Source organism: Geotrypetes seraphini, chromosome 6 (genome assembly GCF_902459505.1).
Source record: "Geotrypetes seraphini chromosome 6, aGeoSer1.1, whole genome shotgun sequence".
Classification (NCBI taxonomy): domain Eukaryota; kingdom Metazoa; phylum Chordata; class Amphibia; order Gymnophiona; family Dermophiidae; genus Geotrypetes; species Geotrypetes seraphini.
Window position 1 is genome coordinate 10,178,423 of NC_047089.1, and position 287,487 is coordinate 10,465,909.

Consider the following 287,487-nt stretch of genomic DNA (forward strand, 5'->3'; position numbering starts at 1 on the left):
CTCTCTCTCCCTGAACAGCGCCCCCCCCCCCACACACAAACACACACACTTATGGGTGCTTATCTTTCTCCTTCCAACCCCCTCTTTCTTGCAGGTAGTGACGTAGTAAGAGTGGAGCGGTCCACCCTGGATGACATGTTAGTGGGGGCACCGACACTCCCCCTCCTCTCCACCACTCCCCTCCATGCGTGCACCCCCTTTCCTTCCCCCTTAGTTGAAGTTCACAGTGGTCAACAACAAGACCCTGTCAGCTCTCTCACTGACATCAGGTGCTGTGCATAGGAAGTAAGGAGCACATTGTTGACTGCTGCGAGCAACAACTTCAACTAAAGGTATAAGGGAAGGGAGGAGCGGAGTCAAGTGGTGGGAGGGGCACCACCACTCCAGGCATCTCTCACCCTCACTACGCCACTGCCTGCAGGTGTTTCTTTCTTTCTCTCCCCTCTATGAACATCAGAGCTGTCATCACAACGGCTTTGTAAGGAGAGGTTAAGGATAAGAAGTAGTTTTCCTCAGTTCTAACTAACCCCTTCCTTTACAAAGCCGCGCTAGTATTTTTAGTGATGGCCGCAGCAGTAAAAGCTTGGATGCTCATAAGAATTCTATGAGCGTTGGAGCTGTTACCATGGCGAATGGCGCTAAAAATGCTAGCGCGCCTACGGGCGCCTTTAGCGGTTAGTGCACGCAAATGTGATTGTGTGTGCTAATGTGCTTAATGCCCTTTTATGAATTTCCACCTAAGTAACTTAATAGCACAGGGGTGCCCAAAAGGTCGATCGCGATCAACCAGTAGATTTCAAGGGCAACGCGAATCGATCGCAGAGCCCATCCCGGGCTCTGCAATTGACTCGTGTTGCCTTTGCGTTCTCCCTGCTTCCCCGATGCTGCAAAAGCCAGATGAGTGCATCCACTGCATAAGCTCCAGGCCCACAAGCCTTTCCCCCCCCCCAAGAGGAAGTTCCAACTTCCTCTCCATCAGAATTGACATCGGGGAAGGCTTGTGGGCCCGGCGCACAGTTGCCACTCTTTGAAGTCATGGGAAGGAACAGAGGGGAGTAGATACTTCGGAAATTAGTCCCATTGAAATTCTTGATTGTTTACCTTTTTAGTATTTTTTAATTACTGTTAATCGAGTCAAGCTTCCTTTGGTTGATGACCTGATATATAAAGCTAAGTTTTAGTTTAGTTTAATTGAAAAAGTTAATAGTTGGGACAGAGAATGTTGCTATGAAGATCTAGAAGTGTCTGAAAGTTCTAAAGGAAAGAGTGACAGACTAATGGAGACAGAAACTTGGAGTGGAGCTGTGGCAGTGGAGAAGAAATAGGCTGTGAGGGTGACAGGAACTCAGAAAGGGAGCATGCGCTGTAATAGGGAATGGGAACTGAGAAAAATACATAATTTGGGAAATAAGAGTAAGAGCAGACAGGAGCAAGTGTTTGCTGGGAGCATTTGGCAATGGTGGAGGTGGCTTGGGATGGGGCAGGGAGAAAGACAGAAAGAAAAAAAGAAAGGTGGCAGGGAGAGAGAAAGAAAGAAAGGGGAGGGGGCAGGGAGAGAGGAAAAAAAGTTGGGAGAGGGAATGGAGTGTGTCGGGTGACGGGGCAGACAGGGAGAGAGGAAGAAAAAGTTGGACTCATGGAGGGACAGAGAGAGATGTTGGTTGGGAAATGGAATGAGTTCTGGAGGAGAGAAAGCATGCAGGAGGCAGAAAGAAAGGAAGAAATATTGGATGCACAGAAGGAAGTGCAACCAGACTCATGAAATCACCAGACAACAAAGGTAGGAAAAGTGATTTTATTTTCAATTTAGTGATCAAAATGTGTCTGTTTTGAGAATTTATATCTGCTGTCTATATTTTGCATTATGGCCTCCTTTTACTAAACCGCAATAGTGTTTTTTAGTGCAGGGAGCCTATGAGCATTGGGAGCAGCGCAGGGCATTCAGCGCAGCTCCCTGTGCTAAAAACTGCTATCGCGGTTTAGTAAAAGGGGAGGGGGTATATTAGTCTATTTTTGTATAGTTGTTACTGAGGTGACATTGCATATTTTAAAGTCATCTGCTGAAAACCCATTTTTTAAAAAGCTGCGTATAACTCCTAACCCACTTGCAAAGCACTCATAGCTAAAGCCACTCTGTGTATGTGAACTTAAGATGACTACATTTTATGCTAAACTTGACTCTCTGTGTATGTTAACCTAAGAAGATCAATCTGTACATGTAAATTTAACCTATTTGTCTATGCATTATGTATATCAATCTTGTAACCCATTCTGAGCTAGTTGAGGACGAGATATAAAACAAACCAAATAAATATTGTCTACAATCAAACAGGGAAAAAATAATCAAATATTTTATTCAAATATTTAAAATAAACATTGAGAAGCGTTTTGTTGCACATCATAATAAACAGCACTGCCAGTTACCTATTCCAGTAGGAAGACTTTTCAGCTGGTCCTGGGTTTCTGTCAACCTTATCAAGGTGCATTGTGGGACCTTGCAGCACTGATTTCAATGGATAAACATGGACTACAAATAATACACAGCTGTGGGATCTAGCTAGGTACTTGGGATCTGGGTTGGCCACTGTTGGAAACAGGATACTGAGCTTGATGGACCTTCAGTCTATCCTAGTACGGCAATTCTTATGTGAGCCAAGTCTAGGATAATCAAACCATTGTGACATCACTGCTGAGGCTGGCTCTTAGGCATTGGTGGAATGAGGCATTATGATATCACAATCTCAGCTCTGGAATATTGCCACTATTTGGGTTTCTGCCAGGTACTTGGGACCTGGCTTGGCCACTGTTGAAAACAGGATGTTGGGCTTGATGGACCTTCAGTCTGTCCCAGTGTGACAATTCTTATGTTCTTCTGTGAGCCAAGTATAGGACAATCATGCCATTGTGATATCACTGCTGACTTTGGCTCTTAGGCACTTGTGAAATGAGGCATTTTGACATCACAATCTCAGCTCTGGAATGATGCTACTCTTTGGGTTTCTGCCAGGTACTTGGGTCCTGGGTTGGCCACTGCTGGGAACAGAATACTGGGCTTGATGGACCTTCGATCTGTCCCAGTATGGCAATTCTATGTTCACATGAGCCATTGTGACATCACTGATGAGGTTGGCTCTTAGGCATTGGAGTAATGAGGCATTATGACATCATAATCTCAGCTCTGGAATATTGCTACTCTTTGGGTTTCTGCCAGATACTTCGGAGCTGGGGATACTGGGCTTGATGGACCTTCGGTCTGTCTTATGTGAGCCAAATATAAACAATCAAGCCATTGTGACATCACTGCTGAGGTTGGCTCTTAGGCATTGGTGGAATGACATCACAAGCTCAGCTCTGAAATGTTGCTACTCTTTGGGTTTCTGCCAGGTACTTGGGACTGGGTTGGCCACTGTTGGAAACAGGATATTGGGGGTTTGATGGACCTTCAATCTGTTCTAGTATGGCAATTCTTATGTGAGCTGAGTATAGGACAATCCAGCAGACATTGTGACATCACTGCTGAGGTTGGCTCTTAGGCATTGGTGGAAAGAGGCATTATGACATCACAATCTGAGCTCTGGAATGTTGCTACTCTTTGGGTTTCTGCCGGGTACTTGTGACCTGGGTTGGCCACAGTTGGAAACAGGAGACTGGGCTTGATGGACCTTTGCTCTCTCCCAGTATGGCAATTATGTCGTAGGACCGGCCCCAAACTCTCCCTCCTGGAATGGGTAACTTGGAAGCTCTGCATAAAGGACATTTCAGAAACGTGCCTCGGTACCACCAACTGCCATCTTCTTCCCTCCTCCCAACGCTCAGCTCGGGCGGGAAACGGGCAACAGGCCCGGGCCTGGAGGGAAGCGGAAGTGACGTGCGAGTCGTCGCGCTTCGGCGCGAGCTCCGCCGTTGCTGAGGGAACGGCGAGCGTGGGGGGGAATTGGATGGCTTCTGCTCCCCGGAAAGCGACGCGGTATGAAGCCGAGAAAGGGGCCAGCGGGCGGCCGGCGGAAGAAAGGTAACGGAGACGACAAGATACAAATAAAAAACTGGGGCGGGAGATGTGAACGAGGTCAATGAAATGCAACGCAACGATATTTACTCGAATATTCCGCTAATGCCTATATTGTCAGTTTAATAATAATAATAATAATAAAAAAGTGTCCCTTTAAATGAAGGTTTTTTTGCTCATCTTTATTTCCATGCCTTGGGCTAACAACCAGGAAGCCCTGTTCCAACTCTGCTGCTGCTCCTTATGATCTTACTAAACTGCATTTAGGCACCAAGACCTAAGAAGAGCCTTAGTGGGTCAGGCCAATGGTCCATCAAGCCCAGTAGCCCGTTCACATGGTGGCCAATCCAGGTCTCTAGTACCTGGCCAAAACCCAAGGGGTAGTGACATTCCATGCTACCGATCCAGGGCAAGCAGTGGCTTCCCCCCATGTCTTTCTCAATAACAGACTATGGACTTTTCCTCCAGGAACTTGACCAAACCTTTCTTAAACCCAGCTAAGCTATCCGTTCTTACCACAACCTCTGGCAACACGTTCCAGAGCTTAACTATTCTCTGAATGAAAAAAATATTTCCTCCTATTGGTTTTAAAAGTATTTCATAAGAATAGCCTTACTGGATCAGACCAAAGTCCATCAAGCCCAGTAGCCCGTTCTCACGGTGGTCAATCCAGGTCACTAGTTCCTGGCCATAACCCAAGGAGTAGCAACATTCCATGCTACCGATCCAGGGCAGACTAAGTCAAATAGACAGAAATAGGGCAGAAAAACTCTCTAAACTTCCAGGAGAGGAGTGATTCAAAGAAATATCCTGAATACAATGAAAAAAATCACTCAAAATTTTCACAATAGCATATTTTGAACTGCGTACAACTGTTAGTGAATTTTCTGCTCAGAGAAATGGAGGTAATAACAGGGGAAAACCCCCCAACACTACTACCTCACCGCCCAATCATGCAGTTTGAATTATTTGCATGTAATTCCACTAAGGCTACACTTTTGATCTTATAATTTTATATTGTTTTATATTTTAAATCTGAACAGCAAACTTATCTTGTAGCTTGCAGGTTCAGGGCAAGCAGTGGCTTCCCCCATGTCATGCACCCAACAGCAAAAAATGGAGTACCAAGGGATACGCCCAGTTGTCACCCTGCAGGTGCAAAAAATCTTTCTTGAGGGGATGTGTTGGGCTGGGGAGTGGACCCTAGGTAGTTTCAGGTTTATTCAAAAATTTTATAAACCGCCCAATCGGCCTTCTAGGCGGTGAACATTATGTTAAAAACATATATGGGGTAACTATACATTCTTTAAAACAATAATCATTATTTAAAACATTTAAAAACAATACCAAAACAAACAGGAACAAAAAAGGGAAGAAGGATAGAACTGCAATTTATCAAATAAGAAAGAGAGCATATAGAGAAAAGACAAAAGGGAGGTGTCTAAAAGTAGAATAAAACTACGTAGCCCTAAAAAGGGCATTTAGGTCTCAAAAGCATCAAGAAAAAAATGTTTTTAATTTCGTTTTAAAATGGTGAAGATTTAATTCTTCCTGTAAGTGGACCGGAATATTATTCCAAAGAGATGGAGCGCTGACAGAAAAAATGATAGACCTCATTGTGTTGATAAACTTCAGAGATGGAACAGATAAAAGATTTTTAGAAGAAGATCTTAGAGTCTTAGAAGAACTAAAGGGAATAAGAGGGTTATTGATAAATTCTGGTTGACTATTTTGTCTAGTTTTAAAGATCAGTGAAATAATTTTGAATGTGATTCTATGTTCTACCAGAAATGTAGGCCGGGTTTTAACAAGCCTATGTTTCTGGCTCCTAGGTTCCTGTCAGAATCGCTGCCAGCGGCGCATAGTGACACTGAAATATTGTACCGCTCCTAAACATGCCCCCTTCTGGGCTTCTGCATCATAGGCGCTGATCCCGGAGGCCGTATAGCCCTTTGTTACTTGACTATTTTTTTAATGAGGGTTTACTTTGGTTTCAACGGTGTGACCAATTATCGCACCACGTAAACCAAATTAAACAGCTTGTATTAGGCGCTGGTAGGCTCGATAGAAGGACCTGCCGGCGCCTAACGTAAGGCGACCTGTTTGTGAATCAGGGCCTAGATGTATGCTGTTTAGAGTCTGATTTCATATGTTTTTCTTCACTCATAGGTGTTAGCGATGTTACTTCTTCTACAAACTTGCCACCTCTAGTTGAAGGGCAACTGCGCTGCTTTCTGAAACTCACAGTCAGTAAAATTTTATGGACGATTCCAAAACCACCAGCTTCCACCATCATCAGGGTGAGATGGTGGGGGGAGACGTCAGATGGGACAATATTTCGGCCAAGGGATAACACCCAGATGGAGCAGAAAGCAATAAAAACAACCACACGTTATGCTATCCGCTGTGGGCCAATGCAGTTTACTGCATATTTAACAGGTATTTGTAAACTGCAGTCTTCTACTTTAACCGTTCACTATTCTAAAATCGAAATTGAACTCAATAATTATTAAATTTATCTGGCTTGGTAAAACTCCTAGAATTGCTTTAGTATCTTTGCAAAAGCCAATTAAGGAAGGTGGGGTAAATTTTCCAAATTTTTATAAATACCATCAGGCCTATATTTTACGTCAAGGTATGTATTGGGTCCTGCCGGAGCTCGTTGAATATACTCCTGATTGGTTATATTTGGAATGGCGACTCATATTTCCTTTACATCTTTCTCATGTTCTTAGTATCAAGATGCCCAGATTATACAAAGAAAATAGAATTTTAATGGATACATGGAAAACCTTAAGATTTGTTAGTAACTTAACAGCTATTCCTATTAATAAATCAACTAATCAATCCATATGGCTAAACTCCAAGATTCAAATTGGCGGTTTCAAGATCGTCTGGAAACATTGGATAATTGCAGGAATTAGAAATTTAAATGATGTCATCTCTAATGATAAACTGCTGGATTTTACACAATTGCAACATAAATTTGGGCTTCATAAAATCACAATGTTTTCGCTGGTTGCAATTGAAGAAGGCCATTCAGGCGGGGTTTCCTAAATGGAAAAATCTTAATACTCAGTCCAGTTTGGAATTCTTATGTTTTCTGGGTCACCAGACCGCACAGTGGTATAAATCTATTAGTGATTTGGTTAAAAAAAAACCTAAAAATGGTCTGAGGGATATTTGGAGCATTGAGATTAAGCATCAGATTTCAGCATCTCAATGGCCACAAATTTGGTCTTGGAGAATGAGATGTACAATGTCAGCGTCTATGAGACAAACTTGGTTTTTTTTGTTACATAGAGCTTTTTGGACCCCCAGTTAGATTACAAAAATTAAATAGTTCCTTGTCCAATAGGTGCTGGCATTGTAAATTGGAGGTAGGGACTTTGGATCATCTTTTATTCTACTGTCCCCATATCTTAGCCTTTTGGAACTCAATCTGGGATCAAATAAATTGTTTATTGGAAAACCATGTAGCGTTATCTTATGATACTGTGATATTTGGAATGTCCATGAGAAAAAAGAGTCAGATATCATCATGTAATAATAAACTTTTAATGATCATGACTGGAGTTGCCATCCAACATATTACTAATAATTGGAAAGATCATAGTAGGCTGAATTTTAATTTTTGGTGGAATTCATTAGCTCACATATATAGAATGGAAAGATCAATAGCGATACAAAATGGAAATTATAATAATTTTATTAAAATTTGGGAGCCATTAACATCTTTTTGTCATGATTAAATGCCATTTCTTTAGCACTCTCCAGACCAGTAGAGGTTAACTTTACGAATGGGTATATATCTAATCATGACCAGCAGGTGGAGACTGAAAACAAAACTTTGGGACAGTATATACTATCCTCCCTTCTCTATTTCCCTCAGTCTTCTTTCAGTCTCCAGCAGGTGTTGAGTGATCTGTACCCATCTCTCTTGGTAGGGCTGTTGGAATTTGTTTAGGGGTTTCTAGTCCCTGTTTTTGGCCGGACGGAGCTTGGCCGGGCCCTGTTTGGGGGTCCGTCCGACCTCGGGGGTGTCAAACCCGGCGGGTCACGAGCGGGGTCCCTCCCCCCACTTCCTCCACCTCCCCACATTTTTTTAGAGGAGCCTCAGCAGTAAGCCTTGCCCCCTAAGTCAAGCAAGGCATATTGCTTCGAGAGCCTGTGGAGTCTGTTCTGTAAAAAAAAAAAAAAAAAAAAAAAAAAAAAAAAATCCTGAGGTAGTGCTGGTCTGAAGGGTTGTTTCCCTTTAAGAAAACTGTATTTTACTGTATTTTTTCATGTAACCAGCACTTTTTTATAGCTAGGTCACGTCTGGAGCAATTGTGCCCTTCTCCGGGGGAGTAGGCCACAATTTTAGTCCAGCCGCGAGGCACTCGCGGCCGGCCTGAACTCGGCGGTTTGGGTCGGTGAGGTGGTGGAGCTCCGTCGGCAGCGGCTGCAGGCGCCCAGAGCTCCCCGCCGATGGTGCCTCGCGAGTCGGCTTGGAGCAGTGGGGAAGCCCGGTCTTCCACAACCGCCCACGGAGGGATTCCCCGAAGGATTCCCTCTCAGCTGATTTTTTGACAGCTGATGCCGGCTTGCCTGCTTTAGCGGCTGAGACTATTCAGGTTTCTCAGCCGCTTCAGGCTATGGAGGGAGCATTTTTGGCGGGAACTTCGCCATTTTCTTTGTCTGGCCCCTCCATTTTGTCTGCAACCTCAGGTGACCTTCCCCTGTATGGCGAACACAGGGGCAGGTTTCAGCATGGACCCCTGCTGGGGCAGGGAGTCCCTGGGGACCCCCAGGGGTTTTTTGCCCCCAATTTATTTTCTTTCTTTGTGCGGACTTTTGGGGGTCCCACGTGCGCCTGGGGGGTTTCGGGGGGGGGTTTCCCTCCGCGCCCCCTATGGCTTTGCCTCCCTCTTTTCGTTTGGCGTCCCCTCTTCCTCCTCCCTCATCCAAGCGCCCGCGGGGGGGCTTGGATTGCGAATTGGTGGGCGGAGGAGCGTGTTGGCCTGGTTGAGGACCTGGCTGCTTTGGCGGGCTTCCAGGATCCTCTAGAGGGGACGCCTGTTGGCAGCGGGGCGGCGGGTTTCCCGTCTTCCAGAGCAGATGCGTCCGTGGTGCGCTTTTTTATTCAGAGGGATGAGCTTTTAGACCTGTGTAGCAGGTCTCCTTGGTGCTGCATTTTTGCAGTGGCGCCGCCGGAGACCCCGCGTATGGGGGCCCCTCTGCTTCAGGGGGTCTGTCCTGGTTCCCGCTCTTTTCCTGTGCGTCAGGATTTGCGGGATTTTGTGTTGGCGCAGTGGCCTATGGGCGCAGTTTCGTTTGGTGTGCGCCTTGGCTCTTGGGTATCCCGTCCCGGAGGGAGGTAGGGCTACCTTAATTTCGCCAATGGGGAACGCGGTGGTCTCGGCACTTCCTAAGCGGCATACCGTGCCTGTTATGGACGGTTCTGCTCTTAGGGTCTCGGAGGCGCGTGCGTTAGAGACTCTTCTTAAGTATGATTTTGATGTCTCTGCCTTTGGGGTACAGGCGGCTGTTTGTGGGGAGCTAGTCGCTCGCGCCGTGTTTCGGTGGGCTGAGCGTGTCCTGGATCGGGAGTCTGATGACTGGTCTCTAGTGGATCAGGAGGTAGCGAAGATTGCGATGGCTGCCTCGTTCCTCTCAGATGCTCTTTATGACTTGGTGCGGATTTCGGCTAAGTCTATGGCATGGCCGCGCGGCGTATTTTGTGGCTGCGCGCTTGGGCGGCGGATTCTGCGTCCAAAGCTAAGTTTACTAAAGTTCCCTTTAGGGGGTCTTTTTGTTTGGAGAGGAATTAGATGAGTTGATTCAGACTCTGACGGACTCGAAGGTGCCCCGTCTGCCTGAGGACCGTGCCCGCCCTGCGTCTAGGTGTGGGGCTGCCCGGGGGCGTTTGCGGGAATTTCGCAAGTATCGCCCGGGGCGTGGGGCTGCTTCTTTCCCGGCTCAGGGTTTTTCCCGGGGTCGGTTCTTCCAGCGCATGCAGCCCTTTCGGGGGGCCCGTCGGGGGGCAGGGAATCCCTCCGCCGGTTCCCCCGCTTCCCGTCCTGCGCAATGACTCCTTGCCGGCGCCCCCTTTGGTTCCGGTGGGAGCCCGGCTGCGCAAATTTTTCCCCAAATGGGCCGAGATCGCGTCCGATCAGTGGGTCCTTGAGGTGGTGCGGGACGGTTACGCTCTGGAGTTTACCCGCTCTCTGCCGGACCTTTTCCTCGCTTCTCCATGTCAGACTCCATGGAAGACGCAGGCTTTTCGTCAGACCCTTCAGCGTTTGCTAGATCTCGAGGCAGTGGTGCCGGTGTCCCCTACGGAGTGGGGCACCGGCAGGTACTCCATTTACTTTGTGGTGGCCATAAAGGAGGGGACCTTTCGGCCCATCCTGGATTTGAAAGGGGTCAACAGAGCTCTCAAGATTCCGTCTTTCCGCATGGAAACGCTGCGGTCGGTCATTCTGGCGGTTCAGCCGGGGGAGTTTCTTACGTCTCTCGATCTGACGGAGGCCTACTTGCAGGTTCCAATTCGGGCCTCTCATCAGCACTTCCTTCGCTTTGCGATCTTGGGGCGGCACTTTCAGTTCTGTGCGCTTCCCTTTGGTCTGGCCACGGCTCCTCGGACGTTCACCACGGTAATGGTGGTCGTCGCGGCAGCCTTGCGGTCGGTGGGCATCCTGGTTCACCCCTACCTGGACGACTGGTTGATTCGGGCAAAGTCGTTGCAGGAGAGCTCCCGGGTTACGGCTCGGGTGGTGGAGTTTCTCCGGTCGCTGGGCTGGGTGGTCAACCTTTCCAAGAGTCGGTTGGTCCCGGCTCAGCGTCTGGAGTGCCTTGGGGTTATGTTCGACATCTCCTTGGGGAAGGTCTTCCTTCCAGAGGCCCGGGTGAGCAAATTGCAATCTCAGATTCGCCTGCTTTTGGCGTCCCGGGGTCCTCGGGCGCGAGATTTCCTCCAAGTCCTGGGGTCAATGGCGGCGTCCCTGGACGTGGTGAGGTGGGCGCGGGCCCACATGCGTCCTCTTCAGTATGCTCTGCTCCGGAGGTGGTCTCCCCGGAGGCAAGATTTGGATGTTCCGGTTCCCCTGCGAGGCTTGGCGCGCTGCAGTCTGCGCTGGTGGCTCCGGACCCCTCACCTGGTTCAGGGGGTGGGTCTGGATCTCCCGCAGTGGACGGTGCTCCTTACGGATGCGAGTCTCCTCGGTTGGGGGGCTCAGTTTATGGGCCACTCAGCTCGGGGCACCTGGTCCGCGGAGGAGGCCTCCTGGTCGATCAACGGGTTGGAGACCAGAGCGGTCAGGCTGGCGCTGTTAGCTTTCCACTCCCTTTTGCTGGGCAAGTCGGTCAGAGTCCTGTCGGACAATGCCACGGCGGTGGCTTATGTCAATCGTCAGGGGGGCACCAAGAGCACTCCTGTGGCGCAGGAGGCGGCTCGGCTCATGGTTTGGGCGGAGTCCCATCTTCTGGACCTCTCGGCTTCTCATATAGCCGGAGTAGAAAATGTTCAGGCAGACTTCCTCAGTCGTCACTTCCTGGATCCAGGAGAGTGGTTTCTCGGCGCCGGAGCGTTTCGGTTGATAGTGCAAGATTGGGGGCAGCCCCTGATGGACCTGATGGCCACGAGTGGCAACGCCAAAGTGCCCCGCTTCTTCAGTCGTCGCAGGGAAGGGCTGGCCGAGGGTCTGGATGCTCTGGTCCAGCCGTGGCCAACGGAGGGGCTGTTGTATGTGTTCCCTCCTTGGCCGCTGGTGGGCAGAGTGCTTCTTCGCATTGTTCACCATCCGGGTTTGGTGGTGCTGGTGGCTCCGGATTGGCCTCGACGTCCGTGGTATGCGGATCTGGTGAGGCACCTGGTGGCGGTTCCTCTTCCTCTGCCTCTCTCGGACGACCTTCTGATGCAGGGTCCCATTCCCTTGTTCGACCCGTCTCTCTTCTGTCTTACGGCGTGGCTCTTGAAAGGGGTCGCCTTAGCAAGAAGGGATATTCAGACAAGGTGATCGCTACACTGTTGGGGTCCCGGAGGCTTTCTACCTCTCGGGCTTATGTGCGGGTTTGGCGTCTCTTTGAGGAATGGTGTCGGGCGCGGGGAGTGACCTCTTTTCGCGCTTCTCTGCCTAACATTCTAGAGTTCTTGCAGGATGGCCTGGATAGAGGCCTGGCTTGGTCTTCTCTCCGGGTTCATCTTGCGGCCCTGTCGACCTTTCGAGGGTTGGTGTCAGGTCAGCGTTTATCGGCTCTTCCTGATGTGATTCGGTTTCTGCGGGCGGCCAAGTTGCTTAGGCCTCCCCTACGGCCCTCGGTTCCCTCTTGGGATCTTACTCTGGTTCTCTCTGTTTTGGTGCGCCCGCCTTTCGAGCCCTTGGACGACTGTTCTTTGAAGGACCTTACTTTGAAGGCGGTCTTTTTGGTGGCCATTACTTCTGCTAGGCGTATTTCTGAGCTGCAGGCTTTCTCTTGTAGGGCTCCCTTCTTGGAGTTGTCTAGGGAGCGGGTCGTCTTGCGGCCTGTTCCTTCCTTTCTGCCGAAGGTTGTTTCTCCTTTTCATGTCAATCAATCGGTGGTTCTCCCGGTCTTGGGTGGTCGGGAGGGCTCTTCTGAGCAACGGCAGCTGCGCAAGTTGGATGTCGGTCGGGTCCTTCGCTCTGATGTGCAGCGGACCCAGGAATTCCGGAAGTCCGATCATCTCTTTGTCCTCCTGGCTGGTCCTCGTCGGGGAGCTGGCGCTTCTAAGGCTACTATTGCGCGCTGGATCAAGGAGACGATTGCTTCCGCTTATCTTCTGAAACAGCAGCCTGTTCCGGAGTTTCTCAAGGCTCATTCCACTCGGGGTCAGGCGGCTTCTTGGGCTGAGTCGTCGCTCGTGCCTCCGGTGGATATTTGTAAGGCTGCGGTTTGGTCCTCCTTGTATTCTTTTGTTAGACATTATCGAGTAGATGTTCAGGCGCGTCGGGACGCGGTGTTCGGTGAGCGTGTTCTGGTATCGGCCCTTCGGGGGTCCCGCCCGTGAGAGGGACTGCTTTGGTACGTCCCATTCGTAAAGTTAACCTCTACTGGTCTGGAGAGTGCTAAAGAAGGAGAAATTAGGTTCTTACCTGCTAATTTACTTTCTTTTAGCTTCTCCAGACCAGTAGAGGTCCCCACCCTGTCTGTTGTTGTTGTTGTTGTTGGGGCTGTTTTCGCGGGCAGTTTTTGTTTTTTGCTGCGGGTTCTAGTATTTTTCTAGGGCCGGGGAGAATTAAAGAACAGCGGCTGTGGCTCGGCTGGCTTAGCTGGCGAGCTGTGGGGACATTTTCCTTCGGGTATTTCTCCTCTGCATTTTCCAACAGCATTTGGGTATGTTATTTGTTACTCCTGTTCGGAGTATTGTTTTCTTCCTGTTTTCCAGTTCTTGGTTCTGCTTGGCTATTCGGCAGACTGAGGGAAATAGAGAAGGGAGGATAGTATATACTGTCCCAAAGTTTTGTTTTCAGTCTCCACCTGCTGGTCATGATTAGATATATACCCATTCGTAAAGTTAACCTCTACTGGTCTGGAGAAGCTAAAAGAAAGTAAATTAGCAGGTAAGAACCTAATTTCTCCTTTTCTATTAGTTATACACCATATAGTATTGGGAGGGGTGAGGGATACAAATATAGGTTTCTTATTATGAATGAAGGGCTTTGAGGGAGGGTGGGGAGAGGGTTACATTTGTATGTTTAGATTATAATGATAAGATATGCAAGTGCTCTGATTAATTGTGTTTATTATGATTGTTGTACACTTGATGAAAGTTTTAAAAATGAATAAAGAATTATAAAAAAAAAAATAAATAAAATCGAATTTGCAATAACCTTCAAAGTCTGTCAGGGTTATTCCGTGCCAACGCTCCCCACCTCACTATCCCGGATTTTTATGAAAATTTGTGTGTTGAATCTTACATGACCCAAACAAACTTTGGTAAAGTTTAAGATACACTAGTGGAATACTTGTGGAGATATAGCTCTTTGTTTGATACCACACCATGACCATGTACAGCAGGGGTGTCCAATGTCGGTCCTCGAGGGCCGCAGTCCAGTCGGGTTTTCAGGATTTCCCCAATGAATATGCATTGAAAGCAGTGCATGCAAATAGATCTCATGCATATTCATTGGGGAAATCCTGAAAACCCGACTGGACTGCGGCCCTCGAGGACCGACATTGGACACCCCTGATGTACAGTGTCCCTGCAAAATTTTCGTAAATTTTCGTCAAATATTTCTTTGATTATTTAAACAAAACAAATGAAACTTGGCAATCGTAAACAAAATTTTATGATCTATTCAATGGAACTAATGTGGATTTTACTTTTTTTGAAACTGGCATATGTAAAAAGCTGGTTTAAAATACTCCATTTTTAAAAAATCACATTTAAAGTAAAATTGTAAAGTAATGAGATTAGCTTATAAGCTGAAATCATATATTTGAGAACAAAGTCATGTCACAAAATAATAGACAAAATTTTACAGGGATGGCTTCATTATTACATCAGCCACAGAAGGCTAAACTTTGAAATTTTTTAGCCGGTCCATTTTTTGGGGTCACTATGAGGCTTTTAACACATTACTTCCATTGAATAGATTGTAAAAGGTTGTATAAGATTGCCAAGTGTAATTTGTTTTGCTTATACACCCCCTCTTTTATAAATGCATATCGCGGGTTTTAGCATTGGCACCGATGGTAAGTGCTCTGACGCTCATAGGAATTTTATGAGTTCCTTAAAGAGGGGGACAACCAAAGAAATATTTTGACTCAAAGTTGCAAAAACTTTGCACATGTGGTTGCAGTATGATATCAAATAAAAAGCAATATCTCCACAAGTCTTCCACCGGCAAATCTTAGGCCTCCTTTTACTAAGCTGCGCTAGTGGTTTTAGCGCACGCTAGACGCTAATGCCTCCATGGAGCTGGCGTTAGTTTTTCCGCATAACACGGGGGTTAGCGCGCGCTAAAAGCGCTACCCGCAGCTTAGTAAAAGGAGCCCTTGAACTTTACAAAAGTTAGTTTGAGCAATTTCACCAAAATCTGTGATGGTGAGGTGGGGCACTTTTCTAAAATTAGACCACTTAACATGGAATGTCCCTGTAGCGACTTTGCATCCACCGACTTTCTGCATCATTTTCAAAGAAAAAGCGTGCACATACATTCCTGTGACTGCTACTTACTATAGTTCAGTGTTTATAAGAAAGATGACTAGCTGTTATTACTAGGAGGTTCAGTAATTTATGGATCATTCAAAACAGGAAAATATATGTAAATATACCGTATTTGCCGGCGTATAAGACGACTGGGCGTATAAGACGACCCCCCAACTTTTACAGTTAAAATATAGAGTTTGTTATATACTCGCCGTATAAGACTACCCCTTCTTCCGCACACCTTCTGCACAACCTTCTGCCTGCCTGTCCCCCCCTTGAAGGCCTGCACCCCCCCGAAGGCCTGTCCCCCCCTTATAGGCCTGTCTCTCCCTTGAAGGCCTGCCTGCCTGCCTTTCCCCCCTTGAAGGCCTGTCCCCCCTTGAAGGCCTGCCTGCCTGCCTGTCACCCCCTCCCCCTTGAAAGCCTGCCTGCCTGCCCGCCCGCCCCACCCTGAAGGCCTGATGCCCCGACCCACCCCGAAGGACCGCTCGCCCCCCTGGCCTCCCCGCACCACCTATGAAGCAGCCGCAGCAGGATCGCGAAGTCAGTGTCAGCGATCCCTGCGCTGCTTCCTGCGCCACGGTCCCGCCCCTCCTCTGACATCAGAGAAGGGGCGGGATCGCGGCGCAGGAAGCAGCGCAGGGATCGCTGACGCTGACTTCGCGATCCTGCTGCGGGCTGCTTCACAGGTGGTGCAGGAAGGTCAGTGGGGCGAGCGGTCCTTCGGGGGTGGGGGGGATTGAACGGCAAGGCCGGGAGCACCCCCTTAGGGCTGGCACCCGGGGCGCACCGCCCCCTCCGCCCCCCCCTTGGTACGCCACTGCATGTAAACAGTACCCGGCGTATAAGACGACCCCCGACTTTGGGGAGGATTTTAAGGTACTGAAAAGTCGTCTTATACGCCGGCAAATACGGTATGTAACTTTGGGACCCTTTTCCTAAAATGTAGTGCATGCTAAAAAGCCCATTTTATACTTGTGAGCTTCTTGGCATTTAGCACACACTAATTCTGTTCACATGCTAAGCTTTAGTAAAAGGCCCCTTGTAATATTTTAAGTGATGTCTATAGTGTAAATGTTTTATTTACTATTCTTCACTTATTGAAATTATTTTAAAATGAATAAAGATTATTAAAGTAAAAGGCTCCTTAGTCGTGTTTAACTAAAAATATCTTGAGAACAAATAAGTTTTTATTCTTTTACAAAACTCTATGTAATGTGGTCCAGTGGTTGGAGCTCCAGCCTCAGCACCCTGAAGTTGTGGGTTCAAATCCCACGCTGCTTCTTGTGACCCTGGGCAAGTCACTTAATCCCCCATTGCCCCAGGTAGATTAGATAGGTTGTGAGCCTGCCAGGATAGAGAGTGAAAATTCACGAGTACCTGAATGTAAACCACTTAGACCACAGGTGTCAAAGTCGGTCCTCGAGGGCCGCAATCCAGTTGGGTTTTCAGGATTTCCCCAATGAATATTCATGAGATCTATTAGCATACAATGAAAGCAGTGCATGAAAATAGATCTCATGCATATTCATTGGGGGATCATGAAAACCCGGCAGGATTGCGACCCTCGAGGACCGACTTTAACACCCCTGACTTAGACTATAAGTAGTATATAAATACTAGAAATAAATAAATAAAGGTAAATAGTTCCAGATTAAAGCAGTTTAAGTAACCAAAGTTCAAGCTGTTATTCTTTTATGTTTACTTCTTTTTGCTGTAGGAATATTTAGGACCAAAGAATCAGGTATTTTTAGGCAAAAAAAAAGACAGACTCTAATAAGCAAGAACCAAACCACATATAACATTGCAAGCGGGGTTTAGGTTTGGGCCTGTGTACACAGCCAGGCCCAAGTGGTAAAGAAAAACTTTTTATTGGTCAAAAGAGAGAAAATCCTGCACCTATTACTTCACCTATTATTTATCTGCTCTAGATATGGATATGCTTGTATTGGAGGTGATGACCAAGCTTGATCATCTTCCTATTGGAAAAGTCCAAGTCCATGGGCTGCCACAGCTGTCTCCAATTCATCCAATTGCTGGATTTTTCACAATTGTTTCACCAACATCAGAGAAACTTGGGGAACTTAAGGTAGTACCTGTAGTTTAAATATATTATTTCCATCAATCATTTATTTGTTGGGAAAAAGTATTGTGTTTAATAAAAAATGGATGCCGTGAGTTCCTGCGGCAGTCTCACGAGACTGCCATGGGAACTTGCAGTAGCCATTTTTGGTTGTGGCTCTGCATGGGGTAGGAGTGTAGGAAGATTGTTTCTGCCCCACTTCACCGCTAGACCAACAGGGCTTTAAATTTGGAACTTGTATAATTCGCATTGTATTTGGACTATGCGAGGTAATCAAAATACTAAATAAACTTGAAACTTAAACGTGTGGAGGGATATGGGAATCAGGAGAGAGGCTGCTTAGAATCGTGAATGACCAAATTCATGAATGCTAAACCCACAAATATGTGGGGAGACCTGTAATTACAAATAAATAACCAGGTTATCTTACAACAGTTGTGGAAGTGTGTTTATGCTGTAACTCATTGGGATAATTAAGGAAAGTTTGATTTTGATAGAACTAATGAGAGGCAATTTGAATGTCTTTTGAAGGAAATGTATATTTTTTTCTAAAGTTTAAGTCATGTTCACATTGTCAAACTTTGCTGAATGCTTTTCAATTTTGCAGCAATGCTAAATATTAGCATGCTCTGTTAGTGTGTGATTTTGGCACTCTTCAATTGGTATGTAATTTGTAAAGGGTGGTAAATGCGTGGAACAGTCTCCCGGAAGAGGTGGTGGAAACAGACTGTGTCTGAATTCAAGAGGGCCTGGGATAGGCACCTGAGATCTCTCGGAGAGAGAAAGAGATAATGATTACTGTGGATGGGCAGACTAGATGGGACATTTGGCCTTTATCTGCCGTCATATTCCTATGTCTATATTTTTATTCTTGGCATGTTTAACATACATATTCATACACTGTGATTGCAGCTTTCATCAGGAAGTATTAAGTGAGCAGCAGTGCAAAAAATATTTTGGCACCAAAAAGCATGGTCCATCAATGGCATTGATCCCTATGGATTTGGAAGCTGCATCAGACACTGAGGATGCATTAGCACTGCCTCAACATTGAGAATGATAGAACCCATTGGCATCAAGCATCCTCTGATCTTGCTCCGAGTCTATGTATGGATTCAATGTCATCTTCATCGATGTCAAGGGACACCGATGTTGGGAGGAAGCCAAGAATCAATGTCATTTGTTCCTATCATAGCATAGCATACCATTGGGAGTTCTAGGGTATCGATGGCTCCAGTGCACGAGGAACATCCATGCCAAAAGAACAAGAAAATTGGACTTGGAAGAGTCTTTGGACGTCGTGTACCTGGACTTCAGTAAAGCTTTTGACAGTGTCCCACACCGCAGGCTGCTAAGCAAGATGGAATCGATGGGGTTAGGAGAGACACTAACTGCATGGGTCAATGATTGGCTGAGTGGCAGACTTCAGAGGGTGGTGGTTAATGGTACCCTCTCTAAAACATCGGAGGTGACCAGTGGAGTGCCACAGGGCTCGGTCCTGGGTCCACTCCTTTTCAACATATTCATAGGGGATCTGACTCAAGGGCTTCAAGGTAAAATAACACTATTCGCCGATGACGCCAAACTATGTAATATAGTAAGTGAATGCAGTTTACAGAATTATATGGCGCAGGACCTGCTTACATTGGAAAGTTGGTCCTCAACCTGGCAGCTAGGCTTCAATGCTAAGAAATGTAAGGTCATGCACCTCGGAAGTGGAAATCCATGCAGGACGTACTTCTTGAACGGAGAAACTTTAACTAGGACTTCAGCAGAACGAGATTTAGGAGTAATCATCAGTGCAGACATGAAAACTGCCAATCAAGTGGAGAAGGCTTCATCTAAGGCAAGGCAGATATTGGGTTGTATCAATAGAATTTTCGTCAGCCGAAAGCCTGAAGTCATAATGCCGTTGTACAGGGCCATGGTGAGACCTCATCTGGAGTACTGTGTGCAATTCTGTAGGCCACATTACAGTAAAGATGTGCGCAGAATTGAATCGGTTCAGCGGACAGCCACCAGGATGATCTCGGGGCTCAAGGGTCTCTCGTACGAAGAGAGACTGAACAAATTGCAGCTCTACACTCTCGAGAAACGTAGGGAGAGGGGAGACATGATCGAAACATTTAAGTACCTCACGGGATTTGTCGAAGTGGAAGATGATATTTTCTTTCTCAAGGGACCCTCGGCCACAAGAGGGTATCCGCTCAAACTCAGGGGCGGAAAATTTCATGGCGACACCAGAAAGTATTTCTTCACAGAGAGAGTGGTTGATCATTGGAACAAGCTTCCAGTGCAGGTGATCGAGGCAGACAGCATGCCAGACTTTAAGAATAAATGGGATACCCATGTGGGATCCCTATGAGTGTCAAGATAAGGAAATTGGGTCATTAGGGCATAGACAGGGGGTGGGTAAGCAGAGTGGGCAGACTTGAGGGCTGTAGCCCTTTTCTGCTGTCATCTTCTATGTTTCTATGTTTCCCCTCCAAGGCACCAGAATGGACATGCCAGTCTCCACTGAGCTGGGAACAACTCATTTTGACACTGATGCCTGATGGGGATGTGATTGTACCAGCTGAGCCCAGCCTTTATCGATGGCAGACCTCGTGGGGTGGATCTGGGTCATACTGGAGCAGATGGAAACCTTTCTTGCTCAACATAATGCTGAGGCATTGAGGAAATTGATGCCAGTCCTGAGGGAGACCCAACCTATTCTGAAGGTCCATGTGCTGTCTGTTTGATATGCTTTGACGCTAGTGCATGAAAGAATGTCAAAGTTGGCACTGGTTGAGACAATGTCAGTGTTCAGTCTGTTGGAGGAAGAAGTACTCTTGAAGCTTAGGAGAACTTCCATCCCTTGTTATGCCCGCCCGGAATCTAGCCAGCGGCCTTGTAGACTAAGGTAGGTACATATTCAAGGTTTTCCATGAGAACACATCTTTGAGACTGATTCAGACTTCTTCCAGAAATCTGGTCAGGATCCATAAGTCCTCTCTGAGAAGGGATCCCTTGGTATCCTTTCAGACCCCTCCTTTCCCCAAGAAAGGAGATCTCCCCTAGAGGAGATCTCCTATACTGAGTTTATGCAGGAGATGGCCAAGTCTATCCCATTTCAGTTGGAGATTGAGGGTAAGCCTAGGGATGAGATGTTGGAAATCCTTGACTTTGATGACCCTCCTAAGAAAGCTATGATAGTGTCCATGCACAGAATCCTTCAATCTATGCAGATGAAGCAGTGGGAGATTCCTCTCTTTATACAGCCTATTCTTAAGAAGGCCAACTCTATGCACAGAATCCAAAAGGCTCCTGGGTCTGAACAATTCCAGCTTCCACATCATACTGTGGTGGTTAAAACCACTCTAAAGAGCCAAGAGTCCCAAGGCTCACTCCTTGGTGCTCCTGGAGAGGGATGCCTGGATCTTGGAGCCCTTTGGGAAGAAAGTTTTTCATAGTGCTAGGCTAGCCTCCAAGCATAAATCAACCTTCAAGAACACACACTTGTGGAACTTGATACATAGTGTGGCAGGGTTTGCAGAAGCTCTATCACCTTAAAAAGTTCCAGAGCTCTGACAGCTAGTAACCAAGCAGAAGAAATGCAGAAGGCATATGGCTCAGGCAACCTATAATGCTTTTGATGTGCTTTCTGTGTGCCTCAAATATAGAACCGGTGGTTGAGGAGAAGCTGATGGATTTCTCATTCCAGGCTGATGATCTTTTTGGTGACAGAGAAGGTTGCTGACCTCACCAGGAAATATACTGATACCATCAAGTCGCCATCCATGTCCACTCCTACAACCTCCTCCTTTAGTAAGTATTCTGGAGAAGGACAATGGAGGACCAATTTGCTTCCCTCCACAACCACAAACTTCCACTCTTCTGTTCCAGACTCTACATGCCCAATTGTCTGGAGTCGGATGCCTTCTTCCTCAACTGGTGGGGCAAGTTTCTTTATGCTTTCCCTCCAATTCCTCTACTCAGGAAGACTCTACTCAAACTTCACCAAGAGCAAACCACAATGATTCTCATAGTACTTTGGTGGCCACGTCAACCATGGTTCCCTCTCCTACAATTCAGTGTACAAGAACCAACCACATTCAAATCTTTCCAACATTGTTGACACAGAATGAGATTTCTCTTCTTGATCCCAATCTACGTTCATTATCACTCAAAGCATGGTATCTCTCTCCCACCAACTAGATGCTTTCGCACTATCTGCATCTGTATCAGCCATCATTGAAGCATCTAGAAAACTATCAATACAGCAATGTTATCATTTCAAGTGGACTTGCTTTACAGTCTGGTGTAATCTCAACTCACTAGACTCAATTTCTTTTCCTCTTCCATCTGTTCTGGACTATTTCCTACACCTATCCAATTCTGGACTCAAGACTACTTCAATCTAAGTACATCTCAGTGCAATCGGTGCATTTTATGCGCTACTGGGCAAAAAAACATTATCTGTTTATTCTTTGGATTACAGATTTATGAACAGACTTTACCATACCATAAGAACATAAGAAATGCCTCCACTGGGTCAGACCAGAGGTCCATCGTGCCCAGCAGTCCACCCATGCAGTGGCCCAACAGGTCCAGGACCTGTGCAGTAGCCCTCTATCTATACCCCTCTATCCCTTTTTCCAGTAGGAAATTGTCCAATCCTTTCTTGAACCCCAGTACCGTGCTCTTAAGCCTCCTGCTGTCACCGGGGACTTTAATGTTATACTTTCCACTCAGTTGAAGCCTCCATTTGAACCACTCTCAACTTTATATCTCAAACATCTCACTTGGAAATTGGCCTTCTTTGATGCTATTGCAGCGGCAATCCAGGTTAATGAACTTCAAGCACTCATATCTGATCCACCCTATACTACTTTCTAGCACGATAGGGTGGTGCTTTGCACACATCCAGAGTTTCGAAGGTCGTCTCAGAGTTTCATGTAAACCAGTCCATGGTTCTACCTGTCTTCTTTCCAAGACCATATTCTCACCCTGGTGAAGCAACACTCCACACATTGAACTGTAAGCGTGCTCTTGTTGTTTATTTGGATCAGACCAAACTTCACAGAACTACCACTCAGCTGTTCCTCTCATTCAGTCCTAACAGATTTGGAGCTCTTGTCACTAAGAGAACCATCCCGACAAGGCTGGCAGACTATATCTCCTTTTCCTGTGCTCAGGCTGGGCTGACGTTCCACTCCCATTCTGGACATCTGTAAAACAGCTACCTGGTCCCATCCCAATACTGTTTGGAGAATCATTCCAGATGGGATGGTCGGTTCGGCCAAGTAGCTCTACAAAATGTATTCTCTACATAAATGCCAACTTTCTTCCAACTCTTTCAGTTTCACTAGGTTCATGGTAGTTGTCAATAACCCTCTTCTCAGAGGCATGATCCTGGCAGCTTGGGTGCCCCACCCTTGAGAGTGTAATGCCTGCTTGTCCTCGGAGAAAGCATAGTTACCTGTATCAGATGTTCTCCGAGGACAGCAGGGATATATTCTTACAATGTTGGCTTCTTAGCTTTATTACTGAACTGATGGCCTTGTAAGCCAACGTCAGGTGGGAAGGCACAAGCATGTGCAAGGGACGGGTGGTCTTAAAATTTTGAAGTGACAGTGCATTTTTTGACTCTGTGCCAGGTTCTGTAGATGTTGTTACCCACATATGAGAATATATGCCTGCCGTCCTCAGAGATCACCTGCTACAGGTGAGTAACTATACTTTCTCCCCTACGTACCACTTTTAGTCTTCTTTCTCTCTGGATCCTATTACTGCTTTCCAATTGAAGACATGGACTTTGGCCAAGACACCACTTTTTGTTCTAGTTCTGCAAACTGATCAATGTTGGAAGAGGGGGTGTTGGTTGTGGGATTATTGACTCAGCTTATGGGTTTGGTAAAGAAGAGCAGATAGAGGATTGCCTGGCAGGGGAAAAGGCAGGGTGTGGGACTGTGGCTGTGACTTGCATTCAAAGTAATACTGATCTATTGTATGTTAAAATGTACAGCGCTGCATACGCCTTTCAGCGCTTTAGAAATAATAAATAGTGGTATAGTAAGATACATTATCATGTTGTGCTGTTTTGGGTTTTTTTTCCAGGTATCTCTAACATTGGAACCTTTGTCAGACACCTATGAGAATAGCAGCTCCCTGCTTAGTACCGACATAAGCTTAGACACAGCCTTCCCAACACAAGCACTTCAGAAATTAGTCGGAACTGTTAGCGGGAAAGAATCTGTAAGCAGCAGCAGGACAGCTACTCCTAGGTAATTATATTTATTTCACTCTGTATTTTAAATTATTTATTTGTATTAAATTTAATTTTTGTTACACTGTTTTGTGAACTGAAAATGGTTAACATACAGTTCCTTAATAGTAAAACACTGCATTCAAAAGAGAATATCCAAGAGTCAACATACCAGCATTCACAATCAGTTAAGTAATAATCCTCTTCTGTGGACCCTTTTCATATAAAGTTTTCATTTTTTGTCTTTTATTTGTCTGAAGTTTAGTAAAGTACACAACGTGAGATAAGCACAGAGAGATCATTTAGTATCAGCAAGCAAGGATAAAACTGGTCATCAAATAGGATTTCCAGTGCCATAACAAGAAAGCAAAATGACAGTGGCGTACTTAGCATATGTGACACCTGGGGCCCATCATTTTTTGACACCCCCCCATATATATGAAAAATATGATTTTTAGTAACAATCTACATATCGCACAAGAGTGTACCTAGGAAAAGGCAGCATCTTAAACACTGCAGTGAGCACTAGAACACCAACACATACATTGTAAAACTAAACAAACCAGATCCTGCACAGTCAATTGATCCAGTATAGTTGATGCTATCAGAAAGCCATGTCCCTTTCATACACACAGACAGATACACCTTTGCCCAATATGGAATAATCACAAACTAAAAATAGAAATATGTAGACAAAAGTTAAACTGAACTGTCAAGAAACTAGACTCTGCATACAATGCAACACCACAAAAACAGTAATACATGTCCTCTAATACTGTGCAAAATATAAATACAGTAGATGTAAATTTGAAAAACTGATACATAACAATCACCACTTTACAAATTAACAAATAAAAATAAAACAAATAATGAGAAATATGAAAATACCATTTTATTGGACTAATCCCCTTAAGCTCGGTTCTCATCCCCACAAACCACCTGATTCCATCCACACAAGCCTTGAATTGTTTTATATTGAACTTATTATATTAAAGTATAAAAAGAAACAATATTCTGTACAATTGTCAATTTATAAATCAGCGTCTTCTCCCCACTCTCTCTTCCCCATTTCCCTTCAGCGTCCTCAGCCCACTCTCTCCACTTTCCTTCAGCGCACGCACATAAAAACAAGCAAGTAATTTTATATCATTTTCATTCTCTTCATTCATAGAAATTAAAGTCTAAATAATGCCAGTCACATAACAAAACATGATTTTACAAAAATAATTCCCTGCAGTCAAGCCTGCAAGGATTACTAGATGTCTTTCAGCAGCTCCCCTCCCTCCCTCCTCGTTACCTTCGTGGCCAAGTCAAAATGATCTACCAACAATAAAATTTTAAAAACACAAAGCACATTGTACGCAGAGAAAATGTTAATTATCATTTATATTCCGCAGGTTTTCAAAGAGGTCAAGGCAGATGACTTTATGCAATGTCACTCAGTAACAACTATACAAAAATAGACAACCAAACAAAGGTAGGAAAAATGATTTTATTTTCAATTTAGTGATCAAAATGTGTCCGTTTTGAGAATTTATATATGCTATCTATATTTTGCACTATGGGCCCCTTTTACTAAACCGCGATAGCGTTTTTTAGCACAGGAGCTGCGCTGAATGCCCCACGCTGCTCTCGACGCTCCCTGCTCTAAAAACTGCTATTGCAGTTTAGTAAAAGGGGCCCATAGTGCAAAATATAGACAGCATATATAAATTCTCAAAACGGACACATTTTGATCACTAAATTGAAAATAAAATCATTTTTCCTACCTTTGTTTGGTAATTTCATCAGTCTCTGGTTGCACTTTATTCTTCTGACTGTGCATCCAATATCTTCCCTTCTTTCAGCCTCCTGTATGCTTCCTCTCCTCCAGACTTCATTCCCTCCCCCAACTTTTTCTTTGTTTCACCCTTCTTTCTTTCTCTTTCCATGCCCCCTTTCTTTCTGTATGTCTGTCTTTCTCTCTCTCTCTCCGTGCCCCATTTCTTTCTTTCACCCTGCCCCCTTCTTTCTTTTTCTCTCCATGCCCCCTTTCTTTCTCTATGTCTGTCTTTCTCTCTCTTTCCCCATGCCCCATTTTTTTTTCTTTCTTTCACCCTGCCCCCTTTCTTTCTTTCTGGATCCCAGTCCCCCCCCCTTGCTTTCTTTCTGGCTCCCTGGCTCCCCCCCTTTCTTTCTTTCTTTCTCCCTTCCCTCCCCCATGCCACCGCCGCTACCACCACCATGCAGCCACCACCACCGGGGAAAGGCTGCCACTGGCCATCAGAAACAGGCTGGCGCCAAATTTGGCCTCCTTCTTTTCCCGCAGGCCGACCAACTCTGGCTGCCTGACGTCAATTCTAACGTCGGAGAGGACGTTCCGGGCTAGCCAGGCAGTGATTGGCTGGCCCAGAACGTCCTCTCCGATGTCAAAATTGACGTCGGACGGCTAGAGTTGCTCAGCTCGGGGAAGAGAAGCAGCAGGGAGGGAGAGTTCGGCGCCAGCTTCTTTCTGATGACGGCAATGGCAGCCTTTCCCCGGCGGCAGCCTATTCCCTGGTAAGTGGCCAGCTGTACACCCCCTCGGGCCTTGCACCCGGGTCGGACCGCCCCCCCCCCCCCCCCCCCTTGGTACGCCACTGCAAAATGACAAGACTAGAAGATCCTTGAGGTCTTATTCGTGTTCCGTTTCTTTTTTTTTTTCAAATTCTTTATTCATTTTTCCATCTTGCATCAAGTACACAATAATATATCAGTTAAAACTTGAATACATCACTTGAATTTCCTTATAATAACATCATAAATACATAAATGTATACCCCCCACCCACCCTACCTTCAAATATTAACCAAAAAATATCGTATAAACATTATATTCTTATCTAGTGATTAAACCTTTAATAAAACTTTATACCATCCCCCCTCCCCCTATGTATAAATGTACTTTCAGAGGAAAATGGTGTCTAATCATTGCAATAACTTGTCAATGGCCCCCAAATCTTTTTAAAATTATTATAATTCCCTTTTTGTATGGCAATTGTTCTTTCCATTTTGTAAATGTGACACAACAAATTCCACCAGAAGGTATAGTTAAGTCTACTGTAATTTTTCCAATTACTGGTGATATGTTGTATGGTGACTCCTGTCATAATCAATAAAAGTTTATTATTGCATGATGAAATTTGACTTTTTGTTCTCATTGACATACCGAACATAATTGTATCATATGATAATGCTACATGGTTTTCTAATAAACAATTAATTTGAGACCAAATTGATTTCCAAAAGGCCATGATACAGGGACAACAGAATATTAAATAACATAAGCAAAGCCTCCGCTGGGTCAGACCTGAGGTCCATCGTGCTTCCAGATTACAATACCAGCATCTATTAGACTTAGAGCTATCTAACTTTTGTAATCTAATTGGGGTCCAAAATGCTCTATGTAAAAGGAAAAACCAAGTTTGTCTCATAGATGCGGACACCATACATTTCATTCTCCAAGACCAAATTCGTGGCCATTGAAATGCAGTAATTTGATGCTTTATCTCAATGCACCAGATGTCCCTAAGTCCATTTTTAGGTTTTTTTCTTACAAATCCGTTTATCAATTTATACCACTGTGCAACCTGGTGACCCAAGAAGTCCACCTGAAAGCATAAAAATGTGTTCCCTGTTTCTGAATAATTAGTCAGCCTTCAAGAATTCAACTTGCTAAGTACAAGCATCCTTAATGACTTTGCAGGTAAGATACAGCTGCTACTCAGCTACAGTGCAGAAGAGGAACATAAGAATAGCCTTCCTGGGTCAGACCAATGGTCCATCAAGCCCAGTAGCTCGTTCTCACTGTAGCCAATCCAGATCACCAGTACCTGGCCAAAACTCAAGGAGTAGCAGTATGCCATGTTACCGATACAGGGCAAGCAGTGGCCTCCCCCATGTCTTTCTTAATAACAGACTATGGACTTTTCCTCCAAACCTTTCTTAAAACCAGCTACGCTAGGGGCGTGGCTTAACGCGAACACAGGATGGAGGTGTGATCGAAACGCTCCTCTTCAAACAGGCAATGATTTAAAGATAATTAATCCCTTTACTGCTGGAAAAGAAAAAAAAAACCAAATCTAATGAAAATTGAAAATGTGGTAACTGAAATTGACATTCTCGACTGAAATCGGTGCAGATTCTGAGAGGAGAGAGCCGAAGTGAGTTTGCCGGTTTTTTTTCTCTCAGTGTTAGATTGGCACAGCATCGGGCTAATAACTGACAGGAAAAAAAAAAATCTAATAACGGAAAATCTACATAGTATTGAGAGTGACAAGCAGTGAGAAGTATTTGAGAACTGACAGATTTGATTTTTCATTCTTCGAAGTTGTGAGAAGACCCGTGAAAGTGAAATCAAAGAAAGAAAAAATTTGTCGGATTTCTCAATACTGAAACGGCAAGGCACCGGGGGTGAGTAACTGACAGAACCGAGAGAATTGATCTGAAAGAGATTTGTGTTGCCGTGATTGAACTTAAGTGAAGAGAATAAAGGATTGCAAGTTGTCTTCCTACACTGAGGCTGAGAGCGTGTTTGTAGAGGAAAAAAAAAAAAAAAACAGAGACAAAGATTGCTGATTTCTTTCTTTGGTACTGAAACGACGAGGCACTAAAAAAGATAACTGACATTAAGAAGAAGAGGGGCTAAGGAAATATAAATTGCTGAATAAGATTGACTCCTGATGTATGGACGTTGTCAGTAGAATTCTTAAATGTGACGGTTTGAGGCAGCCATTTCCAGTTCGGTGAAGAGACTGAGCCCTGAGTGATTGATTGATCTTTTGTCTGAGGCCAATATACTTGTTTGTTTTCCCTTAGTGCTGGATCGGCATTGAGGTGGATGACAAAAAAAAAAAAAAAAAAAGGAGGATTCATTTATCAATTGAGACAATTTAAAATAACTCAAAATTAATTGAAATAATTGATTACTTGAGTGAATTTCGCTCTCCTCTTTCACAGCTGCGATTGGGCTTGTGAGAGGGGAGCTGCAGGAGGATTGTGAGGCTGCTGACGGTTGATTGTGAAACTGCGACAGTTTAATACAGCCTTATCCTGCCAGCGCTGAAAAAGGCTGATAAAAAATTTTTTCCCTCTGTGCTAAAACGAATAGATATTGGGAGAGAGTAAAGCTGAACGGAACTAGAGGGGAAAAGAGCTGACAATATATGTGAAAGCCCTTCGGTGACGACGCTGAAAAGGGGGATTGATTGAAGAAAACTGAGTGAAAGGAATACAGGCGTTTTCTCTCAGTGATTGAACACTGAGACGCTGAAGACAGAGAAAGAATATAAACTTACTAAATAAACAAAAAACTGAATTGAAATTGCTTTTCCATTATAAAGCTGCGATTGGGCTTGTATGAGAGGAGACAGAGGAAGGGGATAAAGGAACTTTTGGAAAAAAGCTGATGTGGCAAGACATTGAGGCAGTTGAGAGACGCTCGTTGAATTAAATCTGTGGAAGAACCCGACAAGTCTGCGAAAAATTTAAGGAAGGAAATTCTGTTGGATTGAATATCCCCCTCTTTCATTGAAACAGTGAAGGGGCTTAAAAGAAACCTTTTTACCAATATTAAAGAGATAAAGACACTAAAAAAGGAGTATATAAGATTGAGACAGATAACTGAGAAAGAGAAAAGGAAAGGGAAAAAAAAGGCAAAAAAGGAAAAGAAAATTTTTACTTTAAAAGATAAAAATAAATTTGGAAGAAAAGGGATTAAAAAACAACAATATGGCAAGCACAAGACAAAACAAAAATGAGGCTGGAACATCTGCAAAAAGACAGAAACAAGATCAAATAACACCTAGCAAGATACCACTTCCTATTGATGAACCAGACATATTAAGCAAAGCTGAAGTCATGGAAGAATTAAAACAAATCAAACAAATGCTTAAAGAAACTATCACTAATATGTCTGAAATGAAAGAAGAAATTTTAAATATACATAGACAAATGGAAGTTAACAACAAAAGAACAACTGAACTAGAATCAAAAATGGAAACTATAGAATGTGAATCAAAAAGATGTAAAGACGACAGCCTGGAATTAAATAAATTAAAAGATCAACTGGAGGATTACGAGAATAGAGGAAGAAGAAAGAACATCAAACTCTTTGGAATACAAGAAAATCTAGAGGGAAAAAATACTATCCTTTTCCTTGAAAATTTAATTCCAAAAATTCTACAATTAGACTTGAAACAACCAATTGAAATTGAAAGGGCGCATAGAATCCCAATTAAAAATTTAGAAAATAAAAACAGACCAAGACCAATCATTTTCAAAATGTTGAGATACCAACAAGCACTAGAGATACTAAATGCCGCAAAAAAAGATAAAAACTTAAATTATAAAGGATCAAGATTATGGTTTTTACCAGACTTCGCCAAAAACACAGCAACTAAAAGGAAAAGACTTCTAGATATGAGACCTCTACTTAAAGAAAAAGGATTTAAATATGGTCTATACTACCCGGCGAAAATGAGAGTGTCATCTGGAGACAAGTCATTATATTTTGAGGATCCCGAAAAACTAAAAGAGTTTCTCTCTAAACCAGAACCTATGATATATTAACATAATATACTAAGATGGTTTTGAAGAATTTATGAAAAAACAGAAAATATAACATATCGAAATATTTGAAGAAATGGAAGAAAACAATACAAAGAAAAGACAATAATAATTATATGAAAGAAAGAACAGAATACAGGAAAATTATTAAATAATACACTGCATATATGTTTAAAATAAATATATGTTGAAATCATAATACTAAGGAAATACAAATTAATATATTGTTAAATGGAAAATGATACATTGATAAAATGTTATGGAAAATATTTAAATAAATATAAAAGATCAATATAGATAGATAGAAGGGAAATTTGTTTAAACAATTGAATATTGATTGCCTGGAATGGGGAGATTGTTGGGATTACAACTCCAATGTGTATCCTTAAGCAGCCAATGTATTGGGTGGGAAAGGGAGGGATAAGTAGAATATTTATTAGAATAATTAAGGGAGATACATTAGGGTTAAATATGTGTGTCATGAAGAAAATTTTTTGGATATTAAATATGAAGGAGGAAGGGAGGAATAAGATAATGAAAAGTATTAAAATATATAATGTCTCTTAAAATATATTCTATTAATGTCAATGGCCTGAATCACGTAATTAAAAGGGAAAAAATATTAACATTTTTAAAAAAACAAAAAGCAGATATTTACTGTCTGCAAGAGACCCATCTTAATAAGAAGGAATCACAGAAATTATCAGGTGGATGGATAAAAGAATGTTTTTTTGCTCCAGCAGTGGGTAAAAAAGCAGGGGTTGCAATCCTTATAAATAAAAAATGTATGGCCAATATAAAAGTAAAAAATTCAGATCCACATGGAAGATGGATACATATCGATATAGGTATGGGAAATGATACCCTGACGTTATTTAATATATATGCCCCTAATTCGAATCAATCAGAATTTTTCAAAAAGCTACAAAATATGTTATTACCACTGGCTGCCTCTAATTTAGTGGTGGCTGGAGATTTTAATGCTGTAATGGATCCATTATTGGATAAAAAACCAGGTAAAAATATTAAATCTTTAGGTCTAGATAATTTGGTTCAATCATGTGATTTGAAAGATATATGGCGTATTCTTCATTTTAATGATCGGGAATATTCATTTTGTTCACAGGTTCATAAATCATTTTCAAGAATAGATTATATTTTTGTTTCAACAAATAAAGTGCAACAAGTGATTAAAGCCTCCATTGATCCTATTATCATTTCGGATCATGCGGGAATATGGATAGAATTACAATTAGATCAATTAGAAAATAATAGACCTCTTTGGAGATTTGATAATGCATTGCTTGTGGATGACAAATTTTTAGAAAATTTTAAAACACAAATTAATGAATTTTTTCAAATAAATTTAGTGGAAGATACATCTATAGAGAATGTATGGGATGCATTTAAAGCAACTATGAGGGGTAATATCATATCATATTCAGCTTTTATTAGGAAACAAATTAAAAAACAATATATAGAATTAGAAAAAGAAATAAAAATATTAGAAGCTAAATTGATAAGTAAATGGGAATATGAAGTTTTGCAAGCTCTTTTGAAAGTAAAAGGTAAATATAATGAATTAACTTCAAAAATGATAAGAAAAGATTTGTTTTCCAAACAAACGGTGTATTATGGAAATTCTAATAAGGCGGGAAAATTATTAGCAAATTATCTTAAGGCAAAAAAAAAGAAGAACTAATATTAATGGAATAAAAGATGATAATGGTATAATAACAAATCAAACAAATATAATATTAAAACAATTTTTAAATTTTTATAAGGATCTATATTCTTCCGAACCTTATTTGGGGAAACAAAAAGATGGAAAAAAATTTTTAGATTTAATAAATGGACCTAAAATTCCTGATCATATAAAACGAAGTTTAGAAGAACCTATATCATTAAAAGAATTAGAAACAGCATTGAGATCTCTTAGAGTTGGATCCGCTCCAGGTGGTGATGGTTACACAGTAGAATTTTATAAAACATTTCAAAATATCCTCTCCCCACATTTATTAAAATTATATCAGACACAACTTATAAAAGGTAATATAAAAGGTACTATGGCTGAATCAATAATAATTGTTTTACCTAAGCCAAATAAAGATCCTACTTTGGTTTCAAACTACAGGCCTATATCTTTGATAAACGTTGATAATAAACTTTTGGCGAAAATTTTGGCTTTGAGATTAGCCAAAGCTCTCCCACATATTATAGATATGCATCAAACGGGTTTCGTTGCTAAAAGACATTCCTCCAATAACTCTAGACTATTATTTCACATGCTAAACTTATCAAAAAAAATGGATGAACCGGCATTTACAGTTTCTTTAGATGCCGAGAAAGCATTTGATAGGGTAGAATGGAACTTTATGTATCAGGCTTTAGAATGGTTTGGTATAGGTTCTGGATTTATACAAATGGTAAAAACATTGTATAGCTTCCCGATTGCAAGATTAAATATTAATAATAAGATATCTGATGGTTTTCAATTGCAGAGGGGAGTTAGACAAGGTTGTCCTTTATCTCCTTTGTTATTTGATGTTGTATTAGAACCCTTATTGTTAGCAATACAGCAAACGAGGGAGATACAAGGAATTCCATATTCAGATATGGAATATAAAATTTCGGCTTATGCTGATGATATTTTACTTTATTTGAGAAATCCAGAGTCTACCTTATCTTCTTTATTGGAATTAATTGATAAGTTTGGCAAATTTTCAGGTTATAAAATTAATTGGAATAAATCTGAAATTATACCCTTGAATGTTTACTGTGTAAAAGGATTATTTGATACTTTTCCATTCATATGGAAAGAAGAAGGATTTAAATATCTAGGCATTCAAGTTAAAAAAACAATTGAAGATACTGTAAAAGAAAATGAAAAATATGTATTAAAAAAAGTAACGGAGTTATGTGAACAATGGAACCCATTACATATATCTTGGTGGGGCAGAGTTCAAACTATTAAAATGATGATGTTGCCTGTGGTTTGCTACCAAATGAGTATGATACCTATTTATTTTCAGGGGTCCTTTTATAAGAAACTTAATAAAATTTTAACAAAATTTCTTTGGCTTGGTAAAACACCTAGAATAGCTTTAGTAACCTTACAAAAATCAATTAAGGAGGGAGGGGTAAATTTTCCAAATTTCTATAGGTACCATCAAGCCTATATTCTACGTCAGGGTATGTATTGGATCCTCCCAGAACTTATAGATAATGCACCAGATTGGTTATATTTGGAATGGCGCCTTATGTTTCCCCTAAATTTAGTTCATTTACCAAGTATTAATATACCTAAAAGATACAGAGAAAATAAAATAATAATGGATACTTGGAAAACATTGAGATTTATTGATAAATTAACATCCATCCCAATATATAAATCAACTAATCAATCCATATGGATAAACTCCAAGATCAAAGTAGGCGGAGCCCAAATCCTTTGGAAGAACTGGATTAATGCAGGAATTAGATCTCTAGATGATATTATTTCAGAAGGTAAACTGCTGGATTTTTCACAATTGCAACATAGATTTGGTCTTAATAAAACACAAAGTTTTAAATGGTTGCAATTGAAGCAGGCCATTCAGGTTGGGTTCCCTGAATGGAAATCATTAAACAATCAATATAGTTTAAAGTTCTTATGCTTTAAAGCAGACTTCCTAGGACATCAAGCCGCATTGTGGTATAAATTAATATCTGGATATTTAATTAAAAAACCAAAAAATGGTCTAAGAGACATTTGGAGCATTGAGATTGGACATCAAATTAATGCATCTCAATGGCCACTAATTTGGTCTTGGAGAATGGGATGTACAGTGTCAGCATCTATGAGACAAACATGGTTCTTTTTATTACATAGAGCTTTTTGGACCCCTACTCGTTTACAAAAACTAGACAGTTCTAAGTCTAATAGATGCTGGCACTGTAATTTAGAACCAGGAACATTAGATCATTTATTATACTACTGTCCTTATATTAAAATATTTTGGAATTCAATTTGGCCACAAATTAATAAATTAATGGAAAATCATATTGCAATATCATATGATACAATTTTATTTGGAACAATGATGAGAAAAAAAAGTCAAATTTCACCAGAAAATAATAAACTTTTATTAATTATGACAGGGGTTGCCATTCAACATATAACTAACAATTGGAAAAATTATAACAACCTAAACTACACATTTTGGTGGAATACAATATGCCATGTTTTTAAAATGGAAAGAACAATATCAATACAAAAGGGGACATATAATAATTTTATAAAAATATGGGGGCCATTGACAAAATACTGTAATGATTAAATAATAGAATACTTTTTCTTCCTTTCTTCTTTTAGAGATTTTCTTATGACACACATATAGGGGGGGTAAGGAAAACATTTTATATATAATATATTATAATATATGATACAAAATGTAACAAATGATTAAGAGATAATAGAAGGGTGGGGGAGGGAAAATGAATAAAATTTATCCAGAATATATTATTTTAGATATAAATATGTTATTGAATAATTATCAATTGTATCCTAATATGTTATATACTTTTATAAAATTTGAAAATATTATATTAAAGTGGTGAAGGGGTGGGGGGAGGGTGTAGGGGAAAATCAAATTCAGACATACATTGTATTAGATATAAAAGTGATACCATGCATATATCAAATGTATTTTATTATTCTGTACACTTTTTATGAAATTTGAAAATAAAAATATAATGGGAAAAAAAAAAAAAAAACCAGCTACGCTATCCGCTCTTATCACATCCTCTGGCAACGCGTTCCAGAGGTTAATTATTATCTGAGTGAAAAAAAATTTCCTCGTATTAGTTTTAAGAGTATTTCCCTATAACTTCATCGAGTGTCCCCTAATCTTTGTAATTTCTGACGGAGTGAAAAAATCGATCCACTTGTACCCGTTCTACTCCACTCAGGATTTTGTAGACTTCAATCCTATCTCCCCTCAGCCGTCTCTTTTCCAAGCTGAAGAGCCCTAACCGTTTTAGTCTTTCCTCGTACGAGAGGAGTTCCATCCCTTTTACCATCTTGGTCGCTCTTTTTTGAACCTTTTCTAGCACCACTATATCTTTCTTGAGATAAGGAGACCAGAATTGAACGCAATACTCCAGATGAGGTCGCACCATGGAGCGATACAGGAGCATTATAACATTCTTAGTCTTGTTAACCATCCCTTTTTTAATAATTCCTAGCATCCTGTTTACTTTTTTGGCCGCCACCACACATTCTGCAGAAGGTTTCATCGTATTGTCTACAATGATACCTAGATCCTTTTCTTGGGCACTAATCCCCAAGGTTTACTCTAGCATCCGGTAACTGTGTTTCAGGTTATTCTTCCCAATGTGCATCACTTTGCATTTGTCCACCCTGTAGCAAGAGAGAAGATGGAATCAGGAGCAGGTGGAAGTGGGCAAACTAAAAACAGACTGAATGATGAAAGCAAACCTGCCCAGGGACTTCTGGCTACCTTTTGAAGGAGGTCCTCAGTTGATGGTGCTTGGAGATCTCTACCAGCTATGGCAAGGGTCAGGGCCAGTGTTGGATGTGCTGGTGCCCAGAGCATAAAATAAAGGAGGGCCCGCCCCTATTCCATTTGCTCCAAGCTCCTTAAGCCTGCCATTACTATCATGCTGACAGACCCTCACCAAATACAGAACAAGGGATCACAAATTAGAAACAAACATAAGTAGACAAAAATGTAACTGGGAACCCTGAAAAGTTAAACCCAGCAAATACTTCAGCACTGGAGAATTAAAAACAGAAATGCTTTTCTTTTCTATTGAACACGATACAAAGACATCCGCTATACACATTTCCCAAAGCTAACATATTTCAGTCAATAAATTCAAAATAAAATGCTTTTTAACCTTTGTTGTCTGGAAATTTATTTTTCTATCAAGTTGGTTCCAATTTAAGCAGTTGCTGTCCATTGGTCTTTTCTACTTTCTCATATCTTGTTCCAGTCCCTCACTACAACTGCGTCTGATCTATTAACCTTTCCATTTAGCTCTTTCCTCCTTTCCACCTTTTTTTCTTTTCTACTTAAGTCCACTCAAAATTTCACCCTCTTCCCCCTTCTCTTCACTTTCAGCTACCTATCAAATTTCCATCTTCTATTTTAAGGTTTTATCATCTTTTTTATTTTAATTAGAATTTATTTCTTAATTTATTATTTTCAAGTGATGTATCCAAGTTCAAATGTCATTTTCTGATGCACTTGTTATAAGTTGTAAAAATGAATAAAGAATTTATTATTATTTTTTTTTTTAATTATTTTCTTTGTATTTTACTTTCCTATTGATTATGGAGTTCTTTTCTTTTTGTTTAGTACTATGTAAACCACTATGATGATGTATCGAATAGTGGTCTATAAATACTAATAAACGTACCCAATGTTCTGTTCTCTTTCATCTTCAGTTTGCTCCCCATTACCATATTACCCACTATAATCACTATCCTCTGCTCATTTCTCCTTTGCCTCCCCCACCATTCTTAGCTTCTCCCTCCCTTCTCCTTTCCTGCCCAGCATCTGCTCCCTCTTTCTCCCCTTGCCACCCTCGAAGCCTGAAATCTTTCTGTTCCTTCCATCCCCCCACAAGCATCCTCCTGTCCCTCCTTTCTTTCTTCTGTTCCTCCTACCATTGTCTAGCATTTCTCCCTCTCTCTTCCTTCCTTCCTGTTGTACAGCATCCTCACTGCCTTCTGCCCTTGGATCCAACATCTTCCTCTTTTTACTCTCCTCACTTCTGCATAGCATTTCTTCCTTTCTCTCCTCCATCCCCATGTGCAACATGTCTGCCTCTCTCTCCACCAAGTCCACCATCTCTCTCGCTCCCTCCCTTGCTGCAAAGTGAGTGGGAAAAGAGATACCGATCCAGTATGCATCTCTCCCACTCCTTCTACTGCCACGTCCAACATTTCCTTTCTTATCCCCCCTTTGTGCAGCATCTTTCACTCCTCCCTGCCATGCCCAACATTTGTCCTTCTGTCATCCCTCTCTAGTACCATGCTTCATCTCTCCCTCCCTTCCCTCCACTACCATATCCAATATTCCTCCCTCCTGTATCCCTTCCCTCTCCACCACAACATCCAATATTTCTCCCTCTCTCATCTCTCTCTCTACCACCATGACATGATTGTTGCATTCCATTGTGAAACATTACAGGATTGATGTTGTAGGCCATGGAGATGCAGGGGACCAATTAAGCTGTTGCTTTTATATATTCCGTTTGTATGGATTAGTCTAACAAGATGAAGGTGAAATTTAGTCATATCTGTTAATCTCCTTTTGTTGAATCCTGTTAGTTCATGGCCTGCTCTGGAAGTTTCTTGAAACAACAAAAGAAATTGATGCTATTCACTCCACAAGGAGCACACACAAGAAAACAAAGAATTGTGGAGAATTGATGTCCAAGCTGATGGCTTTATTAGAACAAACAAATAATCCACATATTTGTTTGTTCCAATAAAGCCATCAGCTTGGACATCGATTCTCCACAATTCTTTGTTTTCTTTTTTCTGCTCTGGAAGTTTACATTGTGAACATTCTATAGTAGTTCCCTAAGGGATCTCAGATTCTGGGTTGCTTATTTTCACATTGTGCTGCTCTGACATTGACATACTGAAGAATTCCAGGGTGTAGCCCATATACCGGTGAGGTCACTGGAAAGGGTTCTGTTTCTCTGTCTCCATCTGTTGGTTTAGGGACACAGCCCATTGGTCAGGACTGGTCTACAGGATTCGAGGAAAAGAAAATGCCAAGTGTGAATGAATTTCATGTTTAGATGGGAAATTCAATGTTAGGTGGGATGTTGTAGTATCCTAGAAACATAACTAATGATAAAAGCAAGCCAGACTTTAGATAGCTGTGTCGATATGTTTTTGCTGACTATATATTTACTGTGAAACAGGGGAAAGGACCACTTATACTTCCAGGAAAACTCTGAGACCATAAAAGACTATTTCATGGGACCAGTCTCACAAAGTGAAGTTTTGAAATGCCAGGAGGAAAGTCATCCAATGAAGCAGATATCATTCTCTCATAGTTCTGAGAAGGAGCCACAGTCTAAAGCAGCTGGAGACAATCATAATGACGCACCCCCAATGCCTGTGAATAGTCCAGTTACAAAAGACCTCCTTTCAGGTTTGTAGATACTGGTTTTGATGTACTCTGCTAAAATCAGATAGTTAATTTTCCTTGATTTATACGTAGCTAGCTCAGTAGTTTCATGTTTCTCCCTTTGGGCTTCCAGTTGAAGTAGAACCAACTTCTGTTGTATCTACTGGGGGCAATTTCTCCAAATGGGTTAGTTTTGCACAAACCACGATAGGAATGAACCTTGCTCCTAAGCCAGGGTATTCATGTGGAGCAGGGTAATACTACTTTTGGGTTTTGGTTTGTTTTTTAACCACTGAAATATTTATTGAATTTTTTATTTTTTTTTGTAAATCTTTATTGATTTTCAAATATTACAACAAGTGTATAATAATCAATCAGAAATATTTTTAACTAATCACTTGACAATCTTATTTATATTCCTCCAAATATATAAATATAAAAGAATCCCACCTCACCCACCCATATATTAATAATTAACAATTATTATCATTCATAATCCCACCCCCCCTATATCTTATCCAATACTAAGGTGTTTAAGATGTCTGATCATTAGAATAAATAATCAATGGCCCCCAAATCTTTTTAAACTTATGATAATTTCCTTGTTGCATAGCAAGCACCCTTTCCATTTTATAAATATGGCATACTGAATTCCACCAAAAAGTATAATTTAGTTTAATCTTTCCAATTTCCTGTAATCTGCTGAATGGCAACCCCTGTCAATATCAATAGAAGTTTATTATTATTTGCAGAAATTGGGCTTTTAAATCTCATTGATGTACCAAATAATATAGTATCATATGAAAGGGCAACATTTATTGAATTTTAACATAACATTATCACTTAAAATCCACATTTACTGCAGTCCCTAACAAACAATATAACAGAAAACCTTTGTCTGCTGTTGTAAATTGATCAGCAGACAAAGGTTTTCTGTTACATTGTTTGCCTAAGCTTCTTCTACCCTCTTCTTTAAACATAGAAACATAGAAAGATGACGGCAGAAAAGGGCTATAGCCCATCAAGTCTGCCCACTCTAATGACCCCACCCCATTAAGTCTGAGTGCTAGTGACCTAGTTCCTTAACTCGACCTTCGTAGGGATCCCACATGGTTGTCCCATTTATTCTTAAAGTCAAGCACACTGGTGGCCTTTATCACCTGCACTGGAAGCTTGTTCCAGTGATCTACTACCCTTTCTGTGAAGAAATACCTCCTGGTGTCACCATTAAATTTCCCTCCTCTGAGTTTGAGCGGGTGCCCCCTTGTAATTGAGGGTCCTTTGAGAAAGAAGATGTCATCTTCTACCTCGACACGTCCTGTGATGTATTTAAATGTCTCAATCATGTCTCCCCTTTCCCTGCGTTCCTCTAGAGTGTAGAGCTGCAATTTGTTTAGTCTTTCTTCGTACGAGAGACCCTTGAGCCCGGAGATCATCCTAGTGGCCATGCGCTGAACCGACTCAATTCTGAGCACGTCTTTACGGTAATGTGGCCTCCAGAATTGCACACAGTATTCCAGATGAGGTTTCACTGTGGTTCTGTATAGTGGCATTATGACTTCAGGTTTACGGCTGACAAAGCTTCTATTGATACATCCCATCATTTGCCTTGCCTTGGCTGATGCCTTCTCTACTTGTTTGGCAGCCTTCATGTCTGCACTGATGATTACTCCCAAGTCTCGTTCTTCTGAAGTCCTAGCTAGTGTTTCTCCATTTAAGGTGTAAGTTTTGCAAGGATTTCCGCTGCCAAGATGCATGACCTTATATTTCTTGGCGTTGAAGCCCAGCTGCCATGTCGAGGACCAGTTTTCCAACGTTAAACAGAATTATTAAGCAACGTTCTGTGCAACAAAGTCCTCCTTAATCTTATTTTTGTAACTCTTTATTTAACCACTGCGTTACAGACACTACAGGTACACCTGCACAGCAAAACCATACAATCATGAATACAGTGTATACATTAGATTCCCCATGTCCCATTCCCAACCCACCCCTCCCCTTTCCCCCCCCAACCCCCCCCTGACCCTCTCAAGTACCCAACTCCCAATAACGTCTAGTTCCCCCCCCCCCCCACATGTAACATCCAAAAGGAAGAAGTAGCAGAACAGAATCCTAATATGCAAGAGATGCAATGGTGGTCCCCCTTCAGGGATGCACCGGCTAAGCATGTAATACAAATTACTCAGAGTTTCCCTCCATCTCTAGGAACCTTCCCCATAGGTCCTCAAACTGTCTCCTCTGGCGGGTGAGTAATGCCGAAAGCCTAAATTTCTCACAAACCCATCCTAATTTCACTCGCATCATCGCTACCGTAGGTATCGTGGGGCTCTTCCAAAGAGACGCCAACACAAGTCTAGCAGCTGTAAAAGCCAGTCTAGCCAGCTTGTCCTGCGTGGCCTCCACTGTCCCGGGGAGTACCCCCAGCAAGGCCGTCTCTGCTCCAAATGGTAATTGACATTGCAAGAGGCCCCCCACATAACGGAACACCTGAGTCCAATAGTCCTCAAGACGAGGACACTCCCACCACATATGAAAGAATGTACCCCTCAGGCCACACCCTCTCCAGCACTCCCCTGTACAAGAGGTACCCATCTTTGCAAGCACCACAGGAGTAACATACCATCTCACAAGGAGTTTAAGAGCGTTTTCTACCAATTGCGGAGCCACCGCCACATGGTGTATTCTTAATGCTATTTGTTCCCATTCCTCAATCGTATAGGTGTGCCCTAAGTCTACCTCCCACGCCCTCATATATGTGGTCTTCCGATCCGGGTCGGCAAGCAGTAGGCGATATAATTGTGAGATGCAGCCCCGCCGCACTGGGTCCCCCAACATTAACTCAAACCTCGAGCACTTATATGCTGTAGGGTCCCCCGCTTTAATGCGCATAATATAATCCTTCACCTGTAGATAGGGGAATACATCACGCTGCTCCAAATGGAAAGAGGCTTGGACTTCAGGAAATCCACGAATTCGCTCCCCCTCCAACAGTTGGCCAAACCATCTCAGCCCACCTCTTTCCCATCTACAAAAAACTCCACCCTCCCTACCCGGAACAAAATCCTCTGCAAACCTAATAGGTAAAAAATGTAGACCCTGCAGCCTACCCACCAGTTTTCTACCCGCCCCCTTCCATACCCGTAGCGTCCATCTTATAAAAGGATTAGCAATAGAAGCAATATCTGTCTCCCTCAAGCCCACCCACGGTAGATATGACAGAGCCGGTATGCCCCTAGGATCTCCCAAGAGACCCTGTTCCACCCGAACCCACAATTTAGCTGGATCCGCATGCCAATCCACAACCGCCCTAAGCTGCGCCGCCCTGTAGTATAGTTCCAGATTGGGTAACCCCAGTCCTCCCTCCTCCTTAAATTTGAACATGGCATATCTCGCCACCCGAGGACGCCTACCCTTCCATATAAATTGCAAAAGGGACCTATGCCACCGCGTAAAGCAAGCTTTAGGGACCTCCACCGGAAGCACTTGAAAGAGATAAAGAAATCTGGGCAGGACCATCATACGTACCACCTCCATTCTACCCATCCAGGAAAGGTACAGAGGGTCCCATCTATCAAGATCCCTTCTCATGGACTCTCCCAAAGGGAGATAATTAAGGCGGAACAGGGTATCCCACTCCACCCCAAGCCATATCCCCAGGTATTTAATAGGGCCCGTCACCCATCGGAATGGTACCCCCTTTTGCAGTTCCAGGGCCTCCGCCACTGGTACCGAAATATTCAAGATCTCCGTTTTAGACAAATTAGCTTTAAAGCCCGAAATCCGCCCATAATCCCGCATCAAATCCCGCAAAGCCAACAGCGACCTCTCCGACCCCTCCACAATGGCCAAGATATCATCCGCAAAAAGGGACAGTTTATGTTCACCCCCCTGCACCTGCACCCCCTTCACAAGCCGAGACAGACGGATGCTTTGAGCCAACGGCTCGATCACCAAAGCAAACAGCAGGGGAGAGAGCGGGCACCCCTGTCTCGTCCCTCGATGTAATTCAAAGGGCTTGGAATAGACCCCATTAACTTTGACACAAGCCATCGGGTTATGATACAACGTAAGAATCCAAGAGATAAATCGCGACCCAAATCCCATCTGATGTAGCACCGCCTCCATAAACGTCCAATCCACCCGGTCGAACGCCTTTTCGGCATCCACCGCAACCGCCACCCAAGGGGCCCCTGATCTACGGGCCTCCCACACCAAGTTCAACACCCGCCTAATACCATCCGCCGCCTGCCGCCCCCCAATGAACCCCACCTGATCCGGGTGGATCAGGTCCGGCATATGAGTCGCCATCCTATCGGCCAGAATACGAGCCAGGATTTTGGTATCAATTCCCAAGAGAGAGATAGGTCGATAGCTACCACACACAGACAGATCTTTCCCTGGCTTAGGGAGTATCGTAATCCCTGCCAAGCGCATATAGAACGGCAAACGCTCTCCCTCTTTCAGGGAATTAAACAGTCTAGTCAGTAAAGGTGCAACCAAGGGTGAAAGTTTCTTATAAAACAGCCCAGTAAACCCGTCGAGTCCGGGTGACTTACCCGGCTTCAAATGTCTAATAACATGCAACACCTCCTCCACTGTAATATCCCCCTCCAGCCCCAGTGCATCCGAGCTAGATAGGGAAGGCAACCCTAAATCCCTCAAATAGGCTTGGCTCTCCACCTCCGAGCCCTTAAGCTCTGGTGCATAAAGCTCCTGGTAAAATTCCCTAAACCGCCTTTGTATTCCTACCTCATCCGTAAGTACCGTGCCATCTCGCTCCTTAATAGCCAAAATATTACTCCTAGACTGCTGCAATTTGACCCTATGAGCCAAAAGCTTACTAGCCCGATTTCCCGATTCAAAATATTTAAGCTTCAACTTCTCAAGATTAAACTTAATCACCTCATCTTCCAGCTTCCCAAGGGCCATTCGGGTTTCCTGAAGCCGAAGCCTCACCTGCGGTCCTCCCTGTCCCCTCTTATGTTGATCCACCAGAGTGCGGAGCGTCTCCCGGAGCTGCAGTTCCTCCTGCTGCCGGGACTTTTTCTTATAGGCTGCTATAGAGATCAATTCCCCCCTTAACACCCCTTTTAAACTTTCCCAGATCGTCATGGGGGAGAACTGATCCACCTTATTAAACTCTAGGAAGTCATAAATCCCCGTTTCCAGTTTTTGTACTATTTTCGGATCTCCCAGCAGGGCATCGTTCAATCTCCAGTACGTATCTCCCCCCCTAGGTCCTCCCCATTTCAAATCCACCCAGAGCGGGGCATGGTCTGACCATCCAATGGTATCAATCTTGGTATCTATCACTTTACCCCCCCACCCTTTATCCACACAAACCATGTCAATGCGAGTGTATACCTCATGTACAGGGGAATAGAAAGTGTAGTCCCGACCCATCCAATGTTGAACCCGCCACCCATCCTCCACATTAAGAACTTCCAGAAATCTCTCCAAACATTTTCTATCCTTCTTAAGTCTATCGCCCCCCTTACCCGTGGAATCCCAATCTGGATTAAGAACCAAATTAAAATCCCCCCCCACCACCACCGGCCCCACCTTAACCGACAAGATCTTAGTCAGAAGGAGGTCGAAAAAGGGACCCTGTTGAGAGTTAGGTGCATATAAATTAACCAACGTTACCCGAGTCCCATCAACAGTGCCAGTCCAGATAATCCACCTCCCTCCTTCATCCCTCCATTCCTTATCTGGGACCACCCGCAACTTGTGGGAGAACAAAATCCCCACCCCTGCCTTTTTCCGCTCCACCCTATTAGAAGCCCAAACCCTCACGGGATACTCCCGAAACTGTACAAGCTTTTCCCCAGCTTTTACAAAATGTGTTTCTTGAACAAAACATATATCAAATCGGAGGCGCTTAACTTCTTTCAACAACAATTGCCGCTTACGTGGCATGTTAAGCCCCTTAACATTCAAACTGCCCAATCTAATTACATTATCCCCCCCCATCCCCGGCTATAGACATCACTCCCATCCCCTCTGCACCTCCCCCCACCCTCTCCCTCCATAGCCTAGTCCCCCCCCCCCGTCCCTCCCCCCCTCCCTCCTCCCCTCTCCTCCCCAGCTCTCCCCACCCCCCTCCCCACCTGACCCACACTCCCATTCTCCCCACTCCCTCCAAGACTTCAAGTGACTTCACCACCCCCCCCATGTCGCCTTTGTGCTACCTCCCGTCCCCACATTCACACCTCATATGCACCATGACCCCCCACCACTCATTCCCCAGATCCTCACCCATACATCCCCAGTCACACTCCCAAAGTCACCACCAGATCAGCATCAAGGTCCAAGACCCAGCAGCGGGTAGTCTCGCCCGCCCGCAGCCAGCCACTCAAGTGTCCGGGGCCGCAGCTGCACTCATCTCGGCTGCCTCTCCGTCCTGTCGAGCGCTCTGCCGTCCTCTCCGTCTCTGGGGCACCGCTTTCCACTGGTACCGCTCCAGCTTCTGCGCCGTCACTTTACTTAGAACAGAATCTCCCATTTTCACCAGACCCTCCTTCAGAAGTACCGCCTGCAGCTCCGCCACGGTCGTCACCCGCTTATGTACTCCATTCAAAGTAACCAGTAGACCAAACGGGAACAGCCAGCGATATCTCAAGTTGTTCTGCTTCAACACCTCCAGCAATGGGCGAAACTCCCTCCTCTTCTGCAAAGTGATGCTCGAGAGATCCTGAAATATCTCCACTTTCAAATTCTTCCAATTGATAACGCCCAGGTCTCTAGCTTTCCTCACCAGACGATCCTTATCCGGAAAATGGTGAATGCAGGCAATAATATCTCTCGGGTAATCCCCATTCTTCGGACCCAGGGTTCGGTGCGCCCTGTCCACTCTCAGGCCCCCAGAAGTGTTATCAGGGGCTCCACCATCTGCCAGCAGGAACCGGCTGAGCTCTTGCACCACTGCCACAGCGTCCCCATACTCGGCTGTTTCCGGAACTCCCCGGATCCGAACATTGTTCCGTCGGGACCTATTTTCCAGGTCTTCCACCTGTGCACAGCAGTCCAGAAGATCTTTCTGGACTGCCTTCACCTGAGTTGTGAGCCCCTGAACCGACTCTTCTTGCTCTCCCAGGCGCTTTTCAGTGTCCTCCACTCTGCCCAGCAAGTCTGCAAAGTCCTGCCTGATCTCTTTTACAGCCTCTTTTATTTTGCCTTTCACAGCCGCCACCTCCTCTTTAATTTCCGTAGCCCACAGTTTCAGGTCGGCTTTCGTAACTGCCGCCGCCGACCCTGCTCGCCGTAGCCTCGGGGAAGCACCGCGCTCCGACTCTTCTTCCGACGCGCTGTCTCCCGACTCGCGCGCGGACAAGCCCGAGGTCCCGCGCACGTGGCGGGGGCCTCCCTGCTCGCCTCCACGCTCCGACATTCTGCCGGGCTCCGCTCGTTTTTTTGAGGGCATCGCTCAAGCGCCCCGAGCTTCCCCCACACTCTTCCGACCTCAGGCTCTCAAAATTCGGCGTCCCGCAACGGGAAAGTAATGCGCTCTGGAGGGGAGAGTCAGAGCAAATTCCCTAACCCTCCATCCTGGATCGTGACGTCACCCAGTCCTCCTTAATCTTAACTCTAAAATATACATGTGCCACATCTTCTTCCTCCTCCTCCTCCCCCCCTTTAATTAAAAGTATACCATTCCACTTTTTTCCCTGACGTAGGTTGTTTCTTCATTGTGCCAGCTTGCACTCTCCCCCCCCCCGGGATTCCTCTTCCCCCTAGTTCCTAAGACCCCCCCTTCTCTTACTTCACCCTATGTCAACCGTCCTTCATCGCTTGACATTGCAAGCAAACGTAAACAAGAAAAAAAAACCTAAACAGACGTCCCTGTAATTTCCACCCTTGTTTTGACTACCTCCTTTCCTACATTTCATAATTCAATAGTAGCTATCTCTTTTTTATGGTTCGCTAGCCCACCCACTAGGCTAATTAAAGACACCTGTGTGCAGCTGTACTAAGCTTTCCAACACTAGGTGCTGATGTTCTGGAAACTGGTATGTACGTTTGTATTCTGATCTTTGTGGGTGTGAGGGGTTCCATGAGAACTGGAGGAATGTGGGGGTGTCTTACCTTGAAGCATGCAGTGGTCATCTGGTCAACTTAGATTCTTCTAAAACAGATCTAGATTCAAATGTATAAGTTCTCCTTCCAGCTACTGTAAGAGAGCTGAGGCAGGCTGCAGCACAAGTCGCAGTGAGTAAGGCTGTCACAGCCTGTGAGGTGATTTTGTGGGGGTGGGATGTTGAAATTTGAAAATTCAAGGGTTTCTGCATGTTCTCCTGTGGTCCCCCATCTGTAAAATCGCCATTTTTAGACTTTGATTTTTATGTTTAAATTGCGATTTCGGGTGTGAATTTCTTAGTGGTAGCCATTTGGAATTTTAGCAATCTTTTTTTCTAAAGTTCCTGTAGCTGGGAGAGGCGACAGCACCACACTTAGCCTCTCCCCTGACTAAGCAGGTGACAAAATGGGTGGCTAGACCATTGGGATGACCTTTCCTTTTTTCAGGGCCCAGCTCATAGGAATTCTGTGAGTGTTGGAGCTTTTACCTCTGCAGCCAGTGATAAAAAACCCTATGAGGCTTCATTAAAGGGGGGGGGGTAAGTTTGATCTGTATCATGAGCCTCTCAATAAATATAGTTTAAAAAAAAAACCCAATTGTGGATGATTCTATTGAAGTGTGTTACCTGGAGCACCAGAAAGGGATCTGTTTGCAAGGACTTTTAAAACTTTTTTTATACTTAGTATCTGAGCTCTGATGCATTGCTTTGTTTTATATTTCAGCACTTCTCGATCAGGGCAACAAACTACGAAATGCCATGGTTGTGTCTTCAGTGAAAGCTAATCTAGACGCTACTGCAGGTGAAATGAATCCTTTGATGAAGAAAGAAATTTATACAACAGCCAAAAGGTAAGTTGAATAAAGCATTTCCACACTCGGAATCACAGTGGTGCAACCTTTATTATTTGTTGCCTTCAAAACCAAAACGTTCTCAGGGATCTGTGCAGGGACCACTGCTTTTTAATGTATTTATAAGTGACTTGGTAACAGGAATAAGAAGTGACGTGAACAAATTTGCCCACAACTTCAATGTTACTCAGTTAAATCACAGGACGGTTGTCAAAAATTGCAAGAGGACTTTACTTCGTATGAGACTGGACAACTGGGTCTCCAAATGGCAGATGAGAAGTGCAAAAGAAGCAGTCAAACTAGTTCCATGATGCAAGATTCCATATCACCATCTAGGAAAGGGATTAGTGTCGTCATTGGTGATATGTTGAAACCCTCTGCTCAATGTGCAGCAGCAGCTAAGAAAGCAAATACAATGTTAGGAATGATTAGAAAAGCAATAGAGAAGAAAACTGAATACAGTGGTGCCTCGCATAACGGACGCCTCGCACAGCGAACGCTGCGCACAACGAACTTCAGGTCTTGCTTTCCACAACGAACTTCGTTTCACACAACGAAGTCGCCCGAGCTGCATCCTTAACTGCCCTCTCTCCGCCTGGCTCCCTGTGCAGTGGCGCTACATATTTTAAACCCCCCTGCCGCCGCTGCTGCATATTTTTAAGCCTCTGCCGCCACCGCATATTTTTAAACCTCCCCCCGCCGCCACATATTTTTTTAAAAAAGCCACCACTGCTGCAACTTTAATCTCACCCGCTCACTCGTAACTGGTGGTCTAGCAAATTTCCCAGCCAGAAGCGCAGAGATCAAGAGCAAGCCTTCTGTGCTACTGCCTGGGCCTGCGCTGATCTCTGAATGGCTGCAGTCAGCTCTCGCGGGACTCACAAGAACTAACTGCAGCCATTCGGAGATCGGCATGGGCCCACACAGGCGTGCAGAGGAATTGCTCCTGATCGCTGCGCTTCTGGCCTGTACGCCACTGGCTGGGAAAGATGGGAGGAATTAAAAAAGGTACCGAGGGGGGATGATTAAAAAGGTACTGGGGAGTATGTGGGGGGTGATTATAATACACAGCAAGGATCAACAAAACCCCTGTCTCCCCTCCCCTTCACATATATCCCCTCTACTATCAAGGAAATTGAATAAGCCAAATTATTATAGAATGCTACACAGAAATATCATGCTAACAGAATACCACAGTCACACATAGCAGGAATAGGGTTAGGGTAGTGCAACTAGGGCACTGTCCCCCCTGGTCAAAGAGAGCCGTAAGCCTCTGCCTGGACTTTGCAGTCCCCAGTTGTGTCTAACACCAGCTCTAACAAGATAAATTTATCTTTTTTTATGTCATCTTAGCATATTTTATGCTACAGAACGAATTATTTTTTTTAACATGTATTGTTATGGGAAAACGCGTTTCACATAACGAACTTTTCGCATAACAAACTTGCTCCTGCAACCAATTAAGTTCGTTGTGTGAGGCACCACTGTATTATAGTGGCTTTGTATTACTCCACCTCAAATAAGATATAGCAGAATTAGAAAAGGAACAGAGAAGGGTGATCAAAATGATGGAGGATGGAATGATTTCCCTAGGAGGAAAGGCTAAAGAGACTATAGCTGAGGAGAGACAGGATAGAGGTCTGTATAATCCTGAGTGGAGTAGATGTGAATCGCTTTTTCACTGTACTTAATGAAGCTACTAAGTAGCACGTTTAAAACAAATCAGAGAAAATATTTCTTCACTCGCACGTAGAGAATGTAGTAAAAGTGTTTAACATAGCAGAGTTTAAAAGATGTTTTTGGTGCAATGTGTCTAGGATTCCTGATAGACGATATCCCCCTTCTTGCAAGTTGTGTTGTAGAAGGATGAAATTTACATCAACTCTGCCTCCTTCTCCAGACATGGGGGAAGCCACTGCTTGCCCTGGATCGGTGGCATGGACTGCTGCTACTATTTGGGTTTTTGCCAGGCACTTGTGATCTGGCCACCATGAAGACAGGATACTGGGCTTAGATGGACCATTGGTCTGAACCGGTATGGCTGTTCTTATAAAACAAATTATTCTCAGGATGGTAGAATACAGATGGGGGGGAGGATGACAAATAGCTATAGAAAAGGAGAGATCTTCCTGCCAATGACACTCTAGAGCAGGCAGCTGAAACCTAGCCTTGCATTCAGGAACAGTGGAACAGCTTTCTGGATGGAGGGGCAAACAATCTCTGGCCCTGCCCTCCCAAGTTCTCGGGTCTCTTGCCCTGATGGCTCACCTTGTCCCACTGCCTGTGCCTACAGTGTGGGATTACCTGAACAACCTACATGTTGTGTTTGGTTGTCTTCTGACTGTTAATTTCTTTTTTAAAGCCATTATTTTACTATTGATCATCATCATGGTTTAAAATGCAGAATAATTTTCTTCTTGACTGGGACTAATATGCACATTATCAAATATATTTTTAGATTGTAATCAGAACTGTAGTTTGTTTCATTTTCAGCCAGGTAAATCCGCCTTCATCTAAAGGACTCTTTCAAGATCTGCTGGATAATAGTATTGTATCTCCTATAAAAAATCCCCTTCGATTTGCTCTAGAAGATCCAGACCAGAATTTGGATACACTTTCTGAAAGCAGAGCTATACAATTACTACTAGGCAGGTAAATGCTTTGAGTTACCTGGATTGCACTAGTCTTATATATAATGTTTTAGTTATATGTATTCTTTTGTGTGACCAAAAATGTTCTAAGTAAAAGAATGTAGAAGATTAAAATGTCCTTTTGAGTGCGACATCTTTTTATGGACCATTGAAACAGGATCACCACTAGAACCAATATCGCTACAACAGTATTTATGCTTGTTGCAGGTTTCCGGGTCTCGCTGCACCTTGTCGGGTAGAACCGACGTTTCAGCCATCATGCTGTGGCTTTCTTCAGGATACGTCGGTTCTGCCTGACAAGACGCATCAAGACCCAGAAACATGCAAGAAGCTTGATGCCAGCTTTGGAAATCCTGAGAGAACAACAGTAGTTATGTTAAAGTTTGTTTAAAGGGCCATGGATTTGATATACTGCTTTTCTGTGATAGAAAGCGGTTTACATTTATTACATGTAGGTACAATTGGAACAGAGAAAGTTTTCATACCTGTGGTAATGGAACCAGTGCAATAGCCATGGGGGGGGTCCTTAGGCCCCTGAGATTGATTGATTTATGTCTTTTTTTTTTTCTAACTTCTTCTCCCCAAAGAGCTCAGAACAGGTTACAGGCTTACATACATAATAAACAGGTTGCAAATTGCCATAGTAACAGTGCAAGGTTTTCAGTACAAATTTTTGTCCTAACTCGACACAAACTAGGGATCTAAAACCAATGTACATAATATACAGTTTACAGCTTAAATTTGTCATAGTTACAAAATCAAGCCCCCTCCAGCCCTGTACTGCACATGCCAAAGCCCTGCCATCCGAAGACATTTCCTGTTGAGCCATGCCCCTCTTCCTCATGTTGTTACAATAAGTTGGCATAATAATAATAACTTTATTTTTATATACCGCAATACCACAAACAGTTCAGAGCGGAAAAGATTGTTTACAGATAGCGATATTACAAACATCTTTCAAAATTACATTAACATGGTAAGATTAATCAATTTTTCCTGGAAGTTATTGAGAAAGACATGGGGGAAGCCACTGCTTGCCCTAGATCGGTAGCATGGAATGTTGCTACCCCTTGGATTTTGGCCAGGTACTTGTGACCTGGATTGGCCACTGTGAGAACGGGCTACTGGGCTTGATGGACCATTGGTCTGACCCAGTAAGGCTATTCATATGTTCTTATGTCGCCTAAACCTAAAGGTATGTCAGCATTTGTTGCCAGAGCAGGGCTGTTGGGGAAAAAAACAATCTTGTGAGCCCCTGACTTACAGTCAGTGGTGATCATTTATGATTGTTCAAGCATCTTTGGAACGCAGACAATTTGTGGACATTGACTCTTGTGCGGGTCACTGATTTCATCAGATTTGGGAATGCTTCTGGAGGGATCTCACTCCTCATGCAAGGAGCCATTTATTGAATGTGTGATTTTTCTTGTGTTCATTCTAACTATGTGCCTCTCCATTGTATTATGTTTAATGGGGAGGGGAGGGGAGTTTTCTGATGTGTGTATGTAAAAAGAAAAAGTTCTATTTTGCTCTATAATTGTTGCCATACCCAGTGATTTAATAAACACATTTAAACATAAATGACTTTCCTAGGATCACAAGGAACCATGGTGTGACTCAATCCCAGATCCCCCAAATTCTCAGCCAGATAGAAAATATTAACAAATACATAGAAACATGATGGCAGATAAAGGCCAAATGGCCCATTTAGTCTGCCCATACAATTCATACTAACTTAAAAAAAGAAAAAAAAAGCCCTCATTCTATAAATGTAGCTAAATAGGAGATGTAAGATGTGAAAATATAAAGCTGCTGAAACATCATCTCCCAAAGCGCAAAGACCCTTTACTTGTTAATTGTTTGGAACAGTTTGAATACAAGATACATTTTGAAAGAGATGCTCTCTAGTCCTCAGATTGGTGAGTGGTCCTTGAACTGTTCCATTACACCAGTGGTCTCAAACTGTCCCGCCAGGTACTATTTCAAGGCCTTTGGTATGTTTATCATAATCTCAAAAGCAAAATAAAACAGTTTCTTGATCATTTGTCTCTTTAGCTATAAATGACAATATTATTATTAAGACTTAGCCAAAAGGAAAGATTTATAAAGTATAAAGAGTTTTACCTCATGCAAAATTGTAATTTCTTTAATAAGACATTAACTATTTTTTTCTGAGGCCCTCCAAGTCCCTACAAATCGCAAATGTGGCCCTGCAAAGGGTTTGAGTTGGAGACCACTGCATTATGCCATCTAGGGAAGGAAAGGAAAGACTTCTGAAGGGAAAAATTTCAAGTAATGGGGTTCTTAGTTAATACTTTTGTTTGCATCACAGTGATCCTTTTCCTTTGCATAATTGGAATGGAACAGAGTCACCTCCAGATTCCCTCTCCATTGGAAGTGATATTTGTGACAACAGTGAATTGAATAATCCACACTATGATCAGAGTCTTCTAGAAAAACTGTTTTATTCTGCTCCTGTAAGTATTGTGTGGAAGTGACAGAGCTGACTGGCTACATGTCCTGATGTGTTCAGTAAATACTATGGAGGCAAATATTGCTGTTCCTTTCTGCATATATTATTGACCAGCACCCACAGGGATTGATAGATGCTGGATAAATGTAGTTTCTGGTTGCTTGACAGTCACTATTAAAAATACCCCATACTATACCATATCATAAACTGTTCCAGAAAAACTGCCGGACATTTGGTAGGCAAAGCATGGGTATAATCAGGTGTGGCGTGCCAAGTTTACACTTAAATTTCCACCAGAAATTGATTTTATTTAAAGTATTACAATATTTCTTTGATTTCTTTTTCTGGTTGCTTGCGTTCCAGTTAACAGAGAGATTTAAAGTATAAACACTGCCAGTCACAAGTATAGCAACATCTTGAAACAAACCTTTTCACAGTTTCTAATAAATTCCATCCTTCGTTTGCAAGAACTAGCAATTTTATCAACCTAAACATTTTTCAGTTTTATCCCCAGTCCCTCTGCTCTCTCATTCCCCCACCATCCCTCTTTTTAACAAGAAAAGGAAAGAGGATAGGATTTAATATACTGCTTTTCTGTGGTTGCAATCAAATTGGTTTACATATTTTATATAGGTGCTTATTTTGTACCTGGGGTAATGGAGGGCTATGTTGCTTGCTCAGGGTCACAAGAAGCTGCAGTGGGAATCGAACCCAGTTCCCTAAGCTCTCAGGCTACTGCACTAACCACTCTTTGTGCTCCCTCCAAGTTACTTATGACCAGATCTTAGGACGATGGACCAGGGGTGCCCACCACTGTCCTGCTTATCCCTGTCTCGAGGTGGCAGAGCCATGAATACTTTCCATTTTACCACTTCAAATCTTTTGGTATAGCTGTTGAGCTCCTTTCCAATATTCTTGCTTTTCCTTTGCTGCAAGGGTTGGAATCCTCTTGGAATAGTTCTTTCTTCACTCTCTGCCATATGCACTTCCTTTGGTGATATCACTGAAAGCTTAACCCTTTCAGGACCAAGGGACATATTTGTCCCATAACTTTAAAATCCTATAAATTTTGATTGGGATAGTCTACAGTTCTAAATTTGATATGTACGGATTCCATATGATACTGCCTTTATGTAAACAAACTGGTTCCGACATTCATTCATTAGCGTCGTTGCCAAATTGACGAGAAGATTCACTTGCCACACTGTCCATAAGCCAGAAGTGTGATTTTTTAAAAAAAAAATAATGATATTTCACAAAAAAAATCAATTTTTTGGCATCTGCAAGCCCTTTTTACCATAAAAATGTCGTCAAAACCACAAAAATTGGCCTACGATCCTTATGGTCCTGAAAGGGTTAAAGATGGATGTTTTGCGCCTTCACTGATGACAGGGCAGCTGCAGAGTTACTGTGGGCAGACCCGAAATTATGTAAATGTACTTGACACAAATGGTCAGGGAAGAATGACCTGATTGGGCTAGTTTTGGTCTGCCATCCTGTGCTTTTCAAGTATGAAACCTGCCTGATCTCTATGCACAAGCTGGGAAATGGTATTCTTTATCCAGTTGGCTGGTCCCTTTGGTATAACTTTGACAGTAGCATTCAGCAAAGATGGAGGCCAAAAAAAGGAACAAATACCCTTTGGTTTATGAAGCCTGTATATGAGCATAATGTCTTGAGACTTGAAGCTAGGAAGTGATGTTTGTGTATTTTGATACACACAAGATCTCTGTTTAATAAGGAAAGATTTTTTTCTATATTGGGAATAAAGTGAATAGTACAAAACATGCATGGACCTGTTGAGGTATATAAAACTGACTTAACAAGGATCAATGATGATTTTTTTTATTCTGCAACCTTTAAGAAATCCAACAGCAGTCTAAGTGATTTTCTCAGTGATGGCGAAGATGATGAAGTTCAAGTTAACAGAGAAACAATGAAGAAAAGTGTACTTAGAAATGGCTCAGGTGACCTCTCTATATCCCAGAAGGTATCTGACTCACAAGCGCATGATCTAAAAGAAATGGATGCAGAAAAGAATACCAGGTATTTATTTATTTTTAGTATTTATATACCACTTATAGCCTAAGTGGTTTACATTCAGATACTCAAGCATTTTTCCCTATATATCTCAGTGGACTCACACTCTATCTAATGTACCTAGGGCAGGGTCACAAAGAACAGTGTAGGATTTGAACCACAATCTCAGGGTGCTGAGGCTGTAGCTCTAATCACTGCACCACACACTCCCCAGTCCAGAAGGACATAGAGACTAGAGAATGACACAGGGACAAATTTTTCCTTGTCACCACACGACAAGCTTTAATCCCTTCCCATCTCGTCCCCGTGAGTTCTTATCCTGTCTCTGCAAGCTCTGTCTTCTTCTGCACAAGCCTCAAACATTTTTAAATCATAAGTGTTCGAGGCTTGTGTGGTTAAGGAATGGGACAGGGACAAAATTTGCAGGGATGGAACGGGGAAATTTAGTTCCTGTGGGGAAGGGGAAAAATTTGTCCCCCATGTCATATAGATATGGGGAAAAGCTACATTGGCAAACATGCGAATTAATGTATATATGAAGCTAAGAATATTTTAAAATGCATAATTTGTAAATACATTTTTTTCATAAAATAAGGGTTTTTGTATTTTCCAAATGTCAGAGGAAGTGCCAGCCAAAAGAACCAACTAGTGGCTACTAAAGAAAGAATTTGCTTTTTATGTTTAAAGTTTCTTTATTGAGCATTTATAAAGAAAATACAGCAAATATTAGATCGATAGCAAAATATTAACTGCAATATTTTCATCCATAACATCTTTCAATCTCCACCCTCAAATCCCTTCCTAATCCCAAACTCTCATCCCTTCTCTACAAACCTCACATCCAGCATTCTAGGAAAATCAACAGGGTAAAACAAATACTTCCTTGGTAAACAGGAAAAAAGTATAATTTTTGAAAATTTTAGGATGTTTAGGAGAGTGGATTATACTTGCAGAATCAAATATGGGGTCCAGATTTATAAGAATTTCCCTTTAGCTGGATGACCTTGAGAGTCCACTGCAAGATGTTCCATGGTAAGGAGTTCACGCATCTGGTTGCACCATTGCATTAATAAGGTGGAAGGAGTATTTGATATCCACTGCAAACAGATACAGTTTAGCAATTAGACAAGCTTTACCTAAGACAATACTAGGAATACGAGTTCCCTCCATCACATTTGTTCTATTATCCAACAAACTCATCTGTGTAACAGCATCCCAATGGCAGTGATATTTATGTCTTCAGATGGTGCCATAAATCATTCCAAAACTTCAGTACTCCTAGACAATCCCAAATACAATGACGTTATGAAGCATCAATAGCACCAAACTTCAGACAAGTCCCATCTGAAAGGAGACTAATCTTCTGCTCTCTAAAAGGATGAATGTATAATTGAAGTAGAAATTTATATAATGTAGCTCCCATAACTGTATGCTTTCCACTATCTGTGGACTATCCTTCAAACTGTTTAATAATTCTGCTGTATAAGATGCAAAGTCCATGGTACCAGGATTGTGCCACTTGTTTCAATGAATCCTTCATAATAATGTCCTGTCAAACCTTTAAATCACTAACTATTCCCTGGAGAGGGAGAGGTGGCATTGATGAACGTTTGAGAGCTAACTTCGAAACTAAGTAATAAGATTATATTAGAAGAAAAAGACATTAAGTAAGGAAATGAAGGAAACAAAAATGAAATACAATGAAGAAATAGCTATGGAATTATGAAATTAAGAATAAGTATGAAATCAAATGAATTTTAGAATTTTGAGCAAATCTATATATATATAAAATCGGAGGTATGTATGTGTGTATGTGCCGCGATCACGCAAAAACGGCTTGACCGATTTGAACGAAACTTGATATGCAGATCCCTCACCACCTGGGATGATATGTTCTAGGGGTCTCACGGCCCACCTGCACACGTGGGCGGAGCTACAAACAGAAAATCAGATTTCACCCATTCATGTCAATGGAAAAAATGTAAACAGCTGCCATTCTCACAGTAAATCAAAAACGGCTTGACCGATTTGAACGAAACTTGATATGCAGATCCCTCACTACCTGGGGTGATATGTTCTGGGGGTCTCTTCACCCAAGAATTTATATGTTCTTGCTCCTGGAGGTGAAACTAAAAATGTTGTTTATAATCAAGTTTTGTGTTAGTTGTATTGTATTCATTTTGTCAAATATTTCACATTATAATTTGAATATTGTACTTTTTATAAAGCTGTAAAAAAATAATTTCATTCACCACTATAAAGTATCTTTATTTGAATCCATTTACAGTGTTATTGCTATAATTAAATACCCATGCAACGCCGGGGCATCAGCTAGTAAACAATAAAGTGGACTGATGAAGACAAGAGATTTCTGGGCACTATTTATGGTCCAGTTGATATCTGAAGGTCCATACAAATGAAAAAATAAAGAATTAATATATATATATACATAAACATATATAATGAAGTGTATGTTAGTATTAGATCAATAATCTCTTTACAGTGTATATGGGGCCGCAATAGGTAAACAGGCACCATATAGCTTTACGATATTAGAGATTTAAAAAGAGTACAGGGAATAGTTAGTGATTTAGAGAGAAGTGACTAAGGACTACACTAACAATTGGTTAAGATTTATCAAGTGACTGTCAAACCTTTAAGCATGACTGGTAAGGACTACCATTCTTCAAAAGTTGAATCAACAAAGTCCTCTGGAGTTATTTTGAGAAGATCAGCAAGATGATGTTTGAGCTGGAATTATTGATACCAATCCTAAGAACATAGATTGTATCTGGTTTGGAGCTCCTCATAAGATAATAACTCAGCCTCATCCTTCACCGAAGCTTGATAGATTGAAGATGAGTCTCAATTAGTCCAACTTTTGAGTTTACATCCAATAATCCAGGTTGAAATTCTGATATGTTCAGTTGCTCCCAATTACTTCTATTAAAGTTGTTAAATGTATTTTGCCCTTGCTTTTTGACCTACCCTCATACAGTCTAGTTTCAGTGTAGTAATAGAGACACCTTTTTTTTTTCCTTTACTGGGTGGACTTGGTTGTTGTGGTATCAGAGTCCAGCCTCCTAATGCTATCTTTTTTTTGTTTCACTCCTGTTAGTGCCGCTATTAGTCTGGGAGTTTAGAGAATTATCGATCATTTAGCTTGACTGTAGAGTAACTTAGATGGATTTGAGTGGATGGAAGGTTATAAGGGTAGATATTCTGAAATCTAGTTTTGTTGTGATTTCCTACTTTGCATTGACATATGTTCTGTTATAGATACTGTGACCAGTCAGATGCAAGCCCTGCTAGAACCCTAGATAAAAAAAACAAAAAACAAGGGTAAAAGCAGAAACCCGGCAGGAAAATTCCAGGATCTTCCAAGATGAGTTTGAGGAAGATAATATAAGCCACCACCAGGGGAGCTCTAGAGGTCCCTGGTCTACTGCTGACACTGCCAGATCAGGACACACCCCTAGGGTAGATAAGCCAGCAGTGGCATACAAACAAGGAAGCCGGTTAGGGAGGAAGTTTGGGTCTTGCCTCCCTAAAGATCCACCTAAACCAAACAGGGACAACCGTCCTGTTCCCATGGATTGGACTGAGGCTGAGCCAGCTAAGGACTTGCCGGTCTCAGCGAGGAACCTATGGATTTTGAGGAAGCCTGTTCTGGCTTGGAATCCAATTATCCTGAGAGTATGCAGGTGGACTTGGCTTGTTGCCACAAACAGTGAGTGTGGTTGCTGTTGAACTGTTTGTGTGCTGTTTTTCTTTTCCTTTTCTCTAAATTGTTGGTTTTTGGTTTGTTGTGAGAAAGCTTGGAGAGATTGGGGAGAGGTTTTGCTTCCACCTTGGGAGGGAATTTTGAAAAGCTATCTATTGGCTTTAATTTGCAAAACCTAATGCTATCTCCTATTCCTGGCATTACCTTAAACCTGCCAGAGGCTTTATTTAGTTTTAAGCACTGTGGAATTGCTGGAACCAGTGCACTGAACTGTATTTTTGTATATTGCACAAGCTACTTGGGAGTAGGCTTATGCTGGCTGAGGAGAACTGAACCCTCAGCTGCCAGTTTTGACTTTATTTTGGTTTTTTTGCCTTTTGCATTTTGCTTTGCTGGTGTTTTGGCCTACTGACATTTGCATCTTTTCTGATGAACTGTTTAACTTTATGTTTGAGATCAGTAAAGCTGAATTATGTTTTCATGAACCTGATTTGTGAGTTTTGATTTTCTGGTTAACTCCAGTCCAGTCCTGCAGGGTGACTCCAGGCCGGGTACTGTGTTTTGTAGCCACCAGTATCTCTACTGAGCCCTGCTCTGGGCTACAGTGGTGGCCACAATACCAACTGGATAATTATATAGTATATTTGAGAAAATTGACAATTCTTTTTGTAAACTGGCCGTTTCTCAATAATTTGTTTAGGGGTGGAAGTTGTCAAAGGAGGCCGCCTCCCTCATTCATGATTGGTAGGGGCTGTCTGGTCATGGTGATGGTCTCAGTTATACCTTTCAAGCCATACTGTTTGTTGGTCCTGATTTCTGCAGCAATTAATTTCTGCTGTCCCTCTTTTATTTAGAGAGTTTTGATTGCAATCCTTGCACTGTTTCCATCCTTTCAATACTGAAGCCATGAAATTCCTGAAAGGAATAGAATGTATTTCCGTGGCTTTAATATAATTTGGTTCTCTGTAAATTTCTGGCTATTATGTGTTCAGTACAGTACTGACAATTTTACAGAAGGCATGAACTACAGATTACAACATTGTAAATTTTTTTTATGTGCAGCAACAGGAGACCATCAAGTGGTGATACCCTGGAATCGACAGAGGAAACTCAAGTTATGAACCTGACTCTGGACAGATTAGCATTACTGGGTCGGGTGCACTTGGCTAGAGTCATAATTGAATCTTTAAAAATTCCTTCAGATAACATCCAAATTGTACAAGCCAAACGAACCAGTAAAGGCAAACCCCCACGACCAACCTCTTCTGTAAAACGGTAAGAAGCACTTTCTTATGTTTCAGCCAGATATTTAAAGGAATCCTAATCTTTTAACTTCTCAACAGTCTGTTCCCTCATCCCTACAGGTACTTCCTGTACCTCCATTGAAGTAAAATTCCAGTGCAGTTTGTTGTATTCTGTTTGAAAATCTTTTATAATTTATCATTTATTTGGAAAGAGGAAGGTTTAAAATATTTAGGAATTATTATCAAAAATACAATTGAAGATACAGTCAAAGAAAATGAAAAAATTTTATTTAAAAAAATAACAGAAATGTGTGAGCAATGGAATCCTTTACATCTTTCTTGGTGGAGAAGAGTTCAAACAATTAAAATGATGATATTGCCTGTGGTTTGTTATCAAATGAGTATGATACCAATATTTTTTCAGGGGTCATTCTATAAAAAGTTAAACAATATTCTTACAAAATTTGTTTGGTTTGGGAAAAGACCTAGAATTGCTTTAGTATCTTTACAAAGACCAATTGTGGAGGGAGGGGTAAATTTTCCAAATTTTTATAGGTACCATCAAGCCTATATTCTAAGACAGGGTATGTATTGGATCCTCCCAGATCTCATGGAGAATGTACCAGATTGGCTATATTTAGAATGGCGGCTCCTGTTCCCATTACATTTAGAACATCTAATTAGTATAAAAATGCCTAGACAATATAAAGATAACAGAATTCTATTGAATACTTGGAAGACATTAAGATATATTAGTAATCTATCACCAGAACCAATTGCTAAATCATTAAATCAATCTATTTGGGTAAACTCCAGGATCAAGATTGGCGGATTTAAGATCGTCTGGAAACAATGGATAGTTGCAGGTATACAAACATTGAATGATGTTATTTCAGAAGGATCAATGCTTAGTTTTTCACAATTGCAAAATAAATTTGGATTAAATAAAACACAATATTTTAAATGGATGCAATTGAAGCAAGCTATTCAGGCAGGGTTCCCTGAATGGAAAGATCTTAATACCCAATATAGTTTACAGGTTCTTTGTTTCCAGGCGGAGTTTTTGGGACACCAAGCCGCAAAATGGTATAAATTGATATATGGATTTTTAAATTTTTTTTAAAAAAAATGGACTTAGGGATATTTGGAGTATTGAGATTGGACAGACAATTTCTGCGTCTCAGTGGCCACGATTTTGGTCCTGGAGATTAAGATCTACAAAGTCAGCATCTATGAGTCAAACTTGGATGTTTTTGTTACATAGAGTTTTATGGACCCCGACGCGCTTACAAAAGATAGATAGCACTAGATCTAATAGATGCTGGCATTGCAGAGTAGAAGTTGGGACATTAGATCACTTAATTTTTTTTTGTCCCTGTGTAAATGTATTTTGGAAACTAATTTGGCCCCAAATTAATGAATTACTAGAAAATCATGTAGGACTCTCATATGATACTATATTATTTGGTACAGCAATGAGAACTCAGAGTCCGATTTTAGCAAATAATAACAAATTATTATTAATATTGACAGGGGTCGCCATGCAACAAATAACTCAAAATTGGAAGGATTATACCAAATTAAATTATACATTTTGGTGGAATTCAGTCTGTCATATATACAAAATGGAAAAAATAATAGCATTACAACAAGGGAATATTCATAATTTTAAGAAAATTTGGGAACCATTGACTCGATATTCTAATGATCAGATTTCTTAGCACATTAGTAAGAATTATATTAGAATGGGGAGGGGAATGTATATTATGTGAAAATAAGAAATGAAAAAGGGGAGGGTTATATTTTTATATGATAAGATGATTTATTTGTAATCACAATTTCATGTATTAATTGAATATAATATGTACGAATCAAATATTGTGAGAATGCAAAAATTTATAAATAAACTTAAAAAAAAAAAAGAAAATCTTTTATAAACTTGTCAAATACAATATATCAACCCCCCCCCAAAAAACCAAAACAAAACCCAAAAACCCAGTTACCATACATGTCCAATGTGGATCTAGGGTCTTTAATCTTATAACCCTAACCTGTAAGCTCAAGAAGTGTCACCAAGAGCTTAGTCCCTTCTTGCAACATATTCAGCACTTGACTACATGCCTTGGGGGACAAGAATTCCAAATAGATAAGAATCTACTTTGCCTTTTTGGTGACTATGTAGCCCCATATGATTGTCCAAACATTAAAGTGGCTGCAACCCAGGATGTGGAATGCTCTCTCTGGTGTTTTGAGGTTATGCAGTAATAAGATGAGCTTTAGGAAGATATTGAAGGCCCATTTCTTTAATGGCTGTTTTGAGAGTTTAGGAGTTGTGTGTATTATGCAGGTGATCAAATTGTGGAGCAGTCTATTATATCAGTTAAAGTTTGTGAATTTTATTATGATTGTTTTAGATGTAATCCAATCAGGCCTGAAGCAGAATACAAATTTTAAAATAAAAGTCTGAAGTTTATTTCTCCTGTACCAAAATGTTGGTGGGAAAGACTGCAACCAGTGATTGAGTATACATTTTTCCCCAAATATATATGTTTACCTGAGAATAGCTTTCCAAATTGGCCTCCTGCTTCAAATAGAGCAGATTTATTTAAAAACAAATCAAAACAACAGTCTCTTCTAATGAAATAATAAGGAAGGGCCCCATCACTAATTGTAAATGATTAAATAGAACCACCCAAAAAACAGTATTTGTGTAAACATCCAAACTGCGTGAGCAAAAATGTTCTCTGTAGCCTGATGTGTCAAACACTGAGGGGAGTTGGCACATCCGGAGAGAAGTGCCTGAATTGCCATTATGGTGCCTAACTTTGAGAGCCCTTTTTTGTGGCCTGCCATTTCTTCGCACATTTATTGGTGTTGACACAGGGATGCTTATTTCGGGTTGGGAACAGTTGAGCACATTAGGCATGGCACATATTGGACCTTTTAACACTGGAGGTGTAAGCCAACAATTGCAGTAGCTAATTAAAATATTAGTGGCAATAAGAAGCTGCTTACATGGTAAGATTAATATTAACCACATTATTCTGAGGCTCTCTCCTACCTTTTGCAACATATATGATTTCTTTATAGTTCTGGACTTGACCTACATATACTGTATATTCTGCTTTTGATTTTGTTAAATCACTGTGACATTAGTGGCAAGCTAGTTTCCTGATTTATATGAGTACCTTATGCAATGTATTGCATTATTAATTTTTAATATACCGACCATCAACTGGTATCTAGCTGGTTTACAATAAAATGATAAAATAAGAATAGGAGAGATGCTTATAAATAGTAATACTTATAAGAAAGAGGGGATGTGTACACAGAGGACATTTAACAGTAACAAACATGATGGTGAGATGAAAACCATCTGATCTGTGATTTTTATTTTTTTAAGATTTACATTATATTTTGTTTTAGGACTTTTTTTGTAGAATATCACTTTCCTGTCGCATCTTCAAAGAATACAGCAGGACAGATTTCCTTAGCAACAGAAATCACTCGCGTAGCTTCTAGCAAGATTTCAAATGGAGGTATGAGCTGCATCCTCTGCTTTAAAATTGTAATTTTTTGATTTGTAATGATCTGTTAATTTTGACCCAAACATAAGTGTGATTCTAAGACCTAGTTCCCAGTCTTCAGGTTCTTCCTGGGAGGGAAGGCCTCCTCGTAGCCTAATAGCAGCACCTTTTGGCAAAATTTACTGTATCATTGTCCCTACATTAAAAGTTTTTGGAATGCAATTTGGCCACAAATTAATAAATTGATGGAAAATCATATAGAAATATCATATGATACAGTGTTATTTGGAATGATGAGAAAAAAAAGTCAAATTTCACCAGAAAATAATAAGCTTTTATTAATTATGACAGGGGTTGCCATTCAGCATATAACCAACAATTGGAAGAATTATAATAACCTAAATTATACATTTTGGTGGAATACAATATGTCATATATTCAAAATGGAAAGAGTAATAGCAATACAAAGAGGGACATATACTAAATTTATAAAAATATGGGGGCCATTGACAAAATATTGCAATGAATAAATAGTAGGATTTTTCTTCTTCTTTTCTTCTTTTCAATATTTTCTTTAAGACACACATAGAGGGGAGGTAGTGAAAATAATATTTACATAGTATACTATAATATGATATATAATATGTAATGTATGATTGAAAAGTAATAGAAGGGTGGGGGGAGGGAGAGGGGGAAAAATATATTTAGAATATGATGTATTAGATATAAAAGTGATATTGTGTATTCATTAATTGTATTTTAATATTTTGTACACTTTATGAAAAATTTGAAAATAAAAAATAATGGGCAAAAAAAAAAAAAAAAAAAATTAAAAGCCTTGCATTTCTCAGCTAGAGGACTGTTATTGCAATGATTGGGCTGGATACTAGGGAAAAAGCCTAGGGAACTGGGATCATGGGAAGTTTCCAGGATTCAGACCCTTAACTCTGTGTTCCAGAGACTGGAGACTTGTGGCTGAGTAACAGAAGCCACCTAGCTGCAGCCCAAATTCAAGGAAATTTGAATGTACTCTATGAAATAGTAGATGAAATACTAAACTGTCTTGTAAGTCAGTGATTCCCAACCCTGTCCTGGAGGAACATCAGGCCAATCGGGTTTTCAGGCTAGCCCTAATGAATATGCATGAGAGAGATTTGCATATGATGGAAGTGATAGGCATGCAAATTTGCTTCATGCATATTCATTAGGGTTAGCCTGAAAACCCAATTGGCCTGGTGTTCCTCCAGGACAGGGTTGGGAACCACTGTTGTAAGTGGCAGGCAGGAAATTTTCCTTTTGATATCCTAGATGAAGAGTGCAGCTAGTTTGGTTTAGGGCAGGGGTCTGCAACCTTTAAGACATAAAGAGCCACTTGGACCCGTTTTCGAAAAGAAAAAAAAACTTGGAGCCGCAAAACCATTATAAAACAAATCTAACACTGCATATATTGTTTCTTATCTTAATGCTATATACAGGATCACTAAATTGAAAATAAAATCATTTTTCCTACCTTTGCTATTTGGTGATTTCATGAGTCTCTGGTTGCACTTTCTTCTTCTGACTGTGCATCCAATCTTTCTTCCTTTCTTTCAGCCTCCTGTATGTTTCCTCTCCTCCAGACCTCATTCTCTCCCCCAACTTTTTCTTTCTGTCTCCCTGTTCCCCCTTCTTTCTGTCTCCGTGCCCTCCCCCAAGCCACTCGGTTTGCTGCCACCGCAATCGGGGAACAGCCCCCAAGCCACCGCCGTCCCAAGCTTTCCCTGCAGAAGTGTTGCGCTGACCAGCATTCCGCTCCCTGACGTCAATTCTGACGTAGGAGAGGAAGTTCCGGGCCAACAAGGCATTTCTCCTCATTCCATCCAGCCTGAGCCCCATCTCTCCTTGATCCAGCATTTCCCTTCTGTGTCTGTCAGAATTACCATTCCACCTATTTTCCAGCATCACCCTTCTTTGTGTCCATCTCACCTATATCCCTATCTCACCACTTTTTCAGAATCTTCATTTGTCTCTGTCCTTATCTTTACGCCATGTTCACCATTTGTCCTTTCAATGTCTATCTCCCCCCCCCCACTTTTTCAGCATTACTTCTATGTCTCTATTTCACCTCCTCTTCATGTCCCCTCTGTATCTCTATCCTTATTCAGTAGGTCCTGCTTACCCTTTCTCTTCTTTGTGTCACTATCTCCATTTTCAGCTTTCCCCCCCTTTTCCTTTGTTACTGCACCCTGTAGCTAGAATCTTTCCACCCTCCCTCCACTCCGGCCCAGCCCAGTATGAAAGATTTCCTTTTGTTTCCCTCCCCTCTCTCTTTCTCTCTCTCTTCTCCTCCCTCACCCACGAGTCCTGCATCTGGCCCTCTCCCTTCTACCTGCACCTGGCAACACCCCCCTGCTCCGCGGCTCTCTTCAGCAACTCATCAGCAGCAGTGATCAAGACAAGCTGCCGACATCGAGGCCTTCCCTCTACGAGTCCCGCCTTTGTGGAAAAAGGAAGTTGAAACAAGCGGGACTCGCAGAGGGTAGGCCCCGACGTCAGAAGCTTGTGTCGATCGCTGCTGCTGAGTTGCCGAAGAGAGCCGCGGAGCAGGGGATGTGGCCGGAAGCAGGTAGAAGGGAGAGGGAGATAGGAAGGCTGTAGATCTCCGGAGCATGACACCGACCCCGGCCAGGATGATTTCTTTTTCAGGCGTGCACCTTACAAGTCCAGCGTCGCGGCGGGAAATAGCCATGCTGAGCAGTGAGCTCAGCACTACACAGATGAAAGCCTTGCTTGCTGATTGGTCCGGCGGCACTGCGGGGCGGGGCCGCCGAACCAATCAGCAAGCAAGGCTTTCATCTGTGTATGTGCTGAGCTCACTGCTCAGCATGGCTATTTCCCGCCGCGACGCTGGACTTGTAAGGTGCATGCCTGCGTGACACACTACCGGAGCCGCAGCAAAGGTGGAAAAGAGCCGCATGCGGCTCTGGAGCCGCAGGTTGCCGACCCCCGGTTTAGGGAGTCCCTTCCTTGTAGTTCATATGTAAACTAGAGAGATATTTTTTTAAAAACCTTTGAAGACACAACTGTTTGTTGATGCGTTCATGTAACATAACATAGTAACGTAGTAAATGTGAATGAAATAAGTTTGGTTAGCAATGGAAGAAGTAAGATTATTGTTGTTTAACATGTGATGTCTTGTTTTTAATCTATTTTGTATATTAATTGCAAACTGCTTAGATCTTTAAGTAGTATATAAATTTTTTAATTAAGTAAATAAATATGATGCATGGAATGCCCTCCTGAGGGAGGTGGTGGAGAGGGAAATGGTGACAGGGTTCAAACAAGTGTAGGATGAACACAGAGGATCTGTAATCAGAAAATAATGGGTATATATTGAAGAAACTAAGGCCAGTACTGGGCAGGCTTGCATGGTCTGTGTCCCGTATATGGACATTTAGTTGAGGACAGGCTGGGGATGGTTAAAATGGGCTGGCGTGAGCTTTGACGGAGACTCCAGTAGATGGAACCTAAGCACACCACCGGGCAGGACTCTGGATTTCTGGCTTAGAAATATCTAAGAAAAAGGACTAATGATTAATTTATAGAATGTGTGTGGTTGGGCAAACTGGATGGACCATTCGGGTCTTTATCTGCCATCACTGACTATGTTACTATGAAGAGTCGTTAAGAGACATGGGATTCTCCCACAGGCTGGCAGAAAATTCCACTTAGCCTGGGGATTCCTTCCCTTGATACAGTCAATCCTCTTCTTGTACTGGGGAGTCATCGTTCTGAAGTGCTGGCGAGAGCAGCAGGATCTTTGCTTGGGCTGGGATTTGTGCATAGAAACGATGCTATTCTATAACACTGCATGCAAATTTTCAGAACACCCCTGACCATCCATCCCCTCCCATGAACATGCCTCCTTATGAGTTAGGTGCTGTAGGATTTAGGGCACACAGGAAGATATGAGAGCAAATCCAGATTAGCTCCAATTAGCACTAATTGAAAGCATCCAGCTATTGACTGTAATTGGCTTGTTAACTAATTAAGTTGTGTGCACATCTCAGTATTGTGTCCAAATTAAGGCAACCTTTATAGAATTTGGGGAATATTGCATAAAAATCGGCATTGTTTTCCAAGTGCCCACTTTTATGCATGTTAAAACCCTCAGGCCACTTATCAAATTAACCCCGGGGAAGAACACACTGTCCTTATTTTTCTCCTTGGTTTTGAACTATTTTGATGCCAAATGTAGTTGTCTTTCTGATCTCTAAAGCTGCCAAAATTAGCTCTGATTTTTTCTTTCAGTGGTAAACTTTCAGCAGCGCTTTGTATTCCCTGTACAATTTAGTGGGATAATGATTGAGCAATGGTGGAATTCAGACCTAACCTTCAGGATCTTTTTGAGGAAGGGAGCCCAGAGGAAGGTAAATCAATGGGCTTCTTTTACATATTGTGTCAAGAATTTTGCTGACTTTCCTTCAAAGCTGTTCGTTATTTGGAAAGTCAATAAAGCTTTTTTTCAGAAAAGGTTAGACAGTTCTGAGGCAACAGGTTGTTAATGGATAAAATAAGGAGTTGATCATTATATTTGATAATTAAGCAATATATGTATTATTAAAGGATTGAAATATACTGTATCTGGCAATTGATGTATTAATTATCTGTCATGCACGTAAATCGGATCATGTTAAACTAGGGGTGTCCAACCTTTTGGCTTTCCTCAGTTCATACTTTTACATCTCACTATTGTCTGGATGCATTCTCCAGACGGGATGGACACTTCGGCCAATCTGTTGTACAAAATTTATTTTCCTAATGGCCAACCTTCCCTCCATCCCTCTTTTTGTTAGCTTGGAGGTCACCCATGTGTTAAGAATATGCTGCCTGCTTGTCCTGGGATAAAGCACAGTTACTTACTGTAACAGGTGTTATCCAGGGACAGCAGGCAGATATTCTTGCGTCCCACCCACCTCCCCGGGTTGGCTTCTTAGCTGGCTTATCCTAACTGGGGACCGCGCGCCTCCGTCAGGCGGGAAGGCACTCGCGCGTGCGCGGTGCGGCCTGCTAGAACTTTCTAAGTTCTTAGAGTGCAATCACTCTAAAATTGTCCGTACTGGGGCTCCGTCAGTGCCGTCACCCATCAGTCAAGAATATGTGCCTGCTGTCCCTGGATAACACCTGTTACGGTAAATAACTGTGCTTTCTGGGGCCAAACGCTGCAGCAAGACAGAGGAGGGAGCTGGCAAGACGGTAAACACCCGGGGGCACCAGAGGAAAACACTGCATCGCCTTCAACCGGGGCTGCACAAAATGCTTCACGGGGCCGCAGGTTGGACACCCCTGTGTTAAACCTTTGCTTTATAAAAATCACTGGCTTTTTGCTCTTTGTTTTAAAGCTTTCAGACTTGGTCTCCCTCTTTATCTGTTTACTCTTTTCATCTCATATTCACCAGTTAGACTATGTTCTATAAATGATCACTGTCTACTTCTGCCCAGAATCCACTAGACACTGAGCCCTCTTCTCCATGGCCCTTTTTCTCCAGAATTCCCTTCCAAATCAGAGCGGAACTCTCCTTTAAGAGTTTCAAGTCTTCTTTAAAAATGTGGCTTTTTCAGAATGCTTTGGATTCTAGTTGATTTGGGGTTTAACTGCTATCACTGTTTCCCTAGCCTTCCCCCTCCTCTACCCCTACCATGTATATGAGTATGGTTTCTGTCCTGTTAGATATTGTAGTCCCTTTCTAGTTTCAAAGTAAAGGCGATTCGCAAAATAAAAATAGCGTAATAGCAATTATGTAATTAATGGTCTGTTAATTAAAGAGGCAGAGTAAATGGGTGTTTTGCTTATGATCTTAACAGGAATTAGCTCAGGGTCTCTAGATTAATGACTGGAGTGTAGGGTTTATTTCCTTCTTGACCTTTTCTCAAAGTCACTAATAAGCTGTGGATTGTCCCTTGGCCTTTACACTGACATTGACAACCTTTATAATATTATGTGTGTTTAACATATCCACTAACAATGCACTATTTGGCCAAAAAAAGAAGCTATGATTTGCTAAATTATATACAGTATTTCCTTTACTAGTTGGTGTGCTGTGTTACATCCCATTTGTTCTGGACTGGTCTTGTGGGACAATAAGGAAAGAGACATTCTTAATCCTACCAGTCTAGTCCAGCGTCCTATCCTGATGTACAGTAGGTTTCTCCTGATTTATGTTTGCAGCTAATTTTGTGGTTTGTGGTTTTTCTGTGTTCGTGGGCTTTCTGGTATGTGTTTCAGGTGGTCATGAAATGGATCTAGTTTCTCTCCTACTGTTCTTGAGGTAATGGGGAGTGGGAAAGAATTGTCTCCTTATGCTTTGTTATAGAAAGTACTAAGTTGATTGGAACTTCATGGATATGGGGGTCACAAGCTTTGTCTTGATCTCCTGATAAAGGGGCATAACCCATTCATTCTGCACTAATCTAATAGGATGTGAGAAAACAAAATTGGCAGATAAGAAATTTTTCCTTAAGTTAGACCTGGGGCAGCCACTGCTTATTTATGGTCTTATGTAGCATGGAATCTGCCTACTCTTTGTGATCCTGCCAGGTGCTTGAAACCTGGATTGGCCACGGTTGAAAACAGGATACTGGGCTTAATGTACCTTTGGTCCCTTCAGGGATTCAAGACAAGGTTGGATAAGTTCCTCCTGGAATGACACAGACGCAAATAAGACTAGACTTAAATAGGGCACTGGTCTTTGACCTAAGGGCCGCCGCATGAGCAGACTGCTGGGCACGATGGACCACTGATCTGACCCAGCAGCGGCAAATCTTATGTTCTTATGCTTCAAATCTTTGAATACAGGAATTTAAAAAAAAAATTCCTAGCGCTGACTCACCTGTTCTTTATTTGCAGCTGGATGGTCATCCGGTCACTGCTGTTCCAATGCATTTTAGTGTTTGTCGTTCTTTTTAAATCCAAAAGAGAGAATTGCACGTACCAATTGCTGTGAGATGGCATTTAAAAACAGTACAGTGGTATCTAGGTTTTCTTAACATTGTCACAACTACGTCTGTTGTTAAAACAATGTGCATAGTAGCTGAAGCAGTTGCACCTCATGGATTTCTCTAAAGAGGAGAAGGAATAATGTTTTGTTTTAGACAGTGGTATTTACAGTGCCTTTAGCACTGATAATAATTATAACAGAAGTTTGTAAAGGTGTACTACATTCTGGAGTACCTAGAAATCCAAGGTGCATTCTTTTGCGAACAGAACCATGCACTTGTATCATTCTGTTTACTAAAATAGATGGACTTATTCTAACCTAGTCTAATATGTTTCACAAAGAATACATAAAAAGCATACAGTTCTGTCAGAGTGTTGGAGTAATATACACTTCCCCCTCCATATTCAAGGGGGTTAGGGGCAGAGCCAGCCCGTGAATATTAAAAAAACCACGAATAATATTCGAGCCGGTTCTGCCCCTAACCCCTGCTTCCACCGGCTATTCCCCCGGCGATGGCGGAATAGAAATCCCTAATGTAATGTAATGTGTTTTAAGCCCTGAAAGCCCCCCCTTAAGCCTTACCTGGTGGTCTAGCGGGTTTTCGTGGCAGGAGCGATCTTCCCACGCTCTTGCCCCGTGCTGATCGCTCACAGGAAATGGCTGCCTTGAGCTCCCGTAGTCTCTCGAGCCATTTCCTGTGAGCGATTTGCACGAGGCAGGAGTGTGGGAAGATCGCTCCTGCCCTGAAAATCCACTAGACCACCAGGTAAGGCTTAACCTTTTCCTATTGTAATAGATTTTACGTTACGCTGGTTCCAATCGTAATTATTTTAGCAAAGTTTTGTATTATTCACCGTTATCATTTACGGCTATTGTAAACACAATGGCCCAATAGATGGGACAAATGATAGGTAGAAGGTGTACTGTATGTCCCATGCCATGGGACATACGATGGCAACAATATTTTTTGGAATGTCCCGTCATCCGGGACACACGATAGGAAAAGGTTAAGGGGGGCTTACAGGGCTTAAAATAGCCTGAAAAATGAAAATGCATTTTTTTATTTAAAACTGTGAATAAGCGAATCCGTAGATATGGTATTCGCAAATATGGAGGGAGAAGTGTAAAGAAAATATGCTGATGGAAACAACCATTTGAAAATGCCAAAGAAATTCATTCATATGTTGATAAGATCTTGGATGTTGTTATATCCAGTTTTTCCTCTTAAACAGCCAGAGCCGATTGGCACTGCCGCACTCTCACTGCGGAATGTTATTCAGTCCGAGCTTCTAGCCTTGAGAAGTGATCTCCCGGTGCAGTTGGTGGAGGGAACAAATGAGAAAACTCAAATTGGACCATTAAAGGTATTACAAATAAATTTCACTATGTTACACGATTTTTGTTCTTGGGCAGGAAGTGTAATTTCCTAATTGCTGATGCCTATAAAGTATAGAAAGTATCTGTTATATCCATAAAACTTTACTTTTGTGACCAGGATAGACACATTTTGCAATTTTTCATCTTTTCATTTTTATAAAGTCATAACAAAGCAACGTATGAATCACAATTAACATGTATTTATATTGAAGCTATACAACAATTACCACAGAAGATTTAGAAGTGAGTAGTTTTTTGAGATTTGTGATTATATTGTTAGTCACTTTCACGAATCAGCCTCCAGATGTAGTCTCCCAACATGTTCTCATTATATTGTCCTTGATAGCGGTGTTCAAAGTCCAGTATATCCTTGTGGTAGCGCTCACCTTGCTCCTTTGAGTATGTTCCTATGTTCTTCTTGAATGTCTCAAGATGAGCATCAAGGACATGGACTTTGACAGACATTCTATAGCCCATTTTACTTTAATTCTTCACCAGATTCTCAACCAACTCCATGTAGTTTTCCGCCTTGTGATTGCTCAGGAAACTCCAAACTACTGCAACAAAGCTGTTCTAAACCACTTTCTCCTTCCTAATTAGCTTCTTGGAAAATTCTTTGCACTCCAGGATCTTCTTTAACTGTGATCCAACGAAGACACCAGCTTTTACCTTTGACGTAGACAGATTAGGGAAGATGTCTTAAAGGTACTTGAAGGCTGCCGACTCCTTATCTAGAGCTCTGACAAATTGTTTCATTAGGCCCAGTTTGATGTGCAGTGGTGGTATCAGGACCTTCCGGCGGTCCACCAATGGTTCCCATTTGATGTTTGTTTACTTATCTCCCGCCCTTATCCAGGGCAAGTAACAATTTTACATACAAAATAATACATTACATTTAACATACAAATCACATCAACACAACCCTCACTTTAACCAAAATACACACAAGCATGCAATGTATAAAAATACAAGTAACATACAAATTGCTTCAACAGCAAGCATCGGAATACATCAGAGTATAAAAATGCTTTTTATATACAAGTCACTACAATAACAAGTATCATTAAAACCAATAAAACAAAGCAGACTAAGGAATACAACAGTGACCCGCACTCTGTACTCAAAAGTCACCACTACTCCTCCCTAGAGCACTCTCATACCCCATATTTTATCATACAGAACAAATGTCTTTTCAATGTTTTCTTAAAGTTCTGTAAATTCTGCTGATGGCGAATATATTCTGGAAGGTTGTTCCATTCCCTGGGGCCAATGCAGTGAAAAACATTATTCCTAGATGTTGAAAGCCTCAAGTCCCGCACAGATGGGATAGACAAGTCCAAATGCTCAGTAGACCGAAGCAAGTGAGTCGACTCATGTGGCATGATACTCTGGACCAGATGTTTGGGGGCCAACTTGTGATGTATCCTGTCCCTTAACTTCAACCAATATAACTTTATAAAAAAGTCTGTCACATGTTCACATCTACCCAGTTTGAACAACGATCTTACCACCGAATTCTGGGTCACCTGTAACTCACACAAAACTGACTCAGGTACTCCCAAGAACGCCATACTACAGTAATCAAAACCAGATAATACCATCAACTGCAACACTATTCTAAACATGTTGTTTCTCCCCATAGAGGACTTGGTCCGCTATGGCCAGTCCCAGGCAGAGATAGCAGGAAACTTGGTAAAACCGCCCTGGAGACCATTAGGAATGCCACCATTTTGAAGTCTCCAATGACCTTCCAGCTGTACTCATCATACTTCAAGGTGCCTAGTAAAGTCTTGATGCTTGTAATCCTCTTTGAGGTGCACTGAGTTAGCCAGTGGAAGAGATGGGTACTTGTTCCTGGTATGGAGCAGCATGGCTCCTGGATGAGCTGTCAATGAAGAGATGCCACTCTTTTGGGTTACAGGCGATTCCAATTGCTTCAAACAGAAGCAGAGCCCATTTTGATGGGTGAAGAAGGTGGAAAAGGCTTGGTGACGCTTCCTCTGATCTGTGATTTGCACACTTTAATTCAACAAGTTCCACTGCTCGAGCCTAGATGTCAGTGAGACCAAAATCTCTGATCAAGTTGTTGTTGTGTTTTTGGTTTGAATAGTATGGGTTTCTCTCATCAGCTGCACCACTGATATTGTAAATGGGATCTACAACTACTCCCTCACTCTCTGACTTGCTGCTCTCTCTCTGGGGGAGTGGGTATGGGGAGTTTAGGGCAATGTGGCTTTAGGGTGATGGATGAAGGAATGTCTGGATATGTGATTGCAGATGCATGCTTGCCAATTCAGTGTTTGGAAGAGTCCAACATGCAGTTCCACCAGCTGCAGAAGTTCTCTGGTTCTGCTTCACTTTGTAGAGAATAAGGAACTCAGGACTGTTGAAAATTGTGCCTATTATAAAGTCTTGTCAGAGCTATCTCCAGCTTATTTGATTCATTCTTTTTCTTTTGCTTTTCCATCAGTAAAGGGTTGCAAGTTCAAAAGATTTCATGAACGCATGCATTCATATCAGGCTGCAAAAAATTTCAAACAATTATCTCTTATATTTTTCTCATACCTGGAATTTAGAAAGTGTTTCAAGATTTACTTATTCTCTAGATTTTGGGGTAATTAAATTCTGTGATCGCTCAGTTGTAAGTTGATGTAATCTTTTGTAAACCACATAGATCTGCAAGGTTATGCAGTCTAGAAGTTGATTTTTATGTTATGTAATTGATTATGTAAGGTCCCTCACTAGCACAATATGCTCCTGCATTCAGGGACATACTAAGTTAGAATAACGAGAAGCTGTATTGTGTCTGGTATAGCATCCCCCTTCCAGTTCAGTGGATCTCGTGCAGAAGTGTGACTGGGAGGAGGGAGCCGGCCAGAGGAGGTAAACACCCGTGGGAGGCATGAATTTGGGATGCGGAACAGAAGGGGACGATGAGGGGCACGTTGGGACAGGAAGGGAGGGAGGGGGCACAAACATCAGACAAAGGATGGAAGAAAGGAGAGAGGGAGCATGAACATGGGACACAGAATGGAGTGAGGGAGGGAGCATGAACTTGTGACATAGGATGGAAGAATGGAGGAAGTGAGGGAAGAATGGAGGAAGTGAGGGAAAGGGATGCTGAAGTGGGGAGGGAATAGAAAGGGAGAATTGTCTGAGTAAGAGGGAAAGAAATGAAAAAAACAGGTGAATTGTTGGGCATAGGGAGGGAGAAAGAAATATTGGACATGGTGGTGAGAGACGCATGATGTACAGATGCATGGGGAAGAGAGAGATAAGAGGGAGAAATGGTGGATGTGGTGGTGAAGAGGGAACAGTTGGACTGGTGAAGAACAAAAAGTGTAAACCTGTCTAGTTTTCTATTTAAACTACAGTACTTTATTTTGATGACTGTTTCTTTAATGCTTAATGTTTTTATAGACTGTGTACTGTACAGGATCCGAGTTACATAAAATTCAACTTAAGAAATGTTTAAAAAAACGGAACTCGTTTTTTTTTTTTTAAATTCTTTATTCGTTTTCAATCTTACATCAAGTGCACAAACAATAAAACAATACAATTAAACACATCACTTGACAATCTTTCTGATTTATCTTACAATACATAAAATTACCACCCTCCCCTCCCATCATTCCTCTATTATTTCTCCAACAAGAAAAATGTAAAATATACCTCCCCCTCCCCCCAATCATTAGACGGTGTATATTACAACAGAAAATGGAACTCGTTCTTAACCCGGGGACTGCCTGTATTGAATGTATGGTAATCTGTTTTACTTTTTCTAATCAGCATTCCTGCTAAATATTCTAATCTGACTGTCTTTGTATTTCATTCAGGTGTCCTTGGAGCTTTCGTGTAATAGCAAAGACTTTACAAGTGTCAGTACAAGGTCTTCTTACACAGCTGAACAGTCTACATATGCTGTGTCAAGTCCTCGGGTAAAAGTTCTGGAACCTGACAGAGACCTCACACAGGCAGAACCTCCTCCCCTTGTGAAGGTAATAAGCCACGATTCTCCAATGAAGAGCAATGAAAAGGATCAGAAAGCAATAGACGTGCCCTGTTCCAGTATGGTCCAGCAGCCAGCGTCTGGGCAATCATTTGAATCAAGTAGCCTAATGAGACATGCTGGTGGCTCAGCAGAAGAGAGTGACAGCATGCTACTGCATTTGATATTGCTGGTCCCTGATGGGAAGGATTTTGTAGCTTGGGAAAAAGAAACATGCTCCCCGTGTAATTTGTACTTGAACTGCAAACTTTTCAGCACCCAGGAAGCAACAAGATCTCCTGTTATATGGGGCACACCACAACCTTCCTTTAATTTTTCACAAGTAAGTTTCAGTTATTGTACATGCTTAAAAGTATTTTTGTTCTGTCGTAATTTCATAATTGTCTGGCTATGGGGTCAAACGTGAAAAACTATTTTTTTAAATTCATTTTTCATATATCAACAAGTGTATCATAAAAATTCATACAATTGCATTAAGTATACACTTGATATTTCCATAACTTACTGTAAATACAACATATCATTATATAGTCCTTACTATAATTTTAGACATCATATAATATTTAATAATTATATCAACTATTATTCAATTATAATCCCTTTCCCTCCCCTTATTTTTAATAGTTGCATACAATATAACAAATATTATAATTTATTTTTATTTTGTGATAAAAAGAATAAACCTACCCCCCCTTTATCAATATCTTATTATGGGAAAAATTATATCAATCATTGCAAAAATCTGTTAATGGTCCCCAAATTAAACTCCTGAAAGGAGACAGATTCAGCGAATTTGACATGCAGGCGAAGAGAATGAATATCTTAGACAAGTTGATGACCGGAGACACTGGATTTGGGGCTTCCGGTTTGCTGACAAGGATGACATCTGGAGAAGTTTCGCAGCCAAAGCAGTGAAGTCATTTCAAGCTGGACTTCAGTCTTGACTGTTTGCTTTTATTTTTCACTTTCTTTTTTAGTTTATGATATTTTACTTTTAAATCTCATTCATTGTTTTGCCACTTGGTTTTTGTTTCCTACTTTATTATTTAAATTTCATTTAAATTTCCCAAGAATTCTATAGTTTCAACGGTTCTCCCTTCTGCTTCTATTTCCTATCTCCCCTCTTTTTTTCAACCTTTCAAAGTCCTTTAGACCATTGTAGTCTTATTAGAATGTTTATTTTCTTATTCTTTCTCATCTATCTCTATTTTTATTTTTTCATTACTCTACTAATTGTCATTTTTCTAGGTACTTTAGTTAGATTGTGAGCCTTCGGGACAGTAAGGGACTATCTAAGTACCTATTTTACTTATAATTTTAATGCACCCTATTGTCTATTTTTTCTGTAAACCGCTTAGAATCCTAACGGAGTTTAGCGGTATATAAGAAATAAATTACATTACATTACAAATCTTCTTAAACTTATCAATATATCCTTTTTGTGTTGCAAATGTACACTTTATTATTATTAATAATTATTATTAATCTGTGAAAAACTATTTTTAAAAAACTTGGGTACCAGCCAAAATATATTTAAGAGCAAGGGCAACAATATCTTTTTCCTTGTAACCTTTCCTTTTTGTTAATTTTGTGTCTGGGGGGGGGCCTTCCTTTGTTTTGTGCTTTTTGTTCTGCTGTTTATTTTGGATTTTTATTTTTGTTATCTGTTCTGTATTGTTGCTTGTTTTTTGTCATTTTGTATTTTTTTCTTACTCCCTCCCCCCTTTTTTTCAAAACCGCGATAGTGGTTTTGAGCACAGACCAGCACGTTTGAATGCTCTGCGCTGCTCCCGACACTCGGCCTGTGCTAAAAACTGCTATCACGGTCTTGTAAAAGGGGGTGGGTCTGTTAGTATTTTATTTTGTCTGTCCTCCAAGGACACATGCAGGCATAATATTCTCACATGTGGGTGACGTCATCCACGGAACCCGGTAAGGACACTACCAATTACTCTGTCACTTTAATCTTTAGGCAGTGCCTATACCGTGTTCATGCTAGTGCTTTCCCGCCTAACGTTGGCGCTTCATTTTCCAGAGAGCTGAGAAACTGTGTCTTCAATTTTCTCTTCAGCACTTCAGACTTTTCTACTTTTCTGTTCCTTCCTGTCCTTTTTATAGTTTTTAAAATAATTCTTTGATTTCCTTGTGTTCCAGTATTTAGCCCAACTTTATTTTTGTTATTGGCCTTCAGGCCCCTTCAAGCCTCTTTTCCTACGATCATTTTTTGAATTTTTTTTTTAACTTTCTTTATTGCATTTTTAATTCAAAACCAAAACAGACAACAAGATTAAGATACATTATGCATTCTCCCTCCCGTCCCCCCTTCCCCGGGCAGAGTCATCACACATCCTAAAAGGCTAGGTAGCATAGAGTTACTTGATCTGTCCCATCTGGGAAGCACTTCCTGCTCTCCATGTTGCATAGCAGTCCCAAGTTCTATGAGAGGCAGGCAAAGTATTCCGTAAGTTAGCATATGAATTGGATATAGTACAAGCACCCCAGGAGGCTATCATAGTCTGGTATCTTATTTGAGCGCCAGTAACGGGTGAGCGCTATCCGTGCTACTGTGAACACAAATATTGCCAAACGATGTTCATAAGCAGTATAGCCAGGAGGGGTGGCATTAAGTAAACAACATTCTGATAGCACAGGAAAGTGTTTTCCAGTAATGCTCACCAGCAGCGGGCCAACCAACTGACAGTAGTATCACACTAGAGGACAGTCCCACCAAATATGGCGGAAGTCCCTTCTCTGACCACAACGCCTCCAGCAGAGGTCCTCCGGGAGTCCATATATGCAGGATAGTTTACATGGGATCATGTACCACTGATAATAAAGTTTATATCCATTTTCTATTAAATTAGAGGAAGCGGGTAACAAACAAATTTTTATATATCCGTGGCCAAATATTATCCTGTCTTTGCCAACCCAAGTCTCCCTCCCACTGTTCCCTATAAGGGTCCCGGGGAGCCTCTCTTCCCAATAGGGCCAAATAGAGCTGGGAACCCCCACCCCCCCTTTTTCCAGCACCCTTGAGCAATGCTTTCTCTAAGTGTCTCACTTAGACTGAGATCCCAAAATGCCTTCCTAAGCAAAAATGTGCATGATTGTGTGTAAATAAAGGAATTATGGCTCAAAAGGCCATATTCCTCTTGTAGATTCTCACACTTGCCCCAAGGTCCGCAGTCCTGCCCTAACCCATTGATAATAAATGGGGTCCTCATTCCCAGGATGGAAATCAAAAGACAAGCTAATAGGTGTATTGGTAAAGTAAACACATTCCGGAAACATCTGTTTACGAAGCCTATACCAAGTAGTAAGTATTGCTCACATGTTCATCTTAAGACGCATAAAGCTGCTAAACTGGGTCATATAATACTTTAGGAAGAGTACGCTGTGGATTTGTTAAAAAGAGCAATAAAAATAAAGTTTTTAAGTCCCTTAACCTTATTCCTGTAATTTCTGCAGCCACTTTTTGTCCTTTTTAATAGTGTAACCCCTGGCCTGATTATGTGCACAGGATGCAGGTAAAAGGAGAGTAAATTGGACAAATAGAAAGTCCCCCTTCACCAGTATATTCTGAGTTCTGGGACACTGATCCTCAGAGCTAATGTATAGAAGTAGCCAGCTGCTTAGAGAAATTCTCTGTCAGTTCCTACAAAAGCATTAACCAGAGAGAAACAAGCTGCCTCTCTCTATCCAAAACTGCTTCCTTACCTTTCTCCCACCAGCTGCTTTCTGGGCTTCTCTCTACACTAGTGTTGCCAGATACTTTTTTAAAAATCCTGCCCAATTACCTTGAAAAAGCAGCCTAAAAACAGCCCAATGTATGAGGGGGTGCTGAAAAGTTCTCAGCCCAACTAACTTCAGTTGGGTCAATCTCCACAAAGTAGCGTCTGAACAAACTCACAGAAGATACAAAACAAAATTCATAGCCACAAAAAACACTTTCTAATCAGATTCAAATTGCTCCACAGATCTGGAAGTTCCCTAATAGTCTACGGGTAGAGATCGGACAGTGGCGTACCTAGGGCTGATCATTTTTTAACAGGAAGTAGGCAGGACCTGGCAGAGAACAGCAAATCGTGAACAAGGGGAGGGATTGATCTTCCCTCCCCGTGGTCTCCTCTCCCTCCCTCTTGCTTCCGCTCTCTTTATGCGATCTCCTTCAAACTCTTCCACCACCACTCCATCCTACTGTCAAACTCATGAGATCGCCCTCCAACAAGTCCACAGCTTTCCTTCTCCTTTCCATCCAACATAAGTTATGCCATGATGCAGGCCAAATTACCACCCCAAAATCTAAAACCAGCCCAAAAATCTGCAACCCACAGCTACTCAAAATTTCCTGCAACCAGCGTTTCAAAGCAGCCCAATTGGGCGAGAAAACCATGGACCTGGCAACTATGCTCTACACTGTTTATCAAGCTGACTCTTTCAAAAGAGCCAATAGGAGTTCTCTGCTCTTGGCAGTGGGAAGAGTCCACAGTGTGTGCATGATAGCTTCATTGTTGCTACTTCTGACATTGGAGGCCTGCCTGCTGAATCTCAGATTCAGGGAACATAGGAATCCCCCTCCTCACTGCACTTTGAAAGATGCAGTGAACATGGGAATCCTCCTCCTCAAATTGGCTATTTCTGGCTGTTCCTCCCACCTGAATTTCTAGTACCTAGCTGCTAATATAACTTCCATCTCTTCTTTCTATATACCCAGTGCACATCAACTTTCTCTTTTCAGTAATCTCAGCTGCCTTCACTCTTTCTTACTTCTTTGTTCCTCATCCTTTCATTTTTTGTCACCTTTAACATCCTCATCTTTCACATTTCTTTTGCATCTTCTTTGCAGACGAGAATTTTACGCATTGCCCGTTAACCAGGTTGGTTGGCTTAGTAAATTAATGCTTTAATTTTATAGTCATTCTGTTACTTTTCCTTTTAATCACTTGTAAATTTCTGTAATAAATTTTCCTCTGTATTAGGTGGCACCTGTTTCTCTGACCCGCATGCTTCTGGAAAGAATGAAGAACAATATGATGATTATTGAAGTGTGGAATAAGGTGATGAGCCCAGGGAAGGACAGACTACTGGGACTAGTGAAACTTCCTTTGCATCAGTTATACATGTCATTCAGGTAAAATCATTTTTATTAAATATTTTATAAAGAAGACAAACCATTTTGAAAAATGTATGCTCAACTTCAACCCCCTCCCAGTATAAAATATATAAGAACAACAAAAGTGGCATCCACTGTTGTTCCTTCAGTAAAAACTAACACCCCTCCTAGTATGGCCGTCCTTCCCCAGCTGTGATAATAGTCTTTAAGTAAATCCATTCCTCTCCTTGTAAATCTGATTTGCCTTAGCACCAATCTGTCAATTGCTCCAAATCACAGATCACCTTCAGTCTTTGTTGCCAATCCTGCAGACTGGAACCGTTAGATTGCTTCCATTTTGCGGCAGTCTCACACTTAGCAGCTAATGTATGGTTTGCTATTTGAGGCCCCTTTTTGTGTAAACTCATTTCTTATAAAATATACTGTATTTTTTGCTCCATAAGATACACTTTTTCCCCCAGATCCAGGGGACAGATCCATGCATACTTGTGCGCACATGTGTCCTGCAAAGAAGGCTTAATTAGTTTTGCATAGAACTTTCTTTTTAAGAGCTTGTAATTTTTATTGGTTATCTTTTATGGGTTATCTTTTGTTTTGATGTTTTTCTTCTAGTCATCTTGTTGTATTGTGTTCTTAAGCTGTTTGCATTGGTTGATTATAATATATGGGAAAGGAAAGCTTTATGTTTCCTGCGGCACTTGCAATCTGACTTCAAACTTATTTTTATATAGAATCTCCTCGGTGTTTCCATTTGAAAATATAGTTGGTATTGGAGGAGAGTGGGGGATCTGGCGATTCATTGCACTATATTGCGAGGGCTCCCCTTTTGGTGGAAAATGTACTTAAAATGTTAGTTCAGTGGTATGTTACCCCAATATTACTCAGTGAGATATCTCCTGGGATTAGTGATGGGTGTTGGCAGGTCTGTGTTTGGTGGGCCTGTCCCATCATTTGGGGCTACTGGGAGCAGGTGTTTCAATATATGAGCAAATCCTTCAGGTTCCTGTGGGTATGCAGGCGGAGAGGGCATTATTGGGAGTGGGAGTGGATGGGTTGATAGACTTTTGAGTCTGGCCTTTATAGCAGCCCGCCAGGTGTTGGCTTGGAATTGGCATGGAACTACTACTCCTACGTTGGAGGATATGAGCATTCAATTGGGTATGGTGTGTGCTAAGTATAGGCTATCGGCCATTTTGTCAAGCCAATGGACCAATTCATGAACATGTGGGGGAGATATCTGGAAGTAGAATCGGAGGGTAGGGCGTAAGGGACCTCTTCTAGAGGATTGGTTGGAGATATGGGTGGTGGGAGGCAGGTTATGTTTCTATATGGGGTGTCATGCAGATCTTCTCTTTTCTGGGGGTTGTTGAGGATGGGGAACAGGTTTGGGGAAGATGGGGTGGACGGAGGGATAGAGGGGGGTATGGATCTGGGAGTTGAGATCCTGGGTTGGGTGGCAGGTCTGATATTTTCTCTTGTTGCTATTGTTTCTGTTGATATGTTATTGCTGAGCATATGCTATTATGATTGTGTATTGGTTTATCCTCCTGATTAAAAATAAAGAATTACAAAAAAAAGAAAATATAGTTGGTATTATAGGCATTGGAATGTTTGGGGGGGAAGGGGCCACAGGGGCTATGGCCTCCCCAAAAATTGGCAATTGGAAATATGGCTCTCCCCCACCTACCACCTCTCCGCGGCTATAATTTAAAATCTTCAAGCAGCCGGTGGTGCAATGAAGCCAGTTTCCCACCGTCTGCCTGCCCTGGAAGTGTTCTTTCTGCAGCGTCCTGCCTACATGGGAAGAGGAAGTGCTGCAGAAAGACCAGGGCAGTTCGATGGTGCGAGGCTGGCTTCATTGCATTGCTGGCTGTCTGAAGATTTTAAATTACAGCAGTGGGGAGGCGGTAGGTGGGGGAGAGCCATACTTCCAGTTGCCAATTTTTGGGGAGGCCATAGCCCCTGTGGCCCCTTCCCCCCTCCCCCCCCCCATTCCAATGTCTAGGATACCAACCATATTTTCTTTTTTTGTAATTCTTTCTTTCCTGTTTAACATTTTTTATTAATTTTTTCATATAACAAGTGTATCATAAAAATTCATACAATTACCTTAAGTATACACTTGATATCTCCTCTCCATAACATATTGTACATACAACATATCTTATATAATCCTTACTACAATTTTAGACATCATATAAAATTTAATAATTTTATCAACTATTATTCAATTATGAATTCCCTTCCCTCCCCTTATTTTGTTAATGATTGATATAATTTTTCCCATAATAAGATACTTGATAAAGGAGGGGGGGTAGGTTTATTCTCTTTATCATAAATAAATTATCATAATAGTTGTAATTCTTTCTTTTTGAGGCGGTAGGTGGGGGAGTCAGGAACTGGGGAGAGGTTGTACCACAAGATCCAGCTGAGAGAGCTGGGGTGGACTGGGGTTGGGAATGAGGGAAGAGAAAAAGAGAATTGTTGGACATAGGTTTGTGGAGTGGGAGAGAATGAGAGATGGTATACATGGGGAAAGGAAGAAAGAGGGAGAATTGTTGAACATGATAGTGGTGGAAAGGAGGGAGGGAGAAATGTTACACTGGGAAGGAGGAGATCTGATCGTGCAAATAAGCTCATTAATATTGAAATGCCATGTAAACTAGCAGAGCGATTGATGCTCTAACATGGCTTCCCGATACACAAAAAAAGTGATTGCTTTTAGCGATCCAAAAAAAAGCTTACCTGTCTAACTTTAGTTTAGCCCTTTTTATTAATGGGCAGATCTGTGCCCATTAAAAGAAAGAAAAAAAAAAAAGGTTTCCTGCCCCAAACAGCTGAGTGGCAGGAGGCTGCTTTGGGGGCTTCCCCTGCCTCTCAGCTGTTCAGGCTTCCCCTTCCAGGTCTGCACATGTGTGAGAGTCGTTTTCACACCGTTCAATTGGACAGCAGAATCAGGGATTGCAATGAACCTTTGCGTGAATCATTTGCATGCAAACATTTTAATGCATGAATAGATCTTTTTGAATTGGCCAAAAATCAGATCGGAGCAGACCCACACAGTCTTACCCAGTGGCATAGTAGGGGGAGGGGCACCAGCACCCGTCTTCTCCACCCACCCCCCTACTACCGCACGCACTGCTTCCCTTCCCCCATACTTTTTTAACATGAGCGGCAACCTCAGCCTGCTGCTTGTGCCAGCATCATCTCGTCTTCTGACGTCACTTTCTGGACCCGCACCTAGGAAGTGACATCAAAGGAAGAGCCAACACTGGCGTGAGCAGCAGGTTGGGGTTGCTGCTTGCGCCACAAACGTTAAAAAGGTACAGGGGTAGGGAAGGGTACGTGTGGCAGGAGAGGATGGGGAAGGGGCAGAGAAGAGAGTGCCTCTCACCCTTGCTCTCTACCCTTGCACCCTTGCCCCTCTTACCGATCCTCTTTATTGCATCTGGGCCAGAGTGAGAAACCACAGTTCATACTGCAAAAAGTCACTTAAACAGGTGGAAATAAAAGCCTCCGAGTACAACAGCAGAAGTAAACATCACTTTATTACAAATACTGACAAAACCAGTCATAAGCATAAAAAAGGCCAACCTTACAAGTTGCAGTGGAGAAAGAGCACTCACAAACTCAGCAATAGTGCACAGAGATAAGTATTAAACTTATCTTGGATATCGCAGTTAATCAGGCATTTCATAGGTATATCTGAAGTCCCAACTGAGAACCTGATAGACTTTTTTGGTTTTTCTGATTTTGCATTTTTTTTATATTTCTTTTCTGATTGATGTTTCATCTGTTGAATCCCTGTTTTGTTTTGTGTAGTACAAAAGTTTGAATGTTATGATTCAGAGAACTCAGTTTTAGTGTTAAATCCTTGCAAATCTTACCTTTGTAAATGTGGGCCAGCAGGTGCAAGGTGCATGTGCTATCACCACATTGTGGGAGAATCATTTTCAGATGCCGTTTTTATAAGGGTAAGTGTTCAGTTATCCCCAAAAGTTTTGAAAATTGTTTATGCATATGAATAAAATAAGCCTGTTCACAATTATTTCCCGCGCAGTGACCCAAAAATTTCTCGCCTCCTGCTTCAAGCTCAGTATCCAGTGGTTGCAGTAGACAGCTATATGCCAGTAATGGATGTATTTACGGGTCATAGAAACGGCAGCCTGAGAGTCTTGTTGGCTATGGGCTCAAGTGATCAAGTTATGGCACTTCAGAGATTGAAGAATGATGAAGGAACGGTACCGTCCTTTATCCAGAGACCGGCACATTTTCTGGACCTACCGCCTACATCTCTTCCTGTGGTATGTTCCACTTGACTCTTTTAAGGTTACTTTTATGCGAGGTGTTCTCAAGCAAGAAAACTTTGGTTAGCTTTCCATTCTCTTCACTCTTTTTTTTTTTTTTTTTCCAGTTCGCCCTAAATTGAATTACCATGCACACCCGTAACTTTTATGGACTCTTTCTGAACAAAGGTCTGACTATACACAAAACAATCCAGTTCTATAAAGATCTTGTTCTTCATCAATAGGTGCAGTTTAGGAAAATCATATTATACATATTTAGCATAATTTTGGCACTTGTAGAAATGGTTTTCCATGTAACTGATAGCAATTTCATGCATTTGAACTGCTTCAACTAACCATACAGTGGGCTTGCTCAGTTGTGTTTTTTTCTGGCACTTGTTAATTGCTCTAGTGCTGTCCAGGAAAACAGATAGGAATCATCAGAATTCCGCTAGTACAGCTGAATTGGTTGGTGTCTGAGACTGAGTGTATTTAGTTCCACGATATAAAGTACAGTAATGAAAAAAGTCCTAGTTTAATAGTATATTCACAACATCAATTGTCATTACAGTTGTTACTTCTGGGGAAATTATGTGCAACTGCACAGGGTAGATTTTGTGCAAAATTCCCCACCCCCCTAGAACACACACATTTGAAGAGGAGTGGTATCTTCTGGTGGACTTCGGTATGTCACATTTACAAAATGGAGAGAACAATAGCTGTGCAAAAAGGGAATTTTAATAAATTTAAAGAGATGGGGGGACCATTAACAAATTATTGCAATGAGTAGACATCATTTTAAATTATAAATACAATATTAAGATAGAAGGGATGGGAGGGGGAATTTAAATTTATTAAATGATTAGATCATTAGGAAAGTTTATTTGATTGAATGTTAGGTTGAAATGAAGGGAGGGATGGGATAAAATTTTTATCTATTAGTGTCATAAATGATAGAATTTCAAATGATGTATTTATTGATAAATGTTTAATATATATATTTGCTGTAAGATGAAAATGAATAAAGAATTAAAAAAAAAAGCAGAGGAGTGGTATAATGCAGCTTTCACATGTATACTTAAGTTCTGTGAAACTGCCTGCTTTTGAGGAACATGGTGGGGTGGAGGCTTAGTGCTTTTCTGTGAACTCATTCATAACTCATTATGCCACAGTAAAACTTTGGAAATATAATTTCAAGTTTTTATTAACATTTTATTTTTTTTTATTTTATTTATTCATTTTTGCATTCTTACAACAAGTGAATTATACATATTATAATCAATTATTACATGACATTTGTAATTACAAACAAATCATCTTATCATATGTAATAAATCCCTCCCCTTTTTTTCAATTCCTATTTCCATATAATATACATTCCCCATCCCACCCCTATATATCTACTACCAATGTGCTATGAAATCTGATCATTAGAATAACTAGTCAATAACCAAATTTTCTTGAAATTATTAAAATTTGATTCGGTCGCTTATCTAATTTCTGAGCGAGATACAAATTAAAATATAGTAGGGAAAATGAAAACGAAAACATGACAAAATAAAAACAACACCAATAACAGGATAATTAAAAGAAATTAAGTGAAACAACATCAAATAAATTCCTTTACCCTGTAGGAATTTATTTTCTTTCCTGCAGGTAGAGAGCAACATGGATGGACTGACTGAGCACATCTTTGAGATCCATGTGGAAAATGTTAAAGGCCTCACTCCACTCCAGTCCACAGTGTGGGGAGAGGCAGACTGCTATGTACAGTACTGCTTTCCATTTCAACAGACTAACTCTGGTGTGCTGAAGGAAACAGATCTACTGGAATGTGGTAGGTCTTTCAAAAAGCACCTTTTTAAAAAATAGAAAACATGATTTATGTATGTATCCCTTTTCTTGTAAAAGAAAATACGAAGTAGAGTCCAGGAACACATAAAGATCAGATATAAAATGATCCATTGTGGAGAACATTACATTACATTTGTGATTTCTATTCCGCCTGTGCCTTGCGGTTCTAAGCGGATTACAGTTAAAAGAGATCAGGACATTACCGAGAGAATTACGTTACAACGATTTAAGTAAATTACATGTTGTGGTATAGAAATACAAGTATAAGATATCTCCGAATAATGTTGAGGTATGAAAGAGTTCCTATTCCTTTCCCCACTGTGCTTCCAAATTGAAACCCATATTAAAAAAAAATAAAGGTTCAATAAGTGGAACAAAAGTAAGACACAAACTCATCTCAGGGTCAGCAAACCTGGAGGTTCAAAATTACCGCCAGCATTAACATGTGGTTAACACCAGGTTTGTGCATGCATGCTATTGTGTGTCCAATGCTCAAATACAGTAGTTTCAGTGATATGGGTATTAACTGGTGCAGAAACCATTACCACAGACTACTCTTAATGCATTTAAATACATGTTAATATGGTCATTATGCATCCCACAGCCATGCTCAAAAAATGTTTCTAACACATATTTAACGTGGGAAATTTTACACCAGGTCTGGGGCAGCGTAGAAGGGTTGATTGAGAGGGGCAGGTGTCGAGCAGCAGCTCTTCTCTCCCTTCCCAGGATTGCTTCATGCTTTGGCCCCAGACAACCCAGCCCCTTCTCTCCCTCCCTGTCTGATCCTGATATTAAAGAAAAATTTTAAAATATATATTTCTAGGTGGTCTATTGCCTCCCATGACCTGGCCTGGTCTTCAGCTCGATATTAAATTTAAAATAATTCTTGGTGTTCTTATAGCCCCCAGGCCTCCATCCCACCCACCCAATTTCATGGTAGTGATCTTCTCACTTCTTTACTTTTCTGTCCTAAGTAATACTGAGGCCAGGGACTATCTTAACTTTTCTGGGTATGGTTAATTTTGCCTTCCCCTTGAATATATTGTTGCCACCTCCTTATAATATCTATTCCACTACATATATTCTTACCCTTCAACTTGAAGTGGTGATATTTTTGTATGTAAATAATAGTGGTATGTAAGTTTTCTTTCAGTACTGAGTGTCAGCAATTTATATCTCCTGCCCCATGCAATTTCTTCAGGGGCAGTTTCTCCAAATAGGTTAGTTTTGCACATACCGTGATAGAAATGAACCTCACTCCTAAGCCAAGGCAAGTGGAGTAGGATCTCAGTCTCTCAAATTTACTGCTCATGCTCACCATACAATTTACATTGTGCCAAAGAGAGCTTCCCTCTGAAGTTTGTAAGGTGTAACATGTAAAGGCAACCTATCCAGTTATGCTTGGAGTTGCTTACCTGTAATAGAGGTTCACCATGGACAGCAGGCTAAATCAGCCACACAAACCCCCCTGCCATGTCCTCTCCGTCTAAAGCTGCCATCAGCTCTAGTATCAGTTGAAGGATTTAATGGTTATTACAAAGACAGGAGATCTTGCACATCCTCAGAAAACCCTTCTAGGTTTTTACCTGAGCTCTTGGAGCGTAAATCCAGATTTTATGTGATCAGATGACATCATCAATGTGTCCACTCCACAAACTTGTTACTGTGATGTTATTAGTAAAAATCAGATACCAAAATCCACAGAGAAAACCAAAAAGAAAATAAAGAAAGAAAAGAAAACAAGTGATATAGAGGACCGGAGGGGGTATCAGATAACCCGGCACACAAAGATTGGGTGCTGGGGGCAATTCCTCATTTAACCCCACGGAACCTCCACCACCTGATATTTTTTATATATATATATTTTTTAAAAAGTGTTGCTTGACTGTGTTGCTCATTTCTAGATACTTATTATCACTGTTGCGTTGCTACATTATATAACTAGTAACCATTACTTAGCTTTAGCTTGCTGATAACAAAATAAAATGTTGGCGTTCAGGGGAAAGATTATTTTGTTATCAGCAAGCTAAAGCTAAGTAATGGTTACTAGTTATATAATGTAGCAACGCAACAGTGATAATAAGTATCTAGAAATGAGCAACACAGTCAAGCAACACTTTTTAAAAAAAAATATATATAAAAAATATCAGGTGGTGGAGGTTCCGTGGGGTTAAATGAGGAATTGCCCCCAGCACCCAATCTTTGTGTGCCGGGTTATCTGATACCCCCTCCGGTCCTCTATATCACTTGTTTTCTTTTCTTTCTTTATTTTCTTTTTGGTATCTGATCATCAATGTGTGACAGACCTATGTATGGCAGTGTCTGGAAAGCAGTAAATACTAATACTCAAAAAGAGGCTGTCATGGAAGAGGCTGAGTTGGATTTAGTGGCTATCATAGAGACGTGGTTCACAGAGAACCCTGATTGGGATATAGTTATACTGGGCTATAATCTGTTCAGGAAAGACAGGGTAGGAAGAAAAGGAGGGGGAGTGTTGTTATATGTTAAAGATTATGTTAAAGCTACACAATTGCAGGATTTGCAGGGTAAGGAAGAGGCACTGTGGATCAGTCTGGAAAGAGGGAATGGAAAAAGTATATACATTGGTGTGATATACAAGCCTCCTTCATAGACAGAAGAAGTGGACAAGGATTTAATAGTAGACATTCACAATATAGATGTAAAAGGAGAAGTATTATTAATAGGTGATTTTAACATGCAGATGTTGATTGGGATATCCCTATTGCAGGGTTTTCCAGAAGTAAGGAGATCCTGGATTCTCTACAAGGAGAACTATTCCAGCAGTTGGTAATTGAACCCATGTGGGAAGGAGTCATACTGGACTTGGAGAGCTTACAAACGGGGAAAGTGTTTCTGATGTTACAGTGGGTGATCATCCAGTGATCACCATATGGTGTGTTTTAATATTAGGTGTAGAGAGGGTTCATTCAAAGTAAAAAGGTTCTAGCCTTTAGAAAAACTAACTGTTCAGATGGGGGATTATGTCAAGGACTTGTTGTCTGGATGGGAACATCTAGAAGAAGTAGGAAAGCAGTGGTCAAAACTGAAAGCAGCTATTGTAAGGAAAGTAAGTAAACATTCTAACAAGATGGCGGCCGATTAAGTCATCAATTGCACTGTCTCCCTCTACTTTTTATTTTTGGTTTTTTGTCTGTTGCTTTGTTTATTTTAATTTCATTTCATTTAGTAGCTCACTTTATTTAATTTATCCTTATTAATCTTATTTTGATTATTATTATTGAATTGAGCCTCTATTCGTGAAAATGGACTGACAGCTACTGATTTGACCGTTAGTTTCTGGTCTAACAGTTGAAAAGCCTTCTTCCTACCGGATATTTTCCTTGCACTTCTGAAGAGTGTCGGGCTGTGCCTGACGATTGAGCCATGGCAAGTGACACTGGTAGTCGAGAGTCGAGAGAGTATCAGTGCCGAAGTCGATGAGAGGTACTGAAACATCGTGGAGCGGTTGCTGTTGGGACCTGAAAGCGCCATGTTTGAGGTGCTCAGCGTAAGCTCTGAAGCCGACAGGGATGCAGCTCCTTATATTCTGCCTGCAGTGCGACATCAGCGAGATGGGAGGTCTGCAGAGTTGTTTCATCCTGATGAAGTTTCACCACACCCGATTCCTCACCAATCATGGGAGTGGTGTGATGAGAGGCGGTGTCTATGGGAGCGAGGGCTGGCAGAGTGAGGCGCAGTCCGGACCAGGGAGCAGTTAACTGAAGTCGGCATGATCTGTGTGGAAACGGAGCTGTTCAGCGCACTGACCGTTGAGGAGACTGAGGGAGGTTTCTTTTACATCGGAGGAGGTGTCCTGTAGTTGCGTGTTGTGGATGATAATGGCGGTTGATCGGTTAAAACGGCTGATGGACTAGAGACGCTGAGAATGATGATCTGACTGAAGTGAAATTGAGACCCCCCTGACTCTTATAACATCGTGTTTAAAATTTCATTTATTTTTACTGTTTTTTATTTATTTTGTTTTACATCTTTATTTTAAATTTTCATTAGAATTCCATTGTCTAACGGTTTTTTGGTTTCTCTCTTAATTAATTCAATTATATATATTTAGTTTTAATTCAAATAATTTTAATTTAATTTACTTTACCCACTTTATTATTGCTGGGATGTACACTTGCTTCAAAAGAATATGGCCGTAATGAGATCAATGTTTTCTATGTATTCTTGTTAGGATGCTTTATATCTCATTTACTCTATTCTTTATTTTTCCTTTCTATTATTTGCTAATTTGTTTGTCCTTAGGTACTTTAGTTAGATTGTGAGCCTTCGGGACAGTAAGGGAATTTCAAAGTACCAATTCTTTATTCATTTATCTTATTTTATTATACTCTTCAATGTATATTTCTCTGTAAACCGCTTAGAACTTAACGGATTTAGCGGTATATAAGAAATAAATTACATTACATTACATAAGAGGAAAAGAAGGGTGCTTTGGTTCTCAAAGTAGTAGCTGAGAAGTTTAAGGAAAAAAAAGTTGGCTTTCATAAACTATAAAAGGTCGCAGAAAGAGAAAGACAGGCAAAAATATCTGGAAAAGTTAAGAGAGGCTGATCGAGTACTCGGGAAAGCAGAAATGCAAATGGAAGAAAAACAAGTCAACATGGTAAAACGGGGAGACAAGACATTTTTTAGATATATTAGTGATAGGAAGAAGTGCAAAAGTGGCATTGTGAGACTCAAAGGTGAAGGGGAGGAATATGTAGAAGCTGATAAAGATAAGGCTGAATTGTTTAACAAATATTTCTGTTGTGTTCACAGCTGAAGCGCGGGAGTGAGACCACAGAAGACAAATGTAAGTAGGTGGTAGACCCTGGTCAATTTTCAGAGGATTGCGTTCATGAGGAGCTAGCTAAACTAAAGGTGGAGAAAGTGATGGGGCTGGATGATGTATATCCAAGGGTATTGAAGGAACTTAGGGAAGTTCTGGTGGCTTCGCTGGCTGATCTTTTCAATACTTCTCTAGAGGTGGGAGTGGTACCGGAGGACTAGAGAAGAGTGGATGTGGTCCCTCTCCATAAAAGTGGAAGTAAGGAAGAAGTAGGGAATTACAGGCCAACAAGTCTGACTTTTGTGGTAAGTAAATTAATGGAAATACTTATGGAATCCAGTGGATTACAGGACCTGAGGCACATGGATTCACTAGAGGCAGGCCTTGTTAGACAAATCTGATCAATTTCTTTGACTGGGTGACCAGAGAATTGGATAGAGGAAGTGCACTAGATGTGGTGTATTTAGATTTTAGCAAAGCTTTTGACAGGTGTAACTGAGTATCCTCGGTTTGGGCCCCAAAATGACAGACTGGGTCAGGAACTGGTTAAGTGGAAGGTGACAGAGGGTAGTGATCAATGGAAATCGCTCTGAGGAAAGGGATGTTACCAGTGGTTGCCTCAAGGTTCTGTTCTTGGGCCTGTTCTTTTTAACATTTTTGTAAGTGATATTCCTGAAGGGCTGTCAGGTAAGATTTGCCTCTTTGCGGATGATACCAAAATCTGCAATAGAGTAGATAACCCTGATAGTGTGAATAACAAGAAGAACCTAGCAAAGCTTGAAGAATGGTCTGAAATTTAGCAGCTAAGATTTAATGCTAAGAAATGCAAGGTCATGCGTTTCGGCTGCAAAAACCTGAGGGAACAGTACAGTTTAGGAGGTGAAGAACTTTTGTGTACGAAAGAGGAGCGAGACTTTGGTGTGATTGAATGTGATGATCTTAAGGTGGCCAAACAGGTTGAAAAGGTGACCATGAACGCTAGAAGGATGCTAGGGTACATAGGGAGAGGTGTAGCCAGTAGAAAAAAGGAGGTATATTGTGTACAATTCTGGAGACTGCATCTTCAAAAAGATATAAAAAGGATGGTGCGTGGTCTTCATCATAAGGCATATGGGGACAGACTTAAAGATCTGAATATGTATACTTTGGAGGAAGGGCGGGAGAGGGGAGATATGATAGAGACGTTTAAATACCTATATGGCATAAATAGGCATGAGGCCAGTTTCTTTCAGTTGAAAGGAAGCTCCAGGGCGAGAGGGAATGGAATGTAGGTAAGAGGTGAGAGGCTCAGGAGTAATCTAAGGAAATACCTTTTTACGGAAAGGGTGATAAATGTGTGGAATAGCTTCCCAGTATAGGTGATGGTGACAAAGACTGTGTCTGAATTTAAGAAAGTGTGAGATAGGCACATGGGATCTCTTAGGGAGAGGAGAAAATAGTGGATGTTTCGGGCAGACTAGATGGGCCATTTGGCCTTTATCTGCCATCATGTTTCTGTAACTATAAAGCTCTATGACCTCACAATGCAGGTGTAAAGAGCCTTAGCCTATAGGAAGAGGAGATGCAAATGTTAAGAGCCTTAGCCAATAGGGAGAGGAGGAGATAGTGGATGTTGAGGATGGGCCATTTGGCCTTTATCTGCCATCATGTTTCTATAACCATAAAGTTCTGTGACCTCACAATGCAGGTGTAAAGAGCCTTAACCAATAGGAAGAGGAGATGCAAATGTTAAGAGCCTTAACCAATAGGGAGAGGAGGAAATAGTGGATGTTGCAGATGGGCCATTTGGCCTTTATCTGCCATCATGTTTCTATGTTTATGGCCTATGAGATCAATTTTTAGTTGTAAACTGATTATGTAAAGTTAAATGGATAGCTTTCAATTTAAAATTGTGTGTCTTTTTATTGGTACCATCTAAGAGGAACCACTGAAAATTAAAGTATAAAATTAGACAAATATCCCTTTAAGTTTATACCTGCTCATTGCACAGCAGCATTATACATTTAGCAGCTGAATATCATTACTTAAATAGAGAGCACCTAACCATAACTATTGCTGTTTAGTGGTTTTAAATAGCCAAAATTATCCATATATATCACTGTAATTTTAAAGAAGAAACATCTGAGCCACCACTGATCACATAAATGTTTTTGAATATGAATCAACATAATACAAGGTAAAGCGTTTCTGTCCTGAAATACAGTATGTAGGCCTAAGATTGTTTATTGTTTAATGCATTAGATTTTTCTTTTTTCTTTTAGGGATTATTTTAAAGCCTGTCCGCTCATCAACTACTCTTCTTTGCACCCCTGATCCCGTGTTCAATGATAAGCGAACTCATTCTCTTGTGGTGCCCACCAATGTCCCAGTACAAAGGCTGCTGTTGAGTGCATTCTCTACACAAGGGCTAACCAGCGGAGGGGGGATTCACTTTGAAGTCTGGTGCAGGTACGCTGGAAAGGGACCTCTGTTCCTTAGTGACCTACAGTGCAAGGAGAGAAATATATATATATATTTTTTTTTAATATAAAATCTTTATTCATTTTTCAAACTTACAATAGGTGCATCAACAGGTACAATCAAATGGACTTAATAAAACACTTAATATTCAGCAATAAATCAAATTATATATTTTATCCCCTTCCCTCCCACCCCTTTCATTTTATATATTACTTATTTATATCTTTAATAAATACTTTCCTGTTTTCGTTCCATTAACAAAAACTCATAAGTTATCCCCCCTCCCCCTAACTTAAACTTATACTATTAAGGGAAAATGAAATCTATTCAATGCAATAATTTGTTAATGGCCCCCTCTTGACATTTTTTAAACAACCCTATTGTTTTTTCCATTTTATATATGTGACACAATGAATTCCACCAAAAACTATAATTAAGCCCACATTATTCTTTTTAATGTGGGCTTAAAAAGAATTTTGTATGAATGAATGATTATGAATTGTTTTGAGAGATTTTTCTTTTTTTCCTTGAATTATTGGATATTGTAAATGTATTCAAAAGCATAAATAAATAAATAAAACTATAGTTAAGTCTCCTCCAGTTTTTCCAATTACTTGTTATTGTCAGAGAAATATAATTGAAAAATACTACCAGAATAGCTGAAAAATTTATTTAGCGTTACAGAGATATGATGACCTCCTATTTCAACAGGGAACTTGAACCTGCAACCCATGCACATTCCAGTATTTTTTATCCCTTTTTTTCCTAATTTTGAACACACCATAAATATGCCAGCATTTCTATGTACCAAGATGCATCAAAAGAAAATACCAAAACAAACAGACCTGGCCCACACATGCTCTCCTGTGCACCTTTCCACTATGGCCCCTGGTAGGCAGGTTGTTGCATTGCTTGCCTACTTGGTCTGTTTTTTTCTGGTCACCCTGGAACGGCTGCAGCGTCTGTAGTATGCAGACCTGATGCATCTGCTGGTGGACATCCCACTGCTCCTGCCCAGGGAAAAGGGGGGGGGGTCTTCATTCAGGATTTGATTGCCGTGGAAAATCCAAATTCCTTTTGGTTTATGGCATGTGCAATCATGTTTTTCTCCAAGAGTGGTGGATACCTTGCGTCAGGCTCAGAAGATATCCACTTCTCTAGCGTACTTGCAAATCTGAAAAGTCTTTGAATCCTTGTGTGGAAAGATGATATGGCAACACTTCTCTCCTTTCTTCAGGAGGGATGGATCTTGGTCTTGCCCTCAAATCCTTTCAGTAGCCTTGGCTTTGCTTTTGGGACCCTGTGTGAGGCTGGTTCTTAGTGGCTCTTCTGGATGTCATCAGGTTTTTGTGGGGCATTAAGTATCTTCTGTCCTCCTTTGTCTTTTCTTTCCCAGTGAGACCTGTTGCTCCAGAGGATATGAGTTGAACAGTGACTTGGTCCTCCTTGCACTATTTTGTGAAACATTATAGACTTCACGTCTGGGCCAGTGATGAGTTGGAGTTTAACAAAGTTTGAAGGATGGTTAAGAATTTGGCAGCTAAGATTTAATGCTAAAAAATATAGTGTCATGTGTTTTGGCTGCAAAAATCAGAGGAAGAGATACATTATAGGAGGTGAGATATTTTTGTGCACAAAAGAGGACCCTAAGGTGGCCAAACAGGTAGAAAAGGCAATAGTAAAATCCAGAATGACTCTTGGATACATAAGAACATAAAAAAAGCCTTACTGGGTCAGACCAATGGTCCATTAAGCCTAGTAGCCCGTTCTCACTGTGGCCAATCCAAGTCACTAGTACTTGGCCAAAACCCAAGGAGTAGCAACATTCCATGCTACCAATCCAGGGCAAGTAGTGACATGTCTTTCTCAATAACAGACTATGAACTTTTCCTCCAAGAATTTGTCCAAACCCTTCTTAAAACCAGCTACACTAACTGTTCTAACGACAACCTCTAGCAATGTGTTCCATAGCTTAACTATTCTCTGAGTGAAAAAATATTTCCTCCTATTGGTTTTAAGAGTGTCCCCTAGTCTTTGTAATTTTTGACAGAGTGAAAAATTGATCCACTTGTACCCGTTCTACTCCACTCAGGATTTTGTAGACTTCAATCCTATCTCCCCTCAGCCGTCTCTTTTACAAGCTGAAGAGCCCCAACAGTTTTAGTCTTTCCTCATACGAGAGGAGTTCCATCCCCTTTACCATCTTGGTCGCTCTTCTTTGAACTTTTCTAGCGCCACTATATCTTTCTTGAGATAAGGAAACCAGAATTGAACGCAATACTCCAGACGAGGTCGCACCATGGAGAGATACAGGGGCATTAGGACATTCTTAGTCTGGGGGGCGTGGCTTAACGCGAACACGAATGGACGCGTAATCGCAAAGCTCCTCATCTTCTAGGCACAGAATATAAAAAAAATTATTCCCTTCTAAATAATTTTCATCAAGAAATAAATACTAAAGAAACGGAACATAAGACAAATGAAAATATCTTCTTTTACTGAAGCTAAAACGAAGCCTGAGGTAATAGGAGCTGAAAAGGCAGAGTGCCGTTTTTTTTTTCTTCAACGGTTTTATGAGACTTCAACTGCAGCGCTGAAATAGTGAACTGTGTGAGTAAACAAAATGCAGAGCGAGTGAAACAGTGATTGAGAAGGATTGTGTCCCGATGTGGACTAACATAATTTATAAAAATAAACCGTTGAATGTTGCCAACCTTTAAACGAAATTAAAGAGGCTTGAGAGAGAAAAAAGCTGAGAGAGAAATACCGGCAAAATTGAATTCTGAGGCGCTAAGAACAAATAAAAGTTAATTGCTTAATAGATTATTGAAATAAAAGAAGTAAAAAAGGATTATTAGAGTGAGTGTTGCTCTCCTCTATCATAGCTGCGACTGGGCTTGTGAGAGGAGAGCCAGAAGAAAGGATTGCCGATTTTTTTTTGGCGCTGAAACGGCATGATATTAAGAATGAGTGACTGGCAGAGCTGGTAAAATAGGTCTGAAGGAGTATTTAACCTGCCGTGACTGAAAGAAACTGAAAAGAAGGGAATTTAAAGAAGGGTAAAGCAATGGCGGTTTGAGGCAGACGCTGAACCCTGAAGGCAAGAATTTCTTTTTACTTTCACTGAAACAGAAGGAGATTGAAGAGAGGGTTTGCTGGAGAGAAGAGAAAACTTAGGGTGAATGATACCAGCCAAACATTGAGCTTGTTGAAAGCATATAGAAAGCATATATGAAAGAAGCTGAGCTAATGATCTAAAAAGAAATCCTAATTTGCTGCAGTTGAGGCGAAGTATGCGCTGACGGGAGCCGAAACATCTGAGAGCTGTTTAAGATTTCGGCGGTTTATTTAAACTTGCAGTACTGAGTTCGCGAGGTTTAAGTGAGTAAATAACAAGATTGATGGGGAGAGTTTGAATAAAATTTCTTTCCCGATCAGATATAGAAAACTCATAAAGAGGAAATAGTTTACCTTTTGGCGACGCTGAAAGGGAAATACAGTGAGAAATACTGAGAGAGGAATACCAATATTTTTCTTCAATGATTAATCATAGAAGAGCGGAAAATAAATAAATGTTAACTTACTAAGTAATTGAAACACTGAAAATTACTCTTCTCTGACAGGCTGCAATTGGGCTTGAGAATGAGAAATGAGGAGATAGAGGAAAGGGTCAACGGAACTTTTTTAAAAAAACTGAAACAGCAAGACGTTGAAGAAGTTCAGAAACGCTGTGAATGACCTTACTAAGTAACTGAAAATTACTTTTCTCTGACGGGCTGCGATTGGGCTTGTGAGGAAAGAGATAGAGAAAAAGGTCAACGGAATAAAAAAAAAAAAAAACTGAAGCAGCAAGGAGTTGAGGCAGTTGAGAGACGCTGAGAAAGAACAGAGAACAGTAGCTTCAAATTTGTCAAATAAGAGGAAAAAATTATATAAAGTGTTGCTCTCCTCGGTCGGAGCTGCGATTGGGCTTGTGACAGGAGAGCTAGGGGAAAGGACTACTAAACATTTTTGTTCAGAGCTGAAACTGTATATCAATAAGAAAAAATAAATGCCAAAGGTAATTTATGAAATAACCTGACAAGTATGAGAGAGATATAAAAGAAGGAAAGGTAGTTGATCTAAATATCCCCCTCCTTTATTGAGAAAGTGAAAGGGCTTAAAGGAAAAGAACCAAAAAGGAATACTAGTTCATTTTTTTTTACATATATAGAACTGGAATTAAAACTGACAGTTACTCCAAAGAACTTTTTATCAATATTAAAGAGAAAAAGTCACTAAAAAGGAGTACTTAAGATTGAGACAGATATCTGAAAAAGAGAAAAGGACAAGGGAAAAAAGAAAAGGAATTAAAAACATAAAAATATCAAATATAAAACCAAGAGACTAAACATAAGAAATAAGAATAACCAAGAAAAAGAAAATAACAACATGGCAAGTACAAGACAAAACAAAAATGAGGCTGGTACATCTGCAAAAAGACAGAAACAAGATCAAATAACACCAAGCAAGATACCACTTCCTATTGATGAACCAGACATATTAAGCAAAGCTGAAGTCATGGAAGAATTAAAACAAATCAAACAAATGCTTAAAGAAACTATAACTAATATGTCTGAAATGAAAGAAGAAATTTTAAATATACATAGACAAATGGAAGTTAACAACAAAAGAACAACTGAACTAGAATCAAAAATGGAAACTATAGAATGTGAATCAAAAAGATGTAAAAACGACAGCCTGGAATTAAATAAATTAAAAGATCAACTGGAGGATTACGAGAATAGAGGAAGAAGAAAGAACATCAAACTCTTTGGAATACAAGAAAATTTAGAGGGAAAAAATACTATCCTTTTCCTTGAAAATTTAATTCCAAAAATACTACAATTAGACTTGAAACAACCAATTGAAATTGAAAGGGCGCATAGAATCCCAATTAAAAATTTAGAAAATAAAAACAGACCAAGACCAATCATTTTCAAAATGTTGAGATACCAACAAGCACTAGAGATACTAAATGCTGCAAAAAAAGATAAAAACTTAAATTATAAAGGATCAAGATTATGGTTTTTACCAGACTTTGCCAAAAACACAGCAAATAAAAGAAAAAGACTACTAGACATGAGACCTCTACTAAAAGAAAAAGGATTTAAATATGGTCTATACTACCCGGCGAAAATGAGAGTTTCATCTGGTGACAAATCCTTATATTTTGAAGATCCCGAAAAACTAAAAGATTTTCTCTCTAAACCAGAACCTATGATATTTTAACATAGAACATTAAGATGGTTTTGAAGACTCTATGAAAAATTAGAAAATATGACATATTTGAAATATCTGAAGAAAAGGAAGAAAACAATACAAAGAAAAGACAATAATAATAGAAAGAAAGAACAAAATATAGGAAATTTATTAAATAATACACTACATATATGTTTAAAATAATTATATGTTGAAATCATAATACTAAGGAAATACAAATCAACTTATTGTTAAATGGAAAATGATACATTAATGAAATGTTATGGAAAATGATTAAAGATATAAAAGATCAATATAGATAGATAGAAGGGAAATTTGTTTAAATATTAAATATTGATTGCCTGGAATGGGGAGAATGTTTGGATTACAGTTCCAATGTGTATCCTTAAGCAGCCAATGTATTGGGTGGGAAAGGGAGGGATAAGGAGAATATTTAAAAGAATAATTAAGGGAGATACATTAGGGTTAAATATGTGTGTCATGAAGAAAATTTTTTGGATATTAGAAATGAAAGAGGAGAGGAAGAATAAGATAATGAAAAGTATTAAAATGTATAATGTCTTTTAAAATATATTCTCTTAATGTCAATGGCCTGAATCATGTAATTAAAAGGAAAAAAATATTAACATTTTTAAAAAAGCAAAATGCAGATATTTATTGTCTGCAAGAGACCCATCTTAATATAAAGGAATCACAGAAATTATCAGGTGGATGGATAAAGGAATGTTTTTTTGCTCCAGCAGTGGGTAAAAAAGCAGGGGTTGCAATTCTTATAAATAAAAAATGTATGGCCAATATAAAGGTAAAAAGTTCAGATCCACATGGAAGATGGATACATATCGATATAGGTATGGGAAATGATACCCTGACGTTATTTAATATATATGCCCCTAATTCGAATCAATCAGAATTTTTCAAAAAGCTACAAAATATGTTATTACCACTGGCTGCCTCTAATTTAGTGGTGGCGGGAGATTTTAATGCTGTAATGGATCCACTATTGGATAAAAAACCAGGTAAAAATATTAAATCTTTAGGTCTAGATAATTTAGTTCGATCATGCGACTTGAAGGATATATGGCGTATTCTTCATTTTAATGATCAGGAATATTCATTTTGTTCACAGGTTCATAAATCATTTTCAAGAATAGATTATATTTTTGTTTCAACAAATAAAGTGCAACAGGTGATTAAAGCCTCCATTGATCCTATTATTATTTCGGATCATGCGGGAATATGGATAGAATTACAATTAGATCAATTAGAAAATAATAGACCTCTTTGGAGATTTGATAACGCATTGCTTGTGGATGACAAATTTTTGGAAAATTTTAAAACACAAATTAATGAATTTTTTCAAATAAATTTAGTGGAAGATACATCTATAGAGAATATATGGGATGCATTTAAAGCAACTATGAGGGGTAATATTATATCATATTCAGCTTTTATTAGGAAACAAATTAAAAAACAATATATAGAATTAGAAAAAGAAATAAAAATATTAGAAGCTAAATTGATAAGTAAATGGGAATATGAAGTTTTGCAAGCTCTATTGAAAGTAAAAGGTAAATATAATGAATTAACTTCAAAAATGATAAGAAGGGATTTGTTTTCTAAGCAAACAGTGTATTATGGAAATTCCAATAAGGCGGGAAAATTATTGGCAAATTATCTTAAGGCAAAAAAAAGGAGAACTAATATTAATGGAATAAAAGATGATAATGGTATAATAACAAATCAAACAAATATAATATTAAAACAATTTTTAAATTTTTATAAGGATCTATATTCTTCCGAACCTTATTTGGAGAAACAAAAAGATGGAAAAAAATTTTTAGATTTAATTAATGGACCTAAAATTCCTGATCATATAAAACGAAGTTTAGAAGAACCTATATCATTAAAAGAATTAGAAACAGCATTGAGATCTCTTAGAGTTGGATCCGCTCCAGGTGGTGATGGTTACACAGTAGAATTTTATAAAACATTTCAAAATATCCTCTCCCCACATTTATTAAAATTATATCAGACACAACTTATAAAAGGTAATATAAAAGGTACTATGGCTGAATCAATAATAATTGTTTTGCCTAAGCCAAATAAAGATCCTACTTTGGTTTCAAACTACAGGCCTATATCTTTGATAAATGTTGATAATAAACTCTTAGCGAAAATTTTGGCTTTGAGATTAGCCAAAGCTCTCCCACATATTATAGATATGCATCAAACGGGTTTCGTTGCTAAAAGACATTCCTCCAATAACTCTAGACTATTATTTCACATGCTAAACTTGTCAAAAAAAATGGATGAACCGGCTTTTACAGTTTCATTAGATGCTGAGAAAGCATTTGATAGGGTAGAATGGAATTTTATGTATCAGGCTTTAGAATGGTTTGGTATAGGTTCTGGATTTATACAAATGGTAAAAACTTTGTATAGCTTCCCGATTGCAAGATTAAATATTAATAATGTGATATCTGATGGTTTTCAATTGCAGAGGGGAGTTAGACAAGGCTGTCCTTTATCTCCTTTGTTATTTGATGTTGTATTAGAACCCTTATTATTAGCAATACAGCAAACGAGGGAGATACAAGGTATTCCATATTCAGATATGGAATATAAAATTTCGGCTTATGCTGATGATATTTTGCTTTATTTGAGAAATCCAGAGTCCACCTTATCTTCTTTATTGGAATTAATTGATAAGTTTGGCAAATTTTCAGGTTATAAAATTAATTGGAATAAATCTGAAATTATACCTCTGAATGTTCACTGTGTAAAAGGATTATTTGATACTTTTCCATTCATATGGAAAGAAGAAGGATTTAAATATCTAGGCATTCAAGTTAAAAAAACAATTGAAGATACTGTAAAAGAAAATGAAAAATATGTATTAAAAAAAGTTACGGAGTTATGTGAGCAATGGAACCCATTACATATTTCTTGGTGGGGAAGAGTTCAAACTATTAAAATGATGATGTTGCCTGTAGTTTGCTACCAAATGAGTATGATACCTATTTATTTTCAGGGGTCCTTTTATAAAAAGCTTAATAGAATTTTAACAAAATTTCTTTGGCTTGGTAAAACACCTAGAATAGCTTTAGTAACCTTACAAAAATCAATTAAGGAGGGAGGGGTAAATTTTCCAAATTTTTATAGGTACCATCAAGCCTATATTCTACGTCAGGGTATGTATTGGATCCTCCCAGAACTTATAGATAATGCACCAGATTGGTTATATTTGGAATGGTGCCTTATGTTTCCCCTAAATTTAGTTCATCTACCAAGTATTAATATACCTAAAAGATACAAAGAAAATAAAATAATAATGGATACTTGGAAAACATTGAGATTTATTGATAAATTAACACCCATCCCAATATACAAATCAACTAATCAATCCATATGGATAAACTCCAAGATCAAAATTGGCGGAGCTCAAATCCTTTGGAAGAACTGGATTAATGCAGGCATTAGAACTCTAGATGATATTATATCAGAAGGTAAACTGCTGGATTTTTCACAATTGCAACATAGATTTGGTCTCAATAAAACACAAAGTTTTAAATGGTTGCAATTGAAGCAGGCCATTCAGGTTGGGTTCCCTGAATGGAAATCATTAAACAATCAATATAGTTTAAAATTCTTATGCTTTAAAGCAGACTTCCTAGGACATCAAGCCGCATTGTGGTATAAATTAATATCTGGATATGTAAATAAAAAACCAAAAAATGGTCTAAGAGACATTTGGAGCATTGAGATTGGACATCAAATTAATGCATCTCAATGGCCACTAATTTGGTCTTGGAGAATGGGATGTACAGTGTCAGCATCTATGAGACAAACATGGTTCTTTTTATTACATAGAGCTTTTTGGACCCCTACCCGTTTGCAAAAATTAGATAGTTCTAAGTCTAATAGATGCTGGCATTGTAATCTAGAACCAGGGACATTAGATCATTTATTATATCATTGTCCTTATATAAAAATTTTTTGGAATTCAATTTGGCCACAAATTAATAAATTAATGGAAAATCATATTGCGATATCATATGATACAATTTTATTTGGAACAATGATGAGAAAAAAAAGTCAAATTTCACCAGAAAATAATAAGCTTTTATTAATTATGACAGGGGTTGCCATTCAACATATAACTAACAATTGGAAAAATTACAACAACCTAAATTACACATTTTGGTGGAATACAATATGTCATATTTTTAAAATGGAAAGAACAATAGCAGTACAAAAGGGGACATATATTAAATTTATAAAAATATGGGGGCCATTGACAAAATACTATAATGAATAAATAATATGATGTTTTCTTCTTCTTTTCTTTTTTTTTTTTAAGGATTTTTTTTTTTTATGACACACATAAAGGGGGGGTAAGAAAAATTAATTTATACATAGTATGTTATAATATATTATACAAAATGTAACGTATGAAAAAAAAGGTAATAAAAGGGTGGGGGGAGGGAAATGGGATAAAAATTGTTTAGATTATATTGTATTAGATATAAAAAGTTATTGAATATGTATCAATAGTCATAATAAGACAGGAGGAATACAAGATGGCGGACGCTATGTAGCTGTGCTCGGCAGGCTTAGCGTTTTTTCTTTATCTCAATAACTGGAAATAGATACTTACTTTAACGGAATGCCTCATACGAAGAGGAAGGGGAGTGTGAGAGCGGGGCACTTGCCGCTGCTCACATCGTCTCCTGCCCAGCAGACAATTCAGCGGTTTTTGCAGCCGCTGAGACCAGCCGACGCCCAGATATCCCCGCGGCGGGAGAGTTCCGCGTCGGACCTGAGTGAGGGAGCACTCGGGTCTCTGGATCTGATGACATCTTTGTCTCCACCGCATCTCTCTGCGCCCCCATGTCCAGCAGAGGCGCAGAGTGTCGAGCTTGGCCCCGAGGGAGAGGAGTTGGAGACCCCGGAGCAGGCAATGGGAGGAGCTACTGCCCTAGCTGGAACGCTGGGAGGAAGGGCTGCTGAAGGAGAAGGAGCACCAACAAGCACCCCAGCAGTGACACTGGAAATACTTTTGGAGGCTATCAAGAGACTGGATGTGAAGGTGGAGAAGACTGCCTCAGATGTTGAGGTAATGGTTAAGAAAATGGATAATTTTTCTGAAAGTTTGCTGAAAGTAAAGCAAGAGTGCATGGACAAAATACAAACTGAGTCAGCTTCATTGAAAAATTCAATTACCACTATTGTTAAAGAACAAAATTCCACTGCCCGTAAAATAGAAATGATTGAGAACTTTAACAGAAGATTGAACCTGAGAATTTTAAATTGCCCAAGGATTTTGGCAATATCACCCATTGAGATTTTTAAAAAATTTCTGGTAGAATGTTTGAATTATCCGCAAGATCAGATTCCGCCTCTAAATAAAGTATACTTTTTACCTGCTTCAAAAAGAAATTCAGATATACCTAAAGGTGAGAATTTGGTCACTGATAAAGACTTGCAAAACCTTACGGCAATATTAGAGGAATCATCTACGGAAGTTAAAGAGAGAGGAACTTTAATTGTTAACTTTATCTTTGAACAAGATCTTAATGGAGTTATGAGGTTGTTCTTTAAAAAGTCTGGATCACTTTTTTGTGGTCAACGTTTATGGTTATATCATGATGTAACTAGAATAACCCAGGAAAGACGGAAAATATTTTTGGGCATGAGAGAAGAAACAAGGAAGCTAGGTGCTACTTTTTTGCTAGCTTATCCATGCAAATGTGTTATTAAGTTTAAAGGTCTGAAATATGTGTATTTTACACCAGATCATCTACGTTCCTTTTTAGATCTCAAAGGTTTATCTAGTGGAGGGAGTGTAGCTTAAAGGAATTGCTGGGTTGTAGCGTTTAAGCCTTTACCTTTTTGTTATATTATTGTAATATTACTCCCTATAATATCTTTGTTTTCTTTTCCTCCTCCTAATTTGAGGTCTAAGGAAGAGTTAAGTTTCATATATATATTTATTTTAAATATTGTAATGTTCAATGATGTTTTTCTTTTGAAACATGATTCTGTATTTCTAAACCAAGTAGTTATACTTGTAAAGTATGTTAAATTCAATAAAAAAATAAAGTTAAAAAAAAAAAGAATATGTATCAATAGTATTCTAATATGTTGTATACTTTTTATAAAAATTTGAAAATTAAAATATTATATTAAAGTAATGAAAGGGAGGGGGGAGGGTGAGGGGGGAAAATCAAATACAGATATATAATGTATTAGATATAAAAGTGATAATATGTATTTATAAATTGTAATTAATTATTATGTACACTTTATGAAAAATTAGAAAATAAAAAATATTTGGAAAAAAAAAAAAAAAAGGACATTCTTAGTCTTGTTAACCATCCCTTTTTAATAATTCCTTGCATAGGGAAAGGAATAGCCAGCAGGAAAAAAGGAGGTTATAATACCTCTGTATAACTCTCTGGAGTTTGTGCCCGTAAAGTAGTCCGGGCTCTTCATCATAAAGCTTATAGGTACAGATCTTAAAGATCTCAGAATAGTGGAGGAAAGGAGTTAGTAGTAACCTTCGGCTTTAATGTCACTTTTTATTGATCATTGGTTTTGCTTGCTTGTGTTGCTATAATATACCAATAAAAATAATTAAAAAAAAAAAGATCTCAGTATGTATACTTTGGAAGGGTTGATATGGCTACCATCTCTAACATGGGAGAAGCCACTGCTGCCTCTGGGACCAGTAGCATGGAGTGTTGCATTGTGACCTAGATTGGCCACGGTTGGAAACAGGATACCGTTGGTCTGACCAGTTTGACTATTTTTATGTTCACACTACCCTTTCCTATATTTTCCACTTCCCTCTCCCCTCTTTCACCCATTATACTTTTCTGAAACTCTACAGTGACTCCTTTGCCCTGAACTGTAGGGGATGAATGTGTCTCCTTTCCTATTTTTATTGAAGTTCCTTTCCTACTTGAACTGTGATTTTAGATTGTAAACCAATGAAATCTGCAAGTTAGATCAGGCTTTATAGCACATTCTAATAAATCATAAACCATTTAAATACCTCTGTGGCATAAATGCACCAGAGGCAAGTAGTTTTCTTGAAAGTGGATACACCAACCATTCTATTTACATTGTGCTTAAAATTCACCATTCATTCCCCTAGTAGAGCAGTTCTTGTAGAAATTGGCTCCTTAGTGGACCCATTTTCTATTTTCATGGATGCCACCTTGTACTTATCTGTTCTCTCTCATACATTAATGAGATTTATTCCAAAAGATTCGGATCATGGAAAATGTTTGTATTACTGGTCATGATGTTCTTGCTTATATATGGATGGCATCTTCAGATCATAAGAAAGAAACCTGTGTGTACCTGAGAGCGATTTTTGAAGGAAGAGTTCAGTTTCATTTATTGTGATGTTCTTGCAGTCATTTTAAGTTACAGATTTTGAGTCAGTGATGCAAAATGCCTTCAAAAGTGGAAATAAGTATTGGATAGTGAGAAGTTGTTTAATTATAAGTTTGGTTTATTTGAGAGCACTTGGAGACACTATTTGATTGCATGTTTCTGCCTTTTCTAGATATTATTACCCTAATGTCAGGGACCAGATGGTTGCCAAAGGGATCTTGCCTTTGTCCCGGCTGTGTGCCATGGTAACTATGCAGCACCATGAGGAGGTGGGCATACAGATTTTCAATCTCCCTTTAATCCCAAGGGCAGAGAGCACAGAAGAATGCCACCTACCGTCCTCAGGTAACTCAGATCTACTACACTTCACTGCTTTTTCCTCATGTTTTTATGTCAGCAAAAGCGTCACATGTGCTGTTTCTCTGTCTTGACCAGATTGTAAGCTCTTTTGAGCAGGGACTGTCTCTTCCATGTTTTGATATACAGCGCTGCGTATGTCTAGTAGCGCTATAGAAATTATAAGTAACAATAGTAGCACTATGGTTGTACATATGAGAAATCATTATGTTGATGGTAAGATGGAAAAGTAAAACAGATTCATATTTTCACTAAGACTTGAGCACGAGTCTAACAACAACCACCATAATTTCAGGGTTTTTTTTACATACAAACTTGTGGGTGTGACTTATCCAAAGGAGCTACTTATATACCAGTGGTTCTTAACCTGGGTTCGACCGAACCCCAGGGGTTCGGTGAGTCAGTCTCGCGGGTTCGGCGGAGGTCAAAACACACCTCCGACTCATATAGCGCTTCGGTCACATTCAATCATCTATCAGTTATTCAGTGATTTTGATCAAGACTGATCGTGTACTCGGTTTCTTGATCTATCAATCAACAGCAGAAGTCACACTGATTTGCAGTAAATTTCATTATTATGTTGTTGTTATTCGAAATATAGGAGAACTTTTTTGTTTTCAAAATTGATATTATTTTTTCCCTCACTGTATACCTATGTTTTGAATTTGTAAAAATCATATTTTATTTTTCCAATAAAGAAGGGTTCGGTGAACACGCATATTAAACTGGTGGGGTTCAGTACCTCCAACAAGGTTAAGAACCACTGTTATATACGAACTTTACATACTACCAGTAATCTGTTGCCGATGCTGATGATTTGATTTGATCTGCATGCAGTAAACTGATTCAGGAAAAAAAGGATGTACGATAACATTTTATAAAAATCCTTCAAAGTTCTCACCCGCATTGTCGGTGTGAAAGAGAGGTCAGAAATTTCCGTTAATAGTTCATTTCCATTAGCATCTTCATCATCTTTGTTGCCATCCTCAATTTGATTTGCCTTTTTGACGCTAGATTTTATTATCTTCTCACTTATGCTTGTGCTGGCAGTGAAGCAGCAATTCGTCATCTTACTTGGGTGACTGTGCAATAGTTAATCTGGTACCAGTGTGATGTGAAAGTACGGTCATTTACTGGTATAGTACCATAATTCTTAATTTTATTTTTTTATCCCCTATAGAAATTAGGGAAATGGCACTAAAAATGAGAACAGTATATACAGCTGAATTCAAACTTAAGGTGACGTATGTGGTAACAGGGCCACAGAACCACAGACCAATTTCCAACTTACCTTTTCTTTCTAAAATTACTGTAAAGGTCGTAGCTACACGCCACGCACGTCAAATAGGCTGCCACTTAAACCATTCAACTGAACATGCTCTCTTGGGACTGAAAAACTATGTAAGAACGATCCTAGATAGTAATCGCAATGTCGTTCTTTTTCCACTGAATTTGTCTGCTGCTTTCGGCTTGGTGGATCTCATCATTCTAATGGACTATCTGAAAGACTTACATATCACTGACAAAGCTCTCCAATGGTTTCATTCTTACCTCTCCAACTGGTCCTATTCTGTATTTTTCAAGCCAAACCTCTTCATTCAGGTGTCCCCCAGGGGTCAATCTTGGGACCTCTCCTTTTTAATATCTTCCTTTCTCTACTTACATTATTACTTCAGTCTCTTGGTTTTACTTTTTCATTTATGCTGATGATATCCAACTTCTTAATGAGATAATGGTTACTGCGGATGGGCAGACTAGATGGGCCATTTGGCCTTTATCTGCCATCATGTTTCTATAACAGAAAATTAAAGCTGTGAACATGGTACCAATTATCAGCTGTTAGATGTCGCAGTAAATAGAAGCTTCAAATCTGTGTTGCCTCATCTCTGGGAGAATTGGATGTCCAGTGGCAAACACAGTTTCACAGCTACTGAGCTACTTTTGCGGAAGTGGCTCAGTGGATGGTAATGAAATAGAGTAAGTGAGAGGATCAGATCTGGCTTTAAAAAGTCAAAAATAATTGAGGATAACACCGAAGATGATGATGGCAATGAAGATGCTAATGGAAATGAAATACCAGTACCTGAACCTCCAGAAATTTCTGATCTCTTTCACAGTGACACCAATGATGAGAGCTTTGAAGGATTTTGAGAACATGGTGATGAATAAAATATATACTTGTACGATAAATTTCTATGACAGAACTGTTTTACATATTGCAGCTCTCATTTACCATAAGCTTCCTCTAAAATACAGTATAATCTAAATAATTTCTATGGTAGAGTTATTGATATTGAATAAAATAAAAATACTGGTACGGTAGATTTGTATAATTGTTTTAGGATACATATGCGATACCTTGAGTAGCAATTGCTTTTCTGATATTCAGTGGGTTTTGAAATTCTGTGTTTTGCTCTTTTACCGTTTTTGGTCCCTGCAACCTATACAAAGGTACGACTTATAACCCAGAAATGACAGTAAGTTGATTAACATGGCAACCACAATAATTTTTCCATTGAGTATATAGCCAGGCAGTGAAATGACATTTACCAAAGCAATACTTAGAACAGAAAATCCTTTTTGATCAATAGCTAGTAATCCGTCTCTGTCCAATCCTTGAGTCTACATACTGAAATTTTTTCTTTCTCTGGCTTGGTTTAGGTTTGCTTAATGTGAGCGTGAAATACAGGTATAAACTGAAAAAAGTAGAGGGTGTGTTAGCTGCTCGAACTGTTCCCATTTCTGTGCAGCTGCACAGAGCATCGGGCTTACAAGCAGCAGCCAGGTAAGACTGGAACTTAAAAAAAAACCTTTACTTTAGAAGTATAATCGTGAAGTATACTTGAGATACTCGCGATTCCAATTTCCAGATCATTTATAAATAAGTTAAAATAGCACCGGTCCCAGTACAGGTCCCTGCGGCACTCCACTGTTTACTCTCCTCCATTTTGCAAAATGACCATTTAACACTGCCCTCTGTTATCTAACTGAAAACCAATTCCTAATCCACAAGTGAACTCTGCCACCTAGCCCATGACTCTAATTTTCTCAGGAGCTTCTCATGAGGAACTTTATAAAAGCCTTCTGAAAATCTAGATACACTATATTAGCCGGCTCACCTTTATCCACATGCTTATTCACACCTTCAATGAAATCAAGCAAATTGATGAGGCAAGATCTCCTTCGGCTGACTCTGTCTCATTAAATCATGTTTGTCTATATTTTCCACAATTTTATTTTATTTTTTATAATTTTTTCCACTATTTTGCCTTGCACCAAGGTCAGGCTTACCAGTCTGTAATTTCCCAAATCTCCCTTGGAAACCTTTTTAAAAATTGGTGTAACATTGGCCACCCTCCAATCTTCATGTACTACATATGATTTTAACGACAGGTTACAGATCACTAACAGTAGGTCAGCGATTTCATGTTTGAGTTCTTTTAGTATCCTGGGATGTATACCATCCGGTCAAGGTGATTTGTCACTCTTTAACTTGTCAATTTGGCTTAGTACATCTTCCAGATTCACAGCGATTTCTTTCAGTTCCTCTGTCTCAACACCCTTGAAAACCATTTCCGGTTCAGGTAGATCTCTTACATCTTCTTCCATAAAGACCGAAGCAAATAATTCATTCACTCTCTCCACTATGGCCTTATCTTCCCTGAGTGCACCTTTTACTCCTTGATCATCCAACAGTCCTACAGATTCCCTCAGAGGTTTTCTGCTTCTGATGTATCTAAAAAATTTGTTACTATGAGTTTTTGCCTCTTTGGCAAGTTGTTCTTCATATTCTTGTTTAGCTTTCTTTATCAATGCTTTACATCTAACTTGCCGGTGCTTATGTCTCTTCTTATTTTCTTCATTGGGATCCTTTTTCCATTTTTTTGTATTCCAAGTGGGGCATAGCCTGCTATTTCCTCCATGTTGCTACTCCCCCTAAATGTTTTTTTATTTGTTAAAGTGTACTGTGAAAAGTATGGTCTTTATTCCTTTCTTGAACTTTCTGGTGTCCTTTTCTAATTTTAATTTCTTCTGTTACAGCTGAGTTCAGGAATTATAATAGTCTCTAGTTCTTTGAGTCTGTCACTAATCCTTTAGCAAGGCTGTATCAAAAGATAGCAGAAAACAGTGTTTTCCAAACTTTCTGTTAGTTTGGAAGCCTATGGTAGCACTTTCCTTTACTCTTTTTCTGTGCTATACCCTGTCAGCAGACCTGTTTCCATTTAAGTATGCTGGAGTTTCCTCCCATGATAAAAACAAGAAACTGTGGAAGTGGATGTTCTGAAAGAAGATTTATTATTCGCTCTTCACAATAAAAACATAAAAATACAAATAAAAGTCTGGGTTTGTAGTACACGTTTGATTGTCCTACCGGACCTTACATGGTCCATGTTTCAGCGAAACTGCCTTCCTCAGAGGTCCAGATAATGTAGTGTACACAGATAAAAATATGGACTAAAAGCAATGTACGTGTCTTTGAGCAGAAAAATTAACTTTCCTCCTGAATAAAGGACAGTTGTAGCAAAGGATATTAAACTTTTAAATTCTGTCGCTAATATCTAAGACACAAGTGCAGAAGCAGAGGGAGAAAGCTGGGAAGAGAAAGTAGTGGGGGCAGTGCTTGAGAGAAGAATTAGATCGTCTTTCATTTCTTGCTGGCCCCCAGGATAAAAATAAAACATTGTGACAAGCCCTGCATCACTTTGCTACAAGGACTTAAAAGGGCATCACCGTCAACATTTAAATATAAAAGACCCTCAAAACTTATTTTCTGGTTTAAATAGTTTAACAGCCAGCACAGGCCAAAAAGGAGTCAGAAGGGAGACATCATTGGCTCGGAGAAGAAGTGCTGCTTGCTGATGAATTACAGTCACAATAAGGAGACTAAGTAGGAATTATTAAAAAAAGGATGGTTAACAAGACAAAGAATGTCATAATGCCCCCTGTATCTCTCCATGGTGTGACCTCATCTGGAGTATTGCGTTCAATTCTGGTCTCCTTATCTCAAGAAAGATATAGCAGCACTAGAAAAGGGTCAAAGAAGAGCAACCAAGATGGTAAAGGGGATGGAACTCCTCTCGTATGAGGAAAGACTAAAACTGTTGGGGCTCTTCAGCTTGGAAAAGAGACAGCTGAGGGGAGAGATATGATTGAAGTCTACAAAATCCTGAGTGAAGTAGAACGGATACAAGTGGATCAATTTTTCACTCATCAGAAATGACAAAGACTAGGGGACACTCAATGAAGTTACAGGGAAAAACCAATAGGAGGAAATATTTTTTCACTCAGCTAATAGTTAAGCTCTGGAAACGCATTGCCAGAGGTTGTGGTAAAAGTAGATAGCATAGCTGGTTTTAAGAAAGGTTTGGACAAGTTCCTGGAGGAAAAGTCCATAGGCTGTTATTGAGAAAAGCATGGGGGAAGCCATTGCTTGCCCTGGATCAGTAGCATGGAACGTTGCTATTCTTTGGGTTTTTGCCAGGTACTGGTGACCCGGATTGGCCACCGTAAGAACAGGCTACTGAATTTGATGGACCATTGGTCTGACCCAGTAGGCGATAGGGATATAGAGATTCACTATGATGAGAGTAGAGTTAGACTGAAGAGAGAGACTCAAAGGGATAAGGAGGAGGTTGAGAGAGTCTTTTCTTTGGGAGGGATGAAGGGAGAGGTGGGGAATGGCAGGGTCTTTTCTGCTGAAAGTTGAGGTGCTCTGCTATTGTATGTTCTGATTTTGTGGCTTTTGTTGGGTAAAATGTTGGTCTATACATCATTTTGGAAGTCCTCCTTTAGACACCCTCAATTCTATCCTTTTGGAGATGTGAATTGCGGAACTGGACACAGGAGACTCATCAGTGATTTGTATGGAGACATTATTACCTGTTTATAGGACAGATTTTTTAAAGCCGATTTAGTCTTAGAGAAGTAATATCTTTTCTTAGGCCAATATAGGAATTATCCAAAAACAAGGCTATAGATGTACTTCTGGGGCCACAAAGGTTGTATTGCAGATATGACCACACAGGAAGAATTAATCTAATATTTGCTTTGGCTAATTATTCATTTTGTATTAATAAATGATAAAACCAGCAGATTCTACATTTTATAAATCTAAACGCTTGCTCTGTTCTCTCCATTTCTCCTTCTGAAATATAGAGTTGTGGCAGAACATGACCCGTCTTTCCAGTACATTGCAGACGTGGGTGTGAATGCCTTTGTCTCTGTGCAACTCTCCTTCCTTCCCAATGATCAGAAACGGAGTACTCGCGCTGTGGCGCGCACTTTCTCCCCAGAGTTTGACCATCACACCGAGTTCTCATGTAATCTTGTGATCCAGCGCAGTAGTGGAGAAGCCTGTAGTCTGGCAGAATTGTTACAGTTTGCAGAGGTCATCTTCTTTATACATCACCAGAACATTCAAAAAGGTAAGTGGGGAGATTTGGGGGCAATGTCAGTAATAGGTAATTGCTGTGCATTTCTGACAAGGGGAAGATAATTGAACAGAATAGATTTCTCCTGCAAAGTCTGACTGAAAATAATGAAAAAAATCCCAATACTGAAGCTTTTAAGTATGCTGCACCAATAGAAAAGCTCTTCTGTTCATATTGTCCAATAATAAAAGTTATCTGACATGTATTTGAAGGAAACCAAAGCCAGCAGGAATGGTTCAAGAACGCATGCTGAAGTGGCATTAAACTGGTGTAAACTATTTGTATATTGAAGAATCTGATGATCCCTGATGAAAGCTGTGGTCAAAACTTGGTCAAATTGGGTTCATCTTATTTGTTTTTTTTAATTTTTTATTCATTTTTACATCTTACATCAAGTGAACAAATTATAAAACATATGAATTAAATACATCACTTGTATTTCTTACTAGAATAACATCAAAAATATAAATTTATACCCATCCCCCCCCTTTCCTTTAACATTTAATCAAAAATATACAAATATAAGTATTATCCCAGGACAAGCAGGCAGCTATTCTTGACTGATGGGTGACGGCACCGACGGAGCCCCGGTACGGACAATTTTAGAGTGATTGCACTCTAAGAACTTAGAAAGTTCTGGTAGGCCGCACCGCGCACGCGCGAGTGCCTTCCCGCCCGACAGAGGCGCGCGGTCCCCAGTTTCTTAGTTTCCGCGGAGCTAAGAAGACGCGTCTCTCTCAACGGCTGTTGTGAGAGGATTTTTTGTGAACTTCCCGCTCGCGTAAACTTTTTGAGGAATATTATTTCCTTTCCTTTTTTCTTTATTTTCTTTCTTAAAAAAAAAAAAAAAAACTTTTTGTTTTTTTGCCTGTTTTTCGGCCTTGCCCCGGCGGGGCCTTTAGCCACCATCGAGGCCTCGGCCTTCGATTTGGCTGAAGCCGTTTTTACATTCATGCCCCCCCAACCCGGCTTCAAAAAGTGCCAGCGGTGTGCACGACCAATTTCACTAACTGATCCTCATAATTGGTGTCTCCAGTGTCTTGGTCCCGACCATCGAGCGTCAACCTGCACCCGCTGTGCAACTTTAAAGAAGAGAACTCTTAAAAATCGAGAGATTCAACAAAAATTATTGTTTGGTGCCGAGATGTCTGATTCTACACCGGCACCGACATCGGCACCGGCGCAGTCGGCACCCACATCATCGACACCACGCGATACCGCGGCGGTGTCGACTCCAGGTAAGCCGGCTAAGAAGCCTTCCCCGTTGGAGCGTCCTCCGGTCTCGATGGCAGCGAGTCCAATTCTGTCGACCTCGAGGCGCCCACGGAAGCGCTCCGCTCCAATAGAGGTGAGCCCCTCGACATCGAGGTCCTCATCCTCGGAGCGTAGAGCGGCACCGAAGGTACCATTAAAGAAAAAGACGGTACCGGTGCCTTCCCTTGAGGAGCGTATAGCTGCTGTTCTGAAGGAACAACTTAAAGAACAGCTACAGCACCTCCTACCTCCAGCCCTGGCATCGAATTTGCCGGTACCAGTCCGGTCTGAGCCACCGGTACCGATAGTGGACCGTCCTATTTTATCGACGTCCACTCTATCGGTACCGGTACAGTCGGTTTCCTCGGTCTCCATGCCGATTCTGGCGCCGGAGCCGAGAGCTCACCATCAAGCTGTACAAACTTCGGCTCCGGTGCGTACTGTAGCATCTCCCGGTACCGAATCGGGCAGGTCAGGGAAGTCTCTTCACAAGTCCCGGCATTTAGAGCCTTCCACTCCAGAGTCTCGAGACCGGAGTTCTCAGGTTCGAGACCCTGACTTATGGGGTGACTCGGAGGATCCTCTTCTTTCGGAGGGAGAATGCTCTTCTGGTGATGAGGACCCGTCTCTTTTAGAAGCCTCCTCTAAACCAGAAGTATCTTCCTTTTCTTCATTTTTGAAGGAAATGTGTGATTCTCTCTCCATTCCTTTGGAGGCTGAGTCAAAGAAATCCAAGGCTTTCCTTGATGCCTTGGACTTTGACCAGCCTCCAAAGGAATACCTTAAACTCCCTCTCCATGATATATTGAGAGAGACGTTTTATAAAAATCTGGAATCTCCTTTAACTATTCCTGGAGCGCCTAGAAAGTTGGATTCCTTGTATAAAGTCATTCCTATTCCTGGGTTTGACAAGCCCCAATTAGCTCATGAGTCCCTTTTGGTTGAGTCCACTTTGAAAAAGTCCAAAGGGGCTAGTGTATATGCCTCAGTCCCTCCTGGCAGAGAGGGCAAATCTATGGACAAGTTTGGTAAAAGGCTATACCAAAATGCTATGTTAGCAAATCGATCAGGAAATTATGCATTCCATTTCTCTTTTTATCTTAAGCACTTAATACAAAATATCACTGCTTTTGAGAAATATCTTCCTGATAGGAAAAAGTCTGCTTTTCACCACACTTGTTCATCTCTTTTACAGCTTCGAAAATTCATGGTAAGATCTATCTATGATACTTTCGAGCTGACCTCCAGAGCCACGGCCATCTCAGTGGCCATGCGAAGGCTAGCCTGGCTTCGTGTTTCAGAACTGGACGTTAATCACCAGGATAGGCTAGCCAATACTCCTTGCTTAGGGGATGAGCTGTTTGGAGATTCCATGGACTCCACTACCCAGAAATTATCAGCTCATGAGACCAGATGGGACACGCTTCTTAAACCTAAGAAGCCTCCACCAACTAGGCCCTTTCGTCCACAATCAACCTACCAACGTAGATTTGTGGCTCGCCCTCTGCCTCAAACTGCTCAACAACCTAGGCGTCAGAGGCAACAGCGTCCAGCTGCTAGACAACCTCAGCAACAACAGCAGGTAAAATCTACTCCTGCACAAAAGTCTACTCAACCCTTTTGACTTGGTTCTCCAGAACATAGCCAGTCTTCTCCCTCCTACTCAACTTCCACAGCCTATAGGAGGACGTCTTTCTTATTTCATAAGCCGTTGGGAACTTATCACGTCAGATCAGTGGGTTCTGAACATCATCCACCACGGCTACTCTCTCAACTTTCAAACTCTACCTCCTCCAAGTCAACCAAAAGAGTCTGCTTCGCACAATCAGTCTTTCCTTCTTCTCCAGGAGGTTCAATCCCTTCTCCTTTTGAACGCCATAGAGGAGGTTCCTCTAGATCAAAAGGGACAGGGATTCTACTCCCGTTACTTTTTAGTCCCCAAAAAAACAGGAGATCTCAGACCAATTCTAGATCTCCGCGATCTCAACAAATGTTTGGTCAAAGAAAAGTTCAAAATGCTCTCTCTAGCCACTCTTTATCCTCTTCTAAATCAAGGCGACTGGCTATGTTCTCTCGATCTCAAAGAAGCATACACTCATATACCGGTCAATCTGGCCTCCAGACAATACCTACGCTTCATGATCAATCGTTGTCATTACCAATACAAGGTGCTACCCTTCGGTCTTGCCTCCTCTCCGAGAGTATTCACCAAATGTCTGATTGTGGTGGCTGCCTTCCTGCGATCTCACCACCTTCAGGTCTTTCCTTACCTGGACGATTGGTTGATAAAGGCCAATTCATCTCAGACTGTTCTCCTGGCCACCAACCAAACCATCAGGTTTCTTCAACTTCTGGGGTTCGAGATCAATCTACCCAAATCTCATCTCATCCCCACTCAGAGACTTCAATTCATAGGAGCTGTCTTGGACACAATCCTCATGAGAGCGTTCCTGCCGTCCAATCGTCTTCAAACGCTTCACTCTCTATGTCAGCAGGTGCTTCCACAGCGTTCCATCACAGCAAAGCAAATGATGATTCTCTTGGGTCACATGGCCTCCACAGTTCATGTCACGCCTCTTGCACGTCTTCACCTGCGCACTCCTCAATGGACACTAGCTACCCAGTGGTCCCAAGCGACGGATCCTTGCTCACGTCACATATCTGTGACATCATCTCTTCGTCAGTCTCTACAATGGTGGTTGGTATCCTCAAATCTGTCCAGAGGTCTGCTGTTCCATCAACCTCCTCATCAACTAGTCATCACCACCGATGCCTCCCCTTATGCATGGGGAGCTCATTTGAACGAGTTCCAAACTCAAGGTCTTTGGACTGCCCAGGAAAAGAAGCGTCACATCAATTTCCTGGAACTCAGAGCGATGTTTTATGCCCTCAAGGCCTTCCAACATCTTCTTTTTCCTCAAGTTGTCCTGTTGTGCACAGACAATCAAGTTGCGATGTACTACATCAACAAACAGGGTGGGACGGGCTCTCGCCTCTTATGCCAAGAAGCCCAAAAGATCTGGACTTGGGCCATAAATCACCATCTATTCCTGAAAGCTATTTACATTCAGGGAGAGGAGAATTCCTTAGCGGACAAGCTCAGCAGAGTTCTCCAACCTCACGAATGGACAATCGATCCGGTAACTCTACAATCCATCTTCGCTCAATGGGGCACCCCTCAGATAGACCTCTTTGCAGCTCCGCACAATCATCAGCTGCCCCTATTCTGCTCCAGACTCTACTCACCTCACCGTCTGGCAGCGGATGCTTTTCTCCTCGATTGGTCCAATCTGTTCCTGTACGCTTTCCCTCCTCTGCCTCTCATGTTGAGAACATTATTCAAGCTCAAGAGGGATCAAGCAACCATGATTCTGATTGCTCCGAGGTGGCCCAGGCAACATTGGTTCTCCCTTCTACTTCAACTCAGTTCCAGGGAACCTTTTCTTCTGCCTCTGTATCCTTCTCTGCTTACTCAGCATCAGGAAACTCTCCTACACCCCAACCTACAGTCTCTGCACCTGACAGCTTGGTATCTCTCGGGCTGACTTCTCATGATACACTCTTGTCTCAGCCTGTTCGTTCAATTCTGGATGCCTCCAGGAAACCGGCCACTCTTCAATGTTACCATCAGAAGTGGACACGGTTTTCTTCATGGTGTTTTCTCCATCATTATGATCCCACTTCCCTTGCAGTGGAGACATTGTTGGATTATCTCCTTTCTTTGTCAGACTCTGGCCTCAAGTCCACTTCAATCAGAGTCCATCTTAGTGCTATAGCAGCTTTTCATGAGCCAATCCATGGAAAACTCCTCTCAGCTCATCCCTTAGTGTCCAGGTTCATGCGGGGTCTTTTTAATGTGAAACCACCTCTTAAAGCCCCTCCTGTTATCTGGGATCTTAATGTAGTTCTTTCCGCTTTAATGAAGCCTCCATTTGAACCCTTGGCTACTGCTTCTTTCAAGTTTCTCACTTGGAAGGTGCTTTTTCTTATTGCTCTTACCTCTGCCAGGAGGGTCAGTGAGCTCCATGCACTAGTGTCGGATCCACCTTTTACAGTCTTTCATCATGACAAGGTGGTTCTGCGTACTCATCCAAAGTTTCTCCCGAAGGTTGTCTCTGAATTCCATCTCAACCAATCCATTGTTCTGCCTGTCTTTTTTCCAAAACCTCACTCTCATTCTGGTGAACAGGCTTTACATACTTTGGACTGTAAGAGGGCTCTGGCTTACTATTTAGACCGTACTAAGCCTCACAGATCATTCCCTCAACTCTTTCTGTCCTTTGATCCAAATAAATTGGGACGTCCTGTTTCGAAACGTACGTTGTCTAATTGGCTGGCAGCGTGCATTTCATTCTGTTATGCTCAGACCGGACTGACACTGGAAGGTTCTGTCACAGCCCATAAAGTCCGAGCTATGGCAGCATCTGTAGCTTTCCTCCGATCCACGCCCATTGAGGAAATCTGCAAAGCTGCCACTTGGTCCTCAGTTCATACTTTTACATCTCATTATTGTCTGGACACATTTTCCAGACGGAATGGACACTTCGGCCAATCTGTTTTGCAAAATTTGTTTTCCTAATGGCCAACCTTCCCTCCATCCCTCTTTTATTAGCTTGGAGGTCACCCATCAGTCAAGAATAGCTGCCTGCTTGTCCTGGGATAAAGCACAGTTACTTACCGTAACAGGTGTTATCCAGGGACAGCAGGCAGATATTCTTGCGTCCCTCCCTCCTCCCCGGGTTGGCTTCTTAGCTGGCTTATCATAACTGGGGACCGCGCGCCTCTGTCGGGCGGGAAGGCACTCGCGCGTGCGCGGTGCGGCCTACCAGAACTTTCTAAGTTCTTAGAGTGCAATCACTCTAAAATTGTCCGTACCGGGGCTCCGTCGGTGCCGTCACCCATCAGTCAAGAATATCTGCCTGCTGTCCCTGGATAACACCTGTTACGGTAAGTAACTGTGCTTTATTTTCTATTAAATAAACCTACAGTAACTTTTAAAACCCCCCCATCCCCCCATTTGCAAATAAACTTTCAACAGAACATGGTATCTATTCATTACAGCAAGATGTCGATGGCCCCCAGATCTTTTTAAATTTATTATAATTCCCATTTTGAATAGCAATTATGCTTTCCATTTTATAAATGTGACACAATGAATTCCACCAAAAGTTATAATTTAATCTACTACAGTTTTTACAATTACTAGTAATATGCTGAATGGCGACTCCTGTCATAATAAGAGTTTATTGTTGTTTGACGAAATCTGACTCTTTGTTCTCATTGACATACCGAATAAAATCGTGTCATATGATAGTCCTACATGATTCTCTATTAAACAATTAATTTGGGACCAAATTGATTTCCAAAAGGCCATGATAAAGGGATAATAGAATAATAAATGATCTAGAGTCCCTACTTCAAGTTTACAGTGCCAGCATCTATTAGACTTTTTGTTGCATAGATCATTTTGGACCCCAGTTAAATTGGGTTCATCTTAAATGAAATTGTGTTGCTGCATCACCAGCCCCTGCTGTCTTCGGTTTCTGCAGGGGTTTCACTCCTGGTTTTTCCTTGGACTCTGTGGAGAGTGGTCTTAATATATATTTGAACCTTTTGTTCTCTCCAACTTCTGAATGTCTATTCGGGTTTTCAAAGACAACCAGGGCAGTCAATTTTATTAAAGATGGGGCCTGTCTTGGATGCAGATGCAGCCAAACAACAAAAAGATTGTGGAATAGAAGATTGGATGTACCAGTTTCTAGATTGACTTTTATAAGACCCCTAGGAAGGCATTTTTATTCTGCTGAAACACAGCCCCTGTTGGGTCATTTGTATTGTAGACATTATTTGGTTTCTATCCTGTGGCTCACTTGTGACTGTATACGCCCTTTGTGGATTGTTTTTAAGTTATTTGGATGCTTATTAAACTACAAACTGGTCCATCTGATCTTCTGTTCCATAATCTTTTTGTTGTTTCGCTGCTTCATTTCCTTTGTGGAACCTTTTGGTGCTATTTGGATTTTTGGGATGTAGCAATTTATTGCATTCTAGCAAATGTTTTCTCTTAAGACCTCTGCTGAAGAAACTCAGATTTTGTGAAAAACTAAGTAATATCCAAAATCCACTTTTGCAAGAAAAATATTTATATAATGTCAAGTGGAACATGAACAGTACTGCTTAGGTTTAAAAATGATGTGCCATTAAAAAATGGAGGAAAAAGCCTCAGACTGAGACCCTTCCACCTCTACAAAGGTGGTTAGGCGATAACCTCACTGGCCAAAAACCTCCCAAACGTAAAAACCTTAAACAGGGCTGTTAGTGCTGAACGACAGGAGAAATAACTTTCAACTTATCGACGGTGGCCAGCGTTTCACAAGTCTGCTGCCTCAGGGTGTAACGTATCCGATCAAACTTCAATCGGGACGCCTAAACGCATCTCCTATATCAAAAGACCTCTACATTCTTCTGAAGGCAAAATGTATAAAGTTAACAAAGTTGAGCACAGTCACACCCATAAATAAATTTATTTTACCCCCCAAAATGGGAAAGAGATGAGCAGACACTACTCATTGATTTTCAATAGGTATCCATTTGGCACAGTATTAAGAATATACAGTATCAATCTGTATTGCTTTATCAAGCTTATTTTAACACTGCTTTCTACAAGCTGTTTACTGCCACAAATGAATGTAAAACACCATGTTGACAGAATCGGCCAGCAAAAGAGGAACCACAGACCAGTTGGTGATCTTAAAGCCATACCTCAGTATAGAATGGATCCGGTATGAAAGAGTTCAATAGTTTCACATCCACTCTGGATAATAAATTGCCTTGAAATGTATAGAATGAACCCTGGTTTCATAGAATACATCTTCACCATAAATATGTGGCAAGCTACATTTCATCTGGATCACGGCCAGAAGAACGAAGTGGCCCATGCTGCATTAGCAACTAAGGAGATGGGAGTCTGGGTCAGAGTTTGCTTGTTCAACTCTCCTAAGCAGAAAGTTGTTCCATTGCTCCTGATCTGGATAACGAAAAGGACAATTTGTCATTCTTTGTGTTTCAAAGTAACTGATCTATGGAATAATTTCCCTTTACAGTTGCGGGACTTAAGCTCTTTTCAATTATTCCGTAAACATCTGAAGACTTGGTTATTTTTAAAACTGTAAACTTCTTTTTTCTCTATTCTCTACAAATTTCACTGTATATTTTTTCCTCCCCTTATGCTATATTCATTTTAACATAAACCATGCCAAGCTCTATTCTTATAGAGAAGATGCAGTATATAAGCTTAAGGTTTAGTTTAGTTTAGAGAAATATTTCATAGAAAGTTCTTGTTACCATTTTTGTTCTTTCTGGCCTGAGTGCTCTTATTAATTCCTTGAGCTACGTACGAGTATTTAGCCATACCTCCTAAACCTGCTAATCTCACAAATCCAAAATTGCAAAACACTTACTAGAGAGAGCAAAATAAAACTATATCAAACTCAACCCAGATGAAATGGTTCACAGCCAGCATAATTAAAACATCAGTAAAACAGAATTGTAGCTGAGTGCGACATGCTGATGTCAGAAGGACTTTATAATTCAAGGAAAAATAAATTAGCATACTCATCCATTAAAAACTACTGTATGTAACTGTGATTGGGCTGAGCAGTCACTTCCAATTACACATCTGTCCCCAGGCACTTCCTGGTCTTCCTCAGGCTCTGCTTCATCACCAGGCGCTTCTGTTAAAATCCAACAGCACTCACATCATTTATACACTACTAAAACACATGACCTGGTCCCTCCAGATACACTCTTCCAGGTCATCTCTGGGTCTTCCCTGGACTCCATGGTTCTTCAGGTCCACTCTGACCCTTTATTAGCCCTCCGAGTCTTCAGGCAGCTTTCTGTGGCATTTACCGATCTCTCCGCCAGTCATTACCAGCCCCGCCGGTCCCTCCGCCAGTCACTCGCTAGACTTTTGATCAATGCTCACAGGGCCTACAGGCTGTTTCATAGGGGGGTCCTATGATGACTCCTGGTACCATTTACCGGTCTCTCTGCTGGTCGCCACTGGTCCTGCCAGTTACTCTCCAGTCCCCCATCAGCCTTGGACCTTGGACTCTTCCAGCTCTTCTAGTTACTTGCAGGGCCACTGCCAGTCCCTTGCTCCCAGGCCTCTTGAGTCCCTACCAGTCCTGGGTACTTCATCAATCCCACCACGGTCATCAAGCATGAGGCCACGCTGATCACTCCAAGCTCCACTGGGCCTTCCGGCTTCTCCTTCTTCCAGACCCTTCCCAGCTGCTCAGTTGTTTCTCTCTCTGAGGGCTCTTGCTGAGGACTCCTACCAGCCGCTCTCTATGAGGATTCTCCCAGTTACTCACTCTCCTGGTCACTCACACCACCAGCAAACCCTCTGCCGGTCATCAAGCTTAAGCCCTCCTTGAACTCCAAGTTTTACCAGACAGGTCGATCTTTAAGGCTTACCAAGGGTTAGGCCAAAGCTAGCATTCCTCCCCAAAGGAGCACCTGTTCTTCCTAGCTCTCTGTACTGGAGCTCTGCTTTTCAGCACCCAATTCACTCAGGGTGAGTAGACAGATCCCATCAGCCTTTGCAGGATCTTATGCAAATGAGCTCCACACACTCCACTGCTCAGGCTCTGTCTGCTGGCCAATGATAGGAACTTCACTCTGTCACAGTAATATAATACTATACTAGAATAATACTGGGATTATGATCCTTATTGAACTATGGAGAGCAAAGTTTTGATCACCTGAGGCATTCACATTCCAACCAAGACAACACTAGACACAAGAACCTCAGACATCATGGTAATGAAGAAAAACAGTAAAATGGGACTGCTAATAGAAGTGTCAATATCAAGCGACTACTATTTACAGTATATGGAAAGAAAAGATCTTCAACTATCAAGAAGTATAATCAGAGACTAAGGAAGAAGGGTACAAATTGTTCCATTTGTATTGGGCACTTCTGGCTAGATCATAAAAAACTTACAAGAACACCTTGATATGTTCATTCATATTAAATTGTATGAGCTCCAGAAGGAAATTCTTTAGGCACAATGCAAGTATTACGGTCACTAGCAGTAAATTTGAGAAACTGAGGTTTTACTTGACATGCCATAGCTTACAAGTAATATTCATTTCCGTCGAGGTGTGTACAAACCAAACTCTGAAAAAAAGAGTGCATGAGAGTGCCTCTATAGTACCCCACAGAAGGAAGAGGGCTCTTTTGGCTGTGTTGGAATCTTTCTTTTTCACCAGATCTTTCACATACCATCGTAGATATGCCTTTCATGCAGACCTTTGGCCAAAACCTAGACCTGTCTTTGGCTTCAGGGTTCTAGACTTGACAGTGGTATGAGAAAATGAGAAGACATTTCCCAGACTGATGCTGCCAACAAAATATACATCCTTTTCACTGAAAAAATACATTTGTATTATTTTGTGACTATTTATGGTAAATAGTTGTATGTAATTAGAATTGATGTTTGAGCAGTATTAGCATCACCATCAGAATTTTTAATTCATAAAATTGTGCTTAATGTGTGAATTTCTTCAGATTATCTAAAGGTAAACTGTGTAGAAGGACCTGCTGTCTTTTGTTGGATAAACTGTTATTATAATTATGCGAAAACATGGTTTTCACTTTTTGGCTGGTTTCACAGGAAGTGGTGTAAATGGACCTCCATCTTCACAAGATCATCTCCTAGGAATAGTGAGGATTCCAACAAAACACCTGTTAACCAAGAGATCAGGTAAAGATACTGGGCTGGATTCCAAAGAAATAATGCCCTGCATTCCTTAAAAGCAACACTTGGCACACTCCCAATGTAACAAACTGTTCTGATTGATGTTTATAGATTATCATCCTCATGAGATCAATCCTCAGTCTCTATTTTCATTGAAAAAATATAGTTTCACTATAATCCAGACAAATCCAAAAACATGAATTAGTAAATAGGCAACTTAGCTCTAATATCTCTGAAGAAACGCTCCTGATACGTCATGCTTAGAGCCACCACTTAATTTTAGGGAAGCGAGTTTATAAGCTTATTGTTTACAATCCTTCACTGAACTTCCAAATGTTAAGTTCTTGACTGTTGAAACAAAAAATAGTGTGACCTTTTGGCTCAGATCACTTGATTGCTACAAACCAATCAGAAGCCATTATAATGGGGAGTGTGTGGCACAGTGGTTAGAGCTACAGCCTCAGCACCTTGAGGTTGCAGGTTCAAATCCCATGCTGCTCCTTGTGACTAGAGAGTTGCGTGGGGACAGAAATCCCACCCGTCTCCACCCGTCCCCGCCAAAGCCCCACCCGTCCCCGTGAGGACTCCAACCCATCCCCACCCGTCCCCGTGAGGAATCCCCTCCATTCCCACCCGTCCCCGTGAGGAATCCCCTCCGTCCCCACGAGGAATCCCCTCCATCCCCGCCCGTCCCTATAAACTTCAGAAATAGTTATTTCATTTAATTATGCTACTGAATTAAAGGCTCTGGTAGAAACCCATTTACAAATAAGCAAAAAGACTTTATTAATTTGGAAATATTAATTGGGAAGAATACATACTTTGTAAATGGGTTTCTACCAGAGCCTCTAATGTTTATAAATTTTTGTCAACACAACTAATATACTACTTTATCCTGAAGCAAAAAAAAAAGAAATAGAATTCTTTTCCTACCTTTGTTTCCTGGTTTCTGCTTTCCTCATGTTCTCATTCAATTCCTTCCATCCACTGTCTCTCTTCCTTCTGCATCTTCCATTTGCTCTGTTACTGTGCCTCTCCCTTTCTTCCCCCTTCCAAATTGGTCTGGCACCCATCTTCTTCCCTCCGCTCTCCCCATAGTCTGGCATCTGTCTTCTTCCCTGCCAGTGTCTTCTCCCTACTCTCTCTTCCCCATTTCCTTTCAACGTCCTTCTCCCCCCCATCTTCCCCATGTCCTGTCAGCGTCCTTCTCCCCCCTCTGTCTTCCACATGTGCTTTCAGCGTCCTTCTCCCTCCTCTGCTTCCCCATGTCCTTTCAGTGTCCTTCTCCCTCTCTGTCTTCCCCATGGCCTTTCAGCGTCCTTCTCCACCCCACCCCACCCCCGTCTTCCCCATCTCCTTTCAGCGTCCTTCTCCACCCCTTTGTCTTCCCCATGTGCTTTCAGCATCCTTCTCCCCCCTCTGTCTTTCACAAGTGCTTTCAGAGTCCTTCCCCCCTCCCCATGGCCTTTCAGCATCCTTCTCCCTCCTCTGTCTTCCACAAGTGCTTTCAGAGTCCTTCCCCCCCTCCGGCCCGTCTTCCCCATGGCTTTTCAGCGTCCTTCTCCACCCCTTTGACTTCTCCAGTGCTTTCAGCGTCCGCCTCGCCCCGGATGCAGCACAGCCGGCCAGGTCCCCTTACTTTTGTGGCGCTTCCCCGACCGACCGACCGACAACAGCCCCGGTCCAACAAACCTTCCTGCCCTTAACCGCGAATCTAAATTACCTTCTTACAGCTGCTACAGGCAGGGAGGATTGTCAGACCGGGGCTGTTGTCGGTCTGTTGGGGAAGCGCCACAAAAGTAAGGGGACCTGGCCGGCTGTGCTGCATCCGGGGCGAGGCGGACCGCCCCCCTCCCTTGGTAGCCACTCGAACCACGAGGCTACTCTCCGTCTCCTTACCTGCCTTACCTGCAGCACAGAGCCGAACGGAAGTCTTTCCGACGTCAGCGCTGACGTCGGGAAGACTTCCGTTCGGCTCTGTGCTGCAAGCAGAGCATGTAGAGAAGAAGAGCCGCGTGACTGAGTACATCCAGCCCCGCAGGAACCCCGCGACCCTCGGAGGCGTCCCCACGGGATCCCCGCGACCCTAGGGGGCGTCCCCACGGGATCCCCGTGACCCTAGGGGGCGTCCCCGCGGGATCCCCGTGACCCGAAGGGGGAACCCGCGGGATGCCCGTGGGTCCCGCGGGATTCCCGTCATCCCCGTTCCCGTGCAGCTCTCTACTTGTGACCCTGGGCAACTCACTTTATCCCTTATTGCCCCAGGTACATCAGGTAGAGTGTGAGCCCACCGGGACAGATAGGGAAAAATGTTTAAGTACCTGAATGTGTACCCTGGCATAGTTTTAGTCCCCATATCACTGAATGCTTCTCAAGGGAGATGTGCATTTAATTTACCCTTACCCATATCACTCTATGCCTCTCTTAAGGAGATGTGCATCTAGTTTACCCTTAAATCCTAGAACGGTGGATTCTGCAATTACTTCCTCTGGGAGAGCATTCCAGGTGTCCACCACTCGCTGCGTGAAACAGAACTTCCTGATATTCGTCCTGGATCTGTCCCCCCTCAGCTTCAGTCTATGTCCTCTTGTCCGCGTTACATTGTAAATAACTGCTGCTCCATTTTGTCGAATCCTTTCAGTATTTTGAAAGTCTCGATCAGATCCCCTCGCAGTCTCCTATTCTCAAGGGAGAACAACCCCAGTCTCTTAAGTCATTCCTCGTAGTCCAGGTTCTCATACCTTTCACTAGCTTTGTTGCTTGTCTCTGCACCCTCTCTAGCAGATTCTCCCTTTGATTCCAGCTGAAATCCTATGCTGAAGCAGGAATGCACCATATGGCACAATGAGTAAAGCTATTGAAGCCTAAGGGAAAAATGGAGGGAGGGGTGTTCCTTAAAAGTTGAATTTCAGGGTTTTTGAGCCCAGAGCCCCCAGGTCCCCCACCACCAAAATCCCTTTCCCTGTGATCTTCTTCCCTCATGGAGGTCTCCACAGGCCATTTTTGGCATGAATTTTCTGGTGGCAGCCATCTTGGATTTTAAATGATCTTTTTTTTCCCTTTAGCCTCCATATGCCTCAAAACCTCTCAATTTTGCTCAAAATCAACTGGGATGGACTCCTCAGGCCTTTTTATCCCTATGTCATGCCAGGTTTGCGCTGGATGACCGGCCAAGGTGCATCCATATCCCGATGCTCAAGGAACTTCAGAAGGCACTATTCAAGTCTATGATTAAAGATCTGACCTTGAAGGCAGTATTTCTAGTGGCAATTTCATCTGTGAGGTGTGTTTCAGATCTAAAGACCCTTTCATGCAGAGATCCCTTCCTTCATTTTTATGAATGTAGCTAAGGTGAATTTTAAGTCTGACTACTAGATGTCACTATTGCATTATCCCTTATGTTCCTGGTCAAATTCAAGGCAAAAATAAATAATAATTCTGCATACATTGTTTGTCAAAATAACATGATATAATTAGTGTCTAAGTAATAATTTCAAATGCAATACAGTGAAGTTATTACTCAAAGATGCAGAATTAAATTTTTATGCAGAATTCCCACAGGAGTACCACAGTATAAAAGTATGTCATAAGTTCAAGCTATTCTGCCCTCTCTCCAACTTAAAACTATACCTTCCAAGCTGAAATTCTCACTCCTAGCTCTCTACCTTTTAGTCCCTTGCATCCCAGCTCGCTGTGGTTCCTTCCTTTCTTACTAAGGCTGAAACCTGCCCTCCCCCCAAATCCAAGCTTAGCCTTTAAGTTCTTCCCCCACCCCCAACCATTCCAGACTGTTTCTTGCTTGCTCTCCTTGGTTTCTTCTTCTCTTCACTTCAGGCTCAGCCTACTGTCTAACCCCCTCTCCCTCACTGTCTAACCCCCTCTCCCTCACTTCTCAAGCTCCAACACCTCCCTGAAGTTCAACCCTCTGCTGCTCTCTGACATAACAATGCAGTCACTTTCACCTTCAAGGTTGAATGGGCCCTTGTCCAGCCCAGCCCATGCAGCCACTGACTTCATGAAGCCCACATGAGCTAAGGCTTCTTTTTCTAGCCTAAGCAGGTCAACACTGTTATTGCTACTTTGTTTCTCTTTTGGCAGACACTGACCAGTGCTGCCACTATTTCCTTTGGATATATGCTGTTATCACTATGTTATCCCAGGACAAGCAGGCAGCCTATTCTCACATATAGGTGACGTCATCCATGGAGATGGATGCGGACAGCCGCGCAAGCAGACTTGCTTGAACAAACTCAGAAGTGTCGAGTCTGCCGCACCGCTCCTCAGTTCTCCACAGAGCCGAAAAGTCTGTCTTTGACGCTCTTCGCTGAACTTAGTTCACTTTGTGCCTTCTCTTACCGCGGCTCGTGTTTTATTTTACTTATTACAGTGTCGCTGTGCTTTTCTTTCAGTCATTGTTAAAAAAAAGTTAATTTTTTTCATCGAGTGACTGGCGGAGCCTGTCGCACGCCCTCAGCCTGCGGGCTTCGACTTTGTGACGGCTATCTTTCCTTCTGTATCCCGGCCGATCACGGGCTTCAAGAAGTGTAGCCAGTGCCAGTGTGCGATCTCCCTCACTGACCCACATCGCTGGTTCCTTCAGTGTCTGGGGCCTGACCATTGCCCGGAGTCTTGCATTCGCTGTACTACCCTTCAACCTTGAGTCATCAAATGACGTCGAGTTCAAGTGGAGAAGATTTTCAGTATGGAAACCCCTGCTACGCCCTCAACCTCAACCTCCAATTCGGTCAGGCTTGCTACGGGGTGTCCTCCTGCTTCCACTACTTCGACCTTGACTCTCATCAGACCTTCCTCATTTGTAATGTCCTCGACTTTGAGTAAATCTGTCAAATCTCCTAAGCTTCCCTCAGGTCAGATACCTCAACAGACAGTTCCAGCAGTGGTCTTCAAGCTACCCAAACATCATTCCTCCATGTTGAAGCATTCTTCCTCTTCGTCCTCGGAGACTTTAGCTTCGGCAAGTGGTCCAGTTTCAGACTCGAATCCACAATTGTAGGCTACCATCCAGACCATTTTAGAGTGGAAATTTGTTCAGTTACTGACCAAATATAGTCCTGCCTCGACTCTGCTTCCTGCAGTCCAGCCTGGGCACCCAGCAGTCTCACAAGAGGTTGAGTTTTTGCCTGTACTTCGAGCTGAATCTACACACTCTATGGAAGGAGTCCAGTCTTTGCGAGTGTCTGGTCTGGAATCTTCACACTATATGCAAGGAGTCCAGTCTTTGCGAGTGTCTCGTCTGGAATCCTCACACTCCATACAAGGAGCCGAGTCTTTGGGAGTGCTTCGAGATTTCTCAATCCAAACCACTGAGTTTGTGGGACTTCGATCTACAGCTTCAAGCCCTATATCCTCACATAAGGCATTGCCCGTTTCGAGGCATAGGGCGAAGTTTCCTCGACCTTGCACGAGACCTGCTTCCAAGCAGCACTCTCATCGCCGGTCAAGGCCCTCATCGAGGCGCAGGTCCTCCTCCAGAAGAAGCCTTCCTCATCCAGGCCTTCCAGCTCTTCGAGGCCTCCAACTCCAGGACACCAATAGCATAGGATCCATGACACCAATAGCAGAACCTGAGGGCGCCACTTCTCCCAGTGCCTCGTCTCAGTCTGCTTATTCACTGGGCTATCAATACTCCAGGGAGGCTTTGCCTTCCTTCTCCACTCGAGGCGTCTCGAGGTTATCGAGTCCTTCTCAAAACCAGGCTCTGGAAGATCAATTATCTTTTTCCTCCTTTCTTCATCAAATGGCTGACGACCTGGATCTTAAATTGGACGCTGGTTCTAAGTACTCTAATCAGTATTTAGAGGAAATGAGTATCCTTTGGCCTCGTGTGGAGTCTCTCAAACTCCCTCTTAACAGGCTTCTTTCTCAAACTTTCAAATGAAACCTGGAGATTCCTTATGCCATCCTTGCTGTTCCAGGCAAGTTGGAATCGAGATATAGAACTGTACATTGCTAGGGCTTTGAGAACTCCCAACTATCTCATCAGTCCCTTCTTGTGGAATCTTCCTTAAAGAGGAGTCATCCTTCCAGAGTCTATGCTACCGTACCTCCTGGCAGAGAGGGCAGGCCCATGGACAAGTTTGGCCGTCATCTTTATCAAAATTCGATGATGGCCTCCAGAGTTTTAAATTACAATTTTATCTTTACTACTCATTTCAAGTATTTTATTGATATACTCCCTGGTTTTTCTAAAGACTTTAGTCAACACAGGCTTTTAGAGTTCCAGCAAGTCATTGCTACTTTAGCACAATTCAGGTTACACTTCTTCAGTCATCTTATGATGCCTTTGAACTTTCCTCGAGGGTCACTGCTTTCTCAGTAGCGATGCGCCGCCTTGCCTGGCTTCGCACCATTGATATGGATCCCAACATTCAGGATCGTCTGGCCAATATTCCTTGTGAAGGCAATGACCTCTTTGATGAATCCATAGAGGCCGCCACCAAGAAGTTGTCTGAGCATGAGAAATCTTTTGCTTCCATCATCAGACCAAAGCCTAAGCCAGCTCCTTCCAAGCCTTCTCGACCTCTTCCATCCTATCAGAGGCGTTATCCTCCGAGGGCAGCTCCTTACACTCAAGCACCTCCCAAGAAACCACAACAACAGCAGAAGCAACAGAAACCTCAGCCTTCTGCTGCACTAAAGCCTTTTTGACTGTCTCAAACAGAGCATAACCTCCATTGTACTGCCTCTGTCCTTTCCTCTTCTCATCAGAGGTCGTCTCCATCATTTTTACCATCGATAGGAGACCATTACATCCGACCTCTGGGTGCTGTCAATAATCAGGGAAGGATACTCTCTTAATTTCATTCAGATTCCACCAGAGCTTCCTCCAAGAGAGTATCCTTCCCAGACCGCCCTTCTTCTTCAGGAAGCACAAGCTCTGCTTCGTCTCCATGCTATCAAGGAAGTTCCCTTGGAACAGCAGAGTAGGGGTTTTTACTCCCGTTACTTCCTAGTTCCGAAGAAGATGGGCGATCTTCAGCCCATACTTGATCTCAGGGCTCTCAACAAATTTTTGGTCAAAGAAAAATTTTGCATGCTATCCCTAGCATCCCTTTGTCCCCTTCTAGATCAGAACGATTGGTTATGTTCTCTAGATCTCAAGGAGGCTTACATTCACATCCCCATTCATCTGGCCTTCCATCAGTACCTCAGATTTCGGGTGGGGAATCTGCATTTTCATCATCTCCCAGAGTGTTCACCAAGTGCCTGGTGGTAGTGGCAGCAGCTCTGCAGAACCATGGTCTTCAGGTATTCCCCTATCTGGACGACTGGCTTATCAAGGATTCAACATCTCAGGGTCTTATTGTAGCAACCCAACGGACTATGTGGTTCCTACAAAGCTTGGGATTCGAAATCAATTTCTCCATATCCCACCTTCAGCCCTCTCAGAATCTTCAGTTCATCGGAGCTGTTTTGGACACTATCCAACTCAGAGCATTCCTTCCTCAGCAGCGTCTGGTTGCTCTCCTTCAGCTTTGCCGCAAAGTGTCTTCCCTTTCGGCAAGACACATGATGGTACTACTCGGTCACATGGCCTCGATAGTTCATGTGACTCCTTTTGCCAGATTTCACCTCAGAATTCCTCAGTGGACCCTGGCATCTCAGTGGGCGCAGGCTTGCAACCCACTATCTCAACACATTACAGTCACTCCTTCGTTGAGACAGTCTTTCCACTGGTGGATGCTCTCTTCCAGTCTCTCCAGACACCCCCTCATCAGAAGGTTCTCACGACAGATTCCTCGACCTACGTTTGGGGGGCTCATCTAGATGGTCTCCATACTCAAGGCCACTGGTCCAGCACAGATCATCAGTGTCACATCAATCTGTTGGAACTCAGAGCGATCTCAATGATTTTCAGCATCTTTTTCACGACCAGGTAGTCCTTATTTGGACAGACAATCAAGTAGCCATGTACTACGTCAACAAGCAGGGAGGAACGGGATCTCTCCCTCTTTGTCAGGAAGCTCAAAGGGTGTGAGACTGGGCGATCCATCACAACACCTTCCTGAAAGCAGTCTACATTCAAGGAGAGAAAAACTGTCTGACGGACAAATTGAGTCGTCTCCTGCAACCTCACGAATGGACACTCAATTCCTCGCCTCTTCATCACATTTTTTTCTCAGTGGGAAACTCTTCAAATAGGTCTCTTTGCATCTCCCCACAACCACAAACTGCCTCAGTTCTGCTCCAGGATATACTATCCTCATCGCATCTAGGCAGATGCTTTCCTTCTGGAATGGACAAATCTCTTCCTGTATGCATTCCCTCCATTTCCTCTCATTCTCAAGACTCTTGTCAAGCTCAAGAACAATCGTGCCACCATGATTCTAATAGCTCCTCGGTGGCCCAGGCAACCCTGGTTCTCCCTTCTACTTCAGCTCAGCAGCAGGGAGCCATACCTTCAACCAGTTTTTACATCTCTGCTTACACAGAGTCAAGGATCTCTTCTTCATCCCAACCTGCAGTCTCTACACCTGACAGCTTGGTACCTCTCAATATAACTCCTTTTCAGTTTTCTCAACCTGTTCAGGACATTTTAGAGGCTTCCAGAAAGCCTGCCACTAGACTATGCTACCACCAAAAATGGACTAGATGTTCTACGTGGTGCATCTCTCATGACAAGGAGCCTCGAGATACCTCCTTGTCTTCAGTCTTAGATTATCTTCTGCACTTATCTACTCCTGGCCTCAAGTCTACATCCATTTGAGTCCGTCTTAGTGCAATTGCTGCTTTCCATCAGCCTATCGAAGGGAAACCCCTTTCTGCTCATCCTATGGTTTCTAGATTTCTGAAAGGACTTTTCAATGTCAAACCTCCTCTCAAACCCTGTCTCCAGTGGTTTGGTATCTCAATGTTATTCTTGCTCAATTGATGAAGCCTCCTTTTGAAGCAATGGCGTCAGCTCATCTCAGATATCTCACTTGGAAAGTGATGTTTCTCATTGCCCTCACATCTGCCCGAAGAGTCATTGAGCTACAAGCTTTAGTTGCTGATCCACCTTTCACAGTTTTCCATCATGACAAGGTGGTCCTCCATACTCATCCTAAATTCTTACCTAAAGTGGTTTCAGAATTTCATCTCAATCAATCCATTGTACTTCCAGTGTTTTTTCCAAGGCCTCATTCTCATCCTGGAGAATCAGCTCTTCATACCCTGGACTGTAAGCATGCTTTGGCCTTCTACTTAGAACTCACCAAACCACACAGATCTGCTCCCCAACTTTTTGTCTCCTTCGATCCGAACAAGTTGGGACATCCGATTTCTAAGTGAACCATCTCCAACTGGATGGCTGCTTCTCTTTCTGCTATGCTCAGAGTTGAGTCACAGCCCATAAAGTCAGAGTCATGGCGGCTTCAGTAGCTTTCCTCAGATCCACTCCTATTGAGGAAATTTGCAAAGTTGCCACCTGGTCCTCGGTTCATACTTTCACCTCTTATTATTGTCGATGCTTTCTCCAGACGGGATGGCCATTTTGGCCAGGCAGTTACAAAATTTATTCTCCTGAATTGCCAACATTCCCACATTCCATTCTGGTTAGCTTGGAGGTCACCCACATGTGAGAATAGGCTACCTGCTTGTCCTGGGATAAAGCACAGTTACTTTCCGTAACAGGTGTTATCCAGGGACAGCAGGCAGCTATTCTCACAACCCACCCACCTCACCTAGTTGGCTTCTCTGCTAGCTATCTGAACTGAGAAGACGCGCCCTACGCTGGGCGGGAAGGCCCTCGCACATACGCGGTGTGGCAGACTCTAAACTTCTGAGTTTCTTCAATCAAGTCTGCTTGCAAGGCTGTCTGCATCCGGGCTCCATGGATGACATCACCCACATGTGAGAATAGCTGCCTGCTGTCCCTGGATAACACCTGTTACGGTAAGTAACTGTGCTTTCTTGTCCTTAGTAGTTCAAGGTGGAGGGCTTACAATCTAAATTTGAACATTAGTTTAATTTCTGATTTCCTGACATTTTGGAAAAGCTTGAAAGCCTATTTTTTTCCAACTTGCCTTTTCAAATCAGGGCAGCTTGTAATCTAGCAGTTATCTGGCTTTATTTATTCACGGTACAGGTTCAGGGCTATATGTTGTTATTTTATTATGATTTGTCAAGTCTTGTTTTAATTATGTATGTAATGCTGTTACCCGCATAGATGCTGGATATGCGGGCTATAAGAGTATTAAATAAATAAATAAATCTGGCCAGGAGAAAAAAGACTTGACCTAGGAATTCAGCATAGATCCTCTCTCCACCAGACCAGCCTATGTTCTTGATTTCTAAGGGGTTGGCACTACTGGCAGGTTCTTTGGTAAAGAATGATTTTTCAAATATATTTGGGGTTTCTTAGCCATATGGTGTTTTCTCAAATCTGTCTTTCCTCTTCCTTTGGACTATCAACTTAACTTGCAAACTTCTCTTCCTCGTGATATTTTAAGGTCATAATGTAGCTCTAAAATTCCCCAGCACTAGCATTCCATTATCAGTCTAGATGCAAAAAAAGTGAATGAGAGTTTTAGTGTTATTTGTTAATTGAATTCTAAATGTTTATGAAAGAGGCATGACTAATCAGTGGTTAAGATCAGCCTTAACAGATGGCATTGTTGATTACCTGGTACTTAGCTGAGCCTTAATATTTATATTCAACAAAATTTCATTAAATTTTAAATTGCATTTCTTGTTTAGTTTTATTTTGTATTTTTTTAGGTGATTTATACTGTATTTTCTGGCTAAATAATTTTGTGCACACTTAAAGCTTGAAATAAATTAGCATAGTAATATAAAGCAGACTTGGATGGCAGTTATAATATTACTAGCAGTGCTTACTTTAAAAATGAGCATTTAGACTCATTTGACAGAGGAGCAACTTATGAAGTTTCCATTTAGAAATGTAGCTAGTATGTGTGTACTCACATACTTTTTATTTTATTGAGAAAAATGCAAAATATGTATTTGAAGTTACATGTGGTGAGTTGAAAATTCAATCATTATGTGTATTTTTTCCTCTTTTGATATATATTGAACGTTCTTTTAGTGAAGGAGAAATTTGTATGTATAATAGTTTTGTGCTTAATGAACAGATCAGACAGGTAATTGAAAACTGCTTATCATCCTGCTAGACCAGTCCAGACAAGTGAGTTATGTCTCCCCACCAGCAGATGGAGACAGAGAACGCTGACAAGTTAGTGACATCATCACCAGCATAAAGAATGGTGCAGCCCTAGAGCTTGGCAGTATTTCTCTGCCTCCAATAGATGATGCAGGTGTACTGGTGTAGCAGTATGATCAAAGGGTCCTGACAATATGCGGCACAGACTATTGTGGTGATCCTTGACCTGGAAGTGCTTATAGTTTGGAAAGAGAAGAAAAGAGCATTTCTTACTTTCCACTCTTTTTCCTTTTGCATGTTAATGAGTCAAATATTTTTCATTGTTTGTGTAACAATTCACTTCTGTTGATTTCTATATGCTTTTTGTCAAATGCATAGTACTTTGAACTGATATTTGGATTTTATTTAAGGTATTACTGGTTGGTATCCAGTAACTCTGCCACAAGAGTTGATGCTTTCTCAATGTGAAAGTGTAATACAGAATGTAGTAGGAGGATTGGAACTTTCCATAGCCTTTGTTCATCACATGGATAGAGAGCGTGTCATGGAGGCAGCAAGGACATTGTGCTGGAATTTAGAAGAACATCACAATGACAATGTAGATGAGTGGCAACAGAAAGGAGATTTGGTGACATGTACAGTTTCCATCCCAAGGGTAAGGCTTCCCATGCATTGCCTTCTATTTGCTGGTCAAGAATGCATCCATAAAAGTACCTACTGTTATCTGAGATATAAGCTGTACAGTAATGAAGCAGTCTGGTCTGGACTCAAGAGACCAAAGCTAACGGAAGATGAAAAGCAAGCCACTGTAAAATTTGATCTAATTAATACTGTGGAACTTTCAAGGCATCCACAGTTGTTATGGTATCTGTGTGAGGAAAGACTAGAAATCCAAGTTTGGCGTGCTTATGGGAAGGACACAAAAGAGGAAAGGCCTCTAAATACTGATCGTCTCATTGGATGTGCTTATGTTGACCTTGTAGCTCTTGCAGAGAAATCATCAAGAACACTAACAGTCAGTGGTAAGTGAATTATCAGTTTTTTCTAAAATCTTTGCTCTTATTGTTTGAAAAAATGAACCTTTCATTTTTATCTGTTTGCATTTTTAGTTGGGTAAATTCTTCTTAATCCTTTCTACATGAACTTATATAAGGCTTGATTAAGTTGCTATCTACATGAACATGATTGGTTAGGAACCTGTTTATAAATAGCACGAACAACCCTTGCTTACAGCCAGACTTGAACTAGCCAACATATATCAGAACTATTTGCTCCTTGCTAGATGCTACAGGTTCAATATGTTTCTTTTGTAACCATATGTGATTCTTAAACATGAGAAAAGTGTTTTTAATGTTCAAATAGGTAGTCAGATGAGTTATGTGTTTATTAGATGGTAGAGTTTAATAAAAGAGCAAAGACAAAGGAAATATATCAAGGGATGTAGGGGAGAATGGAGAAGTAGAGCAAAGCTTCTATACTATCTCCTGGACTTTTTTGTAAACAAAGATGCAACTAGCAGGAAAGCAATACTTTGCAGAATATTCTAGCACTTGATCGTTCTTCAGTAAAGGCTCTCGACAAAGTATTCAAAGACATGGAAATAACACTCCAAACGAAGATCTGACTTGTCCACGCACTCATTTTCTCAGTGGTCAGTTAAGGATGTGAAAGCTGGACAGTACTGAAACTAAACAGAAAGAAGATTGACTCATTTGAGCTTTGGTGCTGGAGAAGGATTTTAGGCATGATGTGGACGAATCGATTCTGGAAGAGATCAAACCAGCTATGACACTTGAAGCCCAAATGATGACGTTACAATTGTCTTATTTTGGTCACACCACTGGAAGAGAGAGATCACTGGAGAAGGACATCATGTTTGGGAAGATCGAAGGAACCAGGCAAAGAGAGTGACCTGCAATCAGATGGCTAGACACATTGAAAATAACCATTGGGATGACACTGGAGGACCTTACCGGACTAGCACAAAACCGATTTCTTTTTAGATCTGTAACTTATCAAGTCGCTAGGACTTGAACACAAGTCAATGGCACCTAACTAATCATTATTAGAACACTCTTCTAATTCTTGCAGATCTACTCTTCATATCCTTTGGTCTTAACAAAACTTGAGCTGAAGCTCTTGAAACTGAATAGCAGAATCCAAATAATGCTGCAACCTAAAATGATTGTAACTAACTGAAGCAACAACAAAAAAATATCACATCATGTCAGAGTGATGGCAACATTGGTCTCCCATCCTTTCAGTTGTTTTATGTAAGGTTTCTGTTATTGTAAATCACTTCAAACATGGATATAATGGCATTTAATACATGGAAACTCTACTTACTTCCAAACTGGCATATGAAAATCAAACCTTTCCGTATTGTTATTCAGTTTCTGAGTCTCGGTCAATTTAATTTCATACTCTTTTCTAAAGATTCTGAGCAGATGTGAAGTGGAGCACAGTGAATAGCAAACTGAAACAGTTGGGAAGATTCACGTTTTTTTCTGTTTCAAATTATTAGCACTCCTACTTATCATTTCTATAGCGCTGCCAGGTGCACGCAGCACTGGACATTAACACAGAAGAAACGGTCCCTGCTTAAGAGAGCTTACAATCTAATTGTGATAGACAAACAGGACAAAAAGGGTGAATCTAAACACACTGCTCAGGAAGGAAATTACAGAGGGAATGATGAGGCCGATACGGCAGCGAACCACACAGGGAATAACAGACAGATATAGGTGCCACACAAGTATATATATTACCTTTACTTATTGCCTTCTTATCCCATATGAACCATTCAGAATACTGCACTCTACTCAACAAAATCTATTAGTTATAACGGACTCCAAGGGACCTGGAAAAACAGTCCGTTATATCCATAGTTGCATTTTTTAAAACTTTATTTAGGTCAACTTGAAACAATGTACAATCAATGCACAACAGTCTCTGCACAACCATATCAGCAACATCAAGAACAAAACTCAGCAAAACATTGGTATGGCACGAAACGATTGCAAAACCAGAACACTAAAAGATGTTCTAAAGCATTATGTCACAGTGTCCTGGAAAGAAAAATAATCTGTCATTTTCTTCTGGGCTGCATTTTGATACTATATCACCGGCACACCACGCGCCTTGTAGGCAGAGCCTGCATGTCCGTTATAGCCGAACAAAACTACAGCTAAAAGCAGCTCTGGGGACCAAATTTGTTGTCCATTATATCCGAAAGTCCGTTATATGCGAGCTCGTTATATACGATGATTTTCTGCATGTTTATGAAGGCGCACAGCCGGTTCCAGCGTACCTGGTCCGCTATAGGCGAGGTTCCGTTATAAGCGAGTCCGTTATAATGAGATTATATTGTACCACAAGATCAAGTATATTCTCAGTATCTGCCCCAACACCATGGATTGAAACATCAATTGAAAGGTTCAAAAATTCACTTAAAACGTTCTTGTTCTTTGATGACTTCTCTCTTTCCTTTTCTATCAAATTATGGAGTTCTACCCCCTTCCCTCAGTTGTTTGTTTTTTGTTTTTTACCTCCCTCTCCTTTTGAATTTTGGTTTACTTGTTACGTTATTATGTCTTGTCTTTTGTTATATCCCCATAGCATATGATGTAATTGTAAACCAAAATAGTAAAAATTAAGGAAAAAGGTTAAACCACAGCAAACATATACTCAAAAGGTTAACCCACCAGGAGAAAAATATTAAGGATAATCGAAGGAAAGGATCTCAGAATTGCCACTCCGTGGATAATAATGAAATTAACCAACTATGAAATTGTGGCAGGAGTATCTTTCATAGATCCAAAAACCTTCGTACTATAAGTGTGCCAAATTATAACACATTTAAAAAAAATATTTCAAACATTAACTACTTTTTTAATTTTTAGTCTACTTGAGATATTATATGCTTTTTATTGTTTTTTAATTTATAACATCAATAAATATGAGAACTTAATAGTGCAAAATAGCTGTAAACAGATCTCATTTGTGCAAAGAACTGTGCAAATAGCATTCTTAGAATTATATTAAGAACAAAAGCACTTATCTTTCTAGCTTTTGTCAATAGCTAGCGGTGTAGATCAAACTACCGCTACAGCCCCTTCCAGGGTTTCCAATGGGAACCTGTTTTGCCGCTATACAAGCGGCTTCATCAGGGTTTTCAAAGTTGGGCTTAAGGTGTAGCTTTATCATTGGAGAAGCGGCAAAACAGGTTCCCATTGGAAACCCTGGAAGGGGCTGTAGCGGTAGTTTGATCTACACCGCTAGCTATTGACAAAAGCTAGAAAGATAAGTGCTTTTGTTCTTAATATAATTCTAAGAATGCTATTTGCACAAATGAGATCTGTTTACAGCTATTTTGCACTATTAAGTTCTCATATTTATTGATTTTATAAATTAAAAAACAATAAAAAGCATATAATATCTCAAGTAGACTAAAAATTAAAAAAGTAGTTAATGTTTGAAATATTTTTTTAAAATGTGTTATAATTTGGCACACTTATAGTACGAAGATTTTTGGATCTATGAGAGATACTCCTGCCACAATTTCATAGTTGGTTAATTTCATTATTATCCACGGAGTGGCAATTCTGAGATCCTTTCCTTTGATTATCCTTAATAGTAATTGTAAACCACTCAGATAGTTTTGATGAGCGGTATATCAAATTTTCAATGAACTTGAAACTTATGATGAGACTAATTCATTTTTCTAATGCTATTCTAGGTGTTTATCCGTTGTTTAAACGCAATGCCTTGGATCTATCTGGGGCTGCAGTTCGGGTTCATGTTTCCCTTGCTCCTGCTTATCCCCAAGCAGCTTTTACTCAGAAACTCGGTTACGCTGAGGATGGCAGCTATACTGATGATGAGGAGAAGGTGAACAGTCTTGATCTTAGTGACAAAGAGAAGCCAGTCTCAGAAAGTCAGAGCACCCCAAACCCCATCGCACACGCTCCAGTGCAGAGCCCAGCATCCCAAGAGACTCCCGAAGTAGATTTGGAAACTACGTTTGCTGTCAGCATTACAGTGGAAAGGGCAATGCATTTAAGTCTGAAAGGTAAGAGCTAATCTTGCATAACCTTTCATTAGTTTTCTGGTGAAAATATTGAAATGTCTCCTATAATGTAAAATCATCCTCTTCCTCAAATCATTTATGGACCTTAATGAAAGAGAGGCGATCAAACAGGCACAATATAATGTAGAAGATTATGAAAGTTATACAAGGGTACAGAATTGATGTGTTGTAGCTTTGAAGGCATCACAGATGTTGTTCATAGCAGCAAATTTGAAAGAGAGAACTTTTCCCAGTTCTGACACTGCATACCATATGGCCTCGGGAGGCCTTTGTAACTCAATTTCTGGTAAGGCTGCTTGCCCTGGATCGGCTCTTTGGGTTTTGGCCAAGTACTAATGACCTGGATTGGCCAACGTGAGAACGGGCAACTGGGCTTGATGGACCATTGGTCTGACCCTGTTCTTATGAAGTTATTTGCCTCAACCTTCTACAGGAGTCATGCCCAGTCTCAGTTCAGTTAAACCTTCTCCATCAATCATCTGTTCCAGGCGGAGTTTAGACACAGATTCCTTCTCACTTGCAGGATTATAGAGGTGTTGGTCACCAGCAATTACTCAGTGAATCATGCGGAGAGAAGGAAGAACCTTAAGTACCAAGAAATGAGTCCAAAACTAAGAAAATGTAGCAGAAATATTTCCCATCATCTTGATCAAAAAAGAATTTTCAAGAGCACCTAGATAAACTGCCTGTACATGTTACATCTTATGGACTCTAGAAAGAAGTTCTCTTTGGTGAGCATTAGCAGCAAATTTGAGAGACCGAGTTCATACTCCACATGCCCTGACTTAGGAGTGAGTTTCATGGTATGCACAAAACTAACTCATATGGAAAAATTACCATTGAGGAAACGTCCTCTGCATTGCAGCTGCCTCTCATGAGATCTGTCAAGAGACTGTGGCCGATTCCAGCTTAGAGTAGAGTTAATAGGCCTGCAGATTTCTCTACCAAGAGAGAAGTAGCAGCAACAGGTGCTGAAAAGTTTTCAGCTCAAACAACCAACTTCCTAAATTCTGAACGTCATTTTACCACTGTAGCTGAAAAGTGTTATCATATTTCATTAAGTGCCAATTTGCAGAAACAAAATTCTATGTTTGACATCGTTTCAGATCATTGATTGAACCATATCCATGTCATTCTCTTCTTGGTTGGGCTGAGAACTTTTCAGCGCCCCCTCGTAAAGCAAGGAGGGAAACCAGAGAACACAACCTTCCAGGGAATATCCTGGGAGTGGAACAACCTTCCAGGATACATTCGCCAGCAGCAAAATGTACAGAACTTCAGGAAACTGCTGAAAAGACATCTGTTCTGTAAAATGAAATATAGGGTCTGAGTTTGGCTGAGGGAGGAGGAGTGATGACTCTTGAGTGCTGGTCACGGAGGTGTTCGATGGTCTGGGGTTTTACTTGTATGATTTATGGAATTTTATATTTTGATGTAGACGTGGGTTTGGCCAGTTTTGGCCTTAACTGATATTCGTCATTGATGTAACGTGTATGCTACATGTACCGTATTTGCCGGCGTATAAGACGACTGGGCGTATAAGACGACCCCCCAACTTTTACAGTTAAAATATAGAGTTTGTTATATACTCGCCATATAAGACTACCCCTTCTTCCGCACACCTTCTGCACAACAAATAAAACTTAAAAGAACATCAGAATTTATTTCAACAATTTTAATTAATTCACTAAAGCTGAATAGAACAATAAACCCATGGGAGCTGCCATGCTATTTGTTTTCTAAACTGTTAACCAAACTGAAACTGTCAATGATAGAAGGAAGATAACACATAGAGGGAGAGAGCAAGTGCCGGGCAAGTCCCTAGCAAGTTTGCTGGCATGACAGTTTCCCTTTAAAAGCCTTCAAAAGCCTCCTGTTCGCCCCCGCAACTTCCTTAAGGGCTAGACTCCACACACGGCCGCATGTAGTAATGAGAAAAGGGGTGGGGCCAGAGCGCCGCTGCTTCCCGCTGCGCAGGATGAAGGAGATGGCACCCTTGTCACACTGATGTCCCGCCATGGCCCCGCTGATGTCCCGGCAGGTTTACTAGTACTGTAAGCACCGTAAGGAGGTAAGGAAGGAGATGTTAGGGCATGTAAAGTAAGGGCATGTAAACAGTACCCGGCGTATAAGACGACCCCCGACTTTGGGGAGGATTTTAAGGTACTGAAAAGTCGTCTTATACGCCGGCAAATACGGTAGTTTGATTTGATATGTAAGTATGAAATTTGTTACAGTGTGTTCTTGAAGTGTTTTGTGTGACAAATGTAGAAGTTTTATTTTGTAGGTTAATATGTAACTCGCCCTGGATAAGGGCAGGTGAGAAATAAAAAACAGGTGGCAACCAAGATGAAACTCCTCTTGTATGAGGAAAGACTAAAGTGGTTAGGGCTCTTCGGCTTGGAAAAGAGACTGACGTCTTAATCAATATACCCTCAATATCATATAATCCACTCTTTTGGGAAAGTCTAAAGTCAGCGCTAGGCAAACTTCAGGAAAAAGGCCTCAGAGTTTGGAGCTTTAGCTAAGTCGTATCACTGACTGGCACTATCAGCGTAGTCAAAGTCCGTATCTGTGCTCCATAATTCAATCATTGGCCAAGAAACCTGAGCATTAGTTATTTTTTTATTTAATTTTTTTCTTTTTTTCTACTTTTTTCAATTATTTCATAATATTCACTTAATAGTCTCTTAAAACCTTATTGAGGAATTCAAATAATTTATAGACTTCTGCATTAGACCACCCCAACGGTTTGAAAAGTACTAACAAGTGGTTACTTATCTTTAATACTCTCTTGTCATATGTGTCATCTGTTAAGTGACCGGAACCAAACCCAGAGCGGACGTGGCCAGCGTTTCACGGGACATGACTTAGTCCGCTGCTTCAGAGCCCATAGTTGGGCACAATATCTTCTACAAGTAATGTTCATATAAAACACTATTAAAAGCAAAACATAATTTTACTTACATCTCTATTTTACTCTGTTTTGCTTTTAATAGTGTTTTATATAAATAGTCACTATGGGCTCCTTTTACTAAGCTAAACCCGCGCTACGTGGCTAGAACTAATGCCAGCTCAAAGCTGGCGTTAGCGTCTAGCGTGTGTGGCATTTTAGCACGCGCTATTCCGCGCATTAATGTCCTAACGCAGCTTAGTAAAAAGAGCCCTATATGGTTTTTTACTTGTAGAAGATATTGAGCCCAGCTATTGGCCCTGAAGCAGCGGACTAAGTCATGTTCTGCGAAACGCTGGCCACATCGGCTCCGGTTTTAGTTCCGGTCGCACATATGACAAGAGAGTATTAAAGATAAGTAACCACTTGTTAGTACTTTTCAAACCGTTGGGGTGGTCTAATGCAGAAGTCTATAAATTATTTGAATTCCTCAATAAGGTTTTAAGAGAATATTAAGTGAATATTATGAAATAATTGAAAAAAGCAGAAAGTAGAAAAAAATAAAAAAATAACTAATGCTCAGGTTTCTTGGCCAATGATTGAATTATGGAGCACAGATACGGACTTTGACTACGCTGATAGTGCCAGTCAGTGATACGACTTAGCTAAAGCTCCAAACTCTGAGGCCTTTTTCCTGAAGTTTGCCTAGCGCTGACTTTAGACTTTCCCAAAAGAGAGGATTATATGATATTGAGGGTATATTGATTAAGACGTCAGTCTCTTTTCCAAGCTGAAGAGCCCTAACCACTTTAGTCTTTCCTCATACAAGAGGAGTTTCATCTTGGTTGCTTTTCTTTGAACCTGATTACATTTTTTGGAGTAGTTTTTGGGATGTACACATCCCTTTCTCAGGTCAGGAAAAATTGTATTATTTATTTAATAACCTTTATTTCAATATATTCAAGTGGATGAACTTGTTAACCATACTACTTTTTCCTGTATAGATAAAGAGAAGCCTTAGTGGTCTCAGCTAATGTGAGATCTAACAGAAATTAAATTTATAGGTTCATCATAATTTGTCTCTTGATAATTTTTTATGGATATGTTAATACGGTTTCTGGTGGAGTTCTGTATGTCATACATATAAAATGGAAAGAACATATACAGAGAGGATATTTTGGTAAATTTTAAAAGGTTTGGGGACCATTAACAGACTTTTGTAATGAGCAATAAACATTTTCCCACAATAAGATAATTGAAATGAGGGGATGGGAATGGGTGGGTGGGATGGTACTTTTTTAAATATTTTATTAAATCACTGGTGTTAAAGCCTGTTACATAAACGGGTGCTAGAAAGCAGCCCCCTTTCCCTCTCCCCCTCCAGTTCCTCCCTGGCTGTCTCTCTGTGGCCCCCTTCTGTCTCCCCTCCTCCAAGCAAAGCTGTCTGCCTCCCAACACACCCCTCCCCCCAAAGCAGCCTCCTTTCCCTCTCGGCCTCCAGTTCCTCCCTGACTGTCTCTCCGTGGCCCCCTTCTGTCTCCCCTCCCCCAAGCAAAGCTGTCTGCCTCCCAACACACCTCTCCCCCCCAAAGCAGCCTCCTTTCCCTCTCGGCCTCCAGTTCCTCCCTGATTGTCTCTCCATGGCCCCTTCTGTCTTCCCCCCAAGCAAAGCTGTCTGCCTCCCAGCACACCCCTCCCCCAAAGCTGCCCCCTTTCCCTCTCCAGTTCCTCCCTGACTATCTCTCCGTGGCCCCCCTTCTGTCTCCCCCCAAGCAAAGCTGTCTGCCTCCCAGCACACCCCTCCCCCAAAGCAGCCCCCTTTCCCTCTCCCCCTCCAGTTTCTCCCTGACTGTCTCTCCGTGGCCCCTCTTCTGTCTTCCCCCCTCAAGCAAAGCTGTCTGCCTCCCAGCACACACCCCCAAAGCAGCCCCCTTTCTCTCTCCCCCTCCAGTTCCTCCCTGACTGTGTCTCCGTGGCCCCCCTTCTGTCTTCCCTCCCCCAAGCAAAGCTGTCTGTCTCCCAGCACACCCCTCCCCCAAAGCAGCCCCCTTTCCCTCTCCCCCTCCAGTTCCTCCCTGACTGTCTCTCCGTGGCCCCCCTTCTGTCTTCCCGTCCCCCCAAGCAAAGCTGTCTTCCTCGCAGCACGCCCCTCCCCCAAAGCAGCCCCCTTTCCCTCCCATCCCGCGGTGTGGCCAGCTCCCTTAGTCCCTTGCCGCCCCCTTCCCGCGGTCCCAACAAACGTCCTTACTCCAGCAGGGGCCGCAGCACTGTAAGCACGCTGCTTCACGGCCTTCTACTGGCCTGATTTGCTCTGCCGTGTCGGGCAGAGCAAATCAGGGCAGTAGCAGGCCGCGAAGCAGCGTGTTTAGAGTGCTGCGGCCCCTGCTGGAGTAAGGACGTTTGTCGGGACCGCGGGGCGGGAAGAGAAGAGGAACGGTGGCAAGGGACTAAGGGAGCCGAAGGTAGAGTCGGATGGGAGGCTGAACGGGGGTTCGGGTGTGCCGGGGAGAGGAGCGAAGACGCCAATGACGACCTTTAGTTCTGACCGAAGTTAGTTTTTAAGTTGTAAGCCGCGGTAGCGGCTTCTCTCACAATCCCTGCCTGCATCGGAAGCCTTTTCTGACGCAGGTGCGGCTCGTGAGAGGAGCCGCCACCGCGGCTTACAACTTAAAACTAACTTCGGTCAGAACATTACCTTGAAAATATAAAGATCACAGAATTCTATTAGATACCTGGAAAACATTAAAATTTATTAGTAATATTACACCAGATCCAATAGCTAAATCGTTAAATCAATCCATTTGGGTAAACTCCAGGATCAAAATTGGTGGATTCAAAATAATATGGAAGCAATGGATAATTGCAGGTATACGATCTTTAAATGATATTATAGTAAATGGATCCTTGCTTGATTTTTCACAATTGCAACAGAAATTTGGATTGAACAAAACACAATATTTTAAATGGTTACAATTGAAGCAAGCTATTCAGGAAGGGTTCCCTGAATGGAAAAACCTAAATACTCAGTATAGTTTGCAAATCCATTGCTTTCAGGTAGAATTTTTAGGACACCAAGCCGCAAAATGGTATAAATTATTATATGGTTTTTTAAATAAAAAAAAAACAGGACTTAGGGACATTTGGAGTATTGAGATAGGACAGACAATTTCTGCAACTCAATGGCAAAAATTTTGGTCCTGGAGAATACATACTACAATGTCAGCATCTATGAGTCAAACATGGATGTTTTTATTACATAGAGTTTTATGGACCCCTACTCGGTTACAAAAAATAGATAGTTCTAAATCTAATAGATGCTGGCATTGTAAGATAGAAATAGGGACATTAGATCATTTAATCTATTTTTGTCCCTGTATAAATGCTTTCTGGAAAACAATTTGGCCCCAAATTAATATATTATTAGAAAATCATGTTGGACTTACATATGACACAATTTTATTTGGAACAGCAATGAGAACACAGAGTCCAATATCAGCAAATAATAATAAACTTTTATTGATATTAACAGGGGTCGCCATACAACAAATTACACAAAATTGGAAAGATTATACAAAATTAAATTTCACTTTTTGGTGGAATTCTATTTGCCATATATATAAAATGGAAAAAGCAATAGCGTTACAACATGGGTATATTAAAAAATTTAATAAAATCTGGGGACCATTGGCTTATTTTTCTAAAGATCAGATATCATAGCACAAGGATAGAACATATAAAGGGGTTAGGGTGGGTACATAAATATAAGAATAGATGATTTATAATTTATTACAATGGGGGTTTTTTATATATGTTAATATTAAAATAATTATTGTTGGATATTCAAGTGTTTATTGAATATTATATGTATTATATATTTATCACTTGATGTAAGAAATTAAAAATGAATAAAGAATATTAAAAAAAAAAAAGAACATTACCTTGGGTTCTGCGATCGGGTCCTGTTTGGTCTGCCACTGCCTGGAGGAGCTGAAGAGCAGGGAGTCCCGCGTACAGATTCTCTGCCGGCCAGAGAGAGAGATTCGTGCGCATGCGCACTCCCACCTGCGGTGCCCTACAGCTCACGGAAAACGGACGCACGCAGGTGGGAGTGCGCATGCGCGGCTTAGGGTTTTATTATATTAGATATAATATATGGATATTTTTGATGTATTATGGATGAAAGGGTGGTTAAATTTCATGATTTTCAGATGATATTATTTCCTGTTACACTTGATGTAAGTTATAAAAACGAATAAAAATTTTAAAATAAAAAAAGATATGTTAATATTGTTTTAAAGTTAATAAATAGAAAGAAAATATAGAAAAGAAAATAAGATGATACCACTTTTATTGGTCTAGCTCAGGGGTAGGCAATTCTGGTCCTCGAGAGCCGGAGCCAGGTCAGGTTTTCAGGATATCCACAATGAATATGTATGAGATGTATTTGCATGCACTGCCTCCTTGAGATGCAAATCTATCTCATGCCTATTTATTGTGGATATCCTGAAAACCTGACCTGGCTCCGGCTCTCGAGGACCGGAATTGCCTACCCCTGAGCTAGACCAATAAAAGTGGTATCATCTTATTTTGTCTGTTTTTGATTTAAAAGTGGATTAACACGGCTACCACTTTCCCTTGCTCAGATACACAAGACATGGGGATGGCGTAGAAAGATGTTTTGTATATGTGTGAGAAAGTGCGAATGATCCACCTCTTCTTTCTTGCTGTTTTCCTGAACTTGACCTTCTACTTTGTTCAGAATGGAAACTTTCTCTTGGCACAGACCATTGTAATTAAAGAGAGAATGTCAAACCAGTTCATACCAGTATCTATTGCTTCTGATAGCTCAGTTTTTCCCAGAAAGGTTTTTAACTGCTCTGTTTATAACTCGGCTTCCAGACTAAGCTTTGATAAAAGACAAAATTGTTATTGAAATACAGAAAAACAGCAGCTCAGCCAACTCAGGTGTGACAATGTTTTGAAGGATTTGTTTTTTCAAGGAGTGTTTTTAGCACGTCTTGTGAAACACCATTTCATATCTCTTCTTGAATAATAGACATTTTTGTTTTTTTGAGGATAAAGCTTATTTTGTAGGACATCAAGGCAAAGCAGAAGTGCTTTTCTCACAGCACAAATGCTCCTTAAATAACACTGACCTTCTCACAAAGGAATACATTTATTTGTCTTCTCTAGTATTGTTAAAATTCACTCCTTCATGGGAAGGTAGTGAAGACTAGAGACAACCTCTCCTTGGATGTGATGGAGACAGAAACAGTAACAGAATGCCAAGAAAGTCTGGTTGTGAATAGGTAAAGAGAAACCCAAAAAACATCTTTATAGTCCTTATCTGCCACTTATCTGATGGCATGCAGTTAGAGATTCAGTGAATTGCCCAGCAAGAGATGCTCAATAGCACTTTAAAAAAAGAACAGCGACCCTCTACACCAGTGTTCTTCAACCACCGGTCCATGGACCAGTGCCGGTCCACAGAAATTTCCTGCCGGTCCACAGGGCCAGCACGTGCATCAGGCCCAAAACAGTGTTCTTCAACCGCCGGTCCACGGTGCGATCGATGCGGTGTTATCTTCGAGCCAGCTCCCTCTTCCTAACTGATTCAGTGCACAAAGCCACGGGCAGTGGCTCCTACGGGCATCCTGCGCCTGAACCGGAAGCTTTCTCTCTGACGTTGCAACGTCAGAAGGAAGGCTTCCAGATGAGGCACTGGACATGAAAGGTGCAATTAGTACTATTATGGGGGCGGGGTCTGGGGTGGAGATTGGGTAGAGATGGGCGGGCTATGGCCCACGACTTAGCCCAGTGTTCTTCAACAGCCGGTCCACGGACCGATGCCAGTCCACAGAATAATTCTTTTATTTCTGCCGGTCCATAGGTGTAAAAAGGTTGAAAAACACTGTTCTACACAGCACTTCCCACCTCCCAAGCCAGCAAAAACACCAAGAGGGCCTGAGAACCCAACTCCAGTGACTCAGGGGGAGTGCAGCTGTGACTTTAAAACTGTATTGACATACCCCTCAGGACAGTCGTGTGAATTTACCGCTAGGGGGGACATTTTCTTAAAGGCACTAGACTGAAGCAAAAACACCCATTTGGACCACCACTAATTTTAAAGATAGCCCCTATGGGATTGGGGGAAGGGATGAAGCTCAGGGTGTCTGATGCCATGAGAGGCTTGAGGGGGGGTGTGACCCTGCAGGTCCAAGAGCATCTGTTTTTCTATCTTGTAATGTAATGTAATGTAATGTAATTTATTTCTTATATACCGCTACATCCGTTAGGTTCTAAGCAGTTTGAAGAAAATATACATTAAGATTATAAATGAGAAGTAAGAAGGTACTTAAAAAATTCCCTTACTGTCCCGAAGGATCACAATCTAACTAAAGTACCTGGAAATTAATAAAGAAGAGAAAATAAAGATGGTTGAAAAAAGAAAAATTCTATGTGAATTTATAGGATGGAAATTAAACTGACAGTGAAGAACTGTATGAAAAATACATATGGAATGCAGTTAGAGAGGGTAGGTTGCAATCTATTTATGGTATTTGTTTAATTGGAAGGTATTAAGGTGGGTAATTTGGGGGAAGGTTATCTGAAGATAGGTGAATCTTCTGGAGGTAAAAGAGGAGGGGTTAAGATATTTGGATGAATTTTTTGAAAAGCAGGGTTTTGATTTCTTTTCTGAATGTTTTGAAGTTGTCTGATATTGTCATAAGATTGGAGATGGAATGGTTGATTTTTGCTGCTTGTGTTGCTAGAAGGTTGTCAAACATTTTCTTGCGTTGTGTGCCTTTGAGTGGGGGGAAGGCGAAAGGGTTCGAGGTTCTTCTGTGTCTTAAGGTGGAGATTTGGTTTAAGCGGTTATTTAGATAGGAGGGGGAAGAGCCGTGTAATGCTTTGAATATCAGGCAGTAGAGTTTGAATTGGATTCGTGCTTGTATGGATAGCCAGTGAGAGTCTAAGAAGGCAGTTGTTATGTGATCATATTTTTTGAGTGAGTAGATCAATCTGAGGGCAGTGTTTTGTATGGTCTGGAGTTGTTTTATCATAGTGGCTGGACAAGGAAGATATAGGGAGTTGCAATAATCCAGCAGACCTAAGACTAGGGATTGGACGATTAGTCTAAATTGTGCTTGGTCAAAGAATTTTCTGATTTTACAGAGATTTCTCATGGTTAGAAAAGCTTTCTGGGTTGTTTTGTTGATCTGGGGCTGCATTGTGCAACATCTGTCTATCGTAACTCCTAGGAGTTTTAGTTCGGGTTGTATTGGGTATTTGGTATTTTTGATTTTCAGTTCAGTGATGGTAGGAGTTTGGGCTTTTTCGAGCAAAAGGAATTTTGTTTTTTCAGAATTTAGTTTTAGTTTGTGATCCATCATCCATTTTTCTACTGTGTCTAAGGTTGTTTCTAGCTTTGTTGTGGTGGTGGTCTCTGATGGGTCGAATGGGAGGATTATGGTGATGTCATCAGCATAGCTGAAAGATGTGACATCTAGGGTATCTAAAGTGGCTCCTAGGGAGGAGATAAAGAGGTTGAAGAGCGTAGGTGAGAGAGGTGATCCTTGTGGAACTCCGCAGGGATTTGTCCATGGTTCTGATTTGATATCATTGTATTTTACCCTGTATTTGATGTAGTTCCTCCCCCTTCCCTTTCGTTCCATTATGTCTCCGGTCAATTTTTAATGTATTACCCCTTTGGGTTTTATTTACCAAAAGTACTGTACCCCACTTAGACGTATGATAAGTGGTTTAACAAATATTAAATAAACTTGGAAACTTGACAATGTCTAACGCCATTCATTACCAATGTTAAGACCATCAGGGATGACTATCCTCAAAGAGAAAATTGCTATTGAGTGGAAAGCTTCTTTTCTAAGCGGTCCATTTGAAAGTACGCATTGTGATGGCGTCAGTTATGTGCCGGTCGCTTTATTTTTGGCATTTGGAAGTTACAACCATTTGAGAGAGCCTTATGGACGTTGATAAAATGAGGAAAATTGTCATAAATGTATATGAGGCATGGATATTGTTCAAAAATGCCATCCTGGAAGCCCTAAATAGATACATTTCAAGTGTTAAAAAAGGTGGATGGGAGTTAGTTAATTGGTTTTGCTTGGAGGATTCTGTTTATGGATGAGGAGGGGGGTATTTGGGGGTTGGTTGGGCAGGTGGGTCTCTTTTGGATTCTTTGATCTCTGCTATTGTTTATTGGAGTATTGTGTTCAGTTTTGGAGACCGTATCTGGCAAAGGACGTAAGAAGACTTGAGGTGGTCCAGAGGAGGGCGACGAAAATGATAGGAGGCTTGCGCCAGAAGACGAATGAGGAGAGACTAGAAGCCCTGAATATGTATACCCTAGAGGAAAGGAGAGACAGGAGAGATATGATTCAGACGTTCAAATACTTGAAGGGTATTAACGTAGAACAAAATATTCTCCAGAGAAAGGAAAATGGTAAAACCAGAGGACATAATTTGAGATTGAGGGGTAGTTGATTCAAAGGCAATGTTATGAAATTCTACTTTACGGAGAGGGTAGTGGATGCCTGGAATGCGCTCCCGAGAGAGGTGGGGGAGAGGAAAACTGTGACTGAGTTCAAAGAAGCGTGGAATGAACACAGAGGATCTAGAATCAGAAAATAATATTAAAAATTGAACTAAACATAGAAACATAGAAATAGACGGCAGATAAGGGCCAAGGCCCATCTAGTCTGCCCACCCTAATGTCCCTCCCCTACCTTCGCCCTGTGAATAGATCCCTCCCCTACTTTCGCCCTTTGAATAGATCCCATGTGACGATCCCATTTGGCCTTAAAATCAGGCACGCTGCTGGCCTCGATCACATGCAGTGGAAGACTATTCCAGCGATCAACCACCCTTTCTGTGAAAAAGAATTTCCTGGTGTCAGCTCGTAGTTTCCCTCCCCTAATTTTCCACGGATGCCCTCTTGTTGTCGTGGGACCCTTGAAAAGGAAGATATCTTCCTCCGTCTCTATGCGGCCCGAGAGATATTTGAACGTCTCGATCATGTCCCCCCTCTCTCTGCGCTCCTCGAGTGAGTATAGCTGCAATTTGTTTAGCCGTTCCTCGTATGGGAGATCCTTGAGTCCTGAGACCATCCGGGTGGCCATTCTCTGAACCGACTCCAGTCTCAGCACATCCTTGCGATAATGCGGCCTCCATAATTGTACACAGTATTCCAGATGGGGCCTCACCATGGATCTATACAATGGCATAATGACTTCTGGCTTTCGGCTGACGAAACCCCTGCGTATGCAACCTATGACTTGTCTTGCTTTGGATGAAGCTTGCTCCACTTGATTGGCAGCCTTCATGTCCTCACTGACGATCACCCCTAGGTCACGTTCTGCTTCAGTTCTTGTTAGGATCTCGCCATTTAGGGTGTAAGTCTTGCATGGATTTTGGCTGCCCAGGTGCATAACTTTGCATTTTTTGGCATTGAAGCTGTGTTGCCAGGACTTAGACCAGCGCTCCAGTAGGAGTAGGTCGTGCATCATGTTGTCGGGCATTGAAACATCATCTATTGTGCATTTGCCCACTACATTACTTAGTTTGGCGTCATCGGCGAATAATGTTATTTTACCCCGAAGCCCTTCTGCCAAGTCCCTTATAAAGATGTTGAATAGGATTGGGCCCAAGACCGAGCCCTGTGGCACTCCACTGATCACCTCCGTCATTTCAGAGGGTGTGCCTTTCACCACCACCCTTTGAAGCCTACCTCCAAGCCAGTTCCCAACCCATTTCGTCAATGTGTCACCTAATCCTATAGAACTCATCTTGCTCAGCAACCTGCGGTGTGGTACGCTATCGAATGCTTTGCTAAAGTCCAGGTACAAATAAGAACATAAGCAGTGCTTCTGCCGGGTCAGACCATAGGTCCATCCTTCCCAGCAGTCCACTCCCGCGGCGGACCAAACAGGTCACGACCTGTCTGAATCACCAGAAGGGGCCCCCTTGCCACCTTGGTTTCCCATTGAAGTCCTATCTTCCCATCGAAGTCCTAACCCTCCAATCTTGCACATGCACGACCTGGTTGGGTTTCTATACTTATTACCTGGATACCTCTCTCAGTATCCCACTATCCCTTTATCCCTCAGGAATCCGTCCAATTCCTGTTTGAATCCCTGTACCGTACTCTGCCTGATCACTTCCTCCGGTAGCGCATTCCAAGTGTCCACGACCCTTTGGATGAAAAAAAACTTCCTTGCATTTGTTTTGAACCTATCTCCCTTCAGTTTCTCTGAATGCCCCCTCGTATTCGCTGTCCCTTTCAGTCTGAAGAATCTGTCCCTATGCCCCTCATGATCTTGAAGGTCTCTATCATATCTCCCCTGAGCCTCCTTTTTTCCAGAGAGAAGAGCCCCAGCCTATCCAACCTCTCGGCGTATGGGCAGTGTTCCAGCCCTCTTACCAGTTTCGTTGCTCTCCTTTGGACTCTCTCAAGTACCGCCATGTCCTTCTTGAGGTACGGCGACCAATACTGAACGCAGTATTCCAGATGTGGACGCACCATCGCTCGATACAATGGCATGATGACTTCCCGCGTCCTGGTTGTTATGCCCCTCTTTATGATGCCCAGCATCCTGTTGGCTTTTTTCGAGGCTGCAGCGCACTGTGCAGATGGCTTCAGTGATGCATCCACCAGCACACCCAAGTCTCTCTCAAGTCTGCTGTCTCCCAACAATGCCCCCCCCAATTTGTAGTTGAACAACGGGTTCTTTTTCCCTATATGCATGACCTTGCATTTTTCCATGTTAAAGCGCATTTGCCATTTGTTTGCCCAGTCTTCCAGCTTCTCCAGGTCCCTTTGCAGGTCCTCACACTCCTCCCTGGACCTAACTCTGCCGCACAGTTTAGTATCGTCTGCAAATTTTATAACTTCGCACTTTGCCTCCTTTTCCAGGTCATTGATAAATATGTTGAAGAGTAACGGCCCCAGCACCGATCCCTGTGGCACACCACTCGTGACTCCCCGCCAGTCAGAATATTGGCCCTTTACTCCGACCCTCTGCAGTCTACCCGACAACCAGTGCTTGATCCATCTGTGCACATCCCCTCCCACCCCGTGGTTCCACAGCTTCCTAAGCAGCCTTTCATGTGGCACCTTGTCGAAAGCCTTTTGAAAATCGAGGTAAATGATGTCTATGGGTTCCCCATTGTCCACCCGACTGCTTATTCCCTCAAAGAAGTACAGAAGGTTCATTAAGCACAACCTTCCCTTACAGAATCCGTGCTGGCTTGTTCTCAGTAGGCCATTTCTCTCGATGTGCTCGCAAATGCCGTCCTTGATCATAGCTTCCACCATCTTCCCTATAATTGAGGTCAGGCTCACCGGCCTGTAGTTCCCGGGGTCACCCCTCGATCCCTTCTTGAAAATAGGTGTGACATTCGCCAATTTCCAGTCCTCTGGTACCTCTCCAGTTTTCAAGGATAGGTTGCAAACATGCTGGATTGTGCCCGCTATTTCTTGTCTTAGTTCCTTCAGAACCCTTGGGTGGATCCCGTCCGGGCCCGGTGATTTGCCGCATTTTAACCTGTCTATCTGTTTGAGGACATCCTCCTTACTTACCTCTATGTGCTCCAATTTTTCGGCCTGTTCCCCACTCATGAGCTCCTCTGAGTCCGGTATATTAGATGTGTCTTCTCTCGTGAAAACCGACGAGAAGAACGTGTTCAACCTCTCAGCTACCTCTTTATCCTCCTTAATCACTCCCTTCCTGTCCCCATCGTCCAACGATGTCCATCGTACATGATGTCCAGGGACTCCCCAATATCTAGCTTCCCCGTCACCCAGTCAAAGAAGCTGATCAGGTTGGATTGGCACGATCTCCCTTTTGTAAATCCATGTTGACGGGGATCCCGTAGATTCTCCTCATCCAGGATCTTATCCAATTGGTGTTTTATTAGAGTTTCCATTAGTTTGCTCACTATCGATGTTAGACTCACTGGTCTGTAGTTTGCTGTCTCCATCTTGGAGCCTTTCTTGTGGAGTGGAATGACGTTAGCCGTCCAACGGGACGCTGCCTTTCCTAAGGGAGAGGTTGAAGAGTTTGGACAGTGGCTCCGCCAGGACATCACACAGCTCCCTTAGCACCCTGGGGTGTAGGTTGTCAGGCCCCATTGCCTTGTTAACCTTGAGCCTTGATAGCTCACTGTAGACACTAAGGCCAGTACTGGGCAGACTTGCACGGTCTGTGTCTGTATATGGCCGTTTGGTGGAGGATGGGCTGGGGATGGCTTCAATAGTTGGGAGGGTGTAGTTGGGCTGGAGTAGGTTTTAACGGAGATTTCGGCAGTAGGAACTCAAGCACAGTACCGGGTAGAGCTTTGGATTCTTGCCCAGAAATAGCTAAGAAGAAAAAATTTAAATTGAATCAGGTTGGGCAGACTGAATGGACCATTTGGGTCTTTATCTGCCGTCATCTACTATATTACTATGTTATATCATCATTTCTGTGATCCATAATTACTGTTTATCTATCCCTGGGGGGGATGGGAGGGTTGAGATTGAGAAGTTGCAAAGATCAGTGGTTGAATGTTTAGAAAGTTTACAATATTAAATTATGGTACACATTTGATCGTCTTTTGGACTTCTGTTTTTTCAATAAAATGATTTAACATAAGGTTTTAAAGAGGGGGGAGAGGGGATTAGATAGGGGACAGGCTTAGGTATTAATATTATTCAGAAAGAAAACCACTGTGGCATTGTATCAATGATTGATTGTATACTAAAATTCAATAAAAAAAGGTGGAAGGAAGGTGCCTCTGTATGTATACATGTACTGTATGTTTCTATGTGTGAGCGTGTCTGAAGAACAGAACATAACCTTAGTTAGCCCAGTGGTATAAGAACAGAATTTTACAAAGTCTCTTCTTTAAAGAAATCAGATAGAGCACTTGTTAAAAAGCCTGAAAAAGTTCCTCAGTGTTCAATATGTTTCTACCAATGTTGTTCTCTTAATACCGTTTTCTTTGCCATTGTGATCTAGGAGTGGGGAGGTAATTCCTTTTCATGTAGTTCATTCATTAGCCTCTTTGTCTCTATTGATTAAAACGGATTTTGATGATCATTTTAATAACATAGGCCTCTTCTATTAAACTGCGCTGCTCCAAACCCTCATAGAGTTCCTATCAGCATCGGGAGCAGCGCGGGCCATTCAGCACGGCTCTCTGCGCTAAAAACTGCTAGCGCAGTTTAATAGAAGAGGATAGTGTAATTTTTTATGTTTTATGCAATCTTATATCCTGCTGAATCCTCATTAATTCTAGGCGGGTTACAGGCAACATATTGTTACATAGAATTTTCTGTAGAGTTAAATATATTACAATTATACATGCTACATAAAGTTGATCAAATTATTCAAATAGTCTGAGGGAAGTTTTGTCTCAGAGGTTGCGAGATCAAGTCCCAGTGCTTCTCCTTGTGACCCTGGGCAAGTCACTTAATCCTCCAATTCCCACCACTTTGAAATACCAAAGCCACAAAAAGACAGTATACAAGTCTCCAGTCCCAATTTATCATAATTAGCAACTGACCATTAACCTTGTCTTATATCTAGACATCTGTCTGCTAGAATTCAACTTGCTCTGAGTTCTACCTGTTCTGTTTTAGGAATTCCTTTGACGGAGCGGACCATTGCAACACCAAGTTGCTGTGTCTCTTTTGCTGTGGCGGGCAGTGAGACCCCAATAACCACTTCAGTCATTGAGAACACAGACTCACCTGTGTGGAACTTTCAGCAGCAAGCAAGGTAAGTTGCAATGCTTTGTTCCAGGGACAGATTGTTCAGTGTGCTGCAGTACAGCTTTTAACTGGTTGCAAATGACGGGAGCAGCTGTCTCCCATTGCCTTCCAGTTCTCTATTGTGTTCATTTTAAAATCTGTAGGTAGCTGGAGTGCAGGTTACATCCCTCTAGGCTTTGTTTAGGTTTATAGACAGTGTTTATTGATGCTGCAATGATACAGCAGGAAGAAAATACAATAATCCAACTCTTCTCATCCATTGCTTGAATATGTCTCCCACCCAAGAGCAGGCGCTAAATGCGACACGTTATCAACAACAGTTAACATGGCTGCAAACACCCTCCCCCCAGCAGCAAACCTTACTCTTCCCATACCTTCCAATAAGCTTTGCCATCACTCCCCTGATTCCCCTCCTCCCTCTCCCAAGCATTCACCAGGTGCATTCTGGTGGTATGGTAGCAGGTCTCAGATTCAAAATGGCAGCTCTGACCCATAGCAATGGGTCAGAACTATTTTGAGGCCAGGATGGCAGGAGTGTACAGAGATTGCTCCTGTCTTCCACTCTATCACCAGGAAAGCTCCTATTAAGTGCTGGAAATGTAGTTAAGAGGAGTGTCAAAGTCCTCTGAGCTTGATACTTTTTGGAGAAGAAGTTAGGTTCTTTTCACACACAGGACTCTGGTAACTGCATCGGCAGATAGTACCATGCACTTACCGTAAATGCTATCTGCTGATGCATTTTCCTATTTTTATGTCAATTAGAAACATTTGATTACTCAAATTACACATTTGTATGAATTCAGCCCTTTTTTATATGTTAACATGCATCCAATCTATGTATGTACAGATTGGGGGATTTTTTTTTTCATTGTCTTAAGGAAACATAATATTTAACAAGAGCAAGATAAGACTAAAGCACACACAATTGATATGACATCTTTTTTTCCTCTAATAGATTATTGAAAGACCTGTTATTGGACTCACAGCAAACACTGGTCTTTAAAGTGTGGCACAAAACAGGTAAGTAGGCTGAATGAAAACATAGAACATGATAGCAGATAAAGGCCAAATGGCCCATCCAGTCTGCCCATCCACAACATTTGCTATCTCCTCTTCTCCCTGAGAGATCCCATATGCCTGTGCTATGCTATCTTGAATTTAGATACAGTCTTCAACTCCACCACCTCCATTGGGAGACTATTCCACACATCTACCATCCTTTCTGTAAAGAAGTACTTTCTTACATTACTCCTATGCTCTCTCCTTCTGGAGTTTTCCTTCAATTGAAAAATACTCACCTCCTGTACATTAACGCCCCAGATATATTTAAATGTCTATCATATCCTCTCTGTCTCCTCTTTCCTCCAGAGTATACATATTAAAGTCTCTAAGTCCCCATACGATCCCATATTATTTGTCATAGGCTATGGTACGTTATAGGCCACTTTAAGCATTGCGATCTGAGGGGGTAGTACGATTATCGCTTACAGGTTTCTCAACAGCGCACTAGGTCCTCCTCTATCTCTTTCATAGGAGCAACACTGTGGAATAAGTTGACTGGACCACTAAGAGCTCTTGTAGATTACCAGACCATTTTTCAAGCTTCTCCAGATCCTGTCTCATGTTATCCACACCCTCCGGAATGTCTACCCTATTACAGAGCTTGGTATAATCCGCAAAAAGACAAACTTTGCCAGACAGTCTTTCCGCAATATCACAAAGATGTTAGAATCAGCCCAAGGACAGATCCCTGTGGCACTCCACTAACAATATCCTTATCCTCTGAGCAAACTCCATTCATCACTACCCTTTGTCTCCTTCCACATAACCAGCGTATGGCCAGTGTAGTGGATCGTCAGCCTATATCGCTCCATGTGCTCTTGAAGGGGCTAAGCATGGTTCCTTTCAAGGGTCTCGACTTTTTTTGCCAAACCACCATGGGATCTTATACCCGGAGGCTGTTTCAAGCCTCTAGACAAAACTTTAGGGCCAAATGGGCCCAAGGAGCAGCCCCACGTTCTGCAGGGGCTCCCAAGAAGCCACAATGATGCCAGGCTAGAAACCGACCTGCCCTGGATACGAGGACTGCTTTCAGTCCACTGAGAGGCCTGGACAGCTAATTGCTTGAACCAGTGAGTGCCGGACATCATTCAAAATGGCCACAAGCTAGAATTCTCTTACCTTAGGCCAGTTCTCTTTGTGGACTCTCCCAGAGGATGTCCAGAGTAGAGGTCTGCATGGGAAAGGGGATCGCGGGAATCCCGCGGTTCCCGCGGGGGTCCCACAGGAATCCCCCCTAACCCACGGGACTCCCCCTCTGGCACACGGGACTCCCACGGGGACCCCCCTCTAGCCAACGGGACTCCCACGGGGATGGAAGGCTTTGGAAGCAGGGTTCATCCATATAATATAATGGACACGTCAGCCTTAGTAAAAGAGGGGGTTTATAAGTTAATTACCTGAACAGAAAACAAAAAAAGGGTTCCACCAAAGAGATTCCACAAGGAAAACAGCAAAAGAAACTGTGGAATTGATGATGCTGTCAGAAGTAATTGCTGCTTTTTATGGGGACGGGCGGGGATGGAGATAATTCCTTGCGGGGATGGGTGGGGATGGAGAGGATCCTGGTGGGGACGGAGAGGATCCTGGTGGGGACGGAGAGGATCCTGGTGGGGACGGGTGGGGACGGAGAGGATCCTGGCGGGGACGGGTGAGGACGGAGAGGATCCTTCTGGGGATGGAGAGGATCCTAGCGGGGACGGGCGGGGATGGGTGGGATTTGTGTCCCCACGCAACTCTCTAGTCCAGAGACAGCAGTCAGAGTCCAGGTGACGGTACAGTGGCTCTTGTTTCTGAAAGCCATAGAATAGAGAATTCTACCTTTTAAACTACCTTACCTTGTTCCCTAACTGCAACATTTCACTTTAAGTTTATGTGTTATAGAAGATGGAAAACTTTTTTTTCACATAGAAATGCATTGTGCCATATTTTGAGGTCTCCTTTCCCTGGAGCCTGTGGTCTGATTTGGTCCATTTTTGAACTCGATGTGTCTTTTTACTGTTTTTTCCCTCATATGCCAAGTTTAATCCCATTTCATTATAGAAATGCATTGGGTCAATTCAATTGGACTGGAAAGAATAAAAAAGGAAAATTATGGAAGTATCATTGGAAAGTAGTTTGGCCATTATACTAGTTGTTAAGTTAACTAGTTAGTTATTGACACCTATTACAGATAAAATTCTAAGGTTTTTATCAGCTAGTTTACAAGACAGATGTAACGTGAATATTCTGATTGGAATCTCCTCTGGTGCCCAGTTGAATTTCTTCCAGAATACTACTGGATGTCAAACGTTTATGATTCAGACTTAGGTGCACCTGATAGAGATGGATAAAAGCACTTTTTGTTTCATTTTTAGACATTGAACGAGTAATTGGATTTGCATCTGTGGACCTTTCGCCACTTCTGTCTGGTTTCCAGTCTGTCTGTGGTTGGTACAATATCAGTGACTTTAGTGGGCATTGCCAAGGACAAATTAAAGTCTGCATCACTCCTCTTGAAGCTATACTTTATCTCAAAGAAGAAAAGCTGGCAAGAAGTCAGTCCAGAGAACCCTTCACATCGGTATGTACTGAAGTCTCCAGTTTTTTTAAGACGTATAAACACCACGGGCCCCTTTTAATTTTCAAATGTCCTAGAATGAATTATTTGTATTTCACATTTTTACGCTGGCATTACTGTGGGCCAGCGAGGTAAATGCTCCAATGCTTATTCAATTTCTGTGAGCGTCAGAGCATTTACCTCATTGGCCCACAGTAAAACCCTCTACTGTGGTTTGATAAAAGGAGCCCTTAAATTGTCATCATAGAAAAATAAGCAAAAATAAGTGGGATTCTCTTTTTGGAAGGAATCCTGTTTAATTTAACTTAAACAAAGGATTTGCCTAATGGTTAGAGCAACAGGCTCCTTGTGATCTTGGGCACTTGCTTAATCCTTTATTGTCTCAGACACAAACTTAAATTGTAAACCCTCCAGGAACAGGAACTATCTACTGTACTGGAATGTAAGTCTGCTTGAGTTACAGCTGAAAGAAGTGTGAGCTGAATCCACGATCTCTTTCTGCTTATGCTGGTAACAAGTTACATACAGTTCTTTGGAAAAATCTTCACACCCTTGTACATTTTTCATATTCTTTTGTCTAAAAATACATTTGAAAAGCATTAAGTAGGAGTTTATTCAACTGAACTCAACAATGTGAAAGTATAATTATAGAAATACTAGTCTTTAAGCCCGTTACATTAACGGGTGCTAGAATAGATGTGTCTGTGTTTCTTTATCTCTCTCTCCTTGGCCGCTGTCTGTGTCCTTCTGTCTCCCCCCCCCCCCCGAGCAAAGCTGTCAGCCCCCAGCACACACTTGCCCCCCAAGCAGCCCCCTTTCCCTCTCCCTAACTGTCTCTCAATGGCCCTCTTCTGTCTTCCCCCCCAGAGCAAAGCTGTCTGTCCCCAGCACACCTCCCCCCCAAAGCAGCCCCCTTTCCCTCTCCCTATCTCTTCTGTCTCCCCCCCCAGAGCAAAGCTGTTTGCCCCAAGCACACCCCTCCCCCCAAAGCAGCCCCCTTTCCCTCTCCCTGTCTCTCCATGGCCCCTTCTGTCTTCCCCCCCCAGAGCAAAGCTGTCTGTCCCCAGCACACCTCCCCCCCAAAGCAGCCCCCTTTCCCTCTCCCTATCTCTCCATGGCCCCTTCTCTCTCCCCCCAGCACACCCCTCCCCCCAAAGCAGCCCCCTTTCCCTCTCCCCCTGGCCCCCGGTATTGATCCGCTTCTTACCGTCCCTCCATCCTGGCGTCTTCTGGCCTGCTCCTCTTCAAAGCAGCCTGTGATCATGGTGGCCGGCTTTAGCGAAGCTCGCAGGCCGCTCTCCAACTCGGTAGCACGTTCCCTCTGACGTGATCCTGTGCGTCAGAGGGAACGTGCTACCGAGGTTGGAGAGCGGCCTGCGAGGTTCGCTAAAGCCGGCCACCTTCGCAGGCTGCTCTTTAGAGGAGGATCAGCAGCAGCGGCGGCAGCAGCGGCGAGTGAGGGCGGGAGATGTTTCCTGCCGAGGACCCGGGCAGGGAGAGAGCTTGCCTAGCTTCCATGGTGAGTGAGGGCGGGAGGAGGGGAGTGTCCAGAATGTTCCCTGCCACTGGGTTGGAACACGGCCACGGATCACACACCACGGCGGCAGGGAACACGAAACCTTAAGTGCGCATGCGTGCTTAGGGTTTTATTTTATAGAAATATTCAAAAAGTAATTAAGTAAGGAGGGGAGTTGCCTGCTGTTCTTGGAGAATACCTGCTACAGGTGAGTAACTTGGCTTTGTTATATCTTTTTTAACATCTACTATCTAATGTGTCCCAGAGGAACTCTTGATGCTCTGTGGGTACCTATCATGTTTTATCTGGTGCAGGAAAGCCCTTTGGATTCAAATGAACACTCTGTGTCTCTCAGGGGATGTGGAGGGCTGGTTATATCAAATTTATGTTTGTATTATCGTGCAGCATATTTGGCCAGGTTTTGGGGTTGGCTTGATAAGAAATTAGGACATACCCTGGGTTTTACTGAAGAACATTCTAAAGACAGACACCTTTTCTTTAGATGCCGACTGCTAAACTTGGACGAAGTACCTTGAGCAGTTATGGAAAGGGACCTCATTCAGAATATTTGTTGAGTTATAAGAGAATTATAACATCCTTATATTTTCAAATACAAAAGAAAGGTCTACAGTTGCATGATTTGTGCTCCTGAAAGATTATCAAGAAAATGCTTGGAAGTTGTTTCAGAAATATTTGTGGGGACCAGATAAGCAACTGGAGATTGAGGCTTGGCAGATGATGTGAAATATGTAGTATAAGTAAGGAGGTATTCTAGAAGTTACTGTCCTTTTCCAGTGTGGAGGATTGGAAGGGCTGTATGTGTGGTGAAAGTTTTCAGCACCTTGATTGTCTAGCAGAGGGTAGATCTTTCCATACAGTGGCAGTCTGTTTGCATCTCAGCTAACTAGTGCTTATTTCTGGACATGCGTACTTCTGATTGAACACTGGGATGTTTTTGTTATTATGAAATGGATCATTTATGCTTTGAAAGATAAGATATACAAGTACACTGTGGGGCAAAGGGTCATAGATTCGATATATTACCTTTCTGTTGTATAACCAAAGCAGTTTTCATGTATTATATTAACGTACTTTCTCTGTCCTTAGTTTTTATACCTGGGTTAAATGCCATATTTTGGGGTCACGAGGAGCTGCAGTGGGAATCAAACCCATTTCCCCAAGTTTTTAGCCCACTATGCTATCCATTGGGCTTCTCCTCTACTCCTGCAGTGATGTTTGAGATCCATAAATCTGTGATCTTTCTATTTGTTTCTGTTACTGTCTCTAGGCTGTTCTTTGCTTTCTAAATTTAGGCCCTTTCAAGTTTCAAGTTTATTTAAAATATTTAATTTGATCACAAAATCCAAATCCAATGCGATTTACATTTAGGTAAAAATTAAGTTAATCTAGAAAATAAAAAACAAGACAATTAATACAATTTTTATAAAATAATACGTTTGATGAAGACACTGTATTAGGGTATATTATAATATATGCACAAAGATTGTTGTATATGTTTCTTCATGCAAAAATACTGCTTTGAAAAAATATCATTAAGATTAAGAAGCCACACGAGTCTTCACATTTCTTGTCTTAATATGCAGGAATAAAAGTTAAGAGTTATTTAGGATAAGTATCTACCATCTTTGCACAACACTATGGTGTAGTCTTCAAGTCTAGTCACAGGTTTTCCTGTTGTTCAGGTCTGGCCATTGTTGCTTTGGTTTTTAATGTCCTCTTGAAAAGGCAACTCTTTTCCACTATCTCAAGTCTGAAACACACTGGGGCAGATTTTTCTCTAGGATCTGCCTGTTCTTTGCATTAATCATCTTTCTTCACAAGCCTCCCTGTGTCTGCTGCTCCTGCCACCATAGCAATAGCTCACAGCTACACCATAGCCTCTGCTTCTTAGTAAGAATTGGGTACTACAGAGTCCTTGAACACTGGTGCATTGCCTCCTCCAGCAAACTAATCTAACTGTCCACCCTCTCACTCACCATTTTTTGAGTAAAGTCATGATCCAGCATTTCCAATACACTCAATATACCTGCTCTTACTGTACACAACATACTTGTCCCTAAGGAGCGTGTGATGTAGTGGTTAGAGCTATAACTTGAGCACCCTGAGGTTGTGGGTTCAAACTCCGCACGGCTCCTTATGACCCTGGACAAGTCACTTAATCCTCCACTGCCCCAAGTACTGCCTACCCCTCTCCAAAGGGATGTATCTACAAAAGATTCCTTGACAAAACGCTCTCATTCCAAGCTGGCAGATGGAATGATTGCCTGACCACCCTCATTTCATATGCTCCATCCTACCTATCCTTGAGGAAATCTCTCAAATCATACCTCTTTGATAAATTTCTCTAACCCCTTCCCTCCCGGCCAAACTACCAAACTCTAACCATCTTTCCTCCTTTTCCTGTCCCTCCTAGTAATTGAAAACTGGTTACCAATACACTTGACAATTACTCTCTGTATCTTCGCTGTATATGTACAGTCTCTTCCCCTATAAACCACTTTGGTATAGCGGTATACAAAAATAAAATTATTATTATTATTACATTAGACAGATTGTGAGCCCACCGAGACAGAGAGGAAAAATGCTTGAAGTGCCTGTATGTAAACAGCTTTGAATATGGTTGTAACAATTTTAAAAGGTAATAAATATTGGTCAAACCAAACTTCATGTGCCAACTCATCCCTCAAGACCAGAAACAAAGGTCTAACCCAGAAGGTGGCCTTTGTTATGGGGGTCCTATGGTGACTACTAGTTGATAGCCTGTTGCAAACTACTTTATTACCTCATCCTTTATTTTATCCCTGCCCACATTAAAATCGTTCATGTTTACTTGTGGGTAAGAGCTTAGTTTCATTGAGGAAAACATTTCTATTACCTCCAAGAAAAGAGCCCTTTCTATACCAGAGGGGTCTAAACCAAAACTTAGCTTTGTATACCAGGTCTTCAACCAAAATGGAGCTCGACTCGGTTAACAGTAACTAAAAAAATACAAAAAAAAGTAACGGTCAGAAAATATTAATGTGACTGATTTCCAAAGTGTTTGGCAAATAAAATCGTTTTTTTTTTTTTTTTTTTTTTTTCATTATATTTTTATTTTCAAATTTCACAAAAAGTGTAAACAATAATAAAATACATTTGATACATGCATGGTATCACTTTTATATCTAACACAATGTATGTCTGAATTTGATTTTCCCCTTCACCCTCCCCCCACCCCTTCACCATTTTAATATAATATTTTCAAATTTTATAAAAGTATATAACATATTGGAATACAATTGTTCAATAAACATATTTATATCTAATACAATATATTTTGGATAAATTTTATTCATTTTCCCTCCCCCCACCCTTCTATTATCCCTTAATCATTTGTTACATTTTGTATAATATATTATAATATACTATATATAAATTGTTTTCCTTACCCCCCCTATATGTGTGTCATAAGAAAATCTCTAAAAGAAGAAAGGAAGAAAAAGTATTCTATTATTTAATCATTACAGTATTTTGTCAATGGCCCCCATATTTTTATAAATTTATCATATGTCCCCTTTTGTATTGATATTGTTCTTTCCATTTTAAAAACATGGCATATTGTATTCCACCAAAATGTGTAGTTTAGGTTGTTGTAATTTTTCCAATTGTTAGTTATATGTTGAATGGCAACCCCTGTCATAATTAATAAAAGTTTATTGTTTTCTGGTGAAATTTGACTTTTTTTTCTCATCATTGTTCCAAATAAAATTGTATCATATGATATTGCAATATGATTTTCCATTAATTTATTAATTTGTGGCCAAATTGAATTCCAAAATATTTTAATATAAGGACAGTAATATAATAAATGATCTAATGTCCCTGGTTCTAGATTACAGTGCCAACATCTATTAGACTTAGAACTATCTAGTTTTTGTAAACGAGTAGGGGTCCAAAAAGCTCTATGTAATAAAAAGAACCATGTTTGTCTCATAGATGCTGACACTGTACATCCCATTCTCCAAGACCAAATTAGTGGCCATTGAGATGCATTAATTTGATGTCCAATCTCAATGCTCCAAATGTCTCTTAGACCATTTTTTGGTTTTTTATTCAAATATTCAGATATTAATTTATACCACAATGCGGCTTGATGTCCTAGGAAGTCTGCTTTAAAGCATAAGAACTTTAAACTATATTGATTGTTTAATGATTTCCATTCAGGGAACCCAACCTGAATGGCCTGCCTCAATTGCAACCATTTAAAACTTTGTGTTTTATTAAGACCAAATCTATGTTGCAATTGTGAAAAATCCAGCAGTTTACCTTCTGAAATAATATCATCTAGAGATCTAATTCCTGCAATAATCCAGTTCTTCCAAAGGATTTGAGCTCCGCCAATTTTGATCTTGGAGTTTATCCATATGGATTGATTAGTTGATTTATATATTGGGATGGGTGTTAATTTATCAATAAATCTCAATGTTTTCCAAGTATCCATTATTATGTTATTTTCTCTGTATCTTTTAGGTATATTAATACTTGGTAAATGAACTAAATTTAGGGGAAACATAAGGCGCCATTCCAAATATAACCAATCTGGTGCATTATCTATAAGTTCTGGGAGGATCCAATACATACCCTGACGTAGAATATAGGCTTGATGGTACCTATAGAAATTTGGAAAATTTACCCCTCCCTCCTTAATTGATTTTTGTAAGGTTACTAAAGCTATTCTTGGTGTTTTACCAAGCCAAAGAAATTTTGTTAAAATTCTATTAAGCTTCTTATAAAAGGACCCCTGAAAATAAATAGGTATCATACTCATTTGGTAGCAAACCACAGGTAACATCATCATTTTAATAGTTTGAACTCTGCCCCACCAAGATATATGCAATGGGTTCCATTGTTCACATAACTCCGTTACTTTTTTTAATACATATTTTTCATTTTCTTTTACAGTATCTTCAATTGTTTTTTTAACTTGAATGCCTAGATATTTAAATCCTTCTTCTTTCCATATGAATGGAAAAGTATCAAATAATCCTTTTACACAGTAAACATTCAAGGGTATAATTTCAGATTTATTCCAATTAATTTTATAACCTGAAAATTTGCCAAACTTATCAATTAATTCCAATAAAGAAGATAAGGTAGACTCTGGATTTCTCAAATAAAGCAAAATATCATCAGCATAAGCCGAAATTTTATATTCCATATCTGAATATGGAATTCCTTGTATCTCCCTCGTTTGCTGTATTGCTAACAATAAGGGTTCTAATACAACATCAAATAACAAAGGAGACAAAGGACAACCTTGTCTAACTCCCCTCTGCAATTGAAAACCATCAGATATCTTATTATTAATATTTAATCTTGCAATCGGGAAGCTATACAATGTTTTTACCATTTGTATAAATCCAGAACCTATACCAAACCATTCTAAAGCCTGATACATAAAATTCCATTCCACCCTATCAAATGCTTTCTCAGCATCTAGTGAAACTGTAAATGCCGGTTCATCAATTTTTTTTGATAAGTTTAGCATGTGAAATAATAGTCTAGAGTTATTGGAGGAATGTCTTTTAGCAACGAAACCCGTTTGATGCATATCTATAATATGTGGGAGAGCTTTGGCTAATCTCAAAGCCAAAATTTTCGCCAAAAGTTTATTATCAACGTTTATCAAAGATATAGGCCTGTAGTTCGAAACCAAAGTAGGATCTTTATTTGGCTTAGGCAAAACAATTATTATTGATTCAGCCATAGTACCTTTTATATTACCTTTTATAAATTGTGTCTGATATAATTTTAATAAATGTGGGGAGAGGATATTTTGAAATGTTTTATAAAATTCTACTGTGTAACCATCACCACCTGGAGCGGATCCAACTCTAAGAGATCTCAATGCTGTCTCTAATTCTTTTAATGATATAGGTTCTTCTAAACTTCGTTTTATATGATCAGGAATCTTAGGTCCATTTATTAAATCTAAAAATTTTTTTCCATCTTTTTGTTTCTCCAAGTAAGGTTCGGAAGAATATAGATCCTTATAAAAATTTAAAAATTGTTTTAATATTATATTTGTTTGATTTGTTATTATACCATTATCATCTTTTATTCCATTAATATTAATTCTCCTTTTTTTTGCCTTAAGATAATTTGCTAATAATTTTCCTGCTTTATTAGAATTTCCATAATACACCGTTTGTTTGGAAAACAAATCTTTTCTTATCATTTTTGAAGTTAATTCATTATATTTACCTTTTACTTTCAAAAGAGATTGCAAAACTTCATATTCCCATTTACTTATCAATTTAGCTTCTAATATTTTTATTTCTTTTTCTAATTCTATATATTGTTTTTTAATTTGTTTCCTAATAAAAGCTGAATATGATATGATATTACCCCTCATAGTTGCTTTAAATGCATCCCATACATTCTCTATAGATGTATCTTCCACTAAATTTATTTGAAAAAATTCATTAATTTGTGTTTTAAAATTTTCCAAAAATTTGTCATCCACAAGCAATGCATTATCAAATCTCCAAAGAGGTCTATTATTTTCTAATTGATCTAATTGTAATTCTATCCATATTCCCGCATGATCCGAAATGATAATAGGATCAATGGAGGCTTTAATCACTTGTTGCACTTTATTTGTTGAAACAAAAATATAATCTATTCTTGAAAATGATTTATGAACCTGTGAACAAAATGAATACTCCTGATCATTAAAATGAAGAATACGCCATATATCTTTCAAATCACATGATCGAACTAAATTATCTAGACCTAAAGATTTAATATTTTTACCTGGTTTTTTATCCAATAATGGATCCATTACAGCATTAAAGTCTCCAGCCACCACTAAATTAGAGGCAGCCAGTGGTAATAACATATTTTGTAGTTTTTTGAAAAATTCTGATTGATTCGAATTAGGGGCATATATATTAAATAACGTCAGGGTATCATTTCCCATACCTATATCGATATGTATCCATCTACCATGTGGATCTGAATTTTTTACTTTTATATTGGCCATACATTTTTTATTTATAAGGATTGCAACCCCTGCTTTTTTACCCACTGCTGGAGCAAAAAAACATTCTTTTATCCATCCACCTGATAATTTCTGTGATTCCTTCATATTGAGATGGGTCTCTTGCAGACAATAAATATCTGCATTTTGTTTTTTTAAAAATGTTAATATTTTTTTCCTTTTAATTACGTGATTCAGGCCATTGACATTGATAGAATATATTTTAAAAGACATTATATATTTTTATACTTTTCATTATCTTATTCTTCCTCTCCTCTTTCATATTTAATAACCAAAAAATTTTCTTCATGACACACATATTTAACCCTAATGTATCTCCCTTAATTATTCTAATAAATATTTTTCTTATCCCTCCCTTTCCCACCCAATACATTGGCTGCTTAAGGATACACATTGGAATTGTAATCCCAACATTCTCCCCATTCCAGGCAATCAATATTCAATTTTTTAAACAAGTTTCCCTTCTATCTATCTATATTGATCTTTTATATTTATTTAATCATTTTTCATAACATTTTATTAATGTATCATTTTCCATTTAATAATATGTTAATTTGTATTTCCTTAGTATTACGATTTCAACATATAATTATTTTAAACATATATGCAGTGTATTATTTAATAATTTTCTTATATTCTGTTCTTTCTTTCATTTAATTGTTATTGTCTTTTCTTTATATTGTTTTCCTCCATTTCTTCAAATATTTCGATGTGATATATTTTCTAATTTTTCATAGAGTTTTCAGAACCATCTTAATATATTTTGTTAATATATCATAGGTTCTGGTTTAGAGAGAAATTCTTTTAGTTTTTCGGGATCCTCAAAGTATAAGGATTTGTCTCCGGATGACACTCTCATTTTCGCAGGGTAGTATAGACCATATTTAAATCCTTTTTCTTTAAGTAGAGGTCTCATATCTAGTAGTTTTTTCCTTTTACTTGCTGTGTTTTTGGCGAAGTCTGGTAGAAACCATAATCTTGATCCTTTATAATTCAAGTTTTTATCTTTTTTTGCAGCATTTAGTATCTCTAGTGCTTGTTGGTATCTCAACATTTTGAAAATGATTGGTCTTGGTCTGTTTTTATTTTCTAAATTTTTAGTTGGAATTCTGTGCGCCCTTTCAATTTCAATTGGTTGTTTCAAGTCTAATTGTAGAATTTTTGGAATTAAATTTTCAAGGAAAAGGATGGTATTTTTTCCCTCTAAGTTTTCTTGAATTCCAAATAGTTTGATGTTCTTTCTTCTTCCTCTATTCTCGTAATCCTCCAGTTGATCTTTTAATTTATTTAATTCCAGGCTGTCGTTTTTACATCTTTTTGATTCGCATTCTATTGCTTCCATTTTTGATTCTAATTCAGCTGTTTTTTTATTATTGACTTCCATTTGTCTATGTATATTTAAAATTTCTTCTTTCATTTCAGACATATTATTTATAGTTTCTTTAAGCATTTGTTTGATTTGTTTTAATTCTTCCATGACTTCAGTTTTGCTTAATATGTCTGGTTCATCAATAGGAAGTGGTATCTTGCTAGGTGTTATTTGATCTTGTTTCTGTCTTTTTGCAGATGTACCAGCCTCATTTTTGTTTTGTCTTGTACTTGCCATGTTATTGTTCTCTTTTTCTTGGTTATTATTGTTTCTTGTATTTAAATCTTTTATATTTGGTATTCTTATGTTTTTAATCTCTTAGGGGAACTCTTTTTTATTTTTTTTCCCTCCTCTTACAAGCCCAATCGCAGCTCTGATTAAGGAGAGTAAATTTTTTTTTTTAGAGTATTTTTCCTATTTTGACCAACTTTAGGCAATTTTCTTCTTTTTTTTTTTTTTTTTCTCAGCGTCTCTCAAATTCTTCAGTGTCTTGCTGTTTCAGTTTTTTTTTTTTTTTTTTTTTAAATTCAGTTGAACCTTTTCTCTGTCTCCTCTCTCACAAGCCCAATCGCAGCTTTGTCAGAGGAAAGTGATGTTCAGTGTTTATTTGTCTTCAGTGCTTCAGCACCCAATTTCTGTGAAAAAATGCAAGTCCCCTTTTTTATCAAAGAATAATCTTTTTTTTTTCAATATAGCTGGTCAGAACACCAATTCCTTTTCACAATTTTTCCAATCAATCTGATCTTTCACTTATATTTCGCGGTTTCAATACTGCACTCAAGTTCAATGAAACCGTCAAAATCACCAATGGTTTTCTTCCCGTTTCTTGTCTGCACCTATCTCACTTCAATTGCCACAATTCAGGTTATATATTTTTTTTTTTTGGCTATTTTTTGAACGGATCACTATCTGATTTTCTGATCTTTCACATCCATCAGCATCAGTACTGTTCCAAAGTCTCCCGAATTAGTTGAAATACAGACAGTTCTCAGCTTTCTTGACTTTTTTGTTTCAGTAAATATTTGTTCAGAGTAAATACTTTTCTCCTCTTTTTTTCTATTTTGCCAAACTGTTCAATCACATCTATCTCGCGGTTTCAGCATTCAAACATCAGTAAACCGCCAGCACAAACGGTTATATGCCTTCCCAATTCTAATCAGCACAAATCACGTTTCAAATATATCAATTCAGCTTTTTTACTTTAATTATATTTTGTCAGAAACATATCCATTCTTTACATCTTCTCATTCAAACATATATCTTATAGTCTTTTGAATTCGCCGACAGTGAACGCTCTCTGCTTACCAACTCCTGTCAGCTTTTTTTTCAATTTCAGTTCACGTTCGTCTCTCAGTCTCTCTCTGCTTTCAAGCTACTCTAAAACCTCCGTAGACACAGACTGCTTTCCCGATTTCTATCAAATTTTATATTTGGTCAGAATATGAATATATATGAATATATACCTCAGCGCTGTATTCAATTTTTTTTTTTTTTAACCGTCAGCTCAAACGGCACTCCGCTTTTCCGTCTCCTGTCTGCACATATCCTTCTTCAAATATCGCAATTTAGGATTTTGTTTTGTAGTTTTTATTCAGCTTTCCATTTATATATTTTTTATAAAATTGTTTGAAGGAAAATGATTTTTTCTTTATTTCATTGCCTGGTTGGTGAGGAGCTTCAGGATCACACCTCCATCCGTGCTCGCGCTAAGCCACGCCCCTCTAAAATCGTTTTTAAAGATATGCGAAAAAGTTGAAAAGGACCAGGACCCCTTAAGATAAGAGGAAGTTCGTTCCATAGTTGAGAAAATTTTAAAACCAAGAATTGACTGAAATTCTTGATTCCTTTCACTGAAGGGAGGGAGAGTTTGAATTGTTGGGTGCCTCTTGCATAGGAGAATCTATAAGCATTCCTTAATAAAGGGACAAGAGGGATAAAGATACCATTTAGAATTTTAAAAGTAATAAATGCACCTTTAAAGTGCACCATATGTCCCATTGCAAAATTAACTATTTATTAAAGAGCCTCCTTGGATATAGAACTGAGAGATACTTCAGCTACTAAATCAAACTTCAACATTAACTTGCAACGCCACCCTCTCACCCTATAGGACTCAAAATACACCACAAATCTTTTTTGAAAGCAGAAGGCCAAAGCCCAAGATAAAAATCAGCTGTGTAAGTAGTCCACAGTCCAAATATAGCTTCCTTCACAACTTTGCTTCAGCTGTTTAAAGATGCCTAATGCTGATAATGGCTTTGGACTTAGATGGAGTGGAGTTCACTGACACTCTTCCCCCACCCCAGCAATGCCTATAGGACCTGTGACACTTGGTGCTTATCAAAGGATCATTATGTATTGGCTATAATTAGAGAAAGAGGGAGAATCAAAGGAAGATTAGCTTGTTACCTTTGCGTGAATGCCTCTTCTATTTCACACTCCAGTGCTAGAAATGGAACTTTTCAGAATTAGGGCAGGTTCTAGTTGACTAGGGGCCAGATTCACAAAATGGCTTACCGATCTGATCTGGGTCCGAGGGGCTGATTCACGACGCATCCTCATGCAAATGAGAACGATCGGAATCATGCCCTCTCCAGCGATCCCGACGTATGCGCAGACCATCTGTAGATGGTCTGTGTATGCGCTAGCCCTCCATGCCTGGCAGAGCTGGAAAAAACTTCTTTTTTTAACTTTACTTTTCACGAGCCCTTTTTACTTAACTTCGCGAGCCCGTGGTTTTAATCCGCTTTAAACCCATGGGTTAAACCCACGGGCTTGCACTACAAGGAAGGGCAGGAGAGTCGGGGCAGAGAGCAGTCGCTTGTTTTTGGATCGGCCATCCCAGTCAGTGTGCCTGCATTTATTAGTGAATCGCGTCCTTCCTACTTTGCATGCCATTTCTCCTCATTTGCATGTGCGGATCAGATCTGATCGGAGGATAATTGGCCACGAGGTTAGTGAATCTGGTCAGAGGAAAATCGGATCGCAAAGGGGTCAGGACTTGAACGGCTTAGTGAATCTAGCCCTGTGTGTAAAGCAGATTTCTGCTACACAATAATTGAGATACCAGCCTTGACTCTAAATTAAAGAAGCATATTCTCTTGGCAGGTTTTATCTGGTATTTTCCTTTCTTAGGCATATTCTTTAGTATTTTTCATTTATGTTAAAGTTGGATTTTATTTTCATTCAGGACTGAATTCTGATGCTAAAGAATATAAAAAGGAGCAATCTTCTATATTTGCAGCTGCTGAGAACAGAACACAGATTTGTTATGATAAACCTGGGAACATGATAGATATAGAACTATTTTGGTGGACACTGCTTCAGTTTATTGTAAAGATTGAGCCTTAGATCCCTGTGCTACTGACCCCTTTTATCTTTTTTCAGGTTTTTGGAAAGAACCCTTTGGTATTCCCTGGTGGCTCAGTCCATGCTTGTTTCCCAAACTATATTACTCCATCTTCAGAACTATTGATAAAGAATAACATGTCACAAGATACTGACATAAGGACTGTTGACAGGTAAAAATATGAAATTAAAATTGAGACGACAGCAGTGCTTTAGTATCCTACTATTACAAGTACTCTACTCCTTATTTCTAAAACAGTACCAAATCCATACAAATACATAAAAGAGATGGTCCTTACTAAACAGAACTCACAGTCTAGTCAAAACAAACATACATCAACAAGAGATTCTTGGAAAATATGTTAACAAGAAGTACTCAAGACCTAAAACAATCTGAAGAAAGCGAGATTTTAGCCTTTACTTAAGCATGGACAGAGAAGGGTCAATTCACTCTGAATCAAAAGTCTGATCTAAGCAAACGGAGCGGCACGTTTGCAAGAACAGAGATGGAAGTGATTTGCCCGATGGAAAGAAGTGATGAGCTGCTGCAGATTAAATACATGTGTTTTAAGTTTTTTATTCTTTTTTTTTTTTTTCATATAACAACAAGTGTACCACTTAAATTTATACAATTTCATTACGTACACACTCGATATTCCTTCATACATTACTATATATATAACGTATCATTATATAATCTTTTACTATAATCTTGAAACAGTATATAATATTTAATAAGTATACCAACTATTTCTCAATTATAAACCCATCCCCTCCCCTTCCTTTGGCCACTGCATATAATACAACAAGATATATTGATAAATTTGCAACACAAAAAGGTTATATAGATAAGTTTAAGAAGATTTGGGGACCATTAATAGATTTTTGCAATGAATGATACAATTTTCCCATAATAAGATATTGATAAGAGGGGGGGTGGGAGGGTTTATTTTATTCATCTTATAAATACATGTGTAGGTAATATTGTACTACAGTACTCCCCCGAAATCCACGGTGGTTCCGTTCCAGAACTCCCGCGAATTTTGAAAAACCGCAAATACTATTTTCAACCAGTTGGGACATAGCTGACTGTGCCAATATTCAGCGGATAGACGACTAAGTCTCAATGGCCAAAGATATACCACTCTTTAAGGTAGTTATATTTGGCCGCCAAGCTACTGAATATGGGCAGTGACTGGCTAATTCGGAGACTGGGATAGCCCCTGCTGGATATCGGCGGATAGCTGGCTATGTGCTATTTAGACAACTGGGAGCCAATCCTGGCCTTCTAAATAGCACTGAATATCAGGCTTCATGTTTCTATGCATTAATGGCCAATGTTAACACATGTAGTAGGTTAGTTGCTACTGTACTGTAGTATGGAACATTTTCACAGAGTATGTGGTCTGTGTCTTCAAGCCTTCTGTCTGAGGCCTTTGCGATAAACTAACACTGGCAACAGAGATTTTCTTTGCAAAGTGGTTTTATCTTCCAACAGTGACCATTTTAGGATTTGGACTAGAATGATAATGTTCCCTTTTGTTACTGAGTGCAGTATTCAGATTCCTTAGTGCCTAATAAGTTATCGGTGTATTGTTTTAGTAGAAGTATCCATCCTGGAAACTGGATTTCACGTCATGAAGAGCACATGCAAAATGTTCGCAGATTTCATGAGTCTTTACAGCAGACTGAACGGAGCACACACAGTGTCAGAGAACACGATGCACAGTCTCAGTCATCAAGTCCTTCAGTTCTTACAGCTCTCAGGTACGTAAGTCAAAAGTATGTGCCATGGAGATAAATGTAACGGGAGGGGGGGTGTCAGCAGTTCCCTTTCACTATTCAATTTTGACCTTCTTTCTCATTTCCCTAAAATATCCTCAACAAGGGAGGATGGACTTATGCTACTTTGGAGGCTGATCTCATTACTTCTAGAGTCTTGCTATAATTATCTCTGCTGCATACAGTCTGGACATTTTTCCTTTGGTCATCATCTCTTTAGCATGGTTACAGTAACACAGAAAAACACCCTCAATATCCAGCCAGACTGCCCATCAAGCTGACCAGAACCTCACCCACAACTCTGTGATGGTCTCGGTCGCTATATCGAAGCTCAGATTCACAGATCTGTTCTTCATCGATCCTGTGGTTAAGATCAATGGTGCATACTACTGGGATGTCCTCAGGACATAAAAGCTGTTGCCAGTGATCCATCGCATGTCGGGAGACTATTTTATCTTCCAACAGGACAATGCCCCATCACATCATGCAAAGGACACTGTAGAAATGCTACATCAGGAGATCCCAGACTTCATTGATCTTGCCTTACCAATTTGCTTTAGAGATAACACAAAAAGGCAACCTAGTCACATCAAGGTTTGTGTGGGGGACGCTCAGGACGCCAAAATTGGCTCACAACTTACAGACCAAAATTAAATAAATATAATATAGGGTGCTCTCAGTGTGAACCATCAGTGATAGGAGCACAGATCCGACACTTCACTTCTGGGTCAAGGCGGTAAGCCTCCACCCCCACACCATCATCGAGCACCCTAAGTGTGCTGAAATTTAAAGGGACCTAAGTCCACTAAATCAACAAATCAATCAATCAAAGTGAGTAAATCAAACTCAACACAAAAAACCTGAGCGACCCCCAAACAAACCCTGCCAGCCAGACCCCCTGAACCACACAACAAAATCAAGAATCACCATACAAAAAATGCCAAATAAATACAATACTTATCTGAAACTATCTCACAGACTAATAAACGCAAAAAACCGCGCCAGGAGAAAAGGTTCAACCGCGCTGGTTTCGGGAGGAGCCCTTCTTCAGGAACCTCTTTGTTTGTGTTCCGTCGGGGGTCAAGTTCCTGAAGAAGGGCTCCTCCCAAAACCAGCGCGGTTGAACCTTTTCTCCTGGCGCGTTTTTTTGCGTTTATTAGTTTGTGAGATAGTTTCAGATAAGTATTGTATTTATTTGGCATTTTTTGTATGGTGATTCTTGATTTTGTTGTGTGGTTCGGGGGGTCTGGCTGGCAGGGTTTGTTTGGGGGTCGCTCAGGTTTTTTGTGTTGAGTTTGATTTACTCACTTTGATTGATTGATTTGTTGATTTAGTGGACTTAGGTCCCTTTAAATTTCAGCACACTTAGGGTGCTCGATGATGGTGTGGGGGTGGAGGCTTACCGCCTTGACCCAGAAGTGAAGTGTCGGAGCTGTGCTCCTATCACTGATGGTTCACACTGAGAGCACCCTATATTATATTTATCTAATTTTGGTCTGTAAGTTGTGAGCCAATTTTGGCGTCCTGAGCGTTCCCCACACAAACCTTGATGTGACTAGGTTGCCTTTTTGTGTTGTCTCTATAGTAGGATTTTTGGCAAATTTGGAGTGTATTGTTGTGGGTTACCAATTTGCTTGACATGTGGATAAAGGTGAGCCGGTTGATATAGTGTATCTACATTTTCAGAAAGCTTTTGATAAAGTTCCTCACGAGAGGCTCCTGAGAAAATTAAAGTACATAAGTGTCATGGGATAGGTGGCAAAGTTCAGTTGTAGATTAGGAATTGGTTATCGGATAGAAAACAGAGGGCAGGGTTAAATGGGCATTTTTCTCAATGGAGGAGAGTAAACAGTGGAGTGCCACAGAGGTCTGTACTGGGAACGGTGCTATTTAACTTATTTTCAATTCGTGATTGAAATATGTCAGTTTGGGGTTTTTTTTTTAATCTTTATTCATTTTACATCTTACAACAAGTGTAACAATAGATAGACAGTTAAATTGAATTGAATACAACACTTGAATCTCTATCATATTCAACATTAAAACATTAATTTTTATTTTTTTTTAATTCTTTATTCATTTTAAAATCTGACATCAAGTGTACATTAATATATCATCAGTATCTACAATATAACACTTGAAATTCATTTTCATGTAATCATAATAACATAAAAATTATAACCCTTCCTCAATTATTACAATTCAAACATTAAAATTTTTAACCCATTCCCTCCCAATCCAATATGTCAGTTTTGAGAATTTACATCTGCTGTCTATATTTTGCACTGTTCAGGAAGAAATGCATTTCTTTCTATTTCTCTGGTGGTGTACTGCATGCATAGATTGGCATTATGGGTTTCAGTTGTGTATATTAGGACTTTTAGTTTGTGGTCTTGTATTTCCATAAGGTTCATTGTGTGACCAAGGTCAGGTGTTCTGATAAGAACGAATGTTGAGAAGCACTATTAGCTTCATGGCCCCAAGTAGGAAGATCTATTTGCATGCACTGCTTTCATTGTATGCTAATAGATCTCATGCATATGCATTGGAGAAATCCTGAAAACCCAATTGGATTGCGGCCCTCGAGGACTGACATTTGACACCCCTGCTCTAGAGCCTAATTATTCTTCATTTAATTCTCAAGGTAAAAATCTACCACTGACTTCTTATTTAATTATACCTTATTCTACCTTAGTGATTATGGACACTTTATGGAAATGTCATTCAACTCTACCTGACTGAACTCATAGATCCAAGTCTTGCCCCCTCCTTCGTCTTTTCCCTCCCTCACCCCCGCTGTGATACTTCTAACCCCATATTCTGCCTCCTCCATCATATGTAGTCAAAATACAACCTGGAGGTTTCCAGTAATGAATAAGACCATGATAGTAGCATACCTCAGATATTATTATCTGGTGCACTAAGTTATTAATTTGTTTTTACAGGAAGGTTACTGTCCACAACTGTTAAATTCAATCATACTTTTCTTAGAGAAGAATATAATGGAGGTAGCACAAAGCACAAGTTATAGGCCTATTTCCAGTTTGCAAGTGGTTAAGCTAGCTTGAATAAATAAATCACATTAAATACAAATAAAAGAGACAATGTGCCCAAATCCCTCTTTAAGGGTGGGATTTGGATACATCCATACTTAGGTGATTGGTTGATTCACGCTAACTCAAAGTAACTTGAGTGATTCAACTTTTGGAGCAGAAGGACTGGGCAGAGAACTGTCTGAAAAGCTACATGGTTCTAGCACAGGTGCTGGAATATCTTGTTGACAAGTTTGATACCAGGTGGGGCATGGTTTTTATAACATATTAGCTAATGATCAAGTTCCAGGCTTAGAAAATGGGTAATTCCATGTCAACTGGTTCAGTTTCAAGGAGGGTCCCCAGTCGACATATCCTATGGATACAAAATAGGACCCCAAACTTTGGATATCCCCTGAAAAAAATTCATCAATTTCTGAGATGGTTGCTTAGGAGCTCTTGCCACTTGACATGGAATAACCCAGGTGTTTTACGAGAAGCAGGCCCTAAGAGCTTGGAATTGCCACCAGCTCCTATGATCAATGGCTGCAACCTTGGAAATGTTTCCATGGCCATGTGCCCACAGAGCCTCTTCATAGAACCTTTTTGGCCTGGTGGATCCCAAATCCCAGAATGTCAAGGACTATCTTCTGCTCTCAGCATCTCACCTACTGAAAGGAGTTCCCCTCGATCCCTCCAATTGGACATTGATCATGACCAATGTGAGCTTCAAAAGGTAGGGACCCAGGACTATAACGTTTAAGTGAGATGGTTAGCAATAGAGGGATCATGAGCCATCCATCAGCTGGAATTGAGATCTATCCAGCTGGTGCTTCAGAGCTTCCTCCCATTTCTCCAAGGGAACATTGATGCGAATGATGTCCAACAAAGCAACAACTGTAGCTTACATCAACAAGCAAGGAGGATAAGAAGTGCAGTGTGGCTCAGGAGATCTGTTGGCTATGCTGCTAAGTGAAGCTTCATTTTACTCCAGTCTCAGACAGACTACCTCAGCCAGAGGCACTTATTCAGTCTTGGCCAGGCAGAAGTCTCTATGTTTTTCTCCCTGACCTCTGATCAGCTGAGCATTTCAGAGGATTATGTCTCACACATTTTTGGTCGCTATGGACAGGCCTCACTATCCTTGGTACATAGACCTGATTAGTCTCTTGGTGGACTGCCCACTGCTGCTACCAAGAAGACAGGCCAGCAAGATGAAAAGGAAAAGGAAATTTAGTCTTACCCATTTATTTCTGTTCCTTGATTTCTGCTAGACCAGGCCAGTATCCCTTCAGAAAATAGTAGGATTAAAGATTTGTGTCACAGCTAGTTTGAGGATCTACTCTATTCATTTATGCCTGTTATTATTTTTTCTCTGTGGGTTTTTTTTTGAGTGGTTCTTGATTATCATGCCAGTGGTGTAGCCACAGATGGACCTGGGTGGGCCTGGCCAAAGGCATCCCAAATGTAGTGCAGAAATGTTGGATTACAGGTGGCTGAGGTATATCTTCTTTTCCTTCCTTCATCCCTGCTGCAATGCTTCAGCTTTAAAGTATGGGTGCTGGCCAGCAGTAATTCACATAGGCCTGCTGCAGGGCCTTACCTTTGCCATGATCCACCCTCTCAGAAACAGAAAGTTGCATCAGAGAGGGCAGATCACAGCAGAAGGAAGGCTCTGGCCAGAGCCTGTAATTTAAACAGGAAGCACCGAGGCAGGGGTGAGGGAAGGAAAAGGATGATATAGTGTTGGACCTACATGGAGGGGGGGCTGGGAGAGTTGCTGCACCTGTAAGGGGGGGATAGAAGTTGAAGGGACAGGAGAGAGGTGCTGGACCTGCATGGGGTTAGGGGGGCTAGAGGAAAGGCCTGCAGGGGGACTGAAGGGACAGAGAGTTGCTGGACCTCTTGGCCCTCCCCAAAATTGCTTTTGGCTAGGCCTCTTGGTCATGCTTTCTCTTTGGCATGGGCTTACTGACAAGTTCCAGGCTGCACCATTACTTAAGTCAGTGATATCACTGGAATGTATCTTCTTCTTTACCCCATTTGCTGGTAGGGTCTGGTAGGAATCAAGGAAAGTTAAACTAGCAGATTGTTTCACCTTCAAGTACTGTATTTTGTAAGCATCAGAATGGCATATGACATCAGGTAGAATTTCAAATTCTGTATACATATTGGTGTTTTTAATTGACCTTTACAGAAAGAATCTTAGTGAGCTGGACGAAATTCAGAGATACTTCAACCAGAAGCTGAAAAGATCTTTCATGGACCTGGACCATGATAGACCACCAAAGAAAAATCAGGAGATCCTTAGTGGTCAGCAAGAATCCGTGACTGCTGTTCTAGACAATAATACACAGAATCTTCTGGAAAAATCTAAGCAGCTGGTCTCGCAAGTTGGTAACTTCATTGATGGTAAGGAATACTCTAGTGTAAATTAATGGGATAAGTTGGTTGCTTAAATATTTTCATCTGTTAAATACAGGTTTCCAGTGCAATAGGTGTGTCATTCTGAAACCACTAAAGTCAGTGCCAGGCAAAGTGGTAGAGACTATTATAAAGAACAAAATTGTAGAACATATATGTAAGCATGGATTAAAGACACGCATTTGTTTGAAGAGATGAATAAAGGTGAGTCGGTTGATAATATGTATCTGGATTTCCAAAAGGCATTTAACAAAGTACCTCATGAAAGACTCCTGAGGAATATAGAAAGTCATGGGATAGGAGATAATGTCCTACTTTAGATTAAGAACTGGTTAAAAGAGAAAACAGAGAGTGGAGTTAAATGGTCAATATTCTCAATGGAGAAGGGTAGATAGTTGGGTTCACTCCACACTCACAAATACAAAGGGACTGTGATAATCAAAAAAACTCAAATACCCTTAGTGCAAATCCTGTTCTCAAAAAAAGAGATTTCACTTTTTACATTACATTACATTAATGGCTTCTATTCCGCCCGTACCTATCAGTTCTGGGCGGATTACAAAAGAAACAGTTGGACATTTCCAGGTCCAGGAGAATTACAAGAAGATTGGAGAATTACAATGTATTGAATAGGATACAGAAAAGATGACTGGGCTATTCCAGTAGATTTACAGTTTGGGGAGCTGTACAATTGGGAGATAGTGCAATTCCCGTAAATGTACAATTTGGGAGGCAGTTGACATACTTGAGGTTTTGACGAGAAAGGATAGCTGGAGATGAGGGGAGGTTAGAGGGGAATTATACGGAGGGGAAGACCATGGTTAGAGTTAAGATATCTGGATAAATTTTTTGAATAGTAGGGTTTTGATTTCTTTTTGAAAAGATTTGAAGTCACTCGTTGTTATCAGCAGGGTGGAGATAGTATGGTTAAGTTTTGCTGCTTGCGTCACTAGTAGGTTGTCAAACATCTTCTTGCACTGAGTGCCTTTGAGTGGAGGGTAGGTAAATGGGGTCTGAGTTCTTCTTTGTCTAGTAGAGAGGTTATGGTTCAGGCGATTGTTTAGGTAAACAGGGGCTGTGCCATTTATTGCTTTGAATAGTAAACAGTATAATTTGAATTGAATTTGTGCTTGTATAGGTAGGCAGTGGTGATGTGGTCAAATTTACTTAGCGAGTAGATCAATCTGAGTGCAGTGTTTTGGACTGTCTGTAGTTGTTTTATCATGGTTGCAGGGCATGGTAGATAGAGGATATTGCAGTAGTCCAACAGACCTAGGACTAGGGATTGGACTATGAGCCTATATTGCTCTTTGTCAAAGAATTTTCTAATTTTTCGTAAGTTGCGCATGGTTAGAAATGCTTTCTGGGTGGTCTTGTTGATTTGGACCTTTATAGTGCAGCATCTATCTATCGTTACTCCTAGGAGTTTGAGGGCAGTTTGTATAGGGTATTTGGTGGTGTTAATTTCTAGTTCTGTGATGGAAGGGTTTTTGTCTTTTTCGAGCAATAGAAATTTTGTTTTGTCTGTGTTCAGCTTCAATTTGTGGTCTACCATCCATTTTCCACTGCTTGTAGAGTTTTTTCCAGTTTTTCTGTTGATGTGGGGTCAGGAGAATTGAAGGGTAGGAGTATGGTGATATCATCTGAGTAGCTAAATGAAGTTACATTTAGGTTATCTAGGGTAGAACCAAGGGAGGATAAAAAGAGGTTGAAAAATTTTAAAAGCGTTTCTCTAATAAGACAGGGAGCCAACCCTGAAGCACCTGAAGGAGGAATTGTAAAAACCCATTTCTAAACTGTCCAGTGCAACTCCTGGGACAAAACAAAGAGCCAACGATGACCTAATTGAACTTGTAACTATGCCCTAACTGTATTAATAACTGCACTGATCTACCTGCACCCTATTGAATGTCCCTGTCAAAACTGTCCATTGTAACTTCCTGGGTAACTGACCCAACCTCTTGTAATGTAATCTGACCTTGAAACTGAATAAGTAAAGACGGAATAGAAAACCTGATTAACATAAACATAACTTGAGAGGTCAGTAGTTGTTGCTGTGTCCTTATAAAAACAGTGGTAAGTAGATTTGGGTTTGAGATTTGAGGAGAGAAAGTGGAGACCTATCTGTGCAGAAGTGCAAAAGGCATCTACTTGTATATTGGTTCAGGAAAATACTTATAAGGTACTCACCAGGTTGTATTTTACTGCTGCCAGATTGAAGGTCATGTATCCGATAGATGTTGGCGATGTCAATCTCAGAAGGGAACCTTTATACATATCTACTGGGATTATATTCCACTTCAAGCATTTTGGGGATGTTAGTATCACAGTTATCAGTACTGTTGGGGGAAGATATTGCTGCTTCTCTCCAGAGTTGCTTGTTGAGACTATTTAATGAAAGATGTTTTTAATGGCATTACAAGCTATTATGTCTTGGACTTGCAGCTGCTAATTGTTTAATTGCATTGACCTGGAAGACAGTTGTGTCACCCACAGAGAGCGCATGGAGAACACGACTTCAAATGCTGGCCCAAATGGAATGTCTGGATTTTAATATTTGATAAGTTGCTTCAATAATTGAGGTTGGGAGGGGGAAGGGATGGGAGGGGCAGGGACGAGTTTGTTTGAACTGATAGAGGGCCGGAAGAACCAATGGAGCTTTCCACGTATGTTTCTCTTTGTGTTGTAAGTAGGGGAAAGGGATTTTAGAGCGTAGGGGGAATTCTACATTAGAGTCATGCAGTTGGGTTATACTAGGTAGGAGGGTATTGAGGTATTTTGTCAAGAAATTGATTTGGGTAAATGTTGCTAGTCCACTTGGAAATTTTCTGGTATATCTTTTTTTGTACTGCATCTTTATACAGTATATTAATAAAAATGTATTGCTATAAAAAGAAATTCAAAGTAGCAGATAAAATGTACAGGACACAAGATGGTTTACTGTATTAAATGATTATCTTTTATTGAACTCTGTCAAAACATTTTCATTCAAATGAGTTGTTGTTTTACAGATATAAACAGCATATAAAATATATGAGCAGGCCAATAAAGTGCAAAAAATGATTTACGTTGAAAACAGCAAACAATTTTATTTCTAGTCTTATACTAACACCAGTGCTTATTTGTTTAGATCTACAGGTTGTAAGTAAAGATGTCAAAGAATCTTTCACTATGGCTTCCAGTAATATGCCTTTATTTGCACAATACAAGAGAGATATTGGACCTGTAATACAAGAGCAACAAGCAGCGGAAGCCAAAAGCAGCCACACAAATACTTCACATTTCTCTTCTCTTGGATCTCCAAGTTTTAGAAGGGATCCAGATGACACATTTGAAGAGCAAGCAGTAAGTAAAGATGTCAAAGAATCTTTCACTATGGCTTCCAGTAATATTGAGAATAAAATGCATGAAAAGCCTCCATTCGCACAATACAAGAGAGATATTGGACCTGTAATACAAGAGCAACAAGCAGCGGAAGCCAAAAGTAGCCACACAAATGCTTCACATTTCTCTTCTCTTGGATCTTCAAGTTTTAGAAGGGATCCAGATGACACATTTGAAGAGCAAGCAGTTTTTAGAAATGAAACTTATCTGCCAAAAGGGCAGAACCAGTCAAAGAAGTCTTCAAATACTTCTGTCCAGTTGTGCAAATCTTCAGGTATACCTTGTCAAAAAGATGTAGATGTGTGGCCTATGGTGAGCCAAAATGAGTGCACATTAAAGGTGGCATGTTCTCATGAAGATACGTCTGCTTTTCCCTCTCTTGAAATCTCTAGTGGTAGAAGAGGCATGCTTGATGAATTTCTAAATCAAATAGTTCCTGGGGAGGAAACCCTGACCGAGGAGCCAGAGAATGAAATCCAGTCATGTAGTGAAGAGGATTATGAAGAGAATATCATAGAACCAAGAACTCTGAATGAAGTAACAGCCATGACAGATAAAACCAGCCCTTGGTCCAGTATTTTATCAGAATCTGGGCAGGAGCCTAGAGGAAGCTTTGAGCAACAATCGGCAAGTACCAAAAGTCTATTCAGAGAAAAGCAAGTTGTCAGTTTATTGCGAGATGACCATGAAAATATGATCAGTGCTGCTAAAGCCAGTGATTTTCAGTCTGGTGAAGATAGTATAGCATCTCTAGAGAGAGAAGATCTAAGAGGTTCAGATGGCGATATTGAGACAGATGATTCAGAACCACTTCAGCTTCCACAGTCATCAAGGAGTCACCATTTCAGAGAAAAATCATTAGAGAGTATTAATTCCAACAAGTTTCAATCTTTGAAACGTGAAAAAGCAGACAATCTAGGTGCAGAATGCAGATCCCAGACATTTTCCAGAAGACCAAGTAATTTGTTAGGTGGTGGAGACTGTGAAGTATCTCAGGGAATTACTACATTGAACAAAAGTGGACCTTCAGATTCAGACTTTAAGCAACGTGATGACACAAATGAAGATCTGCATTTTAACAGATCTGTGCAGTCCAAATCTTCAAGATGCGATGGAAACTCTGATGGCGAGCCTGTTGGATATTTATCAACCACGCTAGATAAAACTGCAAAAACTGGGATTGTGCTGTATCCTTCATGCCTTATCTAGAGTGTGTTAGTTCCATAGTGTGGTACACTTTTTAGTTTTCAATTTATTATATTTAAAATACTTGAGATACAAACAAATGTACTCCATAGAGTTATGTAAATAAATTAAACAAATGTAAATAACCATAAGCACTATAAAGGATATTGTATACCTAGAAAGATATCCACAAAAACAAAAGGGAGCAAGAACTTGAGCAAAACTTAAAAAGAAAAACTCCCGAGAAAAGAAGCAAACAAAAGATCAAGGCTGCAGCAAAAGTTAGTGGTAAAGCAATAACATAACCAATAAGAAATCAACCCAATCAAGTGGGCTGTAGTTAGTTATTCTAAGCCAGTACTTAGAAATCTTTCTGTGGCCACAGTCCTATTGTCATGGCCACAAAAAGAGTGTGACCCCTGGAGGTGTGAGTTGATGATGTCTCTATGGAAGTCGTGTCCAGGTTGCACCTTCTCAGGATATTCAAAATGAATATGCATGAGATTAGTTTGCATATAGTGCCTCCTTGATGTGTAAATCTATCTCATGAATATTGATTGTGGATATTCTGAAACCCTGATTGGCTGGGGAATCACTGACTTGTGAAATAATCTGAAAGTTGACCAGGCTTCTAAAATGTAGAGTTACCCTTTTAAATGTAGTATTTCATGTAAAATTAATTTGGAGCAACTTTTGGATGGACAAGTAAGCATTCTTCCTTTTTGACTGTATCATACAAGAACCAGGGAGCAATCTTGTGCAAACCATTAAGGGAGCAACATTCAAAATGTTCACATTCAGAAATAAAAACCAAACAAGAAGGAAATGAGGTCTTGGTATAAAGAGCAAACCCAAATCCTCACTCACAATATAAAAGTATTGTATGCATCCCAATATGAGAAAAATAAAAGACTTTAGAATTTTACCCTGCAGAAACTCCCTCAGTATTGGTTATTATTTAAATGTGTAAATTTTTAAAGCATTAAGGGAGGGCAATTTTCAGGCAGTCAACATGCATAGGTAAATTACTGTTTACCAGCATAAATAAATGTGACAAGATTACAGTATGGGTCCTTTTACTACTGCCTAGCATATGGTAATGGTTGGGGACCTATCTAGCATTCTCCCTGAACAGACAGATTTTCTGCCGTGTGTTGGCTTCAAGCACCTACAATTAAGTGCACCCACACTAACGCCAGTGTCCAGCCCATGCCCAATCTCCACCCACGCCCCATCCCATACTTTGCAATTGGTGCAGGATTTTTACTATCCTGGTTGTTGTTAGCACATGAGTTAGCATATGCTAAAACCTGCACTAACCACTCAACAATATAATGAAAGAAGAGATGGAAAATCAAATTTTTATCCATTTCTAATATGAAAATAACTAATTATTTCCCCAGCTCAAAACAGCTTCAGGCTGTAACAATTCAAGTTTCTGTTCTGATCTGATCACTGAGTTGGTTGGATAGATTTCTATTTCTCATATAAATGGCTTTGGAAAGTGCCTTGTAAGAGGATCATTTTGTAAGAACATAAGAATTGCCGCTGCTGGGTCAGACCAGTGGTCCATCGTGCCCAGCAGTCCACTCACGCGGTGGCCCTCTGGTCAAAGACCAGCGCCCTAACTGAGACTAGCCTTACCTGCGTACGCTCTGGTTCAGCAGGAACCTGTTCAACTTTGTCTTGAATCCCTGGAGGGTGTTTTCCTCTATGACATTGGATCATCTGATCTTCTTTTGTCCCCTAATACTTAGGGCTCCTTTTACTAAGGCATTTTTCATGTGTGTTATATGTAGAAAATGGCCATGAATTGGTTTATACTTGCTTAAAAGTAAGTGCCCCAATAACATAGAGCCTGTTTTTACTCAGTATTCTCATACTGCCAATGAAAGAGAAAACACCTCACTTTTAAGTGTCTGCTTATAGAAACACTCTTCCTCGAAGCCAATGTATCGCAAACTGTGTGCTGTGGCACATTACTGTGCCACCTGAGATTTTAGGTGTTCTGCGAGACGCCAGGAAGAAGGAGAGGCACATCCTGTAGGCAGTCAGCTGGCGCCAGCACCTCTCTGCACCTCTTCCCTTCCAGCACCCCCACTGATGGCTCTGGGCCCATCTGGAGGGCCTTCACGCATGCGCGGACATCGACTTGACATCAAGCACTTCCAGATGCCTCGCGCTGCAGCCACCATGTTTAGTGGGCTGCAGCTTGACAAAGTTTGCAAGACACTGCTCTAAGCTGAGCAGGAGTCCTCCAGCTACAGTCCTGCCAGTGGGTGGTGCTGTTTCACTAACACATTTTCAATAGCGAGGGACAGGCAAGTTCTGAAGGACTCCAGGGAACCTGCCTAGCCTTAGAGATTGAAAACATAATATTGAAGCACCATCCCCTACTGGGAGCAGTGCAGTTAGAGGACATCCACTTAGCATAGAAGGAACAGTGCATAAAGATGCTGTATATGAGTGATCTAATATTTATTTAAATGTTATTTTTATATGCATCATTTGAGCTAACTCATTAGCAAGGGTAGTATTGCTGGTGACAGTATACTCATAGGCGTAGAGCAGGGACAGCATTGTGATATATGTGAATACTTTCAATACATGTACAAGTATATGCACTTATTTAGTTCTGTTTTGCAGTAGGTATAAATTGTGCAAGAGCTTTTGTGTGCCACTAAGAATAATTCTGAAAGCCTGTTTTTATAAAAACATTTATGTGGTTGTATATAACAACTGCATATTTTGAAATTTTTATAGATGTTATAAAATTATCCCCCCCACAAGAGAAATTTTATAGCGGCATACCTAAAGAAGGAAGGCACCTAGAGGGCATAATCAAAAATGTGCCTAAGTCTGAGGTTGGACCCACAAACCCAGCAGGAAAAATGTCCATTTTCAAAGCTGCCAAATGTCTATCTTTTATTTTTGAAAATGAGCTAGGTATAAGTTTTGGTCCTTAGGACATCTACCTTTTTTGCCCATTTTCAAAATTAAAAAGGTCCATGTGAAAAATGTACACAAGCAAGTTTTGTAGACGTACCCACCAACTACCTTGTCTGATCATGGCAGAAGGAATCCCCATCAGCTGAGCCAGTTTTGAGAATTCCTGGCAGCTCACCTGATGGGGATTCTCCCTGCCAGGATCAGCTGAGCAGTGTACCCCTCCCCCTAACATCCCAGACCTCCTGCTGTCATCCCCCACATCCTCATGACATCCCTGACCTCCTGCTGACATACCCCACATCCTCCCAAATACCCTACATCCTCCTAACATCCCAGATCTCCCCTGAAATGCCCTGACATCTCCACCCCCCCACACCCCCCCAACATTCCTGGGTCCCCCTCCCACATCCCCAGAACCCTCCCACCCTTACCTTTGGAAGAACAAACAGCAGGAGGGAAGCTCATTCCCTCCTGCCTACAGGGCCACATGCTGCAAATGCATATATCTTGGGTCCAGGAGGGGGGAAGGGAGGCTGTTTGTGGTGGTAGAAGGGATGGAGGCTGGCTATGTGTGGTGGCAATGGGAGCAGGGCCTGGCCAGTTTAGTTTTCAGTTTCTGCCAAAACCAAGTGGCCAATTTTGGTTGTGTTTTGTTTAGGCTTCAACAGAAATCGAAGATACTGGGTTTGATCAGGCCCTAACCTTCCTTCTGTAATTGTCAAGAGCAATGTGCTAGCAATGTTCATCTTTCAATACATGTGATTAGCGCAGTTGAAAATGCTTGCAGAGAGCAAGCAGTGTGCTGTGAGACAGCAAAGGCTTGCAGTATTGCAAAGCTAGATCTCACTGGAAGACCCTTCCCCAGTTGTTATAGTGTTAATGCAATCTTTTTGGAACTTGGCCCAATCCCTTTATTATATATAACTTTGCAGAAGGCTTGAGCATGTGGCTGTACTTCATAAATTCAGTTACGGAAAAAAAGATACTCTCCCTAGTTCAGCATCTGTTTTATTATTTTTAGAACAAAATATCTCATCTACATAAATTTCTATTGTATAAATGTCTTCAAGGTAACAACTTTTCTTCATTATTATATACAGTGTGTATTTCTTAACTTGTTTAATGCAGATCTGACCCAGTACTTGTTCCTAATTTCTTTCTTCCGCCTCAGCATCTGGAAGCATCAATGAGAATGCTCAGATATTCTAATTTCTCTACTTCTAAAGTAAGTATAAATCAAATATATTCATTTGAGGTGTTACCTCAAAGATCTCCAGTTATAACATGCCGTAATCTATAGGTAAACGTCATGTAGTGAAGAACCTGAAGCATGCTTTCAGTGCAAACAGAGCTCCTGTTAATTACTTCACCAACTTATTTGGCTGATCTAAGAATTTCGAACTGTATGTACTTCTCTGAATTGCTAGTAATGATTATCCTTAAAAGGGAGAGTTAAGAAAAGAATTGATTCCAATAGACTGTGAATGCTTAACTTCAGAGGGACCTTGTACCTTCCCTGTTGTAGGTTTTCAGAGTCTCTCTTGGAATCAGTAACACTTACCCTGTACCAGTTAAGAATTTTACAATCAAATCATCATTTTTGCAGCTTTTTGAGTCCTTCTCCTTCTGCCCTGCTTTGCCAGAGGTTGTGATGGGTGCGGATAGCGTAGCTGGTTTTAAGAAAGGTTTGAACAATTTCCTTGAGGAAAAGTCCATATAGTCTGTTATTGAGAAAGACATGGGGGAAGCCACTGCTTGCCCTAGATCGGTAGCATGGAATGTGGCTACTCTTTGGGTTTTGGCCAGGTACTAGTGACCTGGATTAGCCACCGTGAGAACAGGCTACTGGACTTGATGGACTTTTTGTCTGACACAGTAGGGCTATTCTTATGTTCTTATTTAGTAAATGGCATGTATAGGCCATAAGTTATTTATGTGCCTTCATTTTTCTCTGTTTTTGTGTTTATTTCAAATGTCAGATCCACAGCCTGAGCCAGTTTTTATGTGCAATTCATTGGTCTGCAGTATGATTTCACAAGACCCTGAAATCTACATCAGATAAATGCACAACACATTACACATTTGAGAGCATTGAGTTGCAATTGAAGTTTATTGAATTTAAAATATAAAATTCCAATATTTATTATTTTTCAACAATTACCAACTCATGTGTAGTGACTGGGTGGTGGGTTCCCCTGGGGGAGCTACACAATTCTGAGCATATATAGAAAAATATTGTAGTTTGTATTGAGTAGAGTCTGTTTGGATTTTCTTAACACACAAAATAATTGGTGTACAGTTCTTATATTACTACCTTGCCCAGATTTCAAAAGCAGAAAGTGACATTTAGTGACAGAAGGATGTAGTTTAGATGGAATCTTAATAGTTCTTTAAAACATCCCAATGTAGTTCAAATGGGACTTTAGGGAAATTAACAAACCTTAGATTCAAAAATTTAAGTTTGTTCTCACCTCCAACTTCCGATGCATTATTGCCTTATCTTAAATCAAGGCTGGAATCACTGCTGTTCCACTGTTTTCGGAGGCTTTTCCAACTTCCCTTCATTTGAGCTCAACTGCTCTTTTATCTAAGTTCAGCTTCTGCCAATATTCTGGCAAGCTGTTAAGTATTATTAGTCACTAAAGCTTCAAGTCTCACCAGAGCTACCCAAATGGAGTCTAAAGTACCCACTGAAGGTTTTATTAAGGGAGCAGGTCCACTAGGTCTTTGGGTGAAAGAAACAGAATGCTCAGATGAATCAACAGGACACTGCCTCTGATCCGGCTCCAAGGGCAAAAGCTCCTCTCTTGACCCTGAACCACAACACTGGAAACTACAAGAGGTGTTGAGTACTTCAGCAGGTTTATTCCACCACTGGAAACCAATCTGAACAATGAGTTCCGGATATGCTCTTTGGCAGTCAGCACTGTATCCTGCAGCATTGCCTGATTGTAGATTAATGGAAGAAGCAGGCTTCGCGCATCTCTAGACTAAGTGAACACTGCAGCTGCTGTTGGGCCAGAACTTCCTCTGCTAGTTGCACCTTTGCTGGAGACATCTGTGGAGTTGCTGGGACACTTATCAATTGTTGCTTTGAGGTAGAAAACTTGTTATCAATTGTTACTTCGAGGTAGAAAACTTGGGAGGTTGGGAGGGATAACTTCAGAGTCTACCTCTCCTCTTCGGGATCAGGAGGTAAATTTTTAGATTTAAATTCAAGAAACAAAAGGAGAATTTCTCATAAGGGTCTCATGCAACCAAGTGTGTCCTACCGGAAGCAGCCATCTTGGATCCTTCCCTCTTAAGAATATAAGAACTACCATCCTGGGACAGACCAAAGGTCTATCAAGCCCAGTATCCTCTTTCCAGCAGTGGCCAATCTAATTTACAAGTACCTGGCAAGATCCCAAAGAGAAAAAAGCACAGTTACTTACCATAACAGTTGTTATCCAGGGACAGCAGGCAGATATTCTCAACAGTGGGTGACATCACCAACGGAGCTCTGCAGCGGACAGCCTCGAAAGCAGACTTGCTTGAAGATCTTTGTAAGAGCTTCTGAGTGCTGCACTGCGCATGCGTAAGTGCCTTCCCGCCCTAGTTAGGGCACGCGTCTCTTGTGAGGAACCTCAGTTCAGATACCTAGCTAAGAAGCCAACCAGGGGAGGAGGGTGGGTTGTGAGAATATCTGCCTGCTGTCCCTGGATAACAACTGTTACGGTAAGTAACTGTGCTTTAGCCCAGAACAAGCAGGGAGCATATTCTCAACAGTGGGTGACCTCCAAGCTAAGCATAATGGGATGGAAGGAGAATTGGCAAGTTAAGAAAAAAAATTTTGCAAAACAGATTGGCCAAAATGGCCATCCCTTCTGGAGAAAGTATCCAGACAGTAATGAGAGGTGAATGTATGAACCGAGGACCAAGTGGCAGCCTTGCAGATTTCCTCAATAGGAGTTGATCTGAGGAAAGCTACAGACGCCGCCATAGCTCTGACTCTGTGGCCCGTGACTCGACCCTGCAGAGGGAGACCAGCCTGAGCATAGCAGAAAGAGATGCAAGCAGCCATCTAGTTGGAGATGGTTCGCTTCAAGACAGGGTGCCCCAACTTATTTGGATCGAAGGAGATGAAAAATTGTGGGGCTGTCTTGTGAGGTTGAGTGCATTGCAAGTAGAAAGCCAAGGCACGCTTGCAGTCCAAAGTACGGAGAGCCACTTCTCCAGGGTGAGAATGAGGCTTTGGGAAAAATACTGGAAGAACAATAGATTGATTGATGTGAAATTCTGAAACAACTTTAGATAAGAATTTTGGATGAGTACGGAGGACCACCTTGTCATGATGGAAAACTGTGAAAGGTGGATCCGCAACCAAAGCTTGTAGCTCACTGACTCTTCGAGCAGACATGAGGGCAATCAGGAAAACTACTTTCCAAATAAGGTACTTGAGATGAGCCTTGTCAATTGGTTCAAATGGAGGCTTCATCAATTGAGCCAAGACAACATTGAGATCCCAGACCACTGGGGGTGGCTTAAGTTGTGGATGAACATTAAAAAGTCCTTTCATAAAGTGGGAAACCACAGGATGTGCAGACAGGTTTCCCATCAAGAGGCTGATGAAAAGCAGCAATCACACTGAGATGGACTCGGATAGATGTAAACTGAAGTCCCGAATGTGATAAGTGAAGTAAATAATCCAAAACAGAAGCCAAGGAGGTAGACATTGGCTCTATATGGCGAGTGGAACACCAAGCAGAAAATCTAGTCCATTTCTGGCCGTAACACTGCCGAGTAGACAGCTTTCTGGAAGCTACCAAAATATCTTGTACAGACTGAGAGAACTGTATAGGGTCTGTTAGGTTGAAAGGTACCAAGCTGTTAAGTGTAGAGACTGCAGGTTGGGATGTAGCAAGGATCCTTGACTCTGAGTAAGCAGAGAGGGAAAAACTGATAGAAGCAGAGGCTCCCTGGTGCTGAGTTGAAGTAGAAGGGAGTACCACGGTTGTCTGGGCCCCCGAGGAGCTATCAGAATCATGATGGCATGTTCTATCTTGAGTTTGACAAGAGTCTTAAGAATCAGAGGGAATGGAGGAAAGGCATAGAGAAAGTGATCCATCCAATCCAGGAGAAAAGCATCTGCCTTGAGACGCTGTGGAGAGTATATTTGAGAGCAGAACTGAGGCAGCTTGTTGTTGAGGGAAGACACAAAGAGGTCTATCTGAGGGGTCCCCCATTGAGCAAACACCTGACGTAGAGGTGAGGAATTGAGTGTCCATTCGTGAGGTTGCAGAAGACAACTCAATTTGTCCGCCAGACAGTTGTGCTGACCTTGAATATATGCAGCTCTGAGAAAGATGTTCTGATGGATTGCCCAATCCCACAGCTTCAGAGCTTCTTGACAAAGGGAGTGAGATTCCCATACCTCCCTGTTTGTTGACATAATACATGGCGACTTGGTAGTCCGTCTGGACAAGGACTACGTTGTCATGAAGAAGGTGTTGAAAAGCCTTGAGAGCATTGAAAATCGCTCTGAGTTCCAACAGATTGATATGACAAAGACGGTCCGCAGGCATCCAATGACCTTGGGTATGGAGTCCGTCGAGATGGGCTCCCCATGTGTAGGTTGACGAGTCTGTTGTGAGAACCTTCTCACGAGGGAGATTGTGGAACAGCAAACCTCTGGAAAGATTGGAAGAGAGCATTCACCAGTGGAGAGACTGCTTCAACAAAGGAGTTACTGTAATTTGTTGAGAAAGCGGGTCGGTAGCTTTTTGCCACTGAGATGCCAGGGTCCACTGAGGTATGCGAAGGTGAAGTCTGGCAAAAGGAGTCACGTGAACTGTAGAAGCCATGTGACCGAGCAGGACCATCATTTGTCTTGCTGAAATTGATGTGAGATGAGACACTTGATGGCAAAGGCGAATGAGGGTATCCCAACGTGGTGGAGGTAGAAACGCTCTGAGCTGGACAGTGTCTAGAGTGGCCCCAATGAATTGGAGAGACTGAGATGGGGTCAGCTGGGATTTTGGAAAGTTGACTTCGAACCCCAGACTTTGGAGGAACATAATAGTCTGTTGGATCGCTGCAATAACCCCTTGTTGAGAGGGGGCCTTGATAAGCCAGTCGTCCAGGTATGGAAACACTTGAAGACCCTGGGCACGGAGGGTTGCAGCCACCACCACCAAACATTTTGTGAAGACTCTGGGGGATTAGGCGAATCCAAAAGGAAGAACTCTGTATTGTAAATGAAGATTCCCCACCCTGAATCGAAGATATTTACAAGAGGCTGGATGAATCGGGATATGAGTGTAAGCCTCTTTGAGATCCAGAGAGCATAGCCGATCTCCCTGATCCATCAGGGAATATAAGGTTAGTAAAGATAGCATCTGAAACTTCTCTTTGACTAGAAATTTGTTGAGGGCTCTGAGGTCCAGAATGGGTCGCAAATCTCCTGTCTTCTTTGGGACTAGAAAATAACAGGAATAAAAGCCCATGTCCTGTTGGTTTAGAGGAACCTCCTCGACAGCTCGAAGGCAAAGAAGAGCCTGAGCTTCCTGAAGAAGAAGGGGAAGTTGCGACGAATTGGAAGGACATTCTCTTGGAGGACGATCTGGAGGCCCCTGAAGAAAGTGAAGTGAGTATCCCTCCCGAAGGATGGTGAGAACCCAGAGATCTGAGGTGATCATCTCCCACTGGTGATAAAATTGGTGAAGACGACCTCCTATGGGCAGAAGAGAATTTTGGTGCAGGGAGGTTGGCATGCTCAGACTGGGAATTAGAGAATGACACGGTGAAAAAATTGGTCCCCGTCACCGCCCCGTCCCCGTCTCACCATCCCCGTCACCGCCCCGTCCCCGTCTCACCATCCCCGTCACCGCCCCGTCCCCGTCTCACCATCCTCTTCACCGCCCCATCACCGCCACTGCCATCCCATTCACCGCCCCGTCACCGTCACTGCTGCATACATAAAAGCCTCAAACGGGTACGATTTTATATACTTTTCTAATATCTCCCCTATGTATCTGCCATTGCCCCCCCCTGTGTCCATATTCCATCCACATGGCATGTCCCCTTTTTGTCTCTGTCCCTATGCCCCAATGCACATAATTTCCCCTCTTTCTGTTACCTTCCTGTGTCCAGATTTCCCCTATCTTCCTCTTCCATACCAGTGTGTCTCTTCTTTTCAACCCCATCTAGCTTTTTTCCCTCTTTCTTCCCCCCCCCTGCTTCTAGCATCTGGCTCACCTGCCTGTCCTTCCCTTTCTTTCCTGCTGTGGGTTTTTTTTTCCGTTTTCATCACCTTGGCCCAGAATCCTTTTCCCTTTCACTCCCTCCTTACAGTCTGAGCCGGGAACACTAGCGATCGCACGGTCCTCGCAGCCCCCACCCGCCTGCCCAATCGATCCTAGTGTTTAGCCAGCTCTCTCCCTTCTCCTCACCTTAATTTGCAGGCTTTCTTTTTCAGCGACCTGCACGCTTTCCCAAAGAGCCGCACACGCGCGGCTGCTCAGTGTTCAATCTTCTGCTCTGCTGCAACTTCCTGTTTCCGGTTGCGTCAGAGCAGAAGATCGAAACTGAGCAGCAGCGGGTGCGCGGCTCTCTGATAGCGTGCGGGTCGCCGAAAAAGAAAATCTACAAACTAAGGTGAGGAGAAGGGAGAGAGCTGGCTAAACACTAGAATAGATTGGGCAGGCGGGTGTGAGCTGCGGGGACCGTGCGATCCTTCATGCCTCACTGCGGGGACAAGACCCATTCACCGCCCCGCGGGCAGTGAATGGCCTTGTCCCCGTCGCCGCAGCGACTGCTAGTTTTCTTCCCCGTTTTCGGCGGTGACCCGCGGCTAAAATGCGGTGGCCGCGGGTAAACCGCCACCGTGTCATTCTCTACTGGGAATGTCAAAAAGACTGAGCTGGTTTAGTCGCAGCAGGAGTCTGGGCCTTCTACTGTCGTTGTTGTGGAGGCCTTCTAGGTAGAGGCCTGGAGAAAGCTGGTGTCGTTTTTTGGGGATAACAACGCGGTGGTTGCATATATGGCCGAGCAGGAGGAGTCTTAGGCTTCGGCCGAATCAAGGAAGCAAAAGAGCGCTCATGTTCAGAGAGGCGCTTTGTAGCAGCTTCAATAGAATTATCAAAGAGTTCATTTCCCTGGCAAGGCAAGTTCGCTAGACGGTCATGCAGATTGGGATCCATATCAACAATGCGGAGCCAGGCGAGATGGCGCATGGCTACTGCAAAGGCCGAAACTCTAGAAGAGAGCTCAAAAGCATCGCATGAAGAGGCGAAGTTGAGGCAGAGTTCTGATGATCTGTTTGAATTCTGAAAGACTTAGTTCCTAAAGAGCCGGATAGAATTTAGGCAGTAATTTGAGGAAATAGTTAAAATAAGCCATGAAAATGTAGTTACAATTGAGAATTCTGTTAGCCATCATGGAATTCTGGTATAATCTGCGGCCAAACTTGTCCCTGCCTGGAGGGACCACAACGTAAAGCTTAGATGGATGAGCTTTCTTTAAAGAAGATTCCACCACCAAAGATTGATGGGATAATTGAGATTTCTCGAAGCCTTTGCAAGGTACTGTGTGATACCTGGATTCCAGCTTAGATGGAATAGCTATGATAGAATAAGTTTCCATATTCCTTAAGAAAGTTTGCTTCAATACTGGAGTCATAGGAAGCCTCAAGGTCTCCTTGGGTGGATGAGGCAACTCCATGTCTGCCAAGTATTCAGGTGTATACTTGGAATCAGAGTGTAGATCCAGTTGAAGAGCATTTCCCATGTCGAAGACGAACCTAGCAAAAGAGGCAGACTTCGAGGTCGAGGCATCTTCAGGAGAAGGAGTGCGAGACCGAGGAACTACTGAGTAGGAGGGAGAAGCCTCTCTGGAATACTGAGACAGAGGCTCAGAGTCCAGGCGCACAGTGATTGAGGAAGCTGCACTACGCGGGTCATTCAGCGCAGCTCCCAGCACTAAAAACCGCTAGCGCGGTTTGATAAAAGGGGAGGGAGTTAGTGATTTAGTGTACTGCACAGCTCGCTGCTTTCCCTCATAATGCTGTTTCTGTCAGCCCGCTGCAGCCAGCCCTTGTTATTTCAGTACTGAGCCCCACCCCCTTCCCAAGTTCTGCCAATTCTCTTTACTTTTGGCCCAAAGCATTCACAACTATTCCAGTACTGAGACCCCCTCACTCCTGCTCTGCAGCAGCCCCTGCAATTTATATGCTGAGATCCTCCGACAAACCACCCTGCAGTGCCAACGCACCTCACTCGTACAGTAGCACCTGGTATTCCAGTACTTAGATCCCTTCCACACACAGCAGTGCTCATTCATTTCACACCTATTGCAAAGCACACCCTGTGATTCCAGTTCTGAGACCCCCCCTCACACATAACTCTACAATCCACTTCATCCCCCCCTGCTACTCCAGTACTATACTGTACACAACTCTGCCACTGCAAGCAGGCAGGCAGGACCCCCCACTCTGAGGCAGCAGGCAGGACCCCCCACCCAAGACAAGCAGGCAGGCAGGGCCCCCCCTGAACTTCCCCGTACCTTATTTTAGTTCCTCCGGCGGTCCTGCCCTTCCCTTCAGCTGACTAGCGACAGAGCAGCACAAAAGCGGCACTTGCTGACTCCCGTCAGAGCGGTGCAAAAGGCAGGCATGTGCTTTTCACTTGCCTGCCTTGTCCCGCACCACTCCGTGAATGGCTGCCATCAGTTCTTGCCACTAGGCCTGTCTGCCCTGTGCCCTGTCTCTTCCCGCCCTGTCCCAGCCTACCACTAGACCACCAGAGGGGGGACAGGGTACAGAGCCTGGCAAGGAGTGTGGGTGGGGTTGGGTGCAGAGCCTGGCAAGGAGAATTTGGTTCAAAATGGGGTTTTTTTCTTGTTTTCCTCCTTTAAATCTAGGGTGCGTCTTATGGTCAGGTGTGTCTTATGACGCAAAAAATACGGTATATGTGGGTTTCATAAAAGTATATGAATAACCCCCTGGGATAATGCTATCAAAGCCCATTTTGCATATGAAAAAGATAAGTTCTGGAGGAAAGTCTATGAATCACTACTAGCCATGTAGATTTGGGAAAACCCTTCTTATTTATGGGTATAAACAGCAAGGATGGGGGATGGGATTTGATATCTTTCTTTATTTACATTTGATTCCTGCTAACAGGGGGTGAAAAGGCATCAAGGTGGTTTACACATAAAATACTTTAAAAAGACTATGGTAAAAGGTACTGAAACAAACAAAAATAAATTTGATACAACAGATGAGTCATAGAAATATTATATAGTGACAAATGTTTGTGTAAACAGGTGTGTTTTGACATTCTTAAGTTGAATTTATGTGCTTACAATCAAAGTGGTTTACGTATTCTATACAGGCACTTCTTTTGTACCTGGGGCAACAGAAGGTTAAGTGACTTGGCCAGAGGCACCAGGAATTTGAGTAGGAATCAAACCCAGTTCCCCTAGTTCTCAGGCTGCTACACTAACCTTTGGCCTACTTTTCCACTTCAGGAACAGATCTGTTCTTGGGATCCTGCGGGGTACCTTTGACCTGGATTGGTCACTGTGAGAAACAAGATCTGGGTGTCAGTGGACCTTTGGCATCACCCTGTATAGCACATCTTATCCACCTCATTCCTGACATAATGCTTGAGTTAAAAATAGAACAATCTCTTCTGAGCAAAAAAAAAGGAGTGAAGAGTTAGGTTATACCTAAAGTGCAGTTTTGAAACAATTTTTAGACTAGGGCTGTTTAGCTTCCTTTCCAAATGCCTGTGTGCGTGCGCTTGGAGAGATTGACTAGGAGGAGATCGAGAACTGAGTGGCAGCTGGTGACTGACAGTCATTGCCGGGTCTAGTTTGTCCTTCAAGGAATGCAGTAAACATGTTGGAGTCTCAGCTATGTGCTCTGGAAACTATGCAAGAAGCAGATTAAGAGATGGTGCAAAGCCTGGTGCAGAAGACGGAGATTATGGAAGTTTTATCTTATGTCACAGTAGCATAATCTGTTTAAAAGAGCATCAGACTTTCTTAACCAGCATAGTTAATACTGAACTTTTCTGTGGTTCTAGTTCTAGAGTTCACTCTCAAAATCACAGCTTTAAATACTTATGCTCTAAATATATATATTTTCCAAAATATATTTGTTAAGTGCTCAGACCCGTGACCAAATTAATCTGTGATAACAACAGACTATGGTTATTGTGGGACCATCATCGCCCTTACGGTCCCAAACCACTCGCTATGAACAAACTATAGAAAATGTAATAAATTCACTTATCTGGTGTAGAGGGTGATCGATAGAAGATGTTAGCAATAACCATACTGTTCAATAAAGTGCGATAATGTTAAAATCAATGACCTCCCGACTCGAGTTTCGATGACTCTTCCTCAAGAGGGGACACTGTTGGTTAAAATAACAACTTAATCTTGATATATCTATATCACTATTCTAATTCAAAATCATTACTTAAAAGAAATATTTAAATATCCTGAGACCGGACTACCTCCTCTACATAGGATATATTATTTGCCAGTACCAAAACAGAAAACTTCAGGTCCAGAAGTTTCTTCTGAATTTCCTAATCCTTTGAACTTAACAGCAGTCCTTGAAACTTCAGTGGATGAAATAATCTGTCGTTCTACTCTTGTGGTGACGTTTGTCTTTCAACAAGACAAAGAGGCACTTCTTAGACTGTTTTTCAGGCTGAAAGAAGTGACCTTTCTGGATAGTAAGATCAGCATTAGAGAATGACACGGTGGCGGTTTACCCGCGGCTACTGCGTTTAGCCGCGGGTGACCCGCCAAAAACGGGGAATGAAAATTAGCAGCCTCTGCGGGGACGGGGACAAGGCCATCACCGCCCCGTGGAGCGGTGAATGGTCTTGTCACCGCAGTGAGGCATAAAGGATCGTGCGGTCCCCGCACCCCCATCCACCCACCCGCACGCCGGCTCGATCGTTTAACCAGCTTCCTCTCTCCACCTCACCTTAGTTTGCCGGCTTTCTTTTTCGGCTACCGGAACGCTTTCAAAAGAGCCGCGCATGTGCGGCTGCTCAGTATTCAATCTTCTGCTCTGACCCAACCGGAAACAGGAAGTTGCAGCAGAGCAGAAGATTGAACTTTGAGCTGACGTCATCAGTGACGCAGCAGAGGGAGGAGAAAGCCGCGAAGGAGGTTTGCTGCTCTCGCTGGGAGGGTCGGAAAGGTTCACGGGGGGGGGAGATAGGAGGGTCAGCGGGGATTCGGCTGGGAGGGGGGAGAAGCGGTCTGCCTCGGTGCTCCATTACCTTCTTCGGGCAGCAGCAGCGTTTACAATTTGCTGCTGTTGCCGGCTTCAGGCCTTGTTCTCTGCCGGGTCCTGCCTACTTCCTGTTTTCATGAAGACAGGACCCGACAGAGAGGAAGGCCTGAAGCGGGCAACATCAGTGAATTGTGAATGCTGCTGCTGCTGCTGCTGCCCGACATCAGGACATCGAGAAAGGAGCAGGGTGAAATCGGCTGCTGGCTTGGGGGTGAGGGTAGGGAAAGAATCGTGGAAGTGGAGAAATTGGCACGATGGCTTTGTGGGGGCTAGGGGGAGAGAGAAAGAAAGGAAAAAATAAAGGGGGGGGCAGGGGGAGAGAGAAAGAAAGGCAGAAATAAAGAGGGGTCAGGGGGAGAGAGAAAGAAAGGCAGAAAGAAAGAGGGGGACCAAGGGGAGAGAGAAAGAAAGGCAGAAAGAAAGAGGGGAGCCAGGGGGAGAGAGAAAGAAAGAGGGGGGGGCAGGAGAAGAAAGAAGAAGGATCAGAAGAAGGACCAGAGACTCATGAAATCACCAGACAAAAAGGTAGGAAAAATGATTTTATTTTCAACTTAGTGATCAAAATGTGTCCGTTTTGAGAATTTATATCTGCTGTCTATATTTTGCACTATGGCCCCCTTTTACTAAAACGCAATAGCGGTTTTTAGCGCAGGGAGCCTATGAGCGTCGAGAGCAGCATGGGGCATTCAGTGCAGCTCCCTGCGCTAAAAACCGCTATCACAGTTTAGTAAAAAGGGAGGGGGAATATTTGTCTATTTTGGTATAGTTGTTACTGAGGTGACATTGCATAAAGTCATCTGCCTTGACCTCTTTGAAAACCCGCGGAATATAAATGATAATTAACATTTTCTCTGCGTACAGCGTGCTTTGTGTTTTTGAAATTTTATTGTTGGTAGATCATTTTGACTTGGCCACAAAGGTAAGGGGGAGGGAGGGAGGGGAGCTGCTGAAAGACATCTAGTAATCCTTGCAGGCTTGACTGTGCAGGGAATTATTTTTGTAAAATCATGTTTTGTTATGTGACTGGCATTATCTAGACTTTAATTTCTATGAATGAATAGAATGAAAATGATATAAAATTACTTGCTTGCGGGGACCGCGTGTTCCGGCTCACACAAGGAAGGAGGTGGTGAAAGGGAAAAAGTTTCTCTTCCTTGGAAATAGATTCTGAAGTGACCTCATCAAAGAAGACCAGCACTAAATGTACAAGAAATCCCTTAAACAATGTCAAAAGAGCCCAAAATAGAAAACTGCTACTGCCTTGAGACTCCATTATTGAAGGAATCAACTTGAAATCACAGAAGAGACAGGAAAAGGTTAAATGCCTCATGGAATCATCAGGTACAAAACACAAACCAAATTGTGAATGAAATCAGAGCAGACAGTAAGAATTATAAAATTGATGTCATTATCCATCTGGAAAAAAAGGCGTACTAGAAATAATGCCTCAGCAATACAATTTTCAGAAGTTCTTTTTGCTCATGGTAAGGGAGAAGAGAGACTGCTAGTGATGGTGGGGGGACTGATAGAAGATATGAAAGAAGGGTGGTAGAAAGGAACAGATGGTAAAGGAGGGAGGGAAGGGTGGTGGTGGAAAGGAATAGAACAGACATTGAAAGAGGGTAGAGAGGAACAGACCCTGAAAGGAAATGTGGAAGGCAGAGTGGGGAGAAGACGCTGGAAGGGAAGAAGACAGATGCCAGACTATGGGGGAGCGGAGGGAAGAAAATTGGTGCTAGACGGGGACGGTGACGGGGCGGTGAATGGGATGGCAGGGGCGGTGAAAGGGATGACGGTGACGGGGCAGTGAAAGGAACGGCGGTGACGGGGCGGTGCAGAGGATGGTGGGCCGGGGACGGTGCAGTGACGGGAACAGATTTTTTCCCCGTGTCATTCTCTAATCAGCATGTTTCCAGACATCTCAAAAGCAACTCAAACGGAAAAGGTTCCTTGAATTGAAACAGTTTGTAATACAATTGGGGGCCAAATACCAATTGAGATATCCTTGAAAATGTAAGATCCTCTTGGATCAACATTCATATATATTCTTTGAGCCCTCACAATTACAATTTTTTTTGGAAGGAAAGGGAATAACAACTTCCAATATCTCTGAAGGGAATGTAGGATCATCCCTAAAGTAAAGTAAGAAGAAGATGTAACTCTACAATTATGGATCTTGATATTATTCCTTTATAAATATCTCTCACAAATGTGAATTGTTTCTCCTCTAGAATGTGGACTGATTTAGAGTGAATTTAGTTTAAATATGAAATGGATATTATCCAGGTATATTACTTCCTTCAAAATTTGTAGAAGTTCTCTCTTTATTTCTTATACAAGCTATGTATATGTATCTATATATATAAAATGATAAATAAATTTAAAAAAAAATCATTACCACATATAATTATCAAAATTCATTAATCTTAACTTAAATAACTCTAGTTCTAGAGTAACATGTATTTTTAAAAGCAGTTTTTACTTCCCAACATTAGCTTGATTTTTGGATTTGGATTTTAGAGTTAATTGCTCGCCTTTTCCAAACCCAGATCTGTGCTTAAGCTGAATTACAAATTGATACAGAAGTTATTTCCCTATCCAAGTGAAATTAATCTAAGAGCCAGATATCCAAAAGGAATTATCTGGATTATTTTATGGGTATTTAACGATACTAGATAGTCCTGCTGAATAGCCTTACAGGCCAGGCCGCTCTTGCGCAATCAAAGGCAGAGCAGCAAGTTATCTAATGAGTGGCAATATTCAGAAAAATTGCTGACCCAGCTTTCTCTGGCTAGCTTTACAGATTAGTGATTTTAAATATCACCAGTGTCTCAGACAGTGGTGGCACTTCCTGCTCTAAATAGGTATTCAGTGCCAAATGCTATCCAGATATCTCTGCTGAATATGTATGAATAGTGCCAATCATGGAGTTCAAATATTGACTTGTACGTTGTAGAGAGATAAGCAGGATTTGGACCTTGGCTTTTCCCTAGGTCTCAGTCTGTTGTTCTAACCACTAAGCTACTCCTCCTACTAATCATTTCTATAGCTCTGCTAGATGTACGCAGTGCTGTACATTAGAACATTCAAGACATGGTTCCTGCTCAAAAGAGCTTACAACCTACTCAACAGACAAACATGTCAATTAGGGAGTTGGGGAGTTCATTAGGTATGAATACCTTATAGTAAGTAGGGGGTAGGCATTAAAACAACCTTGAAGAAGTAGACCTTGAACCTGGATTTGAATACAGCCAGGAAAGGAGCTTGACATAGTGATATAGGGCAGTGTTTCTCAACCTTTTCAAGCCAAATACCCCCTAAGCCAAACAAATACCAACCGAGTGCCCCCACCCAAACTCTACCCCAGACCTGCCCAAACTCCGCCCCGACTCCACCCCCATAATAATAATACTAATTGTAATGCAATTTCTTCCATCTATTTTTCATATACACACAAAGCACACTGTACACAGAGAAAATGTTAATTATTATTTATATTTGGGGAGGGAGTTTTCAAAGATGTCAAGGCAGATGACTTTAAAATATACAATGTCACCTCAGTAACAAATATAGTGCAAAATATAGACAGCAGATTTAAATTCTCAAAACTGATGCATTTTGATCACTAAATTGAAAATAAAATCATTTTTCCTACCTTTATTGTCTGGTGATTTTTCATGAGTTTCTAGATGCACTTCCTTCTGACTGTGCATCCTCTCCACCAGACCTCATTCCATTCCCAACCAACATATCTCTCTGTTCCTCCAGGCGTCCAACTTTTCTTCCTCTCTTATCCTCCATATCATATGCAGCATTTTTCACCACTGCCCAGCAGCCTCATGCCCATTTCTCCTTCTATCACCCCTCTCCAACACATGCCACATCTCTCCCTCCATCACTATGCCCAACATTCCTCTTCCTTGCATCCCCTTAAATCTATCCCTCTGTTCCCTCTCCACCAGCATATCCAACATTTCTCCCTCTCATCCTTCTATTCCCCATGCATCTCTACCTCACTCCTCTCTATGCCCAATTTTCCTCTTCCTTTCCCCAGGAGCACTATCTCTTTCCCTCTCACTCAGGCTCAACAATTGTCCCTTTCTATTCCCTCCCTCTTTCTTTCCTATGTCCCAAGTTTGTGCCTCCTCACTGCCTCTCTATTAATGCCCCCTCCCTTCCTTCTGTGTCCTGAGTTCATGCCCCCTCACTGCCTTTCAGCCCTCCCTCCCCCGAAGCCAACCTGCGCTGAAGCCTGCCTGCCCCCAATTCCTCCTCCCCCCCCCCGGTCCGTCATCACCACCCGCCAGCTCCATTTAATTATCCCCCACTGCAACTCCGGGAAAGGAAGGGCCAGGCGCGTGCAGCGATTGCACGCTGCTGGCCCACAAGCCTTCCCCCTGATGTCAATTCTGACATTGGAGAGAAGGTCCAGGCCAGATTCACTAAACATAGCAACTCAATCGCTATTGCCCGATTCTTTGGCCGATTTTCAAACAGCGATTGATTCACTATTAAGTTTGCATGCAAATGATTTGCACGGAGAGAGGGTGGGAGTAGATGCAGAAGATGGATGGTATGAAAGAGAGCAATATTTTTTATTTTCCTCTTACAGGTCTAATGATGAGAGAAAAAAGGGACAAAAAAGTGGTGACACCTTAATATTCCATTTCTGTCCCTGCAGTAACAGTGTGCTACTCCCCCTCCCCACCTCAACCCCTATAAACAGAGCACCCTGTAACACAGCCCTGCAGCTACAAGCTCAACACAAGATCTGCTCTGGGGAAATCCATTTGCGAAGCTGCTCATTGGAGTCTACAGAAGAACCCAGGGACGTCCAGTAATGCTGTACAAAGGTCAGGAAACCAGTTCCAGCTAGCTGCTGTCTGTAAAGACCCTGATACTGCTTTCCGCTAGGATCAAGAAATGCTGACCTGGCATTCAGCCCACAGAATTACTCAGCGCTTTTCTTTAGCTACTCCCATTCCTGGTTGGCTCTTGCACCATCTGTTCCCTCTGTTTCTGCTTTTTAAGAAATATTTTAGCTCTGGCACTGGGCAAAAACAATGTCTCTTTATTCCCCTTAGCAAGTCTTTTTAGAAAATGAGTGTTTGTCAGTTCTCCAGTTTATGCAAAACTTTTCAGAATTAAACATGGGAACAAACTTGTATTACTGTTGCTATTCAAGGCCAGCTTGTAGTGCTCCCTGCAAGTGGCAGAAGGAAGAGTCCACTCACACTCAAAAATAAATGGTTTATCTGGAAGTACAGTATGTTCTATCACAGGATCCCAATATTTCACCACAAATGAGCCAAAATGAACTTCTTTCTTCAGCCATTTTAAGGCAGAAAAATAAGATAGTTTGAATTGTAGGTCTGTTTTCTCCTCCATCACGTATGCTCTGCTTTGAGGAGTCATTTTATACAGTAACTGCATACAGACAAAAGGTTTGCATGCACTTCCTGCCACCAGCAATACCACTGCTCACTCTGGTGAAATGTATACATATTAGTTTGTCCGCATATTGGAAGGGTCAGTTTTATAAAAGTCCATTTTCACAAGTGAAAAAATGCTTTACACATGGAAGTACTTTGTAAAATTACCCTTGTGGCAGATGCTACCACTACTGCTACTGATAAACATCTTCTCTATGGGGCTTCTTGATATATGCAGCTCTGTTCAAGAAAGACAAACAGGGGGTGCTGAGTTTTAGAGGGAAAATAGACATCTATTTGGGCACTTATGTATTTATAAAATGCTAGTGTGAGTGGCAGAAATCACATCTGCATTGCAAGGATGATCTGGAAGACATCAGCATAGAAGTGATATTGAAAACCATGGGAGAAGATCAGTGTACAGAGAGAGTGAGTATACGTGGAGAAGAGGAGAGGGCCCAAGACAGAGCCTTGAGGTACACCGATAGACAGAGGAGGATCCACCATTACATACAGAGAGAGGAAGCAAACCAGGAGAGAACAGAAGAACCCTGGAATTCCAGCGAGGACAGCGTATATTGAAGTAGGTGGTGATCAACTGTGTTAAAGGCAGCAGACAGTTCGAGAAGGATGAGGATAGAATAGAGGCCATTGGATCTGACCAGGAACAGATCGTTAGACCTGTGATCAAAGTGATTAAATGGTTGAAGAACCATATGCTTGTCCTTAACCACGACAAAACCACTGTTTGTTGGTTGATGGGCCACCTTAAGTCTACTCAAAATTAATAGGAAGAGAGTAAGATAAATCAGCCCCTAATTCTTAACATACTCCATTAAGCAAAACATAGAAGGGCCACCAGGGCAGGATTAAAGGATAGGCCAAGTAGGCACGTGCCTCGGGCTCAAAGAGTTCAGGGGGCCCCAGAATGCTGCCTGCTCTGATGACATCAGTGTACCTGCCTCTGTGTCCGGTTTCAGGCGTCCAAGTATGGCATTATTCAGTGCAGCCGAACTCAGTCTTCAAAAGGCCACAGGCAGCGGTTCCTACACGCTGCCCACAGCTGACCCGGAAGCCATTCCTCTGATGCTGGAAGCATGGGTAGTATTATGCGTGTGCCTTTGGTTGTATGTGCCTGTCCTATTGCTTATGGAATTCTTTATCCCTGTTTAAAATTTTGAGTTTTCATTGTTAACTGCTTTAATCTGCATGACAGAAAAGGCAGTAGGGCAGAACATTTTAAACAACCTAGACCTCAGAGCCCTGAACAATACCCCCTAGATAGATCTTTTTACCACTCTTTTCAACACGAAAGTTCCTCAGTTCTTTCCAGGATGAGGGTACACGGCAAACTAGCCTCAGATGCCTTCCTCCTGTATTGGGGGTTTAAACCCTCTATGTGCTTTATCCCACACTAATTGTAACCCTTACCCTAGCATCCTGTTTGTCTATCCTCATTGATTAGATTGTAAGCTCATTCAAGCAGGGACTGTCTCCTTCGTGACTGTACAGCGCTGCTCTAGTAATAGCAAAAATTCTTCTGAAACTCAGACAACATCAGGAAACCATGCTTCCCATAGCTCCATACTGATCTAGGCAAGTTTGGTTCCCACTTCTATTGGAACTCTCAGAGACTGGAAAATTTTACATCAGTGGTTTTTGCTCTGCATGTGAATGGTCTGTGGATTCCAAATGCAGGAGGATTCGACCCCTGACGCAGCGTCGGGTGCAACTGGCTGCAGCGTTCGGGTGTGGCAGCACACAGTGGAGGTGGTTCAAGAAAGCCCGGACATATATTTGCAGCTAAGTTTGATGTTTTTTTTCTCTGCTCACTTATTCAAGGAAACCTATTGAGACTTGGTGGATGTGCAGTTTTTCACACAAGAGTTTTTTTTTTGACGTGCTGTTCTTTGTTGCATGAGAGTGGTTTGCCTCAGGGCTGCTAGATCAGTGGTCTCCAACTCAAACCATCTGCAGGGCCACATTTTGGATTTGTAGGTACTTGGAGGGCCACAGAAAAAATAGTTCATGTCTTATTAAAGAAAGGACAATTTTGCATGAGGTAAAACTCTTTATTACATTACATTACATTAGGGATTTCTATTCCGCCATTACCTAAACTAAACTAAACTAAACTAAACCTTAAGTTTATATACCGCGTCATCTCCACGGAAGTGGAGCTCGACACGGTTTACAGGGATTAAAAATAAAGAAGAGGAACTACAATGGAAGGAGGGAGAGGTGAAGTGAACAAGGACGGAGGAGGACGGAGGAGGTACATAGAATAGTGGAGAGGGAGGAAGTGGTTACATTTTGGTGAAAAGCCAGGTTTTCAGATGTTTTCTGAAATGTTGGAGGGAGGTCGAACTCCGAAGATGGGCCGTAAAGCTGTTCCACAACTCAGTGATCCTGAAGAGGAGGGAAGTACCGTGTTTTCCTGTATGGGAGATGCCAATTAGAGAAGGGAAGGATAGTTTGAATTTCTGAGTGGATCTGGAGGAGTGAGTGCTTGAGAGCCAAGATAGTGGGAAGAGGGGAGGGAGGATGCCGTGAAGAGATTTGAAGGTTCAAGGTGGATTACAAAAGGTTAATTTAAAAAACAGAGTTACAATGAATAGCTAGAGAGGTAAGTTGTAGATCTTATGAACATTTAGCGGGTTGTTGAGGGTGGGGTGGTTTGTAAGAGAGTTAATAGGTGGTCATAGTGGAGATTCTTTTGTTATTATTAGTGCAGTAATGGGTAGATCAAATGTCAGTTTTAGAGTTACTAAGAGGTCGTGGTGTTATTGCTGCTTCAGGAATTTCTTGAAAAGTGTAGTTTTTATTTCTTTTCTGAACGTCCTATAGTCTGGGGTGGTCATCAGAAGGTTTGAGATCTGGTTGTCCAGCCTTGCGGCTTGAGTGGCTAGGAGGCCGTCGTGTAGTTTTGTTCTTTTTACTTCCTTGATTGGGGGGGGGTTTATAAATCTTTCCTTTAAGCTAAGTCTTAATAATAATATTGTCATTTATAGCTAAAGAGCATATGATCAAGAAACTGTTTTATTTTACTTTTGTGATTATGATAAACAAACCGAGGGCCTCAAAATAGCACCTGGTGGGCCGCAAGTTTGAGACCACTGCTCTACATTGTTCACCGATTATACTAGCTACACTAACATTTCATGTGAAAGTGACTTTATAATCTTTCCTTTATGCTAAGTGGAGGGTTTGGGTTTTTTTTTATTACTGAAGCCAAACGGAGTTTTTTCTCTACTTTTTTGTGAGTTGTGTGTGGATTGGTGGCCTTGCAGTATTAAGGAGGGACCCACTGTGTTTTTCCTGTAGGACATAGTTTTGCTTTATTGTGATTGTTTGTGTGTCCTTTGCTTAGTTAATTTTGAATATTACTATATCCCAACATCAAGAGAGGTGTTTCTCAGGCCTTGTTAGCTTCTAGAAAAGACTCTACTAGAAGGTGGTACAGTTTCAAATGCAAGAGGTTTGCCATGTGGTTTTGTAAATTTCCTAGATGAATTTTTTGAGCTTGTTTCTAATATCACAACTTGGTTGGTATATGATTAAGATTAAAATCCTTGGAATTGTACCAAGTCCTTGTGACATGGATTTGTTCACAGCTGGGATGCTGGGCTTGATGGACCTTTGATCTAACCCAGTATAGGCAAATCCTACAGTGCTTTTCAGTAATGATGATCTGATTCAGACAGAGTTTGGGTATTTTTATTATTTAAAGTATTTATAGTCCAAATCATCCCTACTTCTGGGCAGAGAACAATAAGAACAAATACAGTAGCTAACGTACATTAGCTAAGTGTCATGTGACTCAACAGGTATAAAATAGGAAATGCAACATTTATCACATGCTAAAACTTGCATTTTTAAACAAATGGTGAAATATTACATTACATTAGAGACTTCTATTCCGCCATTACCTTGCGGTTCAAGGCGGATTACAAAAGAATTATGGTCTGTTATAGAAGGAGATTAGTGGACATGGCCAGGGCAGGATTAACCAATAGGCCAAGTAGGCACATGCCTAGGGCCCAAAATGGTCAGGGGGGCCCGATGAAGGAAGGCATCAACATTGTTTTTTCTAAACGGCTATGGGCCCCTCCAGCATCGATCGGCAACGCGGGCCCCCCCCCAATCAGCAACATGGGCCCCCCCCCCCATCGACGGAAAGTAAGACAAGCAAGCAACGCGGGTAAGAAAGGCAACGGGAACTGTAATTGTGCAAGCGGTGCTGCTTGCCCAAAGCTTCCCTCTGACGCAGCTTCCTGTTTCCGCCTGGGCGCATGGTGGGGTGGGGCAGGGCAGGGGGTCCAGTGTACTTGGGTGCCTAGGGGCCCTCAACAAATTAATCCTGCCCTGGACATGGCTAGAGAAGGTAAAGAATAAGGCAGGTAGTTTCGGGGAGTCGGGAGGAAGGAGGAGTTTGTGATGTTAAGACTTGGAGTATGGTTTTTATTTCTTTTCTGAATAACTTGTAGTCTGAGGTTGTTATTAGGAGCTTGGAGATCTGGCTATCCAGTCTCACTGCTTGAGTGGCCAGGAGGCCAACATGCTTAAATAAAATTGCTGTCACAATCTGTTCACCAGACTACAATGCCACTATGCCAAAAGCAAAAATCCTACCATAATAGGATCCAATTGTTTCCTTAGAGATGTTATATTACATTACACTACATTAGTGATTTATATTCCGCTTGTACGTTGCGGTTCAAAGCGGATTACAGTGGAAGAGAGCTGGACATTTCCAGGAGGATGCATTTTTTGTTTTAACTTTTTTTTATTCATTTTCATACATCCACAAGTGTAACATAGAAATTTAAAACGATCTCATAAAACATACACTTGAATTCCTTTCATATACCACTGTAAATACAATATATTATTCTGTATTTATGAACAAAAATAACTGAAATATATGTATTACCTAATATGTATAATAATTGTTATTAAAATTTAAACCCCTCCTTTCCCTCCCCTCCCAATACACATAACAATTATAATAAAAATAATAACATATTTTATGAGATAAATTAAATAAAATGAAACCCACCCCCCTCCCTTCTTAATAATATTTTTATTATGGGAAAATGATTTAATTCATTACAGAAATCTGCTACATACATAAATAGAGGAGGATGCATTACATTAAAAAATTGCTGATATAGGTTACAGAATTGAGGTTCAGATTACATGTATATTCTCCATCATTTAAGTCCAATGGCAGTTTACTCCATGCAATCAAAAAAGCCCAATTATGAATTTCAGACAGGTATAATCATCTAATTGAAGAAATATGAGTAAAGAACTCTTGCAATTTCCTGACCTCATTCTGTCTCATTTTGGAAAATATAACTTACAGCAGACTGTCTCATTATGTAGACTTTTGGTTTTATACAGATGAGAAAGACTGGATTATTGGTTGGTTTTAGATGATCTGTGCAGTTTATTTACTTATTAGGATTTATTTACTGCTTTTTGAAGAACTTCACACAAGGCAAGAATAAACTGGATATAGGCAATAAACAGATAAGAGTAAAAAAAAATTCTAATGGCAGTATACATAGCATAACATGGTACTTACAATGTCAAAACTATAACATTAAAACATCTTAATGGACAGCATAGGATATAAGTTGAGGTGAAATATATAAAGACTCCTTATTTTCTAACTTAAAGAAAAATTGCATGTGGAGTCAGAAAAGGTATATCAAAATAACCTCAGCTTGAGTAGGAATGGATAAGCAAGTGGTATTAGTCCTTGTGCGTGTGACTAGCTTATTATTTGCTGTTTCCATTGAAGGCTTGGGAGAAGAGCCAAGCTTTCATCTGCTTCCTGTAAACTATGTGGGATCCACCTTCTTGTCTTCATAAAATTTATAACCAAATAAATCTATCACTGGTTATATTTTTTTGCACTAGCTAAATTAGAATTTCAGAAGTTTAAGGCCCATATTTGCCTTCCAAAACTAGAACAAGGACAAGCAGGATGGTCTTATTCTTACATGTGTGTATTGCCATCCCAACAGAAGCCCTGCGGAACGCTGCTCAGCCTATTTTCTCAAAGATTTTGGAAACATTGCACCATGCATGCATGTGTCTTCCTGCCTCCTGTTGCCACATGGGACCCAGTAGGCAGATCAGTACCAATGTGTTCCCTGGTCTTCCTCAGCTCTTGTCAAGAGATTGCTCTGAAGTGCTGAAACTTCTTTTATTTTATTTCCAATACTGTAAGTCCTATCATGACATAAGTGGCCTTATATCTGATCATTTTCCCTTTGAAAGGGTTTTGGTACTTTTTAAGTTCCCTTTGTTTCTAGGGTCCATTAGGCCCTTTCAGGCCTTGGGCACCCAGGCAGCTACATGTTTTCAAGATCAAGCCTTTTGATTTTGCCAAGGCTGATTTTCTGTGTATGTCTCAGACCAAAGCTTCCAGTGGCTTCAAAGAGTGTACCTGGTGCAACAGGATTGTGTCCATTACAGACATTCATAATTGGTGCCTGGAACCCGATCAGGATTCCTCTTGTAATACTATGTTTGTAGATGTTAAGAAAAGAGGCATCAGAGGTCACAAAGTTTTGGCACCAAGAAGTCTGGTCCATCAAATCAGCATCAGAAGAATCAGTCCTCATGGCTGTATCAGCCTTTCTTGACATTCATTCTCCAATTCCTCCACCTAAGGAGCAGGAAGGATTCATCCTCTCCTCAGTTCCATTGGATGCCAATGCAGAACAGAGGTAAAGACACAACAGCATTCCTCCTCCACTCAAGATCTGGTACTAAAAGCATCAAGGCACTGCAATCAGTAGTGCCATCAAAGTACCCCCCGACTTGTGGGTAGCTTGCCTTCCTTGGCATCAGATGGGGAGTGCCAACCTCCAAGAAATGAAGACCCAGCCCTCTACACCTTGGGTGTCTCTGAAAGACATGACTACACTGGCTGAGTCCCCATCTTTGTCAGTATTAGCCCTCAAGGAAAAACTCATGAGCAGGATCCAGGAATAGATGGAATGCTTCTTTGTGCAGCAAGAGGCTGTGGCATCAAGGGCAATGATACCAAGACTGGAAGTGATTCAGCCCATCCTGGAGGCCCACACATAGCCTGCATATAGAGCATCAACATCAAGGTCTTGAGATACATCAGAACCAGTTCACACTGCACTGTTGTTTAAGTTTAATAAAAAATTTGATTTGATCGCAAAATCGTAATCCAATGCAATTTACAAATAATGATAAAATTGGGATAAAAAGAAAAACACATTAATCAAACCAGACAGTTAATACAACTTTAGACCAACCAAACAGAAGGTAAAAAGAAAAAAAGAAAGGGTTAAATACAATTTGTAAACAAATAAAAAGGGCAAGGTAATGAAACAATAGGATGGGCGAAAGGTTACCCGCTCAATTTTCACTTATCAGCATTACTAGTCCTCTAACACGCATCCTGAATATATAAAATTTGCATAAATCAGTTAAAAAGCCAGCTTTTCAGGAGACTTTTAAACTTACTAAGTAATTTTTCTTCCCCTATATTGATTGGGAGCGAATGATTTATGGGGCCATGACGGAAAAGATCGTGTCTCTCCTTGAATAAATGAGTCTTAGTGAAGGGACTAAGAGGAGAGATTTCTCTTCCGATCTTAAGGATTTTGTAGGAATTTAAGGGATTAGAAGCCTTTCTAAGAATGCTGGAGCTTTATTCGTTAAAATTTTGTGTGTAAGTTATGCTATTTTAGATATAATTCTATGATTTACAGGTAACCAATGCTTTTCCTTTAGAAGGGGAGTCACATGATCAAATTTTGTCAGTCTCCAGCCTTATGGTATTGCGGTATATAAGCTGTTATTATTATTATTATTACAGAGTGGGGGGGAAGAAGCTTCCCTGACATACTTGAGATCTCTAGTGCCTCGATGCCAAATTTTAATCACTTGAGGCAGGCAGGCCTGCATCGCATAGAGCTACTTACAGTATTTGCTGTTAATGAGCATGCACTTGCAGAATATTTTGCTCATATGGCAGAGTTTGCAGGCATTCTCCGTCAGAAAAGGCCAACGAGCTCTAGTAGCCAAAGAGCAGGAGGATGGAAAATCATGGTCAGGGACACCTATTATATTTTTATTATGGAATTCAGGGCCTATGCAGTGGCTTCCGACTTCAAGCCAGCAGTGCAGGAAAAGCTGGCTGATGTTCCATCTCTATAACAACCTTTGTGATGAGAGAGTACATGAGGCTACTAATCTCATCAAGCAGACACCATGAAGTCTCTCTCCAGGCCCACACCCAACTTGGTCTTTTCATCTAGGAGGTATTTTAATAGAGGACAATGGAGGCCTAGGTAACCTCAAACCCACCACCTACACACACACACACACACACACACACTACTCTTCCCAGACAGCTCAGGGACCTCACTCTTGCCCAAGATAGTAGAGGGCCGAAAAGTCTCAACCAGCTCCCCAGTCAAAACAAGGGACAAGCTTTTGACTGACTCCAAAAGAGCATAGCTTCAATCTCTGCAACCATGCTGGACAACCGTCCGGTAGGAGGAAGGCTGCACACTTTTCATGCATAATCTCAGACAGGTGAATTCTGAAAATAGTCCAGATGGGATACAGTCTGCAATTGAAAGACTCCCTCCAAATTGCTCCTCAACAACATCAAAATTAAGCTCTCAACATCAGGAATTGCTTTATATAGCAGCTCTCTATCCTCTTACTGACCAATGCAAATGCGGTTGAGGGTCAAGGACGATTTAGCTTGGCTGATTCAGCACAGTCATTTCATCACAAACAGTTTATCTCGGACAGTTCAGCATGGCAAGTTCAGTGTTCCTAGTTCACCACGGCTGTTTAATCATGACCGGTTCAGCATGGCAGACTGTATGATAATACAAGTGTTTCTCCAGGCCTGTATCTCTCCCTGACATTAGAAAAGTCTCACTGCCAGTGAAGGGGAGTGATGTAGGCCCCATACATGAAAAAAACAGAGAAGTTTTTTCATACACACAAGAAATAAGCCACCTTCCTGGCAAAGTAGAGAAAAGTCTCAGAAAGTTGAGGTAACAGTAGATAGGCAGATGAGGTTAAATGAGTTATTATTATACATGATTTTAAATGCAACAGTCTTCCTTGCCACAAAGAAACTTCCCACGATGAAATAGCAGTGGTGAAAGTTCTGAGATGAAACATCCAACTGGACGAGCTAAACTGCAAAAGATGAACTGGCCGTGATGAATCATCCCATTCTATGTTGTTGAACCCTTTACTCCAGGAGAAAGAGATCCAGGGTTTTATTCTAAGTACAGTGGTACCTCGGTTTACGAGTGCACTGGTTTGCGAGTGTTTTACAAGACGAGCAAAACATTTGCAAAATGGGCGCCTCGGAAACCGAGCGTGGCTCAATTTACGAGCACCCCCCCGCGATCCGGCACCCTCCCCCCACAATCTGGCACCCCCCCACCGACGCGATCGGGGACCCCCCCCCCCCCGCCACTTCTTACCGTCATCTGGGCACTGGCACCGGCATGTCCTGTGCTTGGTGCCGGTGCTTGAAGACCGACCTCCTCTTCTGCTGGGCCTTGAGCATTTGCGCATGCTCAAGGCCTGCGAGTTCACGTTCAGAACGTTCCATGTATAGGGGAATATTGGCTTAAGAACTTAAGAAGAACCTTACTGGGTCAGACCAGTGGTCCATCAAGCCCAGTAACCCGTTCTCACGGTGGCCAATCCATGTCCCTAGTACCTGGCCAAAACTCAAGGGGTAGCAATGTTCCATGCTACCGATCTAGGACAAGCAGTGGCTTCCCCATGTCTTTCGCAATAACAGACTACGGACTTTTCCTCCTGGAACTTGTCCAAACCTTTCTTAAACCCAGCTACGCTATCCGCTCTTACCACAACCTCTGCCATCGCGTTCCAGAGCTTAACTGTTCTCTAAGTGAAAAAAATTTCCTCCTCTGGAGCTTGACTTGTTGAGTTCTGATGTACCAATTAAAAAGAGCTAATGGAAAAATGGACTTCTGAGGCATTGCACAAGTCATCCTCCATGATTCAAATGCCCGATTCCCTAGAGTTGTAATGTCTTCCCATAAGTTCTTACAATCGATTCATGACCTAACAACTTTGAGAAATTTTGTGTCATCTGCAGATCTGAATACCTAAAATATCAAATCCCTTTCAATCATTTATCTAATACTACTTATCATTTCTGTAGCACTGCTAGATGTACACAGCACTGTACATTAAAAAGTTCAAGAGACTGTCCCTGTTCAGTAGAACTTGCAATCTGATCAGACAAACAGGACAAGTAGGGAGTTTCTCAGGCATGGGAACTTTACGAGCGAGTGGGGGTTAGGGGTTGAAAGCAACCTCGAAAAAGGAGGCTTTTAGCCCGGACTCGAATACTGCCAGGGATGGAGCTTAACGTACTGACTCAGGCCAAGTGGGTTTACAATCTCAGATCATATCCAGGGTATAGTGACAAAGAGCATCAGTGGAAGAAGAGAGATTACACCCTCAACTTGCCTGGTTCTCTGGCTGCTGCTCTAACCGCAAAACTGTACGCCACTTTCTGGCGTGACGCTTTACACGCTGCTGCTTATTTCTATAGCACCATCAGATTTATCGGCACTGTACACAAACATGTAAGAGACGATCTCTGCTCAACAATCAATTCAAGACAAAAAAAAACCCCAGAACAAATAAAAAATCTGGAAGTTTCATTTACTATGAGAATAATGTAAACACTTTGTATGACGTGGGGGGGAAAAGAATGGAAGGACCAAATTCAGAGAAGCCAATTATCTGTTCCATTCCTAGAAAGGAGAACGGGAACTTCATTAGAAGCACAAACAACAGCAGAGGCCTAGCTGTCAATCCATACAAACACACCCCTATTTCTTGCCCTGCAATTTGCTTAAAGTAAGGGTGTGAGAGTCGTAAATTCACAGAAAAACAGACAAGCCATGGTAAGCAAACAGCACAGAAGGCTGGCAGCACCTCTCAAACACACATGCTGCTTTGCCAACAATCAGACTCTGGGGTGCTGTCCAGAGACAACACCACCATGGCTGCCTCCCAGCATTTATGCGATTCATAAAGCCTAGTTTCATTATACAAGACTCCTTAAACTGGATAAAACCAGAGGAATTAAGGTCAGAGAAATGTTGCATTAGTGATGCATTTCTCTGGAACTTATACAATTGTATATAACACAAAAAATGATACTGACACAATGACAACCCAAAAAGACTTTTACAGTATAACAAAAAAAGTGAACTAATAATAATAAATGTATTCTTTTATACCGCCATAACCAAAAGTTCTAGGCGGTTTACACTAAAAAGAGCTGGACATCAGCGAAATACAATAATGCGGTAAAAATACAGATGTTTGTCAAATACAGTTTCAATAATAAAACTCTCACTAAGTAATAAACTTATTCAACAGAGTGGTCTTAATTAATTTCTGAAAAAAGCAATAAGTTGACATAGCTTGCTGAATACATTTACCTAGCCAAGATTGCTGTCTACATGCTTGAAACGCTAGGGTCCTATCTAAGAAGGTCTTATATGTACATCCATTAAAAGCTAAGAAGAAAAAATTTTTAAAAAATGTAAATTGAATCAGGTTGGGCAGACTGGATGGATTATTCAGGTTTTTATCTGCCGTCATCTACTATGTTACTATGATAAGCAAATAAGTAAAAATTTCTGGTTTCCCTTGATAGTCTATGCAACACAAAATGAGGAAAAAAGGTAAACGAGACAATCTCGATATCAGCTTAAAGCAGATACAGGAGAATTTGAATAGTACTCTTGCCTCCAAAGGCAGCCAATGAAGTAAACAATAGTATGGGCTAATATGGTCATTCTTTTTTAAACAAAAAAACAGTCGGACAGCCGTATTCTGAATTATCCTTAATTTCCTTAAAATTTTTTGGGCACTCCTAAATAGATGATGTTACAGTAGTCTAAAATAGAAAAAATGAATGCCTGCACCAATAGTCTGAATGATAAAGAATCAAAAATTTTTTTTATGGTGCTTAGTTTCCCTAACGCAAAAAAGCATTTTTTTACCACTGAGTTAGTATGTTCTGCTAGTGTTAAATGCCAGTCTAGTGTGACTCCCAAAATTTTGATAGATTTAGTTATCGGGTAAGTCATGACCATTAAGATGAAGCAGTGAATTTGTTATTTTATCGTTAGGACTAGCCAACAAAAAGTTTGGTCTTTTCCATGTTAAGTTTGAATTTGAAATTAATTGTCCACTGTTCTAGCTGAGTCATAATAGACGATATCTGATTTAAAATTTCAGTACTAAAATTGTTTAGAGGAAATAAAATAGAGATACCATCTGCATATATATAAAATTTTACATTTAAACTATGCAATAAATGTCCTAAAGAGGAAATGTAGATGTTAAATAAGGTGGGCGATAGCAGAGAACCTTGGGGCACACCAGATGGGTTGCTCCAAGAATAAGAGTAAAATACCGTCACGAACCACTCGATAAGATCTTTTCTTCAGAAAACCTTGAAACCAGTTCCGAACTAGAGGTCTGCACGGGAACGGGGATCACCGGAATCCCACGGGTCCCACGGGAATCCCACCCTAACACAGGGGACTCCCATGGGGACCCCCCTCTAACCAACGGGACTCCCACGGGGATGGAAGGCTTTGGAAGCAGGGTTCGTCCATATAATATAATGGACACGTCAGCCTTAGTAAAAGAGGGGGTTTATAAGTTAATTACCTTAACAGAAAACAAAAAAAGGGTTCCACCAAAGAGATTCCACAAGGAAAACAGCAGCGCAAACACAAAAGAAACTGTGGAATTGATGATCCTGTCAGAAGTAATTGCTGCTTTTTATGGGGACGGGCGGGGATGGAGGTAATTCCTTGCGGGGATGGGTGGGGACGGAGAGGATCCTGACGGGGACGGGTGGGGATGGAGAGGATCCTGACGGGGACGGGTGGGGACGGAGAGGATCCTGACGGGGATGGGTGGGGACGGAGAGGATCCTGGCGGGGACGGGCGGGGATGGAGAGGATCCTGGCGGGGACGGGTGGGGATGGAGAGGATCCTGATGGGGACGGGTGGGGATGGAGAGGATCCTTGCGGGGACGGGTGGGGACGGAGAGGATCCTGGCGGGGATGGGTGGGGACGGAGAGGATCCTTGCGGGGACGGGTGGGGACGGAGAGGATCCTTACGGAGATGGGTGGGGACGGAGAGGATCCGGGTAGGGACAGAGAGGATCCTGGCGGGGACGGGCGAGGATGGGTTGGATTTCTGTCCCCATGAAACTCTCTATTCCAAACCCTTCCTGAAAGTCCTATTGTGTCTAGACAACTCATCAATATTTCATGATCTACTAGATCTAACTGAAGAATTAAAGCACTAGTGCCTTTGCTAAATAGACCATGAAGGTAATCAAACATTGAGGTTCAGACGGCCTCAGTACTGTATCCTCTTCTAAATCCCGACTGATGATCATTAAGGATATTAAATTTATCCAAAATAACATACTAATTCTAAGGGCTCCTTTTACGAAGCCGCATTAGCGGTTTAACGCACATAATAGCATGCTAGCCGCTACCGCCTCCTCTTGAGCAGGCGGTAGTTTTTCGGCTAGCGCAGGGGTTTGCGCATGCTAAAAATGTGCGTGTGATAAAGCCGCTAAAGAGGCTTCGTAAAAGGAGCCCTAAGTTAACTAAACCTTCCAGTAATTTGGTAAACAAAGGAATACCTGCTATGGGTCTGTAATTGGAATTCGTGGCAATTGATACCTTCTGCTCTTTAAGAATAGAGGTAACCAAAATTTGACCCAATTCATCAGAGAACAGTCCCTTAATCAGAGAAAAGGTGGCCCATTTAAACAGATCCGCTTTAAAGGTAGATGAAGCATTTTTTCATTACAATTGGGGGACAGTTTGATTTAACATATTTATTGAACAGTTTTAAAAACTGTTGCCAGTCTGGGGCCTGGAAATGATCCCAGAACCTATCGGCCCTTAGGCCATCTTCCAAGTAACTTAAGTTGAGAAACAACATCGTTATAGGTAGGAGATTGTAAAGTTGCTCTCAAGTCTAAGATTTTATTATTAAAGAACTCTGCGAGCTTATCAGGAGACGGGGAGCAGTTTAAACGATTCTCTACGGTTTATCTTAGCTGAGCCTATGTTCTGTGCATAATGTTTTGAACGTTTTTCTTTAATCAAAAGTTTATAATGCTTTAGTTTAAGTCTCCAATTTACCTTGTCCTCCTCCTGATTTGATTTCAACCAAATCCTTTCCCGTTTTCTTAATTCCTCTTTAAAAACTAATAAATCAGTATCAAACCATTCATTGGAGGGTCTCTGTCTCTTTTTGTACGTTTTTAATGGAGCTATTTGTTCTAAGACTTGTTTACTAAACTTTTTCCATCTTGTTGGAAAATTTGAATCCTCCTCAACTTTAGGGTTTAACTCATAATGAGACCAAAATTCTATTGGGTTTCTAATTCCTCTATTGGTAATTAATTTCACACTTGTATTTTTATTATCCAATTTTGAAAGAGGCTGTTTCTCCTGCCAGCATAGTTCAAATTACATAAGTAATGATCTGACCAGATACATTCTTTCCATCCACCTTGTATAAACTGAATTTTAGGCCAAGTTACTTCTTTCATCAAAAAGGTGACCAGATCCAGCTGGTGACCCTTTTGATGTGTTTTTACTGGCAAGGGTATAGAAAATGCCAGGGTAGCTAGTAAAGAGAATATATCAACTACTTCTGAATTTTCTATTTGTTTTAAGTGTATATTTATATCTCCCAGTAAAAGATTATATGATCCTATCAATGTATTAGTTGCAAGAAATTCATAGAAATCTTCTTTAGCGCTAATCCATCTTTTGGGGGAATATAAAATATTGTTGTTATTAGTGGGTCCTCCAAATATGTGTTTGAGATCTTGCAAGTTAAAATTTCAAGATCCAAAAGGAGCTTGTAATATCTGGTTCAGTTCTCTTTCATTGATCCCAAAAAAAACTCCCTCACAATATATCAAACTCTTATTACAACATTTTGTCTTCAGTATATCTATAAATATTGCAAATAGATTTGTTTATAAATTACTAAAATGCTTCATTTACACTGCAGTGATAATAAACTGGACTTACAAAGTATTTATAACAAATCTGTAGAATAATAGCAGTTCATAGTGGAAAAAGGACCTTATGAAGCATCAACGTGCACCTAATTCCTTATAGCCTTTGATTCAGCGACCCATTTCACCAGACAAGCCGGCTTCTTCAGGGGTCAACATGCTGTCACTTTTGTGTTTGCGCCAACCATATACAGTTTGAAATCAGTATTTCATCAAGCCAAAATATCTAAAGCCTGCTTTGTTACATTCACACTCAAATCAAATTGGTGTGATCAGCGCCATTTTTGATTGAGTGTGAAAACGCATCCTGTGGTTTCAAGAAGGTGCACATTTTGTATGCTCACATTAATGATCTCTTGCAAATTTCAGGGATAGAGGAGGTAGGATGGCAGAGAATGGTGGGGATGGAGCTTAGGTGTCAAAAGAAAGACTGGTAGTGCATTTTGGTATATCTCTAGCTTTATTTGGGGGATAGGCATCAGCTCTGGAGGTTTAAACAGAAGCCAGCCTCACCCACAAGGAAAAAGGAAGGATGGAAAGCATAACTGGAGTTGAATTTAGCATCTCCAATCATTTTGAAAAGTTGCTTCTAACTATGATTTGAAATGGTTTAGCCCCCTCACCTTCTGATTTCCACTATTAATATTTATTATTTCTAAAGCACTGCCAGATTCACGCAGCGCTGTACATTAAACACGCAAGAGCCGGTCCTTGCTTGAAAGAGCTTACAATCTAATTATGACAGTCATAGAGGATAAAGGTGAATTTATATATGATACTTCCGTGGGAATTACAAGGGACTTAAGAGGTGAAATTAGACAAAGGGAACCTGAGGAAACAAATAACACAGTTAATAATAATAACAGTTTATGATCCGCAGGACCGTGAAGTTCTAAGCAGTTTACAATGATTAAAAGATGGTACAAATTGAGTGAACTTAACAGAGTTAAAAGCTAGTGATTAACAGCTCTAGGGATCAGTTATTGTTGAGTAAGAATTGTACGGATCAGCTGCCTAGATACTTCAGTTGTTAAATTATAACCTATTTATGTAAGGATCAAAGTTTATCCAACACTGATATTACCCATGTGAATAAATAACTGCTTCCTTAGTTGCTCAATCATTTGACCAAATTTAATTGATAATTGGATTCAGTTGACTGAACAAAGCCAGGCTTAATTGTAGCCAGCCCTGTAGGTTCTGACCCTCACTATATATTGAACTTTACCATAAGAGTTAAGCGGTCACTATATATTTTTTACAAGAATGCTATGCCACAATCAAAGGAAACTCCAGAAGAAATGAAAAAAAAAGTTGTTGAACTATATCAGTCTGGAAAAGGATTATAGAGCAATTTCTAAAACTCTGGTACTCCACCAAACTACAGTGAAACATAATATCTCCAAATGGAAAAGACTTCCCAAGACTGGCCAGTCTGCCAACAACTCATCCAGGAAGTCACAGAACATCCCAGAAGGACATCCAAAAAACTGCAGGCCTATCTAATCTCAAGACTCCACAATAAGAAAGAGACTAAGGAAACACACCTGGATAATCAGCATGCCTTTTGGGATGACTTTCTATGGACAGATGAGTCAAAAGTAGAACTCTATGGACAATTCAGGTCCCGTTATGTCTGTGGTAAAGCAAATAGACCATTCCATAGTACCAACAAGCAAACATGGTGGTGATGTGTAGGGATACTGTGTTGCTTCAGAACTTGGAAAACTTGCCATTATTGAAGGAACCATGAATTCTCCTTGATACAAGAATATTCTTAAAGAGGATATCCACCAGTCACCTCTCCATGAGCTGAAACCAAAGCGTAGTTGGGTTATGCAGCAAGGCAATCCAAAACACAAAAGCAAATCTATATCTGAATGGCTGAGGAGAAACAAAATTTAGAGTTTTGGACTTGCCTAGTCAAAGTCCTAACTTGAACCCAATAGGGATGAGCTGTGAAAGAACAGATCATGCAGAAAATCCTATGAATATGTCCAAATTAAAGCAAGTTTTCTAAAAGTGGACCAAGATTTCTTAACAGTGATATGAAAGACCCGATGAATTATAGGAAGCAGTTGGTTAAAATTATTGCTGCTAAAGGTGGTACAATCAGTGGAGGTGAGGAGTGGCCTAGTGGTCGAGCTGCTGCCTCTGCACCCAGAGGTCGTGGGATCAAATCCCAGGGCTGCTCCTTGTGACCCTGGGCAAGTCACTCAATCCTCCATTGCCCCAGGTACAAAATAAGTACTGTATATAGGTTGATTAACTACAAAAAGATGGTATTCAAGTCCCCTTTCCCCCATTAGGGGGCAGTTAAATTTTTCAAATAGATAAGAGTGTTTGAATAAATTATGTAAAATCTGTTAAAAATCAGGAACCAGTGTGACATACTGTATATGTTGTAATAGGGAAAATCGAGGCGGGGGGACTCTTTTTCGCATCACTTTATGATTCCAAGCACAACCTTATGTTTTGATTTGATAAAAGGATTGTCAACTTCAATCCTTGTCCTTGAGGGTCACCCAACAGGTCTTGTTTTCTGAATATCTTCAATGAGAATGTATTAACTACATTTCTGTACAATGATTCCAAGTTAAAGGCCAACTAAATAATCTGGGAATCCTGAAAACCAGACCTGTGACTCTTGAAGACTGGATTTTGATGACCCAAATTAAAGAATTACATGGTTTCTTTTTCTTTTCTCTTTTCTCCTTTCCCTTTTAGACAGCTTAGGTAGTAACCTGCACAGAGTGTCACTTCTCACCCTGACTATCTTGTTGGCCATATTAATTGGGCCAGTTTAGTCTTTATCTGCTGCTGTTACAATGTTATTTTATAATTCTGTATGAGCAACTGTGAAATGTGGCCTCTCCCATGGAATTCCCCCAGTAGAGTTGCAAAGGTGACTAGGGGGCCAGGCTGAGCCAAATTATGCTAGATCATCAGTGTGATCCAACTCCCTCTGACCTCATGTCAAAGATTTCATGACAGAGAAGGAGGGGATCAGTGGCAGCATTTTGGGCTTTTCCATGATCTTGAACTGCAGAAGCACAGTCAACCCATCGGCAGAGGAAGTGGAGGATGCAACCCGACAAGCTGCCACTGCTCCCTCTTCCCTGCGGCAGAATCAGTGCCAAAGAGCTGTAGGTTGTCTAGAGGCTTGGTTGGGGTTGGATTATGTTCAGGAAAGCGTGGGACAGGCACGTTGGATCTCTTAGGGTGAGGAGGAGATAGTGGATGATGCAGATGGGCAGGCTGGATGGGCCTTTTAGCCTTTATCTGCTTTCATGTTTCTACAAAAGAGACTGCATGTTATGTAAAACAGGGATGAGTGACATATGAAAGAGGTCTGATAGAAGGTCAGGAGAATTGTGTAAACAGGAGAGGATCAGTTGTGTGAAAAGGAAATTGGAGTTCAAGATGTTAAGAAAGGGGGGGGGCTGAGGTTCAGTGTGGGTGATATGTATGGGGGCCTGCAGTGGGAAAGAGAGAATACTGAGGTGGAGAGGGGACAGAAGAAATAGATCACTGTGTGGAACAGGAGAGAGAGGAGAAGGACTGGGAGAAGATATTGTATGTATGGATGGGGATAGGAGGGATGGATCAGGTCCCCCAGTATCTCAGAATTTCCTTTACCCATCTTATTCTGTCCCAAGATTCTACCTCCCTCCTGATCTCCTGATTCTACCATCCTGATCTCCCCCCATCCCAATTTTCACTCCATCAAAAATTATACAGACTAGAGGACATTCGATGAAGTTACAGGAAAATAATTTTAAAACTAATAGGAGGAAATTTTTTTTCACTCAGAATAGTTAAGCTCTGGAACGCGTTGCCAGAGGTTGTGGTAAGAGCAGATAGCGTAGCTGGTTTTAAGAAAGGTTTGAACAAGTTCCTGGAGGAAAAGTCCATAGTCTGTTATTGAGAAAGACATGGGGGAAGCCACTGCTTGCCCTGGATCGGTAGCATGGAATTTTGCTATTCCTTGGGTTTTGGTCAAGTACTAGTGACCTGTCTTGGCTACCTTAAGAACAGGCTACTTGGCTTGATGGATCATTGGTCTGACCCAGTAAGGCTATTCTTATGTCCTTACATTAGTCACTAATAGAATAGTAATATATTTGTAGCTCCACTACAGAAAATGCAAAATATGACAGCAAGATTGTTAATGGGTTATGTTCCTTAGCTTTGTTTTGTCCCATTGTGAAGTTGCTACATTGGTCTTTCGATTACTTAATGTGAGGAGTCCAGGATATCTCAGGAAAAAATTTTTCCTTGTGTACCTGTGAGACATTTGCATTCTTCCGATGGATGTTCCTTCCAAACTTTCTTTAAGGGATCCTTTTACAAACCTGCGGTAGAAAGTGGTCTTAGTATGCCACCTGTTTCGTTAATCCTGTGCTAATCAATGAACATGCAGCAATGATGCCATAGTAACTGATTAGTGCAGAAATGCTCACTCTGCCCCTCCCCCTCCCCTGAGACACATCACCTTGGCCTAAAGGGTTTAGCACATGGGTTGAAACTTACCGCAGCTCTTTTAAATAGCAGTAAGCATGTGTTGGTGCATATGATAGCTTAAGAAAAGGATCCCTAAGAGAGATGAGGTTGACCCCTTCCTTTTAAAATGCTCACGTATGATCCACAAGGAAAGAAAAGGTTTAAGTTGTTTTCAGGAAATGTTTAATAGGTAGGTTAACAGATTTGAAATGTATGTGCAGCTTACTGATGTGAATTTAAATGTGTGATGTATTTATTGTATAAAGAGAGATGTTTGAGTGTATTTGGAAAGTGCAAATTAGAATTAATGAATGAATGTATTTAACTTGTCTTAAGCTTAGATTTGGAAAAGGTGAGTAGTGAAATTTAAATCGAAGTTATCTGAATTATATATTTCTAGTGTGAAAGAAAGACATTGATGCACATTACGAGTCATACACTTCTGTAAGTTATTAATAGTGATGATCATATCTCCTTTCCAGAAAGGAAGTGATGCAACTTCTGATGACTCCACCTCAAGAAGCATTTCTTTTCGAAAGCACACACGTCCCAAAGCCAGCTTGATATCAGCCGAGCTGCCAAAGAAGGAGACAGACCGAATCGCCAGGATCTTTGCTACACGCTTCTCCAGCAAAGAGTAGAACCTGTCTTTTCAAAGAACAAGAGAGGTTCAGGTCTTTACAGGGAACAGAAACTGGTCCATTCCTCAGAATGTGACTTGCTTATACGCCATTAACTAATCAATGGAAAGGACCTGCGTAAGCCAGAATGTAAGGCCAAGAGTATCTTCCGTCTTTCGACACACACGTTTACCTTCCAGTACAAAATAAACAGTCAAAAGGATTCAATTACTTTTGACTGTAAACAAAATAGTCAAAATGTGTTCTCAATGTGAAATAATTTGTTACAAACATTTTTTCTTCACCACATCTAACACTACCGTGAAAGAGATACAAGTGAAGGTAGGATTTTGTATTCTGCGATTGACTAACTCTGCCCTGAAAGTTTCTACCATGTATGCCTTTTGGAACATTTGGAAGGAAAACATAAAGGCCTCAATCCTCCTGGCTATGAGGAAATGGAAATCTAACATTTGATATGCCCAGAGGACAATATCAGCAAGGTCTTTCGTCTGCACCAGCTTTCCCCCCCCCCCCCCCTTTAAAGAGACTGTCGATCATTAATGCTGGGAGACATTGGATTGAGTCTGAAAAGAAAAGAGGAGCTAACTATAATGTCCTTTCCATTATCTTGTTCATGTTTCAGTTTCTGGATCATCAGCTGAAAGATTAAAAATCCAAGTCCAACGCCATTATCTTATCTAGAAGGCTGAGACTGGGACCATATCATCTCTGAAGCATTGCAACTTTATTCCTGCATCTTACTGCTTCCGTTTCATAAATAACTCTTCTGAGAACAGAGTATGGGACTGGAATGAGCATGAAAATGTCAAGTTCAGAAGAAGGGAGCATAAAATGAAACCCCAGAGCAAAAAAAGCTCAATCTCCTTTTTTTTTTGTAAGTCTGATTGCTTGCTGTCCTTTATTCCAACACCCACTCACGAACACCTTTCATACTTGCAGGAATGCGGTGCCCTTCTGCCCCATTGCAGGAGAGGCCACCAGAAAAGCCTGTGGTGGACTTTCATATTGAATCCAAAGTGGTAGAGGCAGATTTCACTTTGGTGCAATATAGTGCAGTACTTTACAGGCTCAAAATTCTGGAATTTATTTTAGGAGGTGGTTTGTGGACTTCCAGTGTGGTCAAAATATGCCCCTGTTGGCTCTATTCCCAACTGTCTGGGGATTTTTCCTCTTTTTTTTTTTCTCCAGTTTAGCTCAGCTACCACATTAACAATACCTGACCAGCGGGCTTGAGAGCATGATGACCTTTTCCAGGCCCAGGTGCTGCTTTTACACAATAGCTGGGACTCTCTAGCAGTCGCTGCCTCCACAGGAATTCTGCTCAGAAATTGCAGTCCATATCATCTTTGTATAATGTTAAGAACTAGGTCCCTTTTATTTGGCACTCCTTGAAACAATCTGTGGAGTTAAACTATGCACGATTCTCGAGGGCCAGGGACCAAGCGTCACTACAGTAGTAGCTGAAGTGGAACAGCGGGCATTGCTTTGTCGGAAAACAAAGGCGTAAAGTTCTTGTTTTCATATTTGCGTGTTTATATTGTAAAATCAGAATGATTGATTTGTACAAGGTGATTTTTGTTAGGATAATAAAAATTGTGTAGATATAAATTAGAATCCTATTTTTTTTAGATTAATTTATGTTTTTAAAACTGAAATCTGTCACTTTGATTACTTTATACTGCTACTGTAAATTGAAACCATGTGCTAGTGTGTTAGAAAAGAAGTATTTATTTTTTTGTATAAACAATAAAATGCTTTTATCTCTTTGATTTCAGCAGTGATTGCTAATTAAGAAAATGTCCTTCAGTAGATCAGTGATTTGAAGACAGAATAAAACATCTATGTGTTAGCAAAAAATAATGTTTGCTTTGCATCGAAATTTGTGATACTACAGTGATCCGGAGGAAAAAATACTACAGGGCTCTTAAGCTCTTTGTTTGCACTTAACTACATTTGTTGTAAAATCAGTAAGTGCAAAGTCTGTGTAATAAATGCAGTGGCTTTGCCTAGGACTGGCCCTACAATTACAACACAAGGTAGACACTAGAGAATGGCACGGGGACAAATTTGTCCCCATCCCATCCCCGCAAGTTTTGTCGCTGTTGCTGTTCCTGCTCCATTCCTTTAAGCTCAGCGCACAAACCTCGAACACTTAGGATTTTAAAGTGCTTGAGGACGGAGCTTGCAGGAATAGGGCAGGGATAGGAAAAGAATTTGTGGGGACAGGAAAAATTTGTCCCCGTGTCATTCTCTAGTAGATACTGCATGCCGTGGTGATGCACCTACTCTTCTAACAATTCTCCCCCAGACACCCAGTCTCTGATCCCTACACCCCAGCATATCCAATTTCTCTCCACCCCCCAACATCTGATTCCCCCTCCCTTTAAATATAATGAGGGGGCATAAGATGAAGGTGAGAGGGGATAGATTCAGAAGGAACCTCAGAAAATACTTTTTTCCAGAAAGGGTAGTGAATGTGTGGAATGGCCTCCTGGTGCAGATGTTGAAGACAAAAGGTGTATCTGAATTCAAGATAGTTTGGATTAGAGAATGACATGGTGACAAAATTCATCACTGTTCCCGTCCCAGTGGATAACCACGGGAAACCATCTTCATGTCATTCTTTAAGGAGCAAGGGATGAATGGCCACAACCACTGACCCGCAAGCTTTGCTCTGAAGAATGCTGCTGTAGAAGGACCGAGGTTGAAACAGACACTACAGAATGACAGTCTCTGGTATCCAGAGCAGAGATTGTGATGTCATAATGCCTCATTCCACCAGTGCCTAAGAGCCAATCACATCAGTGATGTCACAATGGCTTCATTATCCTTGGCTTACATAAGAATCAGAGTATGAATGGCCACAACCACTGACCCGCAAGCTTTGCTCTGAAGAATGCTGGTGTAGAAGGACCGAGGTTGAAACAGACACTACAGAATGACAGTCTCTGGTATCCAGAGCAGATATTGTGATGTCATAATGCTTCATTCCACCAATGCCTAAGAGCCAATCACATCAGTGATGTCACAATGGCTTCATTATCCTTGGCTCACATAAGAATCAGAGTATGAATGGCCACAACCACTGACCCGCAAGCTTTGCTTTGAAGAATGCTGGTGTAGAAGGTCTGAGGTTGAAACAGACACTACAGAATGACAGTCTCTGGTATCCAGATATTGTGATGTCATAATGCCTCATTCCACCAGTGCCTAAGAGCCAATCACATCAGTGATGTCACAATGGCGTCATTATCCTTGGCTCCCATAAGAATCAGAGTATGAATGGCCACAACCACTGACCCGCAAGCTTTGCTTTGAAGAATGCTGGTGTAGAAGGACTGAGGTTGAGACAGACACAACAGAATGACAGTCTGTGGTATCCAGAGCAGATATTGTGATGTCATAATGCTTCATTCCACCAATGCCTAAGAGCCAATCACATCAGTGATGTCATAATGGCTTCATTATCCTTGGCTCACATAAGAATCAGAGTATGAATGGCCACAACCACTGACCCATAAGCTTTGCTTTGAAGAATGCTGGTGTAGAAGGACTGAGGCTGAAACAGACACTAGAAAATAACATGGGATTATTTCCCGCGGTTATCCGCGGGGACGGGAACGGTGATGAATTTTGTCACCGTGTCATTCTCTAGTTTGGATCTCTAAGGGAGAAGAGGGAGATAGTAGACGGCATGGTTAGGCAGAATAGATAGTGTTATATACCGTAATCTTATGTCAAAAATGACCCAGTAATGCAGCAAAATCGACTATTGATATCTTAGGGCTCCTTTAATGAAGGTGCACTAGTGTTTTTAGCACGTGCTAACCTTGCACTACATGGAAAATACTAACACCAGCTCTATGGAGGCGTTAGCATCTAGTGTGCACGGCATTGTAGCGCACCTTCGGAAAAGGAGCCCTTAGTCAAGGGAGGAAAAGACTTCAAGTGCTCTTGGAAACAGGGCTTTAGAACATAAAGTTTTGTCTATAATACATCGAACGCTGTGCCATTGTATTTTAAGCAGTCTGCAAATGTCTTGTCCTGGTAGGACCTTGCGGTCAGAACAAGCAAAGTTGTCTCAGGAAAGGATGGTGAAGGTGGGTGTGCTTATATGAGGGCCTGAACAATTGCTGTGGCAGGAGGGAAGCTGTGGAATAGCTTCTGTGGGCAAATAGAAGTCCTTTTAAAAGAATGCTTAAAACTCCATACTGCATTTTTAATACCTACTTAGTTATGATTTGCAATTGGCAGATTGTGGGCTTTGCAAAGGGCAGTTACTGTGTTTTTATTGTAAGTTTTGTTTTATTTTTAAGTGGGGTTGTTTTTTTTTTTTTGTAAATCGCCTAGGTTTAGGCAGTGTATAAATTTTTAAAATGAATAATTCTAACCCCTTTTCCAGTTTTAGAGATATCACTAGTTATAAAAATCTTTCCTTTATATTATTTTTAACAAAATAATTTTATAATAGATATTTTACTTACCCCCTCCTTTACAAAGCTGAGCTTCATTTATCCGTGATGAATTTGCTTTAATTAGCATTAAACTGAGCTGCTGGTGCTGTGCCCTGTTTCCGAGAGCACTTGAACTCTTCTCCTCCCTTGACTAAGTTCTTGATTTAAGCACAAATTAACAGCCGATTTTGCTGTACTACTAGGCAGAATAATTAGGCCATATGGTCTTTATCTGCCTTTTTCTATTTCTATTCCACTCCCTGTGTGCGTTTTGTACCCCACCTTAAGAAATGAAATGCTGCTTATCCTAGAAACAGGCAATGGATTGTCACAAGTCCATCTGAATAATGACTTATAGACATTTCTTTTAAGAAATTATCCCAACCTTTTCTAAACCCTGCTAAGCTAACTGCTTTCATCACATTCTATGGCAACGAATTTCAGAATTTAATTTTATGCCGAGTGAAGAAATATTTTCTCTGGTTTGTTTTAAATTGACCATAGCTTTTTGGAAAGAGTAAATAAGCAATTCACATCTACCTGTTCCATTCCACTCAGTATTTGATGGACCTCTTATCATCTCTTTTCAAAGATGAAGAGCCCTAGCCACTTTGGCCTTTCCTCATAGGGAAGTCATCCCATCCGATTGGGGTCCTGAAGGTAGGTGCTGGTATATTTGGCCAGGTTTTACTGACCCTAATTTACCAGTGCCTAATTTGCATGCCTAAGTCAACCATGCCTATTCTCCGCCCCTAACCACGCCTGCTTTTTAGGTAGGCATTGCTAGGTGCCATGCGGAATTCCGTGCCTAAATTTTATTTTTTAATTCATTATTCAATTAAGTTCAATGGCAGGGTCAATTACCACGCCATTTGAGCTAATTGAAGTAATTTAGGTTAGGCTTCGCTAGACGGCCTCAAATACGGCACCTAACCAGGGCGTCATGTATAGAATCTGGCCCATATTGCCTTAAAAGTAGGGTATTTATTGGACTTCTAAATATCACACACTAAAATCAGGTCTAAAGGGGATCAAGAAGAATGAACCAAAACGTGAGATAGCATTGATGCCCCAATTTTTTATAAGACAACCTTGTATATATCTTCCCAGCATAAATAGAACGTTACTAAAACCTTTTAGCAGTACTAAGTTCTTTGTCAGAATTAGGTCTTTTGCAGTGAAAACCATTTTGATACAGAGACTGTTTACAAGCTATTGTCTGCTTCTGCGCGTGTCCCATAGCAGGACAGTCGCAGCAGCCGTTTTCAGATTGGCGCTGGCACAGACAGAAGCAATCCAAAATGGCTGCCACTACACCCTTTCTGGGGTCTGATGAGCTCAGCGCTGGGAACCTTAACCTGGCGTTTGGTTCGCCCAGCATATAAGAAAAATAAAATGCACTGAATTGCATAGAGGAAAAATGACACAGAAAAATTATAAATTCAAATAAAAATGTGCAGACACATAAGCAGAATGTTAAAGCTCTCATCCTCAACCCTAATTTATGTCATATTCTTTATGTAACTCTGGTTTAAGGAACCATGTGAGCATCAAAGTAAGAGAATCCATTTCTCATGCTTCAGCAGGAAGGTTATGAAAGTGTCTAAGTCAGCAAGACATACAGGACCATATCGAAAAAGGCTTCGAATGATGAGGCTGCTGTCAGAAATCTGGAGCCTATGGATATCAAAGTTATTACAGGAAACAGAAACACACCTCCCAAACTCCAGGCTGTGATTGGCTGCACCTCAGATCTACCCCTTCAATTAAATTCTATGCTTCTGAGAAAGACATACTATCCCTTGACATTCTTCTTCCTAGGGTGTTGCTGTTTGCAAATCTCAATTTTAATGTTCACAAAAAAAAACACCCTGAAGGCAATTAGCTTCTTGTGACGTCTTCCCTGTATCTTGGTGATTTATAGAACAAATCCATTTCTTTTCATTTTTAAAAATCCAATAATATATCAGAAAAAAAAACAACAACTATCAACAAGTTTACAAAACAGCAAAAAAAAATGTAAATGCATCTAGCCCACATTTGGTGCAGAAAGGAGAGACATAGAAACATAACGGCAGATACAAGACAAATGGCCCATCCATTCTGCCCATCCTCAGCATTCACTATCTCTTCCTCTCCCTATAGGCCAGGGATCTCAAAGTCCCTCCTTGAGGGCCGCAATCCAGTCGGGTTTTCAGGATTTCCCCAATGACTGCTTCATGGAGCAACTAGTCAAAGAACCGACGCGAGGGGGTACTACTCTTGACCTCATCCTAAACGGATTAGGGGGGCCTGCAAGAGGGATAGAAGTGGGAGGACCACTAGGCAACAGTGATCACAACACGATCAGATTCACATTAGAAAGAGAGACACCCATAGTAAGGAGGACCGCAACAACTGCGCTAAACTTCAAGAAAGGGAACTATGTTGCTATGAGGGAAATGGTGGGGAGGAAGCTCAGAAACATCTTTAGGATGGAGACTGTGGGAAGCGCCTGGACCCTATTCAGGGACACCCTGCAGGAAGCACAGAGAATGTACGTCCCCAGTTTCAGGAAAGGCTGCAAGAACAAGCGATCAAAGGACCCGGTTTGGATGTCAACAGAAGTAAAGAGGGCGATAAAGGACAAAAAAGTATCCTTCCAGAGATGGAAAAAGACCCAACGGAGGAAAATCACCAGGCGCACAGGAAATGCCAAAAGGAATGCCACCGGGAGGTTAGGAAAGCAAAGGGGAAATATGAAGAGGGGCTGGCCAGGGAGGCGTTCTTCAGTTACGTTAAGGGGAAGCGACCAGCGAGAGAGGAGGTGGGGCCGTTGGACGATGGGGATAGGAAGGGAGTGATTAAGGAGGATAAAGAGGTAGCTGAGAGGTTGAACACGTTCTTCTCGTCGGTTTTCACGAGCGAAGACACATCTAATATACCGGACTTAGAGGAGCTCATGAGTAGGGAACAGGCTGAAAAATTGGAACACATAGAGGTAAGTAAAGAGGATGTCCTCAAACAGATAGACAGGCTAAAATGCGGCAAATCACCGGGCCCGGACGGGATCCACCCAAGGGTTCTGAAGGAACTAAGACAAGAAATAGCGGGCACAATCCAGCATGTTTGCAACCTATCCTTGAAAACTGGTGAGGTACCAGAGGACTGGAAATTGGCGAATGTCACACCTATCTTCAAGAAGGGATCGAGGGGTGACCCCGGGAACTACAGGCCGGTGAGCCTGACTTCAATTATAGGGAAGATGGTGGAAGCTATGATCAAGGACGGCATTTGCGAGCACATCGAGAGGAATGGCCTACTGAGAACAAGCCAGCACGGATTCTGTAAGGGAAGGTCGTGCCTAACGAACCTTCTGTACTTCTTTGAGGGAATAAGCAGTCGGGTGGACAGTGGGAACCCATAGACATCATTTACCTCGATTTTCAAAAGGCTTTCGACAAGATGCCACATGAAAGGCTGCTTAAGAAGCTGTGGAACCACGGGGTGGGAGGGGATGTGCACAGATGGATCAAGCACTGGTTGTCGGGTAGACTGCAGAGGGTCGGAGTAAAGGGTCAATATTCTGACTGGCGGGGAGTCACAAGCGGTGTGCCACAGGGGTCGGTGCTGGGGCCGTTACTCTTTAACATATTTATCAATGACCTGGAAAAGGAGGCAAAGTGCGAGGTTATAAAATTTGCAGACGATACCAAACTGTGCGGCAGAGTTAAGACCAGGGAGGAGTGTGAGGACCTACAAAGGGACCTGGACAAGCTGGAAGACTGGGCAAACAAATGGCAAATGCGCTTTAATGTGGACAAATGCAAGGTCATGCATATAGGGAAAAAGAACCCGTTGTTCAACTACAAATTGGGGGGGGTATTGTTGGGAGACAGCAGACTTGAGAGAGACTTGGGTGTGCTGGTGGATGCATCACTGAAGCCATCTGCACAGTGCGCAGCAGCCTCGAAAAAAGCCAACAGGATGCTGGGCATCATAAAGAGGGGCATAACAACCAGAACACGGGAAGTCATCATGCCATTGTATCGAGCGATGGTGCGTCCACATCTGGAATACTGCATTCAGTATTGGTCGCCGCACCTCAAGAAGGACATGGCGGTACTTGAGAGAGTCCAAAGGAGAGCAACGAAAATGGTAAAAGGTCTGGAACACTGCCCATACGCCGAGAGGTTGGATAGGCTGGGGCTCTTCTCTCTGGAGAAGAGGAGGCTCAGGGGAGATATGATAGAGACCTTCAAGATCATGAGGGGCATAGAGAGGGTGGATAGGGACAGATTATTCAGACTGAAAGGGACAGCGAATACGAGGGGGCATTCGGAGAAACTGAAGGGAGATAAGTTCAAAACAAATGCAAGGAAGTTTTTTTTCACCCAAAGGGTCGTGGACAATTGGAATGCGCTACCGGAGGAAGTGATCAGGCAGAGTACGGTACAGGGATTCAAACAGGGATTGGACGGATTCCTGAGGGATAAAGGGATCGTGGGATACTGAGGGAGGAGCTGGGATGTAACACAAGTATAGAAAGCTAACCAAGTAATGAGTATAGAAACCAAACCAGGTCGTGCATGTGCAAGACCGGAAGGTTAGGACTTCGATAGGAAGACAGGACTTAAATGAGAAACCAAGGTGGCAAGAGAGCCTCTTCTAGTGATACAGACAGGTCGTGACCAGTTTGGGCCGCCGCGGGAGCGGACTGCCGGGCAGGATGGACCTATGGTCTGACCAGGCGGAGGCACTGCTTATGTTCTTATGTTCTTATGTTAATATGCATTGAAAGCAGTGCATGCACATAGATCTCATGCATATTCATTGGGGAAATCCCAAAAACCCGACTGGATTGCGGCCCTCAAGGAGGGACTTTGAGACCCCTGCTATAGGCTAAACCATTTATTTATTATTTAAAGCACTTGTAGCCCCCATATCAAACATCTATGCGGATAACAACAATACGTATTTAATGAAAACAAAACAAAACTTACGTTATACCTTAAAATCATTAAAGCCAAGCAAATACAAGATTACAAAGTGGCTACATTTGAAGAGGCAAGTTGAAAAAAAAAAATAGGCTTTCAGGCTTTTTCAAAATGCCAGGAAATCAGAAATCAAACGGATGGCATCTGGAACTGAGTTCCATAGTGAAGGTCCAGCTACTTGGAACATACGTGATCGATTTACAACTTTAGTGACAGTACGAATTGTGGGAACAACCAAAAAATCTCTGTCTTGAGATCTCAGAGAATGAGAGGACACATATTCTGCAGAAGAGAAGCAATCGCCTTAGGCAGATTTGAATACCAAAATTAAAAACTTGCATGTACTGTATTCTCCATATAACCGGCAACCAGTGAAGTTTTGCTAGTACAGGTGTGACATGGGAATAGCGGGTCAATCTAGCCATTACCCTAGTAGCGGTATTCTGAGCCACTTGAAGCGCTCTGAGTGATGTCTTTGGCTATTATGTTCCTGAAGAAGCAGCAATGTGTGGCACCTGGCCAAGGATCCTCAGATGTAGGGTTACTGTATGGTGTTGTTTATCAGATCAATAAAAATGCAGTAAAATATGCAACCTTAAAACCAACCATGAATGTAGACAAGCATATACTACTCCACTGCCATTGTGTAGCATATGCTTGTTCCATATAGGCGTTTGTTTGATATCTTTTGTGCGGTTTGTTTCATACCTTATTTTACTGCATTTTTGTTGATCTTATAAACAACGCCTGCATCTTGTACATTATCTGCAGTTTGTTTGTTGTCTTTTGCTTGCTGCTTGCTTCACTGTAGAGACTACGTTGGATTCTTCTTTTCTTTGGGGTTACCATATGACTCCAGAAAAAGTAAGATATCTCAATCTGGCCTCCTTACTTCCATTGATTTGAATGTAAGTAAAACCTGGATGTCTCAATCTGTCCTCTTTTTTTCTGGAGCCATATGGTAACCCTACTCAGATGGAGTATTAAAAAAAAAAAATAAAAAATCACACAGCTATGTAGAATGAACTAGAAGCCCAGTAGCATATGAAAACAAAACGACATGGGTAAAGGGAAAAATATCACCCATACTGATACCTAATTGGATCATGCAGTAGGTGTGAGGCGATCGGTGTGTGAAGTAATTGCTGACGCTGTTCTAAACATAGCACCAGGGAACGTCAGTTTGTCAGTGTTGAGTTTCATCATTGCACTTCCTAAGAATTTCACTCTAAATCAAATATTGGCATGTCAGTCTACTTCAATGCGAGAAATGATATATAAATGATACCTTTCTGTTGCTCTTGGGAGTGGTGCATGGAATACCACGACCCCTCACCCCCACCCCCCCCCCCCCCCCCCCCCCCGGAATCTCAGGCACTGCAAGACAACAGGTGGCTTTAATGTAGATGTTTTTCTCCATTGACTGGCATTCAATACTGCCAGGCATGACGTGGTTCAGACGAGCCCCTGGCTCTGACTGATTGAGAAACTCTGTGGGGTGGGTGAGAAAGGGAACACCGTGTGTGGGTACAATCTCCAGAAGGTTCGGTGCCAGCCTCCCGGAATGCAGCAAATGCGCAGCATCCTCCCATCGGGGCACGCAATTCTTACAGTAGAGAGCTGATGGCAAAACCCTGATTCTCCCACTTTAGAAACACGTGGCATAACATGAAGGTGTCTCTTAAGTAATTGTTAAATGGTGTGGTCCTGATACCTAGAAGGTGGCATTCCAGGCGTCGCCACAATACCTACTCTACTTCAAGTGCATAGTAACATAGTAGATGACGGCAGATAATGACCTGAATGGTCCATCCAATCTGCCCAACCAAACCACATAAACCAAACATTGAATTAAAAATGTTTACTAATACATTTCACAAACAAAAATCTCCTTCAGGTCAAGGGGAACTAGTTCCACTGTGTATAGCAGGAATAGGGTGGGGTGGGGGACTAGTTTTCTATGTCTAATGTTACTATTCACATGTAAATTCATAATCTGTGTCTATGCATTTTGTATGTCAATCTTGTTACCCGTTCTGACCTCGTTGGGGACGATGGGATATAAAATTAACCAAATAAATTAAATAAAATAGCTGACTTCCCCCCCCCCCTCCAGAGATCTGACAAAGAGTCCAGCAAATGCTGCAGGAGAAAGAGGAAAAGCCCTGGCACAGAGCTGCTGAGCTCCGAGGGCATTGAGGAAGAGGGAGGGGTAAGAAAATAGAACCGAACTGGGAGCAAAAGCAAGTTGGATGGTGGGTGGAGAGCAGAGAAGAAGAAGAGGCCACCTTGTACACTTGCATATTTTATGGTCTACTAGCTAATCAGTAACAGGGGCATAAAAACACTGTTTTGTTACATATATGACGGGTAATCAGCAACGTGGCATGGCAGAAGTCTATTGGCACTCAGTAGTTTAGAAACAGAAACCTGATGGCAGATAAAGGCCACATGGCCCATCCGCAGTAACCATTATCTCCACCGCTCCATATTGGCTAAGGCTCTTAACATTTTCATCTCCTCTTCCTATAGGCTAAGGCTCTTTACTCCTGCATTGTGAGGTCATAGAGCTTTATGGTTATAGAAACATGATGGCAGATAAAGGCCAAACGACCCATCCTCAGCATCCACTATCTACTCCTCTCCCTATTGGCTAAGGCTCTTAACATTTGCATCTCCTCTTCCTATAGGCTAAGGCTTTTTAAACCTGCACTGTGAGGTCATAGAGCTTTATGGTCATAGAAACATGATGGCAGATAAAGGCCAAATGGCCCATCCTCAGCATCCACTATCTCCTCCTCTCCCTATTGGCTAAGGCTCTTAACATTTGCATCTCCTCTTCCTATAGGCTAAGGCTCTTTATACCTACATTGTGAGGTCATAGAGCTTTATGGTTATAGAAACATAGCAATTTGATGGCAGTTAAAGGCCAAATGGCCCATCCAGTAACCATTATCTCTTCCTCTCTCTAAGAGATCCCACATGCCTATCCCAGGCTTTCTTGAAATCAGACACAGTCTCTGTCTCCACCACCTCTTCCGGGAGACTGTTCCACGCATCTACCACACTTGCTGTAAAAAAGTATTTTCTTAGATTACTCCTCAGCCTTTCACCTCTTAAATTCATCCTATGCCTTCATTCCAGAATATTCTAAATAAGGTCTCCCCAAAGGCTTATACAGGGGCATCGATACCTCCTTTTTCCTACTGGCTACTGGGCTTGATGGACCATTGGTCTGACCCAGTAAGGTTATTCTCATGTTCTTTTGCTCCTACTGGCCATACCTCTCCCTATGCAACCTAGCATCCTTCTAGCTTTTGTCATCCTCTTTGATATGACAGTGGTGTATGGAAACTGCCCATCAGTGAGGTAGCCTAGTAATGGAGTAATATGATTATGTTTTATTTAGTTTAACTTACATTTTGATGAAATGTGTATTTTCCTGTTACTCAGGGCACATACAAACTATGCAATAGAGAGTTGTATCATGAGTGAAGGAGAGGAATACGTAGAAGCTAATAAAGAAGAGGCCGCATTGCTTAACAAATATTTCTGTTCTGTGTTCACAGCTGAAGCGCTGGGAGCGGGACCGCAGAAGACAAATGTGAATAGGGATGGAGGAGTAATAGACCCTGATCGATTTTCAGAGGGTTGTGTTCGTGAGGAGTTAGCTAGAATAAAGGTAGACAAGGCGATGGGGCCGGATGGTGTACATCTGAGGGTGCTGAAGGAACTTAGGGAAGTTCTGGTGGCTCCGCTGACTGACCTTTTCAACGAGTCTCTAGAGTCAGGAGTGGTACCGGAGGACTGGAAAAGGGTAGATGTGGTCCCTCTCCACAAAAGTGGAAGTAAGGAAGAAGCAGGGAATTACAGGCCAGTAAGTCTGACTTCTGTGGTAAGCAAATTAATGGAAACGCTTTTTAAAACAGAGAATGGTGAAGGTTCTGGAATCCTGTGGATTACTGGACCGGAGGAAACATGGATTCAGATTTAGGAAAGGATGCAAAAAGAATCAGACTAAAGACCCAGCATGGATAAACAATGAAGTAAAGACAGTGATAGGAGACAAGAAAACATCATTTCGGAAGTGGAAGAAGGACAAAACTGAAGGAAATTGGAAAGAGCACAGGAAGCATCAGAAAGAATGTCACCGAGTGGTCAGAAAAGCCAAGAAAGAATACGAGGAGAGACTAGCCAAGGAAGCAAGGAATTTTAAACCATTTTTCAGATATGTAAAAAGGAAACAGCCAGCGAGGGAGGAGGTGGGACCTCTGGATGAGGGAGACAAGAAAGGAGTGGTGAAGGAGGAAAAAGAGGTGGCTGATAGACTAAACAAGTTCTTCGCGTCGGTCTTTACAAAAGAAGACACATCCAGCGTGCTGGAACCGGAAAAAATCTTCAAGGGGGATCAGGAGGGTATATTATCATGCATGGAAGTAAGCCTCGAAGACGTTCTAAGGCAGATAGATAGATTAAAATTTGACAAATCTCCTGACCCAGATGGGATCCACCCGAGAATATTGAAAGAGCTCAGAGACGAAATAGCGGAGTTATCTATCCTTGAGAACAGGGATAATCCCGGAAGATTGGAGGATAGCAAATGTTACACCAATCTTCAAAAAAAAAAAATTGAGAGGCGACTCGGGGAACTATAGACTGGTGAGCTTGACCTCAGTTCCGGGAAAGATAGTCGAATCACTGATCAGGGAAGGTATCAATGAGCATATAGAAAAAAATAAACTGATGAGAACAAACCAGCACGGTTTCTATAAAGGACGATCGTGCCAAACGAATCTACTACATTTCTTTGGACCAAGGTAACCCCATTGACATAGTTTATCTGGATTTCCAAAAAGCCTTTGACAAGGTACCCCATGAGCGCCAGCTGAAGAAACTGAGGAACCACGGGGTGGAAGGGGACGTCCACAGATGGATCCAAAATTGGCTGGCGGATAGGAAGCAGAGGGTAGTAGTAAAAGGACACTACTCTGACTGGAAAGGGGTCACGAATGGTGTCCCGCAGGGGTCAGTGCTGGGACCGCTGCTGTTCAATATATTCATTAACGATCTGGAAACGGGCACAAAGTGCGAAGTTATCAAGTTCGCGGACGATACAAAACTCTCCAACAAGGTCAAAACTGTTGAGGAATGCAAAGAACTGCAGAGCGACCTGAACAAACTGTGTGAGTTGGCAAAAAGATGGCAGATGAGCTTCAATGTGGAGAAATGTAAGGTCTTGCACATGGGGAAAGGGAACTCCATGTACAGCTATACGATGGGAGGAAGGGTGATGGGGAAAGGCACCCTAGAAAAAGACCTGGGGGTATTGGTGGATACAACAATGAAGCCAGTGGCGCAATGTGCAGCGGCCTCAAAGAAAGCGAACAGAATGCTGGGCATTATCAAAAAAGGTATCACTACCAGAACGATGGAAGTTATCCTGCCATTGTATCGAGCAATGGTGCGACCACATCTGGAATACTGTGTCCAATACTGGTCACCGTACCTTAAGAAAGACATGGCGATACTTGAGAGGGTCCAGAGGAGAGCAACTAGGATGATAAAAGGAATGGAGAACCTTTCATATGCCGAAAGGTTAGACAAACTGGGGCTCTTTACCCTGGAAAAGCGGAGACTGAGAGGAGACATGATACAGACATATAAAATCATGAAAGGCATAGAGAGGGTGGAGAGGGACAGATTCTTCAGACTAGCGGGGACAACAAAAACAAGAGGTCACTCAAAAAACTGAGAGGGGACAGATTCAAAACGAATGCAAGGAAGTTTTTCTTCACTCAGAGGGTGGTGGACACCTGGAACACGCTTCCAAAGGAGGTAATAGGACAGAGTACAATACTGGGTTTCAAAAAGGGACTGGATGACTTCCTGGAAGCGAAGGGGATTGCAGGGTATAGATAGAAGGACAAAAGCGAAAAGCGTATGTGAGTTTTAGGGTAGGAGCATTATCAGGTCCTGGACCTGAGGGGCCGCCACGTGAGCGGACTGCCAGGCACGATGGACCTCCGGTCTGACCCGACAGAGGCAATTCTTATGTTCTTATGTTCTTAGGTCTCGTCAGACAAATCTGATCAATTTCTTTGACTGGGTGACCAGAAAATTGGATAGAGGATGTGCGCTAGATGTAGTGTATTTAGATTTTAGCAAAGCCTTTGACAGTGTTCCACACAGATAAATAAACTGAGTGCCCTCAGGATGGGTCCCAGAGTGACAGGCTGGGTCACAAACTGATTGTTGAGTGGAAGGCGACAGAGGGTAATGATCAATGGAGATCGCTCTGAGGAACGGGATGTTACCAGTGGTTGCCTCAAGGTTCTGTTCTTGGGCCTGTTCTTTTTAACATTTTTATAAATGATATTGCTGAAGGGTTGTCGGATAAGATTTGCCTCTTTGCGGATGATACCAAAATCTGCAATAGAGTAGATACACCGGATGGTGTGATTAACATGAGAAAAGATCTGGCGAAGCTTGAAGAATGGTCTGAAATTTGGCAGCTAAGATTTCATGCTAAGAAATGCAAGGTCATGCATTTGGGCTGCAAAAACCAGAGGGAATGGTTCAGTTTAGGGGTGAAGAACTTATGTGCACAACGGAAGAGCGGCACTTGGGTGTGATTGTATGTGATGATCTTAAGGTGGCCAAACAGGTTGAAAAGGTGATGGTGAAAGCTAGAAGGATGCCAGGTTGCATAGGAAGAGGTATGGCCAGTAGGAAAAAGGAGGTATTGATGCCCCTGTATAAGACTTTGGTGAGACCTCTTTTAGAATATTGTGTACAATTCTGGAGGCCGCACCTTCAAAAAGATATAAAAAGGATGGAGTCGGTCCAGAGGAAGGCTACTAAAATGGTGTGTGGTCTTCATCATAAGTTATATGGGGACAGACTTAAAGATCTCAATCTGTATACTTTGGAGGAAAGGCGGGAGAGGGGAGATATGATAGAGACGTTTAAATACCTACGTAATATAAATGCACTTGAGTCGACTCTTTCATTTGAAAGGAAACTCTGCAATGAGAGAGCATAGGATGAAGTTAAGAGGTGACGGGCTCCGGAGTAATCTAAGGAAATACTTTTTTACGGAAAGGGTGGTAGATGCATGGAACAGTCTCCCAGAAGAGGTGGTGGAGATAAAGACTGTGTCTGAATTCAAAAGTGCCTGGGATAGGCACGCGGGATCTCTCAGAGAGATAAAGAGATAATGGTTACTGTGGATGGGCAGCCTAGATGGGCAATTTGGCCTTTATCTGCTGTCATGTTTCTATGAGTAGCCATAGATCACCAGTGGCTATTGGCAGTAATGGGATTTGAACCCTGCTCTCACTGCTTTTCAGCACATGACTCTAATCTTTCTGGCAAGCTGTATTTCTGGTAACCAATAACCCGACATAGCAGCGGTATATTGTGCTCCTTAATTTATACTGATTCGTGTAGATTTGGGTTTATTTATTTCATATAACAGTTTTAGTGGATATGTTTTAGAAATGTTCATTTCTTTGATGCTCTCAAGCTCTGTGAAGTGGGCTGTGCCGGGATTTGTATTAAGACCTGCACTAAAATATGTCTGTTTATTATCAGGCCGCTTCAGAGGCTTTTCTATCTCTTAAATTTGTTTTATTTTATTTTTTATTGTAAAATATATTTTTATTGAGCACCAAGAGAAACAACAACAGAAACAAAATAAAGAACAACAAGGTAGCTCCATATTTCACACAACAAGACCAGCAATCCCACCCCACCAACCCAACCCACAACCCCTCCTCCCCCCTCCCACCCACTCTCACTGATGCCAAAAAAAAAAAAAAAAAAATTAAGGGGAAACATCAAGGGCCTAACAGTTCAAAACGCAGCTACGAGCCACCGGAGACAATGTGGTCCAAAAGGGCTCCCAAATACGTTGGAAGGCCCGTCCAGGCAAGGAGGAAATGTCCCGAACTCCTCTCCGCTCCCAAGAAAGCAACGTAATCATGTGACTACGCCAAAGGGAATAGTCAGGAGCCATCATCTCCATCCATTTAAGCAAAATGCATTTGACAGCCACCACCGCAGTCCAACGCAGGAATGCTGAGACCCCGGGCCGACGGGGAAGAAAGTGTAAAGAGGCTCCAAATAACACCAAGGCTGATCTCTGAAGTATCATCTACAAAAAGAAAAACAGCATCCCAAAAAGTTTGAATTGATGGACAAGACCAAACATGTGTCCGAGACCTGCATTCGGAGCGCCACAGCGCCGGCAGTCCGCAGTCGGGCCGAGTCCCGCCATGTAGGCTCTCCGAGGAGAAATATAGAGGCGAAGAGTCAATTTGTAATGTTGTTCCCAGTAAACAGCATATTTACTATACAAAGGTAACTTTTTTATAGCGGTCAAGAGTACCTCATCAGAGAATTCTATATTCAAATCCCTCAATTTGAGACAATCAAGCACAGGGGACTCGTCCTTCAGATGTCTATGGTAAAACTTTAAGGGGACAGGCTGTTGTGAACCAAACGAAAAGGCCTCCATCAACAATTCTCGACAGGAAGCCGAGAGATGGGTTTTCGACAAGGAGGAGATGTAATGGCGAATCTGAAGGTAGGCACAGACATCTGTAGGAGGAAGAGCAAATTCCTCACAAAGGTGGTCAAAGGGTTTGATCAGACCCTCATCATCAACCAAATGAAACAAAAAACGAATCCCCTGTGCTTCCCAACGCACAAAGCTAGCATTGTCCACCCCAGGAGGAAAACAGGCATTATTTTATTTTTAAATTTTTATCTTCTTTCGTTCTTTTTATTTTCTATCTCTTTGATTTTTGATCTTGGAAATGTATTATATGTTGTTATTATTTATTTTTATTTTAATCAGGTACTTTAGCCAGATTGTGAGCCTTCAGGACAGATAGGGTCGTTTTTCTCAAGTACCTAATTTCATTTTAGTTTGAGACTTTGTAAACTGCTTAGGTCAGTAAAATGCAGGCGCGGTAGATCAAATCTTAAATAAACAGAAACAGAAAAACAACTATGGACAAACCCTTGTTTTGTTCACAATAATGATAAAAGGAAAACCAGGAGCATCAAAATCAAACAAGGAAAAATAATGTGCAGTTACTATCTGTGTTTGCAGCATTTCAATATTTGATACATTAAACTGCTCCAGTTGGATTTACATTTGGGTATTTATGGAAATAATGTATGGGTCATATATTTGATATTCTGCTTTTCTGTGGTATAACCAAAGCAATTTATAAATTAATTCTATACTGTTCATCCAGGGCAGGGGTAGGCAATTCCGGTCCTCGAGAGCCACAATAAATATGCATGAGATGGATTTGCATCTCAAGGAGGCAGTGCATGCAAATCCATCTCATACATATTCATGGTGGATATCCTGAAAACCTGACCTGGCTCCTGCTCTCGAGGACTGGAATTGCCTACCCCTGATTCTAGGGTTGTCATGGGAGCATAGGCTTTATACCAGGGGTGGGTAACTCCGGTCCTCGAGAGCTGGAGTCAGGTCAGGTTTTCAGGATATCCACAATAAATATGCATGAGATAGATTTGCATCTCAAGGAGGCAGCGCATGCAAATCCATCTCATACATATTCATGGTGGATATCCTGAAACCTGACCTGGCTCCTGCTCTCGAGGACTGGAATTGCCTACCCCTGGTTCTAGGGTTGTCATGGGAGCATAGGCTTTATACCAGGGGTGGGTAACTCCGGTCCTCGAGAGCTGGAGTCAGGTCAGGTTTTCAGGATATCCACAATAAATATGCATGAGATGGATTTGCATCTCAAAGAGGCAGTGCATGCAAATCCATCTCATACATATTCATGGTGGATATCCTGAAAACCTGACCTGGCTCCTGCTCTCGAGGACCGGAATTGCCTACCCCTGTCCCAGGGGATCTTAGAATGGTTTACATGAATTTATTCGGGTACTTAAGTATTTTTCCCTGTCTTTCCCAGTGGGCTCACAATCTATCTAATGTACCTGGGGCAATGAGGGGACTAAGTGGCTTATCCAGGGTTTGAACCCACAACCTCAGGGGGCTGAGGCTGTAGCTTTAATCACGGAGCCACTCTATAAATCAAAATGTAGTAAAAATGAGCTATAGGACAATCCAGCCATTGTGACATCACTGATGAGGTTGGCTCTTAGGCATTGGTGGAATGAGGCATTATGATGTCACAATAGCAGCTCTGGTTATCAGAGGCTGAAACTATTCACACTATTTATTTATTAAATTTTCTATACTGTTCTCCCAGGAAAGCTCAGAACAGTTTACATGAATTTATTTAGGTACTCGAGCATTTTTCCCTGTCCCAGTGAGCTCACAGTCTTGCAGGTACTTTCTCTGTCCCTAATGGGCTCACAATCTAACACTGGGTTTTACTAAAAGCTTCTTACCACAGGCCGGCGAGGTAAATGCTCCGATGCTGATAGGAATTGAATGAGCATTGGAGCATTTATCTTGCCGGCCTACAGTAAGAAGCTCTTCCGTGGTTTAATAAAAGGAGCCCTAAGTCTTTTTTTGTACCTTGGGTTACGTGTCTTGCCCAGGGTCACAAGGAGCCATAATGGGAATTGAAGCTGTTCCCTTGGTTCTCAGCCCACTTCACTGCATGTAATGGCAGGCTTAGAGATTTCTAGACCCTGGTGGATGCGTTTTGCTAGTCATAGATTTTCTTTTATGTGACATGTTGAAGACAAACTACTTTGAATGCGTCATCTCTCTCTCTTCAAATTGCTGCCATCAATCACTTTTCCCTCAGCCTAATTCAGCATAATATTAGGGTGTTGATTCTTGTTACCTCGGATTGTGAAACTGTTTCTCGGTACTCAATTACGGCTGAGCTCATAAACAGCACGGTCTCCCTGTCCCGGAGAGCATACACTGGAACATGGAGAAATCCAACAGATCCCATCAGCTACGGTTTGAAGTTACTCTTACATGGCACCGGTTCGTCTGCTTCGGCTACAGTCGGATCCTGCCTTCTCCTGCTGTTTCTGTCTCTTTTTCCTTTCCAGTTTATGAAGCATGAAACAACAGCAGGAGCAAGTTGAATCAATTCAAACCAATCCGACCCTACTTCAAATCATAATTGGTGAATTACTGGGATTCTGAATGCAGTTCCTACCTTTTCCGGAAGAAGGTTGAGATGAGTTACATTTCGAAGCTTTCAGTTAGAAGCTGGGGGGTGGAGGGGCGGCGATGCTCAAAACCTAATGCCAGCATTACTACTACTGTGTTTCCCCAAAAATAAGCCCTAGCATGATTTTCGGGATAGGTCTTAATACAAGCCCTACCCCCAAAAATAAGCCCTAGTCACCGGCAGCAGCAGCGCTCCCCCCCCCCCGCCCCCCGCGACCCTTCTATCTCTCCCACCCATCCAAACCCTGACTGTGAGACTGAAATACAGTACCTTATAATAAACTGCATCGTCGGCAGCACAGGCCCCATCGTGGCTTTCTCACACCTGGGTGTTCCTCTGCCGTGCTGATGATGTCATCAGTGACGCGGCAAAGGGAATCACCAGCAGAAGGCCGCAATTTGCAAAGCAGCCTGTTTAGAGTGCTGCGGCTGTCGACGAGTGCTGGAGGGAGGTTTGTTGGTCAGCAGGGGGGGCCTGGGGCGATGACGCTGGGGGGGGGGGGCAGGGTGATGACTCTGCTGCGAATCCAGCGAGGGTGAGGGAGATAAGAACATAAGAACATAAGAAATGCCATCTCCGGATCAGACCTTCGGTCCATCAAGTCCGGCGATCCGCACACGCGGAGGCCCTGGCAGGTGTACACCTGTCGTAATTTATAGTCCACCATATCCTTACATGCCTCTCTTAAGGAGATATGCATCTAGTTTGCTCTTGAAGCCTAGGACGGTCGATTCCGCAATAATCTCATCTGGGAGGGCATTCCAGGTGTCAACCACTCTCTGAGTGAAGCAGAACTTCCTGACATTAGTCCTGAACCTGTCCCCCCTTAGCTTCATTTCATGTCCTCTAGTCCGTGTCAAATTGGACAATGTAAATAATCTTCTCTGCTCTATTTTGTCGATTCCTTTCAGTATTTTGAAGGTCTCGATCATATCCCCACGCAGTCTCCTTTTCTCAAGGGAGAACAATCCTAGTGTTATAAGTCTGTCCTCGTATTCCAGTTTCTCCATACCCTTCACCAGTTTTGTTGCTCGTCTCTGCACCCTCTCCAGCAGTTTTATATCCTTCTTTAGGTAGGGAGACCAATGTTGGACGCAGTATTCCAAGTGTGGTCTGACCATTGCCCTATAAAGCGGCATTATAACTTTCTCCGATCTACTCGAGATTCCTTTCTTTATCATGCCCAACATTCTATTTGCCTTCTTTGCCGCTGCCGCGCATTGTGCCGACGGCTTCAGGGTCCTATCTATCATTACACCCAGGTCCTTTTCTTGTTCACTCTTCCCCAGAGTTGCACCTGACATTGTATACTCGTATTCCTTATTCTTATTGCCTAAATGCATTACCTTGCATTTCTCCACATTGAACTTCATCTGCCATTTCTCCGCCCATGTTTCTAACCGACACAAGTCGCTCTGGAGTTTCTCTCTATCCTCCTGCGATCTGATCGCCCGGCATAGTTTTGTATCGTCTGCAAACTTGATGATCTCACTGGATGTTCCTTCCTCCAGGTCATTGATATAAATATTAAAAAGGATCGGCCCAAGTACCGAGCCCTGGGGTACACCACTAGTCACTTTCTCCCAGTCGGAGAACTTCCCATTTATGCCCACTCTCTGCTTTCGGTTTTCCAGCCATTTGCCTATCCATCTTTGTATATCCCCCTCTATGCCATGGCTTTGTAGTTTCCTGAGAAGTCTTTCGTGTGGAACTTTGTCGAACGCTTTCTGGAAGTCCAAGTATATTATGTCCACCGGCTTCCCACTATCAATTTGCTCGTTCACGGTCTCAAAAAATTGGAGTAAATTCGTCAAACATGATTTCCCTTTCCTGAATCCATGTTGACTGGGTTTCATCAAGTCGTGTGCGTCCAAGTGCCGGACCATGCTATCCTTGATATAAATATTATATATATATATCATAATATAAATATTATATATATATATAATAATATAAATATTATATCCTTGATATAAATGATATAAATAAAATAAAGTTATTATTATTATTATTATTGATCAGTGCTTCAACCATCTTGCCGGGGACAGACGTAAGACTCACAGGTCTATAGTTGCCCGGTTCCCCTCTCGATCCTTTTTTGAAAATTGGGGTGACGTTCGCTATCCTCCAGTCATCCGGTATCTGTCCAGTTCTGATTGTCAGGTTTGCAAGTTTTTGCAATAACTCTCCGATTTCAACCTTCAATTCCTTTAAGACTCTCGGGTGAATTCCATCCGGTCCAGGGGATTTGTCACTTTTAAGTTTGTCGATCTGATAGTATATCTGGTCTAAGTCCACTTCAACTGTGGTGAGGCTGTCTTCTATTTCTCCTGCAAACACTTTCTCCGCTTCAGGTATTGTTGAGGTGTCCTCCTTCGTAAAGACGGACGCAAAGAAAGAATTTAGTTTGTCTGCGATTTGTTTATCTTCCTTGATGTACCCTTTTCTTCCCTGGTCGTCCAAGGGTCCGACTGCCTCTTTTGCAGGTTTTTTCCCTTTCACGTATCTAAAGAAGGGCTTGAAGTTTTTGGCCTCCTGGGCTATTTTTTCCTCATATTCCTGTTTTGCATCCCTCACCGCCTTGTGACATTTCTTCTGATCATCTTTATGTTTGTTCCAGGCTTCGGTTGTCTTTATGTATTTCCATTTTTTGAAAGAGTCCTTCTTTTCTTTTATGGCTTCCTTCACCTGTTTGGTAAGCCATGCCGGTTCTCTTTTGCTCTTTGATCTCCGATCTTTGGAAATCCTCGGAATGTAGAGATCTTGTGCTTCTGTGATAGTATTTTTCAGTAGGGACCATGCCTGATCTACCGTTTCAAGTTTGTCCACCTTCTTTTCGAGTCGTTTTTCTACCATGGCTCTCATGTGATCGTATTTACCCTTTTTAAAGTTCAAGGTGGTGGTTAAGGTTTTGGCATGTTTCCCTTTCCCGATGTCAAGTTTAAAGTTAATTACATTGTGATCACTCGTTCCCAGTGGAACCATGACTTCCACTTCTGTTATCGGTCCCGTGAGGCCATTTAGGACCAAGTCCAAGGTGGCGTTGCCTCTTGTCGGCTCTTTTACCATTTGTTCCAGGAAGCAATCCCCTAGCACCTCCAGGAACTTGGCCTCCTTGCCGCAGTTGGAGGTTGCTAGTTTCCAGTCTATCCCTGGGAAATTGAAGTCTCCCAATATAATTATATTGCCTGTCTTGCATTCTTGTTTGATTTCCTCCATCATTTCTGAGTCAGTTTCCTCCGCCTGTCCTGGGGGACGATAGTAAAGGCCAATTTTCGTATCTGCGCCATATTGACCAGGAATCTTGATCCAGAGTGACTCAAGCTTCTCTTTCATTTCTGTTGTAACCATTTCAACAGACTCTATTCCCTCCTTAACATATAGAGCAATACCTCCACCTTTCTGCCCTACTCGATCTCTTCTATACAGCTTGTATCCCTGTAGTACTGTGTCCCATTTGTTTTCTTCATTCCACCATGTTTCTGTTATGCCGATGATATCCAATATGTCATGTCAGGCCCTAAAGCACCGCATCGGTGGGCTCCCCTGACCATTTTGGGCCCTAGGCCCGTGCCTACTGGGCCTATCCTTTAATCCGGCACTGCATATTGAGATCTTCAAGTCTCTTCTCATATGTCTTTTGGAACAATCTAACCTAATCTAATCTAATCCAGTATTTCTGAGTCACACTAGTCCTAAATATGTTCAAGGTAACTTACAATATAAGGAATTGCAGATGTATATGCTACATTATATTATAGCAGTTTGAGGAAGGCCAAGTTATGAATGGAGTAATGGGGAAGGGGGGATTGAGGTTCCATAACTGTACTGGTATAACACTTGAGTTGGGATTTAATGAGATTAGGTATTTTGAGTTAGTTTATTATTATTATTCTTTATTCTTATATACCGCCATACCCAGTGAGTTCTAGGCGGTTTACATCAATTAGCAAATGATCTGCATTGAATAGCAGATTTACAACAAAATTAGAAGTAGGTTTACAAAATTAGAAGCAGTTTTACAGCATAATTAGAAGTATTTTTAACAGCAAATTGCAGGCTGAATTACGATAAATTACAGTGATTTGCCGCAGTCAGCCGTGGAATTACAGCGATTCTTAACTGTCTGCAAAGAGGGCAGGTTTACAACAATATTACAGAAATTGCAGGTTTGATCGAGCTAGGTAGGGGAGGTAGAGAGTGGTGGAGGGAGGGACTGGTGAAGGAGGAAGGGGGCAGGGGTGGGGTAAGTGTCATGTGAGGTGAATGGATTATTAAGGGTCGTGTTTGCTGAAAAGGTACGTTTTTAGTAGTTTTCTGAATGATAGGTAAGTGGGGGCCTCGAGTATCATCTGAGCTAGCCATGGGTTCGACTTGGCTGCTTGGAAGGCAAAAGTTCTATCAAGGAATCTTTTGAGAGGACAGTGTTTAGGCGAAGGGAAGGCGAACAATTGAGTTCTCCGTGATGTCCTGTTGCTGCAGTAAAGGTTAAAGTGTGTGTTTATGTAACTTGGGGAGGAGCCGTTAACCGATTTGTAGCAGAAGCATGCAAATTTAAAAAGAATTCTAGATTCAAATGGTAGCCAGTGTAGTTGGTGATAGAAAGGTGATAGTTGTCTAAAGTATGTATGCTTTCAAAGAGAGTTTTTAATTTTTTGCTGAATCTTTTGTAGAATGTTTCCATCCTAATGTCAGCTGAGAGGTTGTTCCAGGTCTTAGTGCCAAGGTCAGTGAAGAGCAAGTCAAATGCGCATTTCTATTTAACTCCTTCAGGAGATGGAAGACGTTGATGAAGCAACGCCAGTTTTCTGGTTGATGTTGACCAGGAATTGATGAATATGTTTATGGGTGGCTCTGCAGATTTTGCATATAGAATTTGGAACTTTAATAATTTTTATCACTTTCCTCTGAACTGCCTCAAGTTTTTTGTTATGTCCTTAGAGAGATACTGCCTCTAACCAAACATTGTATCTTCAAGGGCCTAGTAATAACATACAAGGCACCCAGCTACATATCAACCAAACTTCCTCCATACGTCCCAAACAGACCACTCTGCTCCTAGGAGGAAATACGTCCGCAAATATCTCCTGGTTGTGCCCTCCAACTCCTGAGCACCAAACGCCGTTCCCACTCCCACTTCCTACCAAGTTATTGGAATCAACTGCCTCCTCATATCAGATCCCTCAAAGGGCTTCTGAATTTCAGGAACACAATAAAAACTTACCTCCTCCCATAAATCCAGTCACTCCCTTCCAACCACATGTATTCTAATGTATGCTGAACTAAATCCTCTCTGGTTGTTAACCGAAGATGGAAATAACTGTTCGTTAACTTAAAAAGTCCAAATTGTATGCTAAACTTAACTCTGTGTATCTATTATTACTGTACAAATGTAAATGAATAATTTGTTTGTCTGCTTCATGTATGTCAACGTTGCTAAATGTTCGGAGCTCGTTAGGGAGAACGGAATATAAAACTAACCAGATACATAAATAAATAAAATTGAACACAATACGCCAAATGGGGCCTCACCAACGACTTATAGAGAGGCATTAGCACCTCCTTTCTCCTTCAGAGTTTATTAAAATTTGATTAAATGCTAAACATAAAATTCAAAGCGTTGTACATTAAAGTAATACGTGACAATTAAAAAAAGGGGGAATTAACATCAAACAATAAACATGGCTTACCATGGACCCACTAACTTAACATAGGGTAGGATAGTAAAACAAGAGGAAAGGAGCGACCTGAACAAACTGTGTGAATGGGCAAAAAGATGGCAGATGAGCTTCAATGTGGAGAAATGTAAGGTCTTGCACATGGGGAAAGGGAACCCCAAGTACAGCTATACGATGGGAGGAAGGGTGCTGGGGAAAGGCACCCTAGAAAAAGACCTGGGGGTATTGGTGGATACAACAATGAAGCCAGTGGCGCAATGTGCAGCGGCCTCAAAGAAAGCAAACAGAATGCTGGGCATTATCACTACCAGAACGAAGGAGGTTATCTTGCCATTGTATCGAGCAATGGTGCGACCACATCTGGAATACTGTGTCCAATACTGGTCACCGTACCTTAAGAAAGACATGGCGATGCTTGAGAGGGTCCAGAGGAGAGCAACTAGGATGATAAAAGGAATGGAGAACCTTTCATATGCCGAAAGGTTAGACAAACTGGGGCTCTTACCCTGGAAAAGCGGAGACTGAGAGGTGACATGATACAGACGTATAAAATCATGAAAGGCATAGAGAAGGTGGAGAGGGGCAGATTCTTCAGACTAGCGGGGACAACAAAAACAAGAGGTCTTGCAGAAAAACTGAGAGGGGACAGATTCAAAACGAATGGAAGGAAGTTCTTCTTCACTCAGAGGGTGGTGGACACCTGGAACGCGCTTCCAAAGGAGGTAATAGGACAGAGTACAATACTGGGGTTCAAAAAGGGACTGGATGACTTCCTGGAAGCGAAGGGGATTGCAGGGTATAGATAGAAGGTCACTCTACAGGACATAAGCGAAAAGCGTATGACAGTTTTAGGGTATGAGCACTATCAGGTCCTGGACCTGAGGGGCCGACGCGTGAGCGGACTGCCGGGCACGATGGACCTCCGGTCTGACCCGACAGGGGCAATTCTTATGTTCTTATGAGGGAGAACTACATTGTTTAAGGAAAAAAACATCGGGGAAGGGGTAAGGTAAAAACGGTAAAATATCATGAATGATAAATTACTCAGGCATATGTAAAGGACATTTTTCCCTCCCTCTCCCATCCCCTCCCTGTCTCCTCTAGCCAGAAACAATCATAACATCTTCAAAGGATGGCCAAGCATTACCATACTACAACAGACCAACACGTTATACAGTATATTCCCTCTTCTTCCCCCCTTCAACCCCACCGCCTCTCTATGTTCTCCCCACTAAACTCCCTCCGCCCCACCCCAAAATCCCTTCCCCTCGACCCCACACCTCCCCCCTCAGATATAGTTTCCTCACACCTCCTTCAGCCAGAACACTTTAATTTTTAATGAACCTCAATTTGTCACCAGAATGCTTATCCCTTATAACACTTCCTGGTCTCTTCGTTCGACATATCAAAACCTCTTATCTGTTCCATCCCTGAAAATTATAGGCATTAGAAGACACGATATGTTTTCGGACATGGCCCCCCAACTGTGGAACTCACTACCACAGTACATTAGAGAAGAAAAAGATCTTCCCTCATTTAAAAATTTTTTAAAAACTTACCTTTTTAAAGACGCATTCAACCTTTCATCTTTCGACCTATGACCAGATGTTTTAAGGTCCCGAATTTTTTACCCCCTCTCATTTTTCCCCTTTCTGTTTTTTCTCTTCTAACAAAGAATTGTAACTTTTCCCCCCTACCCGCCACGACTCATGTCTGTTTTAGATTTGTAAGTCCGAAGTTATTTTGTCTGTTTTCACAATCTGTTTTTATAAAGCTGTACATCGCTTAGTAAACTGAATAAGCGATCCATCAAATATTAATAAAAACTTGAAAGGCTGGCCTAAATGCTATGCTATTGTTTTTAATAGTAAACTATGTCCTCTGGGTGGATTGCAGATATGGGTCCCAAGTAAGCATAAACAGTAATTTCTGTTTCCAGGTCCCTCGAGCATCCCTAGCTTCCCAGCTCACCAGCTGATGTAGCAAATTACGCCAGTGCCAGAATGACGGGGGATCCACCGCTGTTTTTCTACCTAGTTTAAATGGGGGTGGGAGCTGTAAGAAATGTCAGTTTGTCTTGTCCCCTGCCCCTCCCCCATTGCTTCTGTTCTCAGATGCAACTGGCCTACTGTCCTCCCCATGCCCCCCCCTCCCCCTCCGAATGACAGATCTTCTGGCCCCAGGAGATATTGCAGGAAATCAGCACTACTTCTCCATGAATCCCCTTGCCCTCAAATTTAAAAAAAAAGTGAGGACGGAGCAGGAGATGTGCTTCTGAATCCCCAGATGCAAAAAAGATTGAAATGGACTCTGTTTCTCTCCATCAGAACTTGGGACGCCTGACCCACAAATACGAAAGAAAAAATTATCTTCAAGGAAAGTTGGAAGTGGGCCTTTCTAGATGAATTTGTTAGTAGATACGAAACATGATCTTTAAGACTCTAATTCACGTCAGTGCTGTAATTGAGCCCTACCATGGCGATGCTGCTAATGGCTAAATGTGTCTGGAGTGGATATTACATGAGGGGCAGAGGGTTTCTGAGGACTTCCAGCTCTAATTCGTTGGGCTGGTGACAGCGTCATAACTCGGTGACCTTTTGCAAACCTTCGGAATCAGTTTTCAAAACATTCTGTGCCCCTTCAAGGGAAACATCAACAGATAAATAAATTTAAAAATTCTTTTCAGGTACGTTGAAGTCAGTTTCCTCTCATGGAAGCAACCCATGCCTACTTTCAGGTAGGGCACTGTATCATGAACTGTATGCCGTGGTGAGATTCTGGGTGTGCCGCGAGACGCCGGCGCCAGCTGACTGCTCTCATGTCAAGAGGCACGTCCCGTAGGCCAGGGCTGCCCAAGTCCGGTACTCGAGATCTACTGGCAGGCCAGGTTTTCAGGATATCCACAATGAATATGCATGAGAGAGATTTGCCTGCACTGCCTTCTTGATATGCAAATCTCTTTCATGCATATTCATTGTGGATATCCTGAAAACCTGGCCTGCCAGTAGATCTCAAGGACCGGACTTGGGCAGCCCTGCTGTAGGCAGTCAACTGGCGCCGGTGCCTCTCTTCCTCCAGCACCCCCTACTGGCTTAGTGATAACATGCTCAGGGCCACGTCTGGAGGAACTCCGCATATACATGGACGTCAGCGTGATGATATCACACATGAATGTGACTTCATCGCGTCGACGTCCGTGCGTTTCCGGATGCTCGTCAACCGCAGCACCGAGTTTAGTGTGTCGTGGTGTCAAAAAGTTTGCAGGACACTGAAGTAGAGCCACTGTTGCCAGCCCTCCCTCTCTTAGAAGGAATCCTCTGTTATGTTATTATTTTCCAGTCATCCTTTCTATATCTTCCTTTCTTTAGTACACATCAAGAGGGAGATTCAAATCTCTCTCTCTCTCCCACCCCACCCCTTCTTTCTCTCATTCCCTATCTCCTCTCCTTCTCCCTCCCTTCCCCCCATCTGTCTGTCTCACTCTGAAGGTACAGGGAGGCCAGTGCTTCTCACATCATCACTTGTCAGATGACCCTCTTCTAGTGCATCATCGCCTGACTGATACATTGCACTGAGGAGAACCCTGTGTGTCACAGGGGCTGCTCCTGACCGTTGCACGGATTAGGTTCCACTCTGACAGGGGTATAAATAAAGCGTAGCAAGGTACAGCCAAGAGAGAGAAGTGTTTGGAGCCAAACCAGTGCCTGAGGTGATACACCCTCCACAATAACACTGCAGAGGATTTAAAGTGAGGAAGGATAGCACTGGCCATTCATATCTGCAGGTAACGATTAAAGAGACGTAGGGGCTGCTCTAGGAGGGGCCGTTGAAAAGTTCTCAGCTCAAGCAACAAAGTTGGGGCAGTCTCCATCGAGGGCAATACACTTAGTCCAGCAATTTTCCACTCTTTTTTTGTTCTGTATTTTTCCGACGGAATGAAAAAAGTGGAAACCCACTGGACCACGTGTATAGCCCTCGATGGAGACTGCCCCAGCTTTTTGGGTTGGGCTGAGAACTTTTCAGCGTCCCCTCTTAGATCCTTCAAAAGACCTACTGCTGTTCTCAGTCCTGGTTTCTGCTGCGCATCCCTTTGTGAATAAGACTGCTCGCTATATTTCAGATTGCATGTGCTTTGTTCAGTTAGCTATTTTTTTTTTATAATTAAAGCATCACATTCAACTAATTATATAATCTAAATTAGAACAATAATAAATGACCTACTGTAAGTACTTGCTTAGAGTGGTGATGTAATTTGAAATCTTCCCCTCCCCCAGCACCTTTCGTATCTGTTTTGTCAATGTCTCTGTCATAGTCCTGTCCTCATTCTGCCCTATTTTAATATTTAATTTTATTACTTAAATTTTTAGCATTGTAAACCGACCAGATACACGTTGATGGTCGGTATACCAAACTATAAATGAAACCCACCGTGGATCCCTTTGACCCTGGGGAAGTCACTTAACTCTCGATTACCTTAGGTAATTTGTGTGTCAGGCATACCAAGTTCTATAAAAAGTTAGATTGTGAGCCTACTAGAGAGAAAGTACCTATATTTGAACTGCTGTGGTTATACCACAGAAAGGTGGTATATCAGAATCGAATAAATACAGAAGTGTCTAGAATTGTGATTATCAAATGTAAAATCTGGAAATGCCTTCTCTTTCATCTCATTGGCCCTTCCTGCTGAATAATGATTTTTGTATAAAAAGCAGATGGTCATCTGCTCGGTGTTGAAAGTCTTTGATCCACAGAAGCTCGTTCTTAGCCTAGCCTGCATTTCAGAATATCCACAACAAACATCTGTCGGAAATTTGTAGGGACTCTATATCTCAAGGCTGTTCGTTGTGAAGGTCCTGACAACCCAACTGGCTATGGGAAGGAGGACGGATTGAGACATCCACTCCAGACACATTTAGCCATTAGCAGCATCGCCATGGTTGGGCTCAATTACAGCACTGACGTGAATTAGAGTCTTAAAAATCATGTTTCGTATCTGCTAACAAATTCATCTAGAAAGGCCCACTTCCAACTTTCCTTGAAGAGAATGTGTGGGTCAGGTGTACCAAGTTTTGATAAAGAGGAACAGAGTCCATTCCATCCTTTTTTTGCATCTGGGGCAGATATTCAGAAGCCCATCTCCTGCTCCATCCTCGCTTTTTCTAAATTGAAGGGCAAGTGGTTGCATGGAGCGGTAGCGCTACTTCCATTGCTTTCAATGGAAGTAAAACCCAAATGTCTCAATCCGTTCTCCTTACTTCCATTGCTTTCAATCAGTGGCGTAGTAAAGGGGGGGGCAGTTCGCCCTGGGCGCTATGTTGGTGGGGCGCCTACATCCCCCACCTCGTCCCATTCCTCCCCTCCACGTGCGTGCCCCCTTCCCTTTCCCCATAGCTCTAGTTGAAGTTGTTCGCGGCGGTCAACAACGTGCTCTTCACGACGCCGTCAGCCCTCCCGCTGATGTCACTTCTCGGTGCCATGCCTAAGAAGTGACGTCCGAGGGAGAGCTGACGGGGTCACTAGGAGCACGTGGTTGACCGCTGCGAGCAACATCAACTAGAGGTCTGTGGAAAGGGAAGGGAAGGAAGAGGCACATGGGGAAGGAGCAGGGGACGGAGATGAGGGCAGGGGATGGAGGAGATGCGCCACCGCCCCTAATGCCACTCACTCTCGCTACGCCACGGCTTTCGATGAAAGTAAAACCTGGATGTCTCAATCCGTCCTCCTTTTTCTGGAGCCATGTGGTGACTCTAGCTATGGGGGTCTCTAGGACGGGCTTAGGAAGCTCTGCCCAAACTTTAAATGTACCCAGAGGCCAGCTAGTAATCCCAGCTGAAAGTGGCGAATTTAGACGTTGCAAGGGGAGTAGGATCAGGACCAGAGGGCTCCAAATGCGCTGCTGTGTTTACTGAGAGCGATGGCTGCTAAGTCTGTTTATTTGGACCCGGCTGATCTGTCTGACAGACACTCCTTAAAAGTGAAGGTCATCAGCTCTGGATCGAATAACCAACACGTAAGCAAGTAATAAGGGCACCAACAGCGTCTGTCTTCCTTAGTAACCCCCCCCCCCCCCCCCCCCAGATCACTTGATGTCAAGCAAGGTAATGTGCTATTAATGGGATATCAAGCCAAGCTGCCTTCGCCACAGCTGTGAGCGTTACTCTAAGGCTTGAGCACTCTTGTGATGTGTTTTGAGTGCACTTGGCGCAGCTCCTCTGCACAGTCTCAACCGGCCATGGCTGGTCTGAATGAGACGCTTATAGTCCGTTTTCCTGATAGGCTAGCAAGTTCGATCAGATTCACAAGTTCAGATGCAGTCTGGTGGACCCTGAGTTTCTTAGAATCCTCTCTCAGTGTCCACATGCCATGCGTCATGTTAGATGGAAGACTGCGTCTGTTGTGTCCTTAAGAATGGGAAAAAAAAGGCCATGCTAGGTCAAACTGGGATCGATGGACCCAGCATCCTGCCTCTGGAAGCTGTCAGTCTCGATCACAAGTACCTGGCAAATGCCAAAGAGTAACGATCATAACATAACACTTTCACCAAATATGGTGCAATAGATAGAGACTTCACTAGAGTCCAGCAAACACAAACCAACCTCAGAAAAATTTAGGGCAAGCCAGCCACCGCAGCGGCTTAAGGCCTGTCCAAGCAAAACCTCATGGGCGTTAAAAAAACACCTCCTTTTTGCCAAATTCAAAGAAAAAAATAAACCAGATAATAGTGCAAAACTACTTACCTTATGCAGAGGAGCGGCACACCAACGAAGGCCAGCGTTTCACAATTCCATGCTGCCTCAAACATCAAACGTAACCTGCCAGTTCATCTTAGGAAATAAGGGTCCAGGTTTGTACCTGAGGTCACACAGAACATCTGTGAGCTTGGAACCCTTGATTCCCCAGTTCTAAGTCCGCCGTACTAACCGCTAGGCTGCTCCTCCGCTTCTGTTTCGTATTACCTTGCCACGCCACGTACTGTCATTGCCGACACTTTGCCGGACATTCCAAGCCAGTGGCGCAGTAAGGGGGAGGGGTGGTCCGCCCCGAGCGCCGTCTTACTCGTGGCGCCAGTACCCCTCCTCCTCTCCGCCCCTGCTTCTTCCCACTCCTCCCCTCGCCATGCATGCGCACCCCCCCTTCCTTCCCCCCACAGCTCTAGTTGTTCACCGTTGCGAGCAACAACTTTTACGTGCTCCTGGTGACATCGCTTCAAGTTGTCGCGCACAGAAAGTGATGTCTGCGGGGGAGACGACGGGGTCACAAGCTCGTGGCGGGGGACAACTAGTGGTATGGGCGAGGGGCACCTCTCACCCTCACTACGCCACTGAGGCGTCTCTTGTGCATTTATGCCACGGAGGTATTTAAACATCTCTATCCTATTTCCCCCTCCCATCTAAAGTCTACATCTTGAGATTTGTAAGTCTACTACTAGTACTATTTATTATTTTTAAAGCACTGGAAGGCATATGCAGAGCTGTACATTTTAACATGCAATAGACGGTCCCTGCTCAGAAGAGCTTGCAATCTAATTTAGACAGGACATTTAAGGGATGGGGAGATTATGGTAGAGGAAATGATAGAGCAGGTATAAGTATCTGACAGCAGCAAGTGGGAGTTAAGAGTTGAAAACAGATTTTTAAAAGTGGGCTTTTAGCTTGCATTTTAATTCTGCTAGGGAGGGAGCATGACGTACCAATTCAGATAGCCTGTTCCAGGCATACGGCACCGCAAGAAAGAAGGGACGGAGTCTGGAGTTGGCAGTGGAAGAGAAGGGTACAGATAAGAGGGGCTCACCTGACGAACACAGATAACAGGGAGGAATGTAGGGGGAGATAAGTGAAGAGAGATATGGGGGGGGCTTCAGAGCGAATGCACTTGTAAGTCAGCAAGAGGAGTTTAAACTCTATTTGGAGATGGATGGGGAGCCAATGAAGCGGCTTGAGAAGAGGGGTAATGTGAGAATAGCAGCTCTCACGGAATATGTCGCGCAGCAGCATTTTGAATGGATTGAAGAGGCGAGAGGCGGGTGTGCGGGAGACCAGAGAGAAGTACGTTGCAGTAGTCTAAGTGACGAGACTTATGACGATTTTAGTAGCCTTCCTCTGGACCGACTCCATCCTATTTAGCTGTGGCCTCCAGAACCAAACACAGTAGTCTAGATGAGGTCTTGCCTGAGACTTCTACAGAGGCATCATCACCTCCTTTTGTCCTGCTGGCCTCGCCCCCTTCCTGTCATGTTTTCTACCTGTTTGGCCACCTTAGGATCAACTCAAACAATCCACACCCAAGTCCCACTCCTCTTTCGTGCACAGAACTACTTCATCACCCCCTACACTGTCCTGTTTGAGAAGAGGGTTTCAAGTCTCTGATGAGCAATTAATCCCGATGTCCGTTCCGTATACCTTGAAGTGCTTTCCTGGGAAGAGTAACACACACAACCTCTTGTTTTTTTCATTACAGATTGTGACTGATTATGTTAAAACAAAGGATTCATACTTTACATTTTATGAAAATGTACAAAAACAGAGTTATGAACAAACATTTCATAGAGCGAGACAAAAGCTTTTGAACCTGCTCAGAATCAGGTAACTTTCTCAAATGTTGTTTCTTTTACCATTTCAAATTGTATCTTATTTTTATTTTGTCTAGTTATTATCTGCATAACTTCTCATGCGTAGACAGAAATGAGTTTGCTAGGCAGATGTTCAGAACCTAACGCCAGCGCTTGACGCAAGCGTTGCTTCTAGGCTGCACACATGTTCAAAGGGCACATTCGAGATTACTGCAATCTGCAGGTCAATGCCGTCAAATGAGCTCTTCAACCATTCCCTGCCAATGCTCAGAAACGGTGCCCTACTGCAGAAAACCTAACACCGGCTTGGAGCTGGCGTTAGGCATATGTCTAACCTTTGTTGTGTGCAGAAGTTGTCCTGCCTTAATCACAGATTTTAAATTACTCCCCATTATTTTCTTTCTTTTTTTATTATACAGTAAAACCTTGGATTGCAAGTAACTTGGTTTGCAAGTGTTTTGCAAGACAAGCAAAACATTTTATTAAATTTTAACTTGATATACAAGCAAAGTCTTGCAATATGAGTACCGTACATAGAGTATATTCGCATCACATCATCACGACTGAGCTGATGGTTCTTCTCTCTCTGACGCTGCAGGAGTGTAGTGACTGTTCGAAACGAGCAAAGTCTTGCAATACGAGTACATACAGTATACACGCGTCACATCATCACAACTGAGCTGATGGTTCTTCTCTCTCTGACGCTGCGGGAGTGTAGTGACTGTTCTAAACGAGCGAGGTCTTGCAATACGAGTACGTATAGTATTTTGTATTAAAGTTTTGGGGTTAAGGAGTTTCCATTATTTCTTAAGGGAAAATTCGCTTTGATATAGGAGTGTTTTGGATTACAAGCATGCTTCTGGAACAAATTATGCTCGCAAACCAAGGTTTTACTGTACTTGTTTTTCTTGTTGTTGATTGATTGATTGATCTGTCCAGTTTATGATAAAATCTTTATTGTGAACCGCTTAGAACTTGTTTTGGTATTATTATTGTGGTGATCCATTCATTTTGCGTGCCGGGATCAGCACTGCACACTTCCATCTTCCCCTTGCATGGATCCTCCGCCTCCTGTAATCCCTGCCATGCCAGTTCGTTGCCCTCCTCCCCCAGCCCTGCCACCTTCCGGTCATGCGCACAAGAGCTTTGCTAACCATGTAGCTCTTGTGCGCATGAGCCAGGCAGTTTCCGAAAAATAACTTCCCAATATTCAACGCTAATAGTGTGCATATAATTTGCATGCTATTACTGTAGTGCTGAACATTTTTTTTAGCGCTGTTCCCACAGTATTACCCTGCGTTGTGCAGAACAGTGCAGGAGCTCTGAGCATCAGCCTGTAGGAATCGTTCCATTATCAGGGCCAGCACAACCACTAGGCAAGCCTAAGGGGCAGTAAAGAGCAGCTGCGGCCTAAGCAAAACAGTCACAGAAACTCAGGAGAACCATCAGCAGATACTTCTATCTGCAAAACAAAGTTTAATGTTTGAAAGCAAGACGTCCAATTGTGCGTTTTATAGAATTGTTGTAGGGTGATCATGATTGCAGAGGAGGGGAGCGACAGGCAGTTTCAAGTTTTATAAAAATTTTGATTTATCGCCTATCAAATTTCTAGTAATATATAGGTTAAAACATACCAGTGCATTGCTTGCATTACAAAGACAGACAAGTTTAAACCAGTCAGAGAGGGGGGAGAAATACAATTATAACAGCACAATGCACAAGTAGGTTGGTATATTTTAAGAGTAGCAGCAAGAGTCAAAGCTGGCAAACAAGGCAAACAGGATGTTGAGCATGATAAAGAAGGGACTCACGAGTAGATCGGCAGACGTCATAATGCCACTTTACAGAGCAATGGTCAGACCACACCTGGAGTACTGTGTCCAGCACTGGTCTCCCTACCTAAAGAAGGATGTGACCCTGCTGGAGAGGGTGCAGAGGCGAGCTACGAAGCTAGTAGAAGGTATGGAAAATTTGAGCTACAAAGAACGCCTCAGAAAACTGGGCTTATTCACCCTTGAGAAGAGAAGACTGCGAGAGGATATGATAGAGACCTATAAAATACTACGTTAATACTTAAAGGGTATTAACGTAGAACAAAATATTTTCCAGAGAAAGGAAAATGGTAAAACCAGAGGACACAATTTGAGGTTGAGGGGTGGTAGATTCAGGGGCAATGTTAGGAAATTCTACTTTACAGAGAGGGTGGTGGATGCCTGGAATGCGCTCCCGAGAGAGGTGGTGGAGAGGAAAACTGTGACTGTGTTCAAATCGTGGGATGAACACAGAAGATTTAGAATCAGAAAATAATATTAAAGATTGAACTAGGCCAGTTACTGGGCAGACTTGTACGGTCTGTGTCTGTGTCTGGCCGTTTGGTGGGGGAAGGGCTGTGGAGGGCTTCAGTGGCTGGGAGGGTGTAGATGGGCTGGAGTAAGTCTTAACAGAGATTTCGGCAGTTGGAACCCAAGCACAGTACCGGGTAAAGCTTTAGATTCTCGTCCAGAAATAGCTAAGAAGAAAAAAAAAAAAAAAATTTAAATTGAATCAGGTTGGGCAGACTGGATGGACCATTCGGGTCTTTATCTGCCGTCATCTACTATGTTACTATGTTACTATGTAAAATAATAAAAGGATTCGACAAAATAGAGCGAGAAGCATCGTTATTCACGTTGTCAAATGTGAATCAGACAAGAGGCCATGGACTGAAGTTGAGAGGCGACAGGCTCAGGACAAATACCAGGAAGTTCTGTTTCTCCCGGCGGAGGTTGTGACAGAAACCACCATTCTGGGTTTCAAGGGCAAGTTGGATGCACACCTTCTTGCAAATCACATTGATGGATACGGATAAACAGGTCTTCATCGGGGAACACCTGGCTTGGCCTCCGCGTGTGCGGGTCACCGGACTGGATGGACCAAAGGTCTGATTCGGTGAAGGCGTTTCTTATGTTATGTTCTTATGTTAAATTGGAAACTGGGAGCCAATGGAACTCCTTTCATACAGGAGTAACATGACAAGATAGCAGAAGACCAGTGAGCACACTTGCAGCCACAACCTGTCACCAGTGACTTAGTAAGGTGGGGCAGTCTGCCCCAGGCGCAATCTTCCTAAGGGCACGACATCCCTCCCCCTCTCGGCCTCTCCCGCTGAGCTTACCTGCCCATTGCCATGGTAGTCCATTGCGGAAATGAGCAGGAGCAACACCCACTCACTCCTTCATGTTGTGACAGCCTCTTTAAAATGGTTGCCATGACCTCTAGTGGCAGCTTAGTACTACAGTATCAGGAGGCTGCCACTAGAGGTCATGGAAGAGTACATGCCTGTCTCTAGAACTGCAGCAGCACTTGATGTGGGAAAACCTAGTACAGCATTATCCAGGTGAATCATAGAGAGGGGGGCCCAGACCACTCTAACCACTATATTTATAGTGAAAAATGTGAGCCTACTAAAAGCCACCAAAACCCTACTCTTCTGCTCTATAAGTGCCACCTGCAGTCATGAGGGCTAGTGGGGTGGTAGACAGGTGGGTCTAGTAGGTTTGGGAAGAGTTTTGGAGGACTCACCATAAAGTATAAGGGGTATAAGGTCCCTCCTCTCAGAAACCGCCCGCAAACGTTCCTACAGCCACTTCATTCCCCAACTCTGGAACCAACTCCCCCCTCAACTCAGACTACAGAACTCACTAATGACATTCCGAAAAATGGTAAAGACTCTCCTCTTCAACTAAAAGTCTACACCCAACCCCTTAAACCCCACCTCTACCCTTCTTTCTCCATTCTAATCTTCTGCCTAAATTTCTGTATAGTCCACTCTCAGCCTATACTCAAATAACTTGTATCTAAACTAAACTACTTATATTTAAACTACTGTTCTTAATTTGCTGTATAGTCCCTATATTTACACTGCTGCACAGTCTCGTATGTCCAAGTATTTAAATCTACTGTATAATCTTGTATGTCCAATTCACTCCATTGTGAATGTTTACTTGTAAACCGTTCTGAGCTACTGGGAGGACGGGATAAAAATCTAAATAAATAAATATATGGTGAGATGTTCTTCTGGCATTCTTTATTGAAGTTCAGAGTAGTGTCCTCTAAGTTGTCCCACTGCTCTGTTGGCTTGTCTGTGTGGCCACTCCCATGTCCAAATGGTCTGGATTTGGATGTTTTCAACTTGGATGGTTCTTTAGTCGAAAATGGGGTATAAAGTTAGGCAAACTAAGGCTGTACGTCCTGTCAGCCTAGATGTCAAAGTAGACAATTAAAAAAAAAAAAAAAAAAATTTTGGGACGTCTAGTGGTTCAGGTTATGAACGTTGATGTTTTCTGTGCTTCCGAATTTGGATGTATAGCGGAAAACTTCCAAATCAGACTTAGATGTCCTTTTCAAAAATGGCCCTCCATCTTATTGTATCTTATGGTAGTTAACTCAGTGAAGGATAAATGAGCTTACTGAGGTTTACATTGCTGTGCTTTCTTCTTTTCACTAAGACGTCCACGGCTTGTCTGCCATAATTTGAACAGGACTACTTCCCTGGACTGTGGCTGTGAAGAAAATGGTGGGACTGAGGCCCACTGACGTACCCCCAACTGCCGCTGTGAAATTTGTAGGGGCTGGGGCAGCGGCTTGTATAGCTGATCTCTTCACCTTCCCGCTGGATACTGCTAAAGTCCGACTGCAGGTGAGGATCTCAAGTAATATCAAAACTCATCTGAGGAGTCCATAGTAATGACACGATCTTCTCTTCTCACTTCTGTCCAAGCGGCTATATACGAATAACACCAAAAGTGACAGAGGTGTTTCACCTCAAAGGTGGCTACAGGGAATGTTTCAGAAGTATTAGAATTAGGATTACCAGACGTCCGGAAAAATCCGGACATGTCCTCTTTTTAGAGGACTGTCCCAGTGCCCAGAGGGATTTCTAAAACCTGGCAGAGCGTCTATGCATGCGCGAACATCGACGTGATGATGTCATATGCATGCATGTGACATCATCGCGTTGACAACTGTGCATGCACAGACACGGTTCCGAGCTTGGAGAGGTTCATGGGGGGGGTGGAATGGGGTATAGTTCAGTAAAGAAGCGGATTTCCACTTCTGCAGGACATGTTGTACGCCAACTGGGATTAACATATCAATTCGTTTTGGATTACAAGAACAGTTTATTATCCCGTAATTCTGTAAACTTGCAAACCCAGTCTTTCTAACCGTGTGTTATGGAGCGTTTTCCTGTGATACATCTCCTTCTGATGAATTTCTGACAGATCCAAGGAGAATCCAAGTCTGGAAAGAATGTGAAGACCATCCAATATAAGGGTGTCTTCGGCACCCTCGCCACTATAGTGAAAACCGAAGGGGCCATCTGTCTGTACAATGGGTTGGTGGCTGGTCTCCAGCGTCAGATGAGCTTTGCTTCAGTCCGTATAGGACTGTATGACTCCGTGAAACAATTTTACTGCAGTCATTCGGAAAGTGAGTAAACGAGCAATTCAGACCTGTCTGTTTCAATTGACCATTTCTAGTTATTGTAGAGCGATTTATAATAAAGCTAGCAAGACATGCAAAGTATACAATACCTGTTGGCAATATCAAGACTGCCAATCTCACTAAGATAATATACATAAGCAGACACTTGAAAATAAAATCACTAATATGAAATCCATACCTAATGTAGACCCTGTTTCATCAAGCCACATTAGGGTTTTTTGCTTTTTTTTTTTTTTTTTTTGGGGGGGGGTTATATATCTTTATTGAATTTCCAAACTACCATTGTGCAAGCAAATAACATCTATGAATAATATTACAAGAAAAACAGTCATGGATTAAAACCAATTCAGTTGCCATGTCCTTTTTTAGTTTTTAATCCACGAGTTTTTACATCTGGATCTTTAGGGACCCCTGAGGAAGACATCATCGTCGAAACACGGACCATGTTGGGTCCATAGTTCCCAACGTTTTGGGCCTAGATATATTTTATGTGGATTATTCAATTGTATTTTTAACAAAGCCTGTATCTTGAACATCACCATCTCCACAGTGTTATTTGTTTCTGCTGGATTTGCATTTCCTGTGGAGTTTCAAGGGTCAATTTTTTGCTTGTGCTTCTATAAAACAGATCCAACACGGCCTTTTGCCAAGCCTTAGAAGTGCAAGAAACTGACGGCATTTTCTCGTGTTTCTTGTCCAGATTCTGGTGTTGGTTGTCGGCTACTAGCTGGCTGCACCACTGGGGCGCTGGCTGTTACGTTTGCTCAGCCCACCGACGTGGTCAAGGTTCGGTTTCAGGCACATGTGAAGGTGATCCACGGGGACCGACGGTACAACGGCACCATGGATGCCTATAAAACAATTGCTAAGGAGGAAGGCATGCGAGGCCTGTGGAAAGGTACTGGTTTCTTACTGTGTATAATGGAAAACAGTGGAACAGGAATTAGCAACTGCTGCTACTGGATAATATAGGGGGGTCATGTATAGGGTTACCAGACATCTGGATTTCCCCGGACGGCTTTTCAAAACCCAGCAGCACCCCTTCCCTGCTACCTCTATCCATCAGTAGGCTTTCTCCCTTGCCTCCCCCCCTGTCCAGCAGCACCCCTTCCGGCAGGGAATTTTTACCAGTATGGGACACATCGCAGCACCCGCACAACACCCTCCAGCCGTTCCTCTAGGCGCCAGCTATCGGGAGTGAAACTGCCACCGCCATGCACTCACCTCAGGTCACCAGCCGACGTAAGCCAGCGCACACGTCTCAAGCCGCCACGTGCCACAAATAGAATTCAGTCACGGAAGGACACAGCACGCTGTCAGGGATCACAGTCTCATAAATGCGCATGTGCACTTAGGGTTTTATTATAGAGGATGCCTTCATGTGCTAATGCTATTTGCTGCTGAAGCCTTACCATCTTGTCATGTTTTTATGGGATTTTGTCTTTCCATCTTGGATGAATTTGAAAGAAGATCCTGTTAGTTAATGTTTTTATTGCGTTTGTTCTGTCGAAACATGTTTTAGCATTTTTAATATGAATGCATGTAATTTTGTAAACCGCATCATTTTTATGCGGTATAGAAATTTTTAAATAAATAAATAATGATACCAGAATTTTTCTTTGCTTACAAATCATTTTTTTCTCCCATCACAGGAACTTTACCAAATATCACCCGCAATGTCATTGTGAACTGCGCAGAACTGGTGACCTATGACCTCATCAAGGAAGCGCTGCTGAAGCATACCCTGCTGACAGGTATGTCCAGGCTTGAAAAAGAGCTGGTGATGAAGGAGTTTAAAGATCAAAGAGCTCTTCAGATCCCCAGCGCTAATAAATCATGGACACAATCCTAGGCTATACAATTTTAAATTAGGGCCTGAAGGAATATTAGGTGGTCATCTAGTCCATATTTTACTGCTTAAATCAACCCAGCTTTGTCTAACTAGCTCTGAAATACCCTTCCACCACCATCTGAGATAACTTGCTCCAGTGCGGGACTGCCCTTGGCCTTAGTTAATGGAGACAAAGTCTAAAGATTAGAGCAGTGGGCTGAGGCCCAGGGTTCAAATTCTGCTTCTTCTACCGACATGTCACCATCTATTGCCTTAGGCCAGGGGTGTCAAAGTCTCTCCTCGAGGACCACATTCCAGTCGGGTTTTCAGGATTTCCCCAATGAATATGCATTGAAAGCAGTGCATGCACATAGATCTCATGCATATTCATTGGGGAAATCCTGAAAAGCCGACTGGATTGCGGCCCTCCAACCCCCGTCCCTAGTCCCTGTGTTATCACTGAGCCCCCTTTTCCCAGCCCTAGCATCAGCCCTCCTTTGCCATCTCCACCATCTGCCAACATAAACTCCCTTTTTACCATCCCCAGCCTTGCCTCATTCCCCAGCTCCTTCTCCCAGGCTCAACCCTTACATCAGACCCATCTCCAAGCCCTGGCTCACTTTTCCCACCTGTCCCACATGTTAGGCCCCTGATCCATCTCCTAGTGCTAGCTCCCTTTTCCCACCTACACCCAATCCAATCCTTGGTCTTATATATCAATTCATCCCGACAATGTGGCTCGATTCGGTTTACAAAGATTAAATAATAGGACAAGGATGGCAAAATATTAAAGTACAGGTATCGTCATTTATAATCCTTATTTATGTTGAAGTCAGTTAGAAATTTCTGAAATAGATGAGTTTTTAAAGTTTTCCGAAAAGTTATTAAGCATGGGAGAAGTCTAACATCAACAGGAAAATTATTCAAAATTTTTGCACAAGAGAAAGCAAAAGACTGACAGACCTTGCCTAAAGCTTTAATTCCCCTAATAGAAGAGAAGGCTAGTTTATATTTATGAATTCCCCTGGAGTAAAGAGGCTGTTGAGAATTAAAAGAAAGAGCGATCAATGGGGAAAACATCCCATAAAATCCCATATAGAATTTCCCATTCTAGGATCAGACTTGTCTCCCTGCCTTATTTCCAGCACCCGCCTTCTTCTACCTGACCAGGAGTTTTAAATCAATTGCAGAACGATAGGAGGTAGTTACTCTTCAATTTTAACAACCAATAGGAGGAAATTTTTTGTCACTTAGACCATAGTTAAGCTCTGGAACACGTTGCAGAGGATGTGGTAAGAATGGATACCGTAGCTGGTTTTAAGAAAGGTTTGGACAAGTCCATAGTCTATTATTGAGAAAGACATGGGGGGAAGACACTGCTTGCCCTGGATCGGAAGCATGGAATGTTGCTACTCCTTGGGTTTTGGCCAGGTACTAGTGACCTGGATTGGCCACCGTGAGACTGGACTACTGGGTTTGATGGACCATTGGGCTGACCCAGTAAGGCTGTTCTTATGATAGCCAAAGCTAGCTGGACAAGCAGAACAGCAGCAGTGGAAAGACAGGGTCTCTGCAGATAAGAGAAGAGGGCAGCTGTTGGGAAAATTTTGACAGGGCCAAGACCCATGTGGCACTCCCCTGTTCCAACACCATGTGCCTTCACAGGTGATATTATTTGGAAGAATAAAGGTTTGATATTTTAATAGCTTTCCTAACCTGTAAATTTGCATACCACTACTGCTACTATTTATCACTTCTATAGTGCTGTACATTTTGACATTTATAGATGGCCCCTGCTCGGAAGAGCTTATGATCTAACTTGGACAGACAGACATGACATACAGGGTTGGGGATGCAGACCCAAGGTGCTGGGGCATCCATCTCTTCCAACACTGGAAAGTCCTTAGAAAGGAATCGTTGAAGAATGAAAAAGGGAGAGGTCTTAATTCCCTAGTATAATGTAAAGGATGGTGGCAGTGGTAAGCCTCTTTTATGCCCCAAATAGGAAGCCTCCATATTACAGCAGGGATCCTCTTTCCCAACGCCCCATCCTCAGTTTTAGGGCATCTGTTTTTGTATAATGTCAATGATCTTCTGAACTTAAGTCTTATTCTGGATGCTTCCAAGTTCGTGAATCTTTAACCGAAAGTCCGATGACTGTATGTTTCAGATAATTTGCCCTGCCATTTCCTGGCGGCCTTTGGGGCCGGCTTCTGTGCCACTGTAGTCGCTTCCCCTGTTGACGTAGTGAAGACAAGGTACATGAACTCTACCCCGGGCCAGTACAGCAGCGCCTTGAACTGCGCACTCACCATGGTGTTAAATGAAGGGACCACGGCTTTCTATAAAGGGTAAGTTCCCCAATGATGCTGGGATATGTGATTACATCTCCGCGAATATTATTCAGTGGGAGAGAGCTGGCTTTCCTGCAGTTGTGGAAGGCAGTACCAGAATAACTACCCCAATAAATTAGAAAACAATTATCTGTAGCTCCTCAGTTACAATCTAGTTGACGCTATTTTGTGTAGAACCCATTCATCGTGTCATCAAGACTTTCTGTGAAGCGGACAGTGTAGAGTTTGTTATGCAAACTCATGTTCTCAACCTCTTGTTCTTTCTTCTAATCATTGTAAATTAGCCTGTTTGGAAGATATGCAACATCAGTGATGGTCTGTACGTAACGGTCCTAAAATATATCCCATAAGGAAATGGATCTTGGCCAGACTGCTGACTGCATTGGCTACAAAGTTAAGGTCTGCACAATGGTGTAGCCTGGGGTGATGGCACTCCCCCACATCCTCCTGCTCCTTCCTCACCACACACCCCCATACCCCGCACTTCTTAGAATCTTCCCTCTGATGTCACTTCCTGGCCCTGTAACCCGGAAGCTATTTCAGAAGGAGCCAGGTCAGCATGGGAGCAGAGAAGGGAGGGAACAAGTGTGGCGAGGGGGACAGAGAGGTGCCAACGCCCCCATCAAGACAGCACCTGAGGCGGTCCGTCCCACCACCCCTACTGCACCACTGGGTCTGCAGTCCATTAAGATGAGTAGGGTGTGCGACAGAAATGATACATTCTGACTGAGGAAAGGGAAACCAGGGTTGGGTGGATCCAGGCCTGGTGCTGCCCTATGGATAGGGTTCCCATATGGCTTCAGAAAAATGAGGAATATATGTCTGTCTGTCTTTCATCCTTTCTGTCACTCTCTCCCGCTGTCTTTCTTTCTTTCTGTCTGTCTCTCTCCCTACCCCTGTGTCTTTCTTCTTTTCTTTCTGTTTCCCTCCCTCCCACTATCTGTCTTTCTTTCTATCTGTCTCTCTCCCTGCCCCCTATGCAGCAGCATTTCTCTCCCCCCTCCACTTCCCTGTGCAGTAGCCACAGCAGCATTCCCTCCCCCTCCATTTCCCTGTGCAGCAGCATTTCCCCCCACCCCACTTCCCTGTGCATCAGCAGCATTTCCCTACCCCCCACTTCCCTGTGTAGCAGCATTCCCTCCCCGTCCATTTTCCTGTGCAGCAGCATTTCCCTCCCCCACCCCACTTCCCTGTACAACAGCCGCAGCAGCATTCCCTCCCCTTCCATTTCCCTCCCCCCACACCACTTCCCTGTGCAGCAACAGCAGCAGTATTTCCCTTCCCCTCCATATCCCTGTGCAGCAGCTGCAGCAGCTTTTTCCCCTACCCCCCTTTCCCTTCCTGCGGTCTGGCATGCTCCCTTAGTCTCTTGCTGCCTGCCCTTCCCTTCCCGCGTTCACAACAAACCTGCCAACTCCAGCAGTGTCCGCAGCACTCTACACACGCTGCTTCGGGGCCTTCTACTGTCCTGATTTACTCTGACACGTCCCTGATGACATCGTAATTAGAGACACGGCAGAGGAAATCAGGGCAGTAGAAGGCCCCGAAGCAGCGTGTGTAGGGTGCTGTGGACATTTCTGGAGTCGGCAGTTTTATTGAGACCGCGGGAAGTGAAGGGGGGGTGGCAAGGGACTAAGGGAGCTGACCAGACTGCAGAAGGGAGGGTCGGATGGGAGGGTCAACGGGGGTTTGAGTGAGTCAAGGAGGTGGGGGGGGGGGGTTGCCGACATCGAACTGACTTACTGTGAGTGAAGGGGGATCATTAGAGACATGGCAGAGCAAATCAGGGCAGTAGAAGGGCCCACTTATCTCCTTTCTCAATTATAGCACTTAGTTAAAAAAAAAAAATACTTAGTTGTTTTGTGAAGTTTATTTTTTATTTCAAAGTCACCGCCGCGGCTCCTCTCTCAATCCCCTCCTGTGTCAGAAGCCTTCTCCGACGCAGGTGCGGTTTGAGAGAGGAGCCGCAGTGGCAGCTTTCAATTAAAAAATAAACTTTGTCAGTCAATTGCAAGGGTTCCGTAGCCGGCAAGCCCGCTGTGTGAGAGAGAGAGAGAGAGAGAGATGCGTGGTAAGCGCGCATGCGCACTCCTGCTGACCACGGACCTACAGATCAGGGATCAGGGAACACGGCGGTAAGAGTGCGCATGCGTGCTTAGCATTTTATTATTATAGATATGGATTAGAATTTTCAAAATGTGTGAAATCATTTGTAACAAATATCTATATGTATTATATAAATGTGTATTTACTTTATTCCTTCAATAAAAATGTTAGAACATAAAAGTAAAGAGTAAAAGTGGAAGGGAGACGATGTAAATGATAAATCCTCAAGTAAACCAAATGAAAGAGCAAAACTGGGAACAGGATTTTGCTATTACAAACCTCGTCATGCAAACAGTGGATCGTTTCATCTTAAACGCTGCTGTTTGGTGAATAAAGCCTATAAGAACAGTAGTTGCCTGCGTTTGAGCTGGTTAGATGAGTTGGGTCACATTAAAGTGGAGTTGCAGCTGAAACTGGTAGCAATTCTCGATGAACAGATGTTGTAGTTGCGATCCTTTTACTTTTTACGCAAAAAGTCTTATTTTAGGCACTTATCTCCCCCTTTTTACAAAACCATAGCGTGGTTTTTAGCGCCGGCCATAGCTCCGACACTCATATGAGCTCTAAAAACTACGCTACGGTTTTGTAAAAAGGGGGAGATAAGTGCCTAAAATTTATTACTTTTATTTCAATACATTTTTGGTTTTCATTATACTTTTATTTAAGTATCAAAATATGCATTTACCTTAACTTAAGCACTTTGACCTAGCACTTTAAACAACGTTGTAGATTCCTCTGATTCATTGGTCCTTTACTTTGTCCCTTTACAGCTTCATGCCTGCGTTCCTGCGCCTGGGTTCCTGGAATATTGTGATGTTTGTAACTTACGAGCAGCTGAAGAGAGCCATGATGATGGTTAGGAAGTCTTGGGAGTCTCCCTTCTAGCAGGGCCAAACCTCTCTGGTACCAGTGAAGAGACAAAGGAGACAGGGATAAAAGAAATCCAGACAGCCTGACCATTACTGTCTCCAAGCCAGACTAGATAAAGCAATGTTTGAAGGATCTGACATTTGGAAGGAAGAACTTCCTATTTTTATTTTTTTATACGGACTGGCTTCAGAATGACAATTTTCAAACAACTTGTTGCAGGTCAGCAAGATGAAAAAGTAAATTATATTAATTATTTTACGATATTTTGGTGGAAAGGATGCATAAAGCTAATACACAGAGTGTAAGAAATTCCACTGGAGCAGTCAGCACAGACGAGGATTGGGAATGTCCTGTGGACAGTAGAGGACAATCCGTAGAAGCTAGCTCTGAGAACTAAATTGATGGCCTCCCTGATGAGAAATGAAACATCAGGTAACGCAGGCCCCACAAGAGAGCAGAGAAGAGCCAACTCTTCAGAATGACTGGGGATGTTGAATTCAACACCGACTACCCCTCACTGGACCTGATGAAGGAAGTTGCTCAACCTTACAAGTGCTGAGGGGAGATATGATTGAAGTCGACAAAATCGAATCGAATCTTCCATTTGTGAGTTGCACAAACCTATACAAGCTCTGGGCGACTGAGTGGAGTAGAACGGGTACAAGTGGATCGATTTTTCACTCCGTCAAAAATGACAAAGACTAGGGGACACGCAATGAAGTTACAGGGAAATACTTTTATTGCAGAATCCACCGTTCTAGGATTTAAAAGCAAACTAGATGCACATCTCCTTACGAGAGGCATAGAGGGATATGGGTGACTAAAATTACGCCAGGTGTACACCTGGCTGGGCCTCCATGTGTGCGGATCGCCGGACTTGATGGACCGAAGGTCTGATCCGGAGATGGCAGTTCTTATGTTCACCCAGAGAATAGTTAAGCTCTGGAACGTGTTGCCAGAGGTTGTGGTAAGAGTGGAAAGCAAAGCTGGTTTTAAGAAAGGTTTGGACAAATTCCTGGAGGAAAAGTCCATAGTTTGTCATTGAGAAAGACATGGGGGAAGCCACTGCTTGCCCTGTATCAGTAGCATGAAATGTTGCTACTCCTTGGGTTTTGGCCAGGTACTAGTGACCTGGATTGGCCACCGTGAGAACAGGCTACTGGGCTTGATGGACCATTGGTCTGACCTAGTAAGGCTAGTCTTATGTTTTTATGTAAGAAACTACTGCTCCCACTTACAAGGGCACAAACGAAAAAAGTCCCCAGGTGGGCATGCCACAGATGGAAAAGATTTAGCAGGAAATCACACGCTTCTGCCAGAAAAAGGAGTTACTGACAGATGCACCGACAGATATGGAGCCCTGGGCCAGAACCAAGTCGTATCTTTGTGACCAGTTGCTTTGCTGAGAGTGTTGTTCCTCTGGATTATCACCATTGTCCATCTGACACACTGAGGTTAAAATATCTATCCTGCATGGCCTTTGCTCATGTAGGGGCCCGTTTACTAAGGCGCGCTAGCCTTTTTAGCGTGCGATAAATATTAGTGCGTGCTAAACGCTAATGCGTCCATTATAGTCTATGGACACGGTAGTGCTTCGCATGCGCTTAAAACAGCTAGCGCACCTTAGTACAAGGACCCCGTAGTGTACCCCAAACTTTTCAGCTGGGGACCTACTTAAGAAATGCTGACAAAATCACTTTGGGGGGGGGAGGGAGGCAATGACTGTAAAAAAAAAAAAAAATTCATATATTCTCTCCCCCCTCCCACCACCATCATACCTGTGCCAGATCGGATTTCTATATCCAGTAAAGATGAATTTTGTCTTTTGGACAGAACATTATTGTGTTTTTTTTAATTCCCCATGCTGTTAAGTCATGTTTCTAGTACCGCTTTCATTTCCATAGTGCCGCTGGACTTATGCAGCGCTGTACATTAAAACATTCAAAAGACAGTACGTGCTCACTAATTTGTTCAAGCCAGGCTGGAAGACTTGAACACCGAGGCCAGAAGAATTGCCAGAATGGATTCTCTCTCCCACATAACTGGGCTAGAGTCTCCGTTCTGTGAATTCAAATAACAGACATGAGGAAAAGCCATGTAATAAACAATTAGAACTTATTAACAGTGCTCCTAGTGTCTGGGAAGAGCAAGCCTTCAGAATTTCAGTGCTCTTCAAAGGGACAAAGCAAGGACAAACAGATTTATACCCTATGTGACATCATTTGTAATAATTATCATGCTTTGGAATTCAATGGCACAGTTGATCGCATGACTTCCTTTCCAAAAATGCCTTAGGTCAATGTTAACATTAAAAGTCCATTCTGTTTTTAACCCAGCAGGTTTCACTTTTTCTTTTGAAATCTTCAACAGGGCATTTCTCAGGCAATTTGCAAGTGAGTAGGGGTTAGGGACAGAGCTTGACGTACTGACACAGGCAGTCTGTTCAAGGCATGTGGTGCATCAAGAGAGAAGGAACATAGTCTGGAGTTGGCAGTAGAGGAGAAGGGTACAGATAAAAGACACTTGCCCGATGAATGGAGTTCCCGGGGAGGAGTATAGAGAAAGCCAACCCTAGCGTAGGCCTTCATTGTGCCCACAATTTGCTCCTAGGGTTACCACAAACCTGTGTCAGCTGGAAAGACTGGTTTTACCCCCTACTGCATCTCTTGAATACGTAACCCTGCTTTCCTTAGACAAGTGAAATTCCTGCTCCTTAGATGTAATGGAATAAGCCCAAGACCAACATGGATTGAGCTGATGTTGTATGTCTACAGCTTCATTCTTTGGAGTGGTTTTCCTTTCCCCACAGAGCCTGTGGCACAGCTACACCTGCCGAGAAACTGCCAGGAAAGCATTCCTTTGAGTTTAGACAAGAGTCTGTACTGTTATGTGCCATATATCTATCAAAGCTGACAGAAAGAAAGACATTTGAATGTGCTTTTCCAGTGCTAAAATTTCAAGTTGTAAATATGAGAGTTCTCAGTTTATTGGATAAAATGCTTGTTTATATCCTGGGTTATGGCAAAGTAATACTGTTTGGCCTTGGGGTCCTAGAACAATTTTTTTTCTGAAGCTGCTTCCACTGTCCAATTCTTCATCGTGTAGGATGTTGTCACTTCTCAATTCTCAACACACTCCGATGATGTTATCTCTAACCATATTTGTCGTATTAATGGAATTTCCATCAGTCCAATAAAGCTTTCCCCTGAATGGGATAAAATCTCTCTGAACTCTACAGTCCAGGGCAAGCTCTTTTAAATCACCTTAAAGCTGGACAGGGGCTGTTCAACTCTTTCTCATCTTGAGACTTAATAATAATAATATTTTTATTATTATTATAAACATGTTATACCTCATGTACTGCTAATGCAGGTCTAACTGCATACATATTAACAAAAAAAATATATATATATACGGATGCCTTGGAATCCGAACTTAATCCGTTCCAGAACCCCATTCAAGTTCCAAGACAATTTTTCCCATTGAAAATAATAGAAACAGGATTAATCCGTTCCTGGGTCCCACAAACTCAAATTTTAACAGTAAATATACTGGAGTTTAGGGGCAGAAACACACACATACAATGTGCAGGGCGTTCGGATTCCACAGCGTTCAAGTTCTGGGGCGTTCGGATTCTGAGGTACCAGAAACTCCATTACAACAGGACAGAGACAAATATTTTCACAAACATACTCTGGTTGCAGATTTTGCTCCCCTCTCCCATCAATATGAGAATAAAATAATTAAGCTAAACTATTGTAAGCCTGGCTGAAAACGTGCATTTTCAAAAGTAATAAGGTTAGAGAATGGTTGTTCAAGTCTTACATATGAGGGCAAATCATTCCTGAAAAAAAATGCTGATTGACAGGTAGACTCTGTGCATTCTCTTGGGACCAGATAATATCAGTCTGTTGACATCAACCCACCACAGGGCCATAGATCTGTATTTAGTGAACTGAACATGCAATTATGCTGTAGAACTGACGCAGCTCATTATCCCATCGGGAAGTGCTTTACAAACACAGTGGATTAAAGGTAAAACCTTGCACTAGAAATTGAAATAAGTTAATAAGAGGAAGGGGGGAGGGTTTTGACTGGAACCGGAGCGATCATTTTGTTCACGGTCCACCTGCAGCCTCTTGAACTTTGGACTGCCCACATTTTCAAGAATCAGTTCATGGTCATCGAGGGCTATTTGTTTTTAATAAAGTGATTCCACACCATTTCTTCTTATAGCCTAAGTTCTCTTTTAAATGTATGCATGCATATGCAACACTCAAACTAGTGGCAGCAACACTCCACCTTTGTTAATCTTAAAACTATGTAATCTCCATTTCTTTTAGTGTTTTATTTAATTAACTAATTAATAGGGAACAATACTAACATCAAGTGATGTTATCAGTATATTAATCAATAATCACCCTTCAACTTAAAATGTTCATAAATCAAACTACATTAAGTGATATAGGGGGTCTTTTACAAAGGCATGCTCGCCGATTTAGCGCCCCTTAGTAACAGACCTCCGTAGTGTAATTGTGAAGTGCTCAGACTCTCAACCATAACACCTAGTTGCCAATGAGACCATCATTGCTTTCACAGTCTCTTACCACCAGAAACAAATGCTAAATGCATCGAAACCACGTATTTGAGGCTCCTTGGTGGTGATGTTGATATCAGGCAGTCGCACCAGGCTACAGTTACGTCATTGGTCTATATTTAGTGACGACTGGAGAGTTTAGTGCATCCGGGCCATAGTCCATAGCCTAGGCAGTAAATTAAGGCAAAGAGGCAATGTTTTCTGAAATCATTATTGAAAAGTTTTCATATGCCAGTAAAATGACATGTATAATAGTAATAATTGAAATATTTCTTCAAAATATAATATAAACAAATCTAAATCTATCTTTTGCCATCCATGTGATCTTTTGACCTTCCATTGCTTGAGATTGTAAACCCTCTGGGGCATGAAAATAACTCGCCTTGAACTACTGAGAAAGGTGTGAGCTAAATCCAAATGACTAAGGTGAAGGGTTGGCCTTCTAAACAATACCTCAGTCTGAATCATCCAGTTAAGATTCAGACACTCCTTTTAAATTATAGAGTACTTTCTCTCTCCAGGGAAGAGTTTTCAGCAGAGGTACTTAACAGACTGCCCCCGGTATGACATCCCAAAACATCTGCCTAAAGGACGAACCCACACTACGGCGTACCAGATTCCTTGCATAGGCTGCTCTTTATATCTTCAACAGTGCCCGGATGGACTTTCCAAAACCCAGCAGATTGTCTGGGTTTTGGAAAGCCCCGACAAGCTCCAGACGCATCTAAAAAAAAACATAGTAACATAGTAGATGAAGGCAGATAAAGACCCGAATGGTCCATCCAGTCTGCCCTTCCTGATTCAATTTAAATTTTTTTCTTCTTAGCTATTTCTGGGCAAGAATCCAAAGCTCTACCCAGTACTGTGCTTGGGTTCCAACTACTGAAATCTCCGTCAAAACCTACTCCAGCCCATCTACACCATCCCAGCCATTGAAGCCCTCTCCAACCCATCCTCCCCCCAAACGGCCATATACAGACACAGACCGTGCAAGTCTGCCCAGTACTGGCCTTATTTCAATATTTACTATTCTTTTCTGATTCTAGATCCTCTGTGTTCATCCCACACTTCTTTGAACTTTATCACTGTTTTACTCTCCACCACCTCTCTCAGGAGCGCATTCCAGGCATCCACCACCCTCTCCGTAAAGTAGAATTTCCTAACGTTGCTCTTGAATCTACCACCCTCAATATCAATATCTGGAGGGCATCTGCGCATGCTCCAGGCCCGGCCGCAGCTTGTCGGGAAATAAGAGAGGTTTGTGGGAGAGGGGCTGGAGGCTGAACTGGGAGAGGGTGGGGCAGAGCCGGAGGCAGAACAGGGCGGGGCCATGCTTCTGGATTTTTGTGGCCTGAAAAATGGTAACCCTAGGATTAAGGCATAGGTAAACTAGGCACTGCCTTGGGTCCAAAGGTTTAGGGTCTGGGGGTCTGTCAGATATGCTGAGGACTAAGGAGCCTTAGATTGCCAGCTCTCTAGATTTGTTTAGGGTTCAAAGTCAGAGTAATGGCTAAAGTGTCTGAATATTTTTCACATTTTAATAATAATAATAATTTTATTCTTATATACCGCCATACCGAAAAAGTTCTAGGCGGTTCACAACAAGGTGAGCTAATACATGGGATATAGATAAAATACAAATTAGAATAATGGACTTAAAAACAGATAAAGACAGAAAGCATTTACAATATAATGGCAGGTAAAGAAGTAATACATAGAACAGATCAAATACATCAAGTTGAATCTAAGGAACTTGATTGAAAAAATGAAGCACAATGCATTAAGATATCAGCCTATCAAAGAGTTGAGTCTTTGATAGGCCTCTTAGCTCTCCAATGCCTGGTAGTACTGTATCCAACCAATGGGGTGGCTTTTAGTCACAGGAAGGCGGGGCTGGGCTAGGTGGAAGCTAAGCCCTGTGGAATAGGATTGTTGAAAAAGAATGGGTGAAAGTGTGAAAGGACTGCTGCGGACAGAGAGAAAGAACATGCAGCAAATACAAGAACTTTGCATGGTGGTGTGGAGATGGAAACACTGCTTTACTACGTGCATACACTTGTGTTGGTTTCTGTGTCATATAAATAGACTTTCCCTTTGAAAATCTTACAATTGAAAGTCCACTACTACAAAATGTAACTGTGTGCCTGCCTACTATTTATTTATTTACTCAGTTTTCAGTGTAGGGGCTGGAGGAGTTGCCGTACAGTGAGAGATTGGAGAAATTGGGCCTCTTCTCCCTTGAAAAGAGGGGATATGATCGAAACATTCAAAATACTGAAGGGAATAGACGTAGTAGATAAAGACAGGTTGTTCACCCTCTCCAAGGTAGAGAGAACGAGAGGATACTCTCTAAAGCTGAAAGGGGATAGATTCCGTACAAACGTAAGGAAGTTCTTCTTCACCCAGAGAGTGGTGGAAAACTGGAACGCTCTTCCGGAGGCTGTTATAGGGGAAAACACCCTTCAGGGATTCAAGACAAAGTAGATAAAGACAGGTTGTTCACCCTCTCCAAGGTAGAGAGAACGAGAGGGCACTCTCTAAAGCTGAAAGGGGATAGATTCCGTACAAACGTAAGGAGGTTCTTCTTCACCCAGAGAGTGGTGGAAAACTGGAACGCTCTTCTGGAGTCTGTTATAGGGGAAAACACCCTCCAGGGTTTCAAGACAAAGTTGGACAAGTTCATGCTAAACTGATGAGACTGGACTCATTTGGAGCACTGGTCTTGACCTTGGGGCCACCGCATGAGCGGACTACTGGGCAGGATGGACCACTGGTCTGACCCAGCAGCAGCAATTCTTATGTTCTTATGAATTTATTCAGGTACTCAAGCATTTTTCCCTGTCTGTCCCGGTGGACTCACAATCTATCTAATATACCTGGAGCAATGGGGGGATTAAGTGGCTTACCCAGGGTCACAAGGAACTTAGGCCCCGACACTAACTCACCATAGTGGTTTAGCATAGAAACATGATGGCAGATAAAGGCCAGATGACCTCTCCAGTCTGCCAATCTGCAGTAACCATGATCTCTTTCTCTCTCTTAAGAGATCCCATGTGCCTATATCACCCTTTCTGTAAAAAAACTTTTTCCTTAGATTATTCCTGAGCCTATCACATTTTAACTTCATCCTATGCCCTCTCATTCCAGAGTTTCCTTTCAAACGAAAGAGACTTGGCTCATGCACACTACATTACGTAGATATTAAAAGTCTCTATCATATCTCCCCTCTCCCACAACGTATACAGATTGACAAAGACCATGCACCGTTTTAGTAGCCTTCCTCTGGACCGACTCCATCCACTGTTGGGGGGGAGGAATTGAAGGGAGTTAGCACTTTGTATGGGAGCACTGGATATGCCGGGGGGGGGGGGGGGGAGGGGGGCAGAACCTCCTTGCCAACGGAGCTATTTTTTCTAGACCTGCACCATGCCAGATGGTACCGTAACTAAAGAGCATGGGACAAAAACGCGCCAATAATCGCACGCAGGACTTATGCACGCGACCTTAATACAGTTCCTGTTAGCGTTCTGAGGGGGTCTGGGGAGGAACCCCCCAGTAAACTTACAAGTGTTCGCACTTCCATTGGAGGGGAAGCCCCCCCCCTACACTGAAAACTGCCGAATACTCCCAAAAACAAAGGAAAATGGCAGTTTCCACTGTGATGGCCCTCCCCCACACACACCCCCAACGGAAGCATAAACACTTCCCCCCCACACACACCCTCAGAGCGCTAACAGGAAGTGTTTTAAGGTGGAGCGCATAAGTCCTGCGCGGGATTGTCGGCGTGTTTTTGTCCCATGCTGTTTTGACGTGTCACCTGCTACATTTAGCGCTCGATAGCTGCAAAGTGGTGCCTGTGCAGTAATTCTCTGCCCTTTGATCAATGCCAGGCAGATGATGGGCATGCCCCCTGCATTTACCACAATGGCTCTGTATGTACCATAACTTCAATTATGCTGTAAACCTGCAGTAAGTGCAAAATGTCCTGCCCTTTAATAAGGGCTCCCAATTTTTACAAGTGTATGGTTACTTTTTTTTCTATTTAGCTCATGCCTTTCCATGGTAATTCAAAGTGAGTTACATTTTGGTATACAGTAGTAGATATTTCACTATCCCTAGTGGACTTGCTATCTAAGCTTGTTTTGTCTTCAATCCTGGCCTCTGACCTTCCAAAATTAAACAATTGGTAAAGGGCAGCCAGATGTGTGTATTTGTGTCATATCTGAACAAAACCAAAAAAATTCTTCTTCCTGTATCTCCTTTAATTATCCATCGACTGTGAAATGGAGTCAAGGTTTTTCCTGCTTAGTGGCCCTCTGCTTCTCTTAGCTCAGGGTTTACTCCAGCTCAGACTATAGCTGCCATGGAAATGTGTTAAGAATCCCTGTGTTATGTCTTTGAAATGGAAAAGTTTATGGCCATTCAGAAGGGATATTATAAAAAATTTATGGAAGTTTGGGAACCATTAACTAAATATTGTAAAGATTGATTGATTTGTATAACTGAGGAAAACATGCACATCCAGGGAGGAGGGAGGGGGGTATGTTTTGGCACTGGTTAACCCTTTCAGGACCAAGGGACATATTTGTCCCATAACTTTAAAATCCTATAAATTTTGATTGGGATAGTCTACAGTTCTAAATTTGATATGTACGGATTCCATATGATACTGCCTTTATGTAAACAAACTGGTTCCGACATTCATTCATTAGCGTCGTTGCCAGATTGACGAGAAGATTCACTTGCCACACTGTCCATAAGCCAGAAGTGTGATTTAAAAAAAAAAAAAAAAAATGATATTTCACAAAAAAAAATCAATTTTTTGGCATCTGCAAGCCCTTTTTACCATAAAAATGTCGTCAAAACCACAAAAATTGGCCTACGATCCTTATGGTCCTGAAAGGGTTAAGAGTTATAGATAGGTTGTTTACAGGTATTTTTATGAGGTGTTGGTTAATTGGAAAATGGGTGGAGGAAAATAAGTCTTGTCTTTATTCTATTAAGTTTATTGTGCTGTAATATTAATATTTTATGTAAATGCATCATTTCTTGTGCACAATTGAAGTTTTAAAAATGAATAAAGAATGTATTTCAAGTGATGTGATGTATTACTATGTGATTTATTGTACACTTGTTATTTGAAAATAAAATGAATAAAGATTAAAAAAAAAAAAAAAAAGAATTCCCAAGTTGTTTGGCAGTCTGTGAGAACTCTGTCTTTTGGTGTATATCCTCTCTGCTCTTTCTGTTGGTTTTGGGTTTTTTTGTGGGCACACTTCGAGTAAATCCAAAAAATGAGCGAATGTTCATACAATACAGTGTCTGTGTTTCAAAAAGAAGGAAAAGGACCTCAAACACCCAAACTTCACCCTCAAGCGAACCGTGCCGAGCTCTATCTTTATGGGGAGGATGCGGTATATAAAGTTAAGGTTTAGTTTAGTCTTTCTGGCGCATGATTTCTATCATCGGTCCAAAATCCTTGCTCGTTTTTTAATTTATTTATTCCAAAATTTATTAAGTGAATGTTTTTACTCTACAACATTAAACCAATTCCACATATTCATGAAAAAGACCAAAATAGCACTTAAATTTATTGTGCTCTAGTAGTCAATAATAATAATACAGTGGTACTTTGGAATCCGAACTTAATCCGTTCCAGAACCCCGTTTGAGTTCCAAAACGTTTGAGTTCCAAGACAATTTTTCACATTGAAAAGAATAGAAACTGGACTAATCCGTTCCTTGGTCCCACAGACTCTGCAAGATCAGGTCTACCTGACAGAAACAGCAAGATCGGGACCCCCAGCAGCAGAGGCGGCAAGATCGGGACCCCCAGCAGCAGAGGCAGCAAGATCGGAATCCCAAGCAGCAGAGGCGGCAAGATCGGAACCCCAAGCAGCAGAGGCGGCATGATCGGGACCCCCAGCAGCAGAGGCAGCAAGACCGGGACCCCCAGCAGCAGAGGCGGCAAGATCGGAACCCCAAGCAGCAGAGGCGGCATGATCGGGACCCCCAGCAGCAGAGGCGGCAAGACCGGGACCCCCAGCAGCAGAGGCGGCAAGATCGGGACCCCCAGCAGCAGAGGCAGCAAGATCGGAATCCCAAGCAGCAGAGGCGGCAAGATCGGAACCCCAAGCAGCAGAGGTGGCATGATCGGGGACCCCCAGCAGCAGAGGCAGCAAGATCGGGACCCCCAGCAGCAGAGGCAGCAAGATCGGAATCCCAAGCAGCAGAGGCGGCAAGATCGGGACCCCAAGCAGCAGAGGTGGCATGATCGGGGACCCCCAGCAGCAGAGGCGGCAAGATCGGGACCCCCAGCAGCAGAGGCAGCAAGATCGGAATCCCAAGCAGCAGAGGCGGCAAGATCGGGACCCCAAGCAGCAGAGGCAGCAAGATTGGGATCCCCAGCAGCAAGACAGCAAGATCGGCAACGGCAGCTGCAAGTGGTGTTCAGCCCAAAGCTTCCCTCCCAGGCGGAAACAGGAAGCTGCGTCAGAGGGGACGCTTTGGGTTGAGCACTGCTTGCAGTTCGGATTCCAAAGCAGCGTTCAGATTCCAGGGCAAAAATGAAGAAAAAAAAAGTTTGGATTCCAAATCGTTCGAGTTCTGGGGTGTTCGGATTCTGAGGTACCACTGTAATTTATTTTCTTGTATACCGCCCTGCCAACAGTTCTAGGCGGTTCACAACAGGAAACAGACATTTCAGCACAAGATACAGTATCAAAAAAGATCTACTATGTACATCAGTCTAATACAGCATTAGATTAAAATACCATTTCAAATATTGCTATGAATTAAAACGTGAGTTAAAAAGATTAAAAAACTAAAAACCTCATCAGAAATATTAAAAATCAGCATTCTTGTTTATCAAATAAATAAATTTTTAATAATTTCCTAAATGTAAAGTAGGAGTAGGATTGAGCTTAACCAGGAGTTCATCTTCCCCGCCTGATACTCCAATGTCCTGTCCAAAAAAGTCTTATAACGACAGGCCTTTGGGGTAGGGAAGATGAACAGACCTGAATTTCTAGTACATTTTATTGAATAAGACAGTTTAAAATAAGAGGGCAATAATCCAAAAAGCGCCTTGTAACCTGCTAGAGTCCTTTTGGAGTCTGACCGCAGCGCAACCATTTCACAAATTCATTGCTTCGTCAGGGACAAATCATTGGAATGGTTAATTATGCAGATTTCCAATTAATGTTAGCACTCTCCAGTGATTTGCAACATTTCCACGGAACAGGATTCTACGTGCTTAGGTAAGACATTCGCTTGAGGGTGAAAGTCGGACGTTTGAGGTCCTTTTCCTTGTTTTTGAACCTGTATTGTATGAACTTTCGCTCACTTTTTGGATTCAGTTTATTTGAGAAGGTTTTTGCACACTCCTACAGAAGCAGATTTGATATACAGCACTGCCTTTCTGTGACTACGGCCAAAAGTGCAGGTCTTATTTTGTTGTCCAAGTCACAAGGAGCTGCATTATAATCTAACACCCAGCTGGAGGGCTAAGCAGCTTTTCTGGAGACTGAACTTTACACTAGCAACCAGGAACTATTAGCAGGGCATAAACAAATGATATTGTATAATGCTGTTAAGTATGCATTAAGGGCTTTCTTTGTGGATGGAAGCTCAATTTAATTTTGCATAGCAGTCAGGTGTTAGAAGCACACTTTTGTACTTGCCTGTAAATTAAGTGACCACAATCCAATACCCCCCCTAAAGAACTGCAGTAGAGATACTTCACAAGACACACCAAAAAAGCCGTAGTAGTCAATAGACTCTCAGACAGACAAGCCCTGCTTAGTGCACATTTATCAGATCATAACTCTGAATTGAGTCAATGATAGCTCTCTCTTTCTCTCTCCCTATCTCTTTCTATGACCAGCAATAATATCGGGGTCATTATACAGCAGGACTTATCCAGGTAGGAATGGCTCTTCCCTCAAGTTTCAAGTTTTATTTTAGTTTGATGAATCGCTTATTTAGTTTTACTAAGCAAAATACAACATTAATAAAAAATATAAACATATATTTAGACATACCATTTAAAATATTGGGTTGGACCAACAGACTTACAGACTAATCAATACACAAGTTATAAAAGGGACAAAACTACAATTCAACGCTTTAAAGTACAGAGGAGAACCATAAATGGAAAGAACATTAGGGAGTTAAAAGTATTAAATCTAAGATTTTCAGTAGCATTTACCTGGTGAGACCACCTCAACACTGTGAAGGCAGGCAGTCAGTGGTCTTCTCCAAATAAAATCCACTGTGGGCAATGCCCTTTCACCTTTGCGGGCCTGAGTCCTGGGGAAAAAAATTACTGGCATGATTATAGATTGATTGAAGTGGACATTTAACACCACCTTAGAAAAAAGGATGAGCACACAGAACCCCACCCCACCAGTCCTTTTACTAAGGTGTGGTAGCCAATTTAGCGGGCCTTAGTGAAAGGACCCCTTAGTGTACTGTAAAGCGAGTCAGTTACTAGAGCCTGAAAACTCACTATAAAAAGTACAGGAGGACAGGTGTATAGAAGTCCATCTCCCTAAACTAGGGGTAAGCATCTGAAGCTACTTTGCCTTCTGTTCATATCTAGAGCAGAACTTAGACATAGTAGACAGATCTATTGAGGCCACCCTTGAAATATTTTA

At 41.8% G+C, this 287,487-nt stretch overlaps 2 protein-coding genes across 6 annotated transcripts; both read left to right on the forward strand.

The window, feature by feature from the left end:
• Window positions 1-3,609: 3,609 nt before the first annotated feature.
• On the forward strand, window positions 3,610-228,531 carry C2CD3 (C2 domain containing 3 centriole elongation regulator). 3 transcript variants are annotated; one of them, XM_033947874.1, is made up of 33 exons: window positions 3,610-4,012; window positions 6,176-6,445; window positions 17,093-17,250; window positions 23,344-23,510; window positions 38,020-38,252; window positions 47,028-47,154; window positions 49,648-49,806; window positions 52,138-52,282; window positions 54,143-54,324; window positions 59,105-59,317; window positions 62,713-62,825; window positions 67,104-67,222; window positions 71,023-71,154; window positions 75,004-75,498; window positions 80,156-80,307; window positions 84,350-84,593; window positions 86,232-86,412; window positions 93,504-93,690; window positions 106,541-106,713; window positions 109,387-109,510; window positions 112,882-113,150; window positions 124,094-124,183; window positions 135,710-136,321; window positions 140,038-140,370; window positions 156,927-157,065; window positions 158,014-158,078; window positions 160,475-160,680; window positions 174,013-174,146; window positions 175,576-175,740; window positions 180,985-181,199; window positions 184,342-185,782; window positions 189,858-189,954; window positions 226,601-228,531. In XM_033947874.1, the coding sequence occupies exons 1-33, from the start codon at window positions 3,970-3,972 to the stop codon at window positions 226,757-226,759; spliced, it is 7,542 nt and encodes a 2,513-aa protein (XP_033803765.1). In that variant the 5' UTR covers window positions 3,610-3,969; the 3' UTR covers window positions 226,760-228,531. The 3 variants fall into 3 exon arrangements, with proteins under 3 accessions (XP_033803765.1, XP_033803766.1, XP_033803767.1); XM_033947875.1 differs by having other exon boundaries at window positions 175,579-175,740; XM_033947876.1 differs by lacking the exons at window positions 3,610-4,012; window positions 6,176-6,445; window positions 17,093-17,250; ... (2 more) ...; window positions 47,028-47,154; window positions 49,648-49,806 and having other exon boundaries at window positions 52,156-52,282; window positions 54,154-54,324.
• Window positions 228,532-256,681: 28,150 nt separating this feature from the next.
• Window positions 256,682-274,935, forward strand: LOC117363158 (mitochondrial uncoupling protein 2-like). 3 transcript variants are annotated; one of them, XM_033950504.1, is made up of 8 exons: window positions 256,682-256,804; window positions 261,478-261,602; window positions 266,077-266,267; window positions 266,851-267,058; window positions 267,774-267,971; window positions 268,726-268,827; window positions 271,075-271,255; window positions 274,135-274,935. In XM_033950504.1, exons 3-8 carry the CDS (start codon window positions 266,142-266,144, stop codon window positions 274,247-274,249), a joined length of 930 nt encoding a protein of 309 aa, XP_033806395.1. In that variant the 5' UTR covers window positions 256,682-256,804; window positions 261,478-261,602; window positions 266,077-266,141; the 3' UTR covers window positions 274,250-274,935. The 3 variants fall into 3 exon arrangements, with proteins under 3 accessions (XP_033806395.1, XP_033806397.1, XP_033806396.1); XM_033950506.1 differs by lacking the exon at window positions 271,075-271,255; XM_033950505.1 differs by lacking the exons at window positions 256,682-256,804; window positions 261,478-261,602 and adding an exon at window positions 262,289-262,342.
• Window positions 274,936-287,487: the final 12,552 nt, after the last annotated feature.

What these genes read in the sequence shown, in the direction of transcription:
- C2CD3 (XM_033947874.1), top strand. Translation starts at nt 3,970, where the DNA reads ATGAAGCCGAGAAAGGGGCCAGCGGGCGGCCGGCGGAAGAAAG. An exon ending in ATGCCACCTACCGTCCTCAG is followed by an intron (nt 106,714 to 109,386) that starts GTAACTCAGATC and finishes GGCTTGGTTTAG; the next exon opens with GTTTGCTTAATGTGAGCGTG. An exon ending in CCTGTTAACCAAGAGATCAG is followed by an intron (nt 124,184 to 135,709) that starts GTAAAGATACTG and finishes ATTTTATTTAAG; the next exon opens with GTATTACTGGTTGGTATCCA.
- LOC117363158 (XM_033950504.1), top strand. Translation starts at nt 266,142, where the DNA reads ATGGTGGGACTGAGGCCCACTGACGTACCCCCAACTGCCGCTGTGAAA. An exon ending in GAAGCATACCCTGCTGACAG is followed by an intron (nt 268,828 to 271,074) that starts GTATGTCCAGGC and finishes TGTATGTTTCAG; the next exon opens with ATAATTTGCCCTGCCATTTC. An exon ending in ACCACGGCTTTCTATAAAGG is followed by an intron (nt 271,256 to 274,134) that starts GTAAGTTCCCCA and finishes GTCCCTTTACAG; the next exon opens with CTTCATGCCTGCGTTCCTGC.